The following is a 286591-nucleotide window of genomic DNA, read 5'->3' on the forward strand; positions in this document are numbered from 1 at the left end:
AGTTAGTGAGTTAGTTCTCTTTGAGTCAGAAAGTATACCACAGTAAGCATATGGAAATGATAAATTTTGAAAAAGTGAAAAAAAAAATAAAGAAAAGTTAGGCCTTTCAATAGCAATTACCGTACATATATGAACCAAAAGCCACGTACAAGTATGAGGATGCAAACCAACACATAGACCCCTCAGGGTAAATTATTTTAAGATAAGCCCTGTAGTCCCCCACCTGATATGCATAAAAGCGTTTAGAAAAGCTCTTTCCTTCAATATGTGATGTGGCCAAACAATTTTCACGGTGCATTAAGATAAACAGTAAAAGAATATCCACAATAAATTCGGCAACCGAGAGGTGCGGCAACATATAGATAATTGCGGTAGTATTTATGCCGAAACATCAAAATAAATAGCCCCGCCGTTCGAGCCTTTTAATCAGATTCAGATCAGATTAACCAATCAAAGCAACGGAAAGGGGGTCACGTCACCTTCCCACCAGGCCATGCCATGTAAACAAAGCAGCATGGTCGGCTGTAATGAAGAGTCTGAGGAGGGAGACGCGAAATCTTCGCCAAATTCTCATCTTTCGTGTTGCATGCACATAGAAGAAGGTAGCTAATTAAGAGACTCTAGATACCATCACACGTGTTCGCTGGGAAAATTTTAGAGTCGCAGCGAAACAATGGCGGAAATTTGGCAGCAGAGAAGCCGCTGCTGTTCAGTGGATCCGTACAGTACGGATTTAGATAAAGGATTCGACGATTGGGAAGCCAAACCACGATGTCACTTTTCTTGCTACAGAAAGCTAACTAACAAGAAGGGGCTATCTCAGGCGGCAAAGAAGTATGAGAAAGCTGAGAAACAAGGCAGTCCTGCTGAAGAAGGTATGTCAACATATTGTAATTTGTTTTTAAATCAGCCCTGATCGTGTGATGTTTACATTGTACGTGGCTGATGTTACATAACAATATGTGACTGATAAAAGTGATATGAAAGAAAGAAAAAAAAAAGACAATGATAAAAAAGTTTATTAGTGTTATTATTATTTTATTTGTAAATACTTAGAGGTTTTAAGATATGAAACAACTCATTCTCTGTTGAATAAGACCCCATTTCCAGAGATTAGATATATCTACTTTAGGGGTTCACGCTAAACAGCTGTCAGTGGGGCGGACACGAAAGTTAAATACCCCCTTACAGCTTGTAGTAGGCGGGACGGACATTTAAGCCGGATTATCTGACAGTAATCTAGTGAGACTCCCTGCGGGGACAGATCAATCTAAAAGCTCTGGGAATACAGCCTAAGCTAGCTGTATGTTCTTGCCATGATTAACATCTCATTATTAGTTCATCCATATTAGCATTGCATTTACACAAAATAATGTAAGGCTTCACACAACAAGATATACAAACATATGTTATGGTGGGATTTTATGAGACAGAGGCTTAAGTATCATGGTAGAATCTTTTATGTTATTTGTGGAGTGTTCCTCCCCCCCAGTTACATTGTTGCACATGTGCAACCATTAGTGAATATAAATATGTATAGGCTAAGCCCAACTTCAATGAGAATGTATTTTAGGGAATATTTACTGTATCTTGTGAGCCAGAAAAAGTAGGATAGCTTTTCACAGAACAAGCTGCAATGTGATTAATTTAATTAGGACTGTTAGGAATAATCCTTGTAACTTTCCCTTATGAATAAAATCAGTAAAGGTATACATAAATAGTATCAATAAAGAAATACGTTGACAAACAGTATCAATTAAGGAATAATTATAATGAGTAGGGTGACTGGTAGATGTAGTTCAGTTTAAAGAGAAGAGTCACTTTTATTCAAGGCATCTGATATTAATCTGGGCAGCAGAATGCTAGTGGGCTCCCTATTAATTATTAGATCTTTAAACTTGATTTATTGTACCACCAGCGTTAGCGCTGGCGGTACACATGGTTTCGGTCTCGTCCGGATCGTTCCGCCGGCTCCGCCGGCTCCGCCGGACGGCTACCGTTACCGCTTCTCCTCCTAGACGGTAAGGCCCCCCATACCCATCTCATGGATTTAGGTCACCTATAATCTCAACTCGTTCCACGTAAAATTTGGGCTTTGTCGGTATTGGGGTCTGGGTGTGGCACTCATTGCAATGCACCCTTGTCCAAAAATGGCAAAATTAAATGCTAATTATCTACCCTACGGAAGGAGTTACGGGAAAAATTTCTACAGACGGCTTTCCAAAAGTCATATGTGTAGATTTCAAATATACCCTCAGATTTGACCTTTGACCTTTACTTCAAGGTCAAATGGGCCAAAATTTTCAAAAAAATGAAATTTTTTACGAAAAAAAAATTTTTTGCCCTGTTATTCAGACACCACACAGACTTAAGCAATAATATTATTGGAAAGTGTTACCCTTCAGGTCATCTTTCATCTCCGTGAATTTGGGGTCAATCGGTGCATTTTCACAGGAGTAGCGGCCATAAGATACCGAAACTGAAAACTGTCTCTAATTCGGGAACCGTTAATGCTAGAGACCCATTCTTTTTTGCATTTTGTAGAGCATGTAAAGCCCAACACTGGAGGTGGTCTCGGTTTTTTTGTATTCCATACGGTTTTCGAGTTACGCTGTATCAAAAAGTATATATTGGTGGTGAAAGGAAAATGTACGGAAGCCCACTGGTGCCATATGTAGAAAAAAAAATTATCTCGAAATTTCGAGATACTATTTTGAAATTTGAACAAAAAAATTTACCACCAGCGTTAGCGCTGGCGGTACACATGGTTTCGGTCCCGTCCGGTCCGTTCCGCCGGCTCCGCCGCCATGTTACCGTTACCGCTTCTCCTCCTAGACGGTAAGGGCCCCCGTACCCATCTCATGGATTTAGGTCACCTATAATCTCAACTCGTTCCACGTAAAATTTGGGCTTTGTCGGTATTGGGGTCTGGGTGTGGCACTCATTGCAATGCACCCTTGTCTAAAAATGGCAAAATTAAATGCTAATTATCTACCCTACAGAAGGAGTTACGGGAAAAATTTCTATAGACGGCTTTCCAAAAGTCATATGTGTAGATTTCAAATATACCCTCGGATTTGACCTTTGACCTTTACTTCAAGGTCAAATGGGTCAAAATTTTCAAAAAAATGAAATTTTTTATGAAAAAAAAATTTTTTGCCCTGTTATTCAGACGCCACACAGACTTAACCAATAATATTATTGGAAAGTGTTACCCTTCAGGTCATCTTTCATCTCCGTGAATTTGGGGTCAATCGGTGCATTTTCACAGGAGTAGCGGCCATAAGATACCGAAACTGAAAACTGTCTCTAATTCGGGAACCGTTAATGCTAGAGACCCATTCTTTTTCATTCATTTTGTAGAGCATGTAAAGCCCAACACTGGAGGTGGTCTCGGTTTTTTTGTATTCCATACGGTTTTCGAGTTACGCTGTATCAGAAAGTACATATTGGTGGTGAAAGGAAAATGTACGGAAGCCGACTGGTGCCATATGTAGAAAAAAAAATTATCTCGAAATTTCGAGATACTATTTTGAAATTTGAACAAAAAAAATTTTTATCTCGAAATTTCGAGATAGCATTTTGAAATTTGAACAAAAAAAAAATTATCTCGAAATTTCGAGATAGCATTTTGATATTTGAGCAAAAAAATTTATCTCGAAATTTCGAGATAGTATTTTGAAATTTGAACAAAAAAAATGCTATCTCGAAATTTCGAGATAATTTTTTTTTTCAACATATGGCACCAGTCGGCTTCCGTAAAAATGTGCAGTACGGTAATGGATAATAAATTTTGAACTCCGGAAAAATAAAACATAATGCTTGGCAAAGCAGACAACTTGTGGTCAAAAATGACATTATTTTATCAAATTTAAACTTCTGCAACTTCAGAGAACCTCCCATTTCAAGAACTTTGACCAAAATGACCTTTTCTTTATTTTAATTAATTTTTTCTGTAGGAAATTTATGGCACATTATGGTAACTCCAAAATTATAACATTTAGTCCCTTATATCTCCAAAACTGGCAGAGATAGGTCCATAGTTACTATTGAAGTTGAATAGGAAGTCATATACTGGCAATCTTACTGTGACCTTGACATTGACCTTTGACCTACTTTTCACCATGAACTGAACTTTGCAAATTTTGCTTCCCTTTTATCTCCAAAACTGGCAGAGATAGGTCCATAGTTACTATTGAAGTTGAATAGGAAGTCATATACTGGCAATCTTACTGTGACCTTGAAATTGACCTTTGACCTACTTATCACCATGAACTGAACTTTGCAAATTTTGCTTCCCTTTTATCTCCAAAACTGGCAGAGATAGGTCCATAGTTACTATTGAACTTGAATAGGAAGTCATATACTGGCAATTTTACTGTGACCTTGAAATTGACCTTTGACCTACTTTTCACCTTGAACTGAACTTTGCAAAATTTGCTTCCCTTTTATCTCCAAAACTGGCAGAGATAGGTCCATAGTTACTATTGAAGTTGAATAGGAAGTCATATACTGGCAATCTTACTGTGACCTTGAAATTGACCTTTGACCTACTTTTCACCATGAACTGAACTTTGCAAATTTTGCTTCCCTTTTATCTCCAAAACTGGCAGAGATAGGTCCATAGTTACTATTGAAGTTGGATAGGAAGTCATATACTGGCAATTTACTGTGACCTTGAAATTGACCTTTGACCTACCTTACAATGAACTTAACTTTGATTGCACCATTTTTAGTTATATATATTTTTTGCATATTTTGAAAATTCTTGTTGATTGCATTTTTACAGCTTGTCAAGCACAAGACTGGTGGCTGCACCCCTTATTTTGTGTATGTGGGGGTCTATACGAATGCGCTTGCTCCAGCTGGTGGTACAATATTCGGAGGCGGTATCGCCTCTCTGATCCTCTAGTTTGTCTTAGTTGCAACAAATATTAAACAGTGGGTCTCATTTGCCTATAGTTTGTTACAGCTTAGTTCCTCATAAAAGGAACATGTTGAGCCACTAATACATTGAATCCTATACCTACCCTATGCCCTTTGAATCATGAGGATATATGTAATTATAGTTGTTAATATCACTTGGTGTCAATCATGTGATAAACTCACATGCGACTGTCTTATCTTATTTCATTATTATTTATTTATTTTATAGTTAAATCATAGTGATTGTATATACAATTGCACTTGCAACAATCAAGGATTTGCGGTCTGCTCTGTATTTGCTAAATCATTTGTGTATCCAGGTATCCAGATGTTTTTATTTGAAATATGTATTCTATGTTGTCTTTTTATTTATACAGGGCAACTGTTTTTATAACTGAATTTTGAGCACATTACTATTTTTACATATCTTTGTTACACCCACTTGGATATTTATCCAATGTTAAAGTTGTTTCTGTAGTAGTCAGTATCTGCACATTATAATGCACTAATATATATGGTATGAAAAGTAAAATGTTATTTTGCTTCTTTTACAGAACCATCAACCAGTTGTACTCTTCCCAAAATACAAGGTCCATCTCCCAAGAAATTGAGATCAGTCTCAGGGTTTGGTATATCAAAGTCACCAGTGCTGCCAGCTATCTGCATTATTTGTAAAAAAAAAAAAAGTTGTGGTCACTTAGTCTAATTTTTGCAAGTGTTTTGATATTTAATGGGGAGACACTCATTTTGATGTAATTTTCACATTCATAATATTTTTTTTATTGTTTTGTATGCCCTTAATTTGTTTGAGATTGAGCTATTTAATTCCTGCCAGAAGTGTTTTTCGATTTTTATGTTCAATATTTCTAAAAGGTTTTCTATTTGATATAATTTCTTTGGTGGGTTGTTATCTTCGGATAGATTCTGTCCATGTGTTTCCCTTTGTATCTTGCTCAAGACTGTGCACCTGATTTACAGTTCTATTATGTACTAGTACTAGTTGTTCCAGTCTAAGACTAATCTTTAGACAGGTTTAGTTATAGTTGAAATAATAGGGTAACTGCCAAGCTTAGCTCTAAAAATGGTATTGCTAGCCTGCTTTCTTAGACCTAAAATCCATTTGCAAAACTTTAAGTGTACCTGTTCGAATGGCATTTTATTAATCTTTTTCAGATATGCACAAGAAATGTAGAAACTTATAATTTCACAGTTGAAATAATTAAGTTGGAAAAATATATTATATATATCATAAAAGCCTTGTTAAATGTGAGCTGTTATTTCTTTTAATATGCTGTTATTACTAGACAATGCTGCAATTAATTGCAACAATTAAACTTCTTTAAAAATTGTACCTCTGCAATTTAAAGATAAACTTGAACATAAAAAACTCAATTATTCTACCTAGTGAAGCACTTATATATTTTTGAAATAATTTTTTGAGCACTTGCCAGCTTCATAAACAGACAGTCCGCATGATACCTAGTTTGTAACTCTACACATATATTTATACTATTTATCAGTGTAAAATATTGAGTCAAATAATTTTAAGTGATTATATGCGCTTTAACACACCTGAGAATTTAAAATGCATTCAATGTAACATTACTGAACATACATGCAAGTGATTATATGATCACTATATTGGGTAATAGTGTGACCTGTGTGCGATTGTAGAAGTGGTACAGTGCACAGTCTACGGGCTATACTACATACCTTTTTGCCGTGAATTCACGTCATCATTTAGCCAATTATATAAATACACCTAAAATACATGTATTTTCCAACTATTTAAATCTTTCTCTCGATATTGACATCGATTTTAAAAACCTAGGACGTATTTTTTTTATTGAAACAACGCATGGGAATCATCTATTAAATGTGCAAGCTTCGCATGGAAATTCATTGTTTACATCGATCAGATGTAGGTCAAGTGATCACGTGACCCCTTTCCATTGCTTTGATTGGTTTAAAGGGTAGAACGGCAGCACTTGGAACTACTCGGATGTCTCCGCACTCGACAGTCGAGGATTGCCGATTGGAACGGCAGGGCTATTCATTTTGATGTTTTGGCATAAATACTATCGCAATTATCTATATGTTGGCGCATCCTACGGTTGCCGAATTTATTGTGGATATTTTTTAACTGTTTATCTTCATGGCACCGTGAAAATTGTCTGGCCACTGGAGCTTTTCACACAATGAAACGATAGACCAGTGTAGGTAAGGGACTACTGGGCAACACCACCATACATGCACTGTAAATGGGTTTTGAAGCCAGTTAATTCAAGCAGAACATGACCATAGGCATGTGACCCAGCCCAAACAGTGGAAAATAAACTGTGAAATGTATTCCACTTAGATTCCTGAATTAAATAAACATCAAGTGCACGCAGAGAGCTCAGTTGTCCAATTCAATTCTGTTGTTTATTTTTCTTTTGTTGTGAACACAACACTGAGAAAAATAGCAATAACTTCAACAAAATATTAACATGAGTTTGTACAATAACAACTAGAGGATCAGAGAGGCGATACCGCCTCCGAATATTGTACCACCAGCTGGAGCAAGTGCATTCGTATAGACCCCCACATACACAAAAGAAGGGACACAGCCACCAGTCTTATGCTTGACAAGCTGTAAAAATGCAATCAACAAGAATTTTCAAAATATGCAAAAAAATAAATATAACTTAAAATGGTACAATCAAAGTTAAGTTCATCGTAAGGTAGGTCAAAGGTCAATTTCAAGGTCACAGTAAATTGCCAGTATATGACTTCATATTCAACTTTAATGGTAACTATGGACCTATCTCTGCCAGGTTTGGAGTTAAAAGAGAAAGAAATTTGCAAAGTTCAGTTCATAGTGAAAAGTAGGTCAAAGGTCAATTTCAAGGTCACATTTAGATTACCAGTATATGACTTTCCATGCAAGTTCAATAGAAACTATGGACCTATCTCTGCCAGTTTTGGAGATAAAAGTTAACCAAAATTTGCAAAATTCAATTCATGATAAAAAGTAGGTCAAAGGTCAATTTCAAGGTCACACTTAGATTGCCAGTATATGACTTTCCATGCAAGTTCAATAGAAACTATGGACCTATCTCTGACTTCCTATTCAAGTTCAATAGTAACTATGGACCTATCTCTGCCAGTTTTGTAGATAAAAGGGAAAAAAAATATGCAAAGTTCAGTTCATGGTGAAAAGTAGGTCAAAGGTCAATTTCAAGGTCACATTTAGATTGCCAGTATATGACTTCCTATTCAACTTCAATAGTAACTATGGACCTATCTCTGCCAGTTTTGGAGATATAAGGGACTATATGTTTTAATTTTGGAGTTACCATAATGTGCCATAAATTTCCTACAGAAAAAATTAATTAAAATAAAGAAAAGGTCATTTTGGTCAAAATTCTTGAAATAAGAGGTGCTCTGAAGTTCCAGATGTTCAAATTGGATGAAATAATGTCATTTTTGACCACAAGTTGTCTGCTTTGCCAAGCCTTATGTTTTATTTTTCCGGAGTTCAAAATTTATTATCCATTACCGTACTCCACATTTTGCTTTCACCACCAATATGTGCCAGTATATGACTTCCTATTCAAGTCCAATAAAAACTATGGACCTATCTCTGCCAGTTTTGGAGATAAAAGGGAAGCAAAATTTGCAAAGTTCAGTTCATGGTGAAAAGTAGGTCAAAGGTCAATTTCAAGGTTGAATTTAGATTGCCAGTATATGACTTCCTATTCAACTTCAATAGTAACTATGGACCTATCTCTGCCAGGTTTGGAGTTAAAAGAGAAAGAAATTAGCAGAGTTCAGTTCATGGTGAAAAGTAGGTCAAAGGTCAATTTCAAGGTCACATTTAGATTGCCAGTAAATGACTTCCTATTCAACTTCAATAGTAACTATGGACCTATCTCTGCCAGTTTTGAAGATAAAAGGGAAGCAAAATTTGCAAAGTTCAGTTCATGGTGAAAAGTAGGTCAAAGGTCAATTTCAAGGTCGAATTTAGATTGCTAGTATATGACTTCCTATTCAACTTCAATAGTAACTATGGACCTATCTCTGCCAGGTTTGGAGTTAAAAGAGAAAGAAATTAGCAGAGTTCAGTTCATGGTGAAAAGTAGGTCAAAGGTCAATTTCAAGGTCACATTTAGATTGCCAGTATATGACTTCCTATTCAACTTCAATAGTAACTATGGACCTATCTCTGCCAGTTTTGAAGATAAAAGGGAAGCAAAATTTGCAAAGTTCAGTTCATGGTGAAAAGTAGGTCAAAGGTCAATTTCAAGGTCACATTTAGATTGCCAGTATATGACTTCCTATTCAACTTCAATAGTAACTATGGACCTATCTCTGCCAGTTTTGGAGATATAAGGGACTAAATGTTATAATTTTGGAGTTACCTTAATGTGCCATAAATTTCCTACAGAAAAAATTAATTAAAATAAAGAAAAGGTCATTTTGGTCGAAATTCTTGAAATGGGAGGTGCTCTGAAGTTCCAGAAGTTCAAATTTGATGAAATAATGTCATTTTTGACCACAAGTTGTCTGCTTTGCCAAGCCTTATGTTTTATTTTTCCAGAGTTCAAAATTTATTATCCATTACCGTACTGCACATTTTGCTTTCACCACCAATATGTACTTTTTGACACAGCGTAGCTCGAAAACCGTATGGAATACAAAAAAACGGAGACCACCTCCAGTGTTGGGCTTTACATGCTCTACAAAATGCAAAAAAGAATGGGTCTCTAGCATTAACGGTCCCCGAATTAGAGACAGTTTTCAGTTTCGGTATCTTATGGCCGCTACTCCCGTTAAAATGCACCGATTGACCCCAAATTCACGGAGATGAAAGATGACCTGAAGGGTATCATTTTCCAATAATATTATTGGTTAAGTCTGTGTGGTGTCTGAATAACAGCGCAAATAATTTTTTTTTCGTAAAAAAATTCATTTTTTTGAAAAATTTGGCCTGTTTGACCTTGAAATAAAGGTCAAAGGTCAAATCCAAGGGCATATTTGAAATCTACACATATGACTTTTGGAAAGCCGTCTGTAGAAATTTTTCCCATAATTCCTTCCGTAGGGTAGATAATTAGCATTTAATTTTGCCATTTTTGGACAAGGGTGCATTGCAATGAATGCCACACCTAGACCCCAATACCGACAAAGCCCAAATTTTACGTGGAACGAGTTGAGATTATAGGTGACCTAAATCCAAGAGATGGGTATGGGGGCCCTTACCGTCTAGGAGGAGAAGCGGTAACGGTAACATGGCGGCGGAGCCGGCGGAGCCGGCGGAGCCGGCGGAGCCGCAGGAGCCGGCGGAACGGACCGGACGGGACTAAAACCATGTGTACCGCCAGCGCTAACGCTGGTGGTACAATAATAATGACAAAATGAGAATATTCAAAATAATGATAATAATTTGTATGCCCCCCCCCACTCAAAAATCGATGAGGGGTCAATTAACTGAAGCCTCCATGCATGGTCTTGTTATAAATAAAAATTCCCCATTAAGATAAGCACATATCCCAGCAAGCACTTGTGGTCATACCTTATCAGTAGCCCTATCTTATACCTGAGAGTACACTTTCCCTGCTTGCTATATCAGGTCAGTAGATTTGTATGTGTCAAGTAAGCAATGAGATGCTATTTATATCTTCTGCTGCATGGGCCAATTTAGAAAGGATTTGGTGGTGGCAATAATGCAGCTATCAGTGTGTGTGTGTGTGTGTGTGTGTGTGTGTGTGTGTTGGGAGAGAGAGGGTTTGGAAGAACCCTCCACAACGAAGCTTTTAACAAGTTTTGTGAAGGAGTAGGACTCCGACCTTGCCTTATGTAATACTGTTGATCACAAGATCTCAGCTTTATGTCAACAAAGCTATATGCTATTTTTAAAAACATTCCAAGGGCAAATTCAGTTTCTTTATTGATTGACATTAGTGTATTTATTCATTGATAATTTTTAAAGGGGGGAGGTAAAACCACTCTGACTGAGCTCTCAGTCAAATACATCCAAAACATTCCCATTCAAGAAAATCTAATTCCTTCTAAAGTAATGAAATCCTTAACTGGATCAAGAATTAATGTCAAATAGTCCAGAATACATAAGAGATTAAACAACAATGGCAGTAGGATTTTTATAAAATTAAATGAATAGACATTAAACCCTCCTTATAAAAAATCCTGCATTTGACTCTGCAAGTCACAAGATTGTGCAATTAATAATGGAGTGCTATTTATAACTCTCACTCTGGGAAACCCCCTTCTAAAATATAAATGACACAATATGAGTAATAAATATTATCTGCATAATATCATGAAATGGAGCAATACTCACTCAAATCAATTCCACTGTATATCACTCTGTGGCAACATTTTTTTATCATATTATACTATATAAAATTGTTGCTTTAGTAAAATTTTCAAAGGAAATACATTGAAAATATGCAACAAATATGCATATGATTAATATTTCAAATTGAGGACAGTGAGGGTGAAAAACATCATCTTTTTTATTCTTCTTCGAAAAATGTTATCATATATTACACTTCTCACCTCCAAATTCTTGTTTCCTTACTTTCCGCAAACGGCAAAAGTTACAACTTACTGTCCCCAACCCTTTATTACAATTTCTCTGTACTCATTCAAAAAACCAATGCAAAAATTTTACATCAATAAAAAAACGCATCGCACTGAGAAATGCATGATGCAAGAAAAAAAACCCGATCCACCCCCTACGACGCCAATAACGTTGCTCACAATATACAGTTACCATACAGCGGCATTGTTAACGTGAACCGCGATGCCGCAGCACGCGTGCCTGGACGCCGCGCAGTAAACGATCACGTTCCGTGTCAAACAGCTGTTTAAGGGTGACCTAGTTTTGCCAACTTTAGCGGTGCGCGCATGGGCACGTTGATGTTACGCCACCGGTCACGAACCCCCACGAATTCTCCTCAACAGCTGTTTTGTTCAGTAATTCTTGACATGTACGAAAATTCTTTGACCTGTATTTAATAGCCAATATTTCCGTGGCAGAGGGAATTTTTTGATGACGCGAAAATAAACCGTTGGGGAAAATCCCAATTTGCGTTTTTTGACGTTTAATCTAGAGCTCAAATCTTACACTGTTACATAGAATAGTAATACGATCAATTTGATAATTTTTTTTCTGTATTTTCTCTCCCTACAAAAACTTACCCTGTCCTCAACGGTACGTCGATCACTTGTGACACTGTCCTTTTCTTGTTTGTTTCTGAGGACAAAGTTATCGAAGGAGTCGGGTCGCTTTTTAAGTTCAAGTCCGCCATCTTTGAGTAATCCGTGTCCATGTCTTGCAATCTGGCAGATTTTCGACTCTCTAACAGCCGAACCTCTTCCAGCGGTCTCATGAGCTCCGGAACACTGTCCTGGTCTTCCCCGGCGTCCGGTATAATGATCACAATGTCCTCGGGTTTGTTGTGTTTTATCACCACCCCTGACAGTTCCCGGCCATGATGGGTGAGGAAAACTTTCTGGCCCCGCTTTAGTTTGGCGTCCGTGATACTCTGAAAACCCGGACCAATGATATCAGTGTCAAGGATCTCTTTTGTGTGACCATCGTCGAAGTTGACGGTGTAAAAAGTCCGACCGTTCGGTGTCGGATTTGACCCCTCCAGAACGCCCGAGTAATACCGTCCATCTTGCCACTGAGCAGCCACTCTCGTGCCTACAATAGAACGCTTCGCTAGGCGTCTTGTCCCAAACATCGTCTCTCGAAACTCCCTCAACCGTTCCCCAAGGTATCGTTCCACTTTTCTAAGGTTTTTGGGGTAAGCAATACCAGGAGATTTATTAGATTTTTTGCCTTAAAGTTGATGTCGCAGTTTCACCGGTTGCTTACATCAGCGGTTTGTTTTGGTCTAGATGGGAGGCGTGGAAATACCGGCAAACTTGGTGTACCACGTGACATTGTTTTGGTCCGCTGATTGGTTCATTGCAATAGTTTCTACCTTATGATTGGTTTAAAGTTCTAAAACTGTCAATCAATCAAAAGTGACAACCAGCTGATTGTTAAGATTTTTTTCAATACAACTTTTATTTCACTGATTTAGTACTTAGATATGAGATCAATACAGATATTCACTACCATTTTATCGTACAGACAACATATATTCTTCTCATTTTGTGTCCTTGAGCGTCAATTTTGTTTCGATCTGCCAGGTTTTTTACCGCAACAAGCTCCGCCCTACATTCTGTTTATATAGATTCTATGAAGTCAAATTTTACCCTCTGCAAAACATCTACCTAGTATTTCAGTAATGCCACAAAGATCACAAATATACTTTTTAAGCTGTGGATTAAGCCGGAAACCACTGATTAATGCCTTTAATACATACTTACACATTTGTGACACTTTGAATACGTTTTACTAAATTGGGGCAATTTTCCAAAAGGGGAGGGAGGATGTTGGAACAGCGGCAACAAACGCGGTGCTCAGGTCACAGGTTGTTCATAACACATCCCGAAGATCCCACTAAAAATGTCAGCCCCCTTGTAACAGCACAGATGCCACCGTGGACATCTTGGAGTAGTTCGCTCATTCTTTTTGTGACTTTGGCATCGGCGTTAGGGCACCCAGAGCAGTTTGAAGGTATATGCGGCGCGTTTATTTGCTCACCTGAAACTTATATAGTATTCGAATATACAGTTTGCTAAGCCTAATCGTTTGTTCAAGTTATCTGAATGAAATAGACATATTGTACGTGTATCTTTGTAAATAACATGTGAATGCTGTATGTGTTCAGACCCATATATATTTGGTGCTTGAAACTCCAAAATTGTGCTATTTATTTGCATACATGTACCGGTATATCTGCATGGCTTTCTTATTATTCTACTTGGCCACCCCCCCCCCCCCCCCCCCCGGCCCCCTCCTCCCCAAAAATAAATGAATAATAATAGCAACAACAACAACAATAATAATAATAACGGTTAAAAATAAAACAAGTATAGCAAAGGGAACATGGGCAACTTGATTAGAACTTGGAAAAATGTTAATAATTAATTTTAAATTAATAATAAATATTACGTACTGTTGTACATCAGATGTACAAGTACACCTGTAGCGATTTGGGGTGAGTGCAGAAAAATCACCAGCCAGACCAGGAATCGAACCCGGGACCTCTCGCTAACAGGGCGAGTGCTCTTACCTACTGAGCTATCCGACCGGTTCTACCTGCGTCTGGCACTACACACCAAACCATGCACATACACATTATCTTTGTAACAAGGTTTCCCATCGGTGAAATAGATTTTTCTAGATCACTTGTGACATTAGCGATATTGAAATTACAAATCATGTCTAAGATTAATTATATATACATCATTTCTGAGATTAAGTACGACATTTTTTTTTAACCAGCAATGATATCCTAACTTTTGGTCAACTCGCATCAATGAATCAGCAGTTCTGTAGCCAGGTCGATTGGTGGTATTCGAAAGAACCCATTTTTTTGCCAGAAAAAGGTCTCCTTTGGGCAAAATTATATCTAGGTACATGAAGGTTTCATGGTAAAAGGTCCATTTTTTTTCAGATAAAGAACCACCCATTTGAAATCAGCCATAAATGATAACAATTTTAAGAAAAGCGCTTATAGATGACAGGCCTTTCAAAATCATGTCTAATAGCTTAAATGATTTTTTGGTCCCTTTAGAAATGATTTACTTTCAGTTTTATTATACCTGATATGTTTTACTTGTAATTGCGTTACAGATTATTTACTATGTCGTCACTGTGGCCATGAGGTTGCCAAGGCGTCACATTTGTTACACGTACCTAGTCCACTGGCCCTGAGACAGAGAAACGACACAATACTGGGCGTGAAGGAAGTCCTCATACAGCTCTTTCAAAATCCACAAGGTAAATATATCCAAGTGTACTTGAAAGGGATGTGATGATGTACATGCATAACAAGAATTCCCTGCGAATATTATAATCATTAATGTAATATATGATATCATAAACAGTATTGCAGGAAAAGAAGGCTACCACATGCAGTTGTATAAATTGTGTATATTTAGTGGGAATGCAGGTTGTAATGAACTGTGTTAAGTCTGCAAAGTTATACATATGAAAAATGAAATAAGAGTCATAAACATACATATATAACTCATTTAAAGCATATGCTATTGTACTAGCGTTATCAACTGAACTGTTTTTATTATATATTATTATTATTATTTATTATTATTATTATTATTATTAATTTCAGGAAGTCAGTTTGAAATAATTGCAGCTCAAAAGGCAGATGTTTATAAGTTAAATAAGGTAATGTGATTTGAAAATATTCAGTCTGTGCTATGCAGTTGGTAAATTTTGTGAAATAAGAGCATCTGTAGTGTAGCCTGCTTTGAATTTCTGACTTTCACTGTCACTTCAATTATATTTACAAAAAAAAAAAAAAAATAGAAGAAAATGATCATGTTGAAAAGTTTGATTAGCTATAGAATTTAAATAAGATTTGAAAGTTTATTGTTGTTGTTTTTTTTTTTTTCTTGCAATACCATGAGAAATAAACTGATACTTTACCAGCCAATATTTCACTTGCTTGCTGTCCATGTACAGAAACATTGGCTGGGGAAGTGTCAGCTCATTTCTCAAGCTGTCTACCAAAAAAATAAATAAATAAATAAACAAATAGAAAAATGATCCATCTTTCATTTGGATTCTAGACACCATATTATGCATATTTTTGTTTACCTATTTTTAGACTTTTTTCCTTTAATTGATTCCAGGCATTTATTGAACATTCCTGGTTCCCTGGGCTGACCTGGAGGGTCAGTGTCTGTCCTCGCTGTGGTCATCATTTAGGATGGTAAGGGGAACACACACCATATGTAAATATAACACACATTTGCACACACATAGTGTCTGTACTATAGCTATGGAGAGCACATTTTATTCTCTGCTATGTTTATGCTTAAAAGTATGTACCCATTGATGGGCAGCTGAGTAAAAAGACAAGATTACCAATTTTAACAGCTTCCTCCAGTCTTTATTTCTGTGCTATAATAACTACTACACACTCAGATATTTTATTGTTTTCTATAGTTGATTTAATTGAGCAAAAGTTGCCATACATTTATGTGATATATTTTAGGTTCTTTGAGCCCCATACCCATGATTTACCAGAGACCTACCCTGAAGCCATCAAAGACGGGTTTGTTGGTCTCATTCTGGAGAATTTACTGCATCAGGACTGTAAGTGTGCAAGCACAAGCAGAACATAATTAGTTACTTTGCATCCTTTAACACCACTGCCATTTCTCCCCAGCATTGTTAAGCACTACTTCACTGTGGTAACCTTACTCCACTTCAGTATAGATTCACCCTAGAAAATTCAACATATTAAATATAATAACTTATTATTAAATTTAAAAACTTTGTGTAATAACCAATTTTTTAAAATCAAAATTACACCTTAATTTCTGGGACCCAGAAGTGCAAAATTTCTTGAATCTGTAAGTGAAAACATAGAGGGAGTAATGGCCCAGCAGGATTCAGTAACAGCGCAGTGAGTAATAAAGTGGAGACAAGTTATAAGAGGAGATGCCATATAATTATTAAAATATAACCATACTTTTCACAAAACACAGATATACATAGCAGCCTCAAGTATGGCAGATTTAACATCATCTCTACTAAGGTCCTTTTCACATCAAATATGCTGATGCACTTTCTGCAATTGACAGCAAAGCAGCTAGCCTGCATGGCGATACAATGAAAATGAAAAAGAGTCACCAAAACGGATTACCCTTAGTATTATATATTACTCTAATTGTACGAAGAGGCCATATATATTGCTTAAGTATACTGCCTGATGTGAAAAGCCTAAGAGTTACATCTAGCACAATTTCTTTAATGCAATGGTACCATTTAATACATTTTCTCCTCAGCATATAAACTGCACTTGCCTAATACACACTTATTAGTTGTTGTGTAGTTACTGGTTAAAATGACATATTTAGGCAGTGTAGGAGTTCCGATAATCTAGCTAAATTGAAATTGAAAAATAATTTATACTTTTTTTCTTTTCAGTTGCTGATTCACTTCTTATAACTCCGAAGTCTTATCTTAGCTGACATCAGCTCATACAGTGACAAACTGAGATATGTGCAGATTGTGCTCTTCCTTTCTCACCTAACACAATTTAATTTTATATCCAGATATAAAATTTTGTTGTTTACCATTGCTACATTAAAAAATGAAAGTCATTGTTGCATGATTGCAGATGAAGGTGTAAAATGACTACATCCAATATAACATGTCTTGAGTAGTGGCATTACGTCAGGAGTCATTTTAACTGAAAGTTAATTTAATTAATGTTAGAATACCTTCATGTAACATTGCAGCACTTGCTCATTTTCAAGATTATATCTTAAAAAGTTTACAGAAATGCATGAAAAGAAGATTAAGTGATTTTTTCTTGTGATAGTGCATTTATTTTATGTAATAAAACCTTCAGAATTCTACAGTAATTGTCTTAGTATTTATGAGAGTGTCTTAATCTTGGAATTGCATGTACAGCCTTTTGCAACTTTCTTTTTTTTTTCTAATTCTTAAAGAATAAATACATACAGTTAGATATACAGATGTACAATAAATGAAAATTAATCAAACCATAAGTAATGAAAGAAAGGAGAAAAGTCTTACTTTGCATAAACATTTTGAAGGTAATGGGATGGGCCCATTATTAGAAGTAGTGTGACAGTGTAATAAGCTAGGACCCTAGAAAGTTAATAAATTTTAATTTAATTTTAATTTAATTGATTAAAAAAAAAAAACGGAAAAGATCTGAAAACGAGTTTGGATCTTGCACGAATGAATGAGCTAGCGGATGAAAATAAAGACGCGTGAACAAAATCCGTGACAAAATTCTCCAGCGTTATAATTCGTGATACATCAAGAGAACCTTTACGACATACTTTATAAAGGGTATCGGTTTTTGGCAAATATTGATTAGTCCCCCAGTGACACCATAATATTATTTGTTCAGCAAAATGCCAAAATTTGTAGAATATATGAATAAAGCCTGGTATTGTTTAATGCCATGTAACAGAAGTTTTTTCTAGTAAACTAAAATACTTTTTCTTTCTATTTCATGAATATTTTCTTTAACAATTTTAAAGTATTTTAAGGAACCAAGCGCAATTTGTAACTCGTCGAAACCCAGGTAAATGCTGATTTCACCTAGTCAAATGACATAAAAAGTAATAGTGAAAGCAAAAACAGATTGAGAAAGACATCTCAAGGACCAAATGAATTCCACTGGACCGACAGTGCCTTACGAACAGTCAAACAATCGTTATATTCACTACACAAACCTTTGTTATGGAAGAACTTTCTGATCCGTCCAAAAACATGGCTCGCACAGTCAACGTTGTGTCTTCTCGACGGCTAATACAGATAGCTGGTCGTCTTATTCTGGAGTTCGGAGTTAAATTCTGGAAGGGTTGTTGTACCTGCGCCCTTGGGCTGATGCTCCTGTACTGGATGTATGGGAGCCTGGTTGCCTTGCTGCTGTTGTTTTTCGCAATCATTGGTAGGTACCTGTAGTTGCGGTCTTTGCATTGTTTTATTAAGCGGATGTGTTAATTTCTTTCTTTTCTTTTTTTTTTTTTTTAGATTTTTTTATTCACTTTATTTATTATTTTTTTTTGGGGGGGGGGTCACTAGAATATCTCTGTATGAGAGCATCCATTTGTTGTAAAGATATATTCAATATTTATAGTCAGACATGATTTTTGTCATTTAAAAGTGGATTTTTTTTTTTTTTTTTTTTTTTTTTTTGCCCCAGCATCTCCCAGATGCACACTGGGGTCATAATTACTTAGCACATAATTCATCATTAAGGCCGCAAAGCCATTGCTTGCAAACCTGGGCTCCATAACTCGAAAGCATCGCCAATTGCGAATAACAATATCACCTTTTATTTCAAGGTTATTGCATGGGGCGAGTAAATCCAGAGTTACGGAAAATAGACGCTTGAGCTCGGTTGCAATTTTGTGATGCTTTTGAGTTACGGAGTTCAGGTCTGTATACAGTATTGCTGTTGTCTTCAGGATATAAAATTAATGTACTACACCCTACTGCAGTATCCAGCTAAAATGCATTGGAAACAATCACAAATGTTATCCACATTGCAGGTGTACTGTACAACCTTCAGGACAAGTTACTCTACTATCCCGAGGAGCCGGCACACTCCAGGATCTATGTAAAACTTCCTCAGGGCCTCAGTTACGAGAACATCTTCACACACACCTCTGACGGGGTACAGATCAACATGGTTCTTATAAAACAGCCACAGGGAAGGTTTGGAATGGCACCTACCATGGTTTTCTTTCATGGGAATGCTGGAAATATTGGGCATAGGTAAAGCAGTGTTGTGGTTACTTCTGGTATGATTTATACCCCATTCACACTACAGTTGCAAAAATGCGCATTTCTATAATCCGAATTTTTCGTGAGGAATTCGATCGGTATTGCGTTCACACACGCTAAGCGAAACCGAATTACACGTTGAAAATTTCAGGTTTAACTTCCTGTTTTGAACACTCACGCATGCGCCGCACAGGAAATCTTAAAATACCAACAAAAATTTGTGACGACAAATGCAACTCTAAAGACATTCCAGCATTCTTGAGAAGTATAAGATGGCAAAATAAGTTTGTTTCCTCATGTTGTAGTGAGTGGTGGCCTCCAAATACGTTTGGTGCAATCGCTTAAGTAATAAACAAGCGTTCATAGATACCCGCACTTATCTGCACACATGCGCAGTTAGATCTGTACAGGTGTCGATTCCGGTAAGTTATCCGGATCGCGCTTAGAAATCCACCTCGCTTGCAGGATTTTGAAAATGCGCATTACAAAAATCCTCTTGCGTTCACACTACTGCATTTATTCGAATTGTGACCTAATTCGCAATTTATCCGGATAACTGAGCGTAGTGTGAACGGGGTATTAGCTTTAAATGCTTTTAATGAATTACATGAAACATGACATCAATTATCAGCATGGAGAATAAATCTGATCAGAATGTTACTAGCAATATGGAATACTATACTTCACAGAAATACAAAAAGGATCCTGGTATACATATGATTTTTCCTGTTGTCTGGATCAAATATTTTCTTTTGATCCAGAAAAAAAAGAAAAAAGTTTTTCTTCCTATTGTTCATCTGATTTTTTTTTAAATGATCAATTTCCACTGCAGATTCATAAAAAAGGTGACATCAGGGGTTTCAGACAAACCAACCTTTTTGCCAAGAAAAGGTCAGATCTGGGTAAAAATTGATCTAGGTACATGGATGTTTCATGGAAAAGGGTCCCCCTTTTTCAGAAAAAGCCCCCCCCCCCCTTTTTTTTTTTTAAATCACTGACTTCAGGCCTGTGTCCGTAACTTATGTCTTCCCTCTTTCAGAATGATGAATGCTCACTGTTTGTACCTCTACTCTGGCTTCAATATTCTGTTGGTGGAATACAGAGGCTATGGTAAAAGTCAAGGAAGCCCATCAGAGGAAGGTAAGCTCTCTCCAGGGTCATAAGACCTAGGGCCAAAACTTTTCCAAGCAAACCATCTAGACGTCATTTGTACATCCACCAGCTTCACCAAACAGCCTATATTTTCAAAGACCGCTGGATGGCTTTTGAATTTTTTTGAAAAATGTTGGCCTGGACTCCCTGAAACTTTGTAGGAAATTACAGGTGGTCATTTTGGATGGCCTGTACCCGCAATCTTGGGAAAAGTCCTGCCTAGGACCAGTTTCATTCAAAAAGGATAGAGTGCTAGTAATGAATGAATTAATAAATGAATGGATCAGTGGATGGACAGATTGGTAGATGGGTAGTTGCGTAATGGACTGATCAATGGTTTATAGTTACACTAAAAATAATGATCAAATAATAATAACCAAATAAAAATAATAAATAAATAAATCGATAGATAAATATGAAAAAGATTATGAAGAAATGAGTCTAAATGTGCAACATCAATTTTCTTTACAGGTCTGTACCTGGATGCCCTAGCAGCAATGAAATATATTTTTCAAAGAGAAGACATTGACCACTCTAAAATAGTTGTGTTTGGGAGGTCTCTGGGAGGGGCGGTAGCTATATATGTATCTACCCATCCACACTATAGCAGGAAGATCTTTGCCGTGATTTTAGAGAATACATTTACCTCCTTGCCGCAGGTGGCTAAGGCAATATTTCACTTAGGTTTTCTACAAAGATTACCAAACTGGAGTTTTAAAAACCAGGTGAGAAAACATATGCGTGATTTGTTTTGATTTTTGTGTATTTATTGACTAGGTATTTATTTATTTATTATTATTGTAATTTTTATGTACAGACACAGATGTGTCTGTACATATTGCCATCACCTGCGTCTGTCGGCGCCGTCGTCGCTGTCGCCAGCGCCGTGCACTTTCCTTGTAAACACGATAAGTGGAAGGCAGTTTTACTTTTTGGCTTTATATTTACAGAGCTGATGAATATTCATAAAACGCAGGTCAAGTTCGAAAATCAGCATGATCGGGCCATTATTGTTGAAGTTATGCTGTTTTTTCACTTTTCAGCATAAATGCAACACTGTAAACACATTTCAAGGAAAACCGATAGGCCTGTTGTCATGAAACTCACAGGAGTAATCAATCCTAGTAAAATGCAGGTCAAGTTCGAAAATCGGCATGATCGGGCCACTATTTTAGTAGTTATGCTGTTTTTTCATTTTTCTGCATATATGCAACACTGTAAACACAATATAAGAAAAACAGATTGGCCAATTGTCATTAAACTCACAGGAGTGGTCAATCTTACTAAAACGCAGGTTGAGTTCCAAAATCAGCATAATCGGGCCATTATTTTAGAAGTTATACTGTTTTTTCACATTTCCTCAGATTCAATTCTTAGGCATGTTAACAGTCTTATTGTTTTACTAATAAGATACATAAAAGTGTTTGTTTGACATTTCCTGCATCTTTACAACATTGTAAGTTGATTATGTAAAAATGATGGTAAACTTGTTATCGTGTATTGTGTAATAAAGTGTCAAAAATGGAAATAAACTCATATCATTGCAGTTTGTCAGATTCAATCATTCACTATGTTCAGAATCTCGGATTGGAGGAAATTGGACATTTAACACTATTCTATTGATATTTTTCCCATCTCATCAATTTTCTTAGTTGATCATATCAAAATTGCAGTAAACTGTTAATTTTGTTTTATGTTAAAAAAGTGTTAAAAATGGAAATAAACCCATGTCAGAACAGTGCTGTCTTGTTTCACATTTCCTCAGATTCAATTCTTAGGCATGTTAACAGTCTCATTATTTAACTAATAAGACATGTAAAAGTGTTTGGTTGACATTTCCTGCATCTTTACAACATTATTAGTTGATTATGTAAAAATGATGGTAAACTTGTTATCGTGTATTGTGTAATAAAGTGTCAAAAATGGAAATAAACTCATATCATTGCAGTTTGTCAGATTCAATCATTCACTATGTTCAGAATCTCAGAATGGAGAAAATTGGACATTTAACACTGTTGTATTGATATTTTTCCCATCTCATCAATTTTCTTAGTTGATCGTATAAAAATGGCAGTAACCTGTAAATTTTGTTTTATGTTAAAAAAATTGTTAAAAATGAAAAAAAAAACAAAAAAAAAACATTTCAGAACAGTGCTGTCTTTGTTTACATTTTGGCATTTTCAAGTTGTGACTTTGAAGTTCCATGGGCCTGAAGACCTTTGCTAGTCACATTTTCTGAATATCCATGATACTAATATTTTATTATTAAAATTGATGGTCATTATGCTGTTAAACATTATGTAATATTCCATCAAAATTAAAAAAAAAAAACTATTCTGGGCACTGCTCCCATGATGACCATTTAAGAAAAAACCATGTCACTTACTGTTCTCAAACAGTACAGTAAATAAGTACAGATGTGTCTGTACATATTGCCATCACCTGCGTCTGTCGTCGCCGTCACTGGCGCTGGCGCCGTGCACTTTCATTGTAAACACGATAAGTGGAAGGCAGTTTTACTTTTTTGCTGTATATTTACAGAGCTGATGAATATTCATAAAATGCAGGTCAAGTTCGAAAATCAGCATGATCGGGCCATTATTGTAGAAGTTACGCTGTTTTTTCACTTTTCAGCATATATGCAACACTGTAAACACATTTCAAGGAAAACCGATTGGCCTTTTGTCATGAAACTCAAAGGAGTAATCGATCTTACTATAACACAGGTCAAGTTCGAAAATCCGCATGATGGGGCCACTATTTTAGTAGTTATGCTGTTTTTTACACTTTTCAGCATATATGCAACACTGTAAACACAATATAAGAAAAACAGATAGGCCAATTGTCATTAAACTCACAGGAGTGGTCATTCCTGCTAAAACGCAGGTTGAGTTCAAAAATCAGCATAATCGGGCCATTATTTTAAAGAAATGCCGTTTTTTCACATTTCCTCAGATTAAATTCTTAGGCATGTTAACAGTTTCAATTTTTAATTAATATGATACGTAAAAGTGTTTATTTGGCATTCCCTGCATCTTTACAACATCATTACTTGATTATGTAAAAATGATGGTAAACTTGTTATGGTGTATTGTGTAATAAAGTGTCAAAAATGGAAATAAACTCATATCATTGCAGTTTGTCAGATTCAATCATTCACTATGTTCAGAATCTCAGAATGGAAGAAATTGGACATTTAACACTGCTCTATTAATATTTTTCCCCTCTCATCAATTTTCTTAGTTGATCATATAAAAACGGTAGTAAACTGTTAATTTTGTTTTTATGTTAGAAATTGATAAAACTGGAAAAAAAAAAAACATTTCAGAACATTGCTGTCTTGTTTACATTTTGGCATTTTCAAGTTGTGACTTTGAAGTTCCATGGGCCTGAAGACCTTTGCTAGTCACATTTTCTGAATATCCATAATACTAATATTTTATTATTAAAATTGATGGTCATTATGCTGTTAAACATTATGTAATATTGCATCAAAATTAAAAAAAAAAAAAAAACTATTTTGGGCACTGCTCCCATGATGACCATTTAAGAAAACCCATGTCAGTTACTGTTCTCAAACTTACAGGAAAGAAACATGGGACTAAAATTCAGCTTCAGTAGGCAATGCAGTCTGTTTGGTACGGTAAAGTGCCATGAATTTCGAACAGCTCTTGAATTTCGAACGATCTTAAAATCGGCCGTCTGGAGTTTTTTCTGGACCATGAATTTCGGCCAGTAAGCAATTTTGCGCGATCTTCATTTCGTGAATTTCGTACACCTTAAAATCGGCCACCGGGCTATTCTCGCGCTTATAAAGTTCTAACAGTCGGCAATGTTGCCCTAGCGTACCTTTACCTGAGTACTACGTGTGCGGCCCAAGGTGCAAGATAACGATCAGTACAGTTAGTTTAGGACGCTAAACAACCTTGTCATATCCATTCATTCAGATAACAGGAGAATCTATTAAGAGTTGTACTGTCGGGCTGTTGTTTCTTTACCGCAGTATTCGGTGTGAGATAGCGATCGGTAGTTTTGCTGAGGCGCACAATAGCATTGTTAACAGTAGAGACTTCAGTAACAGAACAAAAGAGCAATATTAAGAGCTGCAATAAAGATTACCATTATTGCTTTCTTGTCTCGCTCAGATCGTTCACGATCTCCCGCTGACGATCTTCCGCTAATGAAGTCCCTTGAAATGTACAAATGAAATGAAAAATATTTTTAAAAATTATAAATTCCAATGGGGAGGGATGGAGGGTTAAAAACAATCGAGAACGATCTCCGGCTGACGATCTGCCGCAAACGAAAGCCACTGAACGAGTATGAGCTTTCTCGTTTCACTCGGATTGCGACGCTGACGATACGAAAATTGCGTTCTCGTCTTGCCCTTTGGCTTACGAAGTCTCTTTAACAAATATGAAAATTGCCTCCTGGTCTCTCTCGGATTGCGAACGATCTCTCGCTGAAAATTTGAAATTTTCCTTTTTGTCAATCAGCTGTGTCAGTTGCCGTGCGTATGAAGGTCGGGAAGGTGTCCCCTTTCACAAATTGGCCTGTAGTTTGCTTATAGTGTTTTGTACCGCATGAAGGTCACTCTTGTCACTGCTGCTTACGGCGTGGAATGTGTATCTTAAAGTTCATAGAAACATTTTATTGTGTTTTGTAAGCTTTAGGAACTAGTTTCGTCGTGACTGAATATCAGCGCACACTACAAAGTAGTACCATTCATCTGTGACGCATCATAAAAGCTAGGTACGTCAAATTACTCTAAGAAAATTTCTTACAACGTCCACGGCTGTCCCGACAAGCCAAGACGTCATTAAAAAAAAAATCGCAATCCGTCTAGCCGTCTTTGAAAATATAGGCCGTCCGGTGATGTCAGCGGCCGTCCAAATGACGGCTGGACGGTTCGCTGGGAATAGCCTTGCTCATAAGGGTATATTTATTTATTTAACTAGGGGCTTACTGACTTCACCCAGCTTACATGCGGGTGCATGCCTCCCAAAATTATATTAAAGGATAAAATTGTAATATATCTAAGTTTAATTGTTTGTAAATTTTGTAAAAATTGCCCATGCCACCCCGTTAGTTTGGAGGGTTAAGCTGGATCAAGTCCGTGTCAAAATTCTTTGAAACTTTGCAGGAAAAATCACTCTTCCTTTGTTTCTCTGGCTCCTTGTTTAGCCCGATGATCAGATTTATCTAGTGCCCCCAGGTCTGCTGGAGCAGCTTTTTGAAATAACACACAAGTAGATTTTTATCTGAGATAAATATCGCGTTCGATACACTCAAGACAAAAGCTACCTGTGAGCTGAAGGGCACTTTACCCTCTAATTAAGAGGTAAAGCAAGTTCCAGCTAGATGGACGACTAAGATCGGACTTCAGATGGTAACTAGTATTGTTTACCTCAGTTCTGTGAAAGCAAACGAGAAGGGTGTCAGAACAATGGTGCATATATAAATTATACAGAGAATTTGTACATTCAGGTGACATTAACTTATAATCGAAGGGGATTTTCGATAATATTCCTTGAAAAGTACACTAGATTAATAGAGAATAATATCATGGTTGGCCAAAAAATTATATACGCACAGTGTATCCGTGCGTATGCCTGGTTACGCCCCTGTCGCAAACCAGCAAACCATATCCTGCTGACTACATGAAAATTGCCATCTAGCATGGACAAAAAGTCCAAGCTTCTATGCTTGCTCGGATCGCTGACGATCTCTTGCTGACGAGTATAGTAACGAAGTCCCTTGAACTAGTGTGGAAATTGGCTTATTGTCGCGCTCAGATCGCTCACTATCTCCCATTGACGATCTTCCAGTCCCTTGAACGAATATAAAAACTGCCTTTTCGGTTTACTCTAGATTACCTCGCGTTTGTTTGAAGATGGTTTCAATGACAAAACGTACACGCGTTTCAAATGCGTACATTGACGCAACTATGCGCCAGGAAATTAGTTGCTGCTGCTGGTTAAGATTGGGTTGCCTGAGCTAAAAAAAAAAAAAAAAACGGCCCTGCACCCCCCCTCCCCAAACCTAGTATATTTGATCGCAGACAACAATCAGCGGTCATCTTGGTCGCAGCGCACGACGGAGAGAGACCGTAATACACAGTTCGGCTGCCGTGGCGAAGGCTACCTGTGCGCAGCACATACCGATCTGCGGTCGTAGTGGCCTTCCCGCACGGAGGAGAGACCGTAGTGCCGAGGCCGGCTTCTGCAGGGAAGGCTACGTATGCGTCGGAGAAACCGACCCGCGAACGGCGAGATGAGGACGCATTCGCGCGTAAAGCTCCGCCCGACTTTAACGGTAAAGGCAACGAACCTGGTCGCGGAAGACACTTATCGCAGATGAAGGCTACCTGCACGTGCGCCATAGACACTGATCGGCTGTCGTCTCAGTTTCAGTGCACGGAAAGGAGCAACGGTAACACTAAGCTTCCATAGTAAAGGTTATCTGGCCGTGGCAGACGCTAATCGTCGGCCGTCTCTCCCTCCGTCCACTCCCGTTCTGAGCGCCAGGATCGTTTTTGAAAAACGACACTAGTTTCTGGCTACCAGAATCGCTTTTGAAAAACGACACTACTGATAACAATGCTGTTTTGCGGCCCTAGACAACAGTACCACTCTATCTATGGGCCATACACAGTGATCGGGTGAAAGTACGTGTATACCTTTGGTCGCAATTACCGACACTCACACAATCATACATTATGGTAACTCTAAATAGATCGTCGGGAGAAGGCCTAGCGACGAACAGACAACTTCCGGTCAAAATTGACAGAATTCCATGAAATTCGAACTTTTGGAAGTTCTGAGCACCTCCATTTCATGAATTTCGGCCAGAACGATCTTTTCCCAAATTTAATTATTTTCTACTGTTCGAAATTCATGGCACATTACCGTAATTCTTACTGCCAGTTAAACACTTTCACATATTGGCATTTTCAAGGTGTGACTTTGAAGTTCCATGGGCTTGTTTATTATTGCATCAAAATTGGCAAAATTACCTCTTTCGCATCCTTTTTTCTGTTATTTTGTCTGTACATTTGACAGCTTTGCTGCCTTGTTTTTTTTTTTTGGGGGGGGGGGGGGGTGTGTGAAGAGATGTGTTTCCAACAGTTTACACCATATTGTTATATTAGTTATCTCTATTCTAGGTGCATAACATTGAAAGGAATGTTTGTCTGATTGTTCAGGTTACATATTAGAATAAGAAATCATGTTATTATCATAACTGACCTTGAAGACCTTGATTCAATGATTTCAGTATCCATCTGTGATCCGTATCAGACAACTGCAGCTTCCTACTCTGTTCTTGTCAGGACAGAGCGATAATCTCGTCCCGCCTGCCATGATGAACGAGTTATACGATGTAAGTATTAATCGATCTGTGTGATGATAAACAGTTTGATGACCAACTTTTGGATCATTACTGTAAATAGGTAATAATATAAATAATATATAATTATTAAATTTGTGCATGTACATATAATTCATATGGATGGATGTTTCAGAAATCTGGCAGTATACTAAAAAGACTGGTGAAGTTTCAAGGAGCCTCCCATAACGAAACATGGCAGAGCAACGGGTACTATGATGCTATAAATAACTTTATGATGGAGGTTAGTCAATTTGTGTAAACTTAAAGCCTCATTTTGAACTCAAGTGGATCTGTCAGACAATTTGTATTCTTAAAGATTGGGCAGATCATTGGACAAACTTACATCTCAGAATATTTCAAAGCCTTTCTTTGAAAAATCAATGAGTGAATTGAAAAAATCTTGGAAAGCTCTATGCCTCTTACTAAGGAAATCTTATGCATGGTCTTTTTTCCTTATTATTCAAATTTCCTTTTTTTTTGACAAAATGATTAATATTTCCTTATTTAGTTAGAGTCATGTTGCAGTGGTTGCACACAGTTAAAATTTCATTGAATCTTTTAATTTTTCAAAGTTAAAAACACAAAACATAATGCTGCTCCCTCAAGTATGTAGATCTGTGTAATAATGATAAGTTTTTAGTTTATAAGGGTTCAACTGATTGAAATTTGGCCTTTTTTTCTTTCAAGGTATACAAATCTAAGGTTGTGAGATCGTCTGCAGACACAAGGTTAGAACTAGGTGACGGTCAAGGTGATCATGTGGAAGGGGAGGTCAAGGTCATCTAACAGCTGACAACTTTCTTTTGAAATATCAGGCGGCCTTTGGGCTTTAAGATATCTTAATCATAAAGACATAAAGGAAGCTTTGTTGTATAGAAGTATAGTAAGAGTTGTGATTGGTTTAATTTATGAAAGTAAACCATGTCAGCTTTGAAACAAGTGAACAGCACAAGAACTGAAATTTAATAAAAGTCTGAAATTAAAAGTGAAGCATGGACACTCACCTGAAATTAAAGATGAAGCATGGACACTCACAAAGTATTTTTTTGAATCAATAGTAATCGGTAAGAAAATTCAGATCAATAACAAATTTTAAAAAGGAAAATGCAGTAGGTTTTAATTGCAAATTTTGTGCAGGAAATTGCTGCCTTTGTCTTTATGATGATGCAGTGTCAGCAATCTTGCTGCCTTTGATTCAATCGACTTAGTAACATTTCATTTATATATTATATCAACCAAATAATATGGGATCTTATGGCGTCAATGCGCAGTGTATGGGGCTGCAACTGTTGAACTCCATGGTAGAAATCTGTGATTATAATCTAAATAGGCCCCGATCACCTAAAAATACGGTTAAAATTTCCTTGGTACGGCACCCCACCCCCGTTGGCAGCCTACAGCTCTTTAAGGGATACATGCGATCTTAGCTGGGCAAATTAGCTTTGGGACGGATGCAGCCTCTTCCTTGAGATAATTATATATTTGTACACAGTTTAAAATTAATGCTAAAATGTACGTCCAGTAATAAGAAATAAAGTGTTATTAAGAAAAAAGTAATAAACATTGAGAAATGTATGTATCGCATATTTATTGGTATTGATTCTTAATATTTTACCAGATTAAAAAAAAAATACGAGATTATTTTCGATTAAGTATCAATAAAGAGCATTAATTTACAATGGATACATTGGATAAAGAATAATACTGCAAATTCAAATTGTCAGTCCGAAAAGTCTTCAAAGGGCAGGTCGTCGAGGACAATATGTGCCTTTGCCGAAGAGTTGTAATTAATGATAAACGGCTGGTAGTTAATGACTTCAATGGGTTATAAATTTCGTAAATACCCTGTAAAAATGTACACATCTTTTCCGAAGATAACCGCCCCTGACCTTAAATGTACGTATATGTGCTTGGTTGTGCATGTTAGAAATATTCCTTGACAACAAACTAGGCCGGATCGAACTCGGGGTTATCAAATGTAAATAATATCTCGTCATGAGACCAGTCGTTATATAAAACCCACATGTAGGTGAGTGTGAGCGTCTGAACCAAAATACTTGACACTGCCAGGGGTTTAAAGCACCTATACAGGGCGTCCATCATGGTGAGAGCGTGGTATCTGGAAGGTGATGACGGCGGCATCAAAGCTGTGTCGCAGGAGAATGGCCGGGTGAAGTTGCTTGACGTGGATGAACTGACAGAGAAGACTGGGTTGTTATTCTGGACGGCAAGTAGATATAACAGATTATTTTCTTCGTACTGCTGTCGAACTAGACGTGAAGTACGTTTTACGTTCTAGTTAGTCAACGTTTTCCCTCGTCCTGCTCTGACTCTTTTCCAGATGCTCTCTTATCCTATATACGCTTCCCTTCCTTCCTCCCTCCCCCTCTCTCTCTCTCTCTCTCTCTCTCTCTCTCTCTCTCTCTCTCTCTCACACACACACACACACACATGCACCAACATGTGCGCACACGCGCACACACAACCAAGGCTGAGGCGGGGCAATGGGGGTATGTTTGCATGTTTGTAGGCCCGCCTCCAGACATTTTTGCTTGAATCTACGGCCACGCACACGAGCGTACGCTCTCTCTCTCCCTCTCTCTCTCTCTCTCTCATCAAGCGACTTTCCTGTATAAAACACAACTTATAAATTTTTCCAGATAAATTTGGACAACATAGAAAATATAAAAGAGAACCAGACGCTGAAGAAGATAAAGCAAGAACGGGGCTACACGTGGGAAGACGACATTGAGATCTCGAAGGGAACTCTTCCAGACTTCGGAGAAAAGGTGAGAGATGAAACACTGGGCTTTGAACTTGGATTGAAGTGGAGGCGACGTTGAAATAAAAAAGCTAATCTAATGTAAAAGGGATTCGAGGGTGCGTTCCCCGTGCGTCTCCAGCCCAACTACACGACTTTTTCCCCATAACCATTGAGGATATCTTTGGAAACCACCACTAAACCCAAATCACTAACCTTTTTACTACAATAATTTATTCTTCAAGCAATTAAAACCAGATTTAGAATCACAAACTGGTCTTGAAAAATTTGTGTCTGTTAAGTAATCAAATAAAAAAATATTTTCTAATAATTTGCTTTTTGTAGACGAAGGCTTTTGCCACGGAGCACATGCACCCGGATGAGGAAGTTCGTTTGGTATTGGACGGCACTGGGTTCTTTGACGTCCGCGATCGTGAAGACCGCTGGATACGTCTGCAGTTTCAAAAAGGAGACATGATAGCGCTCCCTCCCGGCATGTACCACAGGTTTAACCTCGGTTCAGACGAGGTAGGTTTACATCGTGTGCATGTTGCGTGTGTGTGTGTGTGTGTGTGTGTGTGTGAGAGAGAGAGAGAGAGAGAGAGAGAGAGAGAGAGAGAGCTTGTGTGTGTGTGTACGTGCGTGAGTTTGTACATGGGTGCGTGAGGGTGTTCGCCAGCTTACAGGTACAGTCATTTTAAACGTGTGAGTGTGTGCGACAATATATCTAACTTTTTGCGACCCCAGCACATTAACATCATTTAATTAAGAAGCACATGTAATCTAGAAAGGTTATCACGAGATATGAGAGTCAAATAAAATCTTTTGCTGATAATTTTGAGACCTAGTTCGTAAAATAGGTCGATTTGAAAGTAGAGATAACCTGTGCAAACAGATTTTACTTAGACTTGTAGCTAAGGTATCAATAGAAGCATTTTAAATTTCGTTTAAGTGATTGTACCGCTTCTCTTAAGAGAAATATCAAGACAACTATGTGAACAAATTTACTGCAAAATTCAACTGAGTAAGAACACTGCGCACTGATGGACGACTCATCTACAAGGTCTTATAATTAAAAAAAAAGTAAATTGTGCAGACCCTAATTAGCGAAAGATGTTTTTGTCCGCAATGTTACTCTCAATGGATTGTTCCAGCTAGTTGCCCTCCTAGTTGTATATTTGTAACCAGTTATCTAACAACTTATCATGGTTATGTTTCAGGGTTACCTTAAGCTCCATCGTATTTACTCCACCGTGCCGCAGTGGACTGCACACAACCGTATAGCAGACGACTAACTTGCAAGACAAGCCCACACCGAAAAACGTTGCCAAGAGGCTGGTCCTGCACAGCGCTGGTCTTGCAGGCGCGGTACATTTTTATGTAAATCATTGGCCTAACTTTTTGAATAATTTTGGTATTTGTGGTTGATTGTTTGGTTTTCTAAGCCTCTTAGCAATAATTTTGATAGAGTAAACGATGTCGGTCTGATATTTTATTTATTTATTTATTTATTTATTTATTTATTTATTTATTTATTTAGCATTGTCATGAATAATATAGATGTAAACTTTAAGAATTTACGAAATCCGCAATAATTTAAAGACAATTTCAGTTTTATACATGAATTTCCAAATGTTGTCATTTTCCGGTATAAGCAGCTCTTAGAGAAAAATAAAGACCTTATGCATAGTATGTAAAAGTTATCTTTGAAAATTACATCTTGCATAAACATATTTTATTATTTTACGTAATCCATACCGATTTTCACACCACTACTGTACACTTTCTTCAAAGAAAACAATGCCAGCTGGGATACAAAATAACCGCTCTTTACATGTCACATCGTAGTCGTCTTTAAAAGACATCCGTTATAGGAGAACACATAAGTTTACGTACATTATTTTTTATAATCATTATCTATTTGTGAATAATACGATTTAAGTGGGCACATCGCTCCGTTAATGCAGTATTCCAAGAAGAAACCTTGCTTTTCTTGCACGGCAACGGTTTTGAAACCTGTGAAGCAACAGGTTTACAGTAAATTTTAACCGGTTGTGTCTATGCTTGAACTTTTATATATGTGTGTGTGTGTGTGTGTGTGTGTGTGTGTGTGTGTGTGTCTGTGTGTGTGTGTGTGTGTTAATAGATTAGAATTTATAATGTCACCAAACAGGTGCTTGTCTTGCCAACTTTTTAGGCCCAGCGGTTCATCCCAGACAAAAAACCGCTCACCCTCTTACACACACACACACTTGTGCGCGCGGACGCACACACCCGTGCGCACACACGCCCGCGCACTCACACACACACGCACACACACACACACACACACGCACAATTTATTACAGAATTTATCTATCCGCTGCAAAAGAATCGTTCGCTTATATTCACATTAATTCCATGAAGTAGCAGTTGATATATCAGTTCACAATTTATGTGGCAGCATGAACTGGGGGGGGGGGGGGGGGGAACGAGATCGTTGCTGATATTAACCGACATTTCAAATAGTTCTCTAACTAGCTTCCTAGCAAATTGTAACATCAATATCAGAATGAATAATGCACGGAGACGAAATGAGCCTCAGGGTTTACAAACTGTTGCTGGTAGTTGTGTTTAAGGACGCTTCTTCCAGAACAAAACAAGAAGTTTATATAAATGTATTTTATTATAATATCTTTCTTGTTTTGAATTATAATTTTCGCACAAGTTCTCAATTATCGTTTATTCAACCGGTTGAAGTGAGCACAATCATTCTGTTAATGCAGTATTCCAAGGTTGAGTCTTGCTATCTTGCACGGTGACGACTTGTTTCAAACCTGGAGCGAAACAGATTTACATTGAATTTGAAAGGGTCAAATATGCAGTGATCGCTCTCGCTCTCTCTCTCTCTCTCTTGCTTTTCCCTCTCTCTCTCTCTCTCTCTCTCTCTCTCTCTCTCTCTCTCTCTCTGTAAGATTTGGTAACTTGCCCAAAAATATAAATTTGAACTAAATTTTGTTGTTATTCATACTTTTAAATGGGCTAATTCTAAAGTGTTTATAAATTGAATAATACGATGATGGAGCGAAAGGTCTTCGTCTTACCTGGAATCCTTTAAGCCCTTCTATAGTTAAGTGCCTGTAAAACAAATGAAATTCAGTCAAGCAAAAAGAGTTGAATAAAAAAAAACAGTCAAGAAAATACGTTAATTTTATTAAAAATAAGAAAATCACCTCAACATTCAGATCTATGCTGCCATAGGCGAAGTGAAACTTTTAGTTATATTGTTTTAGAAAGAAAGAAAGAAAAAACCTTAATTCTATCCAACGCATTAAACCTAGCTAACTATTTCGATGTATACTGTCAAAGGCGTAGTAAAACTTTGGATAATATTAGTCTACAAAGAGAAAGAAAGAAAGAATAGATTACCCTAGTCAATTTGTCACTGGCTACGCAGTCACACCCACTGCAGGTACAGGAGACGCCGGAGCAGGTATTACCGCAGCATGTACAGGTAGCGGCCAGGGAGGACACGGCATCAGCAAGGCCAGCATTTGTCTCTGAAATTACATGATGGAATTTATTGATACCTGTTAATCTCTCTCTCTCTCTCTCTCTCTCTCTCTCTCTCTCCAACACAGAAACACACGCACATACACGTAGTTACACGCAAACATACACAAACGCTCGTACACACCTTATAAAGCTACCCGAAGAATAAACCATAAATTCTTTTTCTGGGTAACTCGAAAGCATTGCGTATTGCAAATAGCGATATCACATAGAGGCTACAGTGTATTATATGGGACGAGAATGGTCGAGTTATGGAATCGAGACGCTTGCGCTCGGTCGCAATGCGCGATGCTTTCGAGTTACGGGGCCCTGATCTACCTTTAAAAGTCTTTTCAAATTTGAATTTCACGTTCTCTAATTATTCAGTTTCAACGTCATCATTTTAGTCGGTACTCTTTGTATGTATATGTGAAAAAAAGGTTATCAAATCTAGCGCAAAACAAAACAAAAATAACATTAAACAATAGAAAAGCTTTCAGGGGGCGCGCAATCCCCTCGGAAAAAGGCAGATCACTCCTCATTATTAACTTATAACTGGAAAACTGCCAACTTTCCTAAGTTATCGTACCTGACATTTCCCGAAAGTTTTAGCACAATTTAAAATTCGACCACAACTTTCTGATATGGCCTTTTAATTAACAAGCAACAAAGGCAAAAATATATCCGCCATGACAGAGGTACTGAAAAACAAAATAGAATAAAATAGGAGAAAAAAAAATAAATAAAGGTAAATTACCTTGAACAACTACTGCAGCCAGCACCAAAACAACGAGCAGAGCGCAAGTCTTCATTTTTTAGTTCGATTCGCGTTGAACAATATCAAAAGATACCAGTATTCAGATTTCAGAGCGTTCTGATCACCTCCCCAAATTAGGCTGATATTTATACTATTTTTCCCGACCAAATTTAAATACATTTCAAATAATGAAGACAAATGACCATTGTCGTGAGCGTCCAAAATTCGTACCAGGGTTATTATTTTACACCCTTTTACTAAATCGCCTTAAACACGCTATTTCGACTGTCCAGATGTATTTCCGCGTTATCAGCTGGACATTTCCTGACAGAAAGTACTGTATTTATTGGCCTTTACGCGTCACAGATACGGTTCGTGGATTTAATCAGCGCCATTTTACTAAGCACCATATTTGGAATGTACAACTTACACCTTGAAATCATCTTTCATAAACCATTTCTTTCTTCGTTGTTAACTGCCCATTTGTTATCTGTAGCGCAAACTTCGAAAGCATAATTAATATGCTTAACGGGTGATTGGTGCATAAAGTGCGTACGCGTAGACACACACGCGAACTTTCCTGCACGCACTTATTTAAGCTTGTCACTACATCACGACAATATAGCGCGTACTTTAAACATAAGGGTTATCTTTGCCTTCAATCCTTATTGGTACGCTTAAATGGCAGCAAGTAAAAAAACTTGCCTTTTTTGTTGTATGGGTATTTTGTAATTAAGATGATGCCATTATAATGTTATCTCAGTGTAATATTTGGTGTAAAATTTCTGGTTTGTCAAATTAAGTACAATAGTACACACCATATCACTTCCATTCTGAAATAATTACATTGGCTGCCTGTGAAGCAGAGGATTGATTTTAAAGTACTTTGTATTATTTTTAAGGCGATCCATTCACAAGGACCATTATATTTATCTGATCTTATCTGTTTTAACTTACCACGGCGGTCCACACGTTTTAATACTGAGAATGATTTTATTTTAGAACATTCTGTTTTAGAGAAGGGGTGCCTCAAAAGTTATGGAGATCGTGCTTTTATAATCTACGCCCCAAAAGTGTGGAATGGTCTACCAAATTTTATTAGAAAAACAGAAGACTTTGACAATTTTAAATCTCTTTTAAAGACCCACATTTTTAATTCTGTCTATATCTCTTAGTTTTTTTTAAATATATATATATATATATATATATATATATATATATGTATTTTAATAATATTGATTTTTAGTAGTGTAAATTTTAAATGGTTTCCAATGAGAGTTTATGATTAAAATATTGTACTCATTTTAATGATTTTAGTATATTAGCCATTATTGTAAGGCGCCTTGAGATAAATGTAAGGCGCCATATAAGAATCTTATTATTATTATTATTATTATTATTATTATTATAATTGTGTCAATATAATAAAATTCTTGCCAAATCGGATTGATATATTCTGAATAAGGTAAACAAATAACCATTGGAAACTTTGCCAGAAATATGTGTATTATTATTTCGTATTTGTCGTGCTTTAAACATCTGGGTCCCTGAAATAGAAAATGCGAAAAAAAGAATACAGTCGTTTATTTGGTTCAGTCCAATTGAAAAAAAAAGTACTCTGAAAGACAAAGGAAATATTACAAGTAACTATGGTGCTTGGAACTCCACAAGGCAATGGATGTCAAGTGGTGCAAGAAAACTGTCGTCTGTGGATTATAATTTTTTAGTCATAATCCCGTTAACCAATCAAGGTCTCTTGGATACCACGTTAACTTTGGTGTCTCAATCCGCGTAATTGATAACTGTCCAAAACGGAAAAAACCACAAGAATTGTCAACAACGTTAACAATTATGATAAAGAAAAGAGAACGCGGTTAATGATTTTCTTTCTCCGAACTGGCCGTTCTAGCGTATCGCGCTTCCACGAAGTGGCCACTTAATCGCTGATTAACAGATACCCAAAGAAACAAATTGCATTCCACTGAGTGCAGATTTAATCAGGACATTTTGTCCACTTGTTGACCATATCTCTTTTTAATTGGAACAATGTCATGAAATCCGACCTGGGTTGAGCAGGGCTGTTTTCACAGGTGTCTGCTTCAAGGCGAGGTTATCTCATCATACACAACTGAGCTGTCTTAACGTAGGTCTGCTATCATTGAGTGTTTTTCTGTATACTTCATTTGAACAATACTTACGACACCACATCTACCATATAAAAACTAGACCCAATGATATCGTGACCGATTGGTTAAAGGTATTAAAGCATGCACCCACTGGCTAACTTGTCCAGTTTTTATGCCCTCCCTGCATGACCAGCACAAACTAATATTAATGAACGTCCACACGAAAGATTGGTCCAAAATGATAGTAAAAATCTTTAAAATGAAAAATGTTAGGCGTTGGTCTTCTACAGTTTTAAGGATTATTACTATTTATTATTTCAGTTACATATACTGGAACTAATACATGTATATCGTGTTGGCGGACAATAAAATAGAATTTTGGACGATTCGTCTTCTGAATATATAGCATCTATCTTAATTCCCAAGGTCATTTTTCAGGGGCGTAACCAGACCTTATTAAATTGTAGCACAGATTTTCACAATTCCCAGGTACAGTCGAATGTAGACTTAAGCAACAGATGGAGGGTATAATAATAATAATAATAATAATAATAATAATAATAATATTTATTTATAGTCTAAAATCCAACATGTGTTCAGTAGACTTTACAAAAATTATAAAATTCAAATTAAAAGAAAAATATTGCTAATGGTTATAAGATGAAAGGATATATAAAATGGATAAAAAAAGGGGGAAATTTAAAACTATGACTAAGAACAGTTTTTCTTAAGAAGTGTTTTTTCAAGAATTTAAAGATAATATTGTTTAAAAAGGTGGGTTTTTAGTTCCTTTTTAAAATGTCCAAGGTCCACAATTTGTCTAAAGATTTATCATTAAATTATATGTGCCAAATATCATAGCTTAGTTTTCACAAGTAATAAAATCATCACTGAAAGTTAATAATATCCCCGCGATTTTTAAATTTAAAAATAATTCTGTACTGCCAATAACTAGTTTTCAAGTCAATTTTATTTATTTATTTTTTTTTTGGGGGGGGGGGGATTCATTAGCGGGATTTAGCAAAAGAAAGCGGCCTCGATTGGCCAGTAACCTGCGTTGTTTCTCTGCGTGGTTCGGATGATGTTGTTAATGTTTGTGGTAAAAGGGGAAGGGGAAGACTTAACGGAATGGATGCCAGCACGGGAAGTGATCCGAAGTTAATTTGACAGTTCCGAGAAGTGAATAGCAACCATCAAAAAGGTTAAATACTGAAGCCCTATTTGACTGACGTTGTGAAAGCCTGGTACTTGTATGATTAGAAGCAGATGAGATGGGTGGGGCAGATTAATTTTATTTTTTCCTTTTCCTTCTGTTTTGTAAAAGCACTTTTTGCAAAGACCTTATGTCCATAAAAGGACACAGGTATGACTAAATTCATAAATCATTGCAAAGAAAATTAATAATATAAACGAAAATAAATACAATGGACGCAGTGAAATCGTTAACATATAGATTTTATCTTTTTATTCTTGTATTTTTTGTTTTGCTTTTTAAAATGAAGTAATCTTTTCCGATTAAGATCGGACGTTTAAGCACTACCAGCAATAGCAAAATGAATGCCAGCACGAAGGTTGAACTGAAGTCAACACGTTCGTTCTGACAAATAATTAGTATTCCTGAAACTATCATTTTAAGCCTAACTCAACTACGACGGCAGAGCGCTGACCCAGGATCTGATCTGATCCTTGCAGCAGTGTGTAATAAATTTATTGACGTACACTGTAATAAACTGATTGCTTATTGAAGCAATCAACTAATTCATTACTGACGCAATAACCTCGTTGGTTCCTGAGGTAATAAATCTGTTAATTACTGACGTAATAAACTGATTCCTTCCGGACGTAACAAACTCATTGCTTACTGGCGCAATGAACTCGATGCTTATTGATGCAATAAACTAAAACCACACTTAAGGTATTAACTCATTGCTTACGAACGCAATGAACTAATTTATACGGATATAATAACTAGTTGTTAACTGATGTTCTAAACAATAGTATTACTCATTAAGGATATTAAACAACTCAAATTAATGCATACTGGCGTATTATGTTCGCTCAGTGATTTATTCGTTCCTTCCTCAATATGTTATTGAAAAACTCGACACTTGCAAAATATAATGTTATCAAATCTAGTTATTTTTATCAAATATAACTTTCTCACTTCTACAAAATTGCACTGCCCGGTATTGCATTATAGTCAAGAGCTGTTGCCCTTTACCCCTTCAAAGTCGGGCTTTGACATTTTAGTCAACATCAGATCCATACATCACTGTTTATGGCCTTTAAATGATATGTTATTGATATATTATATACTGACATTATTAAACAATACATTATTGATATATTATATATAGCATTTTGATATAATTAAGTGATATATTATTGATATATTACATATGATATATTGATAAATTAATCATTTGTTTCAGCCTTTTCATTTGTTGATTTTTTGTGAAAGTGGGCCAAAATTCGTTCCCTTAGTGGTCACAAGCTCGGTGCAACAGGTGCTGAAGCAGTACGCTTTCTTTGCTGACCTTGTTATCAGGGTCACTATAACTTAATCAAATTTGTGAACAATTAAAATGAAGCAATATCCTATCCTTTCTGAATCAGATCTCATCTGCCATGAGTATCAAAATGTGTTTGCTCTCTGGAATCATGTCTTGTTCCCCTGCTTGTACTTCTGTCTCCCAAAGCCAATCAGTATAGCAATGCCTGCCACAACTGCAGAGAAAACCCCAGCACCTGTCAAAAAAGTGTCTACCTGAAAAATAAAATAAATCAGTGAAAAAAGAAAAAAAAAAAACAATTAAACAAATGGGTTTATAAATTGGAAAAAGTGATGTTATACATGAATAAAAGAATTTAAGATATAAATGAGTTACTATTTTATAAAAAATAAAACGAATGTACTACTACTACTGGCAAAATATTTTTCCCAACAAATATATTTATTGTGTTAGATGTGACAGTGATCACATGACCACATCTTTGCTGCATTGGGCCATATTCAGAAGTCGATCTGTGAACTAACAGATCCCCAGAATTAATATGTCCAACCCACTTCTAAACTTGTTGCATATTCCCCTTATAGAAACTGAATAGATTCCCTGCTGGGGTATAATAATAATAAGGACGCCATAATAAAAAGTTATAAAAGGGGAACAAAGAAATAATTAACAGTCTGGAGCTGAAAGGAGTTTAGTTAAAGAAAAGTAAACAAAAGAAAAAAATTAAAGAACATACCTGTTCACTCCACTCCACTCCATATCTACACCAAGCTGCAAAATGTTCACAATTTTTCCAGAGGACATTGTAGCCGATCTCTCCCAGCTTTGACAGAGCCCTCTCCACAATCTCCTCACACCGTGAAGGTCTGAAACAAGAGTTTTTAGGTGTGAGATGAATTTGTTCCATGTTACCTGCCCCCTGTAATACTTTAATGTTATATATCTCAAATATTTTAGTTAGCCCTGAGGAAAGAATGAATTATTTTTTTACTAAAATGGATTTTGACTTATGAACAATAGTTAATTAAGCTATCAGGACTGAAAAGAAAAACATTAATTTCATGGAACCTATCATATTGCCATTTAAAGTAACCAGTGGTCATCTAACATGTCTGTATTAACATGGATGTGTTAATTCTGTATCTAAACACCATTTACTTTTTTAAACATCAATCAACTAATTGCACATTTTGGTAAAAAAAAAGAATGAAAAACTGCAAAAGAAAAATATTTTATCAACATATAATTACATCTACTAGTATTCTATCTACCTACCATACTTGATATTGGTGTTGGTGTTAATTACAAACATTTACCTGTGTTTGCGGTCTTTTCCATTGTTTTTGAATGCCTTACTCTCTCCTGCCACATCCCAGAAGAGAGAAACTCGAACAAAAGCCTTCTTTAATTGTACACCACAGGGGCTGCAGAACTTCCCTGGATCCCCTTTGCCATCTTTAATTCCATCATTTTCTCCAGTAAGGTGAACCACTTGCTCATCACCTGAATGTAAATATTAATTCTATCATTTAAGTTAATTTAAAATCTTTACTTTAAACCGTTCTATTTTGTGGTGTTGTAAATCTTTCCTTCTGACTCTTACTAGTACGTGGTGTGTGAACTCCTGCAGTTGTCTTAGTACATTTACTGTGGACGTTTTGTTTTCAGTTCATTTAAAACGTTTATTTTAGCTTCAGTCTACATGTAGCCTACAATCTTTGCACCTTAGCGTTAAATGACTTTCTACTACTATCGCTACAAGAAATCTGGTGACATTTTACTAGGAGTGCAACCCCAACTCACCTATATAAACGGCCCAGTGGGAGTACATCGGCCTGTGAAACTCTATCATGTCTCCCGGCTCAAGGGAATCTAACACTGTCTGGTTATGGCGTCGCACAACTGCCATATTTCACCTGTCCTCGGTAACTGTAGCAACAGCTTCTGATCCAAAATTTTCTATCGATCAGCTTACAGGCTGCGGAGAACGGTCTTGCTTACTTCCCGTTACTAAAGATGTCCTTCAATTCAGGAAGTTATATACCCCTTAATAACAATGTCATGAAAGCAGCGGGAAATACCACAGCTGCTGGAAAAACCATAATTTCATAAGTAGTTCGAGTGCCTGACTTCAACGTTGGTCAGCCATCTTGTGAATTTCCCTGCACTATTTTTAGCTCTGACGTCATCGGTAACGTTTGCCTATAAATTCCAAACCAGGTCAAAGCTCTAAGTGGCGGACTTAGAAGGACCCTCCTGACCCCCTTTAAATCCGCCACTGCCCTCGACACCCTTCTAAATCCTGACCCCCCCCCCCTCTCGGTTTCTGAAAAAAATCACGCTAATATCCCCCTCATGAAATTAGCATTAAACTAGCACCGTTCGCCCTCTTAAATACCAAAAAGGCCTTTTGGGGCCCCGAACCCCACGCCAACGGTTGGCTTTGCATTTAAGGCCTGTCACCTGACCACCCCCCTTTCAAATAATCCTGGATCCGCCCTACCATCTACCAGGGCGACAGATTTATTTTCCACAGATATTCATATACATATTTCTAGATATATAGACAGTAGGGCCTAATTGCAAATGGTCTGATGGCCAAACGTAAGAGGTTCGTTTTGAACAGCCAAAAATGTCCACAATAATAACTGCGGCCCTGGTTATCCTTGATCTGTTTTGGAATCTAGCGATTTTTTTCATAAAATTTATTTCCGAATATTTTTTCGACAAGAACCATATATAAACAAAATTGTAATTGTATTTTGTATAATTAAATTGATTTGATACGTAAAATGCATAATACGCCTTATTGTAAGTGAATGAAAATAATCAAAGCAATTGAAAAATTAGACAAATAGAATAAACGATAAAAAATTAAAGACAAATTTTTCATTTTTCCATTTAACAAAATAAACAACTGCTTAATAAATACTGATTTGCAGCAGGTAAAATACAAAAACAAAGACAAGACAATAAATATTGCATTCTTATTCACTCAGTTTTGTAGAGTCTAAAATATAAAATGCAGAAGTGAATAATTATAACAATAATAATAATAATGCAATTAATAATAATAATAATAATAATAATAATGCATTAAACAATTAATATAAATAGAACACATCCAAAATGTGATATTGCATCAATGGCTGGTAATATCATGCACATTTCCTGGAAATTCATAATTTTTTTTCTTTATCACCAAGTTATACCATGTCTGAGGACGATATAAAGAATTACGATCCTTGACTCAGTTCCCCTCCCCATATTTTGTTACAGTTAAGTGAAACTTAAACTGTATTTATATTCCCAACAACAGTGCCTTTTTATTTTCATTGAAAGGGTTATCAAGCTAGATATCCGGTATTTGAGTGCCCTAATTACACCACAGAGTTGTCAATATAAGTATAATTTTTGAAAAATCAAACTACTGAAATGTCTCTCACTTTCCTCAAATTACACTACCAGTTTCTCTAGGCGTATGTTTTCGATTTTTTCTTTCGTCCCATAACGGCAAAGAACACAGCAATCTCAACGCCAGTGATGGACACAAATGCCCCAAGAATATACCAAAGCCATTTAGCCTGAAAATATAAAAGTAAAAAATAAAGAAAGTTTAAACACATTTTATATCTTATTCAGTGTTGTAAATATGTCTTTTATTCTTTGAAGTATGGCCGGTCCAGCACAATGACGTGATTGTAAGCTAGATGGAATGGTGTTTTGCAAGTTGCCATAATTTTCTGAATGAATGAATATAAGGGATGTTAGGTTAGATAAAGGATGGATCAATAGTTATGTAGATGGATACGTAGATGGGTCGAGCGACAGATAAATGTAGTGGAGATAAGGTGTCCAAAAACATCAAAACCGTAACTACCAGACAGACACATGTATACACAGATAGGGCGCCTCATACAGAGTTATATATATATATATATATATATATATATATATATATATATATATATATATATATATATGAAAAAAAAAAGCATTGACAATTAATATTATTTAAACAAAGCTATATCAAAATACCTGTGCACACGATGATTCTCCATTTCTACACCAGGTGGTGAAATGTTCACAGTAAGCCCATAACACACTGTGCTTTTTTCCCTCCCAGCTTTGATCTGGCTCTCTTTACTATATTTCATCAGGTGGCAGAGGACTGAAACGTGATAATTTGGATGTGAGATAAATTTGTTCTAGCTCATCCAATATTTTAAATATTTTAAAACTCTGATTAGTCAAATTTACGTTTTTATTATAGAAAATAAATTAATAAATAGGTATGTGAATAGAAAACTACTTCTATTATATCATTATGATGATACTTTTAACAACTATCACAATTGCACTGGATTCTGTGTGATGTCATACGATAAAAAATTATATATCTGCGCTTCTTGTGCATGCTATTGTTTCGGAATGTCTCAATGTCGCCTACTACATCCCAGAAAAGAGAGCTTCTAACCTTGTATTTCTTTGAGTTTTCACTCTGGAAATGGGTGCGTAGCTCACTTCCATCTCTAATCCATCATTATCTCCCGTACGGTGGACAACCGCCTCATTGCCTGAATGATATTGAAATTATTTTGGTTAAAAATATTCCTTCAAAGCACTTCCGTGTTATTGTCCTGTATTCAGTCCCATCTGGCGTCATTACTACTACATGTGGTATACTACTACATAGATGTCAATAGCAATTGGCATTAAAAGAAACGGAATATGTACAGTGTACATAAAGTATCTTCTTATAACACAACTCTTATGACGATCCAAATGAAATGAAATAGAAACATCAATCAATACTAATAATAACAAAAGAAAATTGTAATTCTAGCTACATATTAATTGTCAAGTATGTATAAATATACTTCAAAACAGATTAAACAAATCATTAAGGTATTTGTTTTCAAACCTTTACGTCTTTGTCTCGTCACATTATCAGATGTGTTAAAGATAATGTCATATATATAACAAGCGAGTCTACTTTTGTATTTTGATCTGTTTGAGTCCCTGATGAGGCCTCCGGACCAAAACGCCTGAAGGGTTTTGTATTAATTAACATGGAGATAACAGATTAACTTTGCTCATTTTCTTTATATATATATATATATAAACATATATATAAACCCCATGTTAATTACACCCTGGCTTGGCCCAGTCTTTATGGCTTCTTTGCATTTTGAACAGCATAAAGGGCAAGGTAATTGACCAAGTATATTGGCCAAGCTGCCAGTTTGTTTGTATGGCATATGCAGCGGATGTCTTAGATCAAGGCACATAATGTGATACTTACAGGTGTGGCAAATGAGATATAGTTGTATTTCATTACCTTTGATTTGTAAAATTCATCTGAGGATAATACTTTAAAATATATTGATCGTTTAAAGAAAGGGCGTGTAGACTGATTTATTAACGTTTACTAAAGAAATATTAAATTAAAGGTGGGCTCCATTTATTAGTGTGTTATTTTATTTTTTTTAGTTTTTATATAGATTGTAGGAAAAATTCTGCCCTTTAATATTTTGTTGACCTTTTGGGAAAATATTTGCATTTTCTTAAGGGTGTAAATATACGCAAGAATGATATATTCAAAAATAAGTCATTGGCTACTGTCGGGTACATTTTCACATTGTCAGCCTCTTTGCACATTTTTATCTATATCATGCAAACATACAGTATAAACGGTGCTGCATACACTGTAGCAAGGTATAATGATATGACAAGTATTTACGATAACGTTCAAGGACAGTATTTTGCTACTAACATTGAAATCGGCGGGCAAACTGGTTCAACATCGTTCCCTCTGGTGCTTGAATAATCATACATAAAATCAATTCCTAAAAAGATACGTTATGGTTTTGGTTATATTATCCATTTTTGTAAAGCGCCTTGAGGTAGTATGTAAGGCGCCATATAAGAAGCTTATTATTATTATTATTATTATTATTATTATTATTATTAACTTGACATAAGTATATTCGGTTAGACAGGCTAACATTCGTGACTGACACTTTCCAGAATGAATATATCATATAAATACTCTCAAATATTCTTCAATATAAATAACAGGCACCGCTCTGAAATCTTAGCTATGTGTAATATTGCAATTGTCATTTAATCTACATACTAACACACCTATAAACATGTCACCAGCGTACATTAACACCTATAGTTAATTCCACTTTTTACCTTTTTTTTCAAATTTATTTATTAATTGTTTATTTTGCAAGTTGTTACATAAACTAAGCTTCATTTAGTTATAACTATACTTATTTTCCTTTTTCTTCCTTTTGTTTGCTTTAATATAAAGACATGTGTCGCAGGCCAGATCCCAATCTAGTCCAGTTAAACAACTAATAATGCACTGAATGATATGAAAGCCATTGATTTCTGTTGGAACTCCTTACTTATAAGGGAATTCCCCAAGTACGTGTATTTGGAGGTATTTAAATCCCTTTTCTCTAGCAGTAGGGACCTACATGTATGTGTAAACACTTTCGTAGCGTGCAGAGCAGACCGCGCGGCGACACAAGGCGTTCCTGGACTATTGGTCTTGGTTCATCTGGTAAATTGACAACCATCAGGTACGAACTCATCTTATATCTACGGCTACTGAGCTGGGAGATTTATGGAACAAATGACTGTCGTTTATTGCATGCTTAAGTAGTTCAAAAAGATCGCATGATATCTCAGTAAAATTATGATCCAATCCTCAGCTAGTGTTAGGCCCTACATCTCAGACACGAATCGCGTTAGCTATTATTCTGTCGCTTAAGAGCATACAGTGCTGTTGCTACACCCACATTTCCTTCATAGCATAAATGAAGTTATGGTTGTCTTTGTTCACAGACGTTCGGATCTTGACCTTCGAACACCGATTTCCCGCCATTTTCAAGCGATTTCTGCAACGGGGAATCCCCGTCGTCATTTTTTTCCATTGTACATGTACGCAAGTCAAGTTAGTCACAGGTGCGCCACTTGACTTGGCCCCTATCTCTTGCACTGGTAGGTCGACAGTTCAACGCTTGTCATACGCCACAAAAAGCTGCCTTACTTATTGTAAAACATGTACACGATATGCCTTGGGTCTGTTACATGGGTTGGCATATAACTTCACGTTTTTATTGTTTCTACTGTATGCCATGTGCCTAATGCCCGACATTCTTCTCACTATCTGTTTCTGTTTCTTTTTTCCATGTATCTTAAAGTATATCTAAGGTTGGCCCTAAGCTACCATATTTAAGTATTTCAGTTTGTGTTTTATAATTATCATATATGATAGATATATCTATCATTTGAATCATGCAATACTCCCCAAACTCATGCGCCTGCATGTCTTTACCATACTGCACTATTATCCTACAATCCTGTAACCACTGCTAAGAAAACATCACAGGGTCATATGCAGACATGTGCACAGAGTCAGCAAGAGAAACAATTTTAGCCATCAAGTGAAAAGATCAATCCATGTGTAGTAGGGGAGAGCGGGGTTGGTTGGAACAGTTTTCACCTTTTTTGCGATATCTCAGCAGTCAAAGCTTTGGGGACAAAAATAAAAAATCTGATAGGGGAAAATTATATGCCGCACTCATCTATGAAATAAAACATCAAGTAGGTCTTTTTATTTTAGAGTAATAAATGCTCTAAGTTGCCTCCTAAAACGTTCCATCTCACCCCACCCGCGGGGTAAGTTGGAACAGGCAGTGGGGTGAGTTGGAACAAGAGGGCGAGTTGGAACGCTTGCATATAAATTCAAAGTATAATTCATTTTAAGAGTAGGTTTATCTATATTAATTTCCCAACAAGTGCGTGTTACTTTGTATTCGTATCTCCATAGTTTGTAAGCATTTTTTACGTTTACAATTCGCTTTCAAATAGTCTTTTCGATGTATAAACCATATCCAGGTACACGTCATTTCATAATGATAACAAAAGTGGTGTAGTTTAAGAGAAAAGAAATTGAACTCACATAACTCAACCTATCAACAACAGTATGTTAGACCTACAAATGAAAACTGTATCTCTTTCAACTCAACAACTCAGAATCAAAATCGCAGTCTGACATACTCAGTATGTACACTTGGTCAACTTTAGTACAGTCTTCATGTGACCACTTTAGACAAACAATGCATTTAACCCATTTCTCTTTTGGTCGGCTGTTAATGAACGGCTCCCCACAAACCAGAGATGGCCACTCTTCTTCTGACTCAGAATCGTTGGTCATCTTTAATTTCCTTTTTCTTGATTTTCTCTATCGACTAGAAATCTTTAACTGTTTTTTATTTTTGTTGCGCTTGTCCTTTTTAATTTTGTTGGGCTTGGCCTTTTCTTTTTCGAGCAGCTCATTTTCAGGTGTGTCAGTTAGTACTGCACTGCATCGTTTTCTTCTTTTAACATTTGGACTGCGACGGTGAGCCTTTGGAACCGGTCTAATTATTGCTGGACTTGAGCTGTTTTGGGCTTTTCTTAAGTGCGCTTTAGACCCCATTTCCAGAGATTAGATCGATCTACTTTAGATCGACCTAACTCCCTGGGGGTTCACGCTAAATAGCTGTCAGCCGAGCGGACACCAAAGTTAATTACCCCCTTACAGCTTGTAGTAGGCGGGACGGACATTTAAGCCGGATTATCTGACAGTAATCTAGTGACAGTAATCTAGATCGATCTAAAAGCCTTAGTGTGCTGTAGCACCTCTTCCGGTGAGGGCAACTGAGATTTCAACTGAATCTATGCCTAAGTTACGAGGTGAATGTTTGTCTTTTCTGGCGGATTTTGTGCCCTCGTTCACTAAACATTAACAGCAACCCCCAACCCATTACACAAAGCATCTAAAACAATATCGGCAGAATTGGTGTTGTATAGTTTATCCATAACATAGGCTCTCAGCTAGAATATTTTCATTTTGCCGCGAAAAGCAGAGTAATAATCGACATTTCCTTCCACATATAAAAGCAATTTATCGCAAAAAGCAACAGTGGGCATGCAGACAATTTTCGACCAAACAGCTAGCAACTGCATTTAACAAGCAGTGACCATCCCCCCTTGTATCTTCTACACGCATGTACATTCCGGCATCTTGGAGATGTTCTATCAGCTAGATTTCGTCTCCAGTTGGAGTTGTACTGGGTTACTACGTTACTACTCTCTTCAAAGTTGAAATTAAAACATTTGGAGAGGTTTAAAAAATGAAAAACACCGTGCGGGGTGGGTTAGAACACCCCTGACAGTGTTCCAACTGGCCCCATGTCAAATGTTCCGACCAGCCCCCATGACGTCATGGCCTACTTATGACACTGTATTTCTTTAACACGTGGGAAGTGATTAAAAAAAACAACAGCTTTTTGAACATCAAGGTGGTCCTAAACGCTTTGCACAATTTCAGTGATATAATCCTTATACTTTAGTTTACAGCACGATGAATGTCAAAAATATGAAAACTTACTTCGAGTAGCGAAAATAAGTTTTTTTCGCATAAAACTTTTAATGCATTTTCGAAACTTCCACAAGTTTACCAGATGAATGACCATGCCACGTGACATTTTTATGCTGAAGGAGCACATGATCGGTCTTGTGATTTAAGAAATAAAGCCAATGTTCCAACTTACCCGCGTTCCAACCCACCCCGCTCTCCCCTACTTACTACTGTCTGTTGTATCTGTGAGAATGAACTTTCCTGTCTACTCCCTGCTCAACAACTTAACGAAGCCCATAGACGCTATACAAGGTAGCGTTAAGTCTTTATTGCTACAAATATACTGATATAACTAGGAATAAGGAATCAACTCTGTATCTTTCCTTAGCAAAAGTACATAAGGTCTGGATGGAAAATACACTTAGAAAAGAGAAAGCTATTTCATTTTTTGCGAATGTAAACAAAAACGTCAAGGTCAAATTAGCCTTATCACTCGTGTACCATGAAAATCTGACTTCACTAAATAGTGACTCCCCAGTCAGATGTTCATCATGAAAATCTGACTCTCCAGCCAAAAATATCTAAGGTTGGCCATAAGCTACCATATTTAAGTATTTCAGTTTGTGTTTTATAATTATCATATATGATAGATACATGTATATCTATCATTTGAATCATGCAATACTGTCTAAACTCATGCGCCTGCATATCTATACCATACTGCACTATTATCCTACATGTACAATCCTGTAACTACTGCTAAGAAAACATCACAGGGTCGTATAGGACCAACCACACTCAGGTCCACACACCAACCCTAGGGGAGCGCGTGCCGCCATTTACTATTCAATCATGGCAAGTCAAGTGTTATTTCTCGGCTTTAAACACCAGGAAAGCTCCAGGCTCTGACGGTATAACATCACGACTTTTAAAGGAATGCGCAGCCCAGCTTTCAGATGTGTTCGCGGAAATATTCAACTGGTCAATTGAAATGTGCAGAGTGCCTGAAATATGGAAGACAGCAACCATCATACCTGTGCCAAAAAGTAAAACTGTAGAGAATTTAAATGATCTCCGTCCTGTTGCTTTGTTACCGGTGCCTATGAAGATATTCGAAAAACTTGTTTTGTCTTTTATTAAAACTTTAGTGCCAAATAGCTTTGATCCACTCCAATTTGCCTACCGCAGTAATAGAAGTGTAGACGATGCTCTTTCTATGTGTTTACACAAAGTTCTCGAACATCTCGATTGTAAAAATGCCTATGTTAGAATTTTATTTGTTGACTATAGCTCAGCATTTAATACTATTGTACCAAGCAAATTGTATTTTAAACTTTTGGATGATCTTAATTTTCCACCAGCACTCTGCGATTGGATTTTAGATTTTCTTTTGAACAGAAAACAGTCAGTAAAAGTCGGTTTTAACTTCTCGGACACTGTAGTTTTAAACACTGGCACACCCCAGGGCTGCGTCTTATCACCTTGTTTATATACGTTATTCACCCACGACTGTGTGGCGAGGGAGGAAAATACATTTTTAATGAAGTTTGCCGATGACACAACTTTAGTCGGCTTGATACACCATAATGATGAGATGTCATACAGGCAGTCGGTTACAAGTTTAGTAAATTGGTGCACAGACAATGACTTGATATTAAATGTGGGCAAAACAAAAGAAATGATCATAGACTTCAGAAGAAATCAGATAAGTAAAAATCCCTTGGAAGTTAACGGTAAAGCAGTCGAACAGGTTTCTAATTATAAATTACTAGGGGTTCAGCTGAATAATAGGTTAACCTGGGGCGATAACATCACGAAGCTATTGAAAAAGGCACGTCAACGAATGTATTTCTTAAGGAAATTGAAAGCTTTTACCAGAAATGTGTTTATTTTAACGAACTTTTACAGGTGTGTTTTAGAGAGTATTTTAACTTATTCAGTAACTGTTTGGTATGGACGTGCAACTGTGGAGGAGAGGAACAAGTTGGAAAAGATCGTCGAAACTGCAGGGATTGTAATTGGAACAGATCTAACTCCCGTCCATACTATATATCTAGACAGGACTAAAAAGAAAACATTATCAATAATGACAGACAGTTCCCATCCAGCCCATACCCTTTTTAAATTTTTACCTAGCAATTCGAGACTCTTAGCTTTTAAGGGTAGTAAGCGATTTTTAAATAGCTTTTATCCTTCGGCAGTAACTATTTTTAACTCTAACATGTAATTTTAATTTTCATTTTTTTATATTTCAATGGCGCTACTACAGGGCAAAAGATTCCCGATTTTATACATTTGTATTTTATTGGCTTAATAAATTATTATTATTATTATTATTATTATTATACAGACATGTGCGCAGAGTCAGCAAGAGAAACAATTTTAACCATCAAGTGAAAAAATCAATCCATGTGTAGTACTTACTACTGTCTGTTGTCTCTGTTAGATGAACCTTCCTGTCTACTCCCTGATCAACAACTTAACGAAGCCCATAGACGCTATACAAAGTAGCGTTAAGTCCTCATTGCTACAAATATATGATGTAACTAGGAATAATGAATCAACTCTGTATCTTTCCTTAGCAAAAGTACATAAGGTCTGGATGGAAAATACACTTAGAAAAGAGAAAATTGTTCCATTTTTTTCGTATGTAAACATAACGTCAAGGTCAAATTACCCTTATCACTCGTGTACCATGAGAATCTGACTCCCCTAAAAGGTGACTTCCCAGTCAGATGTTTATCTTGAAGATCTCACTCTCCAGCCAAATAATTGACTCCCCCCTGAAATGTTTCCGGCACAAACGGACCCTTTCCAGCCGTAAACAAGCAGAAATGAAAAATTCAGGTTCTAAACTACAGTAACGGGCGTTGCAGCCAAAACGGAGATTTTTACCTTTGGCTAAGGGAATTCCCCATAAGGGAAATCTTTTTAAATCTATTTAAATCACCTATCTTACCCTCGGCTGTAGCAGTATATATGTAATCACGTTTGTAGGGTGCAGACCGCGGAGACACAGGTAAATACCATTTTATCGCTGGTAGATTTTAAATGAGTGACAGTTTTTGAGAAGTCTGAAAGTTAAGTTATATTATCCTGTCCTTAATGAAATGGATATTTAGATTACGGAGAGCGATGTTTACCTTCACAGTAGGTGACAATGAGCTTCAATATGAAAAAAACAAGGTATGATGTTGAATACCTGCGTTATGCAAAAATATGTTTAAGTTACTTTTTATAAAGCGTTCCAGGACTATTGGCCTTGCTTTTTAAAGTCATCATATCGTAAAAAGGCACCTTTCGGGTACGAGCTCTACTTGAATTGCCGCTATCTACGGCTACTGAGCTGGGAGATCTATTGAACAAATACCTGTCGTGTACTTAGGTAGTTCAAAAAGATCGCATGGTATCTCAGTAAAATTATGAATAACCAATCATCAGCCATTGTTGCATCTCAGACATGAATGGTCTTAGCTAAAAATTCTGTCACTTCACAGTATATTTAAACGGTATTTATAACATGTATATACATTGTATAACTATTGAATAATTTACAGATATTTGTAATCAAGATTTAATACCAACCTTACCGTGTCCCAGACGCTGCCTTAACATGGACCTAATCGTGCCCTTGATGGCTGCCCTGTAAATGGCCCAATTCTTCAAGGCAGGTGACAATATGGCCACACGGCAGATATACCACGCTAAATTCTTCGTCCATACAGATCTTACAGGTGCCCTCTTCTTTCATTATTTAGTTTTCCTCAAGCAATGGCTTGTTCTCTGAAATACAATACAGTAAAAATTACTTCAAAACAGTGGTGATTATGTCATAAAGTTAATGCACATAAGGGAAAGGACAAATAAACACGTTTGCGTCTACAACATAAATCACTCTTCTATTAGAATGAATACTCAGTGTCTATGGATTCGCTTCCGCAATTGCTAAGCGAGGCTTCTCATTGTAAACATCACAAATGGTATATACCTGAGAAAGTCATTTACAGGGCAGCCAATAACCAATCCTCATCTAGTGTTACACGTACATCCTAGATTTGAATCGTCTTAGCTATTATTCTGTCGCTTAACAGCATAGTCCTGTTGCTACCCCCGAATTTCCTTCATAACAAAATGAAGTTATGGTTATTGTGCAGAAGGGGGCGTCTCGATAGTCCGAAGGTTCATTGGTCCGAAGGTTCATTGGTCCGAAAAGTGGTAACATTTTCATCGATTTTTTAATCAAGGGTTCATTGGTCCGAACGTTCCATAGTGAATATTCGGACCAATGAACCTTCGGACTATTGAACCTTCGGACTATTGCTACGGCCCCGTGCAGAAAAAGGCGGTTTCCCGCCATTTCTGCAATCTAGGTCGATATTACTTCGTCACGTGACTTCAATGAAAAGGGGGAGTTCCTTTCCCCCGCTCATCTGTTTCGCCAAAGGTAAGTTTTCACAGACCGAGGAGAGCTTGATGTGCCCTCACATGTTGAGTGGTTTAAAATGATCATTATGAAACAAATGAAGGCATGTTATTTAATACTTGGTTAAAACTTCTGCTATTGGAAAGAAGCCTGTACGCTAAGTAGGTCAAAATGATCGCATTGTATCTCAGTAAAATTATCAATAAACAATCCTCATCTAGTGTTACATCTCAGATTTGAATTGTCTTAGCTATTATTCTGTCGCTTAACAGCATAGTCCTGTTGCTACCCCCGCATTTCCTTCATAACAAAATGAAGTTATGGTTATTGTTCAGAAAAAGGCGGTTTCCCGCCATTTCTGCAATCTAGGTCGATATTACTTCGTCACGTGACTTACATACAAAGGGAGAATTCCTTTCCCCCGCTCATCTTTTACCGTTTTGCCAAAGGTAAGTTTTCACAGACCGAGGTGAGCTTGATGTGGCCTGATGAATGGTTTAAAATGATCATTATGAAACAAATGAAGACATGTTGTTTAATACTAGGTTAATGCCTCTGCTATTGGAAAGTGGATTACAGTAGTATAGTAAGAACCCATGTCCAATGGCAAATTGCGGCCATCTTGGATTTTCTCCAAATACCCAAGGTAACAAAATCCAAGATGGCCGCAATTTGCCATTGGACATGGGTTCTTACTACTCTCAGGTAGATATAGTGTCCATTGTCAAAATAAAGGGATAATAACTCTTCGTTTTGGACAAAAAATGAATTTTCCTGGAGTAAACAACAATTTTTCCATACTTACCAATGGTTAATGAAGCCATTTTTACATTGAAAGTTAGTCCCTGGTTTGTTTCTTTGAAGTTTTTTTTTTTTGTTACAATCTCTTCAGAGATTATAACAGAGTATAGCCATCAATGGAGGTCACATGGTCTAAAGACAAGCTCAGAAATCAGAATAATAGTTATAACTGCCGTTTTTGTGGTAAAACAGAATATATCATATTTCTATGAGTTGTTCACAATGTTTTTATAGTGAAATATAGATCTCATACGAAGAGTTATTATCCCAGAGTTTATTTTACGGTGTTTTCCTCTCCCTTATTACTCATTTAATACAAATATGTCAGGTAACAAGCATGTTTTAGAAGGGTTTTTATTTAAATCCAAGATGGCCGCCACTTACCATTACAATACATGAATTTCAGTTACCACCAGGGATATTTATTGTACCTTATCAAAGGCAGTTCCATTCTGAGTGTTTTCCACATCTTTATTATTCATATAACATATATATGGTGTGTAGCAATTATGTATGGTTGGGCACTTAGTTAAAATCCAAGATGGCCTCCATTAGTCAAAGAAATACATACATGTAGACGGTAGGTTTCAATTACATGTTCTCCCAAGGAGATACAGAAATAAAAATATGTTTATTTTCATAGTGTCAATACTCTCATGATATATATGAAGTGGGTTACAAGTGGGTATGTTAGAGCATTTTGAGAAAATTCAAAATTGCCTCCATTTGCCACAAGATTACTAGTACATGGGGTTTCAATTACTGCCTGGGTCATATGGTGTTCATAATCAAAATATTTCAGTGTTTTCCTCAAAATTATCACCAGTATTATTTAAATCTATTTGGTTACAAGCGTGAATCTTTCGGTATTTTGAAAAAATCCAAGATGGCTGACATTTGCTATATCAACACCCATTCATACATGGGTTTCTATTACCCATGCTCATTCTCAACATTCTGAGAGGCCAGCAAATGAAAAAAATCATTACTCATGGGAGCAGTATACGGATCTCAAGGACGCGGTAGACCTTAAACGCGATTCACCGACGAGCTGACGGACCTCTGCAGGTCCATGGTCCAAGCAGACAGAATGGCACAGACCCGTGACCAGTGGAGAGCTTTTGTGAGGGGGCCACGGCGGGTCAGCACCGACCAAACCGTTCTTGATGACTGATGATGATTCTCATCATAAAGATTCATTTGAAGAAAACATAGAAGTCGAAAACGATGTAAAAGATATAGTCGCAAATTCTGCTTTTTTTCTAGGGACAAAAACAGATAAATCTGGCTTTATAAAAACTTTATCATTGAAAAATTTTAATTCATGTCTTGCAAGTAGGGGGATTAAGTAACGTTGGTTTAGCCATTTTTGGTAACAAAAGTTTTAAAAATTACAACCTTTTTCGATAATATCCCCATGGTATTAATATTTACAAAAAATAGACTGTGCCAAAGTAGTATTAGATGTTCTGTACAAAAGACACGTTTATTTTACTGACACATTTTTTCATAATGCCTGGTAACGAAGGTATTGCAAATTACTTTCTACGAAAATGCAGTTTTGCCGTGTTTCTTTTAAAACATTTGACTGCGTCCTGTCACCATGCTCTCTTGCTTATAATGGATGGAACTAAAATGAGGATTTTATTTATGTCTAAAATTTTATTAAAAAATTAACAAGTTTTACTTGAACAAAAAATACTTCTGCACGCTTAGTTTTTAATTTAAAAAAGGAATAAATTTATCTTTATATTGAGAATGTGTCCAGTCAACAGGCAATGATGGGCTGTGATGTGGGTCCCAGATAGATTTGTCCATGAGCTCCTGGTGTGGGCCCCATGTGAGCAAGCCTAAAATAAGGCTCCCATTTAGGACCCGTATTGCCCAACTGGGCTAATGCAGGCTTTTATGCTGATTAAAGGTCCCAAAATGGGTAAATCTACATGTAGTATGACCATTAAGTCCAATTTATTCCAAATAGGCTCAAATATGTATTCTCAACAAGAGACACCAGGGGTCGCAACGTATACACGGTGCAGCAACCCATAAAATAGGCCAGGCCATGTGAGGCCCAGTAGGGACCCAAATAAGACCAAGAAGGATAACCTGTGCCCAGGCCCCCGTTTCACAAAGAATCTTAAATCCGTAGTCGACTAGCTCGAGCTGGGTGGCCTAGCTAGGTCTACTTAGCTGAAGTCGACTAGGAGTGTTTCACAAAAAATCTAACGTCTTAGCTTGGCGTGCTTACCGTAGTCGACGCGCAAGAGAAACTCTTCAAGAAAAGGAGGTGTAAAATTGCAAAAGTTTCACAAGACATGACGTTTCATGGCCTCTTTCGGCCGAGAACGATCGTTTATCAACAATAAAAGTCAGCCAAAACACAAACAAAGTTTGTTTTTGAACTTTATTGATTAGTTTAGGCCACACTTTTTTATTTTTATGGATGACATCCTCTGGGTACCCCAAAATCGGTGCGAGAGGGCGAAAAAAAAAAAAAAAAACGGTCCAAAAAAAAAATACTGCTTAAGTAAAGGAATGCTGTCAGTACACAGCTGGAAACACAAATTTTACCACAGAAACACGTATCAAACTAACAATATGTCTTTATCCATGCTCTCAAAATATTAAAGCATTGTGAATACTTCGTAGAAATGTAAAAAAAAGTCATGAATAGATATACTTTTTATTACAAAATTTATTAAGGTTATTTCATGCATTTTGTTGGTATAGCAATCAATAAAACAAATATCAAACAAACAGTGTGTCTTTATTCGTATTCTCAGAATATTGAAGCATTTTGAACACTTCAAAGAAATGTTTAAAAAAATGATGCAAAGATATGCTTAATACTACCAAATCTATTAAAGGTCATTTCGGACGATGCTATTTTGTCTACTTCGACTCACACGGCCAAACCTTCAGCCCACCAAATACCTCGACGCCCTTGTCTACCCTTTTTTCGCTACAGAAAACCTGGTAGCCTATGTGCTGCTTTGTACAGAATGTCACTGAAAATTTTCGGGCGATAATCGCTGGCGGCCGCCAGCCTTTCGCACAATTGTAAAAAGGTGATATCTCCATGCCCAATATCAATGGCATACCAATCCAAAACGACGGCACCCGTTCTCTTTATGATTTTAATTGTAATTTGAAAGTTATCCTAGAGATGAATTTGACGGCAAAGCGGCCACATTTCCACGTGGCGATAATACGCATGCGCAGAAAGCTCATTTCCTGGCAAATTCAATAACGATGTTTGCGCCAACCGACTTCGTTGGGGGCTTGGGGGGGGGGGATTTTTTTTTTTTTTTCGGAGAACGGGCGAAAATCGGTGCGCGCGCAGGATGTCATCCATAAAATTAAAAAAGTGTGGCCTTAACTTCAATACAACTTCAAAGTAACAGTTAAACATTAGCTTGTCGTGGGACACTACTGAGGGACGTCTAGCGGTCAAAAACATAAACAAACACACGATCGGCTGGGTAAAGTGGAATTTTATTTTTTGTTTTAATATTCCATAAATGTCAGTGCTATTCAAGGATATTATAACACAATATCTTGAAGGAGGTATGTTCTTTCCAAATTTTTGTTGTTTATGCTCTCATTTACCGAGTTTTAGTTGAGCTTGCCGACTTATGTCTCCTCCCGAGGAGGCTTGACATCGTCGACTTACAGCTAAGAAAAAAACGACGTAAGCGACCTTTTAGATTCTTTGTGAAACGGGACTTAGTGATGTAACGACTTAATTACGTTGGTAACCAAGCCCTAAGTCAGGGAAACCGACTTAAGTTTTTTTGTGAAACAGGGGCCAGATCTGCTCAATATAACCCCAACGGTTACTGGGCCCTAGATGTGTGTACCGCCAAAGAAACATATGGGGTCAATAATAATAAAGTAAAATTCGGTTTGTTTCTTTTTCAAGATCTTTTAATACAAATATATTTCACAGATACAATTAAAATTGTATCTGTGAAATATATTTGGTAGATAGCAAGTGTGTATCATTGTATATTTCGAGAAAAAATTAAATAGCTGTCACTTGCTATAGGAATACTTATTCACGGGTTTCTATTTCTACCAAAGAAACTAAGGTTCATTATAAAATAAAAATTACATTTAATTTTTTTCAGTGTTTGTCAAATCCTCATAACTTTTATCATATATTTTTAGTGGGTATCCTTGTGCATTTTGAAAAAAACCCAAAATGGCCGCCAATTCACATAGGAATACTAGTTCTCGGTTTTCAAATACTTTTAGAAAATTATATAGTTCATTATAACGTTTAAATTAAATTCAGTTTGTTTCTCAGTCTTTTTCACAGTGTTATTAAACCTATGATACATATTTTGTTAATAACAACTATGCATCCTTTGATATTTGAGAGAAATGCAAAATGGGTCTCATTTCCCAGAGAAATACTAACACAAGGGATTCAGTTACTGCCAGAGAGACGTATTGGGTCCATTCTCAAATGAAGGTACCGTAACTTAAGTTTGTTTTCCAGTGCTTACTTATCCTTATTTCTTCTGTGTGCATATCTGCTGGATATCGATGTTCATTTTAACAAATTCCAAGATGGCTGTTATTAACCTTAGGAATAGTAGTACATTGTGTTTCAGTTGTTGCTAGGGAGATATGAGGTCAATATCAAATTAGTTTTGTTTGTCAGTGTTTTCTCGCATCCTTTATATCCCTTTGACAACGTCCGTTGTATTCTCTTGGGTGCTAGGTGACTGCCAATTATATCGGGAAAACTAGTATATCCTCATTTCCTAAAACACTTGGCGGCCATCTTTTTTTTTTCTCAAAATTATCAAAGATAAACACTTTTAACATACCAGATATTTATCATAGCATCATAAGGGAGATAAAAGTATGATAAATACTGAGAAACAGACTAAAGTTTATTACATACAATAATGAAATCTTTGTCTCGCTGGCAGTAATTGAAACCCATGAACTAGTATTTTTAAGGAAATGGTGGCCATCTTGGATTTCCTTGCAATACCCAAGGTAACATGTTCCCCACCGGATAAATATCATGCGGGTATTAGGGATGTTATAAAAACTGAGAAACGAACTAACTTTTACTTAATTTTGGAATGGCTTTTGTATTACCCTGCAGATGTTGAAACCTATATGCAGTATTCGTATAGCAAATAGGGGCCATTTTAAGATTTATTCAAGGAAAACTAGTTACTTTCCGCACAATAATTGACATTTTATATGGGTAACAAGGGTGTGAAAAATACTCAGAATCAAAATACTAGTATATTTGTTATTGGACAATAAATTCCTGGAATGTAATCGTATGGTAAACGGCGGCCATGTTGGATTTTTTCAAAAATAATCCAAGAATACGTACTAGATACCAACTAGTTATATATATTTTAGGTCTAATAACAATGTGGAGAGCAATGTAGATCAAACTTTTTTTTTATGAACACTTTTCCCCCAAGAATATACTAATGTAGCTGAAATGGGTAAAAATATTTGGAATGCACTCGGAATTTTTAAAATGCTCTTAGAATATCCAGGAACGCACAAAGAATTATCTTTCCGACGGCATTCTTGCTCATTCCGCCTCTAGTGTGACGGGGGTATTAGGTCATCATCTCGTAAATAGCCACCAATCAGGTACGAGCTCTACTTCAACTGACGCCATCTACCGCTGCTGAGCAGGGAGATCTATAGAAAGAATACCTATTGTACGTGTATTGCATACTTAAGTAGTTCAGAAAGATCACATGGTATCTAAGTAAAATTATGAATAACCAATCCGCATCTAGTATTGCATCTCAAACTCGAATCGTCTATGCTATTACTCTGTCGTTTAACACCATAGTTCTGCTGTTACCCCCGCATTTCTTTCATAACTAAATGGAGTAGGTTATGGCGGGAAAGCAAAAGGGGAATCCCCTTGACATGCCTTCGTTTCCAACAGGTGGCAATGAAACAATGCTTCCTTGAGGGCGATATGCCGAATATAATCATATACATTTACCTACCATTTATCAGGGTCACAGATTGATTTCCCACAAAATATTCACAGTCCGTTCCCCAATATTTTGTACAGGTGACATTTGTCCCATATACTAGTCCCAATACCCCGACTAACTCTAATCTATACTAATCACACGGGTCTCTAGAACTACGATATCTGTAACAGCTTACCCTAACCTGTACTAATCATATGGGGCCCTGGACTTTTATGTCTAGGAATACCATAAATGACGTGCAATAACTCCCATTCAGGAAAGACCCAGACTTACAAGTAGTTTGTATCCAATATGACAAATACTAAAAACATGTACATGTACGCCTGTCAAGGTAGTTATACATGCGTAACCTGACTTGGTCCCTATCTCCAGCAGCGGTAGGTCGACAGTTGTAGAGCCGCATTTTGCAACCGAACGCATTTTGCAACCGGTTGCAAAATGCGGTCAGTTGCAAAATGCGGCTCTACTTAGTAGGACCGCATTTTGCAACTGGCCGCATTTTGCAACTGCAACGCATTTAGCAACCAAAGAAAATCGTGAAAACGCATTTTGCAACTGCAACGCATTTTGCAACCAGGATTTTTTTCTAAGTGTCTGAAACAGTTTGAAGTACGAAACAGGTAGAATTGCAGTGGGGACGGGGTGCCTCGGCTAGGTACACTGATATTGGTCAAGATGCCCTTGGGGTGGACAATTTTATACATGGGGACGGTTGAATCAAATTTGGCAGCATGATTTCTGCTGTCTACCCTTGGACCATTAAAGTATGGAAGGTAAGGCTATGGGAATTGAAAAATCTGGCTTTGTATAGGGGTATGGATAGATGGGGGTCCTTCTGGTTTTTTGTTACATTTGGTGTGGCCGCCCCTGGGGGTGGTTGATTATCTTTTTACAGTAACTTCTGCTATCTACCCCTGGACCATTAGAGTTTGGAACATGAAACCTTGTGAACTTATTAACCTATCATTAACCACGTGCGTGTGCACTTCGGAATGTTTTTGTAACTTGGGGTGTGGTTGTCCCTGGGAGTGGTTGATTCTACTTTTTTGCATTGTTTTCTACTATCTAGCCTTAGAGTAAGTAACATGAAACGTTGGGTATCGATAAACCATTCACATTTTATGAATGTGCATGGGTCTTTGAGGAATGTAGAGAACAGCAGCAGCGCACATAGCACTGACTGATTAAACTGACTTACAGTCGTAGGCATGAATATAGGTCAAGGAATCCAATTAAAAACTAATTCAAGGCCTTACACACTCAGGAATCCTAGCGTTCAACTAGCCGTTGTGTCTTAAAATAAAATAAACATGTTAATAAATAAAAAATAGTAATTAGCATGTGTGTAGAGATACAGAGGCTATGCACAATGATTCCTGAAAGTATGAAGTCTTGCACGGGTTTTTAATTAACTTGACCTACATTCAAGCATACTGCTAAAGGTCTGTTATTAAGTGCTGTTTGTTGCTTTCTCTGCATCCCCCTTCCTTCTTAACTCGAAGACTGCTTTCAGATTCACACATCCTACTAGCTGCGTCGGTCCAACTCTACAGGGGTTCTCACTTAAGAACAATCAGTGAAATCAGCTTAATTGTCTGACATGCCACCGATCACCCCATCACCTCCGGGACAGTCACACCCTAAGTCACACTAAAATTCCCCTGCGCCCATGCACCGAAAACTCATGTGCCTAACTCGAATTCTCTAGAAGGAGATGAAAGAAATTACGGTGAAAATATTACAGTCAACCATCCTCAGGGACGGTAACTCCCCAAGTCACCAAAAAATTCCGTTTTGTCCAAGCACATCTCTAACGATCTCAACGACCCCTAGGGACAATCAGTGCCTAGGGACAATCAGTGACCACGCCCCTTCCTTACAATAGTGTATTAATCCCCAACGTTTTTATTTCCTAATTCTAAAGATATAAGGGTACATAACAGAAAACAAAATGTAAAATATTACAATCAACCACCCTTAGGGACGGCCACACCCCCAATTTACAAATAAATAATAAGTGCCCATGTACATGCCTAACAATATCTTTATTATTCCACGACGTTTCGACTTCAAAACTCTAATGGTTTAGAAAATAGCAATGAGAAATATAGATTATATATTTTCCCCGCCCCAGAGGCAACCTGACCAGTTTCAGCGTACCCAGCCAAAACAAACCCGTCCCCACTGCAATTCTACCTGTTTCGTACTTCAAACTGTTTCAGACACTTAGAAAAAAATCCTGGTTGCAAAATGCGTTGCAGTTGCAAAATGCGTTTTCACGATTTTCTTTGGTTGCAAAATGCGTTGCAGTTGCAAAATGCGGCCAGTTGCAAAATGCGGTCCTACTAAGTAGAGCCGCATTTTGCAACTGACCGCATTTTGCAACCGGTTGCAAAATGCGTTCGGTTGCAAAATGCGGCTCTACACAGTTCAACACCAGCCATATGACAGAAATAGGTAAACCAAAAAGGCTGCATAGTATCTCAGTAGAGTAACGATTAATCTAGCCACAGCTTGTTTTACATTTCTGCTTTGCATCTAGCCTTACATCTTTTAAGTTTTGATTCTGTTGTTGCACAGCATAGTGTACTCACCTTGTTCAGTAAATGGTGGATAAAATGGCAGTTACCCGCCGTTTCTGTAACGGGGAATCCCCTATCGACAATTCTATTTTCCAATAGGCGCGAGTGTAACAATAAACCCTAGAGGGCGTTATACCGAATACAACCATTTTCATTTACCTACCCTTACCATGGTCACATATTTATTTCCAACTGCGTATTCAGTAATGATTCTTTGTCTTATTATTTATGTTCTTTTCTGTAATTACAAAATCCTTCGATAATTTTTGCCAGACCAATAGATCAATATCATATTCACGCCTCCAACTTAAATGGGTTTTTATTTTTATGTAAGAGGAATGCACATTCGTCACTAGCGGCGTACATGTATGTTGGCTAGACTCCGTTGCAGTTATTAAGATGGGTAGTCCATGCACTGCTGAAGATCACTGAAGAAAAATGTTTGATTTGAGCTAAGTCTTTTCAATGTCATGAATTATTTGATTAGATATGTTAAGGTGCATATACAAAAAATATCCTTTTTGTTATGATTGAAGGAGTTTTCGTTGGCTATGCTATGAATATAGGCAGAATTTCAACTTGTAATTCCCCGTAGCGTTGATCGATATCTCCACACCTAGCTTCTCCGCAATTGGCACGCGCTGCCCCCTTTAAAAAATGCGAATTTGAATTTTTTTCAAAATTGCACTGAGCTTGTGACAAACAAATGAGCAGCTGTGGCTTATGTCCCTCTCCTAGGTGACTTTAAACGGGGAATCCCCTGACCCCACCCCCTGCCTATCCTTTGTTGTTTCGCCACAAGTCAATTTTCCCAACTGAGACTGCATCATTTAGATTTTTTTCAAACTTTTTGAAGGTGGACTTAGTAATATGCCCTGTATGTTAGCTTGACCGTCATATGTGTTTTTGTACACCAATCAAATAGCCTCTGTGCGATTAACTTTTCTTTTAAATATAACGAAAGGTTGCGGCATGTTGTGGAGAAAACAGAGATATTCATATACAGAGATATACACAGTTATATTCACCTAAACATAAAATATTCTGATACCGATGCTGGTAGCTGCAATGTGTCTGTACCGGGGTATGCTATGGAAGGTTCCAAAGACGTCCAACATATGCTAACGTGCTATTTTAACTGAGAACGCAATGAAAACACGCCGTCTTACCTGTCAACTGTACTAGTATTTCTTCGAGCTATAAATGGTAATCGAAATCCACTTAAATAAAGGATCAATTATTACTAAAACCACAGAACGCAAGACTAAAATCTTTTGGCGAAAAATCATTCCAGTACGCAGCACCACATGAGTGGAATAAATTACCTCTAGACTTGAGAAGCATTAGCTCAGTGAAGGATTTTAAAAAAGCTTTAAAAACATACCTTTTTCACAAATTTTATTAAAGAACATTTTATAACTTGGAAATATTAACTGGACATCATTATCTTAACTCAGACTATTAAGTCATAATTTTATTAATTCAATTCATCTTACTGTGTTTTGAGTTTTTAGTTTGTAAAGTCTACAGAACATATTTTATGGATTTTAGACTTTAAATAAATATATTATTATTATTATTATTATAAATACTGACACGTAAATTGATGGGTCTACCCAAATTTATGTACAGGTTTATTGTCTAACAATATTCCGTTGTTTAGGTTTGGTCCACTGCCAAGGTCTCATACAACGTAGTTATGTTTGACATGTGGTTTCAATACATTATTCAAAGAGTCTCCTCGTGCATTTGACTTTCCTTTTAAAGATTTTTTTGACGAAAGAGAGTGGCGTGTGCCCTCACATGATGAATGATTTAAAATGATCATTATGAAACAAATGAAAGCATGTTGTTGAATACCTGCGTTATGCTTAAAAACGTCTAAGTTTTTAAAAATAGTATCTAAGCCGATAGCGTTTGTAGTCCAAGGGTGTTAGGTCATCATCTCGTTAATAGACACTCTTCAGGTACGATCACTTCTTGTATTGCCGTTATCTACGTCTGCTGGGCTGGGAGCTCTATGAACAAATACCTGCCGTGTACTAACTTAGTTCAAAAAGATCTCATGGTATCTCAGTAAAATTATGAATAACTAATCCTCAGCTAGTGTTACATCTCAGACACGAATGGTCTAAGCTAATTATCTGTCGCGTAAGAGCATAGTTCTGTTGCCCCCGCATTTCCTTCATAACAAAATGAAGTTATTCATGGGTGTTGTTTAAACAAAATGAAATACGTTATGGCGGGAAAGCAAATTGGGAATCCCCCTCGACATGCCTTCGTTTTGTAGTGGCTGGCCGGGGTTGGCCCGAGCTCTGTAGCTCAATTGGGAGGGAAGTCGCACGGTTTGCGAGAGTCCGGGTCAGAATCCCAGTCGGGCCTGGTGTTTTCTACCCCCAAATCGCTACAGTTTCCAATAGTTGCTAATGTAACAATATATCCTAGAGGCGATATGCCGAATTATAATCATAGACATTTACCTACCATTTATCAGGGTCACAAATTGATTTCCCACTTGATATTCACAGTCCGCTCCCCATTACTTTGTACAGGTGACATTTGTCCCATATGCTAGTGCCAACTCTAAACTCTACTTATCATATGGGACCCCATGAACTACCATTCCTGTCACACTAGCTTACCCTAACCTGTACTAACCATATGGGACCCTGGACTTTTATTCACAAGACTACCATAAAAGACATGCAATAACTCACATTCAGGAAAAACCTAAAGTAGTTTGTATCCAATACGAAGAATACTAATACCTGTACGCAACACGGCAGGCACACGTGCGCCACTTAACTTTGCCTCTATCTCTTGCACCTTTAGGTCGACAGCCCCAATACCTGTCATATGACATAAATAGGTATTTGAAAAAGGCTGCTTAGTATCTCAGTAGAATAACGATCAACCAAGCCTCAGCTTGTTTTACATTTTTGTCTTGCATCTAGCCTTACATCTTAGTTTTATTTCTGTTGTTGCACAGCATAGTGTACTCACCTTGTTCAGTAAATGGTGGATAAAATGGCAGTTACCCGCCGTTTCTGTAACGGGGAATCCCCTATCGACAATCCTAGTTTCCAATTGGCGCGAATGTAACAACAAACCCTAGAGGGCGTTATACTGAATACTACCATTTTCATTTACCTACCCTTTACCAGGGTCACATATTTATTTTCCAACTACATATTCAGTAATAATTATTTGTCTTACCTGTCTTATATTTAAGCACTTTCTGTAATTACAAAACCCTTACATAATTTTTGCTAGACCAATAGATTAATATTATTTTCATGCCTCCAACTTAAATGGGTTTTTATATAAGAGGCATGCGCATTCGTCACGAGCGGCGTATGTTGGCTAGACTCCGTTGCAGTTAGTGAGATGGGTAGTTCATGCACTGCGGAACAGCAATGAAGAAAATTTTTGAGTTTATCCTTTTCAGTATCATAATAAATTTGATTAGATATGTTAATGTACATGAATAATACTAATGTTTCCTTTAAGTCATGAGTGAATGATTTCTCGTTGGCTGTGCTATGAAATATTGGCGGAATTTCAACTTGTAATTCCCCGTAGCGTTGCACGATATCTCAACACCTAGCTTCTCCGCAATTGGCACGCGCTGCCCCCTTTCAAAAATGCGAATTTGAATTTTTTTTAAATTGCACTGAGCACGTGACAAACAAATGAGCAGCTGTGACCCATGTCACTCTTCTAACCTAGGTGGCTTTAAAAGGGGAATCCCCTCACTCCCACCCCCTGCCTATCCTTTGTTGTTTCGCCACAAGTCGATTTTCCAGACTGAGACAGCATCATTTAATAATTTTTTTCAAACTTGTTGAAGGTGGACTTTGTAATATATGTAAATGTGGTTTTAGTACACCAAACAATTAAAGAGGCTCTTTTGACTTTCCTTTTAATTATAACGACAGCTTGTTGCCATGTAGTCGAGAAAATAGAGATAGGCCTATGCATAATATACACAATTATATTCACCTTAACCTAAACTATTCTGATGCTGATGTTGATAGATGTGTCTGTATTCTATGGACGTCCAACATATACTATCGTGCTATTTTAATTGAGAACATACTGAAAATAAACTGTCTTACCTGTTTACTGCACTAGTATTTCGGTCAAAGTAGCTGTAAATAGTCACTGAAATCCACTTTAACTTGTGGTAAATTAACGTGTCTACCAAAATTTAGCTATAGTTTTATTGTCTAACAATATTCCGTTGTTGAGATTCGGTCCACTGCCAAGGTCACTTACAATGTAAATATGATTGACATGTGGTAACAATACATTATTCAAAGAGCCTCTCCGTGTATTACACGCTCCTTATAAGAAAGGCATATTTCCACCGTTGTGATACAACCGGGTAAACAGATATAGATGCACTTTAAAAGGACCAAAATCAACAATCAACGCTGACTTTGATTTTCTAAGTAGTTATAACCATAACGATGAAAATCCCCTTAATACAGGTCCAAATAAAAAAACCTTTTAATTACGTCACTAGGGGTACAGTGTAACTGATATCGGACACTTGTGTAGCCAGTTTAAGTCATTAGTCTTTCCCTGTCTGAGTGTGAAATAAATTACTGTCAACAAAATATTTGTTGCCATCCGACGAGCTACCGTCTGTGTACATGTATACTTCAAATGATCTTACTAGCAATGTGCTAAACTGCCTCAGTGTTTGTTTTGCCTCATTACCTATGTCACGTGGTTCTACAGCTTCATAAAGGTACACTTTCGTTAACTAAGCCTATCAAGGTCGCATTATTACATTATGCTGATTCACCCCCTCTCTTTTGCTAATTTCCTTATCCATTTCATTTTCCAACAGCTTTGACGTTATTGTTGGGCGGAACGAAATCTGCTTTTTCCATGCTAAAATTAGTAATATTTTACGATTTCTGCGCATGTCTGAACCCCCCCCCCCCCCCATGCCAGTGTACTCACCGTGCTGTGAGTAGAGACTTGGCGTGTAGATCATTCCTAGCAAACTGCCCCGTTGTACACCCAAACCAAATATAGAGGTGCTCTATACATGTCGAAGTGTCAAAAAAATAAAATTGTATGAATTCAAAGTTGTATTCAAATGCGGAAGTGTAAAAAAAAAATAATATTGAATGAATTCAAAGTTGTATAGACCTATTCAAAATTTTAAAACACATATGTGTATAGAACAAAAATCCACGACTGGATCAATATGTCCAGTATAAAAATAGTGATGATTAGCCTAGTACTGTAGATTGATGCCGAGTGTTAATGCCGAGTGTATACATGTGTCAAAATGACTGTCCTACATATTTGACACCCCCCCCTCCCATTGGGCATTTTCACTCCCCGATCACTCTTAGTTTTTACACAGTCCTTTGATACATGAATTTAGTCTTACGTTTGTCCCTGCTCATGCACAACACCATTGTCAATGTCAAGCTCTATCAATATGCAATATAATTTGGAGAGAATGTGGTATAAGTGATGATTAATTTTAACTTACCTTAAAAATATGTAATAACCAAACGGTTTATTTTTTTCAAAATACTGCTTGTCTAATTCCACAATATAGTGATAGATGGACAAAACCTAGACATATTTGTGAACTTTCTGTCACTTAAAGAGTTCCTGTTGTTATTCAGGTTGTCCCTTATTCGCCTTGTTCTTGTTTGCATTTCTAAAAATATGCTTTATATTTTAAAAAAAGAATATTGACTGTATCCATCAACATTTGGATTTGTAGCCTTTCCATTGCCTAATTCCAATACGATACCATTACCATAATCATCAATAAATGATATATAATACGACATATACACTATAATATGACTAATTGTATAATTATTATATCTTTTTTTTTGTAACATTATCGTGAGAAATCTATTATGCTTATTTTCACATAACTTAATAATTTAGTTAATTAAATGATAAAGACAAAAAAGGGAAAACGCACATCTCACTACATTAGGACATCCAAAAATATTGCTCTTTGGGCGACCTTATTGGATGTGGTACATTGTAGCCATTCATGTTGAAGTATCTTTATGAAGCATTATGTAGAAACATACTAGCACTGCTACATGTAGCACAAATATGTGTGTAAAATTTGTATCAAAAATTTTTGATGCTTTTCAGCGTGCCAACTTTGTCATCTTAAAGAACACGGCGTGCTAATTGGTTTTTATGGGAATAAAGCCAACATGTCACAAAACCTCACTATAGCTGCCTATCATGGAATCACAGCAATGATACACGAGGAAAACGGTCTAAATACGTTTGTACAATGGCGTACACACATCGATGTGGATCCACGAGAGCTAGCAAGTGCCGGGTTTTGTAATACAGGCCAACGCCACCTGCTTCAGTGCCCATTTGGTGGTTGCACCATGCGGGTTGAAGATTTTGCAGTTGGTGAGCATTGTTTATAATATAAACCCATTGTATCAATTTTGTTTTTCATTCAAATCATTACATGTCAAAAAGTTCAATGATGGAAATGAAAAATCCCTTTCGCTGTTACACTTGCAGTACACCCTAGTCTGCTAAAACATGTTAATTTCTCATCCATGCAGGCACTACTTATTTTATTGCTGTTTATCTACACATCATTTAGATTATATAAGCAAATATGACCTCCTGAAATCATCCATTCTTTTTCTGAAAAACACATTTTTAGAAGTATACGTCAGTTTGCCACATGTGCAACTCTTTGGATTAAAAGGTCAGAAGAACCTTTGAATTAAAACGTGGATGTGGTCCAATTCCATGTCAAAAATAATATTGATAATGGTAATACACATGTATCTATTTGATATAAATAATTTTGTATAATTTTACTGTCTGAAATCTAGCGACTATTCTAGGTTTCAGACGCCCATTCGAGTGGCATGCGCAACAGAACCCTTCCTGCCCATTTGTGAGAGACAAAAATAATCACAACATTCCAATTAATATCGAAGATAAGCGTGGGTGTGCTGTGATCAGACCAGGTATATATATATATATATATATATATATATATATATATATGAGACGTTGTTTTAAATTTTGAGTATTATATATCAATCCGAAGAACTAAGCTTTGCAGTTATAATCGAAATATGATGATCTGTGCAACGTGCAATTTTGTCATTTAGATGCTTTGTTTGCTGGTCCAGCCTATCCACAGTTCACTGATATCTGTAATCGGCGGGCAACTTTTGGGACATGGCCGCTCTTTCTGCCTGAATTACCTGACAAGTTACAGGCGGCTGGCTTCTTTTATACAGGTGAGATACCAGTTACAGAAACTGCTATTTCAGATTTAAGAAAAATTAGTATACTGAAATGTATCTATTATGTATGCTGTTGCAACTGTTACTGAAAAATGCCCGATTTTGTTGTATTATATCAAACTATTTTTCGTAAGTCTATCAGACAATAATGCCAACTCATGTTTTGTTTAAATTGCTGCAGCGTTAACTTCACTAAAATACTAAATTACGTTTTTAAAAGCTGATTTATATGAATCTTATTACCACTATTTGTCGTTACTCAGGTTTTTGTGACTACGTCACATGTTTTTATTGCGGTGGACAACTTCGTAATTGGGAGGACGAAGGTGGTTCTCTGACAAATGTAGCATGGTTAGAACATGCGCGGTGGGTGCCGAGATGTCCGTTTTTGATAGCTGAAAAGGGACAGCAGTTTATTGATATGGTACAGAGCATATATCCCCCTAAGATGTGAGCGAAAGTGCACCCCCTCCCTCTTTTTGTCGACGGCGACAGCGAACTTCCGGCAGGGGTTCTCTCACCGGCCTTCGTCTCAGCGGTGTACCCGGCAGCCCACGGCGACAGCGATTTTCCAGCAGGGGTTTTACTCACCAGCCTTCGTCTCAGCAGTGTACCCGGCAGCCAACGGCGACAGCGATTTTCCGGCAGGGGTTCTTTCACCAGCCCTCGTCTCAGCGGTGTACCCGGCAGCCCACGGCGACAGCGATCTCCCGGCAGGGGTTTTCTCACCGGCCTTCGTCTCAGCGGTGTACCTTGCTACCTTCGGCGACAGCTAGCTGTCCCACCAGCAGCAGTTTTTCAATTCGTATTGTTTTATTCTAATCGAATTTTGTATTTTTTCATTGTATTGAATTTATTTTTTATTTTATATTGTTCTTGTCTTCGATTTTTTTCTTGTCTTCGATCCGCCCACAACATTAGATTTGTCAAATAATGGTTATGGTTAAATCATTCAATGAATATCTAACTTTTTATCATTTTACTGACAGCACGCACGTGTGTGCTCAGTTTATTCACTACATTTACTGTGGACGTTATGTTTTAAGTTCATAAACGTTTATTTTAGCTTCAGTCTACATGAACGCCTACAATTTTTGCATAGTAGCGTTAAATGACTTTCGACATCGCAACAAGAAGCCTGGTGAGTCGGTGACATTGATAAGGTGTTTACCCCCCCCCCCCCTCCCACACACACACACACACACACTCACCTATATAAATGGCCCAGTGAGATTACATCGGCCTGTGAAACTCCATCATGTCTCCGGCTCAAGTGAAGTTAATACTGTCTGGTTATGGCGTCGTACATCTGCTATATTTTACCTATCCTCGGTAATTGCAGTGAGTAGCTTCTGATCAAAAACTTTCTGTAGATAAGCTAGAGGCTACGGAGAACGGTCTCGCCTACTTCCTGTTACTAACGACGTATTTTGCTTTGGGAAGTTATATGCTCTTTGACATCATTATCATGAAAGCAGTGGAAAATCCCACAGCTGCTGGAAAAAACACAATTTGATAAGCAGTTTCACCGTAGGTCAGCCATCTTGGAATTTCCCTGGACTATTTTTAGCTCTGACGTCATCGGTAATGTTTGTTAATTATTTGACTGGATCAAAGTTTTCCTTTGAATTCTTGAGCTACTATTCATTACTATTATCCAATTCACTTTTTGCGAGGAACTTATTATGATTATCATAATATCGGTATGCTAAATAAACGATTCATGAAATGTTGGTTTCCAAGTTAAAACATATTTCAAAAAGAAAGGAAACGCCAGAAAATTTCGCTTTTCTATTTCACCGACTTATTATTAATCCTATAGACTGTGCATTGTGCTGTTTCCTTCAATATTCCTTTAAAGGGGGAGACATAACGGAATAGATGCCAGCACGAAAAGTTACGCGAAGTTAATTTGACAGTTCCGATAAGTGAATAGCAACCTTCATTAGCGTTTTATATAGGGCCTACTAAAGCCCAGTCTAACCAACGTTGGGAATGCCTGACACTGGTTGACGTATGTATGCTTAGTCCCAGATGAGCTGGGAAAGGCAGAATAATTTCATTTTTTTTTCTTTTTGTTTAAACACTTTATGCAAAGACCTCAATATACAGTATGTCCAGTAGCCATACTCGGACTTTACAATATATACTTGCTATAACTGCATCATCTGACCTAACAATATATTGTGTTATTATAATATTAAGCATATAAATTATAATCACTTCTTAAAAAAAGTTTTTTTACTAGTATAGATAGCGTGGCTGCATAAAAAACACAGGTATGTCGATGACTAAATTCATAAATAACTACAAAGAAAATGAGTAACATAGACGAAAATTAATAACATGAGTAGGCTACACTGAAATCGTAAACATACAGATGAAACTTTTATTATTTTTCATGTATCTTATTTTTTGTTTTTAAATGAATGAAGTAATCTTTACCGATTAAGGTCGGACGTTTAAGCCATATCAGCTACAACAAAATGAATGCTTGCACGAAAATTGCACTGAAGTCAACATGTCCGTTCTTATCAATTATTATTATTATTATTATGATTATTATTATTATGCCTGTCATTTTCTTCACAGACCTAGGATCTGATCAGATATAATTAACAAAAGAACTGGTGTAATAAACTAGTAGCTTACTGACGTAATTGACTCATTACTTACTGACGTAACGAACCATGTATTCACTGACGTAATGAAACAAATTAATTCCTCACTGTTAAAAGCCTATCTAAACAAGCAATGCATATTTTACGAATATAAAACACTTCTTTTAAGAAAAAGCACCGAACTGTGGAGTGTAGGTCCTATGGACTATTGAACTGTACATCGTCCACTATTTCCTGATGTACGTCTGCACATTTCTATCCGCAGGAACAGATTTCGTTAGCTGTTATCAATATTGTTTTTATACTAACAATAGTACTTGCAGTATAGTATATCACAGTTTAGATAGTATATCACAATTTAGATAGCATTATGTAATGCGTTCTCTTCCTAAGAGTTAAATCAGGCCCGTAGCCAGGGGGGGGGGGGGGGTTCGGGGGGTTCGAAAGAACCGCCCCTTTTGCTGGGAAAAGGTCCACTCTGGGTAAAATTTAACCTAGGTACATAACGATTTTATGGAAAAAAGGTCCACTTTTTCAGAAAAAGAACCCCCCTTTTGAAATTGCTGGCTACGGGCCTGTAAATATATATATACAAACAATTTTGTGATCGCTGCTGATATTACACAATTTATTCACTTTATTCTTCTGTCATTATATACGGGCAAACAACTTAAATTAACGCATATTGACGTATAATGCTGGTTCATTGATCTGTTCGTTATTTCTTGAATATGTTATTTAAAAACTCAACGCTTGCAGAAATAATGATATCAAGTCCGAGTATTTTTACCAAAAATAACTTTCTTACTGCCACAAAATCGCACTGCCCGGTATTGCATTATAGTCAAAAGCAGTTGCCCTTTCACCCCCTTCAATGTTGGGCTTGACAACATTTTAGTCAACATCAGACCCATACATCAGTGTTTACGACCTTTAACCCTCAATCACCTTTCAGGGGCCTCGCAGGCCCGGACCCATGTATCTTTTGCTCTCTCTTCGTTCGCATGAGGTTTTGAGCCTGTTCCTTTCATGTAATCCTCAAGCAACTTATACCCCATCAATGGATAAACAATTAGTTTTGAAATAATTTACAACATATGTAGAAATTAACTTTTCCAAAAGTTAGTCCCATTTCCTGGAAACCGGGCCTCTGAGGCCCGGTCCCTTGATAATTTTACTTCCACATGGGATAAATAAGTCTATGTTACCTCAAATAGCTTTACTATAAAATGTTTTACACAAGCAATATCATGTGTGCTATGACTATCAGTATGGTCAATGAAATCTGCCTGTGAAAGATTCAAGACCTGGAGAAATTATTATTTATGAGTAATCGGTCACCTTGGTCACCTGATATGCAGATATCAGTTTAAATCTATCATTATTACATACCTGATAGACTGCGCTACCTTTGCGAAACTTTCCATTTTGAGGAAAAAAAAAACACTTTTCTGCATTTTCCATACACAGTGTATACTCATGCACCCAGGTGGAGGTAAAGGGAGCAAGGGACTGGTGTAACATGAAAATCTGACTCCCCCAGTCAGATTTTCATAATGAAAATCTGACTCCTCATGAAAATTTGACTCCCCCACCACAAATGTTCATAAATCTTATTTTATTTGAGTATATGACTGTGATATTGTAGTATGTAAAATGGAGGATACTTTGGCACTTTTTTTAAGTTTGCAGGTGAATTTTTTCATGAAAAAAATATGAAAATTTAAAATGTGCACTTAACCGCCCATTGTCTCCCCTTTGAAAAAGCTATTTATTTGATATTGGATGATCATTTCTACATCTTTCCTTTAAATTTACTTTATGAAGATTATATTGGAAATATTTGAAAGTTTGATGGTAAACTATTGGGTGAAAAAACTAAAAACAAACATGAAAAATGGAAAATTAAAAATGTGCATTTTATCACCCAATAACTCCCCTATGAAAAAGCTATTTATTTGATATTTGATGATCATTCTGACATCTTTTCTATTAGGATACTTTATGAAAAATATATTGGAAATATTTAAAAGTTTGATGATAAAATAGTGAGTGAAAGAATGAAAAATAAATCATGAAAATCTTCATTTTTATACCCATGAGATTTGGATTCCCATAAAGAAAAGGACCTATTTTATATTCAGTCACCATACCATTGTTTTCTACATAGTTTGCACAGAGATGTACATTTTGTTATTATTTGAAAGTTTGGTGGTGAAAACTTTGGTGAATATTTTTAAAACAAGTATTCATCTTAATACCTGTAGGTTTTGCACTTCCATGTCAAAATGCTACATTTTTAACTCAAGAAATTGGCCCCATCGCCTTTTTACTGAATTCTTCTTATATAGCATACCCAGTATTTTACCATTCAATCTTTCAAATATTTCCAATATATTCTTCATTAAGTATCCTTAAAGAAAAGATGTCAGAATGATCATCAAATATCAAATAGATAGCCTTTTCATAGGGGAGTCATTGGGTGTTAGAATACAAATCTTTAATTTTTCTTATTTTTCATGTGTTTTTTTTATTATTTTTTTCACCCAATTTTTTAACCATCAAACTTTCAAGTACTTTCAATATATTCCTCATAAAGTATCCTCAAAGAAAAGATGTCAGAATGATCATCAAATATCAAATAAATAGCTTTTTCATAGGGGGGTCATTGGGTGTTCTAATATAAATCTTTAATTTTTCTTATTTTTTAATGTGTTATTATTTTTTTTTCACCCAATTTTTTAACCATTTAACTTTCAAGTACTTTCAATATATTCCTCATAAAGTATCCTCAAAGAAAAGATGTTGAAATGGTCATCAAATGTCAAATAAATAGCTTTTTATAGGGGAGTCCTTGGGTGGTAAAATACAAATCTTTAATTTTTTTTTTTATTTTTTCATGAAAATTTTCACCTGCAAACTAACAAAAAGTGCCAATGTGTCCTCCATTATGCATACTACAAGATCATAGTCATTTACTCAAATTAAATTAGATTTTTGAATGTTTTTTGATGGGAGTCAGATTTTCATGGTACACCGGGCCTCTGAGGCCCGGTTTCAGGGTTTACGTAGGGTTCCATTTCCTTGTGGATGAGGGTTAAATGATATATTATTGATATTTTTATAAATATGCTATTTGATATGTTAATGATACTGTTATGTTTTTATCAGTTTAAATTTAAAGTGTGCTCTAAATGTGCGTCTCATTGTCACCTTTGCTTAAAGCAATAATAACTCTTCCTTTGAGATTCAAAATTCCGCAAGAAATACATTCTAAACAACACACGGAAATCTATTATACTGCATTTCACCACTAAAACGGCTGTTATTGTGGTAAAACTAAAAACTGTGCTTGTTAATAGGGCTTTCGGTGCCTTTCTTCCCGGTCGTCAGGGCATTCGTTGCCAAGGATTTTGGCGTATCACGCGGATTCTCGTCACCACAGTCCCTAAAAACCAGTCAAATACGTGAACAGTATATCTGAAGCAATGTCCTATCTTTTCTAAAACACAGGACTACCCAACTACCAGACTCGGCACCGAATGATCCCGAATTCACCGGTAGATCGGAACACACTACCCGTTTTCAAGGTGTGTGTCAGTACGCATTTCACAGTATCATACCCGGTACACATTTTGAGATGAGATAGAGTACTTTCCAACCCCGCTGAGAATCATCACTTTCACATCGCGTACTAGGCGCGACTGATACTCCGAAGCGCGTACCGAGACACCTTGAAAACAGGTACATGTAGTGTGGTCCGACTTACCGGTGAATTCATTATCGTTCGGTGGCGAGTAGTTGGGTAGGCCTGAAACAGATGTCATCTGCCACAAGTATCAAAATATATTTGCTGTCTGGTATCATGTCTTGTTCTCCTTCTTGTTTTTATGTTTATCATATATGTGCCCTGCTGCACCAACGGCCACTGCAACGCCAGTACAAACAGCAGCCGCTAGCCAAAAATAATCTGCCTGAAAAATAAGATAAATCAATAAAACAAAATAATTGATTAAACAAGTGAATGGATTAAATGAAAAGAATTAAGATGTTGAACATTTACACACTGTTCTAGATGTGACAGAAAAAATAAAGATAATAACTCATAAGCTGATCATAAAATGAAGCTCATTAAAAAAAAAAGGAAAGAAAAACAGAAAAAATGTTAAACATACCTGTTCACTGAACTCCACTCCATATCTACACCAGGATACAAAATGTTCACAGTTTTTCAAGAGGACATTGTAGCCGATTTTTCCCACCTGTGACCAAGCCCTCTCCACGATCTCATCACACCGAAAAGGTCTGAAACACGAGAATTCGGGTATGATATGATTGTCCTCGTTATCTACTCACTTTAAAACTTTAATATTATATATCTGAAACATTTTAGTTAGCATTGAAGAAAGAATGAAATATTTTTTTTCTTAAAAAAGTACTGTGGCTTATGAACAGTAAGCAATTGACTGAAAAGAAAAACAATAACCCCGTGAATAATCCTATTATTATATCACCATTTTATATAACCAGTAGTCAGCTAGTGTATTGGCATGGGTGTGTTTATGGTACTGTTATAGTGAAGAATAACTACGACGATCTGGAGCTTTCGAGCGTTTATTCACCGACTCCCTCTTCATACAATTTCACAAATATTTATACTTAATTTCTCCGTACTGATGATGCACTGACTTGTTTTCTTTCCATTGTTTTTGCGTGATTACAAGGAATTTTCCATTCTCATGTTGTAAACCACCAATCAACATTTCCTTATTAGGTAATATCTAAGAGACTTGTTTTCAATTAAAGATATCTAAAATATTATTTGAATTACTCATGCTTAGACCTTATCCAAAACTCAGTCATCATGTGATAAACAGTTGATCAAAATTAAGATATGATATGAAATTAACCAATCACATAAACTGTTACTGATTTGACCTTTTCCATCTTTTTCTGATACTAAAAGCCTGTTCTACACTTGTTGAATATTGATGAAACTTAACTTACACTCAATAACACCCTATCCTTTTACTCTTTTAATTCCGTTATAATTGTTATCTGTAATTAGTGGAAATGTAAGTCATTCGCTTTACAACATACACCCCTTCTTCAAAATCCTCGAATTCTAAAACTCTACAACACTACTATCTTACCACCAACTCTGCAAAATAATAATATTTAATCAACATAATAACATCTACTAGTATTTTATCAACCATAACTGGTATTGGTGTTATGCTAATTATAAACATTTACCTGAGTTTGTGGTCTTTGTCATTGTTTTTTAACGCCTTACTCTCCCCCGCCACATCCCAGAAGGGAGAGACTTTCACAAAAGCCTTCGTTGATTGTACACCACTGGGGCTGCAGCACTTCCCTGGATCCCCAGAAATGTGGATTACGCGCTCATCACCTGAATGTAAATGTAAATTTTGTCATTAATTTAATTTAAAACCTCTACTTCAAACCGCTCTTTTTTGTTGTGTTGTTAAAGATCTAAATCAATCTTTTTACTGACAGTAGGCCTACGTGTGTGTGCTCAGTTGATTCACTTCATTTACTGTGGACGTTATGTTTTAAGTTCATAAACGTTTATTCTAGCTTAAGTCTACATGTACGCCTACAATATTTGCACATTAAATTAGCGTTAAATGACTTTCGAGTATCGCAACAAGAAATCTGGTGACTTTTATAAGGTATAAACCCCCCTCTCCACTCACCTATATATACAGCCCAGTGGAAGTACCCCGGCCTGCAATACTTTACCCTGTCTCCCGGCTTAAGGGAAGCTAACACTGTCTGGTTATGGCGTCGCACAACTTCCATATTTCACCTGTCCTCCGTAATTGTAGCAACAGCTTCTGATCCAAATTTTTTTGTCGATCAGCTAGAGGCTACGGAGAACGGTCTCGCTTACTCCCCGTTACTAACGATGTCCTTGGATTCGGGAAATTATATATAGGCCTATACCCTATAGGCCTATGAGGTTGCAGACGACTGCAACGTGATCATTTGCATGTGACGCATTTGCTTCAAATCCTCTAATCTCTGATAAGCCACAAGGACGGTCTAATAAAAGCAAATGAATAAACAGACATGTGACATGTGAATAGAAAGTAGGTATATAGCAGGGGCATATTATTATTATTATTTATTGCGGTTCAAGTACATTTTTTACAAAGACTATGACCTAACAGTATATATAATATAATCATATAACTAAAATTACAATAGTAAATTACAATATTGTTTATACAATAACTGTGATTAGATTTTACAATTGCAGTATGCGCTCGTTACTTTGGTTGACTAGGTGGTGGTTGGTTGAGAATATTTTTTCTTTCCTTATTACACATTGTGATATAGTGGGCCACATTCTTTATAACATGTAAATCGTTTGACTGCATTATGCATTTGAACTGACCCTCTGGGGTTTGTGTAGGATCTGGTTTTAGGATCTCCCTGTGTTTGGTGAGTAAGGGGCATTTTAAAAGAAAGTGTATTTCGTTTTCCACTTCATCTGAGCATAACTTGCAGATCCTTTCTTCAGGGGGTATTGATTTTGGTTTTCGGTATCTGCCTCTTTGGATTTCTAAGTCATGTGCCCCTGTTCTAAATTTTGCCAAATTTTGCATTTCATGTTTTGGTATAGGTGCTGTTGTGTACGCTTCCCTTTCATAATTTGTTTTAAATAATCGATATGTACGTAGCATGCTGTTTTCTCGCTCTATTTCTTTGAGAAGCAAAAGGGTATAATGACTTTCCAGTGCTTTTTTTAGGGGGGTATTAGTCTGTGTTTTCATTAGATTTTGAGTAATATATTTGATTTCGCTTGACCAATTTTTTACCTGTGTATCATGTTTTGTTTCATATTCATACATTGTTTTTGCCAAGCGCTGCTTTGGCATTTCAGAAAATCTTTGCCAGTAGGATGTAGCATGACCCATTATGTCATGTGTAATTGGGAATCTACCTAGTTCTGCTTTAGCTGCTATATTACTGGCATTGCGCCTCACACCTAAAATGTATTTGCAATAGTTATTTTGTACTACTTCGAATGGCAAAGTATTCATGTATTTAAGAGATTTTATGCTTTTAGATGCGATTGATGGTCCCCAGATTTCGCATCCGTACATCAGTATGGGTTTTATAAGGATATCGAAGAGTTTTAAATATGTCTGGGTCATATTGTGGGTGGTGGACTGTAAAGCCTGCTTAACTGCAAAAACCGCCTTCATGGCTTTACCTTTCAGATCATCAAGTGCGCTTTTGAATGATCCATTCGATTTGAATTTTATCCCTAAATAATTATATTCATGTGTTATTTCTATTGTTTGATGGTCTATTGTGAAATTCATGTTTGGTTTTTTGCCTGACTTACTAAATATCATTACTTTCGTTTTGTTGATATTGACTGTGAGCTTCCATTTTTTGCAGTAGTCCCCCAGATTGTCAAGACTTTTTTGTAGGCCCTTTGCAGATTTAGATAGAATAACGAGGTCATCAGCATATAAAAGGTGACTGATTGTAGTGTTGGCATTAACTTTTACGGGATCACATGTGCTATTGAATATATTTTTCATATCATCTATGTAAATATTAAAAAGCATTGGACTCAAGCTGTCACCTTGCCTTATTCCTATATCTGTCTTAAAGTAGTTAGTGCGTCTTTGGCCAATTTTGATACACAGCTCTGTAATTTGATACATGTGTTTTATTGTTCTATAAAAGTTTCCTCCTATTTTTTGTTTTAATACTTTGAGGAATAGACCTTCAATCCACACGCTATCAAAAGCTTTTTTAAGATCTATAAAACATGCGTATAACTTATTATTCTTATTGATAAATTGGTTGATAAGGCTGTTTAGAATGAACATATTGTCTGAGGTTCTATATGTAGGGCGGAACCCTGCTTGTTCTTCAGAAAGAGATTCACATTCTTCGATGTAGGAGAGAAGCCTGGTATTTAGAATTGAAGTGAAAAGTTTTCCTAAACAGCTGCTTATACAAATTCCTCGGTAGTTTTGTGGGTTCGAGGGATCTCCAGACTTCAGCAGTGGCTTTATCATACCTTTATTCCAAAGAGAGGGGAATTTACCACTACCTAGGATTAGATTGAATAGTTTAGCCAGTGATTTAGCTATGAATGCGGCAGACGTTTTTAGCATTTCATTAGAGATTGTATCTTCTCCGCATGATTTTCTGATTTTCAGAGCTCTGATAGCTGATTTAATTTCCTTGATGGTTATGGGGTAGTCCAACTTTTTGAATTGTTCATGGTCTAAGTGTTTTTCTAGGTTGGCTAGACTTCCGTGTAAGTTCTGATCATTTTGAGAGTTCTGACTCTCACCTAATTTTTTAAAGTAGTTGTACCAAGTATTGGACTCAATGTATTCCTATGAGTCACTTTTCATTTGCCCCTTCAGTTGCCCTATGATTTCCCAAAATTCTTTAGGGTTTTTATTTTCCATGTGTAATAGGTTGTTCAAAATATTGTTTTTCATTTGCTTCTTTTTATATTTTACTAGTTTTTTGTATTCTTTTGTTGCTCGATGATAACTAGTTTTCAGTGCCATATTAAATGGGTCTCTTCTCAGCTTTTTTCCTAGTCCTATACTTTCTTTTCTTAGTATGTTACAGTCCTGGTCGAACCACGGTTGTTTCATTTTGTGTTTGGATTTTTTGTTAACATGTGAACGCCTTCTTTTGAGTGCCCGGTTTGCTGCTGATTCCATTATGTTTGTGAACTCATTCACTGCATCATTTACTCCTGATTCGTTATTAGCAAAGGAGGTGCATTCGTAATCTATAATTTTTTGTATTATTCCTGCACTTATGAAAACCTTTTCAAAGGCTACTTTGGAGTCTTTATCCCATATAAATTTGCTTTTAATATTTGTAGTTTCATGTTGTTGTGTTTTTTTACCTTGTGTTGTTTTCATTTCAAGAATGCATTCCAGTAAACAATGGTCTGAGATATAGTCAATGGGGTTTACACAGAAATTTTTGATTGATTTGAATAGGTCTGAACCAACCTATTATTCACCTATATTTAAAGGGGAGGTCCTGTTTTCTGGCAGGCACCAGGTGCGAAGCCGACCCTTGCACCCATGGTGTGGGGTTCGGTGTTTTGGAGGGCAAACGGTGCCATTTGGTGCAGTTTAGAAGTATGATCCAGCCCTTCAAACTACTAATATCGAGAGGGGAATTACTGCATGCGTCAAGGTATCAGAATCTCCTCCGAGCACAGCCGAGAATTAATTACAGCTTTGTATAAGTAACTGGCTCGCGCTGCCAGTAATTACGCCACGGGATATTCAGGGCACAGACCGTGATCATAAGATACCGCGAATAGAAAATAGATTTTTAGAAAATAGACATTGCATGTGAACGAAGCCTTAAACTCCTCCAGGTCCCCCGGCTCTTTGGAGACCAACGCGTCCTTGTTGTGAAGACCCACATTTAGCCTAATAATTATAGCTCTCCTTTGTAATTTTTAATTGGTCAGCTGGGAACTAAAGAGAACAGTCTATTTTACTTGCGACTGTAGCCGTCTCATTTCACTTTCACTTTGGCAATTTATATACCCGTGTAGTTAATATCACGAAAAAAAGGGAATCCCCACAGCTGCCATGAAAAACACAAATAAAAGAATCGGCCTGTTTCTGTTCCAGCCTTCATCACTGAGCTGAGTTAACGTTGACATTTGGGTCCAAACAAACCAAACAAACTCGGCCTAACAACTTTGGCAAACAAGTTTATTTTTTGAAGAGAGCACGATCGATCACAACGTTTGTCAAAAAGTATCGAGTGGCTATAAAACGACACTAAATTCAAAGTCAGTAACTTTAACAGCTTGAACTATATTGACATTTTCATAAAATAATGTTTTTTAAGAATGCTAAAAATTAATGACACATTTTATGACCTTCCTGGAACACCGAAAAACTTGAAATCTAAACTATGAATATTACATGCCGGCCTATGTGACTTATAGCAGGTACCGGGGTCTGATAGTTTTGACACCTGCCAATGTGTTTTTGATTTGATGATAATATCAAAACTGTCCACACTTGAAAATTTCAGTGTTGACTTATGATTAATGCATCAAAACTCTTTGAAATTTTTCAATCCAAAAGCTTGTGAACCAGTGAAGTTACTGAACTTTGTAAAAAGTTGATTTTGAATTCTAACACCCTGGAATATTTCTACATCTATATTCATCTAAAAGGCGAAACAATCCCCTGTGCCCCCTATTTAGGGCAAAACTGTACAACAGAAAAAAAAGCGTTGTTTTGTCTCATTTTTCTTGAAATTTATCATTCTGCAAATAAATCAAAAATATAAATAAGACGAAACATCAGTAATAAAGTAAGTTCCTTTATCCAATAAAATTTTAAGCAGGATCACAACAGCCTTAAACTTAAAGATATATATATGCAGCAGGTACATGTCGTATCATTATTTGCCTAGCGGATCATACCCCCTCCACACACACACTTTTCCAGTACATTTCTATCAGCAGGAATAACTTTCGTTTGCTGTAATTTAGATTGATTCCGTAATGTAGTGTACTTGCAGCATCGCGTATCTGTCTTCAGCTTTATGTAACATTATGTATTGCCCCTTCTTCCTCAGGGATAAATATATCCACAAACAATATCTGCTGATATTATACGACAGTTAATCCACTTTATTCTTGTATCATTATATACACGTAAACAACTTAAAATAACGCATATTGACGTATGGTGTTGACTCAGTAATTTATTCGATCTTTCTTAAATATGTAATCTAAGAACTTGACACTTGCAGAAAATTATATCAAATTCAAGTATTTTTTTTTTATAAAAAATGTCTTTCTTACCTCTACTACAAAGGTGCTGAATTGCATTATAGTCAAGAGTAGTTCCGCTTCAAAGTCGAGCTTTGACAACATTTCACAGTCAACATCAGTTCCATACATCAGTGTTTATGACCATAAAATGATGTCACTGATATGTTATATATGGCATTTTGATATTATTAAGTGATATATTTTTGATGCATTATACACGATATATTAATCTATTAATGATATATTATTTCAGCCTTTTCTTTTACAACAAATTTGTGAAAGTAGGCAAAAAATTGTTCCCCTTGTGGTCACAAGTTCGGTGCAACAAGGACAATATGCTTCCTTAGCTGACCCTGTCATCAGAGTCATTAAATACCAGTTAAATTCGTGAACAGTTTAACTAAAACAACAACAGTGGTGCATTTAGAGGAGGGGTCAGGGGGCTCTGACCCCCCCCCCCCCCACTATAGTTTATATATATATATATATTTCCCTCTTGATAATAGAAGTTTGACCAGCTGAATTATAGTTCTAAGCCGAACCAAAGGGCACAGTTTACCCTCCCAGACACCAACAATTTTTCGTGGCTCTTGAACAGGCTCCGAACCCCCATGCCAAGGGGGTGATGGTTGGCTTTGCGTCCGAGGCCTGTCCTTCCGGACCCCCTGATGGATCCGCCCCTGAATATACTATCCTTTTAGTTTTTACCTTTTGTTCAAGGCTCAATCTATTCACGCTCTAAGAGCAGTTGCCCTTTCACTCCCTTCAGTCAATAACAGATCCATACATCAGTGTTTATGACCTTTAAATGATAAGTTTTTGATATATAATATATGGCATTTCGATATATATATATATATATATATATATATATATATATATATATATATATATATATATATATATATATATATATATATATATTATCAAGTTATATATTTTTGTTATGTTATATACGATATATTCATATGCCAATGATTCAGTTTTTTTTTTACAAAAATTTGTGAAAGTAGGCAAAAAAAAAAAAAAAAAAAAAAAATTGTTCCCCTAGTGAGCTGACCTTGTCATCAGACTCATTAAATACTGGTGTTATAATGAAGAATAACGACGACGATATGGAGCTTTCAAACATTTATTCATGCACTCTCTTTTCATACAATTTTACAAGCACTCATACTTGAATCACATCCAAAACTCAGTTCTCATGTGATAAACAGTTGATCGAAATTAAAAATCTATCATGAAATTAACCAATCACAAAAATTGATACTGACTTTGAACATTTCCATCTGTTTCTGAGACAAAGAACATGTTCTACTCTTGTTGACCCTTTATGGCACTTAACTTACACTCAATGCCACTCTAACTTTCCATCTATTAGTAAATAACAAAATGTGTAAATTACCAAAACTAATCATGTTATCTCGACGCCGTAAGAGATACCTTACATACAATCTATGCCTCATGCATTAATGCTCAATGTATTTACACATATGACAATGTGTATTTTTAATTATAGTAAGATCAGAATAAAGTCCAATCCTTGTTATTTTAAGAATCGAACGTACGTAAATTTCAAAAAGCTTAAATGACAATGTTACAGTTCTGTCATCAATGTAAATGTGATGCAAAAGTTCGTCAGATTCTGCAAAATCCGATGAAATAAAAAATAATGATGATATACATATTAACTTAATCGTTTAAGTTGAAAAAAATAAATAAAAAGTAAGTAAAATAAAACACGCCAATATTTTTGACAAGTCAAGTACGTGAACAGTTTTACTGAAGAAATATCATTGGCGGATTTAGAGGGGGATTTAGAGGTCAGTTTCTGCAAAATATATCACACCAATATTCCCCTCTTGATATTAGAAGTTTGACCAGCTGAATTATAGTTGCAAGCCGAACCAAAATACACCGTTTACCCTCCAGGACACCAACAAATTTTGAGGCCCTTGAGCAGGCCCCGAACCCCAAGCCAAGGGGGAGATGGTTGGCTTCGCAACCGAGGCCTGTCGTTCCAGACCCCTCCTTCAAATAATCTTGGATCCGCCCCTGAATATTCTGCCTTTCTAAATTTGATCTCATCTGTCACATGTATCAAATTATTTTTGCTCTCTAGAATTATGTCTTCTTTCTCTGCTTGTTCCTCTATCACTTATCAATGACCGGATACCATACCAGAGACACTTTCAATTGCATTGGAAGCAACAGTACTTAACAAATTCAAAATACCTCCTGCCTGAAAATTAACATAAATTATGAAAAAAAAGAATGACTGATTATAAAGGAATGGAAAGGTGCACGGATGGAAGAAAAGACAAAAAGAATGAAAAACAGAAGCAAAGGCATGAGAATAGTAATTAAAGCACGCCTGGTTTACCAGAAGACTGGTGTAATAGTAGGTTTGTTAAAGGGATAATAAATCTTCGTATGAGATCTATATTTCAAAAAAAAAAAAAAAAAAAAAAAAACATTGTGAACAACTCATAGAAATATAATATAGCCTGTTTTACCACAAAAACGTCAGTTCTACCTATTATTTTGATATCTGAGCTTGTCTTCAGACCACGTGACCTGTATTGATGGCTATACTCTGTTTAAACTTTTTACAAAAAAACCAGGGACTTACTTAAAATGTAAAAATTCATTAACCATTGGTAAGTATGGGAAAATTGTTTACTGGAGGAAAATTTATTTTTTGGCCAAAACGAAGAGTTATTATCCCTTTAAGGATAAAAAATCAGTAGAGACACGCTCTATCGATGCATAAATTTGCATAAATTATGCAAATTAGTGACCAAAATATACAATATGTCATATTTCATGTATAAATTACCAAACCTGACTAAATTATGAACAAGGAACCCATTTTTCATATTAAAGGATTTGCGTCATACCGTCAAAATGGCCTCAACGGAACATATTCTTCAGAAAACATGCCCAACTAACGATATCTTTATCCAAATACACAAATTAAAAGCTCATTTTGTAAATTTTTGGCTTTAAAAAACGTCCTATTTGCTCGGCCTGGGAGTTATTGAGCTACGTGGTCACGTGGTCCGATGACGACAACCGTGCCACCGGAGAACAGAGCGTGCTTAGCTGTCAAACTGAGCTGCATTGTCTACCTGTAAGATGACTTCTCTGGCTTCTGATAAAAAGTTTATACTCATGCAAATCTCTTACCCGAGGGGTCTAAATCCTCGTGAAGCTGTGTAAAACCATTTCCCGTCTAGTAAATTCTTTAACAAGCATTTAATTATGGTTATCCCAAGTTGTATAAAACACTGCATTTGAATGAGTTAAGGGTACTGTTGATTATTGCATATGAGGTCCATGTTATTTGTGAAATTCAATCAATTTTATTAAACCGCTGACACTCCGTCTTGCATACTTTTATTAAACTGAGGTAAACAATGCCCTTTACCTTTACAAGTCCTATCTTAATCATCCATCTAACTGGAACTTCCTTTACCTCTTAATTAGAGGGTTAAATGGCATTCAATTCCTCATGTAGCGAGTTTCGAACACACTCTCACTGGCAATATTTACATGTACCTCAGGTAAAAATCTACCTGTGCGTTAGTTTCAAAGAGCAGCTCCCGCAGACTTGGGGGTACTAGATAAAATCTGAACACCAGGTTTATCGAGGAGCTAGAGAAACAAAGGAAGAATTTTTCCTGCACAGCTTCATAGGAATTTTAACATGTTGTTGATCCAGCTTAGACCTCCAAACTAACAGGGTGACATGAGCAATTTTCACAAACAATTAATAAGACTATATTTCAGTTAGCCTCCTTCTAAATAAATATACCGTTCTGGGTAAATTAGAATATTTATTAAATCGCGAGAATATATTTGACTTTAATGATGATTTTATTATTAATGGAAATTAAGCTACTATATGAGGTACATTTGCTGTGATTACGCTGTCCTTCATGTTTTGCGTTAGTCTACAATTTGCTGTACGTGCTTGTAATTTTTTTAATCGGTGCGTACAACTTTTGCAGGTCTGGTTACGCCCCTGTTATGTGATGAAAGTATAAATTTGGCATTTAGTTCCTTAGCTTATTTAAATAAAATTGCAGTGTAAAAATTTCAACAAGATGTTGGCGCAATAGCCCTTTACTCTTTGTTGACATTTCCCCCTGTCAAAGTTGGTCTATTTGTCTAAAATTATCTTTCAATCTTTACTCTTTCAAGACCAGTATAAAGTTATCTGACATATTTTTGTGAAAACTTAATCACAAGCCAAGGGTCGACCTCCAGTTCATTCCGTACTCAATTTTAGCCAAACAAATTTTCTCTTGAGTAGATCTTTATAGCACGGTTTTATAATACAATTTTTCGAAGAGGGGATTTAAATCAAAATATTAAACATTGTAGCCTCATACTTAAAAGAATTGGGTATCTCCCGCTTTTCATAACATACTAATTTATATACAATGAACTAAGTTATCAGTAGTGCTCTTTTTTTACACCCAACATTCTTTTTAAAAAATCCGTTTGTGGCTTTCTTATATCCCTTACCAGGTTAAATCTCCATGCATAATTTAAAATATACTAACGTACGTAAAACTGCACATTTAGTAAACACATTAAATTTATGATTTTTTTCCATGCTACCCGTAGCAAACAATGCTCTATTACCTTGATCTGCTACATGTTTTCGGGTTTGACAAAGCTTACAAATCTGCAAAAAGTTTTGCATACAGACGCAGAACTTGCGTTTCAAGTTATAAAATGATAAACCTTTTAAATTATTTAATAATTCAGAAGAAATAACCTTCAGAAACAAATCCTCAAAACATAAACGTATAAGGATTACGAACCATTTTATTACAGCAGTTCCCATTTTTTCTTTAATATAACGCTTTTTTTCCTGTTTTTCCTCAACACGTTTTCTTCCAAGGAAGTAATGCCTGGGCATGCTTCAAGATACCCTGAGAGCAATTTCTTTTATTAATGTTCGCGATCGTGTTTGATCTTAATTGTTTAAATATTGATATTTAACGTCATTTACAAATACCAATAGAATATCCCCATGAAATAAATGAGATATATTGAAAAATACCAAGACGAGTTTGATACCTGTTATTACCTGGCTTGGGAAGTGCAGCGGTGCATAATTAACAGGTTTTATTGTTAACGAGCTCTTGGTCAACTACAGTGCATTTAAAATGCATCAACAATTAGTAAGCTTGCCAACTGATGACAGGTAATCTGAAAGACTATCTGCTTTTGATATGATCTAAACAACCTGAGGTGACCATGATCTCATCGCATCGCAACTATTGTCACCGAAGTAACTAAGTCACGGAAGACCGTCACAGACAAAGAAAAGATTGTGAACGAGTGCTGCGATTTTGGTGAATCCCACGGCAACACACTGAGGCATAACGAAAATTGCTCACCTCCGTTCAACACAACTTTCCTAAACTTCTCTGTCTGCATGCACTTGCAGCTCAGTTGAGTCTTATAAATATATGTAGACCTTTATCCTCATTGTCGTCACAGTACCCAGATCTGTTGCTTCCTTTATGCATATTGAGGTGAGGTTTACTAAAACGCTTTTTGTCTACTAATGGATTGTTTTTATAATTTTTAAATGACGGGGATCGATTAAAACATAACTGTAGTGTAAAGATTAAGTGCTGGATCTTCAGAATTCGAGAAATGGATTTTTATATGACTATTTTCCTTTAAGGAAGCAACTGGCGGCCATTTTGTGCCTCAAATCGAAGATGGCCGCCATCCGCCATTTTGAAAGTGGACATAATTTTGTCAGAGAAGAATTTCATCAGCTGTGTTAAGTTATAAGAATGATGTGATTTTTTCTTCAGTCAACAGCTAATATTGAGGTAGGTTTTACCTCCAATATTTCGATGTCTATCAGGACATCTTCTTCAGGGAATGAGGCTATCCAGGTGAATAGCCTCTACTCAGAAGGTGTACTTGCCCACCCCCCGCCCATTGTCTTAGGAAAGGGAGGTAGAGGTCAGGGAGGATTGCAGGATGGCACCATCATTTCTGTCGAAAATCAGCATGATCGGGCCATTATTGTAGAAGTTATGCTGTTTTTTTCACTTTTCAGCATATATGCAACACTGTAAACATATTTCAAGGGAAACCGTTAAGCCTGTTGTCATAAAACTCACAGGAGTAATCAGTCTTACTAAAACGCATGTCAAGTTCGAAAATCGGCATGATCAAGGAGTTGTAACAGAAGGAGATTACACGCAAGCCTCTCTATTGTCCGATGTCTGTTACGGTGGGCGGAGCTAGCTACGGGGGGCCTCCTGTCTCAAGGTTTCGTCTGCGTCGCTCTCCTCGGCTTGGAGATAAATTTCATTTGCGTTATTTCGCGTTAGAATTCGAGATCAGTAGTGTCAAAGCGCCGCTGTATGCTGACAATTTTTTTCACGGGTAATTATTTGGACGATGTGCTGGAAGGGAACGATATCATAGAAAGCGATTATAAGGTGGTGACTGAGGATGGTCGCCATGAGCTTTTTTGAGTTGGTGATAGATGGCTTTTTTATGGCACAACCCGGTGAAAAATCACCAAGGAGAAGTCAAAAGAAAACGTCCCAACTGTGGTTTGTGAAAACGACATTCAAGTGAACGTCTGTCCTCACTGCCAAAGGACATAATATTAATACATTAACGTTTGGACCCTCCTGCCCTTGGGTCCCATAAACATATACATTGTGACAGTGCCTACGCTTTGTGCCTGGTTTTTAATTTCTTAAAGTATTTTTTCTCTCACTCGGTATAATTTTAATATTATAATGCATTTAATTAAATTTTTAATCCAAGGTTGAGGCAATGCCACGACATGTCAGTATACTGAATAGTCGTTATAAATTTCTTTATCTTGGAAATTTCCCTTTTTTTCAGGATTATTTGAGACGTACTAACACTGTTCATATTTGTCGGTAAAGAAGTGCACAGTGCTTAACATTAAGAATAATTTTTATTCATTCATAAATATATTTATGTATATAATATATCAGAAATTTTAGTATTCACTAAGCTCTTTAAAGTGAAACAAATAAAGATGAGAATATTGAATTTCAAACTATTATTTACTATATTAACTTAAATTATCTTTTAAGTCAACTCTATACTCAAGCATCAAGAAAGTAGCATATGTGAGTAAAACCATTTTATTATATCAATAGAAGAACAAAAACAAAAATTTTACACATAAGCAGTAATTAATGAAGTCATAAGAATGATTAAGTTGCTACAGTTTTCCAGTTTTATGCAGTCTATGGTGGCATTTTTTTCAACCGTGCAAATAGAAATAATTATATTCTTTTTTATCGGACTTGCTGATACCAGTCTGTGCTGAATACTATTCCACTTACATGCCAGCAAGGTCTGAGAATCTAATAGGCCGAATGAAAAAAATCCTAGAAGATAAAGTGGCTAATTCTTACAAATAGGATCAAAAACATGGGATTTTCAAAAGGTTATTATAGATCATGACAACTCTTAGTAAGAACATTTATAAAATGTTACAGCTGAAAAAATTAACTGGTCCAGTAAGTGACTGCTTTTAAAGAAATTTCACTGAAACAGAAATTTCACTGGCAATCAGGTAGACTGTTATACCATGGCACTCAACAATTTATATATAGGTTTTGAATTTTTTTCCACGTGACAGTAACATAAAATTTATGTCCACTTTTGCAATGTATAGAGTCAGTTAGGTGACTGAAAATATTTTAAAATGTCATGAAGGAGCACTATTAATTTAATGCAATCTCTGTTGGCCAGTCTTATCCAGTTTCTTCTCCAAAAAGGACAACTCAAGTGAGAATTTCTTCAGGGCCTTTTCTTCTGCCTTGATAATGCCATGCCACTCAGAAAAGAGAGAAACCTGTAGGTTAGAAAAAAAAAAAAAAAAAACATAATAATAGCATTATGAACTACTAGTATCCATGTAGACATTATGGAATTACGCAGTGAAGTTAAATGTCATGAAGTTGTCTTGTTATGACTTGACTGAAATAATGTTCACCACATAAATGAACAATTTACAACTAAATTTATATAGAACATCAAGATTCATGATCACAAGCTAATAACCCCAAGAAATTGAAAGAAATTGTACTTATTACAAGAAATTATTTAAATCCACCCTGGTTCCTACTCTTCTGACAGGACAAAAAGGGGATTTCAGAGAGGCTGGTTGCTAAAAGGAAAATGCCCAAGGTTGTTGTATTTTGAAAAAAATTTAAAAAGGGTACTGTTGTTAGTGAATGTTTAATGCATCGTAGGCATTATGACAAAAGTAACTTACCCCAGACAGACTGACCTCCTTTTTTCATTGACATATTTTAATTTTTTCCAGCCTGACCATAATTCATATATTCAATGCAGCCTTCTCCCATATCTATAATAGAAAAAAAAACTTGAGTAGTGTTAAGATATGCATGTCAAATTCATTATCAATTTTGAGAGAATTTCTGTTTCAACACTGCAAGATAAAATATTTAATTTCAAGTAATGAATAAACCTTAATAGAGTTCTATTCTTTTGTAACCACCAAAGCAAAGCTTCTTTCTTAAAATGAACTGAAACATCCAAGCTTGCCACCTAACATGCCAAAGAAGTGAAGTATAATTAAAGTAGAGAAGCAAGTACCCCTTAATTATAGAGGTGTCTCACGCTCGGCTGTCACCTTGATTGGATAGTAAACGATTGTCGTAAAATCGCTAAATGATATTAAAATCGGGTACATAAACTTAAAAACCACCTAGGACAACCTAAGACTGCCACATTAATCCAATACAATGCAAAAATAAACTATAACTAGTGGTTAAAGCCTTCAAAACGAATGTCGTAAAGTCCCCATATACCTCCATAGAGACAATAAAATAGAATGAGCTTCTGAAACAAAACTCAGCCAACTTTAACATAATAATCGAAATAAAATACTGCCGGGCATCGGAGCGGCCTAAAACTTGGCATGCTTACCGCAAATACTGCAGGCTACATCATCCCGTCGCTCGTTTGTAAATTCCGTGCATGGCATACGCACAATCAAACCGTATATCCAAATTGCACCTCTGATGTTTGAATTGGTCCTATATGGGGACTTTACGACATTCGTTTTGAAGGCTTTAACCACTTGTTATAGTTTATTTTTGCATTGTATTGGATTAATGTGGCAGTCTTAGGTTGTCCTAGGTGGTTTTTAAGTTTATGTACCCGATTTTAATATCATTTAGCGATTTTACGACAATCGTTTACTATCCAATCAAGGTGACAGCCGAGCGTGAGGTGTCTTACACAATAAGGTGTGTCTTACACACCTTGACTCAAAGAGAGATGTGTAGTGAGATAACAGGTAAAGTAATTGGTGGAGCCTAGGTGAACTTAAAACCTTAAGACTTTAAATTAAGAAGCACCAGGATTCATGTGTGTTCTTCTTTCAAAGGTTTAATATGAATTAAAACATATATATGTAAAAAGAAGACTTAATAAGTTAAAAATAACTATACCAAAGACACTGTGAAGTCAAACTTCCTGTTAGACCGCCATGATGGAAAATGCTGGGTGGAGGCAAAACTTTTCCAGTCAAAATAACTGAGCACCTTACTTTAACAACAAAGTTACCACTCCAAAGCCACCCACCATGGTGAGAAGAAAAATGATGACCAACTGTCATGATAAGTCTTTTTAGTTTTAAACACGAAAAAGGTAAAGGCAAAAATGGTACATTTACCCATAACACTAAAGTAAAAATTTGGTATTCTGAACAAATCAGGTTATTTTTTTCAAGAAATATTGGAGCAGTACCCATGCAATATATACCAAGCCACGACCAAGATGTTCAAGAATCTAAACACACCAAAATCTCTTATAATCACGCATTTGAAAAGTACAAAAAACGTTTAGGCTTTTGGCCGTAACAAGCGTAACACTTTTTGATCTGGCCTCATGAAAATTGTCCCTTGTCGTATTCAAGCTAGACCACATATAGAATTGAAAAAAACAACAATACTGCTCAAGAAAGTGTATTGCACACATAACAATTAAGTAAATTTTATGACTGTCATGTGACACAAGTATAAAAATGTAGGAGGAAAATGTCTTTTGGAGTTTTTTTTTTTCGAAACATCAACAAGACGGCGGCTTAAGCATCTGCTTGTTATTTGGCTACTGAAAGTGCACCTAAGTTTTATTCTTTGCTATGTCCAAAAATTACTTAACAATTGCAACTGTATAAAGACCAAATTTTCTTCATCTGATAATATATTTATAAGCACTTGTTATGAGTGGGAATATATTTTTCGTGCAATATTTATTCTCCACACACCACCTCGCGAAATCAACGTTTAGCTGGACACAGTGAGACCCTACGGCATAAAAGTTGCAATTTATCTTCATATTTCGTGTAGTTATGCATTTAAAAGCACTTACCTGTTTTTTGAAAAACCTTATCCAACGTTATATCCTCTGCACTCTGTTATTCTCTCATTTTAAGAAACTTTTCACTGCGATTCTGTTTGTGTCCTCTCCAAACGACAGACGAAGGCACCCATCTGACAAACGAGATTTAAACGAGAGTAACAGAAAGCGTAACAGAGATAGGCACCCATTGTTCTCTGGGTTCTATTCATTCCGACCAATGAGAGACCGTAATACGGGCTCCGCCCCCACGCGTGTAATCTCCTTCTGTTATAACTCCTTGCTAAAACGCAGGTTGAGTGCGAAAATCAGCATAATCAGGCCAATTAGTTTAGAAGTTATGCTGTTTTTTCACATTTCCTCAGATTCAATTCTTAGGCATGTTAACAGTCTCATTATTTAATTAATAAGATACGTAAAAGTGTTTGTTTGACATTTCCTGCATCTTTACAACATTGTTAATTGATTTTGTAAAAATGATGGTAAATTTGTTATCGTGTATTGTGTAATAAAGTTTCAAAAATGGAAATAAACTCATATCATTGCAGTTTGTCAGATTAATTCATTCACTATGTTCAGAATCTCAGAATGGAAGAAATTGCACATTTAACACTGTTCTATTGATATTTTTCCCATCTCATCAATTTTCTTAGTTGATCATGTAAAAACGGCAGTAAACTGTTTATTTTGTTTTATGTTAAAAAATTGTTAAAAATGGGAAAAAAACATTTCAGCACAGTGCTGTCTTGTTTACATTTTGGCATTTTCAAGTTGTGACTTTGAAGTTCTATGGGCCTGAAGACCTTTGCTAGTCACATTTTCTGAATATCCATGATACTAATATTTTATTATCAAAATTGTTGGTCATTATGCTATTAAACGTTATGTTATATTGCATCAAAATTTAAAGAAACCCCTATTTTGGGCACTGCTCCCATGATGACCATTTAAGGAACACCATGTCACTTACTGTTCTCAAACTTACAGGAAAGAAACATATGGGACTAAAATACAGCTTCAGTAGGCAATGCAGTCTGTTTGGTAAATTTTTCTGGCAGATAAACAGTTTTTTTTTTGTGAAAATTTAATTTTTCACATATTGGCATTTTCAAGGTGTGACTTAGAACCTCCACGGGCTTGAAGACCCATGCTAGTCACATTTTCTGAAATCCATGATCTGTATATTTTATTATTAAAAATTGACGGTCATGATGCTGTTAACCATTATGTAATATTGCATTGAAATAGAAGAAAACACAATTTTGGGTGCTGCTGCCATGGTGACCATTATGGGAAAACCATGCTACTTATGATTGTCAAACTTTCCAAAACAAAACACGGGACTAAAATGCAGCCTGAGTTGGAAAAGCAGTCTAATTGGCTTCTTTTTCTGGAAGTTATACATTTTAGTGAATATTCATTTTTATCGTCTTGGCATATTCATTGTAGGACTCAGAGCTCCCATGGACATGAAGCCGAATGGTAATCAAATTTTCTACATGTCCATGCTATTTACAGTCAATAATCAGAAATTGGTGATAATCATTCAGTAATTTATTATGAAGTGTAACATCAAAATTGACAATTTTTTTGCACTGCTACTACAAACATTATGAAAAGAAAACTGTGTTACTTATTATTATTTTTAACTTGCAAGTATGATTTTTAGGATTGGCATGCAGTTCAAATTAGAAAGCCAGCTCAATTGGGTTATCACTTATTATTGAATTTATGCAATTTGGTGTGGAATTTTCATTTTTCTCATTCTGGCATTTTCTAAGTGTGAACTTGAACCCCAATGGACCTGAAGCCTTATGCTTGTTACACATTTTACTTACATTGGTATTACCTGTTGAGCATAAATAAAATTTGATGTTGAAATTGCAGTTAAGCATAATGTATTTTGTGCATTGCTTTTTTCTGATTTTTGTCTGTACATTTGACAGCTTCGCTGCCTTGTTTTTTTTTTTTTTTTTTTTTTTTTTTTTGTTGTTGTTGTTGTTTAACCAATACAGCTTTGGTCAACATAAGGGACCCCAGTGCAGCTTAAGAAGGGACCTGCTTCTTGATTGATTATTAGTTTCTGCTAACACACAAAGGTAGTTTTTATTAAATGCAATTTATTACAGTGTCACGAGAGAAGAAAAACAACCCTTTGGGCTTATCAGAGAAACGTTGAGTATAGTTTATTGGCTTTATCCTAGACGGATAAGATATACTTGGGACAATGAAGTTAATTATGGTTAAGCAGGGCTTGGAGCATGGTTAATCTCCTCTTCACGCAAGTCTTAGAGACCATTCTCAGAGACTATCGTACTAACTTTTGATCGAACTATCCCATTTCTTTCCTGCCCATAATAAAGTTAAATTTCTCATGGGGTGAGAAGATGTTAAGGTCGGCTAAAAAGAAGTGTGGTGAGAAGGGTTGCCTTATCGGTATCTCATTTTAGAGAGTGGGGACTAATTTGAGTTTCTTTAGCTGAGCTCTACGGGATTTATTAGGCGTCAGGACAGACTGACTTCTTTTAATTTATACCACAGGACCTCAGTTACTACTTTTAATTGCCTCCACTCAAGTTCTCAGATATCGCGAGAGAGACACAGACCCGTATAGGTAGGAGAAAGTTATCTCTTCCCAGACTTCAACATTTCCTCTCAGATGGACTATAACTTAATGCCACACATTTTATTTTCTTGTAATTGGTAACATTCTCCACTTGTTACCACCGGTATATATCGAGTTCTTTAGTACGATAAGATTGTTACGAATTGACGTAAATAATGTTTATGTGGTCCTAAGCAGGCTTATCATAGGACCGCACACGTTGTTTTATTGTTACTTCTGTGGAAGTGAAATTTCAGCTTGAAGATTGAAGCTGCACAACTTTAAAAATGTTTCCAAAGCACTTATAAATAAAAAAAAGATCATTCTTTACAATTATTTAGACTGTGACCTATTTTCAACTCTACCGTCAACACCTTTTCATAACTAGTGGTGGAAAAGAAAACACTGTTGTCAGATTAAGTATATATTTGACAAACACTTCAAAATGATTTTTAAAGTAAGTCAATTAAGTTTTTTTATGATCCCTTGAAATGAATTTTTACGATGGGGAATTTAATGTTCCGTTCATTTCATACTTTTCATGTTTGATCTGTTAGATTAGGCATGTTCATTTATTTTGACATTGATTTCACAGCTGATTTTAAAATCAAATCTCGCTAAGTTTGAAAGTACAAGCAATCAATTTTATCCTTTGTGAAATTAAAAAAAAAAACTGCATTAAAATTTACTGTGAATATTTGGCGTTATTTCACCCTGTTAAATATAATGTGTACTACATATGTCAGTACACTTTAAAACTCTTGCAAGCGTCTCGGGGGTGATGCAGTTCTTGATGCATATAAAACAGGAAAAATGTTCACACGTTAATATTTAAACGTCTCAGACATACAAACACCCGGTCGATTTTCGTTTTACCGATTGAACTATATATAAGCATTTGTCGATCTCTTTCAAGAATAGTACGATTTGCTTTATTCTTCATTGCAGAATCAATCAAAATCAATGTTCTCTAAATTGATGGCTGAGTTATGGGTTATATTCATGTTGTGTGTGTCTCTTAACCTCAACTTTTTCAGACTACAAGCTATCCGTCCTCTTTGCAGTATTTCATAATTCTGTCTCAGCATCCGTTTGAAGAAACAAGGGTTTGTCAACCTTCGGATGCAATCTTTTTAACGACCTTGGACGCATTTTGTTCTTTTTGAAGTATCAACGGCCCATGGATATTTTGAAAATATATCAAATACTGTGAAAAGGGAATCCATCTTTATGTTGTATCTTGGTATACATCTGACCACATTCCGCATTCCGCCAGTCTTTTGGTAAACCAGGCGTGCCTCTATCACTACTCATGAGACAGACAGACAGACAGACAAACAAACAGACTCAGCCAACGCAGATAGCAAAAAGAAATGATAATAAGAACACCACACTGAAAAGTTATAAAAGACGGACAAAGAAATGATAAAAAGTCAGAAGCTGAATGAAGTTATTTAGAAACAAAAACAAAAGGAAAATAAAGAATTAAAAGAACGTACCTGATCACGACCTTCTACTCCATATCTACACCAGAATACAAAATGTTTACAATTTTTCGATTTGACATTGTACTCGGTCTTTCCTATTTTCGACTTAGCCCTCTCCACGATCTCATCTCTCGGGAAAGTTCTGAAACACGAGAAATTGTGTGTGCTATGAATGTTCCACATTATCTGCTCACTATAAATTTGTAACATTTATGTAACTTAAACATTACAGTATTGAGAAAAGAATGAAATAAGTAATTCTGAAAAAGTGTAACTCAACAACGATAGGTAATTGACCTATCGATCTTGCCTGAAAAAAAAACAACTTAAAACTGTATTATAATATATCTCAAACAGTTTACTATCGAAGGAAAAATTAAAAAAATCTTTAAAAGTGTATAATGGCCAATAAACACTCATTAATTGACCTGTCAATATTGACTGAAGAAAAAAACATGAACTCCAAGAATAATCCTATAGTATCATGATTTTATATTTAGTCATCTAACATGTCTGTATTGACATGGATGCGCTAACGGTACTATCTTACAAACATTAACTTTTTTCAACAACTTACTGACTGCACGCCTTGACAAAAAGAAAAAAGAAACCACACAAAATATTAATATATTTCAACACAATAACATCTTATTATTGGCATTGGTGAAAAGCTAATTACAAACATTTACCTGCATTGGTGGTCTATTTCGTTGTTTTTGATCGCCTTACAATTCCCCGCCACATCCCAGAAGTTGGCCTCTTCAACAGAACCTATGTTCATAAACACACCACAGGGGTTGCAGCATGAATTTACACTCATACAACAGGAGTAACTGCACTTCTTCTTTGAGCCCCCTCCGTCTAAAGTAAGGTGGACCACCTCTTCATTACCTGAATGTAAATATCAATCCTACCGTGTAATTTGATTCAAACTAGATCCGCTCTGTTTCGTGGAGTTATAAACTATTCTTTCTGAATTTTACTGACAGCATGTAGCTGTACGTGTGTGTGCTAAATTGTTTCACTATATTTACTGCAAACGTCATGTTTTAGTTCATAAACATTATTTCTAGTTTAAGTCTACATGAAGGCCTGCAATCTGTACATTAAGGTTAAATGACTTTCAGGTATCGTAACAAAAATCTTACGACATTTATAAAGGATTAAAACCATCCATTCACCTATAAAAACGGCCCAGTGCGAGTACAAACCTCTTCTAAACTCTATCAAGTCCCCCGGCTCAAGGGAATCTAACACTCTCTTGTTATGGCCTCGCCAACTTACCATATTTCACTTAGCACAGGTCTCAAACTACTGCGCATGCGCGAAAAGTACGCTGTTTTAAATAAACAAATGGTGAAATTGACAAAGCCTGCCGGTGTTTACCATCTGGTTGATTTGATTTAATTTGATTTCTGGTGTTGTTTTGAGAAATCATATTAGAAATATTTTGTTGATTGTATGTTTAAAAAAGCAAATCCATCGGACTTTGCTGATTAACATTCATTTTGCCGTCATTGTAAGGGGGATTCCCTTCGCATTTATAGTGTTATATGTGGCCCCAAAGGGATTTTCCACCCCTCCCCCACTCATTATTAATAAAATTCTTCATCGGGAGGAATAAAAATTATCTTGCAAAATACATTGAAAATCGTAGGAAGGTTAACTGCAGACAATGCTGCGAGGACATTCTTAACAGGTGGCGAACTTGGCCAATAGAACATTTTTAACTTCGTTTTACGATTTTGGAGTGCCTGTTCTAATTATTGAAAGCGAGGCAATGGAACCAAACAATACGATACAATCTGTAATCTCGTAAAAATTGCTATTTTTAAATAAAGGTCATAGCATGGAGTACATCGAAATGCAACTTGTTTATTATCAGGGGCGGATCCAGAGATATTTCTGACAGTCTTCCACATTATCTTTGTTGATTCATCTTCCATTTTTTGACCGTCTTTCGACAGAAAAAATTAGGTACTCATCAATGTAAACTTACAAATTTGACCGTCTTCCGGAAGACCCAGAAGACCGCCTCAATCCGCCCCTGTATTATTATGATCTTTAATAATAATTAATATAAAACAAACGATATAAAGTTTTTTAACGGTAGCCCATTTATTAACTTAATTGATTAGTGGAGATTAAAAACACAAAAGTTGGCTGGTTTCATATCGAGGCACCCCGTTTCGTTCGTGGCTATTTCACCTGTCCTCGGTAATTGTAGCAACAGCTTCTGATCCAAAATGCTATAACGATCAGCTAGGAGCTACAGAGAACGGCCTCCCTTACTCCAGGGTTAATAGCGATGTCTTTTGACTTGGGAAGTTATATATCACGCTTTCCTGGCTTTAAATAACGTATGTCAGTTATCTGATACAGCACTAATTTAAGCTCTGACTTTATCGGTAATGTTTGTCCGCTATTTGAAAGGAACAAAGTTTTCCTTTGAATGCCTTTGAATTCTTGAGCTACTAATCATTACTATTATTTATTTCACTTTTTTTTGCGAGGAACTTATTATAATTATCATCATATCTGTATTTTATATAATTGATTCATGAAATGTTGGTCTCCAAATTATAACATATTTCAAAAAGAAAGTAAACGCCAGAAAATTTCGCTTTTATGTTGCACAGACTTGATCCAATAGGTGTACATTGTGCTGTTTCCTTCGATATTCCTTTACAGGGAAGACATTTCAGAATGGACGCCAGCACGAATAGTGATCCGAAGTTAATTTGACAGTTCCGAGAAGCTAATAGCAACCGTCAAATCCTTATGTGCTGAAGCCCATGCAGTATAATCAACGTTGTGAATGCCTGGCACTGGTTGACGTATGCATGTTTAGTAGCAGATGAGATGGGAGGGTCAAATTAATTTCATTTTTTTTCTTTTTTTTTTCTTTTTGTATAAACAATTTTTGCAAAGACCTTAATATATGTCCAGTAACCATATACTCTGACTTTACAATATATACTTGCTTTAACTGCAAAATCCGATTCAACAATATATAGTGTAATTATAAAATTAAGCATACAATCACTTTTCTGAAAATGATTTTTTTATTAGTATAGATAGCGTGGCTGCATAAAGAACATAGGTAGGCCTATGACTAAATTCATAAATGACTACAAAGAAAATGAGTAATATAGACGAAAATTAATAAAATGAGTAGGCTACACTGAAATTGTAAACATACAGATGAAACTTTTTTCGTTTTTAAATGAAGTAATTTTTTCCGATTAGGGTTGGACGTTTAAGCCATATCAGGTACAACAAAATGAATGATAGAACGAGAGATGCACTGACGTCAACATGCCCGTTCTTATCATCAATTATTATTATGCCTCTCACTATCATTATTGTATATATAATTAAAATACAAGGGCAGCACCGACCCAGAATCTGATTAGATATAATAATAAAAAAAAAACTCACTGACGCCATCAACTAATTGAATACTGGTGTAATAAACTAGAAGCTTACTGAGGTAATTGACTCATTGCTTACTGACGTAACGAACTACATGTATTTATTCACTGACGTAATGAAACAAATTAATTCCTTACTGTTTAAAGCCTATCTAAACAAGCAATGCCTATTTTACGAATGTAAAACACATTTTTAAGTAAAGGCATCGACCCATGAAGTGTGGGTCCTATGGTCTATTGAACTCGACATCATCCACTATTTCATGTTACGTCTGACCATATCTATCCGCAGGAACGAATTTCGTTCGCAGTTATTCATATTGTTTTCATAATGTGCTTGTACGGTATATTTGTATTCAATTAACATGGCATTATGTAATGCATTCTCTTCCTAAGGGTTCAATATTTTTACAAACAATTTCGTGATCGCTGCTGATCGATATTAACAATTAATTTATTCTTATATATACGGGTAAACAACTTTGACGTATAATGCTTGTTTATTGATCTGTTCGTTATTTCTCGAATATGTTAATGAAGAACTCAACACTTGCACAAAATAATGATATCAAGTCCAAGTATTTTTTATCAAAAATAACTTTGTTACTACTACAAAAATGCACTGCCTGGTATTGCATTACAGTCAAGAGCAGTTGCCCTTTTCCACCTTTAAAGATGGGCTTTGGCAACATTTCACAGTCAACATCAGATCCATACATCACTGTTTATGACCTTTAAATGATATGTTATTGATAAATTATATATGATATATCGATATTTTTAAATTATATATATATATATATATTAATGATACATTACTGCAGCCTTTTCTTTCCTACATATTTGTGAGATTGGGCAAAACATTTGGTCCCCACGTGGTCACAAGCTCGGTTCAACAGGGGCTTAAGCAATATGCTTTCTTTGCTGACCTGATCATCATGTCACTAAAAACCAGTCAAATACGTGAACAGTGTAATTGAGGCAATATCCTATCTTTTCTGAATCAGATCTCATCTGTCATGAGTATCAATGTGTTTGCTCTCTGGAATCATGTCTTGTTCTCCTTCTTGTTTTTATGTTTGTGATACACGTATCCTGCACCAGCGACCGCTGCAACGCCAGTCAAACAAGCAGCTGTCCCTAGCCAAAAATTATTTGCCTGAAAATAAAATAAATCAATTAAACAAAATAATTGACTAAACAAATGAATGGATTAAATGAAAATAATTAAGATGTTACACATGAAATGAAAAAAAAAAATTAAAAATGTAGTTTTTTTATCAAACAAATAAATGATCTGTTTGAATATTTTTCCAGTCAAAATTTTTTAACAAACTTCACAATTGCAATTAAACTTAATGTAACATTTACAAACTGCTCTAGATGTGACAGCAAAAATGTTCATTGCATTAGATGTGACAGTGAGATATCTTTATTTTGTTAGATGCGACTGTGATCACATCATTAGTTATGACAGCAAAATTGAATGATGTACTGCATGCCAGAACTCTCTGACTCACCAGGATGCAAAATGTTCGCAATTTTTCCAGAGGACATTGTATCCATAATCTCCCAGCTTTGACAGAGCCCTCTCCACGATCTCATCACATCTCGCAGGTCTGAAACAACAAAATTTGGGTGTGAGATGAATTTGTTCCACATTATCTGCACGCTTTAATATGGTAAAATTACATTTCAAACATTTTAATTAGCATTGAGGAAAAATTTCTTTTTTCCCAAAAAAGTATTATGACTTATGAACAGTAAATAATTGAGCTGTCTTGAAAGAAAAGAAATACATGAATAATTCTATTATATCACCTTTTTATATTTACCAGTGGTCGTCTAACATGTCCGTATTGGCATGGATGTGTTAATTGCAGTAGGGGCCTATCTTAACACCATTTACTTTTTTAAATATAAGTTTTCTAGTTGCACACCCTCACAAAACAAAAAATAAATAAATGAATACTTTATCAACATAATATCTATTAGTATTCTACCTACCACAAACATTTACCTGTGTTTGCGGTCTTTTCCGTTGTTTTTAAATGCCTTACTCTCCCCCGCCACATCCCAGAAGGGAGAGAGTTGAACAAAAGCTTTCTTTAATTGTACACCACAGGGGCTGCAGAACTTCCCTGGATCCCCTTTGCCATCTTTTATTCCGTCATTTTCTCCAGTAAGGTGGATTACTTCCTCATCACCTGAATGTAAATATCAATTCTGTCATTAATTTAATTAATCTAAAATCTCTTTTTTGTTGTGTTGTAAAAGATCTAAAAAACCAATCTTTTTACTGACAGCACGTACGTGTGTGTGCTCAGTTTATTCACTACATTTACTGTGGACGTTATGTTTTAAGTTCATAAACGTTTATTTTAACTTCAGTCTACTTGTACGCCTACAATTTTTGCATAGTAGCGTTAAATGACTTTCGACATCGCAACAAGAAGCCTGGTGACATTGATAAGGTGTTTACCCCCCCCCCCCCCCCACAAACACACACACACACACACACTCACCTATATAAATGGCCCAGTGAGATTACATCGGCCTGTGAAACTCTATCATGTCTCCGGCTCAAGTGAAGTTAATACTGTCTGGTTATGGCGTCGTACATCTGCTATATTTTACCTATCCTCGGTAATTGCAGTGAGTAGCTTCTGATCAAAAACTTTCTGTAGATAAGCTAGAGGCTACGGAGAACGGTCTCGCCTACTTCCTGTTACTAACGACGTATTTTGCTTTGGGAAGTTATATGGTCTTTGACATCATTATCATGAAAGCAGTGGAAAATCCCACAGCTGCTGGAAAAAACACAATTTGATAAGCAGTTTCACCGTAGGTCAGCCATCTTGGAATTTCCCTGGACTATTTTTAGCTCTGACGTCATCGGTAATGTTTGTTAATTATTTGACTGGATCAAAGTTTTCCTTTGAATTCTTGAGCTACTATTCATTACTATTATCCAATTCACTTTTTGCGAGGAACTTATTATGACTATCATAATATCTGTATTCTAAATAAACGATTCATGAAATGTTGGTCTCCAAGTTAAAACATATTTCAAAAAGAAAGGAAACGCCAGAAAATTTCGCTTTTCTATTTCACCGACTTATTATTAATCCTATAGACTGTGCATTGTGCTGTTTCCTTCAATATTCCTTTAAAGGGGGAGACATAACGGAATAGATGCCAGCACGAAAAGTTACGCGAAGTTAATTTGACAGTTCCGATAAGTGAATAGCAACCTTCATTAGCGTTTTATATAGGGCCTACTAAAGCCCAGTCTAACCAACGTTGGGAATGCCTGACACTGGTTGACGTATGTATGCTTAGTCCCAGATGAGCTGGGAAAGGCAGAATAATTTCATTTTTTTTCTTTTTGTTTAAACACTTTATGCAAAGACCTCAATATACAGTATGTCCAGTAGCCATACTCGGACTTTACAATATATACTTGCTATAACTGCATCATCTGACCTAACAATATATTGTGTTATTATTGTAACTGACAAGTAGCTATTTTTAGTAGTGTCTTGACCTTAATTGTAGTATCGGTGTTGATAGTATTTAGTTTTTGCGGGCACGTGTTTGTTAGACAAGTCAGATTCTCGCAACGAGTTTCAGGTTGATTCAGATGAAAGTTGTTACCAGTTGTTTCCAGTTGAAAGTTGATGAAAGTTGATGTAAGTTGACATAAGTTGATGTTAGACAATAAACAGTACCATTTGTTACCAGTTGATGTTATATATCGTTGACAATTGAATAAAATTGGACTGACACCCGCAACAGTGAAACTCGTGAGATCTAAAGGTCAAAGGTCAAAGATCAAAATGGACGTGCAACAAAAAATGGAAGACATAGAAACGGCCAGCTTATTTAGCAGTTTGAGCACGAGCTCAACTGAAGCTCGCTTGAAAGCGAAGGCAAAACGGATGGCCATTGAGGCAGAATTGGCATCTTTTGAAGTGAAGAAACATTTGGACGAACAGGAATTGAAATTGAAACAACAAAGGGAGAAACTCAAGTTGGACACTGAAAGAGCAAAATTGTTAGCAGAGGCAACTGCGTATGCTGAAGCTGAGATGGAGACCAGTGCCCCAATTTCATCTACGAAACTGGACATTCAGGTAAATTCCACCAACTTGACTCAAAACCAGAGTAGTCATGATGTGATTCATCATTTAGTGAACTCTATACAAATTCCTAAAGTTGAAATAGACAAATTTGACGGAGATCCTCTTCAGTATTGGAATTTTATCAAAACTTTTGAAAATAGTGTGGAGAAAGAAACTGTGGACAGCGGCGCAAGATTAATTCGTTTGCTTCATTATACCAGTGGAAAAGCTCATGGTGTAATTCAGTGCTGTGCTGTAATGAACCCTGAAGATGGATATAAAAAGGCAAAAGCATTGCTTAAGGAAAGATTTGGTTCAGCCTACACTATTACAGAGACATGGGTTAAGAAAATCACGACAGGCCCAGCCATAAAGGCAAATGATGTTACAAAATTGAGGGATTATGCCGACGAGTTAAGAACATGTGCTGAAACGCTTGAAGCAATGGGAAATTCCTCAGAGTTGAGCACACAAAGCTCACTGGTCAAAATCATTGAACGTCTCCCTGGTTATTTGCAGCACAAATGGAAACAAGAAGTACGTAAGATAAGAAAGGAAGAAAGGTGCCCAGATATTAAAGATGTCACTGCATTTGTTGTTGAAAATGCAGAAATAGCAAATGATCCAGTGTATGGTGGCCTAGCACATGTGAAAAGGAGTGACAGTCGCAGTGATTCACAGAGGCGACCCAACAACCGATGGAGTTACAGTATTACAGCTACCAGTTCACAGCCTAAGGGTGACACCAGTTCACAGCCTTATGGTGACACAAGAAAATCTATTCAGTCACCATGCATTAAGTGTGGCAGCAGTCATTCATTATTTGGGTGTACAGAATTCAAAGCCATGAAATTGCCTGAGAGACTCAAATTTGCCAATGACAACAAACTGTGTTACAATTGTTTAAAGCCAGGACATTTCTCAGAGATGTGTAGATTACAACGTACGTGCTCAGTGCAAGGGTGCAATCAAAAACACACTAAATTCTTGCACCAGGTGAAGCCAACTGTTACAAGGGAACCAGTTCATGAAGATTTATCTCACATTCACACAGGGCTAAACACTTCTCTCAGTGCTGTAAATGAAGTTTCGTATGGAGCTCATGGGACCAGAAAGGAAAGTGGTATGCGAATTGCCTTGCCAATAGTACCAGTGAAAGTGAAAGTTCCAGATAAATCACAGTTTGTGCACACCTATGCGTTGCTAGACTCAGGATCCACCAGTACATTTTGCTCAGAAGAGTTGATGCAGTCTATTGGTGCACAGGGTGAAAATACAGTGTTAAAGCTTACGACCTTAGAAAAGGAACAAAGTGTCTCAGAGACTGTAGTGATCAGTTTACAGATTTCTGATTTAGAAGACAAAAATGTGATTGATTTGCCAGTTGTGTATACAAGACCATCATTACCTGTAAACATGGAAAACATGGGTCGTGCAGAGGACATCAGAAAGTGGAGTCACTTACAAGATGTGAATTTTCCTGAAATAGATCACATGAATGCCAAGGTGAGCATAATAATTGGACAAGACAATCCAGAGGTGCTTATGCCTATTGATGTGAAGAGAGGTCAAAGTCCAAATGAGCCATATGCGACAAAAACTGTGTTGGGCTGGACATTAAATGGACCGCTTGGTGGCAAGCGTAGACATGTTGCCACGGCAACATTTATTCAGGCAGATCGTGAGCTGAATGAGCAATTGGAACAGTTTTGGAAAATAGAAGGCCATGGAACATTGATATCTGATAAAAAGGGTTTATCAGTTGAAGACAAGCGGGTCCTCGCTTTATGGGAAGATAAGATTCAACATGACGAGCATTACAGTTTACCGATACCATTTAAAGACAGGCAGCCTCATTTTCCGCCAAACAAGCAGATGGCAGAGCAACGCCTAGACAGCTTAAAGCGAAAATTGTCACATGATCCTAACTTACATCAAGCGTACACAGAATTCATGGAGGACTTAATTGACAAAGGTTATGCAGAACAAGTCAGCCCTGATGAAGTTGACAAAGAAGACGGCAGTGTATGGTACCTACCCCACCATAATGTTGTGAACCTCAAAAAACCAGACAAAGTAAGGGTAGTATTTGACTGTAAAGCTAGCCAACAGGGTGTCTCATTGAATAGTCAAGTTTTACAGGGGCCAGACATTGTGAATTCTTTATTAGGTGTATTGTTACGCTTTAGACAGCACCCTATAGCCATCATGTCTGACATAGAAGCCATGTATCATCAAGTGAAGGTACCAGAAGTGCAGAGAGATTCTCTTCGTTTTTTATGGTGGCCTAAAGGGGATCTGGAAGGAGAACAGAAAGTTTATCGAATGACAGTACATTTGTTCGGTGGCAAATGGAGTCCCAGTTGCTGTAATTTTGCATTGCAACGCACAGCAGAAGACAACAAAGGTCATTACGACACAGAAGTAGTCAATACTGTTTTACAGAATTTCTATGTAGATGACTGTTTAAAGTCAGTAATGAGTGAAACAGAGGCAATCACCATGGTCAGTCAATTACAGAGTCTGCTGCAAACGGGAGGTTTCCACCTGACAAAGTGGATTAGCAACAGCAGAGAAGTGTTATCCAAGATACCAGACATAGACAAAGCCAAGCCTATTAAGAATCTTGATTTGAATTTACAGGCCTTGCCAACAGAACGTGCTCTTGGTGTTTGCTGGGACATTGAAGTGGACAGCTTCACATATAAAATGGATCTTGAGAAGAAACCATTGACCAAGAGAGGCCTTTTAAGTGTCATCAGTTCTATTTATGACCCCCTGGGCTTTATTTCTCCCTTCACTATCAGAGCGAAGAAGATGTTACAAGATTTAACACGTGATAAGATAGGTTGGGATGAAGCTGTGCCTTATAAAACCCAGGTAGAGTGGTCAGGTTGGAAGAACAGCTTGCCCAAGATGAAAGAAATGAAAGTACCAAGATGTGTACAGCCAGTACAGCCTGAGAATATTGCCAGCATTCAGTTACACCATTTTTCTGATGCGTCTACCATGGCATATGGTGTTGTAAGTTACCTCCGTGTACAAGACATCTCAGGTCAGATACATACTTCATTGTTGATGTCAAAGGCTCGGTTGGCACCGATCAAGCAGCTTACGATTCCGCGCCTCGAGCTTACAGCAGCTACTATGGCAGTCAGATTAGATTACATGATACGACAGGAACTCACTTTTCCTGTGGACAGTTCAATATTTTGGACAGACAGCACGTGTACTTTGAGTTACATTCGAAGTGAAGATAAGCGATTTCAAACATACGTTGAAAACAGAGTCTCTGTCATCAGAGAAGGTTCAATTCCGTCACAGTGGCACTACATCGATTCAAAGAGGAATCCAGCTGACGATTGCACAAGGGGACTCGCTGCCCATGAAATGGTTAACAGTATCAGATGGATTGAAGGACCAGAATTTCTTAAGCAGAGTGAGTGCCACTGGCCAGAAACTCCAGATGTTAAGGGAGTGTCAGATGAAGATAAAGAGTTAAAGAGACCAAAGACATGACTAGCACAAAGAAGTGAGTCAGTACAGGAATCAGTGATAGATAAGATTCTAAAACGCCGATCTTCGTGGAAAAAGCTGAAGAAAGATGTTGCTGTGATACTACGCTTCAATCAGTGGTTAATCGCAAGACATAGAAGAGAAAAGGTGAATGTACCCACAGGTCCACTTTCAGTGGAAGAAACAGAAAAGGCAGAGTTAGAAATCTTGAAGTATATCCAAGGGCAACACTTTGGGAAAGAGCTCTCAGAAATTAATCGAGCTGCAAACAGTCAGAGTGGTGTTAAACGTGCAAGTAAGTTGTTTAAGCTTGCACCAGTGATGCATTCTTCAGGTGTGTTAGTAGTTGGTGGTAGATTGAACAATTCAGCTATTTCAGAAGGGATAAAAATCCAGTGATTTTACCACAGCACCATGTTGTAGATTTGATTATTGACGAGCAACACAAAGCCTTAGGACATAGTGGACGGGAATATGTGCTTTCTGAATTGAGACAGAAGTATTGGATTATAGGAGCGAGGAAATCCATTCGCAGAGTGATCAGCAAGTGTGTCAAATGTAAGCGAAACAATGCGTTACCATGTCAGCAAAGAATGGCTGATTTGCCAACAGTTAGAGTTACACCCAATGAACCATGTTTTACTTATGTGGGTGTGGACTATTTTGGTCCATTTTTGATTAAACGTGGAAGGTCAGAGGTTAAGAGGTATGGGTGTTTATTTTCATGTTTAGCATCAAGAGCAGTGCATATTGAAATAGCGCAATCACTAGATACTTCATCATTTATTAATGCCCTGCAGCGTTTCATCAGTAGACGTGGAAAACCCAAGAAAATATTTTCAGACAATGGAACTAACTTTGTTGGTGCAGAGCGTGAATTGAAGGCAGCTGTCACAGAATGGAATCAGAGTAAGATACATGAATATTTACACCAGAACCACATAGATTGGCATTTTAACCCACCTAGTGCTTCACATATGGGTGGTGTATGGGAAAGATCCATCAGAACTGTTAGAAAGGTATTAAGAGGTGTTGTGACAGAACAGGTTTTAGATGATGAGAATCTTGTCACTTTAATGTGTATTGTGGAAGCAATTGTGAATGGGCGTCCGTTGACACCGGTGTCCAGTGATCCCAATGATTTGGAAGCGTTGACCCCAAACCACTTGTTATTGTTACGCTCTGGGTCTGTGCTCCCACCAGGTGATTTTGACAAGACAGACACATATAGCAAACGCAGATGGAGGCAGGTTCAGTATTTGGCAAACATTTTCTGGTGCAGGTGGATAAAAGAATACTTACCTACCTTGCAAAGTCGTCAAAAGTGGTTGGAGCCAAAGCGAAATTTGAATATTGGTGATATTGTGTTAGTGATTGATGAAGATGTTCCTAGAAATGTGTGGCCAATTGCTAGAGTGATAAATACTTACCCAGGAAAGGATGGACTTGTTCGCACAGTTCAAATTAAGACTAGGAATTCTATATTGATGCGACCAATACATAAACTGTGCTTGTTAGAGGAAGCGCAATAAATGAACAATCATTATAGTGTAAAACTGTAATTTTAAGGGGAATCCCCGTCAAGGAGCCATCAGTTGACTTGAGTGAACTTTTTATGTTTAGACTGGTGCATTGTATAAACACTGGACTGGATTAATTTCAGTGTTATGGACTGTTAAATGTATAGAATCTTTAAAATTAAGACTGTTTTTCACATTTTGTTTAAAAGGAAAGGGTTTGTTTTCATGTGAATGGCAGGTTGACATGTGTGAGAGAGATAGATATGCTTACAATGTTGTGTTATGTTATGTTCAGAAATTGCTCATAAACTTTGATGCATAATGCTTATATACATATGGTAATGGTTATTGAGTTTTAAAGTTGTTTAATAGAGAAGGTAAAGTTAAGTTCACAAAATTGTTTTGATATATGTATGAATGTTGTATGGTAATGGATGTTAAGTTTTGGATTTGTGTTAGAGTTGATATTTAATTATAGTTTAAGTAAATTGTGGGATTCACAATTTAAGGGAGCCATGTAACTGACAAGTAGCTATTTTTAGTAGTGTCTTGACCTTAATTGTAGTATCGGTGTTGATAGTATTTAGTTTTTGCGGGCACGTGTTTGTTAGACAAGTCAGATTCTCGCAACGAGTTTCAGGTTGATTCAGATGAAAGTTGTTACCAGTTGTTTCCAGTTGAAAGTTGATGAAAGTTGATGTAAGTTGACATAAGTTGATGTTAGACAATAAACAGTACCATTTGTTACCAGTTGATGTTATATATCGTTGACAATTGAATAAAATTGGACTGACACCCGCAACAATTATAATATTAAGCATATAAATTATAATCACTTCTTAAAATAAGTTTTTTTTTACTAGTATAGATAGCGTGGCTGCATAAAAAACACAGGTATGTCGATGACTAAATTCATAAATAACTACAAAGAAAATGAGTAACATAGACGAAAATTAATAACATGAGTAGGCTACACTGAAATCGTAAACATACAGATGAAACTTTTATTATTTTTCATGTATCTTATTTTTTGTTTTTAAATGAATGAAGTAATCTTTACCGATTAAGGTCGGACGTTTAAGCCATATCAGCTACAACAAAATGAATGCTTGCACGAAAATTGCACTGAAGTCAACATGTCCGTTCTTATCAATTATTATTATTACTATTATTATTATTATTATTATTATTATTATTATGCCTGTCATTTTCTGCACCGTTCCAGGATCTGATCAGATATAATCAACAAAAGAACTGGTGTAATAAACTAGTAGTTTACTGACGTAATTGACTCATTGCTTACTGACGTAACGAACTATTTATTCACTGACGTAATGAAACAAATTAATTCCTCACTGTTAAAAGCCTATCTAAAAACAAGCATTGCATATTTTACGAATATAAAACACTTTTTAAGTAAAAGCATCGAACTGTGGAGTGTAGGTCCTATGGACTATTGAACTGTACATCGTCCACTATCTCATGATGTACGTCTGCACATTTCTATCCGCAGGAACAGATTTCGTTCGCTGTTATCAATATTGTTTTTATACTAACAATAGTACTTGCAGTATAGTATATCACAGTTTAGATAGTATATCACAATTTAGATAACATTATGTAATGCGTTCTCTTCCTAAGAGTTAAATCAGGCCCGTAGCCGGGGGGGGGGGGGGGGGGGGGGTTCGGGGGGTTCGGGGGGTTCGAAAGAACCGCCCCTTTTGCTGGGAAAAGGTCCACTCTGGGTAAAATTTAACCTAGGTACATAACGATTTTATGGATAAAAGGTCCACTTTTTCAGAAAAAGAACCCCCCTTTTGAAATTGCTGGCTACGGGCCTGTAAATATATATATACAAACAATTTTGTGATCGCTGCTGATATTACACAATTTATTCACTTTATTCTTCTGTCATTATATACGGGCAAACAACTTAAATTAACGCATATTGACGTATAATGCTGGTTCATTGATTTGTTCGTTATTTCTTGAATATGTTATTTAAAAACTCAACGCTTGCAGAAATAATGATATCAAGTCCGAGTATTTTTACCAAAAATAACTTTCTTACTGCCACAAAATCGCACTGCCCGGTATTGCATTATAGTCAAAAGCAGTTGCCCTTTCACCCCCTTCAATGTTGGGCTTGACAACATTTTAGTCAACATCAGATCCATACATCAGTGTTTACGACCTTTAAATGATATATTATTGATATTTTATATAAATATGCTATTTGATATGTTAATGATACTGTTATGTTTTTATCAGTTTAAATTTAAAGTGTACACTAAATGTGCGTCTCATTGTCACCTTTGCTTAGAGCAATAATAACTCTTCTTTGAGATTCAAAATTCCGCAAGAAATACATTCTAAACAACACACGGAAATATATTATACTGCATTTCACCACTAAAACAGCTGTTATTGTGGTAAAACTAAAAACTGTGCTTGTCAATAGGGCTTTCGGTGCCTTTCTTCCCGGTCGTCAGGGCATTCGTTGCCAAGGATTTTGGCGCATCACGCGGATTCTCGCGTGCATTCGAGACCAAAATAACATGTGGTGTGATAAGATATATAGCACAATCCTCAGACGTAAGTTGCGAGTTTTTGTACAGTGTGTCGGATAACGAATAGCTCAGAACTGCACACGTTGTAGATATAATTGCATTCTGAGCAATAAGACGATTATATCGTATGAATCTTATTTTATTGTAATAAAGTGTTGTTGTTGTCTGCTTTTCCCGCGGTTTTAAGTAGGTCATCAGAAAACCCCGCTCGATATGCTATGTCAGAGAGAGCTCCGTCAGTTAGCAAAAAACCAAGCGTTTAGGAAAAAAACCCCTGGACTAACTTTGAATGCAGGAATGGGGTCGTTGACCATTGGTAAGTACGGGAAAATTGCCGTTTACGCCAGGAAAATCCAATTTTTGGCCAAAACGAAGAGTCATTATGACTTTTACAGAGCTTTTCGCACTGGAATGACCAGAGCAACGTGCCCCTCTTGTCAGCTTTAATTATATAACGAACGCCTTTTGGTCAAGGGAGCTCCGAGGGCCTTTTGCACTGGACTGCCCTAAGCGGGAGCCCTTTCTAATTAAGGAGAGCCTTTTCCAGGATCCCTAGATTTTTTTTTTTTTAGCTCCTCCGGCCCGTGCCGCTGGAGCACTATAAAAGGGTTGTAGTTCGTAGCAAAAGAACATTGCATTAGAGATTAGGAATGGCATTAGAGATTAGAGATTGCATTAGAGATTGGATTAGATTAGATTGGAGTACAGAGCGTAGCACAGAACAGAGTAGAGATTAGTGATTTGAACACATGTAGAGACGGTCAAGATAACCGAAAGTTGTGACTTTTGAACTTAATTTAGTTGAATAAACTTCATCGTTTTATTTTCAACTGGTGGCAGCGTTTATTTTGAATTTCACCAATCGCGCTCTGAAGAGCAAGTAAGAACGTGACAACACATTACTGCAGCCTTTTCTTTGCTACATATTTGTGAGACTGGGTAAAAAAAATTGGTCCCCTAGTGGTCACAAGCTCGGTTCAACAGGGGCTTCAGCAATATTCTTTCTTAGCAGATCTGGTCACCACAGTCCCTAAAAACCAGTCAAATACGTGAACAGTATATCTGTAGCAATGTCCTATCTTTTCTGAAACACAGGCCTACCCAACTACCAGACTCGGCACCGAATGATCCCGAATTCACCGGTAGATCGGACCACACTACCCGTTTTCAAGTTGTGTGTCAGTACGCAGTTCACAGTATCATACCCGGTACACATTTTGAGATGAGATGCAGTACTTTCCAACCCCGCTGAGAATCATCACTTTCACACCGCGTACTAGGCGCGACTGATACTCCGAAGCGCGTACCGAGACACCTTGAAAACAGGTAGTGTGGTCCGACTTACCGGTGAATTCATTATCGTTCGGTGGCGAGTTTAGTAGTTGGGTAGGCCTGAAACAGATGTCATCTGCCACAAATATCAAAATATCTTTGCTGTCTGGTATCATGTCTTGTTCTCCTTCTTGTTTTTATGTTTGTCATATACAGGGTTACCACTTAATATGGAATATTATTTTTTGGCGAGTAAATTTTCTACAAAATATTTAATTTCTCTCTAACTACTTTAAATCCAAAGCTGAGGTGTCATTCCATGTGTAGCCAGGTGTGTTACCTAATTACCACACAACTCTCGAAACAATTGATGCATGCAGTTGCATGTTCTGTGGTCAGAAATGTGAGGGGTGTCTCTTTTCGGCAATTTCTGCCCTTGTATAAAAACGCATGGGTTTGGTTAATCTTTGGAGTGTGTTTAGAGAAGCAACAAAGGGATCTCTCTGAAACTTGACAGGTACCTTAGTGAAAATATGGTTCGACAGCTAAGCAACGCAGCTTACTAAGGGATTCTTGCTCTCAGAGAAAATGGTCAGAAACGGACAGCCATTGCCAGGTAATTCAACATTTATCAGGAACCGTTTGTGAAGTCCTCCAAAGAAATGCTGCAACAGGGGCACCTACTCAAATACCTCGACCAGGGTGTCCGCGTATCACACCAAGAAGACAGGATCGCCTTCTCCTTAGAGGACGCCGTGCTGGTCGTACAAAGACAACCAGTGTCCTCAGAAAAGAGAGGCAGAATGTCATTCAAACTCCCGTTTCAAGGTCCCACGTGAACAAGATATTTCTGCAAGCCGGTTATTTTGCACGAAGGCCAGTAGGGAAACTACTGTTAACAGCAGGTCATATACAGCGACGTCTGCAATGGGCTGGGGACCACGTGCGTTCGCAGCCAAAACACTGGAATCACGTCGTTTTCAGTGATGAGGCCAGAAATGGATTTTTTAGGGTTGATCGTCGAATCCGTGTCCACCGACGTGTACGAGGGGCATAAAACAATGACTGTGTACTGCCTAGGGTGCAAGCAGGGACGGTAACGTCTCTGTTCGGGAGCATTTCATGTCGGTGCCCAGAACCAGTTGGTTTTTCTAGGAGGCAACCTCATTCAGGATTCCTACAGAGACATTCTACAGCAAATAATGCTTCGATTGGTAAGAGTCATCTTCAGGAACAACTTTGTGTACCAAGACGACTGCGCAACCCCACATCGAGGCCGCAGAATCACTGTTTTTCTTCAAAACCAATGGGTTCAGCAACTGCCCTGGCCTGCAAACTCTCCAGATATGAACCCAATTGAAAAGCTGTGGGCGGAAGTAACTCACAGAATTAATAGCTATGGTCCTCGGCCGGTAAATAGTGATCAACTGCGATAGGCAAATATCACTGCGTGGAATGATATCCCCACCCAAACTCTAAAAAACGTGTCACAGGGTATGCCATGTAGGATGAGGGCGCTGCAAGCGGCTGCTGGAGGTCATACCCGCAATTACTGACTTTTCATGATTTACTGTAGTGAGTTCTTTGACTGTGTAACATATCACTGTCCGGAGGCTATCATTTTCTTTAATATCTTATCTTAAAGTCTATACTGACATCAAACTGTTGAAATAGTTTTCTGGGGGTGCTCCTTTCTTTTGAATGGCATCTTATGTCAGATTTGATATTATTGACCAAAATATCTCACAACAGAAGACTGGATGTTATTATCACTCAGTGACATACTTTTTTAATGACTCAAGCCAAAAAAAATTTAATCAGCACTCAAAAATAACAATGATAAAAAATATTCCATATTAAGTAGCAACCCTGTATGTGCCCTGCTGCACCAACGGCCACTGCAACGCCAGTACAAACAGCAGCCGCTAGCCAAAAATAATCTGCCTGAAAAATAAAATAAATCAATAAAACAAAATAATTGATTAAACAAGTGAATGGATTAAATGAAAAGAATTAAGATGTTTAACATTTACACACTGTTCTAGATGTGACAGCAAAAATAAAGATAATAACTCATAAGCTGATCATGAAATGAAGCTCAATAAAAAAAAGAAAGAAAGAAAAACAGAAAAAATGTTAAACATACCTGTTCACTCAACTCCACTCCATATCTACACCAGGATACAAAATGTTCACAGTTTTTCAAGAGGACATTGTAGCCGATTTTTCCCACCTGTGACCAAGCCCTCTCCACGATCTCATCACACCGAAAAGGTCTGAAACACGAGAATTCGGGTATGATATGATTGTCCTCGTTATCTACTCACATTAAATCTTTAATATTATATATCTGAAACATTTTAGTTAGCATTGAAGAAAGAATGAAATATTTCTTTTCTTAAAAAAGTATTGTGGCTTATGAACAGTAAGCAATTGACTGAAAAGAAAAACAATAACCCCGTGAATAATCCTATTATTATATCACCATTTTATATAACCAGTAGTCAGCTAGTGTATTGGCATGGGTGTGTTTATGGTACTGTTATAGTGAAGAATAACTACGACGATCTGGAGCTTTCGAGCGTTTATTCACCGACTCCCTCTTCATACAATTTCACAAATATTTATACTTAATTTCTCCGTACTGATGATGCACTGACTTGTTTTCTTTCCATTGTTTTTGCGTGATTACAAGAAATTTTCCATTCTCGTGTTGTAAACCACCAATCAACATTTCCTTATTAGGTAATATCTAAGAGACTTGTTTTCAATTAAAGATATCTAAAATATTATTTGAATTACTCATGCTTAGACCTTATCCAAAACTCAGTCATCATGTGATAAACAGTTGATCAAAATTAAGATATGATATGAAATTAACCAATCACATAAACTGTTACTGATTTGACCTTTTCCATCTTTTTCTGATACTAAAAACCTGTTCTACACTTGTTGAATATTGATGAAACTTAACTTACACTCAATAACTCCCTATCCTTTTACTCTTTTAATTCCGTTATAATTGTTATCTGTAATTAGTGGAAATGTAGGTCATTCGCTTTACAACATACACCCCTTCTTCACATTTGCTTCAAATCCTCTAATCTCTGATAAGTCACAAGGGCGGTTTAATAAAAGCAAATAAATAAACAGACATGTGAAAAGTGAATAGAAAGTAGGTCTATAGCAGGGGCATATTATTCACCTATATTTAAAGGGGAGGTCCTGTTTTCTTTTTTAGCTTGGCAGGCACCAGGTGCGAAGCCGACCCTTGCACCCATGGTGTTGGGTTCGGTGTTTTGGAGGGCAAACGGTGCCATTTGGTGCAGTTTAGAACTATGATCCAGCCCTTCAAACTACTAATATCGAGAGGGGAATATTGGGCTAATTTTTTTCCAGAAACCGAGGGGGGAGGGGGGGGGGGGGTCAGGACCAACCTGACACCCACCCTAAATCCGCCACTGTATTATGTCGTTACGGTTTTTTTTAGTGATAATGTCCCAGAAAAGGTATACATTAAATATTGGCTTAACTTTGAAGTAAATACCAACTGGAAATTTAAACAATTGGAACACATATAGTTAGCGCTGTAAAATAATACAACCCAAATAAAATGAAACAGAAATATCAACGGGTGTTCATGATAACAAAAGGCAACAGTACTTTAAGCTAAAAATAATGACCGACTTAACTCCCCGAATATTGGCCACATTTTCATTTGTTTAATTTGCAAGTCTTTATTGGTAGATTTTTATTCGTTTACATTTTCACTACATTTTAATAAATTTCCCGCTGTCAGTATTGGTCGTCTATTTCAATAGACCTACTTGGCGGCGATATACAGTAAACGACATACACAGGGTTCAGAATGAAGGCACCTAAATACAATGTATGCGCGCACCTGGGTGCTTGAATGCGTGTGTGCTTGCGGGTCCCGTACTTAAACCATAATTAACTGTTGAATCATACTTGAAAATTTCCTAGTTCAGCAACAGTTTCTCTTATTAATGAAAACAAGAGATCTGGTGACATTTTATTAGGTGTTAAAAACCCCACATACTTTCCTATATTTATGGGATTAATGCTTCCTCCTAAACTCCTCCAGGTCCCCCGGCTCTTTGGAGACCAACAAGTCCTTGTTGTGAGGACCCACATTTAGCCTAATAATTATAGCTCTCCTTTGTAATTTTTAATTGGTCAGCTGGGAACTAAAGAGAACAGTCTATTTTACTTGCGACTGTAGCCGTCTCATCACTTTCACTTTGGCAATTTATATACCCGTCTAGTTAATATCACGAAAAAAAAGGGAATCCCCACAGCTGCCATGAAAAACACAAATAAAAGAATCGGCCGCTTTCTGTTCCAGCCTTCATCACTGAGCTGAGTTGACATTTGGGTCCAATAAATGCACCCGGCCTAACAACTTTTTTTTTAAACAACGTTTATTCAAAAGAATGAAGTGGAGGCAAGGCGCTGGAAGCATTATATGCTCTCCACAAAATTAAATTAAATAAGTAAATAAATAAAACAAATGGATAGGTATATACATATATACAACAGAGTAAATGTAAAACTTCATATATATCAGGAGCACAAGTTAAGTACAGAAAGAAAGAAGAGGAAAAGAGATAGTACCTATTAAGTGATAACAAAGTTTACGAGAAGAAAATTTGCAACAGTGTCGAAGATAATTTCATTTTGGGTGGGTGATAAGGATTTATGACCGTAGAGAAATAACGACAGCTTTTCTTTTTGTGTTTTGAAAGAGGTCTTGCTTGCATGTAGAGTTTCATTTATTTTTTGGTAAAGGGGAGGGTATGGGCGGCGGTTTATACAAAAATGCAAAACACGATTAGTCGTCATCGTTATCAGATCAGAAGGCAAAATACGACTAGTAGTCGTCAAAACGCAACTAGTCATCAAAACGCAACTAGTCATCATCAAAACGCAACTTGTCATCATCAAAACGCAACTAGTCATCATCAAAACGCAACTTGTCATCAAAACGCGATTTGACGCCAGATGGCGCCCATTGTACGAAAATCTAGGCCAAGTCACATGATCCACAGTGATCAAAATGGCGGACGTTATTGAAGCAGCATTATAATTCCTCGCTCGAACTCGAGAATTATCTCGAGTTCGAGATATTATTATATATATAATATCATTATTAGATTGTACGCGTAGAGATAATTCTCGAAATAATAAATAATTAAATAATTTATTAAATAATTTGGACATGTTATAAATTAAAAAAAAAAAACAAAAACACACACTTGTGAAGCACTGCTTTATTGTTGTACTCATTTCACAAGTTCCAGATATTATTATATATATAATATCATTATTAGATTGTACGCGTAGAGATAATTCTCGAGTTCGAGCGAGGAATATGATAATGCTGCTTCAATAACGTCCGCCATTTTGATCACTGTGGATCATGTGACTTGGCCTAGATTTTCGTACAATGGGCGCCATCTGGCGTCAAATCGCGTTTTGATGACAAGTTGCGTTTTGATGATGACTAGTTGCGTTTTGATGATGACTAGTTGCGTTTTGATGACTAGTTGCGTTTTGACGACTACTAGTCGTATTTTGCCTTCTGATCTGATAACGACGACGACAAATCGTGTTTTCATTTCGACTGATCTGATAACGATGACGACTAATCGTGTTTTGCATTTTTGTATAAACCGCCGCCCATAGGAGGGTACTTTGAATTGAGTAAAGGGCATCTGAAGAAAAAGTGAAGAGGGGTTTCAAGGGCACCACAGGTGCAGTGTGGTGTATCAATAGTAGTCCAGTTATGCCTAAACAATTCTGCTCTAAATAAACACCCGACCCTCGCTCTGTTAAGAATTTTTTCATGATTTCTGTTCAAGTTTAGTGTTGTTGTTGAAAGCGACCCAGCAGTGAGATGTTTTTTTATCGAGTTCTTGAAAGATGAGATTGAAGGTAAAGATTTAGTGGAGGAGGAGAGTTGATCCCATGAAGACATCAGAAAATAGTTAACTGAGGTACGGGGGTATTTAGGAGGAAGTTTAAAGTCTCTTTTGTTATTTTCTCGGGTTATGATTGGAAAAGGGTTTCTGAATGGGCGGAATATATCAGAAACATAGGAGGGGACCAAATTCGCCATGACTGAAAACATAATTTTTTGAGCATGCATTTTTCTTCTATCAAATAGAGAAATCCAATTTAGTTGTTCAAATATTTTGGAGGTACAAGAGCTAGGTAAGGCTCCCAGTACTATTTTGCCGGCTTGGTATTGAAGAGACGATAGTTTCGATAATTTCTTCTGGAGTGAGTTATGATAGAAGATGTCACAGTAATCAAATTGTGATTGGATAAAGGCATTATATATAACATTTAAATGTTTGGACCTAACTTTGCAGTATAGAGGTTTTAGTGCATTTACGGCCCGTTGAACCTTTTCGCAAACATGATCAGTATGATCATTAAAATTTAGTTTTGAATCAAGTACTAGTCCCAGGTGTTTGTGGCTCTTTGTCCTAGGTATCATGGTATTGTTTATATACAATTCAGGGTATGTACTATTATCATTTTCTTTGCCGAATATAATTTCGCGGCACTTTGCCGGTTTAAAATTGAGTTTCCATTTATTGGACCAATTTTCAATGGTACGTAGGTCACCTTGTAATATAGCATGTGAATCAACATCTCCCCGACGCGAGGGCATAAAGAGGGAAGTATCATCCGTATAGATGAAACAATCAGTAGAGAGTCCGTCAGGGAGGTCATTTACATATATGAGAAAAAGTAACGGGCCAAGTATGCTACCTTGGGGTACACTTGTATTTATGTAACCTCCCTTAGATAAATTAGACGATTTCCCACCAACACGTACTTTAACTCTTCTATTAGTCAAGTACGATGACAATAGTGCATGAAGTTTGCCGGTTAGACCGTAAGACTTGGGTTTAAGGAGAAGGAGTGAATGGGGAACTCTGTCGAATGCAGCCTCTATATCGAGAAAGACTCCTCTGGTGTCATAACCATTAATAGAATTACTCGTAATTAAATTATGAATCGCCAAGAGCTGGTGCTCTGTGCTATGACCCTTCAAAAAGCCGGATTGTTTAGGGTATAGGAGTTTGTTGTTCAGAATAAAGTTAATCACTCTATTATATATTATTCGCTCTAAAATCTTAGATATAATACTAAGTAAAGAAATTGGTCTATAGTTTAAAATAGATTTTTTATCATCTTTTTTAAAGATTGGGCAAATTTCGGCAATTTTCCAGATGTTGGGGAAGGTATTAGACTTTATATACTTATTCGTTTCACTTAATCGCATATAAATCATTTATTGTCTAATAACTCGCAACGAAAACACCAACCACCGTTTCCAATACAAATCATTTATTTCGTTAACCCTTGCTATGAGCTGTTGTTTGCTTGGCTGCGTTACAGAATGCGTACACACCACGCACTGACTGTCATTCACAAACTCTCCGACTATAACCATTTACAAACTTCTCTTATTTCCTCTACTTCTGCTATTTTCTTTTCAACCACCTTTTATATATTTCAATAAATTCTTTCGTTCCATATTTGAACTATTTCATTTTTATAGATATATTACCGAATGTGTAAATGCCCAGAATTTACTGTACCTCAGAAACCATTATTTTCTAATGTCTTATCCCAACTACTATCTCTTCTTTGTTACCAATTTTGTACATTTTACACTGATCTATGTTTTCTTCATTAATCATAATTATTTCTAAGCACATACCCTTTAATACTCCAATTAACTTATTACAACTGTTCCATTTTGTGCCTTCTCTGATGTATTACTTTATTGACCAAACTTCTATATCATTTAAAATATTCTTTGTTTTATATTTGCGATTTACTTGGACCTGACGCAGCAAGCTGAAAACAGCCTCGAATGAAATCTGCTCATCTCACATTTCCTTTTATACTATTGTGCAATGCACAATCTGCGCATGTCAAACTCCGCGCCCTATGAACTCATTTCCTCACCTGAATTGCTTCTCTAACACATTTTGCGTTGACTCGTTAAACGACAATAAATTCATGTATAATTGCGTTGAACAGAATATTTAGGGGCTTCACCACGGAGTTTTTGGTAAGTTTTATCATCTTGACGGTAATCAGGTCAGGGCCGTTAGCTTTAGATGGGTCTAAATCATCAATTGTCGATTTAATTTCACTAATAGTGGATTGTATCTGAGATAGGGAAGCATCAGTTCTTACAGGAAAGCGAATTTCGCCAACATTTGCTACAGAGTCCGAGTGGTACATTGATGAGAAATAGGACAAAAATTCATCAGCCTTTTCTTGATCAGTAGAAGCGACAGATCCATTTCTCGGGTTATTGAGAATAGGAATAGAAGACGATCGCTGTTTCCCAAAAATATTTTTCATTACGGTCCAATATGATTTACACTAAGATCTAATATACCAAAGATTCGACACTCGGCAATTCTTCAAAGGGTAATCCGATTAACTGTGGAAAGACGTTCGTACGGCGGAAGTAGTCAGTCGCGTTGTGTTCGTGCGGAGGTCGAGCTCTGTTGCATGTGGACGATTTCAAGGTAGGTAAAATACCGCTTTTAGTCTTGTAGTTTCTCTGAAAATGTATGTGCAGAAGGGAAAACTAACAAGGTTCACTTGTGTGTAAAATTTGCAATATTTTGGAGCAGATGTCATCGTGAAAAATTGCCTTCAATCCGTTGTTGCATTCTAATTAGCAATATGGCGACGAACAAGCGAGTCTGAATGCCTTGTTACCTAAGGTCTAACACGGGTAATTTGATTTTTTATACGTTGAATTTTATATTATTGATGACTGAATAACACGTTGGTTTTATTGGTTGATAATTTAATTTTAAACAGATTCGTTTTCTATGAAAATTTAAACAATAATTCGGGCAATAAAGCAAGATGGCGGTGCAGATCATAATCGCCGGGGTTCAAATGCAAAGCCGAACACGAAAGTGGATCTGTACAATGCGTTGATAGTCTTACTATGTCCATCTAAACAAGTAGTGGACGGCCCTAGGGATAAACTTAGTTAAGATTTAGCTTGTTTTCTTAGAAATATTTATCGGTAAAGATGACGATAAAACAAGATGGCGGGGACTATCGTTATCGAAGGGCTTAAAATGCAAGGCCAAACACGAAAGTGGATCTGTACAATGCGTTGACAGTTAAACTGTGTCCATCTAAACAAGTAGTGGACGGCCCTAGGGATAAACTTAGTTAAGATTTAGCTTGTTTTCTTAGAAATATTTATCGGTAAAGATGACGATAAAACAAGATGGCGGGGACTATCGTTATCGAAGGGCTTAAAATGCAAGGCCAAACACGAAATTGGACCTGTACTTTGCGTTGACAGTTAAACTGTGTCCATCTAAACAAGTAGTGGAAGGCCTTAGGGATAAACTTAGATAAAATTAACGTAGTTTCTTAGAAATATTCATTGGTAAAGATGACAATAAAACAAGATGGCGGCGACTATCGTTATCAATGAGCAACAAACGATGGTATTTTTATCCGTGATTTATACCTAAGTAAAACAATGCGGTAAAATGTGTCTCACATCCTTATAATTATTATTTTTGTTTTGTTTTCAGATGCCATTAAATGGGTAAAGGCTCACAGGAGAAAAAATAAATAGAAAAATCTGGCAGCAAAAATCGGTAAGCTTTCTGGTCTATAACTAGAACTTAAGTTTATGGAGTTGAAAGTAAAATGTTTTATATACATGGGCACTATTATTCTGTCCCCGGCAACATTATTTCCAGTATAGAATACAAAGGCTACATGTAGGTGCTCTCACCACAGTGGACTTGCACAAATGACAAATAATAAGAGACTAGCACATGTCAACCTTTTTAACAGTAAAATATTATTTTATTTTCTCAGATTATTGTAATAATACAAGTGTTGCAGATGATTTAGTTGCACCACTGTCAAGTTTGCTAAGTGATTGTAAACAATCAGAAAGACACACTGATGTATTAAATAAGCAAAATGGTAAGCTGCCCGAAATTAAATATTTAATTTTTGCTCGATAGTTTTACAAGTGCACAAAGAGCTAGGTCAGTGTTGTCCGCACAGTGGACTTTAACATAACATGAGCAATTAACACGTCAGCATCTTTTTAACTGTGTGATAATATTTTTTCAGATATATGTTGCAATGGAAGTGATTCTGATGACGACGTACCTCTGTCAAGTTAACTCGGTGCTACTCAAGAACCTGACAGGCACATTGATATTTCAGCAAATGGACCACCTTGAAACTAGCCATATGTTGTTCTTCATGAAAAAACAAATATATCACTATAAATAGTCTCCCTTCTGTAAACTCTGAAGTTTAGTGTACTGTCAAGTCTAGGTTGGAATTGGTCAGTAGTGCTCTTAGCAATAGATAAATATTATCATCAAGTGCATAATTTTTATTGAATGAGATATTAATGTTGAAACAAGTCAAAATAGGGGGAAAAATGTTATAATTCTTTGTCATGTGAAACTAGTAGGCCTACTCCTAAATAAATCCTACCTATCTGTTGTGATTGTGTCACAGTCAGTGGTATCTAAAGGTGTTAACATTTTTATTTGCATTTCAATTTCTGTGCCTTATTAAATCTATAATAAAATGCTTATGAACAGAATATGACTTGTATTAAATTACTTTAACAGCCAGAAATGAATGATCAGTTTTAAATGCCGAATCTGATGAAATATTGATAATTTTTAGCAATCATCTTTTATTTAGTCATTTTTTAGTGAGATGGCAAACAAAATTGTTACACATATTATTCTTCCAATACATTCTGTGGAAGATGTTCAAAAGACTGATGTTTCAAAACTGATTTTGCAGAGTTAAAAAATATGTGCATGATTTTGAAGTCGCAAGGAAACTATATTGCATGTGTTCTTTATAAATATGAAAAAACGAGTTTACTTTTATTTGATTGTCAGTATAAAGATATGTCTTACCTTTCACTATTATTATGAAGTAGGTACCCAAATAAGTGTTTGTGAAAGTGAAATTAAAAACTGCTTTTTCTTAATGGATTTTTTCAGTCCTTTTTGTTTCACTGATTTGCTACGAGTATTCTGGTAAATTTCAATTAATTATGCTCTAAAAGAATGACCGCTGATAGTGACAAAGTTTTACAAACATGCATAATAGATCAAGTTTCTGTTTTGGTGTAGCTTCACCATTCAGTTTCTCCCAGTAGGTTAGCATGGCCTTATTGTCCAAAACAGCATCGAATATCACTATCAGTTACGTTGATGATCTCGTCACGTTTCCGGCTATATCTCCACGTTCAGTCAATTTCTATAAAATGGCAGCTGTTGTTACAGGTAGTGCGCTATTGGGTATTGCCTCTTCTGAATATAAAGTATTGAGACAACTACGAAATGTAAACAAACTGTACATCTTTAGCACTTTTTAATAAAAAAACTCCACGTGTGCCAGTGCTAATCCAATATGGCGGATCTACTTGACGACGATGTGGCGTCCTCGAGAATGCACGAGAAATCACGTTATTCGCTAAACACGGGTTAGGTACAATGGGGATTAAAATTAAGCCCGGCAATCAAAACTACTTAAGGGGAACAATAGAGCAATGTTTACCCGTACGAACGTCTGGTCAAAAGGAAAATGCCGCTGTCCAATCTTTCCGTTTATTAGATCTTAGTTTACAGTACTATCATCACCTTTATTGTCGAGGCTCTCTATTTTAGAATTAAGGAATGATTCTTTTGTTATAATTATTAATTCTTTAACTTTTATCGCCTGATTTTTGTAATTATTTTCATTCCTTTCTGAAGGTTTAATCCTCATTTTTTTATATAGTTTCTTTTTCTTATTTAACTCATGCTTGATTTGGTCATTAAACCATGGCTTGTCATTTGACCTGATCAGCCTCCTTTTATGGGGTATATGGCGTTTGTAAAAAGAGAGTAAAGAATCAGTAAAAGCTTCAGTTTTTACGTTCATATCATAATTATTTTTTAAAAATAAAGTTTCCCAGTCATATTCGCTTATGTCTTTGTCTAAAGCCACCAAATTAGCCTGATCGTACTTCCATATTGTTCTACATGTATATACAGGATCGTGTTTGGGTTGAGTAATACAAAGTTCAGTAACGAGGGTACTATGATCCGTTTGGCCAATGGGCGGGTCAACGAAGGCACTGTTAATTAAGTCGGGTCTGTTTGTCAGAGTCAAATCGATACAAGAAGCGGATTTTCCTTGTATCCTGGTAGGCTCGTGGATCAGTTGATCGAAGCCTTTTTCTAGAAACAAACTGCTCAAAAGCTTACCCGTGAGGTCTTCCTTACCTTTTCTGAACCAACTAAGAGAGTGAGCATTAAAGTCTCCATTAATAAAAATACCGTTTGAATTTAGTTGACATGCTTTTTCGAGACTCATTTTACATAAGTTCACAAACTTGTCTCTTTCGGTTGATGTTTGACTAGGCGACCTATAGAAGATGCCATATAAAAACCGCTTAAACTGTAACTGAAATTCAATCCAAATGCAGTTGAGATCGTCACTCTTTAACTCAGGACATTCTAACAACTTTGGCAAACAAGTTTATTTTTTTGAAGAGAGCACGATCGATCAGAACGTTTGTCAAAAAGTATCGAGTGGCTATAAAACGACACTAAATTCAAAGTCAGTAACTTTAACAGCTAGGACGATATTGACATTTTGATAAAATAATGTTTTTTTAAGAATGATAAAAATTTATGACACATTTTATGACCTTCCTGGAACACCGAAAAAATTAAAATTTTAACTCTGAATATTACATGCCGGCCTATGTGACTTATAGCAGGTACCGGGGTCTGATAGTTTTGACACCTGCCAATGTGTTTTTGATTTGATGATAATATCAAAACTGTCCACACTTGAAAATTTCAGTGTTGACTTATGATTAATGCATCAAAACTCTTTGAAATTTTTCAATCCAAAAGCTTGTGAACCAGTGAAGTTACTGAACTTTGTAAAAAGTTGATTTTGAATTCTAACACCCTGGAATATTTCTACATCTATATTCATCTAAAAGGCGAAACAATCCCCTGTGCCCCCTATTTAGGGCAACAGAAAATAAGCGTTGTTTTGTATCATTTTTCTTGAAATTTATCATTCTGCAAATAAACCAAAGATATAAATAAGACGAAACATCAGTAATAAAGTAAGTTACTTTATCCAATAAGATGTTAAGCAGGATCACAACAGCCTTAAACTTAAGAAATATATATATATATATATATATATATATATATATATATATATATACAGCAGGTGCATGTCGTATCTTTATTTGCCTAGCGAATACTCCCTCCACACGCACTTTTCCAGTACATTTCCACCAGCAGGAATAACTTTCGTTTGCTGTTATTTCGATTGATTCCGTAATGTAGTGTACTTGCGGCATCGCGTATCTGTCTTCAGCTTTATGTAACATTATGTATTGCCCCTTCTTCCTCAGGGATAAATATATCCACAAACAATATCTGCTGATATTATACGACAGTTAATCCACTTTATTCTTGTATCATTATATACACGTAAACAACTTAAAATAACGCATATTGACGTATGGTGTTGACTCAGTAATTTATTCGATCTTTCTTAAATATGTAATCTAAGAACTTGACACTTGCAGAAAATTATATCAAATTCAAGTATTTTTTTTTATAAAAAATGTCTTTCTTACCTCTACTACAAAGGTGCTGAATTGCATTATAGTCAAGAGTAGTTCCCCTTCAAAGTCGAGCTTTGACAACATTTCACAGTCAACATCAGTTCCATACATCAGTGTTTATGACCATAAAATGATGTCACTGATATGTTATATATGGCATTTTGATATTATTAAGTGATATATTTTTGATGCATTATATACGATATATTAATCTATTAATGATATATTATTTCAGCCTTTTCTTTTACAACAAATTTGTGAAAGTAGGCAAAAAAATGTTCCCCTAGTGGTCACAAGTTCGGTACAACAAGGACTTTCTTAGCTGACCTTGTCATCAGAGTCATTAAATACCAGTTAAATTCGTGAACAGTTTAACTTAAGCAACATCAGTGGTGCATTTAGAGGAAGGGGTCAGGGGCTCTCACCCCCCCTTCAGTTTCTGAAAAATATATCACACCAATATTCCCCTCTTGAAATTAGAATTTTGACCAGCCGGATAAAAGTTCTAAGCCGAACTAAAGGGCGCCGTTTATCCTCCGAAACACCAACAATTTTTCGGGGCCCTTGAGCAGGCCCCGAACCCCACGCCAAAGGGGTGATGGTTGGCTTCGCGTCCAAGGCCTGTTGTTCCGGAACCCCTTTAGATTACCCTGGATCCGCCCCTGAATATGCTATTCTTTCTAAATTTGATCTCATCTGTCACAAGTATCAACATATCTTTGCTCTCTACAGGGCCGTAGCCTCCGGGGGGGCAGGGGGGGCAGCTGCCCCCCCTGGGATTTGAGGCGCAAATATGGCAAAATGGCAAAATGAACCCACAATTTTTGACTTCTGATTGAGCAATAAATAACAGTTAAAATGCACCAGAATGCAGTATTATACATACAGTTTTTTAAAAATTTTCCACACCCACCCCACCCCCTCGGGGGCTTTGCCCCCTCGTGTCCGCTTACTGCCCCCCCTGGCATTTTGCTCAGGCTACGGCCCTGCTCTAGAATCTTATCTTGTTTCCCTGCTTGTTCCTCTATCACTAAATCATAACCATAAAGCCGATTGCTGAAGCAGCAGCATTGATCCTTGAACAAAAAATATATTAATACATTGACTGAAAAATAGAATTAATCAATGACACAAAATAAAAAAGAGCTGACAATAAATAAAGGAATGGAAAGGTGCACGGATGGAAGAAAAGACAAAAAAGACAAAAAAAAAAAAAAAAGACAAAAAAAGAAAGAAAGAAAAAAAAAACAAGCAAAGCTTGAGAGTAGCTCCGGCTCCGATGTGAAACACTTTATTCACAGAAATTTTTATGTGGACGATGGATTGAAGTCGACTGCTACTGCATCAGATGCCATAGAACTTCTGCGACGATCCAGACAGCTCTGCGAGAAGCGAGGAATTCGTCTTCACAAGGTCATATCGAACTCTAATGCAGTCATCCAATCAGTTCCACTTGGTGATCGAGCCCACGACTGTGATGTCATTGACATGAATGCAGACAAGTACTTACCTGAGAGAGCCCTTGGTGTTTAATGGTGTGTAGAAGTTGACCAGCTTCAGTTCCGAATACTACTCAAGGATAGGCCATTAACTCGACGTGGTGTATTGTCTACGATCAGCTCGATCTTTGACCCACTTGGATTTGTTGCTCCAGTTGTCATGGTCGGCAAGCGCATTCTACAGGAACTGTGTGCTGAGAATTTAGACTGGGACGACCCCATACCCGACAACCTTCGATCACGGTGGGAGCAATGGAGGCTTGGTTTTCGCTCATTGGAATCTATCAGTTTGAAACGCTGTTACAAGCCGCCTGAATTTGGTTCAGTGTCGATTGCTGAAATGCACCATTTCTGTGATGCCAGCGCAGGAGGCTACGGAGAGTGTTCGTATGTACGGCTCGTGAACGAAAGAGGACAAATACACTGTTTACTCATGGGTAAAAGCAGGGTAGCACCGCTTAAGGCCGTTTCCATTCCGAGACTCTTACCTCTGACAACCTAAATGACCCATGTTCCCTTGAGCCATTAACCCCCAACCACTTGTTAACCACCAAAACAAATGTTATTCTCCCGCCTCCTGGTGAATTCCAGAAAGCAGACATGTATTGTAGAAAACACTGGAGAAGGGTTCAGTATTTATGCAATCAGTTTTAGTTTAGATGGCGCAAAGAATATTTGCAAACCTTACAAGTGAGACAAAAATGGTTAAGGCCTAGACGCAATTTCTGTGTTGGAGATATTGTTTTGATTAAAGATGAGAATTTACCAAGAAATCTTTGGTCATTAGCAAGAGTTGAAAATGTTTATCCCAGTGATGATGAGCATGTCAGAAAAGTCAAAGTAGCAATGAGTACTCATGCATTAGATTCTGCTGGTCGAAGGTTAGATCCAATTGTGTTTTTAGACAGACCAATTCAGAAGTTGGTACTTTTAGTTCCAAGCACTGATAATAATTAATGATTTATTGCAGGGTTTAATCCCCGTCAAAGAGCCAATTGTTAACCTAAATGCATACGTTGCAAATTAAAAAAAACATTTTGCTGGATTAATAAATTAGAGTTTGATGGTATAGTAGTAAGGAATTCAGTTGTTACAAAGCATCATCATCATTTTATATGGATGTCATGCATGAACAAATTTAAATTGTAATTGCTATGTCTTAAGGACACACTGTACATACTTAATTGGTTATCTATATTTGATGTTTGTTTTTTGTTAAAGCATGTATCTATATTCATATCATCATTAGAACTTTTCAGATAATAGAACAGTTAACAGTTGTGGCGTCTTCTTTAGAAGATAAGGTAATGTTGGAGCACACAGTTAAAGGGTAAATGTTTGCTTAAATAATGTAGAAGTTGTAAAGCATTATTAATGTTTATTTCTATGGTATCCTAACGGTCAAAGGTCATTAAATGTTATTGTATATCAATGATATCATATGGTATATGATTATTAATTATATTTACGGTTTTTCATACTTTATAAACAGTTTATTAATTATATTTACGGTTTATTATAATTTATATACGGTTACAAATACGGTTAAGGGTAAAGATATCTCTGGTATATAAAATCATTAGTGATTTAGTAAATGGATTCCATGGTGTAAGGTTATTAGTGCTTGTCAATTCAATTTGATTTAAAACGCCACTAATATAATGTATGTTTAAGTAATATTAATGTAAAAAAATAGTTATTTTTTGGGGAGCCATGTAACTGCAACACGTGGAGCAGTGATTAGTGCGAGTAGTCAGTGAGATGTGTTCGTGTCACGTGACACTCGGGTATATAGTTGAGATCCCGCCCTTACATTTTCAGTTTCAGCAACACGGGTCTCCGGGATCATATAGTTTTATGTTTTCATTAGTTTTCATCAGTTTTCATCAGTTTATTCAGCGAAATACAATCTATTCAAACCAAGAACGCTTTTTGAGTTTTTAACGGTACGGTCACGGCAACACTCCAAGTTAAAACATATTTCAAAAAGAAAGGAAACGCCAGAAAATTTCGCTTTTCTATTTCACCGACTTGGTCCTACAGGGTGTACATTGAGCTGTTTCCTTCAATATTCCTTTATAGGGAAGACATTTCAGAATAGACGCCAGCACGAAAAGTGATCCGAAGTTAATTTGACAGTTCCGAGAAGTGAATAGCAACCGTCAAAAGAGTTATATACTGAAGCCAGGCTAATCAACGTTGTGAAAGCCTGACACGAAGTTGACGTATGTATGCTTAGTCCCAGATGAGCTGGGAAAGGCAAAATAATTTCATTTTTTTCTTTTTGTATTAACGCTTTTTGCAAATACCTCAATATGTCCAGTAACCATATACTCTGACTTCACAATATATACTTGCTTTGACTGCATAATTTGACCTAACAATAGGGCCTATATTGTGTTATTATAATATTAAGCATACAATCACTATTTTGAAAATGAGTTTTTTATCAGAACAGATAGCATGGCTGCATAAAAGAACATAGGTAGGCCTCTGTCTAAAATTATAAATAACTACAAAGAAAATGAGTAATATAGACGAAAATTAATAACATGAGTAGACTACACTGAAATCGTAAACATACAGATGAAACTTTTTTTTTATTTTTGATGTTTTTTTTTTTCGGTTTTATATAAAGTATTTTTTTTTTCCGATTGAGGTCGGACGTTTAAGCCATATATGCTACAACAAAATGAATGGTAACACTGAAGTCAACATGTCTGTTCTTATCAACATTTATTATTATGCCTCTCACTATCATTTTTTAGATATAATTAAAATACAAGGGCAGAACCGACCCAGGATTTTATCAGATATAATCAACAAAAAACCCCACTGACGCCATCAACTAATTGATTATACTGGTGTAATAAACCAGTAGTTTACTGACGTAATGTGTTGGCTCTCTGGAATCATGACTTGTTCTCCTTCTTGTTTTTATGTTTGTGATACACGTATCCTGCACCAGCGACCGCTGCAGCGCCAGTCAAACAAGCAGCTGCCCCTAGCCAAAAATTATCCGCCTGAAAAATCAAATGAATCAATTAAACAAAATAATTGATTAAACAAATGAATGGATTAAATGAAAATAATTAAGATGTTACACATGAAATGAAAAAAAAATAAATAAATAATGTAGTTTTTTATCAAACAAATAAATGATCTGTTTGAATATTTTTCCAGTCAAAAATTTAAAACAAACTTCACAATTACAATTAAACTTAATGTAACATTTACAAACTGCTCTAGATGTGACAGCAAAAATGTTCATTGCATTAGATGATATGTGACAGTGAGATATCTTTATTTTTTTAGATGCGACTGTGATCACATCATTAGTTATGACAGCAGAATTGAATGATGTACTGCATGCCAGAACTCTCTGACTCTCTGAGTGCACATAAAGAACAGAAAACAAAAGCTGACAATAGATGAACGGAGAGGTATATATATATATATATACCTGTTCACTCCATTCTACACCATATCTACACCAGGATGCAAAATGTTCGCAATTTTTCCAGAGGACATTGTATCCATAATCTCCCAGCTTTGACAGAGCCCTCTCCACGATCTCATCACATCTCGCAGGTCTGAAACAAGAGAATTTGGGTGTGAGATGAATTATCTGCTCACTTTAATATGGTCATAATTACATCTCAAACATTTTAGTTAGCATTGAGGAAAACATTATTTTTTCCCAAAAAAGTATTATGACTTATGAACAGTAAATAATTGAGCTGTCTTGAAAGAAAAGAAAAACATGAATAGTTCTATTATATCACCTTTTTATATTTACCAGTGGTCATCTAACATGTCTGTATTGGCATGGATGTGTTAATGCATTGCAGTAGGGGCCTATCTTAACACCATTTACTTTTTTAAACATCAGTTTTCTAGTTGCACATCTTCACAAATTAAACAAAAAATGAATGAATAAATGAATAAATATTTTATCAACATAATAATATCTACTAGTATTCTATCTACCACAAACATTTACCTGTGTTTGCGGTCTTTTCCATTGTTTTTGAATGCCTTACTCTCCCCCGCCACATCCCAGAAGGGAGAGATTAGAACAAAAGCCTTCTTTAATTGTACACCACAGGGGCTGCAGAACTTCCCTGGGTCACCTTTGCCATCTTTAATTCCATCATTTTCTCCAGTAATGTGAACCACTTGCTCATCACCTGAATGTAAATAGTAAAATTTTCTATCATTTAAGTTAATTTAAAATCTTTACTTTAAACCGTTCTATTTTGTGGTGTTGTAAATCTTTCCTTCTGACTCTTACGTGGTGTGTGAACTCCTGCAGTTGATTCACTACATTTACTGTGGACGTTATGTTTCAGTTCATTTAAAACGTTTATTTTAGCTTCAGTCAGAGTCTACATGTAGGCCTACAATATTTGCACATTGCGTTAAATGACTTTTTAGTTAATGGCAACAAAATCTGGTGTCATTTTATCAGGAGTACAACCCCCAACTCACCTATATAAACAGCCCAGTGAGAGTACATCGGCCTGTGAAACTCTATCATGTCTCCCGGCTCAAGGGAATCTAACACTGTCTGGTTATGGCGTCGCACAACTGCCATATTTCAACTATCCTAGGTAATTGTAGCAACAGCTTCTGATCCAAAATTTTCTATCAGTCAGCTAGAGGCTACGGAGAACGGTCTCGCGTACTCCTCGTTACTAACGATGTACTACGATTCGGAAAGATATATATACCCTTTGATATCAATATCATGAAAGCAGCGGGAAATCTCACAGCTGCTGGAAGAACCATAATTTGATAAGCAGTTCGAGTACCCGACTTCAACACTCGTAATTGTCTCGTTGTTACCTTGGATATTTAACGACTGGTCAGGGGCCGGTTTCACAAAGCAGTAGTTAGTTAGCGATTGGTAGTTAGCCTCTCGCTAGTTATAGTGCCGTTTCACGAAGCAGTCGCTAGTTCTCTCGCTCGTTATTGTCTCGTTGTTGCCTTGGATATTTAACGACTGGTCAGACCAGTCGCTAACTCTAGAGTTTCATCGTACGCATGCGTAATGAGTGAAATAAAAAGGTTGCTTAGTTACCGTTGTCTGTCGTCTTTGTATCCAATATGGCGGCTACCTTTCTTGCTATCCGTACCGCCAGACGGCAACGTAGACTACGACGTTTTCATGAAAGGCAGAATCTATTAGAATATACACACGATGATGCAATTTACGAGAGTTTGTGCCTAGCTGTGACAAAAAGAGCGGCAAAAAGGTGGTGCAGATTCTTTACGACGACCTCAAAGCAGACGTTCTTATGCATTTCCAGCCACCAAAAATTGGAGAGTTAGTGCTTTCGTGACACTTTTACGCAAGAATTCCACTTCCGGCAGACGGTTTCGAGATTACGGTGAGTAACGAGAGAACTAACGCCCGAACTTTACGACTGAACTTAGCGATAAGTTAACTACTGCTTCGTGAAACACTCCTCGAAAATCGCTAAGTTTGCTCGTTAGCGAGGTAGTTTAGTAGTGAGTGGGTAGTTAATTGTTCTAACTAACTACTGCTTCGTGAAACCGGCCCCAAATTTTTTGTCGATCAGCTTAGAGGTTACGGAGAACGGTCTCACTTTCTTCCCGTTACTAACGATGTCCTTCAATTCAGGAAGTTATATACCCCTTGATAACAATATTCATGAAAGCAGCGGGAAATCTCACAGCTGCTGGGTAAACCCTAATTTGATAGGTAGCCTAGTTCGCGTTCACTACAACGTAGGTCAGCCATCTTGGAATTTCCCGGACTATTATAAGCTCTGACGTCATCGGTAATTTTTGCCTGTAATTCGAAACCAGATCATAGGCATACTTTGAATTATAAAGCTATTGTTCATTACTTTTATTCAGTGACTTATTTTGCGCCGACTTATTAGAATTGATTTGACATAGTAAATGAAAAAAAATCGAAAACGGGGAACGAAAAGAATAAATGATAAACGTTTTAAACCCCAATATAGAGGTGCATTTCATATGCTGAAGTGTCAAAAATGAATGTTCCCCAGAAAAAAAATCGCAGAATGTTTCATCTTACCCAAGCAGTTGGTGCAATAGAGAGACTAAATTAAACTTGAGGGGAGACTTGGAATATGGAACGCCATTCACGCAAAAAATGCAGACGTCAATTCAACAATCTATCGGCACTATTTATCAGTCAAAACCTACTTTAACTCTCTAAACTTAATTCTACTAAATTAGTTTTGGCCATTTTAATCATTCGTCAAAATCTAACAATCAATAAACGATTTAAAAGTCAGTTACCGCAACTCAACAATCAGTTACCGCAACTCAACAATCAGTTACAGCAACCCAACAATCAGTTACTGCAAACGGTCATTCGCGGACTTAACACCAGATGGCGCGCGCGCACCGTCAGCGATATGAAACGTCCTTGACCTTTTCCATGTTTTCAATTCCGCATAGCACGAACAATACGTGGTGCCTCGATTTGAAACCATACAGCTTTTGTGTTTTTAATCTCCAAATATTTAAAAAAATCAATAAAGCTAATAAATAGGCCATCGACAAGAACCTATTATATCGTATCTTTTATATTGGTTATTATTACATATAACAATAATAAACGAGTCGCCTTTTGATGTACGCTTGGCTATAACCTCTATTAAAAAATATCCATTTTTATGAGATTCGTATTGTTTGGTTCCATTGCCTCGCTTTCAAAAATTAGAACAGGCGCTCCAAAATAATAAGACGAAGTTGAAATTTTTATATTGGCCGAGTTCGTCCCCGACTAGAATAAGGTTACATGCCTATACGTCCCCGCACCGATACTCCCCTGCATCGATACTCCCCCGCACCGATACTCCCCCGCTTCTTTACATCCCCGCACCGATACTTCCCCCCACTGATACTCCCGCGTACCAATACTGCGCAAAAACACTACTCCCCCAAAGCAAAGATTCCCTTGGCTTTGTAAACACAATTCGTGATTCAAAACCCTTATTATAATGCTTTTTTTTTCAAGATGCACCACCCTCTTGGGACCCAAAATTGACACATTTTATTCGAAATATATTGGGGAAAATAAAGAACGTTAGACGAAGTCGATTTCAGACTTTGTGTGCAGCTTGACAGTACGTAGGCCTACAGCTCTGCCTTGTGATTTTGAGAAATGTTTTTGCAAAATTAATATTGTTCTCCTACTGTAGTTACCGTATATATATTATACGCCCTTTTATTTATTTACTTAAGGCAAAGTTAGTTTTAATCTAAGATAACGCAGCTATGTCTTTTCTTCAGGCAACGATGATTTTGTAAAATAATTAAGTAATAAAAAAGCAGTGCTAAAGCGCTTCGTTTTCTGTCTTCTTCCTCCAACCCTTCTTTTCTGCTCTTTAAGCTTCTTTCCCTTGTCTTTTGGGGGCATATTAGAATCTGAATTGAGCAAAATTCAAAATTTTTGAAAATTGTTGGACAACGAAATTAAAGAGACACGAGCATGCGTCGTGAGCGCACCTTTCATTCTCGCAGTCCCGCCTTGTTTTCGACTTACTTTGTCATAGATGTGAGGGCGTGCGCCGTACTCAACACGCAAAGGGCACTTTCTCTTTCATTGCTTGCGACGTGCATCTTGGACCACATAAGTCTCACTTGCAAACTCCTTGCGAAGGGAGCAAGTTACGCTTGCGGCCTCGCTGTTCGAAGATTATTTGTAGAATCTATTGGAAATGTTCAGTATCCTCCGTACGTGCTTACATACGTGCGAACTCGAAATTTCGCATAAAAGCCTTGCGTGGCACATGAGATTCTCCGCAAAATTTGGACTCAAACGGGTCGAAAGAGCCCGTGCGGCCGGTTGTGACCGAGACTAATGTGTTGTCGCCCAAGATTTTTGCGGCTTCTTTTGTACAATACCCTTATTTTCATATTGTATGTCGTGTAAATTTAATCTAGACGTTTTTGGTTACTTAATGAATGAATTGCATGGATGATGGATCAATATATAGAGAGATGGATGGATGGAGAGACCGGTAGATAAAGAGAAAATCAGGTTGCCTAAAGCATCAAAATCTAAAACTGCTGGGCAGACAGAGATATAGGACACGGGGTACAGATTTGGTTTCAAATCTTTTCGGCTTGCAGGTTATACTTTTTTATACTCCGATTAACCCTAACCTCTACTTTTCATATGGGAGACTAACCCTAGCACACGAACGATACGTGGTGCCTCGATATGAAACCAGACAACTTTTGGGTTTTTAATCTCCAAAAACTAAAAAAAAAACAATTAAGCTAATTAATAGGCCAACGCTAAGAACGTATTATATTGTTTGTTTTATATTAATTATTATTAAAGATCATAATAATAAACAAGTCGCATTTCGATGTACTCCATGCTATGATCTTTATTTAAAAATAGCAATTTTTACGAGATTACAAATTGTATCGTATTGTTTGGGCCCATTGTCTCGCTTCCAATAATTAGAACAGGCGCTCCAAAATCGTAAGACGAAGTTAAAACTTTTACATTGACCGAGTTCGCCCCCTGTTTAGAATATGCTCGCAGCATTATCTGCAGTTAACCTTTTTACGATTTTCAGTGTATTTTGCAATATAATTTTCAATCTGCCCGATGAAAAATTTTATTAATCAAGAGTGGGGGAGGGGTGGAAAATCCCCTTGGGACCACATATAACACTATAAATGAGAAGGGAATTCCCCTTACAATGAAGACAAAATAAATGTTAATCTAAGGAAAGTCCGATGGATTTGCTTTTTAATAAATACAATCAACAGAATATTTCTAATATAACCTCTCAAAACAACACCAGAAAGCAAATTAAATCAAATCAACCAGACGGTAAACACCGGAAGGCTTTGTCAATTTCACCATTTGTTTATTTCAAACAGAGTACTTTTCGCGCATGCGCAGTAGTTTGAATCCTGTGCTCCCTAACCTTTACCATGCCTTTACTTACATGTATGATATGTTACACCGTCACACAAGCCTGTGTGTTTTCTGACAGATGCCCGTGTCTGGCAGTTTTGACACCTGACAATGTGTTTTTATTTAATGATAATATTAAAACTGTTTCACTATAACCCTTCAGATCTTCAGGGCTGACCTATGACAATGTGTGAAAAATCTTTGCAAAATTGTATACGTAATTCAGTAGCTTGTGAACCGTTGAAGTTATTGAACTTTGAAATTGATATCCATTTTTTTAGCCACCCGATAGAAATCCTTTTGGTCAATAGCGTAGGGCATAAACCGATATTTAAATAGGCAATATTTATATTAATATAAATATTCCCATTGCCCCATTTCCTAATAAAGTACGACTGTAAGAAGACATTATATTGTTGTTTGACAAGTTGTGAAGTGTCTTTGAAATTTTAAATGAATAGAAATGCATTCAGTGCCTTATACATTTAACGACATCTAAATATATATTGATATCGGTATCGCAGTAAGCCTGGCAAAGTTTTATTAGTATAATGAAAGTTGATTTTTAATGCTAAGAGCTTGGAAGATCCCCCTATCCATAGTCATCTAAGAGACGAAAGAATGCCTTGTGTTCCATTTTCTAGAAGCACATTTATCAATGCAAAATTGTAAAACGGAAAACAAGTGCCGATTTGTGAGGTGGCCATTTTTCTGGTAGAAAATACTATAGTAGATGGGTGAGTTTGTGTGTGTGTGTGTGTGGGTCTTCCCCCATGATACCTCGATTTCGTCGGCGATTCAGAATATATGATCATAATTTATAAAACAACATAAATTGCACATTTAAGCTGTCTGGAAAGTGCTGCCCTTGGCGTCATATGAGTCACCTTGGATACTAAGGCCGACATGTACAACAGACTGCACACAGTTCGTTTTCTTAAAATCTGAAAATCTCGAAACTCGAAAAAAATCTTAAAAAACGATTTTTTTCTTGAGTATTGATGGGAAATAATTAATGAGTTTTGGCTTATTCGAATAATTGCAGGAGTCAAACAAGTTTTACAGGCTCAAGGTGTTAAAGTAAGTCAAGTGCTGTAAGATCATAACACACTACTCGGTGGAGTAAGCAGCAAATGTCTTTATTTATCATAAGAACGTTAAGCTATTCAGTAGTGCGAGATTCAACACGTGATGGTAACCGGCAAGATTTCAGTACCCTTCTTAGTTCTCTACGATATTTGGGCGCGCTGATGCAGTAGAGCCAAAAATTCACAGCGTGGTTGGCGTAAAACAAGAAAATGGCAATTGTGAAAACCCACTGATGAACACGACCGTACTTCCACAAATCTAGCACCCTCGTTTGTAAAAGATTATATGGCGTAACGAGGGCAACGTAGGAAAAAGTCACCACGAGTAACATTCTTTGCACTTGTTTTTGGCTTTTTTTCCGGACTTCATATTGGCTTGTATTGGCGTTTTGGGGGATGCCAGTTTCTGAGATACCCGTGTCATCATGGTCGGTGGAGCTGCTCGTGCCTGTCATTGTGTCCTGGGTTACGCTCACGTGATTGATTCTCAGCGCAGTAGACGACGCGTGCGCATGGCGTTTGGTAGCCTTTCTGGTCTCGTAAATTATCGCGATATTTATAACTGGTAGTGAGATCAGGGGTATGATCCAGTACAAAGTAGCCCCAAGCCAGGAATGGATGTTTGCAAAGTATGCAACGTCCTTTCCCATCCTCTGCGCAGCGCGAGAATCATAATGTAAGAAATTCCAGCAAATATGTCTTTCGCATCCGGGCATTTCTTCAAAAGCCAAACCAGTCAGAATTATAGGAGAGTTAATGATAATTACGGCCAGAGCCACCGAGCACAGGACAATGCGCGTGTTTCGCACCGTACACAAAGACTGTGCTTTGAAGGGGAATTTAATCTTCACATACCGCTCCGCGCTCATAATTGTCAAGAACAGCCCGCTCATTTCCGGAGTACAATACAGAATAAACATGGTCAATTTGCATGTGGCTGCTCCATGGGATATTACATTAATTCCAATATCGTGCTCAAAAAGGAACATGTATCCATCCAGCAGCACTAGAGTGTCAGTGACGGCCACGGCGGTCATGTACAAACACGTTGTGTTGCGCCGCAGAGACTTGCGGTGGAAGACGGCTACGGATAACATGTTACACACGATTCCAATGCTGTATACCATGACCCTGATAACCGCCCGGAAATGTATGAAGTCCTCGCTTGAGTCATCGAGGTACTGAGGAGAACTGCAGTTGGGAGCTGAATCATTGCCATTGTTTGTCATATTCTGACTTTGAAGTGTTTTGTCGAGGACTTGATTCAACCGCGTGGCTCCGGAAATGTTGACAGCGTGGCCGCCATTTGTAGCAGATCTTTTTGTCTTTTCAAACAAGGGTATTATTCCCAGTCGAGTTTGTTCCGCGTGACGCACAATTAAGGGTTTAAAACTGAGAACTGCTTTTGCACCAGTTGTCTCAACGCAATCCCCTACTTGTTGGAAGATAAAAATGCACACCAATGCGCATGCCCGACTTAGTCCAAGTCTGGTCATTGTTGTGATGCAGACATTAATTAGTAGCGACCTTGCATAATTGGATGGAAATGCAGATTTTACAACTCTCGATTTACAGCTTGACGTTTGTAAACCTGTGGAAAGAATAATAAAAATACATTGAACTACGAGTATTGTGTAAGTATGAACTGCAAAAAGTTGGTGTGTATGCATGTGTGTACACTGTATGCATATTTTCGTGATTGGCGTGGATGCTTGAGCGATATCAGGATATCATTCGAAACTGTAAGTAAACTGCTCGGGGTTGCAGATGACTTGCAGCTACTTCATTAATATACATTCACATATATGCACAAGACAACATGAATTGACATTTTAAAATATTTTTAAGAAGAGTCCAGTCTGAAACTTATACAAAATATTACCCAAAAACCCGCAATTATTCTACTTTATTTAAACTTTTTGATTTTCGTTAAGATGCTGTTCTTTAATAATGGCCAACTCAACCATGTAAGAATGGGCTACTTTTTCTTTTTGACTTTGCGCTTTCGGGTTTTTTTCGATTTCTGATAAGACGTTCGATAATAAATTACTCGACCCAGTTCGGCAATAAACTTACTTTAACCTACATAGAGTTAATGCAGATAAGGCAGTAAATCTGTGTTCATTTTCCCTAATAGTTTCCCTGACAGTGGTCCGTATCCATCTCACATGGGACGGTTCCTGTGGCTCTATCACTTTTCAAACCCACTCTCCACTGACCCCACTATACGACTATACCCTACCTTTGGTTCCTGAGTTCGGTATTGCCAGCTCGATCTTGATTTCTTATGTGACCCACATCAGCAATAGTCCATAAAGTGTACCCGTGTAAATAGGAAGGGTATTGTGGACAAGCTAGCTTTATAATGCCATATGTCACTCAGGGTAGCTATACCCACTTCTAGTAAACTCTGGCAATAAAAAAAACTCCCCACCTGTTCTTACAAGCAGCTTTTTCACGTTTTCGTGGTCACGGAAAGGCCTGTCTCACAAATAGGGGGGTATCCTACAGAAAACCACCTTTTAACCCTGGTTTGACCATCATAAACATGCGTTAGTGTTGAATCACCATGCAGTAGCGAAAGTTACTGTAGACGTTTAGCGACTGCTTAGCTGTGAGATGAAACAGGACGCACAGCGTCACGTCTTCTTTAGAGCTTCATATTTGCTTAGTGATATATGTATGTAAGTGATAACGGCCTGATGAAGTCTCTTAATATTACGTGGTAGAGGAGAGAAGTGGAGGACGCGGGGACGACCGATGAATGTACGGCAGCAAACGCTGAAGTATGTATCATGCTGTGTAAATACGATACTTTCATAGTATCCGCTGTACTTGTACGTTGCTGAGATATATATGAAAAACTTCGATCGCTTTATCTCCCCACTTTCTCCTTGTCGCTGCCCGTCTGTTCACTGTGTGAGTGTGTGTGTGTGAAGAGAGAGAGAGAGAGAGAGAGAGAGAGAGAGAGACAGAGAGAGAGAGAGAGAGAGAACAAATATACTCACCTCTTTTGGATTTCTGTTAAAAAAGTCCGAATTGACATCGAAATCACACAATCTGCATGTATAGCATGAAAAGCATTTAAGATGTCAACCTACGCACAAGGATGTTGAAACCAGCCGAGTCATTTAAAGATCATTTTAACGTTATTTTTGCTTCGACGTCAGATTTTCCTGTTTTGTTTTTTCTTTTCCTTTTATTCAAGCCAGCACCACAACGATTTAATAATGCGCCCCCACAAAACCACATATGACGTTAACACCGATAATCGTACTGAGAGCTGAAAGCTTGCAATGAAAACTAAATTATTTTATAAAAAATAGGCAATATGCTTTGCATAAACCTTAAAGTTTAAATATTTATCGCTTGATGTTGTCTGAAAATATTGTGTTGTGAGTGAATAATATTCAGAATATTTTATGGACATAATAATAAATATATAAATAACGTACTGTATGAATTACTGCAATAATAATAATAATAATAATAATAATAATAATAATAATAATAATAAGTCTCCGATAATATTTGAATACAGCGTAAGTATTATATTTTGTAACGGAAAAAATGATAAATACCCTGAAACTTAACTAGGTCAGCCAATGATTTTATTTTTTCACTTCTCTTCAAATGTGCCAGAGACTAAACCTTACACGGAAACAAAAAGTGTGCTATTTATAATAATTAGGTCAGAATACTTTCAAATGAGTTACTTGATGTTTCTTGTGAATAAACACCACAGAACCCTACAGATCACTAGTATCCCATCCTCGTTTTATGGAAATGGTAATAATATGTAAATAATAATATTAAACCTAATATCCATTAAAAGTTAAAGCTGTCTCTACATAAAACAATGTATATAAACACAATTACCAATAAACAGTATGTGAAATATATATATATAGGCATATATATATATATATATATATATATATATATATATATATATATATATAGAGAGAGAGAGAGAGAGAGAGAGAGAGAGAGAGAGAGATCACCTTAATAGACTAGGACATAATGCGGTAGAGGTGATACTTTACGGTCTGTGGGACAGGTTGAAGTTTCTGAGACTTGGCTGCGCTCGTTGAGACATCCAGAAATCCTGTACTGTTTTAATTGCAAACCAAAGTGTTCAACATATAACACTTACACGTACCCAACAATTTATCCATTTGAAGCTCGCTCGATTGAAGGCCTATTTGTCCGACTGCCTCAATACTACTCACGATAAGCGAATTAATGAATGTTAAACCTTAAGTATCACAATACAACATTTACAGCAGGCCCAGTGCGCGTCACTCAAAAGTATATCTATCTTCCATACGCTGTAAAAAAATCTAGTTTATACTCTCTTACTACTAGGCCAGTTGCAATCAGTGCACAACTATTAAGTATGTCACTAGGCCAGTTGCAATCAGTGCACAACTATTAAGTATGTCACCATGTCTGCTATTGTACATAGATATCGCGCCACATTGCTGATTTAAAAGATGACTTTGAAGTCTCCTTGAACACTGAAAACCCAGGTGTATATGTCACCAGAGACATTATATCTATAAGGCGACTGCCACCAAGAGAAATATAGCTGGAGAGAAGAGAGGTAAGCCTTAGTACTAATTTGTTGTTATATAATAATGGGAATATAATTTGCCTGTTAGCGAACTGTGTCCCTGTAGGGTGGTAAAACATAACAAAACACAATAAGCATAAAACTGTTTGTTCTCGAGTTCGAGTTGTGGCACTTGCTCGTCACGTACATGTACCTACCCTGTGGTGCTTCGGTTACAACCGTATTTTAGATTTTATATCCCATTTCAAATTTCAGTTTATTCCATTATTCACTTTACATATGAAAGACGTGTTTAATTACATATTTATTCATATAGTGTTATTTTCACTCCGTCTTTCTATTTTCAGTTTATTTTTAATCATTTACTTTGTGTTTTCATTCCTACTGCACTCATTTCCATCTTGGCGATAAAAAACTATTGTCACGTACACCCAATAGAGAGGCTTACGGTGTCCTCCTCAAGTAATGAAGACTTTTCATAACTTTTCTTTATTAAGCACCAAAGTGCATACCTTATACTACGTGTATCTAAATATAGCTAGATGATATGTATTTACCTCCAAACCAACTCTTTGTCTTTTATTTCTCTTCTTTAAGGTAATGGTCCTAGAAACCATGTCTTTGTCCAAAATCCTAACGGAAGATTACCTAACGTGCAGCATATGCCTTGAAAGGTTCAAAGACACCAAGGTCCTCGGCTGTACACATACGTTTTGCCAGCACTGCCTCCAAGACCGTTTAGACAGAAATTTCTGAGGTCAGCCTGGCTTCCTTTGTCCTCTCTGTAGACGTCAGTGTGACCTCCCTAGGGGCGGTGTAAATTGTTTGCAAACAAATCAACTTCTGGTCAGCATATTACACACACTTGGACAAATAGATCAAGCTAAAGCTGCCAAGAAATGCGAGGTATGTTTCCTGAAAAACACCCACAATTCGCACCCTGAGCTTCAGAGATAACTTGACACTAACCTCTTCACTATAGCCTATCTTCATCGTGTCAAGTTACCTCTGACCACATTCGATTGCCTCCGCCGCCCGCCAATCAAATTTAAAGCCCGCACTCAATGACTCATTGAACGATCTAGCCAATGAACGCGAACGAGTCAAAGCGCGCTTTGTTCAAATCCGGACCAATCAAAGATAAGCCTGAATATCAGGGACTTGCCGTAACCTGTGGGCAGCACGCAAAATACATCATCCCTCAGTAGATAATTATGCAGGGCATCAAACTGCTCTGGTTTCAATTCCGATATACTCCATGCTTTCTTTGTGTACGGTTATGCACTCGGAACTACTCGGATGTCTCCGCACTCGACAATGACTATGTTGTTAGTATGGAGCTTGCGGAATCAGCCGAGGATTGCCGATTGACGGTCAACCAATCAGCGTTTTCACCAAACTTTGGTGAAAAATTTTGAAACATGGATTCGATTGGCTTATATAAACTAGGTCAAACTATTTTCGTCAGAGGTAACTTGACACGATGAAGATAGGCTATAGTGAAGAGGTTAGTGTCAAGTTATCTCTGAAGCTCAGGGTGACAATTCGCCGACGGCAACGAAACGCTGTTTGGACTGCGAGGAAAGTATGTGTGGAGATTGTTCTTCGGAACATGTGCTTCATAAGTTAAATCGTGACCACAAACTGTTTCCTGTCGACCAGTTTGACAGCGACGAATACGTGACAGAGCTGCGTGCCCGACAAAACATCCTTTGTGACCACAACAACAAGGACCCCGTAGAAATCTTCTGTCCAAGGAGTAAAAAGTTCATATGTGTCGGTTGTATGGTTTTAGACCACAAGGATCATGATTGCCTAAGAATCAATATTGCTGCCGACAAACGCAAGGAAAAACTAAAACTCCACGTGAAACCCATCGAGAAGAAAAGTATACTCTGCGATCAGTTTAAAACCGCTGCTGAAGACAAGAAAGCTTCAGTAGAAAAGGGAAGAAAGAAGGCAAAGAATCAAGTTAACAAGCAGTTACAGCTAGTTATGAAGATGGTCCGTCAACGTGCTGATGATCTTCTGGAAGAAAAAGATGCCAAGTCGAACGCCATACTGGAAGTTTTAGATGGTTTAATTGCAACTGCTACCGCCACCCAAAACCAACTGGACGACGTTGTAGACCTCGCGAGAAAGCTCATAAACCACGGGAACGATACGGACCACGTGAGAATATTCTACAGTGAGTCGCCACATGCAGTAGCGGTCAACAGCCAGAGTCACTATGTAGTGGTCGGTGACCGTAGTCTGGCTGTGCACCACAAGGAGGGCGAGGTCCTGCAGACGACACCAGACCCAGCAGGGGGTAAATATTGTAAAAACGTCCACTGTAACGCGAATGATGACATCATCGTCACAGATCCAGGAAATGATAACATCCGTGTATACGATCCGACTCTCCAGCTTAAATACAGACATGGTACCAAGGGTGATGGGGACGGACAGGTGAGCCTTCCAGGCGGCACGTGCTGCTTGGATAATGGAGACATAATTATTACGGAATTCGGCGACCAACGTCTGCACCTGATGTCACCGGATGGAAAATTCAAGAAGTTTCTTGCAAACAAAAAAATTAGACTATTCAAGCCAGAAGATGTTGTAGTTAATTGTCTCGGACAACTGATAGTTGGGGAACAGACAGGCAAGATTAAAGTCTTCCAATTATGATAAATTATACCAAAGTTATCAATTGACTACGGACATATTACGTTTGTTAGTTTGTTTAAAAAAATGCATATACAATAACTCAGCAGAACCCTTGAAGTTCTCATCTCTCTTGAATCATGAATGTTTACTTTCAATTAAGATTCCTCGCCACATTGGTTGTTTATAAAAAGGAGAATTCTTAGCTGTGACTAAACAGTTACATCGCAGAATTTAAGTATATATTGTTATACTGCAAACATTTACTGTACATAGCGCCATTATAATGGGAAATCCTGGTTTAAAAAATGATACTGTTCTATCACAGAATAGGAAATTACTGTGTGTATTTTCCTGGTTATACTGGAAAACCTTAACTGAAAAGAAAAATACGCACATAAAACCAATTACAAAGAAGATAACCAGTCATAAGATTCCCTAAAACATGTTATGCGTTTTAACTTATTAGTGGTAAGCAGTCGATTCAATTGAGCGAATTTCAATAGCTAAACAACACTGAACAATCTTAATAAAGGAAGTGAGTAATAGTACCCTTCGAAGTCACGCTAATTCACATCATCGGCAAAAGAAGAGTGTGGACCATATTGTAGTAGTGCCCATACAGGTTGGTGGAAGGGAATCTTGTAAACCACCACGCGCAGTTCTCAGAATACGCGACGTTGTCCAGGTATGACAGGAATGGTAGTCCTGGGAATGGAAGTCCGGGGTCCCATACGATTAGTGCAGTTGGTGTTAGTCAGATTATTGAGGTTAGTATATGGGACGAATGTCACCTGTACAAAGTAATGGGAAGCGGACTACAGTTCCTGTCGGTGTAACGTGACAGAGAGTCCCCCATAACAGGGAGTCCGCTTCCCATTCATTTGTACAGGTAAGCTTCGCCCTAGATTTTGACCCACTTAGGTCAGACTAACCCTAACCATTATAACTATATGGAGGGCGGACTTTCTGTTACACAGACCCTCAGTTTTGTTACACGGCCGTTCCCGAGTAGTCTCCCAGTGTAAGCAGGTACTTCACAGTCCCATCGCTGATTTTGAAGAGGGAAAATTTGGAGTAGGCGTCGACTCCTTTGCCGTCTCAAGATCTACTCTCGGAGTGTAGTCTTGTTGTGCGGGCAGACATTAGATGTAAAAGTTGCCTATAAAAATGAAAAAATAAATATAAAATACAGTACATAACTGATTTGCTGCATTTACTTGTGGTGACATGTACTAAGGAAAGTGTTAAGATAAGAGTGGGTCGGGATTGGGATTTGCCATTTCGTGTTCCTTACAATATCGTATTATACTATACCAGACCATATACCATGAAAATACTGCGCGCCATCTGTCGTCCTAAATATGTATTATCCCTTACCAAGCCAGTGCTCTCCACTGGAGTCCCCGAACCCTTCCTGTATGCCTGCCGGTCACAGTAGATACCAACGGCATCATCTTGAAAGGAACACCGGTGCAGAACAGAAAAAACAAGCGCCTTTAAATAATTTTACTGGTTAAGCCTATCTATGTTGCTATCTTAGAAAGGCTTTTTTGAGAGAGAGAGAGAGAGAGAGAGAGAGAGAGAGAGAGAGTTTCTACATCAATGTTAATTCCTGGTAAAAATAAAGAAATAAAGGTATCAATATCATTACGTCGAAATGATGATGCACGATTTTAGGACATATAGCTACTACATGTAAAGAGAAAATAGGCTGAATAGGGAATTTAAAAACTGTACGTTTTCAATCACAGTGCCCCAAAACGTGGCGTCTATTTGGGCGGGTGCGATTGTGGTAGATGCGACACAATTGTGACAATGCCAAAAAGAATATGTGATAAGAAACATCGACCGTGTAATAGAGACCGCCCTCAATTGGATTCGTACTGGCTTGGGTTGGGGTGACGTAGGTGGGTCAAAATCTAGCGGCTTACGTATAGAAAGCAATCGGAACCGGTTCCTGTATTATAGGGGATATCTCTATAGATGGAATTAACTTTAAGACCGAAATCTTTATTGACCATGATTAATCAGAGTGTAGACCTCTTCAATGAATAATTCACTTGCTATAAAAAATTTGAGAAATAATCCGCGTTGCTTGCTCATTGCACCCGCCCGCTTCAATGGAGTATATATATATATATATATATATATATATATATATATATATATATATATATATATATATATATATATGGCTGTACAGCCTAGCTGTTTATACATCAAAGCGGAGTGTTGCAATCAAGGTTTATTCAACTGAAGTTCAGGCCTACAGGCCAATATCATATATCACAATAACCATAATGAGCTGGCAAAATTATATTACAAACACTAACAAATTCACTTATCTGAAAAAAAAAAACATCTCTTAGTTAGTTAGAAAGCTATACGTAGTCCGCCGCTTTTTAAATAATATCAACACACACACACACACACACACACACACACACACACGTCATGACAGAGCAGTCACTATAGTTACATTGTGGAAATCTCAGGATTTATATACGGTGCCCACCTCAACTCTTTTTTATAAACTACACGACATTAAAATAACCAAGCAATCAAGGGGCAAGTAAAATAAATCTTTTACCTAGATTTTGGTAAACTTTTTCTTAGCCATTTTTCTGAAATTCTACACCAGTGGCAGTGTACTAGTCTATGTACATTTTTAAGCATGAATATATGTACGCACTTCAGCTACTTTCCCTAAGCCAGCTTTCATTAAGTCTGCCCTGAACGCAGCTCGCAATTCTTTGCGACCGCTTGCCCTTGAACTCGCTCTTAAGGAAAAACAAACTGACCTAGTCTACCAGACATAAATCAACGCGGCCCCCTGGGCCCCGCGCTGCATCAAATCTGTTTCATAATTATCCAATACTGATTGGCTTAACGGCTAATTTGCCTATTTGACTCCAATAACGCCGATCCGTAATGGATATGCTTCGGCAATTAATGAATGGCAAAAGAACCCATCGGCTTTTGCTCGAAAAAATAACTCCTAAAAATAGGTTACGTACGCGGTGCATGTTGGGTAAGGTATAGCAATAAACGGAGCCAACGCCTTGGTAGTTAGTTTTGCCGGCACTGGCTAGTAGAAAAGGATGGCTCGCCGTTGTTTGCTAGGATGTTTGGCAATTTTGCTTTACTGTGGAATTGCTATGTGTCTGCCTCCTATTCAGCAATTGCGCACGTGAGTATAAGATCTATTCTTTGTTGATAAGACAGTTACTGTGTGAGGAAAAAAGTTATTTTTAGCTGATTTTTATTTTTGGTGAATATACGTACTGGCAGATCTATTACTTCGCTTGCAGAGAGGGTGGCAGCATGAAAACAATTTGCCAACCTTTGCTAAGCATATTTATGAAATAGTTGACGATTGAGGATAATTTTAATACAGATATAATATTTAGGTCGCAGGAATGGCAAAATCACTTGGTTTTGTCTCGTTTTGATTGTTAAACTCTTTTGATATTTTTTTAATTCGGGGGGGGGGGGGGGGGGGGGTGAAGGGCAAGGAGGGGGAGAAGAAGACCTCATAAGGTAAGGGAGGGGTACGTGGTAATGGTTATGATACCGCCCGACCGCCATTGTCAATAATACATGTAAACCGCTACATTGGAACCATGCACTATCGAGCTGACATATAACCAAGATCGACTGCTGCAAGGGTACAGCTACATGCAGTACATGCCCAAGTGAAATATTCCTCATAGGTGTGTTGTGCTGCGTATGACAGAAGTCCCGGCCACTTTCACGACTATGCTTGGTTGATTTTAGTGGCAGGTTTTACTGTGCGAAGCACCGTATGTTAGCGCCCCCCCCCCCCCCCCCCCCCTTACAGACCACACAAACAAGATACAGTCTCTTAAGAACCGTGTTGTAGTAGAGGTTCACCTGCATCCTCTCGGATCTCTCGGTAAAAAAACTGTTTAAATGCGGTCTTCATTCGAACACTTGCTTGTCGCTCTCAGTCAAAAACGTTTTCTACCTGCAATATACCCTAAGGTCGCATTCAGAACAACTTTATCCGCAGACTAACAGCTCCGCGGATCAAATATTGTTGACCCACTTGAACGCTTGCCGCATAATCCCCTAACAGACACTGAATAGATTCCCCGCGGGGATTACTCGGCAAGCCTTCAAGTGGGTTGATCACCTTTGATCCGTGGAGCTGCTAGTCTGTGAATGCAGCTTAAATTTATGCCTCTCTCTCTCTCTCTGCTAGGATTATACAAATTATCTTCCTAAATTTAACGTCTTACACAGGAGCGTTTTTATTGTCATTAGGTGACAGTGCGACCTCCATATATCCTTTGCGGCTTGGCAGGCTCCAGCGGGCTGTCACTTTGAGTTACTGCACGTACCGCTATCAGAACCACCGGTTGATTTTTCATAAGATATTGACAGAAATGTCGGATGTGTCTCTGGCTTCTTCATGACGATTATTTTTTTCATGCTGTGTCCAAGGGGAATTTTTTCATAGAATATGTCACCACTCAGTTGGCTTCTTGTATTGAGCGAATTGTAAAATAGGTCAATGTTTTTTCTCTTTTGTAAGAACTCATCTTGCCCATTTTCCCACTGAGTCCAACGAGTATATTTGTATGGAATATGCCATCGCTCAGTTGGCTTCTTGTAAAAGGTTCATTCTTAAACTGGTCAAAATGGTCAATCATCTTTTTTAAACTCGTCCAGCCCATCTTCCAAGCATTCTGCCCTACTGTCGTTCAGTCAAGCAATGCATATTTCCATTTTTACTGCATGAATGGTAAAGACATAATATACATTAACTTTTTTTAGATTGCCATCTTATCAAAATTAAATCAGCATGAGAATGCACTTAACTGGGTACGAAATACATTTTAGGTCAGTACAACGTAGGATTTGAAGTATGGTGACTGAGTTAGGCGATGACTTGGGTCGGCAGGTGGCATAAGCTATTATGTACATGTACCGTGATAGAGGGTGATCATGATTTACTGCGATTCATCCCCTCCCCCTCCCCCGAAAAAAAAGCATTGAGTTATAGTCTTAATCACTATAATATTAATGTGTTTTCCAGATTTCCCCTTCTTGTGCTCAATTTTAAATGGGCAATTTTGAAAAGATTAATGCGGAACACGCTCGCTGTCCCATTACCACAGTTATTCAGCTACAGTCAGTGAGAGAGAGAGAGAGAGTGTGTTGTATGTGTACCGTTATGATGAGCATCATGCACATTGTATCGACAACTCGGCCAGCAGAAGTGAAATATCATCTAATTATCTAACGCTGCTCAATGTTGTGCTTTTGGCATTTCTGGCAATTATCTTCACATCGTTTAATTTATTTTATCTTTTTTTATTTGTTTCCTTTTTTGCCATTGTTCGCAAAAGTATCACATAAACCTATCATTTAGCTATTATGCTCGTGGACAGAATGTTACAACCTTTAAATGACTCGATAATATGATAACCATACCTCTCAAAAGACTAAGAGAGTGATTTACAAATGGGCAGAATTCAGGAAAAGGTAACATGCAAAAAAGCCTGTGCTATCAAAAGGCTCCAAGAGAATTATTTTTTAAATATTAAAAGTCTATAATTACCGTCTATATCATTTACAACCTCTGGAGTTTTTTCCCCGATGACTAACACTTTCATACTTTCATACCCGGGGCATGGTTCTATCTTTAGGTCTAAGTACGCTGTTTACGTTTTATCATCACCATCAAAATTAAGGTGTCTGTTTTTTTTAATATGGGGTCAATTACATGACTTAGTTCTAAAAAATGCTGTCTCATGGCACTTCCAAATTGTTCTCTGAAAATATAAAATTTAACGGGTTTTATTTTTTCCTCTTTTTTTTCTTTGCTTCGTTTTTTTTTTTTTTTTTTTTTTTTTTTGCATCCAACCATATGACAATCCACAGTAATGTTTACGGAATTTCTTCCTATATTTTTGCATTTCTTTATTTTAATACATTTTTGTGACAGAAAAAAAAATAACGTCGATTATTAAATGCAAGGCCATGTTTATTTTTTTCAGGAAGGTTCCGCGACAAACCATTAATGTCAACATCAGTCTTTGGGAGCACTACGAAGACGTCCTGAAGGAAATTGACGAACAGGAAAACGGACCTCTCCGGAAATTACTGAAGGAAGTCGTGGATAAGAACCCTGGCATCGCTCCCGCCGGAAGTCTATTCCAGCGACTGCACATACCCGAGAAGCTACCAGGAGGCAAAACCGGGTTCGAGTCCGATTTTGATTTTCTGGACCCCTCTGTGAAAGCTCTTGAGGCCCCCCATTCTGCAGTCAGATTGGTGAAGGTTCCCGGTTCCGACGTGTACGTCCATTTGTATGTGAACAACCAAAGGGTAACCCCCTTGCACAGACGTCTTAGCATGGCTCGCTTCTACGACCCCCAGCGGTCTGGCGTCTCAGTGGACATTAAATACTGGGCGGCGCCTAATAATACAAAAGGCACGTGTCTTAATAATACCGTCACCATCCTGCTGCACGGGTTCGACCCCAAAACCAACAGGACACGTCCACCGATTCTGACCGCCCGGATGTACAAGGGGTATCAAAGTTTCAGCACCCCTCCGTACAAATCCTGTTTCGTTGATGAGGGCGGAGACAAGAAATGCTGCGACGGAAACGTCCCGGACTCCGAGGAAGGGTTCGCCAATGATTACAACCCAGGCTGGGTGGACACGAACGCCGTGGATGCCATTGGAGGGGCAATAGGGAAGTTCATCACGATGCGCCCAGACGCCGAGGTCGTCATGGACGTCGTCCTCGTGTACCGCACCTCGTGGCCCACGTGGTTCCGGCAGTGGGAGGAGCCGAACTGGCCCAGGATGTGGCCTCAAGGGGAGACTGTCGCTCTGCTGAAGAGCACCGGTGCTGAAGTGACCCGGAAGTCAAACGATGACGACAGATCGAGCCAGGAGACCTGGCGCCTCGTTTTCGTCCAGGCTGAGAACATTTTGATCAACACGTGGAACAAGGAACAACGCACGTTGATGATGTTCCTGAAGGCGTTGAGGCGCAAGTACTTCCAGCACGTCGAAGACGCCATTACGGGGTTTCATCTCAAGTTGCTCTCCTTCTGGGTCGTGGAGGAACTGGGGACAGATTGGAGGCTCGCGGACATGAACGCTGCTGTGTCAGAGGCACTGGCCAGCATTCAAGATGTCTGCAAGAATCGATTCCTGCCCAATTACTTCGTCCCGCAAGTCAATGAGCTGGATGGCGCATCTCCCGAGGGATTAGACGAAGTCTCTGACATCATAGACGATATTCTTAAAGATCCCGATACATACTTCATAGAAAATCTATTCCGTAATGTTAGCGAAGCTGAGCACTCATCAGGGTTCAAGTACACTATGTTTTATGAGTCTAGCCATGCAAGCGGTGCTACATCAATTTATCACATATCTCTTTTACCTGTGCTGGGGTATTTATCTGTCTCTATCTCGTGTTTTGTTAAACGCGTCTGGGTTTAATATTAGCTACCAGTAAGAGCCAACGCTGAGACGCGGATTAGAGAAATGCGATGCATCAGCAATTGAGTGCAGACGATACAACTCTTTTACAACTCTGCTAGTTGTATCTCAGTTAATTTTTTCTGCATTTTTTGGTTGAAATTATAAGAAAGTACATCAGCTTTTGACGTTTTTTTTTTCTTTTTTTTTTGCCCACATTTTCTCTTCTTTCAATGTTTGCGCACTGTGACATTTGCTGGAAGCGTAATGAAAAACAAGGGTTCACTTTCCTGTAACCTTTGCAAAATAAGCTTAGCTAAAGACATTATTTTTAACCTCGAGGAACCTTTCTATCATCTTTAAAGCGTTGGGGTGGAACTTTGTTTTTTTACTACTACCGGTATATTTACCAATAGATTTTTTTTCTTTCGTTTAACATCAAGGTGAACAAATAATGAACTGCACCTGCCTAAGAGCAGCTACTAATATAATTACTTAATGCTTTGCTGAGCGACTTTGGGCCCATTCAGAACAGAGAACTGATAGATCCGAGGATCAAATATGGCGACCCACTGAAAAGACACTGAATAGATACCCCGCGAGGATTACGCAACAAGCATTTAAGTGGGTCGGCCATATTTGATCCACGGATCTGTTCGTCCGCTTTTCCGAATGCACTCTATTACCTGTTATTTTCGTGCTCAGTCAAAACTCTACGTGTATTTCTAAAAAAAAAAACTTAAGACTTTCTTCAACATAGTAGGCCTGTATAGAGATACATATACGTAGTGTGTATTTTTATAAATTTTATGATTCATGAATATGACTATATACCACAGTCCAGAGACGGTTGGATCTTCTAGGACAGGAACTGTTGATTTTAGACCAACTACATTTGACTTTGAATATTTATTTACTGCTGTGAAACACCAACTGGGCGCCTTTGTGCCAGGCGCATTTTTAGACTAGGAAGCACTGAAAACATCCGTGTTTTTAGGCTATTTGTTGAGGTTCCGTTTGCCAAAATATGTTTGCATTGTATCAATTTTGTAGTGCCAATTTTTAAGCATTGTGGGTTAGCTGTTTAGTACCCGGATGATCTCATATGACGCCAATATGACGTATTTTAATTCTGATTGGCCGATTACAATTATTCTACTAATAAACAGACCTACATGTATGACTTAAACTTGGCTCCCGTTATTTCTATTCTTGCTATTGTTTCATGTACTTATGATGAGCATAACAATTTCTATAAAAAGTAGATTAAATTTTTAAAAAATATTAGCCATGAAAGGTGAAAAATTGTAAATGTGATGCATATTGTGCAATGCATTTGTGAGAAAAATGACGCATCATTGTGACGTAACAGAACTCGAAGGCATCCGTCACCTCGTATGACGTAATCTTACGTTAGCTACCTGTAACGTCAAAACTAACAAAAAAGCAATCATGGCAACGTAAATACACAAGGCCAGCATACGTTGCCGCATCATAAAAAGAACGGTGAGTAAGAGTCATTTTGAGTCTTTTAACAATGATTTTATTGTCATAAACTGCTAACTCAAATGCTGAATTTTCATGTAATTTAGATTGTGTCAAAGCTGTGTCAAAATTCTGGATAGGCGGTTTCAATGCAGGAATATATACAGTAGCTTGACTACTGTTTGGTGAAAACAAGCATTCTAATCGAATAAAAACATCTACTTTGGCTGTGCCAAAATTATCGCTTATGATAGAAACTGACTCGATAAAAAAGTCATCATTGATTGATGTAGGCAACAAATTTATAAGGTTATTGCCTTGAATACGTTCAGATAAAAACACGCCTTTCAAATAGCGGTCGAATATTACGACGCCGTATACTGGGACAAACTCGAAAAAAAAGTTCTTTGATTGAAGAGAAGCAATTTGAAAACTGAAGTAGGAATGTAGGATGCGCCACGCAGTATGTTGATTGATGAAGCAACCAGTTAATTGCCTCGTGCACATGCTAGTAGAATATCTACGTACAGTTATAGGCCGATATCGATCAGAACAAATGGGAATCATTCGCGGTAGCCAGCCTAAAACGAGGCAGAAATGATCCGTGAGATGCATTATGTTAGTTTTTATTGGTACTCTGTACACCACTCGCTAAAAGACAATTGCCTATTTCTGACCTTTCTGTCCTCAAATTTCCGAGAAATCTCGGCTGATTTTACCGTAAGTCATCATCAGCCGTCATCTCAGCAAATAATATGCGTTCAGCCTGCCTAACATAGGCCTACTAGTACACCCGATACACGATCGAAAGACAGTACATGCATGTACCGGTACTTTTCTGAATGAACATGATCACGTGGCTGTGCCAAAATTATCGCTCATGATAGAAACTGACTCGATTAAAAAGTCAGTTTAGACTGAGTTTAGACATAGACTCAGTTTAGTATTAGATCATTTAATTGTAAACTTTATCTTTAGAGTAACCTTAGCCATTCATTCCTTTGTTGTTACATGTACTACATGTATACTGAGATGTTTACTACAGCTAGCTTATCATTCATTCAACAAATGAAAAAAAAAAATTTTTTTTCATTAATTTAAAAAATGATACGATCGATGGTTTCCTGCAGGATGGCTTACTGTAAACAAGTTGTTTCATTTTCATTCCCATACCATTTCACCATTCTTTGTCTCTTTAAAAAGGCAGGTTCCACATATGATGAGCGATTTCCTACGGTTATTCACAACGGACTGTTGCATGGGCTCCTCGAAAGACCTCACTGTTAGTTCCAACGTCTTCCGGCAGGTGGCAGGGCTGCGGGACCAGCTACACATCATGCGGTACCTCTTGATATGCAGCATCATAGCAACGGTCCTCTTTCTCATCATCGCTGCTCTTCTCGCGCGCAGACGCTCGCCCGTGCTGCAGCCCCCGAGGCCAGGTTGTCATGACAACCACCGTGCTAAAGGGACGGGGAAGACGTTTGAGGGAGAGAAGGGCCGCGGTCAAATTCACTGGGACGGCGGCGAGAGTCAAGCGTCTCTGATCATCCCTGTACCCGGCAAGCCGTGCGTGGAGTGGGACGGTGGAGCCAGCCAGACCGCTCTCTACGCGCAACAAAGTATCCGGGACTTTAAACTCTCTAAGTGGAAAAAACCTTGTACAAGAAATCTGGTAGGAACTTTTTGTTTTAGTTATATGTTGATTTTCTTTTCGTTCTGTTTGTCATTCGTTTTTTCTTTTTCTTTTTTTATTTTTCACTCTTTTATTATATATTTTTACATTTACTTTTTTACGCCTTTTAATTGACTGGTCTTAGACTTTGAGTTTACTGGTAATAAGTTGTATAATTTCTCATCTAAAGAAAACAAAGAAGTTAAAGAAGACATAATTGTGTTAGACCAAGAAGTGCATGGTTTACAGTGATGATTGCCAAAAGTGCGTATTTTAAATACTTAAAATACTTTCTTTTTAGATTCCGCGGCTAAGGGAGGAAATTAAGACGTTGTGGACATCACCGGGCGCCAAAGCTGGTTTGAACTCTCTAAGATTTACCCCACCAGTCACATACCAGGACTAGCTAGGCACAGCATTAAGACATATAGCCATGCCTCAGTAATTGAGAGACGTAACTCATCCATCTTAAGTCCCCCTCGTCAACCGATTAAAACATTCCTAAATGATTAGGCCTGTTTCAAAATTTCCGATATTATCAAGAGACGTAAATTCTGTAGGCCTAATTTGTGTTCGTCGAAAAAAAGGTTAAGAACAATCCCATTTTAACACACTATCATGGTACTCATTTCTTTTATTTTTCATTTGTTATCCACTCAGATGCTCACATTATCTCTATAATCCTTTTTTAGGAATATATACAAGTCTATAAACTGCTGCAATATTCAATTTACATGTAAAAGAAATAAATTACACTATACACCTTATTTGGTATGTTTGTTCACCGTCTCATTTTCCTGAGTTGTCATACTTATGTGCAATCTGCGGACACTCCCTCAGTTTACGCTCTTCCTCTCCCAAAACAAAACACAATCCATGAATGCGACAGGTGAGCAAAGACTGTCAAACATCTGATTAGTTCCAAAAACTACTCTTGACTATTGCGTTTATAATTATTGTTATTTTACCGAAAATTTTATAAATAAATGAATATTTCTAAGTAAATATTCCAGGTTTTATAAATTGATTAATTAATATTATTTTCAACTGTATCAGTTTTGCAAATTACAATAAAACACTTAAAACATCATCCTGAGGAACCACACCGGAAGTAGTCTTTGAAAAAGAGGCGGGAGTAAATATCCAGTGTCAGTGGTTGTCTATACATGTACAAGTAGTATACTGTATATCCTTTTCACAGCAAGTTATCTATCTGATTTGAAAACGGAGATTTAAGAAACATGATGTTTGGTAAGTGAATGGCTTTAGCTGGGATTATGTAATGTTGCGAACCGAACGAACTTGGATTACTTATCGAACGTAATTGCTAACCAGTGAAGTGAACCCGAGTGGCTAAAGTCACTTATTCTTGTGATAACTACAGTCTAACTAGCAGTGATACACATAAAGGCGGCTGTCACGCCCTGATCAGGGGCGTAGACCGCTTACCTTATATTCCACTTATAGGAATCCTGGTACGTCCTCACAACCGCTCCATGATCAATATCCACTATGGCACTATTGCTGAATGTCAGCTATAGTGGTATAATTAAGTAGGTATGGTATTGGTCAAGGAATGCTCGCAGATTGTGGATTTGACGCCCAAGGTGTGTTCTGTCCGGTGTCTCGTAGTCGAGAGCTAGTCAATTCATATCACGCGCTTCTTCAGCGTGTGTCGACACCTGGATGGCGCTTCTTCAAGACAGCCCACAACCGTAACATACTGGTTCACAATCACAACATTCCCCCCCATTTTATAATATTTTTTTTTAAAAAAGGGACCATCCCAAATTTGTCTATTTTCTAAAAAGGGAATACATACGTTTAAAAATTGAAGGACCAGCCTTGAAATGCTTGAACTTATAAAAATTTTAATTTAAAAGATTGTTATAAAAATTAAGATTCCCCAAATTCCTTTTAAAACAATATCCCCGAATTCCTTTTAAAAACAATAGGACCAGCCAATTATATGTTTAAACAAATGGGACCAGCCCATTAATTTAAATGTTATAGTCTTTGGGGATATTTAATAAAATGGTCTCTGGTTTAACTCTGTATGTTTTTGGAGAGAGTCAATTTAAAATTTAACTACAATCTCCAAGCAGAGTATCAACCAGATTTCGGATCATCACCTTTGGCTGAATAAATGAAAATAGATGGCATTTTTTATTTATTCACCAGAGTTAACTTGCATTTCTTACCAATTCTCAGTCAAGGGAACCTCTCCATGGGCATACTGGACTAGATCCCCTGTATCAGGACTTATACCTAATTCATCCAATTCGGAGAATACCCAGATTTTGATTTATGCAAAGGAAAAGTGCAATTGTGCAATAAACATATAAATAAAATATATATATTACATATACACAAATATATACATATATACATACATACATATATACATTTTTTATGCAGGTATTCATCCAAATTGTAAATGAAACTGAGCAAAATTTGGAAAATGCTAACTTATTTTGGTGATTCTCCCTCTGAGGCATTGAACTGTTAGAACTACCAGAATTCAGATGTTAGCAATCTTTTCTGATTGTAAGTCTACTCTCCCCAAACAGGTAGCATTTAGATTGGTGAGTAAACCTCACTATGTTCAGTAGTTCTTGAGGGTTGATACTGTACCAATTGCAGGTATGGCCAACTCTGATGGTTCAGCCAAAACCTTTTCAATATGACAATTGCACCCTCACAGTCCAAGTCTCAGATAAAAAGTTACTTCCCGGTCAAATGATATGTATACAGAGGTTGAGAGATTTTATAATGAGATGAGGGATTTCCTCCCCAAAAACATATATATTTTTTTTAATAGAAAGTTATTTTGCTGCTTTTAAATTTTAAATGATTTGTTTACTGATAAACTTCAGTTTTAATTTCAAACTGTTTTTAAGTCTACATTTCTTAAATATTTTGATGTGCAATATATTTTTAATATGCACAAACACACAAATATAAATATAAATTTACAAATAAGGACTTACACATTTACTGCAAAACTTAAACCTTTATACTGTACCGGAAGAAATAAACTTTATAAATAAATATTTATTCTATTTTGTGTATCTCTCTAAAACCTCCTTCAGATCAGTGACATGATAAGTGAAATAAGACTTTCCTTTGACCAGAATATCATCTAGATATATGCAAATTCTGTCTTCCATATGGAACCCCTCTGTAACAGACTTACAAATCCAGAGATAGCAGGGTATTAGTGAGCCCTTAACCCCTTTTCTAGTCCTTATTTTGCCACAAAAGCAGTTATTAACTGGTTTCCTATTGACATCTTCTGTCTAAAAACAGAATTGCCGTCAATTTTAGAAACTCAAGTTTTCCTGCTAATGTATTTAGGCAATCTTCCATAAGGGGAAGAGGAAATGTCATTCACCATCACATAATTAGGTAGTACACGATGATAATAACACCACCACGCACTACTGTCACATTTTCTGATCAAAAATAAAGCCGAATCCCAATCAGATGTTGACTTTTACTGCACCAACCTTTGAGCCCTTGCACTATTTTGTTGTTGTTATTATTTTTATTTAAATTATTGTGTGAATAAAATGGGCTACTTTTCAATTATTTTTTAAATTATTGTCTAATAAAATAGGCTGGTATGTGACACGAGTTGTTTTAATTGTGTCACTAAATATATATATAAAAAGTTTTGAGTTTTCAACATCCAATTGAGCCAACTTTATTTGAATCATATTGACCATTGGGAATGGGAATGAATCGGGTAATTTGGTATACACAATCCATGGGACAGACTCCCAAATACATGAGACTTATACCCATATTTTTGGCGTGTAACCTTCACAATCGGGTAATATTAGCATCGTCAATTCCCCTGAGATAGAGTACATGTATACACACTAACACATACCCCAACAGGAACAACTGGTTATGCTAGTTGGTATAAATCGGGTTGGATCAGAATAATTGAATCAGAGTCAGTCGCATTGATCAGATGCGAGAGAAGTCTCATCAAATATCTGAATCCTATCACATGGTTGTCACTGTTTGGGAATGGCCTGGCCAAATATGTGGGAAAGACAGTAGGATCTCTTTAGGTTATGTCACTGGTACATTTACCTTAATCTACTAACTGTTCTCCACTTAAGGTCTAGATGAGATGGTACATCAGGAAATTTAGCCCATATTTTAGGAGTAATGCTGCTATGCTTACATATACCCCTTAGGCCAAATAATTCCTTCCAAAGAGCACACATCTTTTGTAATGGCCAGTCTAAAATTTACAGAAACAGAACCTCTGAGACAGATCTCAAATAATTTTAAACTGAATTCTACCCCTTTAGGTTATACAATACTATGACCAAAAATTATTTATTTCCAAACTGGAAGTACTGTACATATGTGCATTTTTCTTATTTATTTTGGAGACAATTAACATGCCAGCTGGTGAAACTACAAAGCCAATGGTTTTTATTACAAAAACTACATTTGACATTTACATTATTTTGGGAAAAGTTTTATCAAATATCACCTTTAAACCAAACTGAAACCTAAATTACCCATATAAATTATTACCCTTTCTCAAAAATTGTCAAATGTAAAAATAGATGAAAACAACACACTTGTGGCCAACCAGCTGTAGTGTGGTTAATTGTTTAGAACTCCATTTATTATATTGATTCTATTATACTGATATGATTATAGAAAGAATGAATTCATTTGCCCCTTGCTAGTCTATGGTCAAGTTAAAGTAACCAAAGCAAAGCAGAACAATGCCTGACAAATCACAGGCTAACTAAGAGCCTCCTTACTTGAAAAAACTAAGAGATACTAAACAGGAAATTACAAATACAGAGTTAGAGGACAAAGAAAAAGATACAGACCAAATACAAATTATGAAAGATTTTGGTCTAATAACAGCAGGAAAAGGAAAGGAAAAGAAAGAAAAGAAAAAGAAAAGAAAAGGTGAAATTCAGAAAGGATGATGATAAGGAGAAGAATATTAATGATAATGACATGATTTTTTAACATGGCATGGAAAATAGATAAAGGTATGATTAACGAGATTCTGTTCAGGTTCTGCTCTGAGAGATGACTGCTCTTGTCTACGGTCTTTGTTCAGTGATGTTAACTCTCCCTTTTTATAAACTCACAGCACCTACAGCCAAGCCTAGACACACTCAGCCACTGCTACACAAGAGGATAGGTTGTCCCCATTTCCTCCCTCCACCAAATTCAAATGGACAAGCTGTATTATATTATTATTTCTCCCTTCCTTCTCTGACCAGCAGAGTTGTTAGAGAGATTTTAATTTTTAAGCTTTTGCCCACAAGAACCAGCAGAGTTCGGAACATTTGATAGGACAGCCCCCAACGAAGCATCCGATAGCTGATATAACCAGTAAGGAACCCTCCGTTGGACCACCATGAGACTAGCTTCATATGCCCAGCACCGGACCGAGGAACATCTGTGATTAAAAGATCATTGTTAACCATCATTACTTCCCAAAGACAATGCAAATTGGTTTTTATCTTACTGACCAACTACTATGAACAGGGTTTACAAGGATGCAGTTGCTTACCCTGGCCCCAGTCAGTTTAATTATTCCCAACGTTGCCTCTAGGACTTGTTGGAAAAACTGACATTGTTCATAGCATCCTCTATTGATGTAAAGTGAGACAAACGCGCATATTTTCCCATCTCCCGATCCAAACACCCCCAAAAGAATTTTGTAATACATTCCTTTAAGGTGAATGATTCAGGTAGATCTAGGAACACGTCTGTGGCCAGAAAGAAAACCTACATGTAGCATGTCCACTCATTTAAAGATTAGTTTAGGGATTTTTACTGCTTGATAGAACTTTGTATGTGAAATTTCTGGGAGATTTCCCCTTTGAAACAGTGTTAAGCTCACTGATCAAGGCAGTAAAAAGAATTGGAGCACAGTGATTTGGTGTATAAGTTAATGATGTTACATCTTGAGCTCCAATGTATATACTGGTAATCTTTGCACTAATTTTTCCATCCACCCATTTACCTCCCTGTAGCTTTGGAACACTCATCTAAAGTCTTCTCAGTCCTCCTCATTTTTAAAGGATTTTTAAGAAGATCTAAAGAACTTCCCCTTTTTTTATATATATATACATGGGGATGTGTAACCTCGGCTTGGAGAAAGGTGGAGGTTTTTCACTGACTTTGGAAAGCCCTGTATATTTTGAGAACTTTCTTCATCCTTAGGCAAATAAGATGGTTTAATTTTTATTGCCCTTTCTGACTCAATAACGTTTAAGAGTAGGAAAAGTGGATGAGAATTCTCAACAGGATTTTCTTCAGTCAGAGCTGCTGTACCCAATGGTTTTGAGAATCCACTAATAGTTGGATGGGGGACACTGGGCACATCACCTGGAGCAGGTTTATTCCCCCACCAGGTTCAGCACCCTGTGTATTAAATTGGTTTGGGTTTAAAGATTTTTAGAAATTTGTCCAAATATTGGGGGCTACCAGGCACCAGAATAAGCATGTTGGGATTAGTGCCTGATGTTTGAAAGGGATGGGTTGTAAAGTGGGGGTAAATTTTGGGTTGGATTTCTCAAGTTTGGTAGCAAATCATCAAGATCAGGGTTGGGAAACTGTCACCAAAAACCTGCTTGAACTAAGGGATTTGTTGATGTTAAATATCCTAAAGGGTAAATAAATGCAGGATATGAATTTTAAAAGAAGGTAACAGCTGATGTTTTTTCCCTTCCCAAAATGTTCACTATTCCAATAACATTGGGCTGGGGGAAAGTGCAGAAATTAATTGGCAAAGACTACAGTATGTAATTTCATCCATATCTTTCTCAAACTCCTGAATGTCCAGTAATGATATGCTGTTTTTAAATATATATTTTTGATTGAGTATTACACTTGTATTTGGGTGGCTTACTTTAAACTTTTACTTAAACTTTACACTAGAATTTTAATTTTGTTTTATAAACAAAAAAAATTTATAACTTTGTTATTTTGAGTTGTTCACTATACTTTAATAATTGTTAAATTTCAGCTGTTTGTTCATTACTTATAACATCAGAGAATGAGAAATCAACAGATGTGGGGGATTGCATTAGCTCTTTGTGGACAGGTTTAGGCATCATAAATGGATGAGGTTGGGGAGAAATTATGTGTTTTGGGTTTTGCCCCTTTAAAATATTAATAGTTAAAAAAAAAATAAAAATAGGGCAACATTTTAGATTTAGTTTTGACCAAAATATTTGTGCTCATCCAAGAAGATACCTTATTATTACTCCTGAAATCTAAAAGAGCTTCTGCATGTTTTTGACCTATACCAGGCACTCTAATTAGCTCATCATAGGTAGGTAAGATCTACCTTAGATCCCATTGACATTGTTATAACTTGACAAGTCAAAGGTCACACTAACCCAGCATATTTCTGTAAAAGAGGCACTTCCTGTCCCCAATTAGTGTGCGAGTTAATCAGAAGACCTGTCTTCTTGTGATCCGGAACTTTCAGATTCACTGAGAAGGTCAGGGGGAAAGTCAAAAATAGGGCTGAGGGGTATTTTGTAAAAGACAATGGAATGGGCAATGTGAATATATACTGCTGTCTGTTCTTGGGCTAAATGTAGCCGGAAATACAATAAATGAAGTCAAAGGTTCACTTTTGACCTTAAAACTAGGTAAAAATTGAAAATAAATGTAAACCCAAAAATACCTTCCCTCAAAAATTTATTCAAATTTCCCCGAAAAACTTCACCCTAAACAAAGAAATAAGAAACTTTACCCTGAATAAATCTCCAAATATGGTAAATTCTAAGATAAATTTTATAAAAATAAACCCTTACCTTTAAAAAACAGATGCTAGCAGTATATATTAGGGGATCACTACCAATTAGTCTGGGGGGCCTCATGTTATCCCCAAGAATAAGTGAGATTACTTTATAATCAAATTTAGATGAAAGAATTTCCTTTTAATCTTTAAATTTAGTAACCAAAATCATTACTTTCATATACCACCAAATGGACGTACAAGGGTATATTGGACAATAAAAAGTATTGCCACCCCTGCACACGGATCGTGGAGTTAAATAAACTTTCACTCCCCCCACCCATCCAAATTTGGAGGCAGACAAAGGAATTTAAAAATTTCTTACACCAAAAATTGATCAAAGAACAGGAAACAGGCTCGGTTTTCCTTGTCGCCAAATGAAGTGAACCCGAGTGGCTAAAGTCACTTATTCTTGTGATAACTACAGTCTAACTAGCAGTGATACACATAAAGGCGGCTGTCACGCCCTGATCAGGGGCGTAGACCGCTTACCTTATATTCCACTTATAGGAATCCTGGTACGTCCTCACAACCGCTCCATGATCAATATCCACTATGGCACTATTGCTGAATGTCAGCTATAGTGGTATAATTAAGTAGGTATGGTATTGGTCAAGGAATGCTCGCAGATTGTGGATTTGACGCCCAAGGTGTGTTCTGTCCGGTGTCTCGTAGTCGAGAGCTAGTCAATTCATATCACGCGCTTCTTCAGCGTGTGTCGACACCTGGATGGCGCTTCTTCAAGACAGCCCACAACCGTAACATACTGGTTCACAATCACAACACCAGGTCCAGGCTGACGATTTATTCTGTTATTCCACTTGTATATTCTAAATATATGTCCCATTTTGAACAAGTCGTATGATATCCCTTTCTTAGTCTCTAGAAATATCCTTTCATTGTAATTCCCCGTGTGGGCACATGCTTGTACATTTATGTTTGTTCCAGGAATTATATTAATGATAATAAATGGTGGAGGACAGCGGTGTAGTTGATACATAAATCAAACATATTCATGTTTCACATGTGGGTTATGTCTGTGTGTGTGTGCATGCTTGAGTGCTTGCGTGTGTGTGTGTGTGTGTGTGTGTGTGTGTGTGTGTGTGTGTGTGATGATACTGCAAAAGCGCCCAAAAATCTCACTTTTTATCGTCTTGTTTTGCGCTTTGCCAATTAAAATTTTCTGGCCTGCCCATACTTACTACTGGTAGTAATTATTATAATGATAATTTATTTCTCAGAATAACTTATTGATAAGAACTAATAAAACTAAGTTGATTGATATTTCCCTTTCACCAGACACGTTAGAAATGCTGCAGGATCTGGAGACAAAGTCAAAGAAAGAATGCAGCTTGAAGGAGGAGGAGAAAAAACAAGATGATGAACTGAAGCAGCTGAAGATGAAAGTGACCAGGTTGCAGCAAAAGAAGAAGTGGTTGCAGCAACAACTCAGTATAGAGGTGTTTATACTTTAGTCCTCTAGCTGTTTTAATCTGAAAATGATAAGGGTACATGTATTAGCATTCGGGTGTATAATAGTGAAAAATAAGGTGAATACATGAAATGAAAAAGGCATGGTAACACAGTATTACACTGTCATCTGACAACTTAGTAAATTACTCCATATATATATATATATATATATATATATATATATATATATATATATATATACATTTTAGTCTCCTCTACAACAAGTAGACATAAACAACATTGACAGTCTGGACAGAGAGGAGAAGTCAGAGCTACTGGATGCTGCTTATGCTGCTCAACAGAAAAAGTTGGAAGAGATGGTCGTACTCCACAGGCTAACAGGCATGACAGTTATAAATAACCCAACTTAATCTAAATATTATAATTTATTTGTTAAATTTATTTAGAGAGAACCAGTTTTACCATTCTTGGCTCTTCGGTGACCCATAATGTACCAGACATTGCTTCTTGGACATGAGAGATCATGAGGACTCTTTCATTCATTCATTCATTTATTCTTTGTGTGTTTGCTCTCTCTCTCTTTTCTTTCCTTCTTTCTTTCTTTCTTTCTTTCTTTCTTTCTTTCTTTCTTTCTTTCTTTCTTTCATTCTTTCTTTCTTTCTTTCTTTCAATGATTCACCAGGCAATTAACTAGTGTTTCTTTTATTCACAATTTCAGGTATTTCTATCGACCATATCAAACCAGAGGCGATACGTATCTGCTGGGATACCTCATATGGAGGGGAATTCTTCGAGGCTTTCTATGCCGAGGTGACCCGCTCCAGAGACAAGCTGACGGTCCAGCACCACTCCTTGCCATACTTTCTTCCCATCAACTCTCTGATCACCAGACACCTGAATACAGATATCACTGTGTTTGCAGAGATGGTGTCCAGGTATCTGAATGTGTTTGTGGAGAAGAGACAGGAAGCTGTCAATGCTGAGGTGAGAATGGAAAGTGTTGAGGGGTTTTTCCTAGTACAAATACTGTGGTTGAGTAAATGTTATAGTTTTTTTTTCTTCAATTACATGGCTTTTTTAAAATCTATTGAAGTCACAAATCCTTTGATAAAGCTGGAAGTTCTAGGTAAAAGAGAAAAAAATTCAACTGACTGTTATTGGCTCTTCACTAATGTTTTGCTCACTCTTGTTTGAGAACTTTTACAACTTTTTGAACAACAGTCAAATTAACATAACTTTTTAACTTAAAATGTACCCATACTGAAGGCACACATGCATGCACGCACACCCACACACCTGCACTCGACCAAAAAAGTTTGCAAGCATCATTATAATTTTGAATAATTATGAAAAGACCATAATAGCTAAAGTAAATATTTTAACCAAATATTGACAGATAATGCACCCACCATTCTTTACTTCTTTATGTACACAGACAATTTCCATAACCAGTATATAGTTTTTAACTTTTTGGTCGAGTGTATATACTAAACGTATTCGGTGATGACTAAGCTGCTAAATGCTCACTCGACAATTCCAGAAGGAGTTTGGGCTGTACATGTCCAAGCCTATCGCTGCCAGCCCGTCCTGTGACGTGATCGAGTTCAGCCTGAAGCCCACCATGGTCCCAGGAAAACTCCACACGCAGCTGTTCTATAGCGATCTTCTCCAGCCTCTGCCCACTGAAGTAGAGGTGGAGTGGAGAGGTGGGGCACTAGTGCATTAATCAATTAATTAATTAACTAGTTATTTACATACTTAACTTATTAATAAATTATTTGTGATTATCTATCTTTATAGTTAGTCATCAATATGTTAACAAATATACTTAGTAATTCTTTGGTGAGGAGAGTTGGGATTCTAATTAATTGATTAATAAATTTATTGATCAATTAGATAATTTTTGTGTTTTTCTATGTTCGTAGTTAGTCATCAATTTGTTCATATATGTTCATTTTCAGGGGTCTACTCCCTAGCTTTAGAGAACAGTATTGATTGTCAAGACATCTTCCTCTGTTTTCAGGTGAAGAAGGTGTGCTATCCAGAGAAGATATCTTCAGAGTCAAACAAATATTTCTGTCAAAGTCATTATGCAGTGCTTTGGAAGAGTTGGTCACTAAAGTTTGATGGAGGAAAAAAAATGAAACTTTAAAGAGCTCATGTGCTGGTCACAGGAGCTTTTCAAACAGTTATTGGAAGGTGACCTTCATTGGGAGATCAAAGCAATAATGGGAAAACATGATTGTGACCTTCACTTAATAAAAAAAGAGTTCCTTTGTTACCTGTTTGTATTTTCACAAGCAGAGACCCCACAATAAAGAAAGTGACTGTTGTTATTGATTGCTTACTTTTGCTATTTAACAGTGGAAGAAATAATTGCACTGCATTGTGAGCTTTTCAGCTAAAATGTTAGAAAGATATGTCACTGGGAAAAGCAATAATGCTTTGTACAGGGTGTAATTTTTTGATTAAAAGAAAAAAATAACAACCATTGCTGCCTCACTTCCTCCTGATTTTTTTAGATGGTTCAATACACGTTTGATATAATTGTTTAGGAATTGAAAACGGGAACAAAAAAAGTGAAAAACAGTATACATCTGGTGTTGTTTCTAAAAGTTTTTGTTTTTGGATATTTGGAGACAAGGTTGGAAGAATTAAAGGAGAAGCAAGAAAAAAATACAATTCTGGTTTCATGGCATTTACATGTAGCTGAAAAAAAAAATATATATATATATATATATACATATTGAACAAGTTTTATTGAACATTTATTATACTCAGTACGTGAAGATGATAATTAATTTGAAAAACAAAGCAAATAAAAAGTTGGTGCAAAAACACAGCACTCACGGTTGAACATTTTCCATCGGGTTGCATCATATCAAGAACGAATAAACTCTTGATATAATAAATAAACAAAAATTTTCTAATTGTTAAAAATGTCAAAAAGCTAAAAATGATATTGGATTAGCTCCTCTTGGATATCAAAATATCAAAGTTGAAGGTCGTGACCTGCAGGTGCGTGCGCACACGGTCGTTACAAACAAAATGGCGGATGAATCAAACAGGTGAGCATCGAGCATTAGAGTTTTTCAATGGTTTTAGAGTTGATAAAAGCCCAATTTTACGCTAAAACGTAAAATGCAAAACATGATAATTATACGTATACTCAGGTGTTAACGAAATTTCATTAGATAGGAAATGCAGCAACTTAAAACACTTATTTTAGACTTACGTTCCTTTTCCAAGTGAAAGGAACGACTTTATCGGAACTTGTCATATTGAAGTGAAAAGAAGTATATTTTCATTGCACTGCATTACTATTTTAGTAGCTGTTCATTAGTCAGTAGGAATGGAATTTTTATAATTAATATTAGAATGATAAAAAGGGCCTAGGTATCTGTAGCTTGCAGCCTTCTGTCTGGACTTGAAGTTGAATGTGTTATGGTGTTCACTCTTGTATTGATTCTCATTTCTATTGATCCGAAAAGGGCAACAAAGGATACACGGAGAATTGTTTAATATATCACCTGGTTTTGGTTAATAGTAAAGGTAACGCCGGGTCACGTTAAGGGCCACGAAAAATGTATGTAAATGACATGTTTTAGTCTTTTTTTGAAGAAGCTTTAAACAAACACTGCTCACCCAGCCGATTTTTAGGGTTAGAATAATAAAATAATTTGCACTGCTTTTTTTAAATTAATGAGATAAAAATGAAAATATAGATGAACATGACATTAAATTCTAAATGTAATAAGTTATTTGATTTTTTTCCCCATTATTTTGACACTGCACAATTATGAATTGTCAAATGATTCAAGCTATATAAAGGAGGCAAGATTTTCCTATGAAAAGGACATATCTAGTGATTTTTTTTTTTTTTGATTAAAGTTAATTTCTTTCTTACTAAAAACCTGTGATCCCCCATTCTTTATTATCCCAATGTAGTTCTGTACATAAGAATCTGGGAAAATTAAAAAAAAGTCTTTTACCCATGCATAGTCCCGCATTTTTCAAAGTGCCATCCCTCCCAATATTGACTTCTAGGCCGCATGCTATTTAGAACTGTGTCAAGAAGGTTGACATGTGGCAAGGTTCCTCAGGAAGTGATAAATCAGATTATTTTTGGATGACATAAATTTTAGACATACATCTTTTAGAAAATGATGGAAATTTTTAATTGTCCTCAGGTATGTTCAACAAGGGTTTATGTTAGTACTAGACACATGCTTAAAAATCTTGCCCTTTGTCACTTTAATTTATCTTTAATCAGTCATGATTTTTAAATAGAATTTTTCAAACATTTATGTATTGTATTTCCCAGGATGCCAGACCAGTGCAGGACCCCTGAAGGACTCGGCAGTGGTGTGCCTGCTGTCAAACTGAACTCCAGTCTTCCTTCTCACAGGGTCAGATCCCCACTGGACTCTCCCTTCAGCAGGAGCTTCATGTCTCCCTCAGTAAGTATACTGTTCACTACTGGACTCCCCCTTCAGCAGGAGCTTCATGTCTCCCTCAGTAAGTATACTGTTCACTACTGGACTCCCCCTTCAGCAGGAGCTTCATGTCTCCCTCAGTAAGTATACTGTTCACTACTGGATTCTCCCTTCAGCAGGAGCTTCATGTCTCCCTCAGTAAGTATACTGTTCACTACTGGATTCTCCCTTCAGCAGGAGCTTCATGTCTCCCTCAGTAAGTATACTGTTCACTACTGGATTCTCCCTTCAGCAGGAGCTTCATGTCTCCCTCGGTAAGTATTACTGTTCACCTTGGAAAGAAAGAGAGATGAAAAAAAATTGAGATTCAGAGTGATGAGAACACTGGGAAAAACAGTACTTGGTACAGCATCACATCTGAGAGCCTAGTTGCTGCCCCCCCCCCCCCCAATTACATGTGTAAATAAATGAATAAGTAAATTAATTAATTAATTAAAAGAAAAGAAAAGAAAGTAAATGAACAGTAGATAAAATGCAGTAATAAATTTAAAATATTTTAAAAGAAAAAATAATGATAATAACGATAGATTTATATTAGTCATAGTGAAATGAAATCACACAGTAAATGGCTGCTAATTGACAATAATCAGATCATCATAAGCTGCCTTGGCAGTTATTACAATGTGCCTTTATTTATGTTGCTTCAGTCTCCATGGCAACTGGTAAACACAGTTGATTGCTTCGTTTGTAGCTTTGTAACTGGTGCGGTATGACATGTTTCAAAGTGGTTTTAAGATTTATATGTTGCGTGTTGGTTGGGTATCTGATATTGGTGTCTTCTACTTTCTCACCTCCCCCATCTCTCTCTCTCTCTCTCTCTCGTACACACACACATATATATATATATGCATACTAGTATGCAAGTTCAACCACATACAGTAATACATCTACATACCTTTTCATATCCTCTGAAGTTCATTACTTTAGGTCTTCTCTTACCTTAAAACACAGTGCTATTTGAGACAGGCAAGAGTTGCCATTCACATACCCATCATGGTTATGATTTTGGCATTATCCAAAATCAATTTCACGAAGAACAAAAGGGATCACAAAGTAAGACTGTATTAAGATTTTCCACTTGCTTGACATCCCTCATTGATTTTCTTCAACATAAAAAGAATCTGTCTGAAAGTGAACAAATAAAATCTTTTCCAGTTCATTTTGCACTGCATAGGGACTGATGGAGGTTGTTATAATGCAACCCAGCTAAAATCAATGGCAAATAAAAGATACTTCCTGAGTGAGAGCAAATATGATCTTTCTCATTCATTTTCTATGGTCGTAGAGCACTGAATGTGGTGTATTATAACGTGTCTACCTGGCAACTAATCAATCCCAGAGGTGATTTATCGTGTAATGTGGCATAAACTCATATTCTGACCAATGAAATATGCATGAGAGCAGCAACTTTACTGAGCTTTAACTGGCTTCTGCACTGTATGTGTCTGGGCTGGGTTCGCAGAATAAGCTGCTTGAGTTGGTGATAAAGGAGAGAGATATTATATACAGATTGTTGGACATATTTTAGTCTTAGTAAAATATAATGCATCTGAAGATCAAGATTGTGTCAATAACCGATGGGACAGGTTTTAAAGACCACTATTGTGGTGAAGTTTTAGAACAGACATATTAGATATATGAAAGCATGCATCTTGGAGTGGATTTTACTGAACTAGACATAAAAAGCTAATAGACTGAGGAACAAGACTGCAAGATAATATACTTCTTAGAAAGCCTTTACTGAATTGCTTGCAAAATGTTCATTTACTAGTATGGAAATATTGCTTTTAAAACTGATTTGAAGTAGTTTTGAAAATGGGCATCAATACATCAAAGGGAAAGGGAAAAATTCAGGTATTACACTACACATCAAAAGTTACAAACTGTTGTTATTTCTGATGAGAAATAACAACATTATTGCAGAAATTTTTAGTTTATGTTTGGATTTTTATAGCCATTGAGCTAATTATAATCATTATGCTAAGTAATAATCATGAAATCAGATTAGTTTAAAAGTATTTGAATTTCTTTGACACACATTTCATGTTGCCAAGTTGTGAGATTTCCAAGGTACTATAACTAATTAGTATAATTTTCCACCAGGAACCTTAAATGAATATCTGCAGTTTGAACAAGTGTCTTTAGGTCCGAAATTACGGAACCCAATGTCTTCTGATAGAATGCAATATTATTATTATTATTATTATTATTATTATTATTATTATTAATTTGCGCAAATCTCTTCAGGGCCGTAAATTCTGGAACCCAGCATCTTCTGGTCCCTTGCAGAATGTGAAGAACACCCTGGGGACATTTGGTACCCCCTCCTACCCCTCCCCCCTGGACAGGATCAGGACAGGTGAGGGCGGTTAATGGATTTTTTTTATTCAATTAAAAAAAATATATATATATATATATATATATATATATATATGATATGTATTATAATCAGATGTTAAATTCAATATGAAAAATGATATTGTCAAATATCTGGGTTGCTTTAGTCAGGTGAAGATTTAGAATTGAATCAATGATGAATTTGAAAAAGAAAAGAAAAGAAAGACAAATAGAGAGAATCAAGAATTATTTACCTAGCCAAATAATAATGTTGTACAGCATTTTGCTACAAATAACTTTCTGTCCCTGTCAAATTAATTGTTGTATCATTTGTATAGACAAAATGAACAAAATAATATTTGGTATGGAAAATAATTACATGTTATCTCGTAGGGAAAAGAGAGCGTGCAGCACAGTTAGGTTTGGACAGCAATGATGAAGAGCCGTCGTTTGAAGGGAACCAGTCGTTCCCTAAACCTCTCAAGTCCCAGTACAAGGTTGACAAGACTCCTGAGGTCAAGTGTGCTCTGGATGGGTTCAAAGGTAACTGGAATGTTCAGACCACGTGAATTAAAGGGATAATAACTCTTCATTTTGGCCAAAAAATAAATTTTCCTGGAGTAAACAACAATTTTCCCATACTTACCAATGGTTAATGAATCCATTTTTACATTCAAAGTTATAGTCCCTGATTTTTTTTCTAAAAAGTTTGTTTTTTGTTATAATCTCTTAAGAGATTATAATAGAGTATAGCCATCAATGGAGGTCACATGGTCCAATGACAAGCTCAGATATCAGAATAATAGCCCTAACCCCGTTTTTTATGGTAAAACAGAATATATTATATTTTTATGAGTTGTTCACAATGTTTTTATTGTGAAATATAGATCTCATATGAAGAGTTATTATCCCTCTAATAAAGTTTAACATGTATTCCCTGTTGGTTTATACTGATTTCATTTCATCTTAAAAGTCATAAGACTGTGGCCATATAAATTTATTGATTTTGATCTCCTCTACCAGAGAAAGATTTCATTATTCTTTTCATTACCTTAGGGTTTATCATTTTGTTTTCATTGATTTATTTGCTGATATGCTTGTTGCCAGACCATCATTTTCTCTTTTTGCTCAAATTTATTTATTTATTTATTTATTTATTTATTTATTTATTTATTTATTTATTTGTGTTCCTGATATTGGTTAATGGATACACTTGTTATCAGTAAGGTATTATTTCCATCTGAACAGTTTTTACGATTAATTAACCAAAACATATTTTGGTGATTTCTTTCAGGTGATGGCCTCCATGAGTTCAGTTTCTCCCCAGGGTTATCCAAGGGGACATTCTCTCCCGTCCCTATCCCAGGGCCAGACCCCCGGGCTAGTATGTCCCTGGGGACCAGCTGGTCCTTCTATAACTACGTGGGAGGAGGGGAGGTCGGGATGACCTTTCCCACATCAGTCAGGAACCCCAACAAGGCCATTGTGACTATCAAGGCTCGAAGCACAGAGGTTTGTGTCTTGATGAATGTTATAGAAATTGTTATTGGATTGGAAAGAATGGGACAAAAAAGAAGACAAGTCAGATTTATTACTTTGTTACAAACTGAATTTTAGTCTCTTTCCCTCTTTTATTCCGTTCCTAACACAGGTTATAATATGCAAGTGTTTGCTTCAGTCTGACATTGTGCTAATCAGACTTGAACATTCCAGTGAATTTTGCTATTTAAAAAAAATTATTTAATAATTTTTTTCGTGTTCTTATGCTTTAGATTCTCATGGCCAATGAAATGGCCTGTGAACTGTTCGCCTACAATGAAGATGAACTGATAGGTGCACGTCTCACTGACCTAGTGCGACTGAAGAAGAAGGAACAGGAAGCACTGATGGAGACGGAACTAGAGGATGATGGGAAGGTTGTGTCTGTGGCGGGGAAAGTGGTAAGTATCGAATTAAGTTGACTGTTGCTAAGTGACATTTTCATCATTGGGTGAGATTACTGCAGTCTTGGCTTACAGAAATCAGAAGTATTTTGTCGAGATTAGGGTTAAGGAAACTGCCTGTTACAGAGGGAGAACTGCAGTTATTTGTTATTATCATTATTGGCATTATTATATTTATCATTATTATTATCATTATTGTTATTTTTATTATCATTATAGCTATTATTATTATTATTATTATCACCAGTCAGGCTATATTATTTCCAGTTTGATGCAGTAGACTCCAGTGGGGTGGTAGTACCAGTATCACTATGGTTGAAGAAGCTGCCTGTCACGGAGGGAGAACTACGCTGTATAGCAGTAATGGAGCCAGTTGAGAGGACCACAGCTTCTGTGACCTTTGACAGCACTGTGAGTTGGATTCCAGTCTTCACATGAGCTTAAATATCAATTTATTTTTTGTATTTATACTGAAAAACCTGAATATTTGGGTGCTGTTTTTATCTCCCATGTACAACTGTGTGACTTTAGCACTTGCATTTTTCCAAATTTTTTATGAAAATCCAAAATGAAAATAAAACTAAAACAACTACATATATGCAGGACTGAAAATTTAGTGACATTCTTGTTTTTCATTAGTATGATGTCAAAACTTCAAACCAATTGTGTGAAACCAGTGGCTTAATATGTACAGTAATAGACATTGTTATCTTTCTGTTTCTAGGGCACCGTTCTCCTCTGTGACCAGCAGATGGCGTCACTGCATGGCTACAACTCACCAAATGACCTGATAGGGACAAAACTGACCAGTTATATCCCAGCGGTCAGACTGCCCTCCTCTGGCTCAGCGCTGACCAAGGTCAGTAAGGAAACACAGAAATGTGTGTTTTAGTAATTTTTTTTCTGAAACATTAAAGTGAGAAACAACTACTGAAATAGTCCATTTGGATTCAAAATTTTGGTGAAGTCCTTGTTTTTCACAAGTATTAAATTTTTTGGGGGGTGATCAGAATCACCATCTTTGGAACTTTTTTTGTTTTGTTTTGTTTTGAAACAGCAGTGTTTCAGTCTTACCAAGTTAGTGAGAAGGGCCCACAGGTTAAGCATCACTTGACAACCTTCTCATGTTCAGCTTGAAGACGCTTTTGTGATAAAAGCAGAAAGTATCTTTTTCACAAAATTGTGTTCAAAAAGTGAGTGAGTCTCATCACCAAAAGTCTTTCTAAATTCAATTTCCGAATAATCACGATAAAGATATCAGTGATGTAATGCAGTTATAGCTTGTTACTTTGAGAAATAACACGCTGTTGTCCCCTCATGATAATCTGAAGGTTAACCATTTCCTCTGTGCCCATGTAGTCAAATTCTTCCAGATTAAACCTGAAATCTATTTGGGTGTTGTAATTTTAGTCTCCCTGGACTCCCTAAATAGATCTGCCTTCCTTTGTTACTTGCATTTTCCAGATTTTATTTAAAAAAAAACAACAAAATCCAGTTTCATGTCTGTATATCAACATGGTGTATATCCAATTTGAACAGGAAATAAAGAAACAGAGAGCAACTGGAAGAACAAAAGATGGCGCCACATTCCCTCTCAGTATTGCTATCAGGAAGATGGATCCTGCCAAAGAGACGGACAGACTACCACCTCAGCCTCCTGACTTAAACAGCATACCGAGAAACAGCACTGGGGGTGAGACATTGAAACTTTCTTTTCTTCTAAATATTAATAGGCAAATATGCCCTTTTAGTTGATTTTAGCATGATGCACTACCATAATTTTCTTAGCATACCAAGAACCAGCTCTGGGGATGAGACATAGGAACTTTCCTGTTGTCTTCTAAATATTAATAGACAAATATGTCCCTCTAGCTGATTTTAGCATGATACTCTTACCACTATAATTTTCTTAGCATGAAAGGAGATATTTTAGTGATCTATTTCTTGCATGTTTTATTTCTTTAGAATATATGTATGTCATGGCATTTTATGTTCTAAGGTACACTAAAGGGTTAATATTTACTTTTTAACATTTATTTATCCTTGTTTTACATTGGCCCGTATGTCACCTGTCCTTCATTCTCAGTTGTGGCAAAATCTTTGCATGTGTTTGTTTTCCTTCCCTCTCCATCCTCCAGTTCACAGTATTTGATCTCTTTGTGGCATGTTTATGCCGTTTTCTAATACCTTTTTAGTTTACATCCAGCGGGGGGAAAAAAAGAATCTGAGATCAGACGTGTAACACCCCATTCTCATAGATTAGATCGACCTACATTGGATCGACCTAACTCCCTGGGGGTTCACGCTAAATAGCTGTCAGCCGGGCGGACACGAAAGTTAATTACCCCTTAAAGCTTGTAGTAGGCGGGGACGGACACTTAAGGGGGATTATCTGACAGTAATCTAGTGAGACTCCCCGCGGTGATAGATCGATCTAAAAGTTGTGAGAACAGAGCCTTAGTCACTTAATAACTATGATAGTATCACTAATCTACTGCTGAAATCAGAGAAGTATCGTAGAATGTCAAGTCTGATTTTTAAATTTAGCAGTAGGTTGGAGAAAATGTCATAGTAATTCAAAGATAAAAACATCAACTCTTTAACAGTGTCTAAATTTGAAACAAGAGGCAAACTGTTTTATCGGGGAGAGGAAGGAGAAAAAACCTTGTAAAATGGACCACTTCTTTGTTTACAGCCTGATGTCCCTCTTTGCATGCCTTCCCCTTTATTTTTTTATTTTCATTTTCTTCCCTGTGAAGATTCTAGTAACATATCTATGGTGGTGGGAGGGAGAACACCTGATGTCGATGTGTCACTAGAGCCCTCTGGTGGCTGTATTAATGACGCCTTTGAGAGTAGTTTCACTCAGGACCAATCAGGTTTGTGAGGCACTGCTTGAGAAGATTTATCAATAGGTTTAATACATGTGGATGAAATTGTGATGATGGGTTTTGATACTTGTCCGTTTTATGTATCATTTTGTGCTAGTTATATGAAACTAATGCCTTAAAGTAATGGTTTTTATGTGATATGTAAATGTTTTTTGTTTTATGATCAATGTCAACATCAGAGTGCTCTGTAAAACAGCATAAATTTCCGAATCGGTTAATGAATAAATGGAATGCAGGTAGATGAATAGACTATATAGATATATACCCTGTCTCTAGCTTCCTGCTTTTTGCTGATTGTCAGGGGTTGACTGAATAACAAAGTAGTGAATGCCTTTGTTTTTATAGATGTTTTTAATGAGTATCTGTTCTCTCTCTCTCTCTCTCTAGTTACTCTTTAACTGAGGGTCCTTGTAACAGAGAGTCCATCCTCCATCAGAAAAATCCTCACATAAGTGGGTCATAATCTAGAGCAAGGCTTACCTGTACAAATGAATGGGAAGCGGACTCTCTATCGTGGGGGACTCTCTGTCGCATCACATGTACTCTCTCTTTCTCTCTCTATATATATCTCTTAAGCATTATTCTACTAGAGGCATTATTATTATTATTATTATTATTATTATTATTATTATTATTGGGTAGCATCAAACCAGTCCATCAGCAGTCCCATCCAAGGTGACGTGTACACAGGAACAGTGTGGGTGTTTGCTAACATCAGCGGTATGGTCACCTTCCTACCTGACGGTACCATTCACACCTGTAACCACTACTTTGCTCTCATGTTGTTTGGGTATACACAGCAGGAGCTGGTGGACAAGGTGAGGAGATTGGGATTGTTAAGATAGATAGCCTCTCTCCCCCCCCCCCCCCCCCCCCCCAGCTTCACATAAACACATTTCAAAAGAAACCTGTAGTGTTATGGAACTTAAGCTAATGCCTCTTTTCACCCTTTAAAGCTAAGATTTACCAGTTTCCTTTATTTACGATATAGTAAGTAGTTCCTGTATTATGATATTTTAAAAGTTCATCATATGAAGCTAGAATTGCGTTGAAATTAATATGCATGTATTAATAAATATGATCCATGAATACCTAAATATGATAAAAAGTCAATTTAACGATGTCCACAGTGGCAAAGGTTTTAATAATTTATTACTGAGATTTGGTTTATTTTCAGGATATCACTTTATTTATTTATTTATTTATTTATTTATTTATTTATATTTTCAGGATATCACATATTTAATCCCAGATTTCTATGATGACGTGGACATGGTAGACACTGACTCAATGCCACTCCCTCCAATAGATGACGAGGATGAACCCACATCAGATAGTGCCAGGAGTAAAGGTTCAGGTCTGTAAAAGTTTAGGGTTATCACTACATCAGATAGCACCAGGAGTAAAGGTTCAGGTGTGTAAAAGTTTAGGATTATCACTACATCAGATAGCACCAGGAGTAAAGGTTCAGGTCTGTAAAAGTTTAGGGTTATCACTGCATCAGACAGCGCCAGGAGTAAAGGCTCTGGTCTGTGAAAATTTAGGGTTATCATTCGCACATTGCATTTTCCAAAGTTAATATTTGCAACATTTTTTGTTTTCAAATGTCTGACTTGGTTCATATTTCATATTTCTAAAATTCGTTTTATGCTGTGGCAATTCCTACCAAGTTTTGTAGTCCAAAAATAAATATTTTCAGGCATAGGATGTGACTTACTTTAGATATCACATCTTAAAGATTCTTCCCCTTAATATACATGAAGAATTATATAATCTGACACAAAACCAACTGTCTGAAAAAAATTTTTTTTTTCGTGTTTTTCTTTAAATTAGCAGTTGACATAAAACATTTTATGGAAATGTACTTAATCACTTTTGCTTGAATTTTACAGACAAAATGAGTACTGTTAGGTATTTCATAGTGCTAACAGTTTAATGCCAGTGCCTCTGGCTAGGTTGTCTCGAAAACAAAAGGTAATAAAAATAGCACATCCTCAGGGGCTAGGCAGGATGAAGTCAGCAGACTCCATATTTTTTTCATTATGCCATCTATCTTTCAGAATCTCAAGACAAGCCCCATTCCAGGGGTTCCTCAGGCCAGCATCCTCCAGCAGCCAGTGGTACAACATCAGGGTTCAGTGAGGGAGAGGATATCCAACAGAGGTGGGGACTGCTTGTTTGGTTTTGTTTTATTTATTAAATTTGCACATTAGATTTTCTGGTTATTTGGATTACCAACGAGATCTTTATGACTTTAAAGTTAATTGTGTTTCACATTAAAGGCGATGAGTTGTTGTAAGCATATTCTTACTGTTGTGTTTGAAATTGTACTTTCAACAAGGTACAAGATTGAGCAAAATTTATGAATTTGGTTGTATTGAAAACTTTTAAAAACTGACATTTTGCTATCAGGCCGGACACGGCTGCTCTGCTGTCAGAGGCCAATCAGGTGGTGCAGGATGCCTTGAACGGGTCACCAGGACAACTGCCCAGTCCCTCTCCACTGACCATAGATCTGGACTGTTCCCATGGCAACAGTAGCTTGGCGTCTGCCTCCTCACGGTCCAGTTGTAGTACCATGCCGACTCCTCCCACTGTCCGACCTGGAGGTCTCCAGGGACACCATGGCATTGCACAGGAAACCCCGCTGCCAAGCTTACAGGAAAAAGAAGAAGGGGTTGCTGGTTTAAAAACAGGAAGGTCGCTTTCAGAGCAAGATGAGAGCAATTCAAAGTCAGATGACAGTGCCAAAACTGACGACCTTCTAAATGCTTCGTCTCAGTGTTTAGACTCTTCAAATATAACAACACCAGGGTCTAGAAACACTTATAACTTTTTAAATGAAAGCAGCTTGAACACAGACAATTCTTCGTGTCGGGTTGGTCTTGATGACTCTGTCACGTCTCTAGGTACCACAGCAAGTGAGTGGGAATTTCAAAGGGGCGATGATCGTCCTGAAAGCAGCGCATCCATGACAGCTAAAAAGAATGCTCTTAACAGTTCATTAACATCACATGTAAAGTCAGAAAACAGTCCTGTAGAGGGCACTGATGGACGGATAGAACTAAGCCCTCTCCCGGGGTATAAAAGCCCAGATTATGATATTCCATTGTCGCCAGTGAGTAGTTCAGTAAAATATACAGGAGCTAATACAAACAGTTCTAACACAATAGAGAACATGAGTCCCAGAGATTCATCCTCTGCTTTGGGTAAAGACGCACAGACACCTGTAGAAAATGATTTTAAGGAGAGACTTCAATCAGAAGACTTACCAGAAAAGTTTACCTCCACTCCAGCAAGGTCGTCCTCAAGGTCATCGTCACGCGGAGCAAGGCGGCAGCTGTCTTCGTCGTCGCATTTTCTGATTCCTGAGGGAAGTTATTGTGGTCATGGGAGGCATAAAGATGGTTCTTTCTTAGGTAAGACAATAACATTTCGTTAATTTGGTGAATTAGGTTTCTGTTGTTTGTTTGACTCTTCAAAGACTCATTCTGTCCAAATTTATTGTATAACCCAATCCTCCATTCCAGGCGTTGTGTTCCAAATCCGTCAAATTGAGCTGGACAGCGGTCACTCCCTGTACTGCATGTGGGTGTCCAGGGACCCCGAGGAGCAGGGGGAGGGGACGCGGTCCTTTGCCAACCTCACCCTGGCGTCCAGTCTGAACAGCACCCTGGGGGCGTCCATCATAAGTCTGGGAGAGGTGAGAGAACAGGGTTAATACTCACATTTGGTGATTGTGTTTGGCAGGATATTGTAGTGTAGCAGTAATTGTATTGTAGTAGTAGAAGTGGAAGAAGTAGTAGTAACTTAAGGAAAGGTCAGAAGTGGACTAACTTAGAACTGATTTGCCTGAAGATTTTAAGGGGTGATCCATTAAATTAATTAATACATTATCAAGCTTTCTTGGCGGAGGACTGTCTGAAGTTCTGAATCCTTCCTAATTTAATAATAAGTTATAAATCCCCAGGTCCTGGCAGAGAAGGCCAAGATCAACTCCAGCAATGAGCAGGGAGACAGCCGTCCAGTGAGTCGACAGAAACCCGCTGATGAAGAGGAGGAGGAGGATCCAGCGTGCCGCGGGAAGTATTCTGAGAACTACCAGACCACCATGTCCATAGGGAAGGGAGCCTTTGGGTTTGTGAAGCTGGCCAAGAGGAGGGCTGACGGGCAGGAAGTGAGTGCTCTCTACTGTCACATGACACTGATTCAATAAGTGTTTTATAAGAAACATTGTGTTGATTTTTTATTTGCTGTCTCCAGGTTATGGTCAAGTTCAAGCATAACACTTCTGAGCATGTCGTCTTACAACAAACACAGTACTGTGATAATGTATCAATTCAACATGTTTTTATTTGCTTTTTCTCAAGGTTGTGGTGAAGTTTGTGCGTAAGGCCAAAGTGTTAAAAGACTGCTGGGTTAACCACGCTGACCTGGGCAGAATACCTCTGGAGATTGACCTCCTGGCAAAGCTTGACCACCCCAATATTGTTATGGTGAGCAGGAAGACTTATTAATAATAATAATAATAATAGTAATAATAATGAAATTAAGTTAATATATTATTGACCTTAACAGCATTGCCATGGTGAGAAGGAAAGCAGTTGAATATTGAAATTGATTAGTTGATTAATTAGTAAATAGATTATTGATAATGAAAGCATAAAATTAAATAAATTCATCAATGAATATACTATTAAAAATGCAAATAGATTAATTAGCATATGAATAAATGAGAAAGAATTAAGTGAAAAACAATATTTTATAACAACAGTAATTTATAAAATTGGTACAGTAGTTTTATTTTAAATAATAGATTTGGAAGTTCTGCAGTTAACTTGTGGTGCTCAAATGTGTTAAAGTACTGGTCATTTCTGTAGACAAAACAAAGATGTTGTAATAAAATTAGCAAATAATTTTCTTAAAAAATTCATTTAAAAAATAAAATACAAAGTGGTAAACTTTTGTGTGTTTTTATTCATATTTCCAGATGCTGGAAGCGTACGAGAATGAGATGTTCTTCCAGGTGGTCATGGAGAAACACGGCAGCGGAATGGACATGTTTGAATTCATCGACAGAAATCCCAACATGGACGAGAAACTGGCCAGCTACATGTTCAGGCAGGTTAGTTAAGCAACAAAGAATGGTTTCCTGGGTAAAAAAGTAAATCATGTCCAAAAAGCATATTTTCATACCCTGTAAATCATAACAATTTACTTGCAAAGCTATTTAATTATTTTGCCATCATAGCACAAGAGACAACAATAAGCCTATGTCACCATTATCCTTGATGCTCTTGTTTTCACAATTAGCTCTAATGTTGTATGAGTTATAAGTAATAATATATTTTGTTCAAATTAAATGGTTAATCATTGGTGCCGGTGTCCTCAAATATATTTCTTTCACTATCAGAATAAAAAAATAGAGGACATAATGAATTAAAAGTTTCTAATGAGGTGCAAGGTAATATTAATTGTAATGGTCAACAATGATAATTACAATTATTTTAATAATATATATTTTTAAATATTACTAGCTTGTTTCTGCAGTGGAATACATCCACAGCCAAAACATCCTTCACCGCGACATCAAGGACGAGAACATCATCATTAATGAGAGTTTTGACATCAAGCTGATCGACTTTGGCTCGGCAGCGTATATGAGGCCTGGGAAAGTGTTCAATACATTCTGTGGGACCATAGAATACTGCAGTCCTGAGGTGCTGCTAGGAAACCCGTGAGTGATTGATATGTTGTATGTGTTAAAATAATAATAAAAATAATAATAGCAAGTGATTGACATATTGTAGTTGTTAGAATAATAAAGTAATAATAATAATAAGTAGTTGATATCTTGTAGTTGTTAGAATAATTATAATGATCATGATTATATCCACATTGGTGATGATGATTGCAGTAATATTTTTATTATTATTGAATGGATTCAGTTATTACTTTACTTTTCTACCCATTGGAATTGGCACAGCCTATATCATATGGACCTAGAATATCTTTCAATACTTTGCGTGGATGTAAAATGTATCTTGTATATTATGTACTCTATTTGTTAAAGGATAGATAAAGCACATTTGAATGATGTGTATTATTTCAGTTATACAGGGCCAGAGTTAGAGGTCTGGTCTATGGGGGTCACCCTGTACACCCTGATATTTTATATAGGAATATGATGTGTATTATTTCAGTTATACAGGACCAGAGTTAGAGGTCTGGTCTATGGGGGTCACCCTGTATACGCTGATATTTGGGGAGAATCCATTCTACGATGTTGATGAGACAATACAGTGCATGCTGAAACCACCTTTTGTGGTGACCAGACGTAAGTGAATGAAAATTCCTGTGAAACCATCGACACAATGGCCCCATTCAGAATAGGGGACTAACTAGTCCAAGGGTCAAATATGGCCGACCTACTTGAATACTTCCCCACGGGATATCTATTCAGTGTCTATTAGCAGAATAGACAGCAAGCTTTGTAGTGGGTCGCCATATTTGACCCTCGGACTAGTTAGTCCCCTATTCTGAATGGGGCCATTGATTGTTTTTCAAACACTTTTAACACTTCAACATTGTAAGGTTATTATTATTTTTTTTTAATTCAGTTTACCGCTGCTTTGAAGTTCTGAAATCCTCGACCATTAAAAATATCTGTGTTTGAACTTCCTTTTATTTTTTTTCCCCAGCCCTGCTTCAGTTGATCCGCTGGATATTACACCCCAATCCTAAACTGCGTGCCAGTGTACGTGACATGAAGTTACACCCCTGGGTCATACAGCCAGTCAACATCTCCAGTTATGACTTCAGAGAGGTGCTACCCAACTTTGGTGAGTACAGATATCCCCTCCTCTCAGAAAAAAATACAAAAAATAAAAAAGATCAATAATTATTGCAAACTATAATTTTGATTATTGTTATTGTCAGGTATTACAAATTCAGAAATGTCTTAAAACCATTATTAATTAATTTATTTATTTATTTATTGTTTATTCTTAAATTCCTGATCAGTGCCAAAAAACCACCGTAAAGAAATTTTATGTTTTAAAAAGTTTTCTGCTCTTTCTTCATTCATATATTCATTATTTTATTTGTTTATCATTTATTTATTTCTTGCAGAATTCCATGGCAATGTTGCCTCAGACAATCGTCCAGACACAATTGACGAGTCTCCGAGAGATGAAAACTCAGAACGGGACTCTGAAACAGAAGAGCTAGAGTCAGAACTCAAGAGGTGCTTAGACATGCAGGATGAGCAGGGGATAATGGAGGACTACGACCAGATGGACTGGAAGTACAAATCTTGCTAGCCGTCTGCTGGTTGTACATTTTAATTTCTGAAATCGGAATGATATTTTTGGGGGCCTCAGACACCCCTGACCTAACCCACAGAGCATTAATTTTGCCCTTCTGGGATAGAAATGGCAAAATCCTGTCTGCAGCCTGTCTATTAATTTCTGAACTAAGAACAGTATTTATTTGAGCCATCTCCCTGTGGCACTACCAATAACATTGTCCTTCTAGGAATGGACCAGGACGAGATTGGAATAGGACAAAAGGTGTGAAGAATTCCTGATAATGATGCTAGATTATTTGACATGATATTGAACACTTTTTAAAAACTTATTATAATAATGTGTGTCTGTATTGTACAGCACCTTTCTGTCTCATAAGACAATGGTATGAAGTGATAACAGCATGGTCTTTACTGTGTGAGAAGATCATAGAACTCAGTCGGGTAACTACAATATATAATCCAGACGGTTTGATTATACCTTTACTGATGTCATATTATCAGGCTTAATACTCAGAACTAAACTTTTCTGAGAATTTTACTAAGAAATGGGACTATTCATTTATACTTGATATATATAATGAGAATTATTTATGATAATGACAAATACAGGCATGTACAATGAGGGGGATAGGATGGGGTGGAGAGGATTGCGTATGAGGGTGGGGGTGGGGGGGTTCTCCCAGTCCATGAAAAGTTTATTTTTTATTTACTTCATGTGTACTGTAGGTGGGTATCATAGAGAGCACCAATGACCTTCCTTCTATTTTAGAACCCCCCCTTCCCCCTCCCCCCCCCCAGCATGTTTCTCTGTCTATTACCTTTAAATGAATGTAAATGTTATTATTTAAGAGCAGGCTGGCTGTACCAAAGAATTTAACTATGGCAGATGCTTGAATGATTTGTATCTAAACTTGAGAGACTACAATATTACTCACAAATACTATTTATTCTTTTATTGTATTTTTGCAAGATTTGTACTTAGGTTTGTTGCCAAAAGATACTTTCTGGTGTATACTTATTAAGAACTTGAAATTCATGAACAGCGGAATAAAACTTTGAGATGATGTGGTAAACTGATATTTTGTTTCAGTTGATGGTGAATTGATCACATATAATCAGAAACTTCTGCCCAGACAGACACAATGAACAGCGGATGTTACTTAAAACCATTTTTTCACCCTGGGGTTTTCAAGTTAAAAAAAAGAATATATATAATACCGAAATATTAAATTTTTCTAGATACTGTAAGTGTAACTGGATTGCAGTGTTGTGACTCACAGTTGCAATACAAGAATCTCGCGATATCCAAAGGTCTAGAGAATTTAAGTATGAAAATGGATTTGGTTGTTGGTTAACCTCCGCATAAGTGGAGGTTTTATTTTATTGTATTTTCCAAAAAATGTTACAGTGTGATGGCGAGTGCTGGAAATGGAAGATTAAAGGTTGGTTAATTGCGGAAAAATACTGTTTACCCCAGGATAAATCGTTAAATATTAATTTTGGCATGAAAATTCTCTTTTGTGTCCTTTTAAACTAAAAGACAACTCATTACCTTTCTGCAAAAACAGATCTTTAAAATATTCACAATCCAATTCAGGAAATGACGTAACCGCAGAGGTCGCATTGTCCAATGGCATGGCTTCTTTTTCGTAATGGGAGGTTAGAGAGGACCAAAATAAACATCAGAGGTGGAATTTGGATATACGGTTTGATTGTGCGTAATGCGTATGCCATGCACGGAATTTACAAACGAGCGACGGGATGATGTAGCCTGCAGTATTTGCGGTAAGCGTGCCAAGTTTTAGGCCGCTCCGATGCCCGGCAGTATTTTATTTCGATTATTATGTTTAAGTTGGTGGCTTCTTGTTTCACAAGCTTACTCTATTTTATTGTCTCTATGGAGGTATATGGGGACTTTACGACATTCGGTTTGAAGGCTTTAACCACTTGTTATAGTTTATTTTTGCATTGTATTGGATTAATGTGGTAGTCCAAGGTTGTTCTAGGTGGTTTTCAAGTTTATGCACCCGGTTTTAATATCATTTAGCGATTTTACGACAATCGTTTACTATCCAATCAAGGTAACAGCCGAGCGTGCATGCATCCATACTTTAAAACTATGGGTAGCAGTACCCAGTGGGAGTGGTTTGGGGACTGCGAGTGCGTTACCCGAGGAAACATTTATTAGCAGTTATCTACGCTTTTTAACTTCCACTACCCGATATTTTAAAGCACTAATAGTGAATATAAATCGCTTGCCTGCAAAGATTCTGTGAACAATTCCTCTTTTTCTTCACGCCCATGCTCACGTTTTAGTCAGACATGCTGTCTGCATTGTTTACATCTCGTATCTGAGTCGAGAAGCCGCGTTATTTCAAACTGTGTCAAGATGGCTGACACCCGGGGTTTGAGGACGGTGAATATGATTCTTTTTTGCGATATTGATTAAGGCCATTTATATGCCATTTTATGTTTTAAACATAGCCATAGTTCTCAGATAAGTTCAAAAAGAAGTAATCCATGCACTAAGAAAGCGTTTCAAATCCTATTTTTGTCCCTTTAAGCTGTAGGGGAGACCGGGGCTACTGTAGTTGGACCCCGGGGTAATTTCCCAGATAGCAAAACGACGTTGGGCCGACGTCGGGCCAGCGACGGTGCCGGCGTCGGGCCGACGTCCGTGCTCATCGGCCATCTGTTGGCCCGACGTCGGCCCAACGTCGTTTTGCCGACCAGCTGACGTTGGCCCGATGGTGGGCCGACGTTGGCCCGATGGTGGGTAATGGTTGGCCCGATGGTGGCCCAGCATCAGGGTTATGACGTTGGTACGATGTTGGCCCAATGTAATTATGCCATCCAGCTTATTGGCCCTACGTAGGCCCAAAATTACCTTTTTTTTGTTCCAAAGTAAGTGATAAATTGACTTAACGAAATTATAAGCAAAAACAACAACACTTTGTCTGTCTCCAACACAAATATATTCTTTATTATATCATAGTGGTGATTTCATGGCCAAATTTTATTGCTGAAAATTCCTACTTTAGATAGTCTGAAAATTATATTAACTGAATTTTTAATTAGTTACATAAAAGTTATTTATGAATGAACCTTATATTAACCCTATACATTAAGTTCTACAGGATGTTTTCAGTTTTAAAAGGCCTTAATCACTTTATTTATGGCTTCATTTTTTAGTTAAAGTTAAAATCTGTTCAATTATGTTAAAATTATATATGTGTGTGTGTGTGTGTGTGTGTGTGTGTGTGTGTGTAACCAAATCAACAGTAAATACAGTGTCAATACATTTAATAAAAAAGAAACTTGTCTTTTTGTACAAAACAATGTAAGTTTAAAATAACAACACTGCAAAAGGGCAAATATTCAGACACTAAACAGGGGCAAATGTCACTTATATACATTTTTTTTTACAAAACAAAGCTGCTCATCGAATCTGAACTAACACAAAAATACCAAAATTGTAATTAATTCTGCATGTACAATGGGTTCGAGGAGGAAAAATATTTTTGCACACTTTAACCTAAATAATATTATACATTGTCATTTTTAAACTTATTCAAACATATCATTAATAATCATAATCACAAATCACTGTAGTTCTATAATGAATAAATCTTGAATAATGAATGAAAAAAAACTTTGTTTTTTAGATGATGGAGAGTTATAATAAAATTATAAATAACCATGCAGTAACTGTTTCAATGTATTCAACTTGCATGCTGGCTACATACATATAAACTCTGAAAAAGAATTATGTATACCCTAGCATAAATATAGATGTACAATAAAAAGAGAATTACATGTGCACAAAGACAAACCCCAGTATATTGTTGATGCTTTTGAATTAAATTACATCACAATTCAAATCACTCAATGAATTGAACCAGTTTGCAACGCTTGTGCTTTTTTCATATTCATAACACTAAGAAATGATACATCCGGCTCCTTGACAAGCTAATAATAATTAAAGGAATTAACAATGGAACAAGTAACTCTACTAAGTTAACAACAGTTTATTCAAATGTCAAGTCAAAACACAACATCCCTTCCTTTCTTGGAGAGAAACGGTCCTTTCAAATATATGCTTATTGACATTTCACTCTTTAAATTGTCTTTTCAAACATTTGCAGAATAACATATGACCTCCAACTATAATTCTTTTAACCACACTGAAAATTCTCAAATCTAATCAACTCATATCAAACCCCATGTCCTTTCACTACTTCCACATGGTCTCTTCCTTTACCTGCCTATATGTCACATTCAAATGTTCCCTTCACTTTTAAAGATTTCTCAGACGTGTATGAATAATACTGTTTGTTTTGTGGTCCTCCACAAGAGCCTGAGCCACATTTATTTTTCTTATTTTCATTTTTATTATAATAATAATAATAATAATAATTATTATTATTATTATTATTTTTTTTTTTTTTTTTTGATTTCAGCATTCCCCATGTATTTTCATCAATGATATTAAAATATGCACCTGAATCTGGTAATACACTGAGATCAACGCCGCCTATCTCTATTTCCACCATATTTGGCATGTCTGTGTATATTGCATTGGTTCCCACACCAAATGTATATGCACCCCTGGATTATCATGTTCATAACAGTCATTTACATGAACAATAGTTTCAGTTTTGCAGACTTTTGCACAGTGATCCAACGTTCCATGTTTTCTCAGTCGGGGGGTTTCTACTTCGTTTTTCATGTCTGAACTCGTGGTGTTTAGACTGAGTTGGTTTGTTAAATGACTTCGGTTTCACCATACTCACAGTTTCTGGTGTTCCACTTTCATTTAAAGCGTTATTCATGTTTCTCACCTGTGTAACAGTGTTTGAGAGAGTCCTGAAAATATCTTGTACAGTACACCTGTCCCTGCTGAATGTTTATGTATAGTAGCTATTTGTTGAATTTATAGATATTATTTCTAACAATGAAAACTGCCGAGATTAAGAGGGGTCAAACAGTATGTCAGCTGCCTGTGAACCAATGCATTTGAAGTACTGCTCTTTAACTCTTAGGGTGCTTTCCCAGAGATTTAGATCGATCTAAAGGTTAAGATTTAGATCGACCTAACTCCCTGGGGGTTCACGCTAAATTGCAGTTAGCCGAGCGGGCACCATAGTTAATTACCCCCTTACAGCTTTTAGTAGGCGGGACAGACGCTTAAGCCGGCCAAGCTGACAGTAATCTAGTGAGACTCCCCACAGGGATAGATCGATCTAAAAATCTATGGAAATGGGGTGTTATTTGTTACTACTTCATGCAGTTCGCTTTTTTGAAAAAGCCGGTGGCCTTTTGTAGTTCTACCCAAGAAGTTGGAAAGTCCAACTTCTTGTTCTACCGTTCGCTGAGGGTGGAGTCTTCAACCGTAAAACCACGTGACCTATGACGCGGATGCCGGTATTTCGTTGCGTGTCACATGATTTCGTGATTTTTTTCCAATCCGGAGAAGTCTGTTCCAATTGATGATTGTGGAATGTGATTGTGTTAGAACACTATTGAAACCCCGTCTGCCAAACTGTCCAAGACGTGGTCCTAGTGCAGTGTGGATAAGAGAGCATTCTCAACGAATTAAGCCAGGCTCTACAAAGCCGGTGACCTAAAAATGGCGGACGTACATGAAAGAAAAACCGCCTAATCTTTTAATAGGCTCTCCGCCTCCCCACACGTCGTCCTTGCGGGGTACAGTAATTAAATCGCGTCTCCGTTCGCCATGCGGAAGCTACCTGAGAAATATTAAGTGCGCATGCTCATCAGTTAAACTCGTGGTGAAGAAAGCATGGCGGCTGAAGGCGATCGAAGGAAAAAAGCTCTTCTGTTCTATTATCTTTGAAAACAGAGACGAAAAAGGAATAATTTGGCCCGTAGAGCAGCAATGAATCGACTATCTACGGAGATAATATCACCAGAGATATTCACGGAAATAATAATGTTCGGAGCCGAAATTTAATTACTGTACCCCGCAGGGACGACGTGTGGGGAGGCGTGTGAGAGGCGGAGAGACTATTAAAAGATTAGGCGGTTTTTCTTTCATGTACGTCCGCCATTTTTAGGTCACCGGCTTTGTAAAGCCTGGCTTAATTCGTTGAGAATGCGCTCTTAGTCACCTAACTTAGGCTACTTGTACATAAATATTTTTTTCGAATCTGCTAGTGTTACTGGCCTTAAATTGAAGGTCTAGGTTTAAGGTTTAAAACCGTCTCAAAGTCACGTTTTCTTTTTCTGCATATAGTGTTAAGCTACACACCTTTTACAATTTGAATCCCCTAAAATTTTTTTTACCTCTCAAACGAAAATATCTGATGTCATTTCCGTCTTAAGTGAACGCAAAGACACGATTAAACGTAACGGGAGACAACTAAAATTTTTTTTTTTTTTTTTTTTTTTTTTTTTAAGAATAAAACATAAAATCCAACAGCAGTGGCGGGTCGAAGAATATTTCATGAATATTAAAGATACATTTTTCAAGGAAAATCGGATTTGAACATGGATACTGCACGCTGCAATGTTCTCCATTATCCTTCTTATTATCATTATTTTTTCTCTCTGTTCAGTTTCATTTTACTTTGTTCCTTTTTTGTTTTATTTAATTTTATTCTACTTCATTGTTTCTTTTTTCCCCCTTTTTTAGATTGCTGAAAAATCTCTGATGGTATACTTGTAAGGGAAGTTGATTACGAAACAAGACAATATGAAATAAAGTTTTTTTTCATATAAATTGAACAGAACTACTGGAATTGTTCTGACCTAGGATCCGCGAAACTTTGCGTCTCCCTGTCGTAGACTTCTACTACGTTTGCGGTATTCCGAAAGTTTTTATGTACAGACACAGATGTGTCTGTACATATAGCCGTCATCTGCGTCTGTCGTCGCCGTCGCCGTCGTCGCCGTCGTCGTTGCCGTCGTCGCCGTGCACTTTTACCGATAACACGATAAGTGGAAAACCGTTTTTTCTTTTTGTTTGAAACTTACAGAACTGATGAATATTCATAATACGCAGGTCGAGTTCGAAAATCAGCATGATCGGGTCACTTATATGGAATTTATGCTGTTTTTTCACTTTTTTCAGCATAAATGCAGCACCGATAACATGATAAGTGGAAAACCATTTTACCTTTTGGCTTGAAACTTACAGAACTGATGAATATACATAATACGGAGGTCAAGTTCGAAAATCAGCGTGATTGGGTCATTTTTAGTGAATTTAGGCTATTTTTTTCTCTTTTTTCAGCATATGTGCAGCACCGATAACACGATAAGTGGAAAACCATTTTACCTTTTGGCTTGAAACTTACAGAACTGATAAATATTCATAATACGCAGGTCAAGTTCGAAAATCAGCACGATCGGGTCACTTGTAGGGAATTTATGCTGTTTTTTCACTTTTTTCAATATATATGCAACACTGATAACACAATATAAGAAAAACAGATTGGCCAATTGTCATTATACTCACAGGAGGGGCCAATCTTACTAAAACGCAGGTTGAGTTTGAAAATCAGCATAATCAGTCCATTATTTTAGAAGTTATGCTGTTTTTTCACATTTCCTCACATTCAATTCTTAGGCATGTTAACAGTCTCATTATTGAACTAATAAGATACGTAAAAGTGTTTGTTTGACATTTCCTGCATCTTTACAACATTGTTAGTTGATTTTTTAAAAATGATGGTAAAATTGTTATCATGTGTGTAATAAAGTGTCAAAAATGGAAATAAACTCATATCATTGCAGTTTGTCAGATGCATTCATCCACTATGTTCAGAATCTCAGAATGGAGGAAGTTGGGCATTTAAAACTGTTCTATTGATACTTTTCCCATCTCATCAATTTTCTTCATTGGTCATATAAAAATGGCAGTAAAATGTTTATTTTGTTTTATGTTAAAAAAGTGTTAAAAATGGAAATAAACCCATTTCAGAACAGTGCTGTCTTGTTTACATTTTGGCATTTTCAATATGTGACTTTGAAGTTCCATGGGCCTGAAGACTTTTGCTTGTCACATTTTCTGAATAACCATGATACTAATATTTTATAATTAAAAATTGATGGTCATTATGCTGTAAAACATTATGTAATATTGCATCAAAATTTGAAGAAACCCCTATTTTGGGCACTGCTCCCATGATGACCATTTAAGGAAAATCATGTCACTTACTGTTCTCAAACTTACAGGAAAGAAACATGGGACTAAAATACAGCTTCAGTAGGCAATGCAGTCTGTTTGGTAAATTTTTCTGGCAATTAAACAGTTTTTTGTGAAAATTTAATTTTTCACATATTGGCATTTCCAAGGTGTGACTTAGAACCTCCACGGGCTTGAAGACCCATGCTAGTCACATTTTGTGAAAATCCATGACACTTATATTTTATTATTAAAAATCGATGGTCATTATGCTGTTAAGCATTATGTAATGTTGCATCAAAATAGAAGAAAACACAATTTTTGGTGCTGCTGCCTTGATGACCATTATGGGAACACCGTGTTACTTATGACTGTCAAACTTTCAAAAAAGAAACACAGGACTAAAATGCAGCCTGAGTTAGAAAAGCAGTCTAATTGGCTTCTTTTTCTGGAAGTTATACATTTTAGTGTAATATTCATTATCTTTTTGGCATATTCATTGTGGGACTCGGAGCTCCCATGGACATGAAGCCAAATGGTAATCATATTTTCTACATGTCCATCCTATTTATAGTCAATAAACAAAAATTGGTGATAATTATTCTCTAATTTATTATGTAATGTTACATCAAAATTGACAATCTTTTTGCACTGCTACTGCAAACATTATGAAAAGAAAACTGTGCCACTTATTATAATTTTAAACTTACAAGTACGATTTTTAGGATTGGCCTTCAGCTCATGAGAAAACCAGCTCTATTGGATTATCATGTTTATTGTATTTATGCATTTTTTGTGAAATTTTCATTTTCTCATTCTGGCACTTTCTAAGTATAAACTTGAACTCTGATGGGCCTGGAGCCTTATGCTTTTACTTTCGTCTGTGTTACCTGTTGTGCATAAGTTGATGTTGACTGTGCAGTTAAACATAATGTATTATTGCATCAGGATTGGTAGTCTACTATTTTGGGCATTATGGTTTTGTGCTTTTCTTAAGGTGTGACTTATGGGCCTGAAGACCTTTGAGTGGGTCAGTCTGTAAATTACCCTTGGGTATCACTAGATTAATTTCAGAGTTATAAAGTCATTTGCTTTAATAGGCCATTAAATGAGATTACGTAAAGCACACTTGTTGATATTTCCCTGTAAACTCCCAAAGGTACAGCTCTCTGCTAGATTAATAATAAGGAAGCAGTGATAATTATGCAGGTAAATTTTGTTTAATATTGCAAATAAGTTTTAAATATATATATATCAAACTGGAAGATTAAAAGTTTGAATAGCATCTTCATTGGAATTATATTTACCTCAAGCTTTGCCAAGGAGGTTATATTTTCACCCCTGTTTGTCTGTCATCCACATAACACAAAAAAGTTATGGACCGATTTTGCAGAAATTTTCAGGAACTGTCGGAAGTGGGCCAAAGAGGACAATGATTAATTTTTTGTGGTGGTCCGGATCAATAATCAATCAATTATCAATAATAATCAACAATTGCTGCCTTGGCAGAGGTCTGCACTCTCAAAGTGCTTTTCTAGTTTTGTTGTTTTCCTTTATAATTTTTTCTCAAACACTTGCATTTGTGACTTTTAACTCTCATCTGCCTGGGGCTCTGCACATTTTCTGTATTTCTACATAAGCAGTTGTATTGTTTTTTGTCTTTAAACATTATGTAATATTATTTTATGCACTGTCATCATTTTTCAAATATTGAGACTTTCATAATGTGAATTTGAACTCTCATGGTCCTGAAACTGTAATCTTATTGAAGGGGTGGATTGAGACCATCTTCTGGGTCTTCCGGAAGACAGTCAGGTTATTAAGTTTATATTGACTGGTATCTATTTTTTTCTGTTGGAAGACCATCAAAATGGAGGATGGATCAACATAGATACTTTGTAATACTGTCAGAAAATATCTCTGGGTCTGCTCCTGTTCTTGACCATGTTACCTGTTGTGCAAGATTAAAATTCAGTGTTGACTGACAGTGCTACTATAAGCATTATTTATTATTGCATCAAAATTGACAAAATGACCTTTTTTGCATCTTTATTTTCTGTTTTTTGTCTGTACATTTGACAGCTTTGCTGCCTTGTTTGGTCTTTGGATCCTTTTCAACTGTACGTTCGAAAAGTGGCGAATATACAATATGTTTAAAAATAAGAGTGTTTCTATATTCCGTAGGCTCTGTCGTTTGAATACGGTGTTGAGCAGCACGGGCTCCTACCACTTTCTTAAAAACTGAAGTCCAGCGGAATTTCTGTTTCGAAAAATCAGGCCCCAGAGTTCTATAATATATGCCCACACTGAACTTAATGTCAGTGCAGAAAATATATGAATCCTAAACTTTTAAACAGAAGAATACTGAAGTCAAGCATCAAAGGGAGCTTGTGATATTCTCAACTTATTGCATACATTTGAGAAATAATTTTGAACGCGATCAAAATTAAAATCGAGCAAAGGATGTTTACATGGCCATAAACGTCACCACGGCAGACTTTCTTTGCCAGAAGCATTTTTTTTTAAACAACACTAGATTCTGAGTGTCAGAATCGTGCTTTGAAAAACGATAGTTGAAACTAAATACTAGACACTAACTTCAGCCTAATAAAACGGTAGAGGGCTGCAGCGACAAGGTATCGATCCTTCAGAAAGCCGCGCCTAAGGCGTACGATTGTTGCTTCACTGAGTCTGAAAGGGCGCCGTGCGCTCGCTTTTCAGCCGATCAACCTGTGTGTCCTAATGTGACCTGAAGGCACCGGCAGATAATATAAACATACAGGGACTTACCGTTTACGATGTGAATAATCGCACGGAACATCGTATGCCATTTCACAGTACGGCGCCAGTGGCAAAGGTAATGTAGGCTTGAATTGCACAGTGCTGTTTCTATACCTGTAATATTTTTTTAATCTGAATTTAAAAAAATAATGGAATTGTGTATTGTACTGCACGTTGCACGTCATCTTTTGAATGATGACCGTTATTCTAATATAATATTTTGATAGGATAATGGAAATAAGAAGACAAGGTAATAAGTTACCGAGTCGAAAAAAAAAAACCCATAGAAAATGGGTCAAGGTATTAGAAAATTGATCAATAGCCGCCATATGCATTTTAGGTAAATATTTAATGCCCCGATGCATTTTAGAATAGCGGGGTCTTCATTTTAAATAATATATACTACTTGTCGATGTGTACGATAAAGCTAAGGGCAGTCTTTAAGTCGGAAATCTTAAAATCACGCTCAGGGGCCCGTCCCCTACTTGGGGACAACAAGGACAGCATGAGTACGCCACTGCTGTAGCGACTTGGTTTCGAGGTAAGCATTGTTTGAGCGTCACCTACATCACAAGGCCCGTAGCCAGAGGGGTCGCGGAGGATTGTCGGAGGTTCGAAAGACCCCCCCCCCCCTTTTCTTGTCAGGAAAAGGTCCATTCTGGGTAAAATTTGATCTAGGTGTACAAAGGTATCATTGTAAAAGGTCCACTTTTCTAAAAAAAAATAATAATAATAACACTCCTTTTGAAATTGGTGGGTACGAGCCAGAATTTACGGTTTATTCCTTAAGTTCTTAGTTAAAAAGAGGTCTTCCTCCCAGTCAAGCCATGCTTTTAGTTGATATCGGACCGAAGCCACCCATGGCTTTACCTGTAGACATTTGCCACGAAATAGATTTAGCCGAAATTGGTCAAAAACTAAGACCTAAAATGTTAGTCTAGTTATCAATTAATGGTAGTCTTCTTGTACATAGTATAGCACCTGTTTTGTAGTACACAAAGACACGATGGATGTTTCATACCAATTTTCTCTTTCTTAAGTGGAAAAGATCTACATTGAATTCATATCGTACGAAAGTGAACCAACATGTACCTTGGATTTCTTTTGCAAAATCTGGCATTAGGTTTTGGGGTTTTAGTTGTTGCCAGGGCTAGTGTAAGGAGTTCGTTGCAATGCATGCATAATTATATATTTTCCCTCCTTTTTGCGGCCTTCTCATTTCGGATGATACATGTAGAGGGTTGTGCACGTGTGTGTGTGTGCGTGTGTGTGTATGTGTGTGTGTGTGTGGAGGGGGGTACTTCTTCAACTTGTTTGATAAGGCCCGCTTCACACCCAGCCGGGCAGTTTCTGTACAATGGTCTGGCTATTCTGAAATAGATCCCCCGGGCTAGAGAAGATAAGATAAGTGAACAGGACCTCAGGATCAAGGGCCTACACCCATTCACCTTTGTATTCACAGGGTCTGTTCGAAAGTAGTGGAGGATGACTATCAATTATCTCGTAGCTGGCTTTGCTACATAAATAAATCTTCACTTTCGAGGCATAGAATGTCCGTTAGCCTCCACTGTAGCAAAAATATCTATGACGATCATGATTACAAACATTTCAGCATGTTGTTTTTTAAATCGAGATACAGTACACCCTAGCTAAAACCGTTGAAAATAAATAACGACATAGATTAGTGGCCCTGGCTACCTTCGTATGTTATCATTCCCTTAAAGCGGTTCATTCCGCACATTGCTCATAACATCTGTAGTGGAATCTATGGCGAATTTTAATACTTATTTCATTTGCAATTACATGCACCCGCCTCCCATCCCCCCTTCCACTGCTCCCCTAAATTAACTTCGCAGTGAAATATGAATATGTATATATGTTTAATGTAAACCACTTAAACATTAAAATATTAAACATTTAACCACGTAAAATATATAGACCACTAAGCGCAACGAGTAATCACAATGCACGATTCAATACAGCGACGATAATTATTTTCACGGTCATATTTATTGATCAAATAAACGCTCTTTTTAAAATACCCGCTCTTTTACGTGTTCCCCAACTTTTTTTTGAGTAGTATAAATTGTATGAAGTGAGAATAATTCAGATGCCACTATCTTGGACTGATGGGTGATGTATTTCTTAACTATTATACTGTCTTAAATATATATTCATTAACTTTGAATACTTTTTACTATTAAAATATTTAGAAAATACTAAAAAATGAGATGTAGAGAATATTAATTCACAGCAAAATGAAGTGATAGCATCGGGGGCAATTACGGGGGAAGGGGGGCATTATCCTTTACATGATAAATATGTAGATTTAATATGTATGTTGGTGTGGATAGATTGTTATTATATATGATAATTTGCGATTTGCTGGGCTGCAGTACTTGAGAATGGTAATTAACATGGCTAGAGGAAGTTTTAAAAGGAAACAGTTTAGTACGTTGACATCTGAGGGAGAGGAGTGTAGAGAAACTGTATTACTGGGTGAGTTAAAATAATGCCACGTGCAGTAGCCGTTTTGAGTCCGTCCAAATTCTGCATGCGTAGCAATACATTTTGTTACCCATTGTGTCCACAGAGTCGCCTCAGGTTATCAAGGTTGTCTTGCCAAAGGGTATGCAGTGCGCGTTAGATGTCTGTACAACTGCAGGATTAACAAACATATACCATGACATTTCAATACCCACTACCAGTGCCGCAGTTATTAATGTGGACATATTTGCTGAGGCAATCACAGTGCAGAGATTAGCCATCTATTTAACCAGAGACATATCTGTGAATATCTGTGAAAAATCAATCTGTGGCCCTGGTAGAGGGTAACATTTCAGCACTTTGCCCTTGATCACGAGGACACATGAATATCCTTTCTAAATTAGGTGGGGGGGGGGGGGGGGGGGGCACGATTTCCTTGAATAAGATTTGAATTTTTGTTCCGTTTGGAGTGAAATATTAATCCACCGTGTTCAAACGTTAGAAGCTTTGAAGTCAAAAGCGAGTCTATAAAAATGTTTTTAAAAATTTGCCAGTGGTCTTGGATACGCTTTATGATGAGGAGAAGGCGTTGGAATTTTCAGGAAAATGTTTTTCTCGTTGCTATATGAAGATCTTACGCATGTTGCGTGCCTTAAAGAAAATTACACTTCAAGAACAACACCCTTCAAAACTTATCCAAATTGTCAAAGTTTTCAAAAGTAAAAAAAAAAAAAAGATTTGTGCATAAGTAACAAAACAAAAACAGTAGGTATATTTGACATTATGAAACATTCAAGCAAAATCAACCTTATTTGATGGGTGGACTATTTCAACCTGTTTTTGAATTTCATGCTTTTGTTTTAATTTTGAGATTTCTGGTCTCTGCGACTTTACAGTATTGGGTAAAACTCAAGTCTCAGGCCTTCCCAACTACCAGACGCGCACCTTGAAAACGGGTATTGTGGTCCGATCTTCTGGTGAATTCAGGATCATTCGGTGCCGAGTCTGGTAGTTGGGTAGGCCTGAGTCTCAAGTTGTGATAGTTTTTAGAAAAAAAGTAATTTTGAGAGCGGTTGGTGAGGGAGGAAAGACACCAAAATGTATCTCTGGACAAAAAGATAAAAAGTTATCATGATAAAGAGGCTCAATTAAGTTTTACAAACACCTGCTCCCGAGTTCTGTTGTAAAGCTGGACGTTCGGTGATTTTAGAGGGTGTGTGGGGAGGGGGGGGGGGCGAGGAAGGGGTCAGCGGCAGGTTTCACACTAAAATTTTTAAATATATTAAAATACTAAGGGACCGTTCACAATGGATTTGGTACACCTAGCTGATGCGCACTAACCCCACCACTAACACGCCCCCTCTTGTTTCAAACTCTAAAACGACCAGGAAGAGGCATGTTAGTCAACTGATTGCATTCAGCGAGGGGTCACGTGGAGTGAGTGCGCATGACGCGGTCGACAAAATGCATTGCAAACGGTCCCTGACATATTTTGAACGTGCCGGACGAAACCTTTTCATCAGCAGTAGAGCATAACGATCTATATATAACGTTGTCTATATAAAGTTGTCTATATTATCCTATAGCGCTAGTGGTGAAGCAGGTCTACATAACACACACACAGATCTAGGGAACAACATACCAGTATATTTCATTTAATATTGTTTATGAATTATTGCTGTCGTTACTAGGGTTTACTTCAATGCACTTGGAAGTTTGATGATTTATAGATTTGTGTAGCTGATATTGCAGTAAGTATATATATACGTATGCATATATATATAAATGTGTATAATACTATATATCCTGTGTGTGTACGCAGTGTGTGTGTGTGTGTGTGTGTGTGTGTGTGTGCATGCGCGCGTGTGTGTGTGCATTTGTACATGTATTATTATTATTTATCTCTATACATTTTCACCAGCACAGTCTGCATGGTGTAAAATATGAGTACAGAACAGGGCGTGACGCTCACCGGGCGAACAGCTGTCTAGAGCTCTGCCAAATACCACATTTCCGATGCGTAATAGAAACATCTACCGGTGTGACGAGACTGAGGACCCATGTAACAGAGAGCCCACCCTCCATTTAATTATTTAGGTTAAGGTTAGACATAAGTGAATAAAAACGTAGGGCGAGGCTTACCTATGAAAATTAATGAGAACTGGACTCGTTATCATGGAGGACTGTCACGTCACTCCATCACAACACATTGAATCTGCCATTTTAGAGGATCCGTAGTAATAAAACACGTCGTCACTGATCAAGTACCTTATATATGTTTGCCTAGCTGTTGGCCTAGCTGTCAGCGACCACAGAATTAGAAAATGTAAATAACAAATTATTTCCCAATTCTGTGGTCCCTGACATACTGATGTTTCAGGAATGGTAATTGTAATTCAATACACCGGTGAAGTCCTATGTTCAGGCCCGTAGCCAGCAAATTCAAAAGGGGGGTTCTTTTTCTGAAAAAGTGGACCTTTTACAACGAAACTTATGTGTACCTAGATAAAATTTTACCCAAAATGGACCTTTTCCTGACAAAAGGTGTGGTTCTTTCGAACCCTCCGAACCCCCCTGGCTACGGACCTGTATGTCACTAGTACAGGTAAGCATAAGACGGCGGTGTGTGGGGACAGTGCTATCTGCACAAAGTAAAGGTGTCATCACACTGTCTCCGACATGTATAAGTGCATGTATTGCTTGATTCGTTTTCACACAGGATAACCCTGCTCATGTATGTTAATGTGAACATTACTCATTTCAGGTGACGTTGGGTTGAGACAGGGTTGAAGAATTTACGAGGCCGCCAAAGGAAGTAAAGGTTGGCGAGATTTACAAGCATAACTTGTCTGTAACTTCTCCAAGATCGACGCTCTCACACAGAAGTGGGCGGAGACCTTCGACAACAGTTCATCACCAAACCCAGTCTGTTATACGGCAAACATATACGTTGCACCACGGAGGGGAAAAAGAAAATGCGTTACCAAACTCTCAGAGTTTACGCAATAGTGACAACTGGGCTACTTCTGTGCTTTGTGGGATTTTACCTCGGTGTCGATGTTTGCAGTATCCGCAAAGATTATTCAAAACCATCGATTGACAATGAAGAACCGAAATCAGATAATAATTCGAAATTAAAAAATGGACCTGATCCCGCCGACGTTAAAGGGGCGGATCCCGCCGAGCTCTTCTCATCGGCAAACTTCGGCGCTCTCAGCGGGAAGAGGTTTGAGGCTATTAAGGTTCGTGCGTATAAACCCGACGACGGCGCGCGCGATAACAACAAGTGCAGCCCGTTCCACACGTCACCAACGGAGAAGAAATGCGACAAGTGGGTCGTCATTACAACCATATTTAAACCGTCCAAACTAGCCTTCCAGTTGTCTAAGAAAAAGGATTGGTGTGTCGTCGTGGTAGCAGACAAGAAAGGCTTCCCCACGTACGATGTCCCTAATGTCAAATATCTGACGGTTCAAGAACAAGAGCAATGCGAATTCAACATTTGCAAGCTGCTCCCCTGGAACCATTTCGGGCGAAAGAATATCGGGTTTCTATACGCAATGAAACACGGCGCACAACTTATCTATGACACTGATGATGACAACGAGTTAAAGGAAAGCCTCTTTATTCCGGATCCTGCTAAGATTGAAGTTAAAAACGTGAAAGTTCAGTCTAAAACTTTGTGGAACCCCTATCCCTTCTTCAGCCAATATAAAGACTCCTGGCCTAGAGGATTTCCCTTGGAGAAGATTAAAGACAACGCCACCAAAACGCAATCAGTAACTGACCAGCTGCCCAACACAAATATCGGAATTATCCAATCGCTGGCCGATCACGAACCCGACGTAGATGCCCTCTATCGGCTAACCCAGCCACTGCCCTTTGGTTTCCGACAGGGAAATGAATACTACGCCGTCCCTTATGGTATTATGGTGCCATACAACGCCCAGGCTACCCTACACACCTATGATACATTCTTCGCTATGTATTTGCCCATTACAGTGACGGGGAGAGTAACAGATATTTGGCGCGCATATTTCACCGTCAGACTATTATGGGATATCAAACGTAGCCTTGTTTTCGCTTCGCCATGGGTGACGCAGATACGGAACGCACACAACTGGTTGGCTGATTTTTACGCGGAATGGGATTTGTATTTTAAATCGACTCAGTTAGCGGAGTTCTTACAAAGCTGGAAACCCTCACGTGGTGGAAACATTGCGCACGAAACGAAGGAGTTGTATGTCGCGCTGTATGAAACGACTTTTATTGAGTCGTTGGACGTTCGAATTATTGACGCTTGGCTCAAAGATCTGGAGTGCATGGGGTATAAGTTTCCTAAGGTATCATAACAATGGTGATGCTCTTAAAAATTTTGTATTATTAATTTAATTTATAGGCAAATCAAGCATAAAACAATGACACACACATACATTACGTAGTGTCTCCTTTTTCATTTCCTGCATCCAAAAATGGAGTAGTAGGCTAATTAAAAGGCCTACGTGCACGAGCACACATCTCATCTCATCCTTAACAAATTTCCCGATCTTGAGGGGTCACCGATTTGGTGACATGGATAGATATGTAAAATGTATGTTTTAAGAGGACAAAACCTGCAAAGTGCACCACCCCCTTTGCGACTTCCTTTCCAAATTGTCGCGCGCACGGCACAATCTTCACCATTTCAAATGTTGACTGTAATTATGAGTTATGCCTTAGGCTTTCAGACATGTAGGCCTACAGGTATATAAACCAAGCGCACTCTATTCTCATACAGCGATATTACTTTAGGGCCAATATGAATTAGGCCTAACCTGCACAACAACTTGCCTTAACTATAAAGTGCTCTTCAGTTTATTTTGCCTTTTGAATGTGGAATGCGATGATGAGATTTATTCACTGTAGATGAAATCCAGAATGTGATTTACTGTTACTCACTGTAAATATTATTCAGAATGTGATTTCAGCTTTGTTAATTTTTTTAAGTGTGTTGCAATTTCATGAGGTTCGGTGCATTTCAGCTTTTTTTTTCTTTGAAATTGAAGGCTAAATGCTTTAACGAACAGTTTGTCTATAAGTGAAATATAGTTAAGTCTTATGTTGTCTCCCATTAATTCTTTTCTTGTTCTGAAGATATGTTTTGATATTTAAACGTGTTTGAACGTCTTTATTCAGTAACATAAAAAATCGAAATAAAACGGAATTTGGTTTGTTTTGATACTTAATGCTGAATGTCCATTGTCGTCTTCATTTTCTGTTTTCTTTAGAAATACAACAGGCGGCAACGGCCGGTCCTACCCTCAGTTACTCTGAAGTCAAGTGTGTCGGGAAATGCAGGGGCGGATCCAGGATAATTTGAAGGTTTTTTTTTTTTTTAAGGAATGACAGGCTTCGGATACGAAGCCGACCCTCGGCCCCCTTAGCGTGGGGTTTGGGGCCCACCCAAGGGCCCGAAAAATATTTAGTGTTTTGGAGTTAAAACGGTGCCATTTGGTACGGTTTAGAACTATGATTTAGCTAGTTAACATTGTAATTTCAAGAGAGAGAATATTAGTATGATTATATTTTTCAGAAAACGAAGAGCGGGTAGAAGGGCCCAGGATACCCCCCCCCCCCAAAAAAAAATACCTCGAAAAAGAAGCCAACCCTCGCCCCCTTGGCATGGGGTTCGCGGTGCCAGCTCAAGGGCCCCGAATTTTTTGGTGTTTTTGAAGAGAAAACGGTACCATTTGGTACTGTTTAAAACTTACTATGATTCAGCTAGTCAAAATTCTAATTTCAACAGAGGAATATTAGTGTGAATTTTTTCAGAGATTGAATTATGTGGAGGGGGCAAAGGCGTTTTGAGAGAATTGTAGCTGATTTGTCGAAAGCGAGACGGCGTATGCAAATTACAGGAACACATGGAAATGGCCTTTTTTATTTTCTTGCAAGACTTTAAAGACATTTACTTATTTATTAAATTCTTTAAAAGTTATTAATATAAAACATACCATAAAGAAAGGGTAATTCATTTGGCCATAAAGTTACCTTTAATTGATATTAAGTGGAAATCGTACTCTTAAACATGCAATGTGACCTAGTTCTTCAACGAAGCGTTTAGAATCTGTACTATTTAGCTTGTTAATTAACCTGCTCTGCTTTGTGAAGGGCCAGATATTGGCAAGTAAATCTTTTCCTGACGTCTAAAAAGTTATCTCCAGGTACTGTCACACATAGCGCATATAGCACTAATGCATGAAAAAATGCCAATACGCAGATAACTTCGCATACGTCTCGAATATGCAGGCAAACGTTGTTGTGAGTTTGCTTACCAGGAGCGAGATAAAATATTTTAAGCATGCGCAGAAACGATTTCATTCGCTGCGTGTTATTCTGTTAAACTGATGGCATTCAGCGAGAGTCCCTGAGCAACTGGATCGATCTACGTGGACCGATAGTTTCATTGAGAATGAGGCCTTAGTTGCTGCTACATGTACCAGCATGACATCTTTTTTAAGAGTTCATCTCGCCCTCTGGCAGTGGAAAACTATCAATAACGTTTTTAATCGTTATCTCTCATACTGGTATCCAAAGTCAAGATACACTCCAGTGGAAAAAGGTGGAAAATGAACGTTCAGGCAGCGACAGCCGAGGCGGTGTCTGGAGACAGATATCACAACCTGTTTGATACGGAATTATTTCTGAAGAATTTCCATATTGAGGAGCGTCCGACAGCGAGGTTTGTGAGGAATACCCTTGCTAACGTCCTGAGATCTGGTAATAGTATGTTTCATCTATGTAATATCAAAGAATGATCTTGCTACCCTTACCAAAGAACAGTTTACAGCAAATTTGCTGGAAATTTTCTGCAAACCAAACAGTTTCCCAGAAGCTGTTTGCTGGTTGTTGCAAGAAAAATTGTTGCTGCAAAATTGCAATGGCACATTTGGTAGAAATCCTCATATACTTTCAAATTAAAAACAGTACCTTATTTACATGGAATATCCATTTTGTCAGATTTGCGGCAACAGAGTGCTAGAAGTCTAAAATTTTGCAAAAATTGATGTCAATTTGACTGATCCTATTGGCTGGCCAACTCACCATATTGATATAGGAAAAAATTCCAGTCTAAATGTTCGAATCATAGCATATTGGCAAGGTATATGTATATGACCAAAAAGTAATTACTTTGAAGCATTTTTAAATTTATAACAATCCCAATTTTTTTACAATAGCAAAAATGGAATAGCATTCTCATTTCTAATCGCATTTTAGGCCAGACCTTATAGACTATGTAGAGTACAGTAATGCCTGTACCGGTAGGCATACATATATTTGTCTCGCTGCACACAGAAGTCGGCAGAGAGCTTCGCCAAAAGTTCATCATCAAACTCAGTCCGTTACACGTCGAACATATACGTTGCACCACGGTGGGGGAAAAGAAATTGCGTTACCAAACTCTCATACTGGTAGTTTACGCAATTGTCAAAACTGGCTACTTCTGTGCTTTATGGGATTTTACTTCGGCGTTGACTTTTAAGGTATCGTTAAGCATAATTCATAGCCATCGATCGACAATGATCAACCGAAATCAGTTGAGATTACGAAATTCGAAAATGGAGTTGGTCGCGCAGACGTGAAAAGGGGCGGATCCTGCCGAACTCTTCTCTTTGGCAAACTTCGGCGCTGTCAGCGGAATCAGTTTTGAATTTTTGTTCCGTTTGGAGTGAAATATTAATCCACCACACACAAACATTAGACGCTTTGAAGTCTAAAGCGAATATTTAAAAGTTTTTTTTTTAAATTTGCCAACGGTCTTGGATATGGCGTGTGTGAAGATATATGTATGTTGCGTGCCTTAAAGATAGTGACACTTCAAACACCAGACGCTTCAAAAGTTATCCAAATTATGAAAGTTTACAAAAGTAAATAAGGTTTGTGCATAAGTAACAAAACAGTTAACAGTAGGTGTATTTGACATTTATATTCAAGCAAAGTCAACCAAATGCTATGGATGGACTATTTTTGAATTTCGAGTTTTTTTTTAATTTGTAAATTTTTAGATTTCTGGTCTCTGCGACTCTACAGTATTGATTGAAACTCAAGTTGTGGTCGTTCCTAGAAAGAAAGTAAATTGACTCAAGTTGCGATCAAATCTAGCAAAAAAAAAAGGTAAATTGGAGAGTGTTCGGGAAGGGAGGAAAGGTACCAAATTGTATCACTGGACAGAAGGAAAAAGAAGATAAGATGGTGTTGTTTCCTTAAGACAGTACGAATGAATGATCGATGGCTTTTAAAATGAGAAATATCAATATTATCAATTTAAATTCAGTAAAATAGCTAATGTCACTTTAGCATTTTCAATTATTACACTACTACAAATCGCTTGAAATACTCCGCCGTTGAGGAAACTTTGCACTCTACGTTTTATCCCATAATCCGATTCAATGCAGTATTTTTTTCTGAAACAGATCCATTTTTGGAGGTAATTATAAAACGAATATTTAGCTTTTTTTCAAGATGCAGTTCTTGTTGCATTTTTTGCAGGATGCGTCTTTTGACAACGAACCCAAACTTTATGTTGTGTCAGTCGGCCTTGTTTCGTCTTCTAATTAAGGACAACAATGGTAATCTGTCTTATTATCAGTCCATGCAGACCTTGCATTACAGTAGTTTGAAAAATGAAGGTTATTCCTAATTATATGTTTTGTTTTGTTTTCTGAAGAGGTTCTTAATTGGGTGACCGGGTTAGTACCGATGAACAAATATATATAAAAGAATCAGGATATATCGAAGGACGCCCAAACAACGCTCATCGGTCTAGCAGGAGGAAGAAAGGTCGTAGAGTGTGTACCCATGCCCGCGACTCAATTAAAATAAAATAAAATTTCCCACGGTCTGCACAAGTGGAGGCAGGCAGGTCACTGAGTGGACGCACAAGTCGCTTATCGGACGCACAGGTCGCTCGCAGTTTTACAGGTCAAGATTAGGCCGTTCATAGGACGCACAGGGACCCAGGCACCTTCACACTAAAACCCCCTTTACACTGGACAGCATCCTGTCTGCGTCCTTTGACCATGAAACTGGCATAACGCTGGTCGTAAAAAAGAGACACAAGAATCGCTTTGGTTGCAGAATGAACGTTCAATGATCGGCCAATATTGTCGGCACGTAAATTATTATCTCCCCCCCCCCCCCCCCCCCTCAATCAGGGCCGTATTATGGGACGCAAAAAGGACGCCGTCCAGTGTAAAGGGGGCTTAATACACGATTTAATTACTTTGGCGACAGTTGAGCGTCCTTACCGAATTTTTGATCTCAGAAGGGACGCAGTAAGGACGCCGTCCAGTTTAAAGGGGCCTTAATCGTTATCTCTACCCTTAAAGTCAATAGTCCCTGATATCAGAACAGACAATCTAAGAAATATGTGCTTGTGTGACTACTTTCAATAGATTTTACATTACCTTTCTTTTACACTCCATTTAATTTTATGTATTTCATTTGAGTCAATCTCCTTTTATATTACTTATTTTATTCGTAAATTTAAAATTTATTCATCTTTTAAAAGTAGTTATATAAATCAATCAATCAACGTATTAATTTATTGACGGATTATTAATTAATTAATTAGTACAAAAAAAAAAAAACCTGAAATTCGGGTGTTACTGAAAACCCACCTTTGTATAATAAACATATAAATACCTCTGTAATTTCCTTTCACCGACGTGACTTCTATAACTCGATCAGGGTGCCATGTCTGCATTGTGTTAGAAGCAGTATACAACAAGTAATACGACCGTCATTTGTACACGAAACAGTTGTAAAACATATGTTTTAGTCTCCCCGCATGCCTTTTTTCTGTTGCATTCTTCTGCACAACATGCAGTTATTTAACTGAGACTATTTTGCTTCATTTGCATGAAAAACAGAGATTTAGAAGCATGGGTTCATCGAATTAATGGACTTCAAAAACCCTTAATCCCCTTCAAGCTTCTATATCCAAGTTGCGCAAACTAGTGAATGTTTTCTGCATCTGATGTACGGAGTTGAAAAAGGAGAGGGACTTGGGTTTAATTCAAGGTGATTAATTCGGTGTACCTATCTTCTACACCAACTCTTAAAATTCATATTATGTGAGATTATTAGTCTCAGTTTAGTAATTGTGTAGTGCAGAAAGCAACACTCAAATTTTTGGGTCACTTGTTTGCCATACGCCTACATGTATCACCGCTAAGAGATACATGTAATATTAATAAAACAATCTGATAATGTATATATTTATCCATATATTCGTCAGGGAGAATAGGCGGAGCTAGACTGTTGGATTTAGGGAGTGGTCCAACCATTAAGCACCATGTCATACTTTCCAAGTATTTTAACGAGCTAGCGTTCAGTGACTTCACAGAGAAGAACAGAGAGGCACTGAGGAAATGGAGAGATGGTGAGGCAGGGGCGTTTGACTGGGATTCAACCTTCAGATGTGTAGCCGATTTAGAAGGAGAAGAGTGAGTGTTTAACTTTTTTAACTTCTCTCCGAGATTGAAGGCCAAATTCATTAAAAAAAAATCTTCTCCTAGAGATTCGTTGCTCGAAACGTCCATACACTTTGACGTATTATACCATTTTTAATTGAATGATTTAGCTAGTTCTAAATGGCATATCTTTGGGACATTTATAAACCTTTAAATTTGTTAAAACAGTTCAATGACGAAAGATTTTACTTTAAGTGAAATTGTAATAAAAAACTTGCTTACCGTGATGAAACAGGTTTGTTCATCATACCTCCTGTTGATACGACAAATTTGTTTTTGTTCACGTACTATAAGAATGAAATACATCTATGAAAGGTAAGGGAAAAGGTTAAGTAGGCCTGTAATTTTCCAATCTTTTTTTTTTTTTTTGTGCCTGGCAAGTTGAAAAGATAAGAAATACATGATATCATAAATCACGTGGGTATATTTATTATTCAAATTACTGATATGATTGTTGTTACTTTAGGGAAAATTGGATTGCTCTGAAAGAAAGTTTCCGCAACAAAATGAGCACTATATACCCGTGTGACGTCAGAAACCCAAATCCACTGTACCCAGTATTGAGCAAACCTTTCGATTGCGTCACCAGTATTTTTTGTCTCGAGGCTGCGTGCTCAGATGACATTACATTTGATCACGTCATCAGAAATGTGATGTCACTGCTCAAAGATGGTGGCCATCTCATCATTGTGAATAGTCTGCGGCAGAGCGCCTATATTGTGGGAGATGTTCATTTTTCTGCGCGGAGTTTGGAGAAGGAAGAGTACATCCGGTTTCTGAAATCTGCTGGGTTAGATGAGATATCGTGGTATGAAGGGGAAGAGTCGACGGGCGGCCATCTTGCCAACTCAAGTGGAGTCTATATGATCGTTGCCAAGAAAAAAGCTGTCTAATCCTCCAATTTTTGAAGCCTGCTTAAAGGTCCCTCAGCTTAAAGAGAATATTTTATAAATGACTGAAACCCACGAAGATATGAACTAATAATGACAGTTTGAAATTTCAACTAACAAAATGCAGATGGATTAGAGTCAATGCCATTCAATATGTTTCATATCATCTTGGAAGAATAAATGAAAATGAATTACAGAAATGTAAAAAAGAATATTAATTTCACTTGGCTTTGTGTGAGAATGACAGAGAAACAGCAGACTGTATAAGTATACTGACCTATATCTCTGATAATACACACGCAAACACAAACGCGCGCACACAAAAACACATGCACACACAGAGAATGTCACACCTAGCGCTAATGCATGAAAATATTGCCAATGCGTAGATGTTTAACGTCGCATACGTCTCGAATATGCAGCCAAACGTTGTTGTGAGTTTGCTTACTAGGAGCGAGATTAAATGTTTTGAGCATGCGCAGAAACGATTTCATACACTGCGTGTTTTAAAATCTGTTAAACTGAATGCATTCAGCAAAAGTAACATGGAGGTGGGATTGGTCTACGTAGACCAATGTATAGTTTCAATGAGCATAAGACCTTAGTTTCTGGAATATATACCCGCATGAAACCTTTTTGGAAGAGTTCATCTCGCCCTCTGGTAGTGAAAAACTATTAATAATCGGTATCTCTCATACTGGTATTCCAAGTCAAGGTATATTCCAGTGGAAAAAGGTAGAAAAATGAACGTTCAGACAGCGACAGCCGAGGCGGTGTCTGGAGACAGATATCACGACCTGTTTGATACAGAATTATATCTGAAGAATTTCTATGTTGAGGAGTGTCCACTATCGACGTTTGTGCGGAATACTCTTGCTAACGTCCTGAAATCTGGTAATATTATATTTCATCTATGCAATATCAAGAATGATCTGGCTACCCTTAGCAAAATGAAAATTTTGCAGCAAATCTACTGTAAATTCGCTGCAAACTAAACAGTATGCAAAGCTAAAATGTTTGCAGGTTTTTGCAAGGGAATATTATTGTCAAAGTTTTGCTGCAAATGTGCAAGAGCATCTAAATCGGTACCCCATCTGCATGGTGAATTCCTCTGGCATTCACCATGCAGATGGGGTACTCCAGCAGCTTGCAAGAAGTCTCTAATTTTGTTAAGTTTAGCTGTCATATCATTAGCTATCTTACAGGTATAATGTTGCGGCGAATTAAAATGATAATAAACGCAAGCAGATATAAAGAAATGGGCAAAAATTGAAGTGAAGTGAACTTGTGTAGTCGAACACTGATAATTTACCTCAGGCCCGTAGCAAGGGGGGTTCGGGGGGGGGGGGGGAGGGTTTGAAAGAACCACCCTTTTTGTCAGGAAAAGGTCCATTTTTGGTAAAATCTGAATTAGGTACACATAAGTTTCATTGTAAAAGGGTCACTTTTCAGAAATACGTACATAAAAGAGACAGACACTTAGGCATAGGCCTATACCTACATATAGGGTTAGAAAGCCTTCTAGCAATCCTAGAAAAAAAAACTGCCGACTGCGACTAGAAATTATTCAAATTCACGCTAAATATCAGAAGTAAAAAGAAATATTTGGAAATCTCAGCAGCGCCTACACTTCTTCAGCGCGTTGTTTCACTCTTTAAAGCGGGATATTAAAACAAATTGAAAAAATGCCACTATCCAATATTTACCGTTACCGAAATTGGTGTCTAGTCTAGTTCATTTTCGATGCACACTGAGACTTTTAGTCAATAGTCCCAGTATCAGAAGAGACAATCTGAAGAATACACGTTTGCTTGTAGGACTACTTTTAAAAGCTTTTTAGTTACTTTTCTTTTACAGTCTCTGTAATTTCTATTTAATTCCATCTCATTTTATGTAATTTACTTAATTCGTCTTTTTGTAATTTTATTCTATATATGTAAATCGATCAGCGTGTTATGCCTGCACTATGTAAGAAACAGGATAACAGGATTCGACAAGTAATACGTCCATCATTTGTGCACGAAACAGTTGTAATAAATACCGGCATACACCAATATGTTTTAGTCTCCCCGCATGCCTTTTCCGTTGTATTCTTCTGCCTTTTTTTCTGTTGCATAGTGTGCAGTTTTGTAACTGAGACTATTTTGCATCATTTCACGAAAAAGAGAGAGTTATAAGCATGGCTTCATCGAATTAATGGACTTCAAAAACCCTTAATCCCCTTCAAGCTTCTATATCCAAGTTGCACAAACTGGTGAACGTTGTCTGCAGCTGATGTACGGAGTTGAAATAGGAGAGGGACTTGGGTTTAATTCAAGGTGATTAATTCGGTGTATATATCTTCTAAACCAAGCCTTAAAATTCATATTATGTGAGATAGTCTCAGTTTAGTAATTGTGTAGTGCAGAAATCAACACTCAAATTTTGGGTCACTTGTTTGCCATACTCCAACCACAGCTAAGAGATAATACTCACAAAACAATCTGATAATGTATCTATTTATTCATATATTCGCCAGGGAGAATAAACGGGACAAGGCTACTGGATTTAGGCAGTGGTCCAACTATCACGCACCATGTCATACTTTCCAAGTATTTTAACGAGCTAGCGTTCAGTGACCTCACAGAGAAGAACAGAGAGGCACTGAGGAAATGGAGAGATGGCGAGGCAGGGGCGTTTGACTGGGATTCAACCTTCAAATGTGTGGCCGCTTTAGAAGGAGAAGAGTGAGTGTTTAACTTTTGCTATATAAATATCCTTTCCGGGACTGATGACCCAAACTCATTAAAAAATCTGCTCCTAGTGATTCGTTGCTCGAAATCTTCACACACTTTGTTGTTTTATACCTTTTTTAGTTAAATGATTTTAGCTAGGTCTTAAAGGCAGACAATTAGAAGAAGGAATCGATGTCAGGTACTTTAATTTGAGGGAATTTATTATGTCTAAGGTCTGGATTGAGAAAGATAAAGGGAATTTTAAAACAAAAAGTAGGCTATAATTTTGAGACATTTACAAACCTTGTTAAAACAGTATTTCGGAAACCAGTTTTTACTTTAACAGTGGAGACAAAAAATTCGCTTTCCATTATAAAACAGGTTGGTACATCATGCCTCTTGCTGACAAGACATATTCAGTGGCAGCTTTTTGCTCACATAGAACTACGATACCATTGAAATGCATGTATGGAATGTCAAGAAAAAGTTAAGTAGGTTTATAGTTTTCTAATAAGGAAAAAAGACATTATTTTACATCACGTGGGTTTATTTATGATGCAAATTACTGATATGATTATTGTTACTTTAGGGAAAATTGGATGGCTCTGAAGGAAAGTTTCCGCAACAAAATGAGCACCATATACCCGTGTGACCTCAGAAACCCAAATCCACTTCACCCGGTGTTGAGCAAACCTTTCGATTGCGTCACCAGTACGTTCTGTCTCGAGGCTGCGTGCTCGGATGACGTCACATTTGATCGCGTCATCAGAAATGTGACGTCACTGCTCAAAGATGGTGGCCATCTCATCATTGTGAACAGTCTGCGGCAGAGCGCCTATATTGTGGGAGATGTTCATTTTTCTTCACGGAGTTTGGAGAAGGAAGAGTACATCCGGTCTCTGAAATCTGCTGGGTTAGATGAGATATCGTGGTATGAAGGGGAAGAGTCGGCGGGCGGCCATCTTTCCAATTCAAGTGGAGTCTATGTGATCGTTGCCAAAAAAAAAAAAAAAAAAACCGTCTAATCCTCCAATTTTTGAAGCCTGCTTAAAGGTCCCTTCAGCTTAAAGAGAAAACTTTATAAATGATTGAAACCCACGAAGAAATATTATGAACTATTTATGACAGTTTGAAATTTCAACTAACAAAATGCAGATGGATTAGAGTCAGTATGTTTCAATATGTTTCATATCATTTTGGAAGAATAAACTCTATCCAAAATAAATGAGTTTGGGTGGCAATATTATACTTCAATACTTCAATGGGGGGGGGGGGGGGGGGGGGGGTAGTGGGGCAGCTTTTTAGGAATGACATACCTCGAATACGAAGCCAACCCTCGCCGCTCTTGGCATGGGGTTCGCGGTGCCAACTCGAGGGCCTCGAATTTTTGGGTGTTTTTGGAGAGAAAACAGTGCCATTTGGTACGGTTTAGAACTTACTATGATTCAGCCAGTCAAAATTTTTCAACAGGGGGATATTAGTGTGAATTTTTTTCAGAGATTGAATTATGTGGAGGGGGTAAAGGCGTTTTGAGAGAATTGTAGCTGATTTGTCAAAAGCGAGACAGCGTATGCAAATGAAAGGTACACGTGGAAATGTGCTTTTTTATTTTCTTGCAAGACATTTACTTATTTATTAATTTCTTCAAAGTTTATTAATATAAAACATGCCATAAAGAAAGGGTAATTCGTTTTGCTATAAAGTTACCTTAAATTGATATTAAGTGGAAATTATACTCTTAAACATGTCATGTGACCTAGTTCAACGAAGCGTTTGAAATTTGAACTATTTAGCTTATTAATTAACCTGCTCTGCTTTGTGAAGGGCCAGATATTGGCGGATAAATCTCTTTCCGACATCACAGAAGTACCTCAAGGTACTGACGCACCTAATGCACGAGAAAAATTGCTCATGCGCAAGGGGTTCGAATAGACATGCAAAATTTGTTCGCTCACCAACAGCGAGATAAAATGTTTTGAGCATATGCAGAAACAAATTCATACGCTGCGTGTTATTCTGTTAAACTGATTGCATTCAGCGAGAGTCCCCGAGGAGTTGGATCGATCTACGTAGACCGATAGTTTCAAAGAGAATGAGGCCTTAGTTGCTGGTACATGTACCCGCATGATACCTTTTTTAAGAGTAGGGCCTACATCTCGCCCTCTGGCAGAGGAAAACTATTAATAATTATCTCTCATACTGGTAATCCAAGTCAAGGTACACTCCAGTGGAAAAAGGTAGAAAAATGAACGTTCAGGCAGCAACAGCCGAGGCGGTGTCTGGAGACAGATATCACGACCTGTTTGATACGGAATTATATCTGAAGAATTTCTATGTTGAGGAGCGTCCGACAGCGACATTTGCGCGGAATACTCTTGCTCACGTCCTGAGATCTGGTAATATTATATTCCATCTATGTAATATCAAAGAATGATCTGGCTACACTAAGGAAAATGAAAAGTTTGCAGCAAATCTACTGTAAATTTGCTGCAAACTAAACAGTATGCAAAGCAAAAATTGTTTGCAGGTTGTTGTTTAAGTTTTGCTGCAAATGTGCAAGAGCATCTTAATCAGTACCCCATTCACCAAGCAGATAGGGTACTCCAGCAGCTTGCAAGAAGTCTCTAATTTTGCTAAGCTTATATAGCTGTCATATCATTAGCTATCTTACAGGTATAAATTTGCGGCGAATCAAAATGATAATAAAAGCAAGCAGATATAAAGAAATGGGCAAAAATTGAAGTGAAGTGAACTTGTGTAGTCGAATACTGATAATTTTCCTCAGGCCCGTAGCCAGGGGAGGGGGGAGGGGGGTTCGAAAGAACCACCCTTTTTGTCAGGAAAAGGTCCATTTTGGGAAAAATTTGATCTAGGTACACAAAAATTTCATTGTACCAGGGTCACTTTTTCAGAAAAAGAACCCCCCTTTTGAACGGGCCTGTATCTTCTTAGGGCTCCAGTACTTGACGAATTTCGCACAGAAATACGTACATAAAAGAGACAGACACTTAGGCATAGGCCTATACCTACATATAGGGTTAGAAAGCCTTCTAGCAATCCTAGAAAAAAAACTGCCGACTGCGACTAGAAATTATTCAAATTCACGCTAAATATCATAAGTAAAAAGAAATATCTGGAAATCTCAGCAGTGCCTACACTTCTTCAACGCGTTGTTTCACTCTTTATAGCGGGATATAAAAACAAATTGAAAAAATGCCACTATCCAATATTTACCGTTACCAAAATTGCTGTCTAGTCTAGTTCATTTTCGATGCACACTGAGACTTTAAGTGAATAGTCCCAGTATCAGAACAGACAATCTGAAGAATACACATGTATATTGTGGGACTACTTTTAAAAGCTTTTTAGTTACTTTTCTTTTACAGTCTCTGTAATTTCTATTTAATTCCATCTCATTTTATCTAATTTACTCAATTCATCTTTTTGTAATTTTATTAATATTACAGAGGTGTTTAAATAAATAAATAAATAAATAAATAATTCATCCTGAGTACCAGCGAGTTCAGAGATTACCGGAAACCCACCATTTTTATAATAAGCATATATATATATCTGTAAATCGATCAGTGTGTTATGCCTGCACTATGTAAGTAACAGGTAAACAGGAGTCGACAGGTAATATACCATCATTTGTGCACGAAACAGTTGTGAAAAATACCGGCATACACCAATATGTTTTAGTCTCCCCGCATGCCTTTTTTCTGTTGCACAGTGTGCAGTTATGTCACTGAGAATATTTTGCATCATTTCACGAAAAAAGAGAGATTTAGAAGCATGGAATCATCAAATTAATGGTCTTTACAAACCATTAATCCCCTTCCAGCTTCTATATCCAAGTTGCACAAACTGGTGAGCGTTGTCTGCAGCTGATGTACGGAGTTGAAATAGGAGAGGGGCTTGGGTTTAATTCAAGGTGATTGATTCGGTGTACCTATCTAATACAACTCTTAAAATTCATATTATGTGAGATAGTCTCAGTTTAGTAATTGTGTAGTGCAGAAATCAACACTCAAATTTTGGGTCACTTGTTTGCCATACTCCAATCACAGCTAAGAGATAATACTCACAAAACAATCTGATAATGTATCTATTTATTCATATATTCGTCAGGGAGAATAGGCGGAGATAGACTGTTGGATTTAGGCAGTGGTCCAACTATTGCGCACCATGTCATACTTTCCAAGTATTTTAACGAGCTAGCGTTCAGTGACCTCACAGAGAAGAACAGTGAGGCACTGAGGAAATGGAGAGATGGCGTGGCAGGGGCGTTTGACTGGGATTCAACCTTCAAATGTGTGGCCGCTTTAGAAGGAGAAGAGTGAGTGTTTAACTTTTGCTCTATAAATATACTTTCCGGGACTGATGACACAAATTCATTTAAAAAATCTGCTCTTAATGATTCGTTGCTCGAAATTTTCACACACTTTGGTGTCTTATACTATTTCTAGTTGAATGATTTTAGCTAGTTCTTAAAGGCAGACAATTAGAAGAAGGAATCGATCTCTTGTACTTTAATTTGAGGGAATTTATTATGTCTAAGGTCTGGATTGAGAAAAATAAAGGGAAATTTAAAACAAAAAGTATAACTTTGAGACATTTACAAACCTTTAAGTTTGTTAAAACAGTATTTCGGAAACCAGTTTTTACTTTAACAGTGGAGACAAAAAATTCGCTTTCCATTATAAAACAGGTTGGTACATCATGCCTCTTGCTGACAAAACATATTCAGTCGCAGTTTTTTGTTCACAAAGATCTACGATACCATTGAATTACATGTATGGAATGTCAAGAAAAAGTTAAGTAGGTCTATAGTTTTCTAATAAGGAAAAAAGACATTATTTTACATCACGTGGGTTTATTTATGATGCAAATTACTGATATGATTGTTGTTACTTTAGGGAAAATTGGATGGCTCTGAAGGAAAGTTTCCGCAACAAAATGAGCACCATATACCCGTGTGACGTCAGAAACCCCAACCCACTGCACCCAGTATTGAGCAAACCTTTCGATTGCGTCACCAGTATTTTTTGTCTCGAGGCTGCGTGCTCAGATGACGTCACATTTGATCGCGTCATCAGAAATGTGATGTCACTGCTCAAAGATGGTGGCCATCTCATCATTGTGAATAGTCTGCGGCAGAGCGCCTATATTGTGGGAGATGTTCATTTTTCTGCGCGGAGTTTGGAGAAGGAAGAGTACATCCGGTCTCTGAAATTTGCTGGGTTAGATGAGATATCGTGGTATGAAGGGGAAGAGACGACGGGCGGCCATCTTACCAATTCAAGTGGAGTCTATATGATCGTTGCCAAGAAAAAAGCTATCTAATCCTGCCATAAAGTGCCTTCAACTTAAAGAGAAAACTTTATAAATGATTGAAACCCACGAAGATATATTATGAACTATTAATGACAGTTTGAAATTTCAGCTAACAAAATGCAGATGGATTAGAGTCAGTGCCATTCAATATGTTTCATATCATTTTGGAAGAATAAATGAAAATGAATTACAGAAATGTAAAAAAGAATATTATTTCGCTTGGTTTTGTGTGAAAAGTACAGAGGAGCAGCAGACTATATAAGTATACTGACCCATTTCTCTGATAATACACACAGCCTCAAACCAATTACACACATAAAAGCACACACAAGCACACACAAGCACATGCACACACAGAGAATAAAGCAGAAAGTTTTGGCGTTAAATCGTTAAAAGTCCCATCCTTTATATCGCCCCTTGCTCGGTGATATCCACCTACTCTATCCAAAATGAAGGTTGAAACTGTGGCATATATCCGTTTTGTGTACATTACAAATATTGCAATGCCATCCCATATATATATGTATATAGTATCGTGCATATCAGCCCCCCCCCCCCCAAAAAAAAAAAAAAAAATCGTAGTAATAAAAAATCGGGTTGCGGTCAACAATATGATGAACACTCGTATTTCTTGACCAAGCACACTGTATGCAAGGTTTGATTTTATATTCACAGATCTATAAGAAGTTAGCAACTAGAGTCGTGGATTTCCAAAGAGCTTTGTTCCCACTGCCTAAGTTCTTAAGACCTAATATAATTAAGTCATAAGGTGCCTCATCTCGCCACCACATGTACTATTTATATCCAGCTCTTCCTTACATGTATTAGTGAAATATTACCTTGAGATATTATCTAGTCCCACGAGACAAGTGTCACAAGAGGCGCGCGACATCTTAGGTGGCGTGGGGCATGCTATGGGGCGTCACCGCGTCCCTTACAACACCATGGTATTTCATAGTGCTGCTGTCCATATTGTTGTTTAACCTTAGGCACTTTTAATATCTTTGTTGAGTATCTCTCTCTCTCTCCTTTTCTCTGTCTCTCTCTCTCTCTCTCTCAGAATATTTTTCTCCTGTTGTTGTCTTTGCACCGACACCATATCTAAAAAAATATTTTTAAAATGAATAAAACATAAATAAAACACAAAGACATGTTATTGCGTGATCGAACTTGAAGCTTTGAAGGGAGAAACACACTTTATCTATCTTCATTAACACCGTTAGCGGTCTACCCTTCAAGTCAAATCACTGCTTTTCCCCGCTTCACACACACTTCATCGGCCAATGGAGTTATGTCAACAAAAACATAGAACACGTCGATATTGTCGATTTAACCGCGGGCACAGTCAGTAAGCAAACACGAGAGAGGGTTAATCCGAGACCCTATTATTGCGTCCTTAGCAACCAGGTTTGGTGTTTAACTATTGACCCGTGTAAGAAGAGACCAAAACGAGGCCACGTAGTAATTGAAGGGGAATTGAACTTCATTTAATCGATATGAATGGCCCTTAGGTATAGACTGGATTGGTTTGGTGTGTGTAATTATTACATGTTAGCATGATCTAATCAAGGAAGGAAACAGACATTAGGAGAAACCGAGGTGAACTGGCTTTCTAACCCGATCACGTCTTTCTAGAAAATCTCCCTGTAAGTTAACATTCGGATTAAGTTATATTTAGTGCACTTAACTGTAAGTAGACCTTGATAATGTTGGTGTCTATGTAGTATTTTAAGTGACTGTGTCGTTAAAGGAGTTACTTAAACAGTTCGTGTGACAGGTTGCGGTGTGTGTCCACAGCTTGACCAGTGACTAATCAATGTTCTAAAGAGCTAATTAATGTATTTTAACAACGGGTAAGTTTGTCCGGGAACTATTTCCCAGGCTACATGGATATTATTATAATAATGTTCCCACTGATCATATAGTACTCTCCATATGTTTGTAAATGGGCTGCTTTGTATTTACATTTTCAGAGCCAAGAGCGTGACACAAGGAATTAAAACATTGCTGCAGCTATCGACCCACTAGCAACTGAATACAACTAGTGACGGGTCTTAGTCCCGTTAGGCCACTCAAACAGTGTCAGATAGATCAAAGCAGTGTTTGTGTCACGTTTTCCCTCGGCTAGGGGTTGAATGCCCGATCTTCAACCCAGTTAACACCGAGTCGTGGACAGCCAGCGACTTCGTTCACTCACAAAATTTGTCTGTTGACAGTTAAGGGGACCACAGCGGACAGCGGCCTTGGTAACCTCTTAAGCAGGCTTGACACGTACAGGTCTGGGGAGATCTTATTTCACCATATCTCTAGGAAGTGTATCATTTTACCAGGTTACTTGGGGATTTTTTAAGGGAGACCCAAAACTGCCCCTGTTATTGGAAAGGATCCCTTTAGCATCCAGACACCAGGATATCATATAGATCTGATTCCACATCATGGCGAACTACCTGGGCCCCGAAAGTCCCAGGCCCTTTGCCGTGATATCGGAGACGTACCGGAACCGGCTGAAGATTCCTCAATACAGAGAGGATGAGCAGCACAGCTTCGGGGAGACGTGGGAAGAAAACATGTTCCAGCTGATACATAAACATTTGGAGCTGGGGACTGCTGATAGGTAAGACACGCACGAGTGCACGTGCACGCGATGCACATGCATATTATAGGTGTGGTAGCTGGAAAGTGTGTTTGTGTGCGTGCGTGTGGGGTGCGTGCGTGTTTGTGTGCGTACTTGTGTGTGTAAGTGTGTACGTCAGTGTGTGTGTGTGTGTGTGTGTGTGTGTGTAACCCCCCCTGTGTTTTTCAAACAAGTCAGTCACATATATAAGGGGGGGGGGGCTAAGAGACTGCTTCCACTTTTTAAATCCAAAACGTTTACATAATTTAAAATATTTTAAATATAAATCGTGTCAAGCTAATGTTTTCCTTTGTCGTAACCACCCCGCCCCCACACACACACACGCACACACATACACCTAAAATCTGCTTCCTACGCACCTATGTGTTCTTGCTTATAGGTAGGCCTACGTGTAGGCCTACGTATGTTGTTCCACGACAGTAGCTATACTGTACGTTGAGGCAAACGAGACGGAATCTAGAATATTTCTAGTTAACTGCAACCGCGAACTATCAAACTTAACAGTCTTGCTTTATTTTCAAGACAGTTTAATTAGGCCTACAGTGAAATTATTCCTGGTAAAGCCCGTGTTAGTAATAGGCCTACTGGAAAATATGTACCAAACTCCGTCATTTATATGATTCATTATTTGTCATAAAGCAATTCGTTATTTATAAGTTATGCAGGTAATATCTTCTATCCGCAAGGCCCGTATTATTTGCTTTTCGTTTTTTAACAATTTTCCGCTTTAAAACCCTCTTGTTATATTTTCAGGTTTTGCTACATTGGCGAGGACAAAGGATCTTTGGTGGAGAAAATCGAACACAAATTCTGCCTCCTAGAGCCAACTTGCAGCGTAATACCGGGCTGTAACGCGCACGTCGAAACCATTTGCAAAACCAAGCGGGTCTCCATCCCTATTGCCGGAGTTGGCGCGGAAGAATATTTCGAAAAAATGGCACGTGACGCACCCTACAAAGGTCCTTCTTTTGATCGCGTTTTATTGATGGACTGTATCCAATACTTCGAGAATCCTAGGGAATTTTACGGAAATGTAATGAGGACAGTTTCTGATTTCGGGAAAATTTTGGTCATCCATCGACCCGGATCTATGAATTCTCTGCCGTACCCGCGCGACGCTCTAATCCGTGTTCAAGAAAAGGACCACCCGTACATGCAAATTATTCGGGATCTTCAAAACCACAACTTCGACGTCCAGTGGGAAATAGAAACCCTACCCATCATCATGCCAAAGGTAAAGTGGTTGGCTATGATACGGGACCGTTACCCTAGTCAACTCGAGGCCATCAGTAATTTCGAAGTTTCAGCCGGCATGAGAGAATTGTGCGAAGGATCCCTGAAATACGAGGGAGAAATGATCGAATTCATTGACAGACTTCTGTTCATCACCGCCAGTAGGAATCTTAGCCAGTCCGGCATGCCCATAGTCAAGAGATGGGGTAATGTGGGTAAACCTCAGCCCACCCCCACTGGGCAGGCGCTGAACTTACGGCTGGAAGTGACACCGGATATCGCCCGATATGTGCAGAAGAAAGATTGGAAACCGAAAGACGAAAAGCGTTATCCATATTCTGGGAACTGAAAGAGATTAAAGACAATACTTATGTGTTAAGATGTTAAGTAACGCAAAATTTGGTGGTTTTGAATTCAATTATTTTTTAAACCATGTATAAATTGTAAAACAGGTCCGTTTGGTTCATTGAAGAAGACGTCAACGAGTTCTACTTATAGGACCTATCATTTTAGGGGAACAAAAATATTTGCTCATAAATTCATGTTTTCAAAAATTATCACCAGACACCCTTTAGAATTATAACGATGTATTTCATCGTGTATTGTAGTGCAATGATGTCTGCACGAAACGATAAAAACATCGATGAAAGTATAAATGATTAATTGCCTATCAAGTGACACTTGCATGTAATGCGCCCCTTTATTGATTAACTTCATTAATCAACACAGACACAGTGATCGGGTAAGAACGTGTTACCAGGGTCGACTTTGTATCAAAGCGAATATCGAACGAAATGTTACACTTTGGGATTCATACAGCACATAAAACGTTGCTTTATTACCACACATCATATTCAAACTCTGATAAATGTATACTGTACAATAAGTCATAGACATTCGCAGTTTGCATGTATGTTTTTGCTGATACTGCTTATTTATACGAAGACTGTGTGATTTACTTATGTAGACCCTTTCACTGATAGAGTTGCACTCTCACCCAGAAGCGGGATAACTTGAGATTTCTATACGAAATGGCGAAACTGGAGTACACATGTTAATCTTCGGATTTTTTTTCAGACGCCTTTGCCTCTATTAAATCAACTTTAGAATTAATTTTACTATCGGCGAATTTGCGTTTATCAGAGAAGTAGTCCTGGATATCTAATACGAGCTGCCTTTAAAATGCCCTTCAGTGACGTCACGTGCAAAAGGTCTAATTACAATTAATCCAGTGCGCTTATCTAGTCAGATTTATCATGTATTCCTAAACTATATTTCTAGTGGTCTTAAGCCTTAGTATTGTAACCACCCCAAAAGAGGTGAATGATTTTATTTCGTTTTTTAAGACAGGTGGAAAGAATATAATTGGATCACGTTTACCTGCATATACGCCCTAGAAAATATGTTGCATTAGCATTACTGGTGATTTATCTATGTACGGCTACCATTCCGACAATCAGGTGATTCATGGTAGATTAATTTATCACTGATGTCTTAATGATGAAAGGACATAAAAAGTGCAATTGCTAAAGAAAATGATTACCAAAAAAAAAAAAAAAAAAAAAAAAAAAAAAAAAAAAAACTTATTTTGGATTAATTGTTTAAAATTATGCACTATGCAGGAAAAATGGTGACGATCTCATTTTATCAATGAATTTATAAGGGCTCGGCTAATTAGTGCGACTCTGAGCTTCAAGAACGATTTGCAGTCTCTTATGATCTCTTGAAAGATAATTGTTATGGTATTTTTTGTTTTGAATTTGGAGCTGCTTTTTGAATTTGGAGCTGCTAGTATAAATGAAAGAATATTTTTCTTGGTGATTGAATTTGCTCAGTTTTGTATGCTAATGCGCAATCGCTTGCTTGAAGTATCGAATAAAGTGCAATCTTTCACTTCACAAAATTGTTAAGTGTTTTTTCCTCTAGTATAGGGCCTACAGTACGTGTATGTAGGCCCTATAGGACAAGGGGTAATCATATACAAAACTTATTTTTCCTAATTTAGGCCTACATCTTATTCGCTTAAAAGTAATTAAAAATAATGTGGTTAATGTTGAGCACCGGCGTCGCCTGCTGTGCTTGCTACTACAGAATGGTAACTGTAGCCCTGGCCTATTGGTGCAATGACATAGGCCTACATGCAGGTCTCTAGCAGACATAGATTGAGTATGGGAAGGCCGATCGACGTAATCGCGTACGCGTTGTCTGCCGTTAAAGCAACGACAGAAATGTCGGTTCACTATACAGAAATACTCGACACATATTAGGCCGTGTCGCTTTTGTCGTTTGTTTTCACAATAAATGCCTCTATTCCAAATAACCCGTAGGACAAAAGTTAACACAGCGGTTGTGATAGTTGGGTCACCCTGCCAGGTGACACTCTCGGATTGCGTTCCTCCCACAATGCACCGCTCAGGATGTGGCGTCATGTTGCTAAGGCGTTATTGAGTCGCATTAAAGGTATTGTAAACACTCGCGGACAGCCAGTGTTAACTCATTGTTCGGCGTCTTGGCCACAGTAACAGTATCCCGTCCAGAGATTTACGAGAGGAGTCCGTCTGTTGACGAAGCTTTCTCGTAAGATCGGCGACAATGGCGCAGCATTATTATGAGAGATTGTAAGTATCAGAATAATTACCTGTATGTTTCTATTTATCAACTCGTTTACCTGTCCCATCGAATATATTAGGTGTCCGCCTCGAATGTACGCCTTTCAGGTCATAACGTTCAAAGTGACTTTTTCTGAGTATTGGAATTACCAACCAGACCACGAACTTTCTATGTTAAATCACGGCTATTCAATGAAAATTTATATCCACTCTCAGTGTTAAATAAGAATAATTGGGATTAAAAATCATAGTATCAGTATGTTTTCAGCCGTGGTATATATATATATATATATATATATATATATATATATATATATATATATATATATATATATATATATATATATATATATATATATAGGCCTATATGATGTCTTATATCTATTGAATTAAGATTATTGGTGTGCAGCTTTGAGTATCAAAATATTAATAATAATGACAAATAAGAATGAAAAACATAAGCAAAAAAACTAAATCAGGTCCAGGCCAATAGTCAGTCTCGAATGCCTCTGAAATTCTTAGGAATTGCGATGAATATTTTAAAACACTGAAATAATTCCATTGGGCTTATTAATTTATTCAGACCTATATTTATTTATTTATTTATTTATTTATTTATTTCATTTCATTTCATTTCATTTCATTTTCAGGAGCCACCGCACGCTCAAGCCAAAATACTACACCCCGACAAACAACTACCTGTCAGGCGATGGGAAGAGTGAGGTATACATGGGCGCCGCCTGGTACGTGCCCTCAGAACGCGCCTTCGAGAGCTACCACAAACACGGCCACCTCCCACCGCAAAGACGTGTAGACGCCAAGGAATACGACAATGAAGATGATTGGAGGAAATTCCAGTATCTGCGGGATAGACCCCCAGGTATGGGCTTTCATTAAGTTGCTGTTGAAATGATAAAATCGTACATATGGAAAGTTTAAAAAAATTGAATACGAAATAATGTAAATTTTTTTATTTTTTTCCCTCAGCATATAACAGACACAGAGTGATGAAGATGACCAACACGCCAGAGCTCAGTCTCCATGGTTACTGCACAAACCCATTTAACCTTCATCGTACAGGTGTGCGTGCAAGAACGCTCTATGATCCCAAACCCGACGGTGTTAGCAATCCAATATGGCGCGGTCCACATGGTTACTATGGTTACTACCACGAGAGATTGGATGCTAGGGACACTGGTGGCTTCCGAGTCACGAGACAAATGTATAACGACGAGGATTGGTTAAAATGGGAGCAGCTCCGCACTGTTGATGATCCCAGTAATCTGCTGGGTGTTAGACCCCAGCATGCCCTGCCGCCACTGAATGTATAAAATGTTGGGACGTGTAATATGAACTCATAGGATGGTGCAGGCGCATTGATCATATTTAATGTCTCTTCCATTTTATTGAATGCGTTAAGGGTTGGGAACCGGTACTTGTGCCAATTAGAGATTTAATGTTTCAGAAAAAAAGTTGAGCTATTGGTATAATCTGCATAATGAAGTACTGTACAGTGTACATGTAAATGTACGTCTCTCAAGCCCTGTGAGTTTTTGAAACTGACAAAACAGAATTTGAAAATGAAAACGAAACATTAAAACACTGGTTTTCCTGACATGGTTGGGGACTTACTACTGTTGGTAGAAAGGCTACGGACTCACATTGCAATTGGCGACTGTTTGGTATGTGTACACTAATGGTCCATTCTCTGAGGTCAAGAGATCTGTACATATGTACGATATTTTATTTCTTTACAGAAAAGCGACAAAAAAAAATAACAGTGTTGAAATGTATTTTTATTGGTTGTCATTAACTTTTTAGTTGCTGCTCTTGGTGCCTTTAAGCGACGCTATTCAGACATGTTTTAGAGGCAAAGTAAAATTTGCTCAATTAAAGAAATGTATTTTTTGTGTGCTTTCTCATTTACTTTGGTATAAATTTTTCGATTAACAAACGTATGTAAGTGAATAAATATTTTGTTTATAAAAGCATGTATACAATTTTTTGTTACTGCAATGCATGTAATCCATGTATTTGAATAATTTTGGTAGAAAACCCTCTAATATAGCAATGCTTGCATGATCAACGAAACGTGAATGTGTAAATTAACTGTAAGAATCTGGCTATAAACGACATGTGAGCGTACATTGTACGTGTACATGTGCGTAGGCGTAGACAAATGATTGAAGGGAAGGTGTTGAAGGCCTACATACAAGCAGGTTATTGCTTATATGACTACCGCTGACGATGACTGAGGGAAAAGTAAAAGACATCTGACGGATTGGGACAAAGGGAAAGGTTTAACAATTACTTTTTTAATCTCTGAGAGAGGCAGAAGGGATGGGGATGTAACCCTGCGACCTACGACCCTGCCGTGGTAATCTTAAATCATGTATCAAAGACGATGAGATTTTCCCTTGCAAAGCTCGCGATAAACGATTGAGATAAGACGCACGTGCGACACTCTCACGATTGCTTAACACTTTAAGTTACACACAGGCACACATACACAGTAACCCGAAGGACCCAGGGGTGGATATATATATCTTATTTAGAGACACCAAGATGCTGCTGGTTTTATTGTTTTGTGTGCTAAATTGTCTTAATCTGGCGGTCAGAGGTAAGTGGCTGTCTAGACTCGCGTGTACTTGCGCGTGACGGCTGGTGAAGGGTACGCACTGTATGTTCCTGTTCAGCCACTCACAGCCAGTCCAACTTAGCTCATGTATAATTGAAAACAACCGTGGACTGTATCCTACGACTGAGAGATATGGCCAAGTTAAGGACAATAGTTTTCTGGACAAAAAAAGTTGAAATATGGATATTTGGAATGTTAAAGATATAAGGATATTGATAATTTTTTTTCTATTCTGCTGTGACAGTTTGTAAGAAATTGCCATTAGACGATTTGTGAGGCAAGAGGAACAATCACGTGATTAGTTCGCACTGAATCGATACAGTCGTGTGGCCTGGATAAAAAATCTGACCAGAATGTCAAGCGAAATATACATCAACATTTCAGTTACAATTAAAATTCTGTACAGCAAATCTGAAAATTGAGAACGCCCCCTCTTACCCTACAGGAAGCGCTCGTTAAATAATGCATTTTCTATTGTCAGTCTTTTGGCAATCAGCTCCTCTTCTTTCCTCTTCGCTCCTCGTGAAGTATGAGGAGAGGCACAGAACGTTCCACCTTGACTAATTCCTGACACTTCCTGCGCTGCCCCCCCCCTCCTCCGGCTAGACCACCTCATCTCACCCCACTTTCCTTACGAGTCTGTCTCCAAGTTTCACTGAGCCTTCCTCTCTTTCTGTTGCCCTATGGTTCCCGAGTTATGGAAGTTGGTTTCCAGACCCCAATCCCATGCCTGGGAAAGTTTTTTGTTATTTTAAGAATCTATATGGGCATACGTGTATGATTTTTAAAACATGAATACAAGGAATTTCTCATTTTGAGTGAAGTTTATCCAGTGGCATGCCATGAAATGCATTGTATCAGTCATGAATCGCCGGTTTTTTCTTCCATGTCCAGCTATTACGATAGTAAAGTCAATTAGAACAAAATCTAGCATGCTTCATGCCATCCCCCTTTTGATATTACTGACGGTTAAGAATGAATAATTATTAGGTTGCGTTTTTCAACATTAAATAGCGAGAAACATTAAAATATTAAGATTATTTTAAATATTCAAGGATTTTAATCAATCACGTATGTATTTTTTCTACAGGCCAGTCGGATCTTGCCTCCAATGTGAACGCTTTAAAGGAGTATTTGGGGCACTCATCTTCACAGGGATGTTATCAGGCCTCAAACAGAAACGCTAATTTTAAGTTATTCTCAAGGTGAGTATTGGTATACTTAGTTATGTAATGCTGTTCATCACGTTTTACAGACGATGTTATCTTATCCCTGTGTAGAGCAACCAATAAGCGGCGTTTTCGTATAAAATTAATTAAATAAGAAAGAAAGAAATTACTTTTCTATCTTTTAGTGTTTGTAGGCAAATATTCTCGACTAATAGGGAGAAAAAATTGTCTCCATAAATTAAAGTTATTAGGATTTCTGCCTGGGTTTGTGATATATATATATATATATATATATATATATATATATATATATATATATATATATATATATATATATATATATTTACAATTAAAATTCTGTACAGCATATATATATATATATATATTTTTTTTTTGTTACAGAAATAACAATATGGGAAACTGCGTCACTGTTTACGCAAACAGCCTGAAGACAGCCAATTTTGACTCATCCAAGGCAACGTACTTGTTCTCCCATGGCTGGCAAGGTTCAGGTACCGACTCCTACGTGGCGCCTCTGGTACAGGCATTGCTGCGTAAGGTATGTTCCGTCGTTGACCTTTCATGTTTCCAGTTTATAATTGAATATTATTCTTCTTCTTCTATCTCCTATTACGCCGTTGGAGTCTAGGGCGTCAACAAAGGTCCTCCACTCCTCTCTGTCTCTCGCTAGATGTTGAATTGTCCCCCAACTTTCGCCTGAGGAAAGACCCAAATTCCACCACTAAAGTAGCCATGTACTAGTCAACAGAGGGGCATAGAAAAAGAGGCATACCCAAGACCACATGGAGGAGGACTGTTGAATTGAATATTAAATACGAAATAATACAAGAAGGGAAGACAGAGTTTCAGATCCTCTTCGGAACCGGCAGTTATAAAGATCATCTGGTTTTTAATCGATACTTGGTCAATAGAAGGCGATTGCAATTGGAATAGAATATATCTCATTAACACGATTGAAATTATTCCAAACTTGGCCTTATATTAGTTTACTGTATAATATAAAAAACAGACGCCTAACTTTGTTTTGGTTTATAATAATAAGGAGGACGCCAACGTTATCGTTATTGACTGGAACAAAGGCTCCAGGAACCCTAACTTGCTGACAGCTTCCAAGACTGCCACATCTGTAGGGGTCGACGTTGCCGCGCTCGTGGGTACCATGACAACGCTTGGCCTAAGTCCTAATAGAGTTAATCTGATTGGTCATTCACTTGGCGGAAAAGTTGTTAAGGTCGCCGGAAATGCCCTTGCTTCAGCCGGGAAGAGAGTCGCCAGCGTTGTTGGTATGAATATTGGTTTCGCATTTCAGAGTAGCTACTTTAACTAAACCAACATTCTGATATCGACTTCGAATGCTAGTTTTGTGTTGATTTGGAATGTGCAATTATTTATCTTGAAATCTCTAATTTCAATTTAAATGTTCTACCTATTAACTAAAACTGAGTTTCCTCTAATAGCTTTGGATCCCGTCGCTGGGAGATACTCGGGTTCCGCCGACTTGGTCCAGGTGGTACACACGAGTCCAATCGCAGCTTTCTCAACAGGTACATCTGCGTGCTCTAAAGCTGCGTTTAGACGAGACAATTGCATCTTTCTTTATCTATAATGTTTTCACTTATTAGTGAATGTTTGCTTGTTCAACACTGAAACGTCTCAAATGTCGATTTCCCAGCTGATCTTCAAGCAAGGTCTTAGAACCAGTAATTATAACCGTATCATTATATGTCCTTTAGTGTTTATATTTATTTATTTATTACATTGGCAGGGGACATTGATTTCTTTGTCAACGGAGGCGCCTTCAGTAGAGACCTGATGGAGTCTCACATGGTCGCCATACACATGTACACGGAATCTGTGAACGAAAGTTGTCCATTCTCCGCTTGTGCTAAAACTAAGTGAGTGTCGTTCATATTCAGTAGAGTTTTTATTTGGGTAACTGGGTGTTTTTCTGTAAAATAGGCCTAAATATGTAAATGACATCAGAATAAAATCCAAGATTTTATAAACTATCAAGTGATCAATATTAAATTTGAACCATTTTAAATTCATAATTGGAAACGATATGAACACACCCCATTTTTTATAATGGCCTGATGCTTATAATTATTTTTTGAAAGACCATGATGGGGTTTTAGGGCTCCTTACTTTCTTTTAACATTTACTACTAAATGAATATATTAACGCAAGGAGAATTCTTCCTCTGTTTCAGCCCAACCTCGTGCAACAGTATGGGCTATGGGGTTCGCAGCAGTGGTCCCAAGGGAAAACTTTATATCACGGTCAAGGACGCCACTGCGTTCTGCTAGCACGGACGCTGAAAACTTCTGTTTTCGACTAAGTGTAATTATAATTATGATTCCATTTATATTAGACTACCTAAATTAAGGTAAATAAAAGCGACCGCCAGACTACTTGGTAGTTCCTTTCATAGGGTCTGACGTGAAGGAAACAAAATTTAAACCATGTTATAATAGTTCAAAATGGGGTGTTCATAATGAATTATGGGTCTCGTAATATCGACTTGTTAAGAAGCTAAATTAATCACCAATTAACGACTGGGTCAGTATACATGTAACTGGGTCAAGGCCACATCAACATACATGTAGTTGAAGTCGGGATGAGGGTTGTTGACACGGGTCGATCCTTATCGGGGGCCCATAAGTCCACAGGCACAGCTATATTTCTTTTCAACAACGGAAATATTGTTCTTAACAAAATGGAAGGCAATACCTCATTACCCTAGGCCGACAAACTTTGGTTAAAATTCCCCAAATGTAGCATATTTTTCCCTAAGTTCCCTTGCTTCCTTTGAGGGGGGAACAATTTCATTATACCCGCCAAACAAATATATCTGGAAGGATGGCTCTCTAAGGAGTGGGTCATGGACGACTACACCTGTGCCAGTCCCACATGGCATACTGCAAAGATCGTGACATTTATTTGGTATAAAGCCGGATCAGTTTTGCAATCGGCGGTCAGTATACCCTGGGACGTTATACAATGCTGCACCTTACCCTGTCTGCGCTTTGTCTCTTCTTCCTGTGCGCCTACGGTAAGTAATTTAGAATTCTTCAGTGCAGTTTTGTGAAAACTTGTGAAGATTATATGACAATTTTATTCCACACAAATGAAGAGTAAGGAATCTGCAATCAGAAATGAGAAATCGAAAAGAAAAGAAGCCCTAAGGCATTAAAATTTTGGTCTTAATATCAGCCTTGTTTGTTTGCATTTTGATCGTCATAAAAAAATCCTTCGACCTGAAAATAGACGAAAATCTTTACTTTATTATCTGTTTTATTTTCTGTCTGCCTGTAGATCTCTTTGTCTGACTGTGTGTCTGTCTGTCTGTCTGTGTGTCTGTCTGTCTGTCTCTTTGGCTGTAGATTTGTCTGTCTCTCTTTTTTTCCTCCGTATGTCTAGTACTCTCTTCCCCCAGAGCAGAGTGACCTGGCAGTCACCCTGTGCTTTCTTTTCGTTAGGGCCTGTCGTATAATTTCATTCGCACTGAAATGGACAAAAATCTTTACTTTATTACCTGTCTGTCCGTCTTTTTGTCTCACGGGCTGTAGGTCCGTCTGTCTGTCTGTTTGTCCGTCCGCCTGCCTGTCTCTTTGGCTGTATTTCTATTTCTGATCGTTTATCTGCCTGTCTGTCTGTCTCTTTGGCTTTAGATCTGTCTGTCTGTGTGTCTGTTTAGTATACTGTCACGATTGGTTACTTTTTTGCCTCCAGGTCAGAGTGACCTGACGGTCCAGATAGGAGAGGGGGCCTCCCAGGACTGTCCCCGTGCCGCGTGGACCACCGCCACATTCAAAATTTTCACCAGGTGAGGAAAAAGCCTTGAAAGAAAACTTGTTAGATTGTATTGCCTTGACCCCTGAATTTTTAAGAGGTAGCACGATTTTTTTTTTATGTACCAAAAGTTGCGGTTAAATTTGCAGTTCTAAATTCCCTGGGAAAGAAACTCTTCACAAAGAGAAAAAAGTCACTTTGCAATAACTGCATATATAGAATGTAGTCAGTTTCAGTTTTGAATATAAAGTAGTAGGTATGAAAATCCCTAGTAGGGCCAAAGACATACTTCAGCAAATACCTTTACGTATGAACTCTTGTTAACTACGCAATTGTTGGATTAGATATTGTCTTTATAATGCTTTATTCAAAATATCGTGTATAACTGTGACCAACCGTGTCCAACAAATGAATCCATGACACAGAATGCATTAAGCGCCCTCAATGAGGTAAAGGAGCCAAGTTTAAATTCATTACGGTTTAACCCATTCAACATTTACAATACAGCTGCAAATATGAAATATGTCGTTCCATATATATTCAAACCAAAATAGATAAACATTTATCAAAGAGACAGTGCCCCCGGTAATCTAAACTGCAGTTTTTATTTCATTAATCAGGACCAACACGAGAGGATCGTGCATAACTCGTAAATCTAGGTCACTCCAGTCTGCCAAGTTTGATGGTTCCAAGAAGACGTATTTTTTCGCCCACGGTTGGCTGCAATCTGGTACCGATGACTTCAATGGACCGCTGGTGCAGGCCTTGCTGCGGAAGGTGAGCTGGGAATATTTCAATGACTGTAAAAATTTTCCTGGTTATACTTCGTTGTAGATTCTATGGATAGAGAATAAATAAAAACGATAAGAAAGAAAGAAAGAAAGAAAGAATGGAATGAATAAAGGACAAAAAAAGAGAAATAGAAAAAAGGCCAGAAAAGGGAAAGATTGGAAGACAAAGATAGAGTGGATAAAAAAAGGCTAGAAATGGTAGAATGGTAGAAAAAGTAAATAGTGAATAAAAATATATAGACTTAACATGTTTTACCTAACATTTAAAGGCATGGATTTCCACCGCTCTTCAGAAGGCCTTCGCCACATTCAACAGTGTTTTCAACTAACTTTATAAAAGAAACAAAGATAACGACTTTCGCCTATTTTTTCCTCTACACACATATAAACCGTACCATTAACTTTCTTCTCATTATTACTTACAGGAGGACGCCAATGTTATCGTCGTCGACTGGAGCAGCGCATCCCAGAACATTAATCTGTTGTATTCCTCGACGTCTGCCCATTTCGTTGGCGGCGAGGTGGCGGGAGTGATTAAATCCATGAACGGCCTCGGTCTGAGTCCAAAGAACACGAATCTGATTGGCTTCTCTTTGGGGGCCAAGATCATGCAGGTGGCCGGTAACGCCCTCGCCGGTGACGGCAAGAAAGTCGCTAATTTCGTAGGTAAGATTTTAACAGATAATTATAAGTTTTGGAGCAAAGGAAGATACTGAGTACACTGCATTTCTGATGCAAAGAATTTCCTAATCCTCACGAGGATCTCGGGTGTTTTTCATTGCCATATTACATACATGTGTAGCGCTACAATGATACGATATATCTATAATTTAAAACCTTTTATTCAAAGAAATTTTGTTTAATTTTCATCTTTAAGATTTAATTACTTTTATATTGGTTTTCAATGTATCTATGTAGTTTTGGTTTACATGTGTATATACATATGTTAACTGCCCTGAGACGCATGTGTAGCGCGTTTTTAAAAAATAAATAATAATAATAATAATTATTATTATTTTTACTAATATTATGATTATTATTATTGTACCGATATGACTTCAAATATGTTTCCAGCCCTGGATCCAGTAGCAGCGTCCTACAAAGGGGCCGCAGACCTGGTACAGGTGGTCCACACTAGCGCCATCTCCCACCTGTCCTCAGGTAAGACAACGCTCACCTGTCCTCAGGTAAGATAACGCTCACCTGTCTTCAGGTAAGACAATGCCCACCTGTCCTCAGGTAAGACAACCAACTTGAAGTCAATTTTGCCACAAAAGCCGATCCAATGCCACCACATAGTTTCAAAGACTTCGTAACTTAGAGAAATATTCAAGAACATCGTTTCATATAACCCGAAATTGATATTTGATATTTACGGCCAGTTAAATATAGTGCTGACCGTTTGATTTTTAGAAAGAGTGAATTTAGCTGTCCAACATGCACAATAGATTTTTTCCCTTAAAAAATAACATATTCCCGCGATTTCTCGAAAATGTGCTTGAGTCACTCGTGTTGAACAAGATGGTCATTTTTATCGTTGCAGGCGACATAGATATCTTTGTCAACAAGGGATTCGTCAGTGTCAATCCAGTCAGATCCCACAACGTGGCCATAGATATCTATACCAAGTCGATAGAGGGCGGCTGTGGGTTCTTTGCATGCGCTGAAAATGAGTGAGTCCTTAGCGTCTAATACTTATACGTTATCTTAAAACGAAGAAATATCCTAAAACGCAGTCAGGTACTAATTACAGCTGTAAAGATGGTTTAAGCTACGCTTTGCTTTAAAACTATCAAAAAATCTTCAAAGTCGTTATAAGAAATCTTCAATTATAACTATTTTGTTAATTTACGGCATTTTGAACTGTCAAAAAAAAAAAAAAAAAAATGAGCAACTCAAATGGGCAACGTTTTGTAACAACTAGTAGTTTCAATTTCAATGGCCACAAATTTTTAGGTCGAACGAATTTTAATTATTGTACACATTGAAATCTTGCTGATGACATATTTTTTAATATTCACGTTATTAAAAAATCTTTAATAGTAATAACGGTTCGCTTCAGTTCCAAGTCCTGCAATCGTCTTGGCTACGGCGTCAGTTCTACAGGTGCGAAGGGCAAGCTGTACATGACAGTGACGAGCGCAGAGAAGTTTTGCTGAGCTGCGACATAAAAGATTATCTTGATTAAAATACCCGATGTAGCAGCCTTGGGATAAAAAGAATTTTGTTCATTTTAAGGAAAAAGACCGAAAACCACCGTATAGGCATTGCACTGTGCAAAAGCGTTACGGGTATACAGCAACTATAAACGCAGCACAGCGTCTAAATTTATTTTTTGCGATCCTTGCAATAAGACAGAAATTGCTGTTTAATTTATGACTTTTTCGTGAATAAAATAAATGAACGTTAGTGATGCATGACTTCGGTTGTTGCTATACTCAGTATGTTGAATATTGTTGTTTGTGGAACATCGCTTTTTCTAAGTGGGTTCGGCCATATTTACTTGGCGGATCACCTTTTCTAAATGCTATCTAAGACCATCATGCCTTCATGGCATTTCAGATTCTGGCACTTTTATTCAAAGGGTTTTATTATTTCGTTATGATTGAAATGGGGCCATTCGCAGGATAAATAGGCATGGAGATGCGACTTTGGGAAATGTTCAGACGCGTGCAGAAAATATTAACAAGGCAGCAAAGCTGTCAAATGTACAGACAAAAAACAGGAAATAACTATGCACAAAATAGGCTACTGTCAATTCTGATGCAAAAGTACATTCCTTAAAATGTGTTTACAGTGTTGCATATATGCTGAAAAGTGAAAAAACAGCATAACTTCTACAATAATGGCCCGATCATGCTGATTTTCGAACTTGACCTGCGTTTTATGAATATACATCAGCTCTGTAAATATTAAGCCAAAAAGTAAAACTGCCCTCCACAAATCGTGTTTACAATGAAAGTGCACGGCGCCGGCAACAGCGACAGTGATGGCGACGACAGACACAGGTGATGGCAATATGTACAGACACATCTGTACATATTTACTGTACTGTTTGAGAACAGTAAGTGACATGGTTTCTCTTAAATGATCATCATGGGAGCAGTGCCCAAAATAGGTTTTTTTCAAATTTTGATGCAATAATACATAATGTTTAACAGCATAATGACCATCAATTTTTAATAATTAAATATTAGTATCATGGATATTCAGAAAATGTGACTAGCAAAGGTCTTCAGGCCCATGGAACTTCAAAGTTACAACTTGAAAATGCCAAAATGTAAACAAGACAGCACTGTTCTGAAATGTTTTTTTTTTTTTTTTTCATTTTTAACAATTTTTTTAAACATAAAACAAAATTAACAGGTTACTGCCATTTTTCTACGATCAACTGAGAAAATTGATGAGATGGGAAAAATATCAATAGAATAGTGTTTAATGTCCAATTTCCTCCATTCTAAGATTCTGAACATAGTGAATGATTGAATCTGACAAACTGCAATGATATGAGTTTATTTCCATTTTTGAAACTTTATTACACAATACACGATAACAAGTTTACCATCATTTTAACATATTCAACTAACAATGTTGTAAAGATGCAGGAAATGTCAAACAAACACTTTTACATGTCTTATTAGTTAAATAATGAGACTGTTAACATGCCTAAGAATTGAATCTGAGGAAATGTGAAACAAGACAGCTCTGTTCTGACATGGGTTTATTTCCATTTTTAACACTTTTTTTAACATAAAACAAAATTAACAGTTTACTGCAATTTTATATGATCAACTAAGAAAATTGATGAGATGGGAAAAATATCAATAGAATAGTGTTTAATGTCCAATTTCCTCCATTCTGAGATTCTGAACATAGTGAATGATTGAATCTGACAAACTGCAATGATATGAGTTTATTTCCATTTTTGACACTTTATTACACAATACACGCTAACAAGTTTACCATCATTTTTACATTATCAACTAACAATATTGTAAAGATGCAGGAAATGTCAAACAAACACTTTTACGTATCTTATTAGTTCAGTAATGAGACTGTTAACATTGCCTAAGAGTTGAATCTGAGGCAATGTGAAAAAACAGCTTAACTTCTAAAATAATGCCCCGATTATGCTGATTTTCGAACTCAACCTGCGTTTTAGTAAGATTGACCACTCCTGTGAGTTTAATGACAATTGGCCCATCTGTTTTTCTTATATTGTGTTTATGGTGTTGCATATATGCTGAAAAATGAAAAAACAGCATAACTACTAAAATAGTGGCCCGATCATGCCGATTTTCGAACTTGAACTGCATTTTAGTAAGATTGATTATTCCTGTGAGTTTCATGACAACAGGCCTAACGGTTTGCCTTAAAATGTGTTTACAGGGTTGCATATATGCTGAAAAGTGAAAAAACAGCATAACTTATACAATAATGGCCCGATGATGCTGATTTTCTAACTTGACCTGCGTTTTATGAATATTCATCAGCTCTGTAAATATAAAGCCAAAAAGTAAAACTTCCCTCCACTTATCGTGTTTACAAGGAAAGTGCACGGCGCCGGCGACGGCGACGGCGACCACAGACGCAGGTGATGGCAATATGTACAGACACATCTGTGTCTGTACATAAAAAATATCAGATTTACTTTACAATAAAGGAAGCATCAAACAATTTTAACGTGTTATCAAATACATTTATTAGAACAAGATTAACATTGATAACCATGCATAATCACATTTCAATCAGTTAAAAACACAATTCATCCCCTTGATTGCCATGCTTTTAATTGTTGACATTACGAGGCCGTATTGGCGATTTTGAAAGTTTACCGGTAATATCATACACGAGCTGGAGTGGAGAGGTACAACACCGTCTGAACCAAACCTGTTTATAGACTGCAGGAAAACATCGCCATAAGAGCATTTTCTATCTAGAACATATTTACCAGCAGAACACATTGGGAAAGTTACGTAGTACACGAATATAAAACTGCACTTGATCTACTTGAGGTAACACGTAAACTAGGGGAGCACACAGCTGATGAGTTAAGTGTACAAACGGTCTACTTTCTGAAAATAGTTTTAAAACAGCTTTAGTTAAAAGGTGTTGTATACACCCCCACTCGAAGTATTATTTGGGGCAAGCCTTTTGAATAAAAAAAAAATCTGAAAAAGCAACTTTAATTATTATACATCTGTGGTCCCCAGAAAACTAAAAATACTTCAGTCCACCAAAAACAGAAAAGATCTCAAGCCTGTGAGTGGTATTTCATCAAATGCCCTCAGCAAATTATTACAGAGTTATTGGGTCTTAATTCATTCTTGAATATACATATTTAAACAGCACCTTTGTTCTGATTAGTTCTCTCCACATTTACAAAACTCACTTCAAAGTAGATTTATAAAGTTGATTTTGATTATGTATTCTGTGTCCAGTGTTGAAAAATCTCACAAACCTTGCTGAAGCCACATAGCAGAATATTAACTAAAAACCCTGACCTTCTAAACTGCTGGGCTCATCTCACATCCCTTGGCATTAAAAAAAAAAAAGATTTAAGGACCCAAGTTTAAATCTACATCCAGTTAATCTGTGCTAGAAGTTTTCTTATCATCTCCCATTTTTCATCCATGACCAAATTTTCCACACCAAATAAACTGATGCTAAGGAACAGTATATGATTTCCCTTTGTACTCGTCTTTGATCGCTGTTTTCCAATTGCATAATTCTCCGAGTTAGCTTTGTCACATGGCGCCGTAAGACTATTCTTTCATCTTCTTCTTCAAGCTCCACTAAAGAATCGTTAATACCTCCTGGAGAGTATGGAGGTACTTGAAGAGCGCTGAAGAAAAAAACAGGACAAATATTGAATAAAAGATTGAAAAATGTCCTATTGTCTAAATTAAAATGGCAATTTAGATGTAAGGTTACCCGAGATGCATAAAACATTCATTAATCATAAAAGAAACATTAAAGAAAAAGTAAAATACAACAATAATTTTAACAATCAGTGAATAAAGCTATAGAAAGAACACAAAATCTTGATTTCTAAATTTCAAATAATAATTATAATACTACAACTAAGAGTGCATTCCCAGAGATTTAGATCGATCCAGAGATTTAGATCTGGATCGACCTAACTCCCTGGGGGTTCATGCTAAATTGCAGTCAGCCTAGCGCGCACAACAGTTAATTACCACCTTACAGCTTTTAGTAGGCGGGACAGATGCTTAAGCCGGCTAAGCTGACAGTAATCTAGTGAGACTCCCCACAGGGATAGATCGATCTAAAATCTGTGGGAATGGGGTCTAATACTAATAATAACAAAAACTAAAGAAATAAAGGTAAATAATTAAGTAACAACATTCCATTTGAACACATTTAATTTTTTATCAAATCAAATAAGAGAACACATACAATAATAATAAAAAAAACTAATAAACATCATAAAACACATAATGCCCACTTACTCCAATGTATGCTGTCCCTGAGCTGACATATCCAACATCAAGGTTGTATTATGTGACCTTGACCCATGATCTCCAGTCCCGCCCTCCTCCCTCTCTTCCTCCTCCTCCTCCTCAATGATGGGGAACCCGCTTTCCTCCACGGTCAGGACGCGAGGGGGCGTGGTCAGTCCCACGTAATGTGAGGTCTGGTCAGTTTGGGTCAGCACGTCCAGGTCCAGGGGGCGTGGCTCCTGTTTCATACCTATGTGTTGGTTGTGTCCTGTTTGTACAGGAGAAAAATGTCAAATAATAAAAGAATGAATAAATAACAATTCAAGTATGAAAGGATGTCTATCTGTTCACAGGGGTGGATCCAGAGAAATTTTCTGATAGTCTTCCAAATTATCTTTGTTTATCCATCCTTCAGTTTTGACTGTCTTCAGAAAAAAAAAGCATTATTCCTATCAATGTTAACTATAGTTCTATTCTATGCTGTGCAGTTAAAGCACCACAAATTGACAAGTGCTACACAGAGATGTAATTTTTGCGATCATAAAAGTATGTATCTGAAAGTTTAATAATTTTGGCACATTGAAAAGATCCAGTAACTACCTTAACCTGCAAACACCTGAATTTTACCTGCAATGACAATTCTGTCTGGTACTTTCATTGCGTGCCTGACATCTCTGTGGGGGTCCTCGTTGTTCTCTTGGTAAGTAGGGTATCCAGACTGAGGCTGCGGGTGCATCTGGATTCTGTCAGGAACCTGTAGGGAATGTTTGTGTGAAAGTAAGTGGTGGAGAGAGAGAGAGAGAGAGAGAGAGAGAGAGAGAGAGAGAGAGAGAGAGAGAGAGAGAGGCTGAATTCCCAGAGCTTTTAGATCGACCTATCCCCGCGGGGAGTCTCACTAGATTACTGTCAGATAATCCGGCTTAAATGTCCGTCCCGCCTACTACAAGCTGTAAGGGGTAATTAACTTTCGTGTCCGCCCGGCTGACGGCTATTTAGCATGAACCCCCAGGGAATTAGGTCGATCTAAAGTAGATCGATCTAATCTCTGGAAATGGGGTCAGAGAGAGAGAGAGAGAGAGAGAGATAGAGAGAGATAGATACTATCATGAAAATTTTTTAAGTTTCACTAATATTTGCCAAGATATTAAAAATTTAAACCAGGAATATCTAGTTGACAGCATGCCTTTATTCTAAATTACATGCAGTTTTAGCCTAAAATTAGGGTTATCATCATAACACTTCAACTGGAAGATTCCTTTTGATACACAACTAAGATAGGTGAATCCTAAAAGGCCCATGGTTTTACCCAAATTGATTTTAAATTACTTGTGACACAGAAGTTCAGCGACAAAGTTGATATTTGTAAGGGTTTACCTGCATCTTGTTGCTAATCTCTGCTGTGAACTGAGGGTCGTATGACAAAGGTGCCTCATCCTCATACTCCGAGGGCATGTGATACTGTGTGCTGGCTGTGGACATGGTCACCGGGTTCACTCTGCTGAAAATACAGTCTATGTGTAGAATAAAACATGTTTAAAATAAGTTATAAGCAGCCTTTTAATGATAGATTCATAATGAAAGATCGCCCAAACTGACTTGAGATTCTTTGTGACATGAAAGGCTGGGTCTATACATGTGTCAGTGCTCTGAATTCACTCTGTTGAAGTAGATATGTGTAACCAACGTCATCACTCATGAAACTAATGTTTCGTGTACAATGTACTACAATACAATTACAGCAGGTATATATAAGCTAGGGACACTGCAATATTGTCCACTTCTTACTCAGCTGATTCTGCATGTGTGTGTATTTCAAAACCAATACAGGCTCATACGTGCTTGTGCGATGACTACGCAACCTGATGAGTCAGTGTCACTTATAGTTATGTCTGCTGTTGACTGCATTGGTAGTCAATAGTTGATATGGTTGACTTCAATCGTTATATTGACTATACTGGCAGTGATAATGGGACAAATAGAATCAGCGTCTTTCACAGTTAAGATGGCTCGTAAGAACGATGCACCGGTACATCTGCCTTTAAACTGCTTTTCAGAAAACACCGTATATGAAAGCTGCTTCACTTGATGCACGTACGAACTACTGAAAGAAACTTTAGTTGTTGTCATTTGCCGTGGACTCGCTCAATGACACAAACTGACACCGACTTCAAGTTCAAGTCTCAACGCCAAGGGTCAACGCAACTTCAAGCACGTATTTCAAGACCGACTTAAACCACCAAGTTCCTTGGAGTATGCGGCAGCATTGCTGCTTAAATACCCATTACCTTGTATAGATGTAGTTTCTAAGTGATCTTTACTTCATAAATAATGCTGCATTTTAGGGAATTTTTGAGATAATTATTCTTCCTGAAGTGAATCTTCCTGTGCACATGAAATGGTGACGTCACAAGTTTGTGAGTACACACGCGGAAGCGGGAATTGTGAGTTGTTCGACAGTAGCTTGCCTTATTTTTTGTTTCTGTAGGGAGCTTTTCAAAATTCAGATAACTACCTAGATTAGCTTTTGAAAATTGCATTTGACCTGAAACAATACAAATAGCAATAGCGAGAGATATTGCCTGCAGATGATGTAATTAGCTTGATAAATTACACGTACCCCAGGCCCAGCACCGACCAAGTGAGTCACACATTCGTTTATTTATTGTTTTACATATGTTTATTTACCTAGAGACCTGTGCATCCATTTCCCATTGGGAAGTGGCATGGCTGCCTTGAAACCATCGACTGACCATTATTCCCTGTTGAAATATGCCAGGTGAGTGATAGTCTGATACACCCCCCCCCCCCCCCCCCCCCCAATGTGCCGATAGACTTTAATAGTTTGACACATTCATGGAAAAAAATACTTGCAGTTCCTCTGGCATTTCATGACCTGTTAAACGGACACTTTCCCCATGTCTTATTGACAAAATGGCTTAGTATTGGTTACAGTGTTTCCCCTGGCTTTCAAGCTCTGCGAGGTGGTAGGCAGTCCGCGATCCCAACAATACTAGGGGGGTCCGGGGGCATGCTCCCCCGGAAAATTTTTTAAATCGAGGTGCAATTTGGTGCATTTTAGGGTATTTAGAACTGATTTTTTTTACATTTTATGTGGCACCGAATTGTCTTGTTTTAGATGTTTTGAGGAGTAAATTCAGTAATGACATAACAAAGGTTTGGACAAAATTTATTTTCCATCTGTGCATTCACTCAGTTTAGTCCTTTTCAGTTTATAGAACATACTCTTTCAAAAAAAAAAGTTAATACTTTCAAAAAAAAAAAAAAAGTTAACTACTTTAATACTTACAAGAAACGAGAAAAAGGGCTTACTACATTGAATTATTTTTAAATTGACCAAAAAGTTGATAAAATATGTTGTTTTTACCGTTTTCACATTCTTGTGAAAGTAACTGGTCAATTGACTTTGCGTGTGGGAGCGCTTCATCTTAATATAAAACTGCCGCAAAAGTTCTCTCTCTTGTCGTTCAGCGCAAAGCGACTCACGCTACTAGTTATACGTAGTTTGAGATGTAATTTATAATCAACAACTTCAAACACCGTTAAATGAATGCTTCGGAATTAAAGAGATGAAAATCACACTTATCATCAATTTTAGTTCTTCGTTTATTCATTTATATGGTTCTATTCAGTCATGGAAATCCATATTCAATGCATAGGTTTCCACGCGAAATACTGACGTGACCCAGTTTTACAACGCTACTGCTTTCACAAAACTCACCCGTAAATCAATAGAAAATCTTCTCCAAGTTTATAAAATCAACGAAGTCCACTTTATTTGCTCCTTTTTTATCAGTGAATATTCGTAAACTATAAAAACAAACAACAGGCGGTCTGAATTTCGGAACATGAAGTGATAGAGAAAGTGTATTCTTGACACGTGATTAAATGGTGTCAAGAACAGTTGCCTCGTTTCGCTCTGTTTCTTATACTTCAAATAAGGCACAGAACTGCGAAAACGAGGCTCTCACAGGGAGATAGTAACTGCTGGTTATTTTTAGGCATACGCGCATGCGTCTTTCCGTTACTACTAAATCAAGTGCTCAGAAGCATGGGATTACGTATGTAAACAGAAAATGCCATATTTGCTTAGAAATAAATATAATTTTCAGTTAGCATGAGTGAAAATATACTTTGTTGTTCCATTTAGTCCAGCGAGGCGGTGCTTTTGACAAATTTCAGCGAGGCGCTTGCAAATATCATCGAGGCGGGCGCCTCGCTCATTTAAGTGCAGGGGAAACACTGGGTTAAATACTAGCTGTATCTATAATTAACCATTGAAATTGAGACACAGTTTCACAAATAAAATATTGCTTATTCTGTAAATATTACATATGTTCTTATTAAAATAGACTCAGAGCATAAAGCAGCATATCTGTGAATAGGGATGAGTTAACCTGAAGCATGCCTTAGGTTTTGAGGTGGTTGTGTGCAAGACACATTCATATTTCTCTGTATTCTTGTTTTTCTTCCTATAGATATGTCAATACTGCTGCTGATAATGGGACAAAACCAGTATACTCAAGACAGAATGAGACTATGGAGTGGAAAGTGTGTACTCTTAGTGGCAAAATAAATTACTCACTTACAAATAGTTTTCCATGTCTACTAATAAAAACACCAGATTAACTTGTATACTGGAGCAAAGAGTAATATATAGCCAAGAGCATTGGTATATAGTGTAACAGTTTTGCTTGTGATAATTAATTTGCTAATTTGCTTACTGAAAACAACCACATTTTGCATATGCAGTACATGTACCTGTATGTGTTTTGGTGTCTCTGTGAAAGTCAAATTTACTAGTTTCCTGTGTTTTTTTTTCAAGTAGATATTTTCTTTTGGTATTTGTATCATTATTCTTTCATTTCTTTTTTATTTTGCTTCAGTTGCAGATGGCATCCAGTTGTCACTACAGCTTTTTACTGTAAGCCAGTTTTTGTTTTTTAGCATATTATTTACATTATTGTCTATTTATTTTTATTTAATAAAAAAGGGAAGTTTGAGATAAAAAGGATGAGTGTAATTTAAAATATTTACTCAATAATATAGAAGATATCTTAAAGTTTTATATAAAAAAATAAGAAGAGCACTTGTCAAAGAGGTTTAGAAAAAGACTAGACTAAATACATGTATATAGGAACAGCCATAGCATGAGTTTCAGAGTTTTACAACTTTCCAAGAACATTTAATAGTTGATGAACAGTGATATAAATTTCCAGGAAACTGAAACTCTAGATGATATTTGAATGTGTCTTGTAAGACCATGTTCTTGTTTGTTTGTTTTCAAATTGTTTTTGATCCAAGACATTGTAATCTTTGCAGTATTATGAAGCAACAGACGAAAACCCACTGACCCTGAACTTGACAGAGAGTCAACAGTTTGTGATATCATATGGAAACAAGATTATGGTAAGTTAGTTTGCAGTTAATTGACAAGTATATTGTCTTTTAACTTATTTAAATATTATAAGATGTTTGAATAAAGGAAATAATGCACAGTATCTCTGTACTTTCACCCCTTTCTCTTCATAGTTCACAATAAAAAATAATGAAAAGCAAAACAAATTTCTCATGCAGAGAAAAAGGACATCAGAAGTATTTTCCCACTCATGCATTTACCATTCTCCCCGCCACCTTACTAAATACTTAGATCTGTCTTTTTCTACAAATTTTCTCTCAGTCTCTTTCTCTCCCATTGTCCACCCCTCTCTCTCTCTCTCTTGCGCGCGTGCGCGCACACACACACACACACACACACACACACCTCCCTCTATCTCCTTCCTTCCCTCCCCTTCTCTCTCTCTCTCTTGCACGTGCGTGCACACACACACACGCACACACACACACACACCTCCCTCTATCTCCTTCTTTCCCTCCCCTTCTCTCTCTCTCTCTCTCTCTCTCTCTCTCTCATTTAATTCACTTGGTACCAGTGCAGTTTCAAACCCCCCATATATTTCAGGAGAGCCACTACCTGGTTGGCAGTCACACCTGGCTGAGGGGAGTGTGTAAGGGGGACAGTATGATGATCCTGTGTAAAATACAGGTAATTTACATTTATCAGATTGCAACTTTATCAGGTGTTCAACTTAATCTATGTATTTAATTGAAAGAGAAAGTAATTTGTAGTTTTCTCAGTCATATTTATTTCTTTGGTTCATACCTATGTTTTTTAATGTCCAATTTTAAGTGGGTAGGAACGAGGTGCAATTTTGGCAGTAATAATAATATTAATAATAATTTTGTTGAGAAAAAATCAAGCACTGACTAACCCCCAATCTTTATATTTTTAATATGCACAAATATAAAATGTCTAATGCTTAAATTCCTATTGAATTTTAATACTTACAGAATGAGAGTCGCAAGTTCCGGCTGAAGTTTTCCAGCACAGAGCTGTGCAGTGGCACCCAGCAGTGTGCAAGCTGTACAGCAATACTAAGGAAGTATTTCCCACTGAAGGCTGAGGGGGATCTTGAAGCAGTGATGGCATTTGAGGTTTGTCACTTCGAGCAGCCTTGAGTACTAGAAAGCGCTAGATATTACGAGCCTCCAGTTCTTCACTTTGCAGAAACCAAGAAAGCTGCTGTCTGCTTGTGTGTCAACGTATCTTCTGTCTCTACTGCAACTTGAAGCACTGTAGGTTGTTGTCAGATTGGAAGAAATTACTGACAACTGTATAGATTGCACATGGCTTACCCACTGACATATGGTTACCTGATTAGGTTAGGGCCTATACCAGCTTAGTGTTTGTACTTTCAATTTCCCATAATGCAGTGGTCTTTGTAAGTCAGCGTGCCCCATGCAAGTTGTCGTAGAACAATCATGATGTATTGGTGAGAATTTTCCTCCTTTTAGATGGGTCTTCACTTATATTTTTATTTAAAATTTGATATTTTTAAAAAGACTTGACAGTTGCTGGGATATGCGTGAAATTTGAAGGTGCATTTCATCAATATTTTTCTAAGGAGGGGGAGGTTTGTCAGTGTCCCCCTCTCTCGGCATTTTTTGGCCCGATTCCCTCTTTGTGGGAACCCAAAAAGCTGCTACATGTACTAGTACAGAGAACATGGTAGTACATTCTTGTTAGACTGTACTTATGCATGTTTGATATCACAAGGTGTCACACTCTAGGTAAAAAAACTGTGAAGTCAAAAGGTTTTATACTATTATTTCCCTTCGTTTCAGGAATGTATAGCAAAAGAAGACATGGATGAGGCCAGGAGTCTGGTGGGGGAGGTGTCAGTGGCTGACATGGCTAAGGTAACTGTCTATTATAAACTACATATATATATATATATATATATATATATATATATATATATATATATATATATATATATATATAGCTGCAATAACCTCCAGCAGCCCCCCCCCCCCCGCCCCTGTACAGATCCACTGAGTGGATGGAATGTTTGAAAACTGTTGTCTCTGTTGCAGTATTGCCCCCTGAACTTCATATCACATGAACTTGATAAGATTGAATCATTTTTTGCATTGTGATGGTAATACAAAACCATTTTGAAATACAAAATGTTAAAAATATGAGTATAAAATAAATGTAAAATATTAATGAAAGGAATGTAATTGTTACTGATACAGCAATTCTTACTGCAGTATGCTGATATTAAAGTAAAGGTTGTGCTATCATGCTAAACATATTATTATTTTTATTATACCTTCAAAGATAACAAATAATTTATTATAATGATAATATTCATTTTCCTTATGCCAGGCTCTCAGTGGAGAAATGTTTGCCAGCCTTCCTCTCTCCTATCACCATAGCAACATGCCTCAAGAGGAGCTGTCCACCATACTCCGCCTATGCCTGTCTGACAGTAGCTTCCCTGCATTTGTGGGAGAAGTTGAAGCAGAGCTCAAGAATATTGTGCAAAACAACAAACATTCATAAAAATGTATCTTCAGGAGTTTGTGCAGTCGTTTTCTTTTTCTTTCTTTCTTTCTTTCTTTCTTTTTTTTTTTTGGCTCCATGTTGACCACGTGACTATTGAGTAATTTTTGTTGTTTTAACAAAATTGTGAAGCAAAAGGACACTGGTTAGAAGAAACAAAGCAGACTTATCAAAAATGAATAAAAAAGTGAATAAATAAATAAAAAATAATAATAACATCTGTTACTAAAACTACCTGTAATAAAACGAAAATGTTTACATCATTTTGTGTTCTTTTTTTCCCCTCAAAAGTCTACCCTTTGCAGATTTCTTTTAAAACAATGTACACTTGAAATCAGCATTTTTGTAATAATAGGTTGTTTTACACCTCTAACTGAATTACAGTATGCTATTTTCCCTAACTTGTCATACTGGCACCTTTTGTATACTTCTTACAGAGGCGGATTTGGGGGGGGGGGGGAGTTCAAGGGGGTCCTGACGCCCCTTCGACTTTAAAAAAATCACACCAATGGCCTCCTCTTAAAATTAGAATTTTGACTTGTTCAATCATATAGTTGTAACCCATGCCAAATGGCACCGTTCGCCTTCTAAAACGCCAAACCCTACGCCAAGGGGGCGGGAGAGGATTGGCCTCGCACCCGCAGACACCCCTTCCAATAATCCTGAGTGGATGAGAACACAGCTGTTCACACCTTGGCGGTTTCGGATTTGAGTAGTCTATATGCTCTTTCAATTTTGACTTTGAAGTTGCTCCGGGTACTGTATGAACATATGAACAGTCTTGAGGCGCAGGGACCCAAAATAGGAAGGGGGTGCATAAAAAGAAAAATACTCAGTATAACATACGTCTGGTAAAAGCAATAGAGGCGACGCGACTTTTATAAAAAGTAAAACCTTTTTTTCTGATAATCCCACCGAGAAAATAGCACATTATTGATGAAATTGCAATATGACAGGCAATAATTCCTCCGAGAAGATGTCATTTTTTTCTGCTGAACTTGGTTAATTAGCAAGTGGTATGACGTGGTGTTATACCTGAAGCTATACTGAATCAATTCAAGTTCGATCGGAACGTTCCTAGTTAGTTGACTTCATATGTTTTTATTTTCATTTTATTTTGCACTGAGATAATTAACGTTTGGTTTCACCTTTGACGTTATAGAGCACGATGACAGGGACAGCTGTTCACACTTAGGCGATTTTAGATTTGGGTAGTACGTCTTTGCTCTTTAAGGCTCTATTCCCATAGATTTTAGATCGATCTATCCCCGCGGGGAGTCTCACTAGATTACTTTCAGATAATTCGACTTAAATGTCCGTCCCGCCTACTACAAGCTGTAAGGGGGTAATTAACTTTCGTGTCCGCCCGGCTGACAGCTATTTAGCGTGAACCCCCAGGGAGTTATGTCGATCTAAAGTAGGTCGATCTAATCTATGGAAATGGGGTGTAAGTGTTGACTGTCGAGTTGCCCTGAGACCCCCTTCGATTTCTGAAAAAGTCACACCGATGGTCCCCTGCAGGTATATGTCAAAATACTAGCTAGTATTATTAGATTAAAAATATTTAAAAATAGATAATTAAGAGAAGCTGTATAAATACTTTTGGTCCTTTTTTTTTAGATAAATTCAACCGAATTATGTTGGTACATATGAGAGTATACGGCATACAAGATTTGTGCTACTATGGTGCAACGTATAAATGGTACATGTAGATGTTTTTAAAATTGCTTTCGTTTTCACTTTCACTTATCAATTTTCTTGAAACTACTACAATAATAATAATACCGGTATAATGCATGCATTTTTGACAAGTCATATAAAGTGGCCCATTGACAGGCCCGATATCAGTCTCGATCCTTTCATTCATCTAACAAAACGTCTATATGCACAAAGGTGAGTGCCTGTTTCTTATATTTTTTCACATTAAATCAATTATTTTGTTACATCCTTAAGTTTGTACGTACGTGGCGGTAAAGACAGTGTTATAAAACTGAGGGTTTTTGGGAAAGATGGACAGATAATATGACACGGTTTAACTAATTTAGGTAAGGAACTTTAATCCCAACGACAAATTGCCGCTAATTTCGCTTTCTTCCGTTGTTATTTTCATCACAAAAGAGTCGGGAGTTTTGTTGATCTGCGGAAACCACGCCTCCGGGAATTCCTGCCTCGTTTTGACATCGTTGAAAATTAGGTCAAACCCGCCATCTTTAGGGAATCCCTCTGCGTGGCAAATGTGAAATTTATGTAAAACGACACAAAATGTCCAGATATCTTTCAGATCAGACGGGCGGAGGATGAGGCGTTTGCGTCAAGGTAAATGACTTAGTAATAGGGTATTTAGTTACATATATGCACTTATAAGTAGTGACAAACAGTGGGGAGATGTTACGGAAATTTTGAGGTTCTCCAGCGGTACGTCAGTGTCGTCACTGTCACTCAACTACTCAAGCGCAGGTACTTGAAAAAAAGAAAGATAGCTTACAAATAGTATGTTGTGCAGGTTTAAGGCATAAAATGCTGGAAACAGTACTTGTCTACGTGTCCAGGAATGACCTGCAACTGCATGATTGAGACTACGGTAGGGGATCGATGTTGGGTGAGACCCCCTCCCCCCCCCCCCCAAAAAAAAAAAAATAATAATAATAATAATATTAAATAAATAAATAAAAAAATTTTAAAAAAATGAAATAAATAAATGAATGATTTAATTAATACATATATTAATTGATTATAATAGGCAATAAATAAATAAATATTGGAAAATGAATAAATAAGAATAAAAGAAAATAATTGTCTATTTTTTTCTCCTCTCATATTGCAGAAACTGGACATTAAGTGGACAACACTGGGCACAGAGACTGATTTATCTGACCCCTCCCCCTGTCTGCCCCACCCCTGAGCTGAAATGAAGGTTGAGGTGGTGAGAACCCCCAGGAAATGGAGCTGTCTCGTCATCAATGTCCACATCAACATGTTCCTGTATGCTACTTGCTGGGCCATACAGACTAATACACTACCGGTGAGACTGGGTTTTTCGTTATTTTTGATTTTTGATTTTGATTATATACTAGTACATGTACCAGGTCTGTAGCCAGCAATTTCTAAAGGGCATTCTTTTTCTGAAAAATTGGACCTTATACTATAAAACCTACATGTACCTACTATATAGTAGATAAAGTTTTACCCAGAGGGGGCCTTTTCAGAGCCAAAAGGGGGGTTCTTTTGACCCCCATGAACCCCCCTGGCTACAAGCCTGTGTACAGTGTACATATTTGCATGACTGTACTGGTAGACATTTAAATTTAGAAACATTGAACTCTGTTTTGAACCTAACAGTTATTTCAGTGCATCTTGGCAATACAGTTTCACACACTGCTAGTGAGACTTGATTGTCATAGCTAGTATTTATTTTAACTTTAGTACATTAGTATTTCTGTTGTAATAGGTTTTGAAATTCAGAAATTTCATTCTGTTTTGAACCTCGTTATTTCAGTGTATCTCTGTAAAAGTGAAAACAATCAAATACATCATCACCAATGAGTTTTGATTGTCATTATAATCTGTTTCGATTCTGTATGTACATATATATATATATGTGACAGTCACTATGTAGTTTGAAATTCAGAAAAATTTAAATCTATTTTGGCCCTCCTTATTCCAGTATCTCAGCAAGAACCTAGGGGCCGACCCCCTCATATTTGGCTACCTCCAGAGCACCTGTGGGGTAGCCCAGTTGTTTGGTGGAATTCTATTCGGTAGATTTGGCGATGTGTTTGGGAGTAGAGTAGCCTTGACATTGGCCTTTCTGGCAGCAGCCATGTATTACTTCATGCTTGGAGCTGCGTACTCACTGCCGATGTTGTTCGCCTCCAGTTTGCCGAGTCTTCTAATGCATTGTATGACAGGTGAGTGGATATTAAAGGAAAGAGATAAATACCTTTTTTGCCAAAAATATTAAAAGAACAAATAATAATAGTAATAAAATTAAAAATAAATAAATAAATAAATAAATAGACATTTTCTGTCAGGGTTCTGATATTGTATCAATTTTGAAAGGAAAAATCTTTTTTCAGGGAAATGAAATGTTGTTGTGATGTACAAGATGTATTATCGATTAAAATCATCAAAAATAAGCTAGCTTAATTAAGATCATTATCATTGATATTTTTAAAACAAAGATGTCAAGCTTCCAAGACACCTTTACTTAATATTATAATAATCATTGATTTGCTTATAAGAATTACATGAATGAAAGTTTTCATGATTATGCCTGATTTCAGGATTTTAAGTCTTCATTTTGATCTATTTTTCATATGGTCTTAATGCAATGAGAAATGACAAGCTACCCTTTCAGGATTTTCAGTTTTTTACAGCTTTCGCACATGGATTTACTAGATAATTCTAATGTTTTATTTTATAGGTGGTCAGATGGTGATAACAGACCTCACAGACAGTGAGCAGAGAGCCGACGCCCTGGGAAAACTGTGGCTGTCGTACGGAATGGGCTCCGTTATCGGGCCGTTCATTGGTGGTTTTGTAAACAAGCACTACAGGTAAAGGACATGTGGATGTTCCTTTGATATAATTCTTTTGAGTGAGAGATTATATTTAAGATAGAAGAAATAAAAGTTGCAGTGTATTAAGATAATGTGAAATAGCAATATATTGATAATGCACAAGAATGTCGAAATTGACTGAATATTTTCTGTGAATTGCTTTTTTCAGAAGTATAATCAATTACTTTTCAATAACTTATTTTAGTTGAAACTAATATTTTTTTTAAATGCTTAATTACACATTACATCGTGTACAGAGCCAAGGTCAGGTGACCTTAACTGTAAACTTCCTCCATTTTTTAATTATTCGGTTTCATACACAGCATAAAATGTGTCCTTGACACAAACAGTTCATTAATAACCAACAAGATGCAAATCAAAAAAATCATTAAGCTAGGGAAGGTGCAGTATACTATGGGGAAACCAGAACACAAAATACAGATTATTTTTGCACCAGGACAATTCAAAATAATTGGAAAATGTCACTGTTTTTTTTTTTTTAATCAGTGAACAAACAGCTGCGTTTGTGGCGTGTGCAGGGTCAATGTTAAGTGTGGTCCTGGTGTGGTGTTTTGTTCCCCACAACACCAAAAAACTGGCACCAACTGCAGCTGATGAACTGGATGATGTGGAGCCAAGTGATCAAGACAAAGAGGCCGTAAAAGGTATGTGCATCAACATGGGTTTTCCCGGAGAGCTAGTCATCATTTGGATGGCGATTAGCCTCAAAAGACAGCCTATATTTCAAGAGATGGCTGGATGGCTTACAAAGTTTTTGGGTTGGTTGGGCTTGTTTGGACTGGACTCCCCGTAAATTGATGACCAAATTACAGATTCACATTATGGACTCCCTCTACCCCAAACCTGGTTCTTTTCTGTGTAAATTAAAACTATAGGGTTCTCTCTCTCTCTCTGTGTGTGTGTGTGTGTGTGTGTGTGTGTGTGTGTGTGTGTGGATATATATATATATATATATATATATATATATATTAGGTAGCCTGCTTTTAGATTTGTTGCTACCACTCAATAGGAATGTTCTAATTTTAAAACTTAATGACTTTAAAAAACAGTATTTGTAAAATTCACAATTTTTCCCATTGAAACGTTCAAGTCATTCATTACCATTGTCAATGGTCAGTGAAATTAGGAATATATCACATAGATATACACTGTGCCAGTATTTATAAACAGGCATAGGAATGCACCAATCATAGATTTTATGATTCTTTTTAATATTTCAGAACCTCCTGAGAACAAAGGCAGCAGTGTTTGTGATATAAAAAAGCTTTTCCGCTTATTAACCATTCCTGATGTGGGGTTCTTTCTTGCAGTAAAAGCTTTATCAGGTTTGTATGTAACCTCTGTGAAATTTGTTACTTTGAGGTGCATGGGCAAAACTTTTAGCAGTTTCTGTTTATAGCACTTTGTCCTTCTGTTATGTATGGTAAAATATTAAAAACATAAAAGGTGTGAGACACTGAAATAGCAGAATTTAATGCACCACTTCTTTTTGATTGCTTATCAGGTATACCACATTTAAATCTGTTCTGAGAATTACAATCTATAATCTGTTTTTGAGAACAACTTTGGATAGGATTTACCTTAATTGGTGGTAAAACAATAACTATTGAAATATTCAGAAAAACTGACATTTTTGCTACTCAGTAAACAAAGCAGGGATGATATATTTTGACTATTGGTAGATCTCTGACAAACCAAACCGTTAATGTGTACACTTAACACTTTCTTTTCTATGTTTTCTCAGGAATGCCGTATGCTGTATTCCAGTCCATGTTCCCAGTGGTGGCAATGACAGTGTTTAATTTACCTGCAGATAAAAATGGATATATTTTATCTTATCAGGCAGTTTTAACGATGGTAATCATTTTGTGTAGCTACTTGTATACCTGAAGGATATATTTATAAAGTAAAAGGAAAACCTAGATAATGAACACAACTACGTCTCTGTAAAGTTAACAGTATATGACAGTATGGCCCTGCCTCCACATGCGCCGTCGCTGCAGGGGCCTAGCAGTTAAACCTCAGAGCCAAGATCTAATCCTTTTAATAGCGTGTGTTGAGGTGGGGGACCATCAGGAATCGGCACCATCTCTTTTGAAGTGTGGTTGACCATATTTAGTTGGTGTATCAGTTATTACTCGGATCATCTATTCTGAACGGGTCCTATGCCTGACATATTTTTGGCCCTGATTTAGACTGGCTGTAGATGTTTTCACCTCCTTGGGGAGGAATTCAACCTGCCATGTGAGATTTTCCATTGACTCTTGAGATTTTTCATTGACTCTCGTCTAATGATGATAAAATGTTTAACTTGTCTAAACAAGATGACTTCAATGAGTCAGTCATGTGACTAAGCCGCTTTGAGGAAGAGTCAAAAAGCCATGCCTCATAGGTAGATAAAGTGAATGCAGTCTCTTTAGAAATCTTTCTTGTATACGTTTTATTAATGTAGGTACTATAATTTTTAACACAGATTTTGCACTTGATAATAAAATATACAGTATGTAAAATATATGATTCGAAGGTTTAACACCAAATATTCTGTAATTTTTTTTTTTTTTTATTATTCCAGCTCTCTCAAGGGTTTGGGGTTGGGTTTCTGACATCAAGATTCAGTGACGGTGCCCTTCTCAAGTTCTGCTTTGTGATATTTACCTTGTCATATTTATTGATGGTGAGGACATTTTACAGGTTTCACTGCATATTTAAACTGCCAGTTCTATTGGTCATGACTTACAAAACTTTCAAGGACCAGTTGATCATTTTGCTCTGTCAGTAAGATGTGTGAAAAGTTTTCTGGTCTGGTAGATTTTTTTTCATACATGTAACTGTTGAATGTCCGGTTGTTTTGAATAGAATAATCCACATTCTCCATAGAATTATTCCAGAAAAGAAAAACATCATAGTATTATGATTATGATTAATTTATCATATATTACTTATTTATCGCTTATTTATTTGTAGAACAATGCTGTTAGATGTCTATGTCCATTATTGTACCTTATTTGTGAAATTGTAAATCAATCAAGAATTCTGACAGGCTCTGACTGATTGAACAGAATAATTCACAACCCTCTTACAATAATTTCAGAAAAAAAGAGCATCATAGTATGATAATCATTGAAAGATTAATTGATGATAAATCATCCTTAAACTTGCAGGCTCTGGTTAAGGACGTGATCCTAGTGTGCATTGTGAGTACTCCACTGACCATAGGTGTGGCAGTTCTCGTGGTGACCACTACCAGTGAGATGACCAAAGTGATACCAGAAGCAGATACAGGTATTATAATAACATCTGTAACATAACGTTGTTTGCCTGACAATGCAGTTAGTGGTCTGTGTCCATGATTAAATTTATCATTATTATCCTAAAGTTAACAGGGAAATGATCAAAGTGATACCAGAAGCAGACACAGGTAATAACATCTGTAATGAAATGTTATTTATTTAAGGATGCAGTTAGTCGTGTATGTCCATGCTTGAAGGTGCATATCAATAACTTTTTTCAGTGCAACATATTGATAGCCATGTGCCTTAATATCTATAAACTTACTGGGGTAATTTATAGCAGTTAAATACAGGCCAAGTTTGAACATCAGGTTTATTGGACCATTTTTTCCTTGCAGGCTCCATTCTTGGTCTCTCAATGGCTGTGGATTCTCTAGGTGGTATCATCTCCCCAACACTGGGAGGGTTCTTACTGAAGACCGTGGGGTTCTATGCCTTTGGATACCAAGGCTGCATCTGTAGCCTCTTGGTTGCCATTGCACTCTTTTGGAAGCTGAAGGATTAAGGCATATGTCATATATCTACCTGTCTGTCTGTCTGTCTGTCTGACTAGTATTTGTCATTTTAAAGTTACATTTGAATGTCTGTGGAGCGTGAGTTCCCAGTTACACATATAAACCACTTCTGTTAGTTTCTTATATGATTAAAATTAAGTTGACATGCCAAGGGATAAACCAAATTAATCACTGGATCAGCCATAAGAGAGTTTTAAACTGCCCATTCAAATTTTTGTTGTAAATTTGACCTACTTATCTGCCCCATTGGTATACAGCACAGAATGCAAGCAGAAAAATCAGTTCAAATTTTATTTTTGGGTTTTGGGTTTTGGGCTCATATTAAAATATGAAACAATGTCTTATGGTATTTCTGGAAGTTATACTATTTGAAACTATATAGTGGCATTTGTTTGGCTTTTGTGGCAGAAATGACTTCAAATGGTACTTTTAAGTATGTATGTGGTGTGTGGTAGGATAGATACTAGATAGATAGATAGATAGATAGATAGATGGATATATACATTGAGAGAGATATGATTATACACATAACACCATACAATATTGATTAGCTAGTTAACTAGAGCGATCAACCCTAATTTTGAAGAAATCACATTTTTTTTTTTTTTTTTTTTTTGCACAAGTTTTTTAATGTAAAAAATATGGATAGGGTCCTAGTAAATTTAATATAGTATTTGACCCTAGCATAAACCTTTTTTGTGCTCTGAAATTGCTCATATTGTGCATTTAACATGCTCCTGCCCCTTTTAGAAAAGTAATTAAAAGCTGCTGTGCTATACCTGCTAAATCATTTGTTCAAAAAAAAAAAAAAAGATAAAAAATACGTCTACCTGTTCTATTTACAGATAGTAACTGCTCTTTTATTTACCAGTTAATATATTAATTTTGTCTAGCCTAACATATATTATATATTGCATTTATAATTTATTTTAAAAATTGGTTGAAGCAGCTTTTATATAATTATTTAATTTGTTGGTCTTCAATGCAGTCATTGCAGCTCATAATATCAAAAAAATAGTAGCTTAAAGGTGCTAGTATTGTTTGCTTTGGTGCTTATACATGTACATAAACCTTTATCATGCTCAGAAGTACATCTAGGCTTTTGGCTCACTAAAATACACAAGACGTATTTTCCAGCCACTCATTGGCCTCGTTTAGAATAGGGGACTAACTAGTCCAATGGTCAAATATGGCCGACCTACTTGAATACTTCCCCACTGGATGTCTATTCAGTGTCTATAAGCAGAATAGACAGCAAGCTTTGTAGTGGGTCACCATATTTGACCCTTGGACTAGTTAGTCCCCTATTCTGAATGGGGCCATACTGTAAGAATCTCTTAGTTCCTACAGCTGTGTGTATCACTTCACTGTGTTTAAAACTCAAGAATACTCTTTAAGTGTAACTTTTCAGTCCAAAGATTTATATTGGGTTAAGCCGTGTGAACATCAACGTATATTCTTTGTATTATCACTGCCCTTGAAATTGTGAAAATGAAGAGGAAGATAAAAGGGTGTATAAACATTTTACCTCATACATACCGGTGCTTATAGCTTTTACATGTACAGCTTTTACATTATGGTTTCCTAAAAGGGAAAACAGGGAAAACTGAACAAATATGACTGTACATAAACAGGAAGTTTGTCAATTAGCCCTTGGACAATAGGGACGTCTGAAAAATATGGCTGTTACAGTATATATGTTTGTTATTTATAAGTTTCATTTAATCTCTGTAGCTAGTGAAAATTAGGGGACACAAAAACAAATCTTGTTAAAAGTTTTCATGTTTTTAGTTTTTGATATGTTTATTGTTTTGTCAACTACTGTATAAGTAATGTCTGTCTCAGAAAGTTTTGTCTGCTCAAAGCAAAAGTATGTAACCACCACGTGGCCTAAAGCTTTATGCACTTAAATCTCTGTCCTCTCTGCCACGTGGCATAGTCACGTGCTAGTCACGTGCTAGTCAAGTGACTCGAACTACAATATTAAGTGGGTGCCGGTTTCCCAAACGACTCTTAGTCGAAAGTTACTCTTAGTTTTAAGAAATGCATTGTTAATTTGAAACCAAGATACGTACAGGTCAGTCGCAATGTAATCCAGGAGTTAAGACAGTTATTCAAATATTCATATTTGCAATGATCGTTCATAAGAACTCGTACGTGTATTTGTACACCCGCGTGAGGTGAAGGGTCAATAATAATATTTTATTACGTTATTGAATTCCATTATCTCTTTATTAACGATAAATGCTCCTAGTTATGGAGATTTTGTAATACTACTCCTACTTGCAGCTGTTAACTAACCTGACATTAAAAACCTACCAAAATTATTGTATTGCAGATTGTTTTTATTTATAATGTATTAGTTGTTCATTGACTGAGATCTTCGTTTGTTTGATCTCTCTCTCTCTCTCTCTCTCTCTCTCTCTCTCTCACGAGAAGAGGCTTTTGTCACATGAGATATAAGCCCACACTTTCGATGTCGGAAATCGTGAAACACGAGTGTTTCTTTAAAAAAAAATGCCTGATGTTCGCTAACCAATTGCATCCTAAAAAGGGTCTGATGAAAGGAATGCAACTCGGTCAGAAGGATGTGAGAGTGCAATTGCTCACTTTATCTCCACTATCACAATACTCCGTGCTTTGGTAGACGTTCATCTCAATCACAATGTTTTTGTGACGAAGCCATTACTATGACTTTCGCCAAGGACGTAATGTTTTTACCTTTGTTGGGTTACTTGTTTACAGTCTAACTCACAAAATAATAGGCAGATTTCGATATCATTTTCAGGATAGGTCGGAAACGGGCTAAGAATGGAACATTTTTATGGTTGTCCATTAGTTAATTAATTCATTATTGTAATAATTATTATTACTATTTTTTATTATGTTTAGTTCTGTGAGTGATTATTTTTGTAACTATGAAAATCAAACAAACTGACATTTATTGAAGAAGAGATATTTATTGAACATTCGACAAATAGGATATAGTAAAGGCAGCTTTTTTCTTTTAATTTCATATAAAAATTAATAAATGTGATCTTATGATTATACCAAAAAGGCAATGGTTATCTTGAAGATTGGTTACACACAGTATATACACATAATCTTTCTTACTTGTCCAAATTTCGTATATGACACAAGTGTATAAATAACTAGAAAAGGCTAAAGAACTTTACTGCCTGTTCTTCTCTTTCCATCATCGAGATGAATGAGACAAAATACGTGTACTTCATTAAGGAATAGTGCCCCACTGCAAAGACTATGCTTTCCGATCTTCACGTAATGTATGACATTTATTTAATTAAATATCATTATTTTATTAATCATCATGGGGACAGGGTAGAAAATGGAAGCTCCTTATGAAATACACCAAAGAAGAGGGACACAAACCGTGACGGGTATTATTCCATGAACATATTTCCAGCGCAAGTCACGAATCGATTTGTATATTCATACCGGATATTTATAACGTATGCATGTCTTTTTTCTCAAAATCAAATTATTAATCCATCTTGTCTTCCGAAAGACAGTGGCATCCATTTAATGTCCACATGCATACATATATTTATATCAGGCTTCCCGCGCCGAGTTTCAGAAAAAGCTAAAACCTGTACCGAAACGGGTAGAGGCACGTTGATAATTAAGGCGTTTCCAGTAACCTCTGGAACACAGGGTGTACCACTAATGAACCAGGCTAGATACATGTGGTACCCTGAGGTTCAGAGATTGCTGGTGACTTTAGAGACATGATGGCAAAAGAGAGAGAGAGAGAGAGAGAGAGAAGGGTTCCACCAATCGTTGACTGAAACTCGGGGTACTATCTAGTCTGGTTCGGTCATTGGGCCAGACTCTTTCTGAATCATTAATTTGAGCTTATGGTGCCGGATCCGAAGAGCAGAGGGCAGCTCCAATCAAAATACAACACGTTTCACGTGTTTTTACCTCCTGTCTCAATATTATGTTATTGGTCTCAATGTTATTTGGCATACGGCGCTAAATGCGTCCAATATTGAACACCATATCATGTCGGGTCAGAAGAGACGCCATTATGGTGATCTTCAGGCCATCACCTAAATAATGTTGTTCGCAGGCACTCGGGTCCAATCATGGTGAGACATTGTTATTCTAGCCTAGAATCTAACATATGATGGATCCGAGTTCTAGCTATTGAAAAGGTACAACCTGTCATGGCGTCTTATGTCATGTGACATGGCAGACGCAGGGTTCACGTCTGTCACCTTTGCTGTCATAAAAAAGAGTGTACGTTGGACTCTTTTGATGCTAGAAGGCAGTCATCCTAGACGCAGGTGCCAGGTTCGGTACATTTGCTGTTTTAAAAAGTGTAACCGTCTAACACCTCTAATGTCAGGAGACACGGGAAACACATTTTTGTCTGATCAATTTTCCTGCTGTGTCAAGAGATATCGCAGCGTCCCCAACCGGCGTTTTGTATGTAGTCCATATGCTACAAACCCAGAATCTTTCAGGATCTTTCATCATTAAGCTCTTCATTACGCTGATCATACCATGTCATATCATGTGATATCGCCGACATTTAAGAACACGACATAAACATTAAACGCGTTCCATCTTTGTGTGATAGCGGTTCTTTATTTCCTCTTTTACCCAGAGTTAGCCCTGCACCCTAAAGTTGTAGGTGTCAGAGCATGGAAATGTAACTGGAATAGGAAAAAATGAGATAGACGAATTAAATATCAGGTAAAGCGTGCGGGTTTAGACATGGAGCTTTCTGCATGTATGTCTCATTCGCATTTAAATAAATAAATAAATAAATAAATAAATAAACAGACCAGATTTTTTCACTCCATCTTCCTTTTAGGTAGGACTACATGTACATCTGTGCAACAATTTAAAAAAAATTCAGCTTTATGAAGGAAGCACCTTCAGCAAATGTCTACATATTTATTTATTTATCAAGTTATTATTAATCATAAATTAATGAAAAAGATATATAATAATAATAATAATAATAATAATAATAATAATAATAATAATAATGTTATAAATGTTACCATCTAAAATATTCCAATATATATATATTTCATAGTGCTTCTATAAGTTCTGATATTTTAATAACAATCATTATTATTCATATAATAATAATTATTATTCTTTTTTTTCACACCTCGCTCACCTTGTCTGGTCTGTTAATGGTTACGTCACATGAAGTGGGACTGTTTCAGGCAGCCGCTCATTTTTGTTTCGCTGTAAGTAAAAGAAAAAATTCCGTAGATAGAAAAAACGTATTTTATCGCTGTCGTCAGAAAAATGTTCAATTTTTTTTTTTTGCACTGCAAGACGTAATGTGATAAATATTGCATGTTTTAATCTGACCAGCAAGTATTTTGTTACAAACGGCTGTCGTCAAGAAAATGTATGAATAAATAAAACAAAAATGTAAATAGTGAATAACAGGAGCTAATAAAACAAAAGGATAAAAGTTGTGAAGAAATATAAATGCATTATTTACAAAATCAATCAAATAACAATCCAATCAAATATTAATTCAAATTGATAAATAAGTCAAATAGATGAGTCCTCATAACTATGATCAAGTACATTTTAAAATTGAATGAAAAAGTGACCGAGTGGCCAAGAAGGGGAATCGTTCAAATGTCCTCTGTTTAGTATCATTTTGCTTGGACAAAGACATTCACAATACAACAAAAGCGCGACGAGACGCATCTCGGTATACAAGTCAATAGCACGTGTTGTGGAGCTAATCTGACTTCTGTATTAAGACTACCGGCTGTGTTTGGAGATCAGCAAACGCCACACCGGAGACCTGTTCCCCAAACAATTTCAACAAGCGGTTATAACTATCGATCCGTCATTCAAACACAGAGAGCTTAAAACGTCGATATGAAGTGCTGTCTCTTTCTCTGCTACGCTTCATAAAACAGAAGCTGATTATTCAGGATATTGCAAATACTGATATAAAGAGCAATCCCTTTTGTTTGCTTGGAACTATTATGTTTGCTACTGTACGCAGATTACAAGTTAGGATATTGAATGCGTCGACATTAAGGGTTGCCTTTTCTCTGTTAAAACCACGTAAAATAGCAAATGACAGCTGAGGATGTTAGACTTGTTGACAGAAATCGCGTGCATGCCTCTTAACGTGCAAGCCATGCACCGCGATAGGGAGCACGTGCTATCTTATCTTTCTTAAGTTCAACTCGTGTGATACTTAAACTTGGTTATACTCAACCGTCTTCCTCAATTTCTTTGCAGATTCATTACTCACTGTAGTTACTTTTTATGTAGCGACGTACAGATGTCATATTGCAACATCTTATTTAGCTTTCATCATGAAGATAGTAAACTATCCGCCTTCTTTTGCTTTGCCTTTTTTATTCGCATGGAGAAAGACCACTATAAAGCAGACTGTATTGAATATATCGTTTTTCATTGTCATATTCAATTTCTGCGTGGAGGCTGAACGTTGGGATGATAAAGCGTTCATCAGAAAAAAAAATCACTTTCAGTAATAGGTGTTTTGTCAATAGTCATGATATACGCATGTCATGACACATATAGCATCATGGATCCATTAAAAAATTTTTGAATTAAAAAGGCCCCTAAAATGTGAAGATTAAAAGGACGGAATGATGTTCCTACTGTTATAAAACAAAATATGCACAGGTGATAATGTTTTATGATAATAAAACTTTGTAAAATGAATAATTATTTTTCTTTTTATTTTTTGTCGCTATATATTTATCGAAACTCGCGCAAGGGTTACACTGAGTATTCAGATATGAAAATGTCAAAACTGAATTAGTCCTGAAACTGCTTGGAATAAACAGCCTTGTATTTTACCATGGAGTCTATACCTCCGCTAAATGTGTTCTGGCCTGACGCTACGGTGGTACTGTACCCCGTATTTCTGTATTTCAATCAGAAGCGTGTATATATATACTATAATACATTAACAGGTTTCATAAATCGCACTGGCATCGAAGTAAAATATTCATAACCATTACAAAAGCAATGGCTGTATAAAGGCTATGCATTGGAATACATGTACAGTATCACAAAACTGTGAAGATGCACCATCGCACTAATAGGTATTGGTTCAGCCAGCCTAATAATGGAATAGATGCGGGTGTCCATTATTGATATTCTCCATACCGCCTTTACTGCTTTCTACAATAAAATGCAGATGAATTAGGATAATTGATATAAATTTTGTCGCCAAACGGACAGGGAGCATGCAATCACTAATGGGTTTGGGTAGCATCTGTGACCGACCTCAGTATTGATTCTGGTCATTATTTGGATGTAAGGCCCCATTCAGAATAGGGGAACAACAAGTCCGAGAGTCAAATATGGCCGACCCACTTGAATACTTCCCCTCGGGATATCTATTCAAAGTCTATTAGCGGATTAGACGGCAAGCTTGGTAGTGGGTCGCCATATTTGACCCTCGGACTAGTTAGTCCCCTATTCTGAATGGAGCCTAAAATAGCACTTGAATTCTTCACTATGCTGACATATGCTGGTGAAACCCACGTTATATTGTAGAATTGCCCCTGAAAGCTTTCTGTTGTTAAATATGAACAGCATAACATCATTTTATTCTTTGTCATATATGATCATATGTAACTATTGTAAGTTCAGAATATACACTGTATCAGTGTGGCATTTTAATTTTAAAAAAGCGCCATGAAACGAAGATGACAATAACAATATAATAAACCTGCAGCAATGTTGACATAATTGTAGAAAACTGTAACGTATTCAACAATATTTTCGGACAATTGTGCATATGCCGAACGATATTATGCGCAACAATAAGGTGATACAATAAATGCGAGGCGGTGCAATACAACTTCAGTGCACTTTAACATATTGTTTGACAGTATATGATACAACGTAACCAACTGAGCTGCGTTACAAGCATATATCTTGGAAATCCGCACAACAATGTATCAAACTTTTTTAAACAGTAAACCTATGATATTCAGACCATAAGTCGAGCGAAGCATTTTGGGTAACAATAGTCAATGCAAATGCAATGCAAAAATTTTAAATGAACTGCAATAGTATATACAATAGTTTGATACAATACTTAATGCAATGCAAAAAATTATTATGAACTACAATAGTATATACAATAGTTGATACAATAACTGCAATATATGAGACGTTCCTATGGCGTCATATTTTAATTATCACAAAATCTAAAGCAATACTTGTAACTGCAAAGTGACTGCTACGTGACAGCAAGCAACTGGGTCACGATACTTTCAAACCATAGTATTTACTTGTACTAATAATATACACTGCAATGTTTTTTAAAAATGTATAGAGCAAAAGAAAATATAAGTAAAATTAATAAAAAAGATAGGCCCTACATGTTAATAAATAAATAAATAAATAAATAAATAAATAAATAAATAAAATTAATAAATAAAATGACAATGAAAAAAATAAATGACGCATTTATTCGCTCATTTCTTTAGTGAGCATTGCTAAAGATACAATGGTGACAGTACAATAAATTTTCCAGATAAGCACAAACACTGTGAGCATAGAAATACACAGATAAAACAAAATACAGCAACGTGGCGTCACTGGCAGACATCCGGGTCCCGTTCCACACAGATTTAGTCACATGTTAGGGCGTATTCCCATAGATTTTAGATCGATCTATCCCCGTGGGGAATCTCACTAGATCACTGTCAGATAATCCGGCTTAAATGTCCGTCCCGCCTACTACAAGCTGTAAGGGGGTAATTAGCTTTCGTGCCCGCTCGGCTGACAGCTATTTATCGTGAACCCCTAGGGAGTTAGGTCGATCTAGTTTGGATCGATCTAATCTCTGGGAATGGGGTCTAAGTCTTAACTTATGGACCGAAAAAGTCAGCTAAGTTTGTCGACAGATAAATCGGAAGTAGTACTGTATTTGTACTTTTACATTAAGTGACTTTTTTATCTTTGAATTAGACAAAAAATTTTTTTGATTAGGAGGGATTTGTACAGTGGCAGTAGTCTTACAGTTTCTTGCACTATTCACTTTCCAAACTACTTACGGAAGAGTTGGACAAGGCTAACGTTTTTTAGGATTCTAGTTGTTTTATTTCAGCCATCATACTACTACAGCTTTATCCTGTCAAAAGAAAGTACAATAACAATACAAACAATGCTTAAAACTGAAACCACAATTTGACTTTTGTTCTGCTGTGAAACGGAACTCAGAATTTACCATATTTTTCTTCCTGGGATTCAATCTACTTACCGACATGTAAACCTTGGTAAGAGATAAAAGATATGAGAGTAGGTGAATAGATGAAAAAAATAAATAAAATAAATTAATAAACAATCAACAAGTGAATAAATATAATAATCTAAAAATAAGATAAGAAAATCAACAACAATAAAGATCATTTTAACCAGATAACTTAAAATAAAAAATAACAGTAAATAAAATAAAATCAAGATAAAAAACACACCATAAAGTATACCCTCCATCGTAAGTAAGAGTGTGCCAGTAGGCAACCAAGTGTGCAGTTGGAACCACAACAGTATTGAAAACAACAAAGTTTAGAGGGACGATGGTCGCATTTGGTCATCTCGTCATAGGTAACAGTAATGGAATATTATAAAATAATAATATACCAGCTTAATTAGCCTTACTCAGTACCTACATGTATAAAGTCTATCTACTTTATTAGATTCTCTTAAGTAACCTCCAACTTTCTGACATTCATGGTGTCGCCAAGAAGACGGTGAGATTAGAAAGATGCAGGAAAGCATTACTGACACAAATCTAATACTATCACACCATAGTAAATCACCCTGCGCGTCACAGCGTCGAAATATCTGTTTTTCCTTGGGTTGTTTATGTCTCCCTATCATCTTCTCCTATGTTAGTGTATACTGAGTTTATCAGAATCTTAAGATACCGGAACCTATCTTTTACTGTATCTCCATATGGTCAATCTATGTCTCCCTAAATCACCATGAAACCCATGGTTATGTACAGAACTCCCGGTATTTGGTCACATAGTGCACTCTAATATCGGGGGGTGGGGGTGGGGGTGGGGGTGGGGCTCTGAAAAGTACACAAAATTAGAGTATAAGCGATACAATAGGCCTAATTCCCATACAGTAATTTTGTAACATGCTTCGAGCGGACCCTGTGGCACGTACATGTACAGTAGGGAAAGATGCATCGAAACATAACACAAGTAACAAAGTTACCCCTGGACCCTTGGCTCACAAGAGCTAGAGGCAGCGACAAATGATGTTATTGATCCCGTAATTGCCTTGATCTGTCTGCAGGCAAATATTTGCTGCGGGCCTGGGTTCCAGTGCGAGATCAACACGCTATACCAATGGTGAGCAAAAGTCGAGGACGAGCTGCGAGAAATGTTTAAAATGGATTATAGTAATGAAAAAAAAAATTTCAATAGAAATTTGGTTCTCTTATCTTGAACATTTTAAAGCGGCATTTTTGCTATTCAATATTACTGCCGATCAACTTTGGTGTAATCCTTTCCACTTTTCATGTTCACTTCTCATTTTTTAAAATTTATACCTAAACTTCCTTGCTTTTTATATTTGTTTGCCTGAATGGTATATAGCTTTTGAAATCGTAAATCGATCCAACTCCTTGGAGACTCTTGCTGACTGCAATCAGACTAATAAGTTAACGAACTGGCGTTGAATACAATACAGAAAAACTGGTGATTATACGAGTACGTTGGAAACAAGAGGAGGCGTGTTTAGTCTTGATTGCATTCAGCGAGAGTCCCTTCGGAGTTGGATCGATCTACCTAGAACAGTAGCTTCATTGGGAATGGTCCCTTAGTAACATATAACCAGTATAGAAACCGATGTACTGTACGCAAGGAGGCTGTGGGACAGTCATGCGTTTATCATCTTATCTATGCCCGTCAAGATATATCAAAGATCAATCCAGAAATCAAGTAATTCAACAAAGGAAACAAACTGATACAACGTCATTAAAGCTTATGATCCAAAACGTTTCGTAAAAAAATCTTTTAATATTGCCATATATGCCATATTTCACGGCGGAAGAAGCCTCGGTTTAGAAATACCGGTTTAAGCGTGCTTTAAATATTAGAATCGGTAGGAAGACTGATCGGCTGCCTTGTAGTCAATATCCTTATTTAATAAACGAGCAATATGAAACACGCTTTTAACATCGTGCTGTTGATAATTATATACATGTATATATCCAGATACAATTCTAAGAGTCTGACTATGCTTTGCAAAAAAATCCTTAAATAATTGCCTTAGTTTACCACAAAACCCATGTGTCTCATCATTCTCTATCAATACTTCGAATCACACAGATATATTTTAATCACGACTTGATATAAATCACATTTACGTCCGTCTTATCGCGGTTTAAGTCGCATTCTTTATAATTAAACCACAGCACAATACTATGAATCTTGTCAGCGCTTCCCTGCAATGTGAGCAGCTTCCGAGTTAACCAGGTTAGGACAGATAATCGATATTGTTTTGAGGAGGATCTGATTCTCTGTATCGTTGTTTAAGAACAGCTTTCGCTATGTATACAGTATATATCCAGTATGGCAGTGGCAGTTCTAGATTTTTCTCGTTCCCTTTCGAAATATTAAAAAAATTGACACAAAAAAGTCTGGAAATAATGTAATTCTTTATTTTTTTTATCCATGTTCGAATACTAACGACATTTAGAAATTTGTATTTTTTTGTAAGTGCAATATCTTACTTGTTTTTCATTTTAAGCAAACACTCAAGTGATACAGATTACATTTTAAATGGTATGAGGTATTCCCGCTTTATAAACGCACCAGAACTATTTTCCCAGCCGAATAGGTTACAATGTATGTATTTGCCTTTCTTGGTTTGGTACCAGTCTAACTCACAAAATTACGGAATGATTTTGATAAAATTTTCAGAGCAGGTCAGACGTGGACTTCTTCAGAATCGACCAGATTTTGGCACCGATCCGCCGATTAATTCATTCATTAATGAGAACGGAGTTGTCTTGGCGCAGGTCGGCGTGCTCTGAGTTCTTGTCTAAATGTTAATGGATTTTGCCGTTGTTGCAGTGGGCCCTTGGCCCCATCGATTGGATCTTTTCCCTAGAAATGTTGTGTGTGTGTGTGTGTGTGTGTGTGTGTGTGTGTATGCTCGCGCGTGTCTGTGTTTATGTCTGTGCGTGCACGTGAATGCGAGCTTGCGTATTTTGAAATGGAGACCGTAATCGGGGTATTTCTGCAAAATCTGGTTTCTGTATCTTACCAATACTCATCGCAAGAAGCTAGCTTGACGTCCCCTTCCCCCTGTCTTAACCTACGTCTGACTAGAGTGAAGACGAAGCCTGGTATTTGATTAAGGAAAAACAGTTTTGTTCTGTGAATTGTACACGTATGTAATGGCTGAGTACCTAAAGCAGATATTGTGTTTTCAACATGTTCTTGTCACAAAGGTGGTTTATGGTAACGAAGAAAAGATGTGATTGTGTGTGTGTGTGTATGTGTGTATGTGTGTGTGTTTAATGCAATGCGTGTAACTCAAGGGACGCCCTCCTAACATCAAACCGTCGCTTAGTGACTGAACAGTCTGAGAAGCGCAACCTGGCGGCTCCTTAATTCCCAGCCGAGACTTAAAAAATCTTAACACCAACATGTCTGACAGAACCACAACCAATGTCTGAGAACCGTTGCCAACGGCCGATTCTCCAGAGCCGACAATCTGTAGTTTCAGTCTTGCCTTCATATAAGGTCATTTCATCCCTACGGGATAGTTTTCCAGAGCTCTGCCTACTGTTTGCTTTAAGTTCAAACTCCGCTGAATAATAGAATCGGTGGAAGTTATTTCCCAGGAGTGAAAACGAAGCCAAAAAGAGGTTTCCAATGATTTTGATTTTTTTTGTGCTTCAATAACCTCTGCAGAGTTTAGTTCATTTTTTACTCACGCGTTCTGCGTAAACACTATATCTATATACATTAAAGGGATAATAACTCTTCTTATGAGATCTATATTTCACAATAAAAACATTGTGAATAACTCATAGAAATATAATATATTCCATTTTACCACAAAAACGGCAGTTATAGCTATTATTCTGTTATCTGAGCTTGTCTTTAGACCACGTGACCTCCATTGATGGATATACTCTGTTAAAATCTCTTAAGAGATTTTAACAAAAAAACAAACTTTTTAGTAAAAAAACCAGGGACTATCTTTGAATGTAAAAATGGATTCATTTACCATTGGTAAGTATGAGAAAATTGTTGTTAACTCCAGGAAAATTAATTTTTTGGCCGAAACGAAGAGTTATTATCACTTTAACTTTTTTGTCCTTCAACCTTTCTCTAGTTTGCTAAAATTCCAAAGTTTCTCTGTGGTTATTCTTCTGGTAGAATATGAGGTAGAGTGTAAATAAATGTTCTATGAACAAGGTTTATTTTGAATCAATCTACGTGTACAGTACATCAGGTTAACTTGTGATATATGCTTTGCTGCAAGAGTAGGTTTACGACGAAATGCCATAACAGTTCCATAAAAACAACCTTAAAGTTCACCACACTCTCAAGGAATATGATAACATTATATGAAAAAATCAATACTGAGTTGCAGCGTACTCAACATTGAAGTTAACACTTAATCAAAAACATAAATCTTGTCAATTAACTCGATGAAAAAAATATACAAAAACCCATTTCCTTGGTAAAAGGTTTGTTCGTCAATTCAGAAAAAAATGCATTCTATTTTTCTAAAGCTTTCGCAGCCTTCAAGCATCGGTAAGATTAAACATGGCGACAAAACACCCATCTGCAACTTCCAGAAAGTAGAGAGTACGTAAGAACCTCAATGCTCGTCGCATCCAGGCAAGACATAACAAATCCATTTGTCGATCGCGGGGCTTCCGATAGTAAATACAGCGCTAATTTGGTATCCGCCCGCTGTGCAAATGTTGTAAACCCTGAAGATGGATAATTAACTGCATCTTACGCATTTTACTTCGATAATGATTCAAATGAACCACAAGACTGTGTCACTAATATATTAGGCCTTGGTCAGACGTTACTATTTGTCTTTTCATATTTTATTCTATTTCATTATTATTTTTTTTTTGACAATCAATGGCGTTTTTTTCTAATCTGATCTCTTGCCATTGCTAAATTCTTTTTTTTTTTTTTTTTTTTTTTTTTTGTATGTAAAATTTCCAAGTTTCAAAAACCAATGGATTTACACATTATGACATAAACACTTGAGTTCATACTGTAAAACCCGGAGATGCACAGGGACTCAGCATTAGGTATTCAATATATCATGGAAATATATGACATTCATAATATTATCTACCCGCAGTCCTGAGAACACAATACTCGAACAATTATAATGTGATTTTCACTCATGTGCTGTTACCAAGGCAACGCGATGTCAGTGAATTAAGGAGGTGATATTGTGGCAAACAGCGCGTCTTAATGTTGACATTAAGCGAGTATTCTACACTGGCAGGGACTTGCCAGCCAGATATAATATATAAGAGCAGATATTGAAATGTCTCAGATATGTTTCAATCTGAAAAGAGGTCAATTTACTTCTTATGTGGGATGTTTGTTTTTGTTTTTGTTTTTTTAAATATTTTGTATTTAAAAAATAAAACAACAAACTTTCCGTCTGAATGATATTAGCTGAATATCCAAAAAAGACTTAATCTTCAAATTCATATTCAGCGTCTTATCACATTAGTCCATATATAGACACCATCTATCCTAGGACTAAAACGTTCTCATTGAACCTCCAGATATTGAACGGCATTTACTTCAAGCTAACCAGGGCCTTTATCGTTTGCAAACCTCGCTCTCTTGGGAACCCCATGAATATAACCGTGCCTCATCTTTAATAGGTTGCTTGGTCCTGGGAGAGGCAATACAATCCATTAGCAAATAACCATTACCGATAACAAACGTCATGATTCTGGCATCGGGCCGTCAACGGGGCATAACGCACGGGCTCAAACCATTTGACACGTGCGATATTATTGGAGTGCGCGTCGTTGTATGATGCTTAATATCGGGAGAGATCAATGATCAATATGACTGCACTATTTGCTGAACGGCTTTGTAACGCATGTTTTGTGTCAGTTAGAGATGTACAGTGAGTGCTCCGACCTCGTTGATTCCAAAGGAATGGCCTCGACCGTTTTAGAAGACAATGCAGAATTACTGCATTTGAAAAAAGCATGACTGACGAGAAAAGTAGAAAGCATTTAATAACCATGCAATTAGTTGAAACTTTATACTTTGAATAGCTTATTTGATTTAGTTTTCGGTAGAAAAAGATCGAGATGTTATCAATTTCCGTCAACAGTTTTTTCTCGAGTTGGCAAAGAAAGAAAAGTTTGCAATTTTTATAATTATTCATCATATATCTCATTAGTCCAGCTTTCTCTAGTTTCCACAATATTTCGGCCGCTTGCTATTGTGTATTTGCTTAGAAACTGACGCGCGAATCTTTATCGCAGGTGGACTAATTTCGCGACATAGGCTTAATAACTACGCAAGCTGACATACCATACTTCTGTAGCAGATACAGGCGTTATCAGCTATATGTATGGCACTCTTAATAACGCAAAACGATTTATCTATTTGCACAGTTTTTCTGCATAGTCGACAATGTGTATATGGGTAGGCTGATTACTTTTGTAATACAGTGTGATCATACGGCCTAACTGCTATAATTGCCAATTTCCTCAAACACCAGCTTATATTACATGCTGAATAAATGGCCTAGATGCCTTATAAGTTACGCAGCTGGCAACATGCTTATCTAAATAAGTCACGACGACTCCTTGATACATGTATAAAGCTGAGGTTTATCTTTTCGCGTTGAAATATTTATGCGCAAGCCGTTCGGTTTTATCTGAATTGTGAGTGACGATATTGATTATAAAACACGATCGCATATATCAGATTAAGCAGATGCTATATTATTCTAAACACATTGCTATGGGTGCAACCAGCTTACGATTAGAATAATAAAATTTCCAGTGCAACTGGAGGGGTTGGGGGGGTGGGGGGAGCCCCCCTCTCCATTGTTGCACCCCATCCATTCACAATGTAAACTAGAAAAGCATCCCGAGAGCTCAGACCTCCGCCAAGGCAGCGATTTTTTTATTATTATTGACTATTGATTGATTATTGATTGATTATATCCGCATCACCACCAAAAACTAATCATCTCTTCCTTTGCCCATTTCTGACAGTTCCGGAAAATTTCATCAAAATCGGTCTATAACTTTATGAGTTATGTTGATGACAAACAAACAAACAAACAAACAAACAGACAAACAGGGGTGAAAACATAACCTCCTTGGCGGAGGTAATTAAATAGGCAAAATTTAGGCCTAAGTGGGCGGTAGTATCAAAGCCTATCTCCTGACCTCTAATGGGACCTGCAGTGTATTTTGAAGGTACTGTGCGGGTAATTCTATCATCTCGTGAAAATATTAATTAATTAATTAATTAATTATGTCAAAAAGCAAGGAAGGAAACGGATATTAAAATAGGCAGACGTATAGAATGAAATGCGTAGATATGGCTTCGCCAAATTTTAATAAGAGAAAAAGGGAAGTGCGTTTTCCACTCGCAATATTCTCGTATTTTCACTAAAACGTAGACCATGAGCAAAGCTATCAGAGACAAACCACTTTTCACGTTCTATTACATTAAATGCGCAGGTATGGTTTTGTATATTGAGTATGAACATTTCCAATTTATGAACATTTCTAATCTAAAGAAAGATATAATAATAATAATAATAAACAATATTGATGCATAATAACATCCCATCTACCGCAAATTCATTTCGCAGAAGACAAGACGCAGTTACTATCGTACTCATCTCAGTAATTCACCCAGCACAAGTCATTGTGTCATTAAATACATATTCCTATCTGCAAGAATCCATTATCAGTGCATACTGTCACTAAAGGATCGAAATCCGAGGCTTTAACTACGACATGCATTAAGTTAACTGCACCGAGATCCTTCGTGATTGATACATGCAGTTGTTCCTAAGTGCTTTTATGGAAGACTTTTTTTCATATAGACGAACTGAACGTGACTGCACCCCGCGAAGATACTTGCATTTTGATGTGGAAATAACGGAGGCAGAAGGCAAGAAGGAGAGGTTCTAGATGACAGTCCGTTGGTTGTGGTGGTGGTGGTGGGGGGGGGGGGGGGGGGGGTTAAACGTAGCCTCTGCTTAACCTCTACCAGGGTCACAGATTGATTTTTCACTAAATATTCACAGAATATGTGTCTGACTAAATATGGTCCTCTAACTGTGTGACTTGTGGAAAAATGTGCCTATAATATCTGCCACCCTGGTAGAGGGTATAGTCTCTGCTTTCGTTTTGTTTGCAAGCGATCGACCTGTTTGCTACCCAAGTAGCCATCCTCCCTGTTCTACACTGCTTGATCCACCAGTAGTTAATACGCAAATACAACTAATCAAACATGTGCGTTCAACCACCTTCATCTCTACAAACGCAAGTGCACTGCAATGATGCGGGTTTCATATTCAGAGCGAAATATCAAATATATATGGAATATACGATACGTACGCTACTCTACTGCCAGCCGCATTAACGTGACCTATAAAGCGCTAACTACATTCGAGGTGAAAATTATCACAGAATAAAGCGAAAGGTGTATTATGGAAGTAATGACATATTACGGTTACATGTACATGTACTGATAATTGGACTTTTAAATCAAAGACACCCACCCTAATACTACATAATACGAGGCTAAAATGTCTATAGGAATGTACAATGTTCTTGTAATATTTCTTACAGACGTACATGCGTAGCACCATCACAGATCCCAAAAGATTATATGAGATACCAGAAAAACACGAGCGACACACTACATACATATTATACTATTACGAATTACGCGAATATGTATACTACTGTTTACCACTATTGTACACTACTAGCTTATGAAATCATACATGTATGTGCTAATAGATTTACTTTATATCCATTTTCGGATATTCTATGCCCAAAAGCTCACCTACGTTGATGTAAATGATCACCCCAATCACGGCGAGGAGAAGTAACAATCCCACCGTAATGAACACAATGTTTAGAATTTTTTTCAATAGCAAATACTCATCAGTGCCTGGGTTGAGAATGTTGCGATCCAGTCCTCCTTTGCCTTCCAGTCTGTTATCCTCTAAACGTTTGTAAATTCTTTGCAGAGTGGAGTTCTGTTTTCGGTGGGATTTTAAAGCAACGCTGTCTTTGGAATCCTCTCTTTTATCGTCTAAATTATCCATCGAGACGCTGGTGGCGTCCATGTCACTTCTAGGGTCCGATTTTGGATTTGAGGCCAGCGCCATCTCGGGAGAAATTGTGGAATTATTATTATTATTACTGTTATTATCATTAGGCTGTAACGTAGACGCTCCTTGTCCCTGCTGTTTTAATAACAATTCCTCGATACTCTCGTCATTGCGACCCGCCTCATTGATATTCACAATCTCGTCGTGCTGTGCTGATTGAGTACCTCCGCTGGCGGGGAAATCCTCGCGGGCCAATCGATCGCGTTCGTCTGCTCCGCCAGCTTCCACTGCAGAAACCGATTTGTTGTGCCTCCGGCTTAGTGGGGTGGCAGCTCGGAAGTAATGCTCAAACGAGAAAAGCTCAAAATCACTCGAGTCGTACTCATCTCCTGTAAGTTCAGGGGCACTCTTTCGGTCTATTTGACGCATGCGCGTATCCGGAAACTTCCCGTCGTTTCTGTCATCGTCACGATTGTTGCCCGCAGCCTGCCTGTTTGCGCAGCCGATGTCCTCACTAAAGGCGCGCGTATATTTAGATTTGCGTTGACCGCTTTCTGGAGGATAAAACGCGTCGCTAACTTCACTATCGTTTGGATCAGGGACATATTGCGCAACTATATTATGATCCCTTTTTTGAGATTCTCTGCGTTTTTGCGGAGATGAAGCCCTGTCGGACTGTTTAACATTATTCGCATCTTGTCCATTTTTTAAACCGTTCTGATCACTTTCGCTGTCTTTGGTTGCACGTGTACCTTTCTGACTGGCACGAGAAGCGGATCGCCTCCTTGCTAAATCTGACGAGGGCGACTGCAGCAACGGCGGGGGCTCGGATGCCGGGCGAACAACTTTACTCGAAATATCCTGATTTGGGTTAACGCCCGTCTTCTCGTTTTTAGTGATCCCGTTGGTTGCAGGCCCCCCCTTCGTCACTTCTTTCGGAGGCACGGTAATGAAGCGGTTTTGGTAATATATGACAGACCTGGCTGGCGGACCCGGTTTGTGAGGGGCACTTTCGGGTCTTTTCTCAGGCTTCTGCTGATCACGCATCTTTTCAGTGCTGGACCACGTGTTCCGGCGCACATCTCTTTCCTCTGGGACTAGTAGACTGTTACCGGTCTCATCGTCATTTTCACTTACAGAACCGACCCGGCCCTGCGCAGACGCTGCTCTGGACTTAGGCCTGTTGAGTGAGTGCTTTCCGTAAAGGGAAGAACTCTGCGGACAATCTGAGTATTCCTCCACTTCTTTATCGAGGTCGTGACTTGCGTCAAGATGGTGAGCTTCTTTTCTACTATAACCATGCGTGCTTGAGTCGTACGAACTGGGCCGAATATCCTTTCTGTGATCTTTCTTAGTTTTCTGAGTAGGAGAGCTACTATAGAAAGTTGCGTCTGATTGTACGACCCTGTGTTTAGATTTTGGCGACTGTCGAGACGGCCGACTCTTTGGCCTATCAAAGGAACCGCTCTGGTCCTCTGACGTACTGCTTGAATATTTTCTTTGCCTTGCCGCGAGTGACAGTCTGTAGTCTCGCGGTCTCGCTTCCTCGCGCGTCACAGAGTGACCAAGGGCCTTTTGCTGACGTTGCTCGTCCGATGCGCTGCTGGATGAACGGTGCTCTGTCTCGGAGGAGTTATTCCCTGGGCTGTAAGAAGCACTGGCTGAACTTTCAATGGGACCCGGTGTCTTGTTGTGTCTTGACGGGGAAGGCGTCGTTAAATAGCTGTCTACGTCACCGTCCACCCCAGCTGGAGAGTCAAGGTATGGAGACCGTTCTGACTGTGACCTTGAAGATGACCTCGATGGAGGTCGGGGTGACTTGGATCTTGACCTAGATAAAAGTGTAGGTGAATTTGAACTTTTTGTAGATGGCGGCTGCGGCGATCTAGACCTTGACGATGGTCGAGGTGACCTTGACCTACTACGCGCACTAGGCGATCGGAGAAAATCCTTCTTTTCTACTGATCCCTTTGACTCTGCTGTGTGTTCTTCAAGGGCTTTGCCACGCTGTTTAGGTGGGCTTCGTTTTATCTGATCCGGACTGTTTTGGTTGGCGCCATGCTTTTCATGGTTTCCGCTCTTTGTCAGTTGCTCTTCCTGGCGCTTAATATTTTCCCTTTCTTTTTGTTCTCTTCGATGGGAATGATTATGTTCCGATTTGGTGGCTTTATCCTGTGTATAAGCATCTAATTCATCACCGCTGGCGTTAGTTTTGTGGTTAACTTTCAGTCCATGAGGATTTTTCAGTGACTCAGTTTCAACACTGTAAGCGGGGCCTCCGTGTTTCTGACCCGCGGGAAAAGAATGCGCGTGACTGTGTGAGGTTAAATTACTGGATAGCTCGTTAATCGCCTGTGCTATTTCCAGTGGGCTTGGAGCACGTAGGTACGACTCCTGCCTTTCATCAAGACCGGAGCCACTCGGCCCCTCTTGGTTAACGGGTGAAACTGCAGAGTTTCTTCCGCTTCTGGGACCGTTTGGGGTTTTCCCGTGAGACTGGCCAGATCTACGGGGTTTCCCAGAGCTGTGGTGCCTAGATCTACTGGGGTAGGGCGAGCGCACGCGCGGGTGCCTGGTTACCGGTGGTGGGTGGTCTGGAACAGATAACAAATCATTATCTACGTTCACATCTTCACTGCCCACGCTGGAAGCGCGTTTATGGCGACCAGGCGACCAGGCGCCAGGCGTCTCGGTACAGGCGACATCTTCCTGGATGCGAGGAAGTGGTGATCGTCTGCTGGGGGCAGAGCCACGTGATGATTGCCGCCTTTGAGAACCACGTGGTGACTTGCTAACAGGTAAAGCAGTAGCTTTTGCACTGACAGAGTTGGTAGGTTCCTGGGGTTTGTTTAATCCCTGTGATTTACCAGCTCCCTGTGATTTTTTTGTTGCCTGTGGGCTGCTACTAGTAGATACTTCTGGTTTACTACCGGTACCCTGTGAATTGCTACCTCCCTTTGGTTTAACGGGCCTCCTAGGGATAGAGAAACCGTTGGCGTCAGGTTTTGCCGGTTCAGCATCCGCCGCACCGTGGCGGCCAAAACTGAGAATATCCTTACTAAACTTTGGAACATCTGGCAAGGCGTTGGATAAAAACTTGGCGAACGACTCGCTAGGGGCCGCCATATCGTTCAGATCGATCTCGTTTCGTTCTCCCGGGGTTTTACTTATCCTTGTCCTGTTGCGCTCCAATACCTTCCAAAACACATTTACGAATTGTAATTGCTTTAATGCACGTTAAATAGGAGCCGGTTTGTTATTAAAGCCTGTTGAACAGAGCACATTTCCATTTCATTATGTCTTCCGATGCGTTTCTTTGAGAATCATTTTTAAGAATCTGAACTCATGAATGCTCCACTTGTCCTTTGTTCTCAGATTTTAGAATCTTAATTTAAGATGTATAAATTGCTGTGTGTATTAACTTCATATTCCAACTAATCTTCTTTTCTTTACGATCTTGGTGTCAATCACGTTAACTTCAACCGGTAAAATTTTTGTTTAGAAAGACGAATCTATAATAGTCGTTCTTCACTGTATCCCGTTTGTCATACTTTTTTTTCTCTTTTGAATAAGCCCCTCTTTAAGTCAGATACACTTCATCCGGTAATTTTTTATATAGATTGACGGAACTATGATATTAGTTCACAACATATATGTTTTTTGTGTCCCTATTGAACAGGTCCACAATAAATTTAGATTTCGTTATCAGTCGTAAGCCTCTTATATTGAATTGTACACCGAAGCAAATTTGGTTTTCATACAGTGAAGTTATTTCCCGTGTTGTTGCCAGCTGATGACTGGAAGTTCTTCAAAGAATTATTGTGGCAAAACATCAAACAACAGTTCTCTATATTGTTTGAATAGTTTACAGTTATCAGTTAATAAATCGGATAGTATGCGGTATAGTTTTTAGACGTTAACTCTTCATATTATCCATTGACATCAACTGTCCTTGTTGTCCTCTTTTTTACAAAGACATATTTTGCATATGTCGCGAAATCACCCCTCCAGCTTGGAATTTCCTTTGCTCCATTGATGTAATATGGTATTATCCACTATTCTGCAAGGAAATAATCCACACGTGGCTAAAATGTCTTGTTTTAGGCCAAATATCAGCCATGTATTTTCCAGTTGTAAACATGCTCTTGAGATAGGAATTTGGAGTAGATTTTTCTGGGAAAACCGCATGTTGTATTGAAGATGTTTATCTTCAGCTAAGGTGACCTTTGTCTATAGCCCACCGGCGACCAAAGCACCCCGTTAAGTTCCTAATCAAATTTTATCATTAAGCACCAGGTACGCCAGAGGCTTTTGACATAATTTGGTACAGGTACAGTCCAAGTGGTTCAAATGGTGAATGGCTTTCTTCAGAATTAATGAGCTCCGATCTCTTATCAATACCCTCAGATTTGACACTTAATCAGAATTATCAGACATGACCTCACAATGATGTTAAAAACATATCTGTTAAACTGCTGTGTAGGTTCACAGTCTTTAAGCTTGAACAACATAGATGAGAGCGCCCCGACTACCGTGGGTGGTGGGTGTCAAAGTTACGTAACCACTTACAGCGCAGCCAAAGTATCGACTGTCCATAACAATTTGGATGTTAAACGTGTTTTAACCGCTCCCATCAGTTAAACTCTCACGCTCTCGGCTGCCCAGCAATCGGATACAAACATGGTTTTCAAATTGTGAATTGTCTTAAATCCAAGATCCCATGGTGCTAAACGATTTTAAATTGCACTGTCTTAAAAAAAAAAACGAGGAAACCCGTTCGGATCGTGTTTCCAATTTGCCCTATCTCTTGCCGCATTCAGTCAGCCGCCTACACTAAATCACGACTTGTTAAGACCATCACCAAGTGAAAACAAGGAATCGGAATTGGACTGGGGCCCAAACTGGCTTCTCGCTTGCTCTGGAAGTTGTTATTTCGATTAAAGGATTTGGCCCATTTTTGCCAATGTTGACTCACTTTGTTTATCTGCTATAGGAAGCATTGGGGCGTTAAGGGTACATGGAGGAAATGATAAGAGCAAACAACACCCATCTTTTAATAGATTGGCCCAGAGGCATTGATCAAAGAACAGAGAATAACGATCCCAGGCTCGTCTTGACATGAAGCAGCATATACGTGCCGTACCAATCTAGGGATTGAAAAGATTGCCGTTGTATTTCTGTGTACTTGGAATCGAATGTCCCGTGTCGCAGTTTCTTTCGCCCGTTTCAAACCTGCCTTTAATTGTATAAATACTGATCATGCTGACAGGTTGCTTCTTTTAATAAAAGTACATATAAAAATTAGTAGACAATTAAGTAAGAGATCTTAAAAATAATAAAAATATATAAAAATACAAATAATAAACAAATGAAATAATTAAAATAATAATAAAATTTAATTAGAATAAAAAATCCTTAAAAATAAAGACTTAAAAAAAAACAAGACTTAAAAAATAAAATACAGAACAAATGCAAAGTTAAAAGCATTAATTTAGATTTAAAAGTTGTTTACTAAAAGTAAAAAGAAAAAATGTCCTAATGTAACGTTCTGTAAAATGTAAAATGGTCAGTCATACATTTTTTTGAAAGATAAGTTCTCTTGGTAACTGATTCCATTCGTACCGGACAGCGTATTCAAGAGATTTTCCCCAAATGTTTTAAACTTTGCACATTGATGTTTTAATAATAACTAGCCCTTGGATCTTAACGTGCGATTTGGTGAGCAATGAGGTACAAGTTTACAAAGATAATATGGTGCAAGTCCATGAACAGCAACATGAGCATATATGAAAAGTTTGAATAAAAGCCCTGCATGCATGTGCACATAGCCAGTGAAGTTCTTTTAAAATCAGTGTTATGTGAGTTTGAGTAAGAAGACGAGCTGAGATCTTTTGGATGTGTTGGAGTTCCTTTGCCATTATTTGATGTTTTATTGCTTCAATGTCTGGCGTCAGTCAAAATAAAGAACACGATAAGAAACGAGTCTGATCGTAGGCTAATGATTGCAGCATCCCATTGGGTTGATATGTTAGGAAAAACAATGAACCGATTGTCTAGCAGTCTGTTATTGACAACCCGAACACCACTCATATCAGCCAATAATGCCAGTTTTGTCGTAGTTAAGGAATCTGCGGTATGGTGTCTTATAACACAGTTTTCATCTGTTTGTGGCATGATTTACAAGTAGCATTGCGCATTTCTCAAAAAAAAAAAAAAAAAAAAAAAATAGACAAAATGTTAATTCTGTCTGTGCTGACACATACGATTTTCTCTCTCAAATATGTTCATTCATAAACTCAGAGTAAAAGGTGTAATTTTTTTTTTTTGAAATCCAAAATATTCAATCTTGTTACTTCCCTAAGAACAAACTACCCAAGAAGTGGTGTAAGTGGTGCTCTTAGTGATAACCCCCAACCACCATTATTACCAAGTTTTACAACAAATTAGTCATTCTGAAAAATGTAACTTGTTGTGACTGATTCATTATACTAAATAGCACTAGGATTTTTCTCTTAGTATTCGGTGTTCTATGCATCTGTAATGAATCATGGTTTTTCGTATGTCTCTAACGTCTCGAACGTGGATCAATAGCGCCTTGCAGTAATGAGAAATTATTACTATCTCTAGGTTAAAGATACACCGTGTGCAACTCTAAGAAACCTTGAACTGTAATACACAAACAAACAAACAAACAAACAAACAAGCAAACACATAAACAAAAGAACAAACAAACAAGACCTAGGCCCACAGCGTGCCACAAAACGTAGAACACGGAGAACCATAATTAAACGACGCTTTGGAGATATTTTTTGCATGGGTAAATTAATATAAAACGCCATTTCACTTGCTAAACGGACCTTCCAGACTTGGAAGGCAAATGGGGCACATTGCATGTACTTGTATGTATCTCAGTGAAACCGTATAATTATAATTTTGGTTCAGAAATATAGCGGTTCTACTGACGTGAGATGAGGTGATATGAGACACTTAGATTAACACAGACAGCAAACGATTTACCATGACTAACGTATGTAATATAATACATTATTGAGCACTAAAATGTGTACAAATGACATTTTACACGCTTTCTACACCATTAGGTTGTTTTACATATATGTTTATACAAAATACATAGTCAACTAAATTAGGCATGAGGACTAAGAAATTACAGAAGGAAAAATGACTATTGTTAGTGATGGGTATTTCTTGAAATTAAAAATTTAGTTTTCTGTTTTAGGCCAGATCTTAATCTAGAAATCAAAGTTATGCTGTAATTATGATAGTTGTGACGGCAAAGTATGTCTGATCAATATTCTGATTTATATAGTATATTGAAGTCACGATCTTTGAAAACGTTTCTTTTTCGCCAAAAAGGCAAATTTTTTACATGTAATCCCGCCGAATGTAAATGTTTAGAAGAGAATATCTAAGAAAATGTTGAGAAAAAATTTATATTTTCACTCATATTTTCCCAGGGCTTATTGGGTATTTCTTTGGGTTCAGTTCTCAAACATCAAACACTATTGGCTTACGCTGAGAGGCATGGATTCAGCTGTGCAAACTTGATCAATAGGAATTACATTACCACCAACAGCTACGCTGTTTGCAGAGACTATTGTAATCTTAGAACGCATATGGGACCCGATATATTGCAAGGCCAGCGATCGTGGTGAGGTGTCAAGCTTCCTAGGCCGACAGCTAGCTTGGCGCAACGCGTCTCAGAACACGTGGCACGCGTGGCACATGTAGGAGACATAGGCGCGCGTTTGGGTTTGGCGTAACATTTGGCAAATGCGTTTGTTGAGACATCGCTCACAATGAAACCCGCATTGTTCCTGACACATTACTTCCTGATATTACTAGGCCAGTAGCCAGCTATCTCAATTAAATGGGATTTTTTTATTTTTGAAAATTTGGAATTCTGTCCTAAAGTTTATCAATGCTGATTGTTAATTCAGGTCCATTTTGTTGTATGAAGTTCATATTTCCGAAGGTAACCCCATACTGCATGTGGAGCATACGGGAAGCGCTTAGGCAATGTGAAGAAATTCTGTGTATATTGAGTGGTTGAGAAGCTGTTTAAATTATATAGATACACGCGCACTGGTGACATTAAACACATTTTGCACACAACTGAAAAGAAAATAACGTCAAAGAGGGATAATAGACTTCCTGTTTACAAACATTTTAACAATTTATGGAGAAGATTTTCGTATAAACGGAAAAGACACGCAGATCCGTGCGGAATCTCTCTCTCTCTCTCTCTCTCTCTCTCTCTCTCTCTCTCTGCAATGTTTTCGCTTTCCGTAGATCTTATCAATTGTCTCTGCTTTTTGTTTCTAAAAATAAGTGAATAAAATAAAAAAAAAAAAACAAATTCAATATAATGAATGAATAGAAAACGTATACACAGATAAATAAAAATAAATAAAGATATTAAATAAATAAATAAATAAATAAATAAATAAGTAACACAAACACAAACACAAACACACTAACTAGATCATCAGCAGGGCTCCTATCAGTATATCTCAGAGGCAATTAGGGGTCTTCTACACAATTACACTGGGGGCGGATGTCATGCAAAGATGGTGCACACGTGGATTGTCAGACAAGCAAGCACGGCACTCAGATACAGATAGATAGATAGATAGATAACAGAAAATTTTATTCTCATAACCATTACATCATGTGTAGAGAAATGCTACAAAATTATAATTATAATAATAATAATAATAAAGTAATTAAAGGTTCAGATGCTGGTCGAAGAGTCTATTCTTACTAATATTGCATTTATAAATTTTCCTAGATTTAAGAGCGGAATTTTATTTTTCAGATGTGAACAGTTGTTTATATTGAGTAACATCCGGGTCCCGGTAAAAATGTCTTTCTAGAAATTTGTATCAGTGTGTCAGCAGACAAAATATTGGGTGGTAAATGCCAGTTAATTTTTCAATAGCTGTTGACAAATGAAACTCTACTGGCCATCTTCCAAACTATTCTCGTTACAAAAATGACGACATCTGTGTTTTCTGGGTGTAAACACGCACGACAGTCAGAAAAGGGCACTTCACAATAAAGATAAGTCTTTTGTTCTCGAAATTGGCCGTGACATACGTCAGAAATCAAGCTCGTGTAGATTACATGTTTTCTGCTGCTGCATGGTGTATCTAGAGCAAAATTAATCCTCTTCAAGGCGGATAACAGCAATTACATTCGCCGTGTTTGTCGCTGGTATGAGGAATCTTATTAGCAATGGATTATTTGTAGGTCGTCTTGTCAAGGAATAGTTTATTTCTTGGAATGAGCTTTTCATTATAGGAATATTTTCTTTCTTCTTTGTCACAGATGTTTATGTTTTACTTGCAGTGTAAAAAGCCAACGTAGCATCGAGCTTGAAGATAAAGATTAAAAAAAAATTGACCTAGCTTGGGCAAAATTTGAATTACCCCAAGATATAACCAAATTTTCTAAGGTCAGTACCACATTGGCTATTTTGCTTCCAGTAAACAAAAAGAAATAAAAAATCAATGTCACTCGGTTGATTTCAAATAAACTGGTTGTGTTTTTTTCTATGTGTGTTTGGTGAGATTTAGATTATGTAACATGCACATCTTCGGGCAAATAATCATTTTCAGGTTTCTTCTTTGTGTAATGTTTTCCACACTCTGTTCTTATGACGGCGTAAAACTGTAAAGAGTAAAAAAGCTGTTAATACGCTAAGTCCCTAAAAGAAAACAGATCCTTCTTTCGCTGGATTGTTTAATACAATTCCAATGTTAATTGTAAATCACGTTTGTTGTATCTCCAAAGACACCGCACGTTACTTTAAAAAAGCCATCAAAACCCAGGGGAGGGAAAACAACACTATGGTGGAAGCCGGTTTGGTGGATTTTAGATCACGATATCGCGTTTCCAGTGGTACTTGAGTACTTTGTTGTTTCGTTCTTCAGGGTTTTCTTCTCGGAAACAACCCCTTGGAAACCAAAGTGGAAGACGATCGTGTTTCCAGAGACAGGCGACACGCAACCAAGATCCTTAAAAGCATTGTTAGAATAGCAAATACATTTTGTATACCTATGGTAAAAAAAGAAACCAACTTTAAATCACGCCGTGTCAATCAAAAACGCGTTTTTCTCTAAATTATACTCGTTCTTCGACTCATTGACACTCTATGTCGTCGCCGCAAAACGCCCAAAACACAAATAACTCATATCCACATGTTCGAATATATCACAGAAATGGTATAATTTTGAAAGCGACCTGTTCGTCGAAAGGGGAGCAGGTGGCTGATCGTGGCTTTTGGATTGGAAATTATGCCTAGATAGTTAAACATACTTCTGAATAATGTAATCCTAAAATTACAGAACACTTTAAGTACTAAAACATACTTCTGAATGATGTAATCCTAAAACAACAGATCATTAAGAATTGTTGTTGAAATATCGAAGTTGAAAATGTTACATTTTTTTCATTAGAAGACAGGTTTTGTATATTTCACACGTACATGTACACGTATTATAGGCCCCATTCAGAATAGGGGACTAACTAGGCCAACGTCCAAATATGGCCGACCCACTTGAAAACTCTCCAACGGGATATCTGTTCAGTGTTTAATAGCGGACTGGATGGCAAGCTTTGTAGTGGGTCTCCATATTTGACCCTCGGGCTAGTAAGTCCCCTATTCTGAATGGGGCCATAGTGTCATACTTCACTTTGTTTACCTTTATCATCTTCCTCTATGCGTATCTATTTTCTTTCAAGCGTATATCGTGTTGTTCTGGACATGACACCATTAAACATATCGTATTACTTTATAGAAAGAATATCACACATTTTCCTGGAAACGTCAACAAATTTATCTTCATTACCACCGTATACCATACACAAACCGTTCACAGATTATTTTCCTAAAATCCGCGTTAAATACCGGTTAATACCAGTTATGATGTCTCCAGCGTTTGAGCCAGTTTCGTATATATACAGACTTTACATCTAATATGGTCGGGTTTACAGTGTGTATAATGAGCTATGCAGTGCTTTACAAATTTATTAATCTGTGGCAGAATGGCGCGAAAAAGACAGGCACTGCCAGACAGATAATTGCGCCAAACGAAACGGTCCGCACAGTTTTATAGAGTAATGCCCAGACTGATTTACCTACACAGAGGCCACACCCAATGTATCGAAATCTTACCACAAGGGTACAGGACCCACTGTCTTTCGGGATATGCTGTTGCAACTAAACAAAATCCACTCAGTCCGTTCAGAATGAGGGGTAAATTGCCACCAAAACGCATTTTTCAAGGCCCTTAGCGAACACCAAACTGGATTGAGCAGGTTAGAATACCAGATAACCTCCGAGGAACTCACTGTAAACAGCAAAACATCGTCGTGTGTTTCTCTAATGAAATGGGGACCTTGTCTGTATCTGGGTTGAACATTGAAATCTCGTGGCTTTCTTTATTGAGGTCAGATTTCACCTGTACCACTCAACAGTCAAAACAGAGTTTACAAACATCCAGAAGAGGCCAACGACGAAGCGTGTGCCGCGTCTAAAGTGACTAAGGTCATTAACAGCGTCAGTATTTGGAGTGGATACCACATTGGTGCCAAAACACCAATGGAAGTCATCGACGAAAACCTGAACCAGATCAAATAAAGGAATAATATAAATAATCTGGGAACCACTTGGCTATCAATTGATAGGGGGCAACTTAGGAACAATTTTAGGTTGCACGGTGAGATTACAGAGCACTTTTAATAGCAGATTACTTAAAGAACCAAGAGAATGAGCAGCTACCTTGGTCATCAAAACCGCCATATTTGGACCACATAGGCAATATGTGGGTAG

At 37.3% G+C, this 286591-nt stretch overlaps 24 protein-coding genes, 7 long non-coding RNA genes and 1 pseudogene across 49 annotated transcripts; 22 read left to right on the forward strand and 10 right to left on the reverse strand.

Moving 5' to 3' along the window:
• The first annotated feature begins 217 nt into the window (after nt 1-217).
• Nucleotides 218-6330, forward strand: LOC147759153 (uncharacterized). The gene is made up of 2 exons (XM_086998443.1): nt 218-875; nt 5481-6330. The coding sequence occupies exons 1-2, from the start codon at nt 674-676 to the stop codon at nt 5630-5632; spliced, it is 354 nt and encodes a 117-aa protein (XP_086854569.1). The 5' UTR covers nt 218-673; the 3' UTR covers nt 5633-6330.
• A 5769-nt stretch (nt 6331-12099) lies between these two features.
• Nucleotides 12100-12750, reverse strand: LOC147759154 (zinc finger protein 395-like). Its single transcript, XM_086998445.1, has one exon. It carries the CDS (start codon nt 12678-12680, stop codon nt 12129-12131), a length of 552 nt encoding a protein of 183 aa, XP_086854571.1. The 5' UTR covers nt 12681-12750; the 3' UTR covers nt 12100-12128.
• A 621-nt stretch (nt 12751-13371) lies between these two features.
• LOC147759155 (uncharacterized) lies at nt 13372-17171 on the forward strand. The gene is made up of 6 exons (XM_086998442.1): nt 13372-13564; nt 14687-14833; nt 15186-15241; nt 15709-15788; nt 16074-16174; nt 17012-17171. The coding sequence occupies exons 1-6, from the start codon at nt 13378-13380 to the stop codon at nt 17053-17055; spliced, it is 615 nt and encodes a 204-aa protein (XP_086854568.1). The 5' UTR covers nt 13372-13377; the 3' UTR covers nt 17056-17171.
• A 927-nt stretch (nt 17172-18098) lies between these two features.
• On the forward strand, nt 18099-29470 carry LOC106178378 (protein ABHD13-like). The gene is made up of 7 exons (XM_086998492.1): nt 18099-18515; nt 19120-19345; nt 20394-20494; nt 20978-21231; nt 27782-27886; nt 28029-28136; nt 28583-29470. Exons 1-7 carry the CDS (start codon nt 18305-18307, stop codon nt 28679-28681), a joined length of 1104 nt encoding a protein of 367 aa, XP_086854618.1. The 5' UTR covers nt 18099-18304; the 3' UTR covers nt 28682-29470.
• A 240-nt stretch (nt 29471-29710) lies between these two features.
• Nucleotides 29711-32160, forward strand: LOC106178379 (acireductone dioxygenase-like). Its single transcript, XM_013561530.2, has 4 exons — nt 29711-30122; nt 30556-30684; nt 31002-31184; nt 31877-32160. The coding sequence occupies exons 1-4, from the start codon at nt 29997-29999 to the stop codon at nt 31949-31951; spliced, it is 513 nt and encodes a 170-aa protein (XP_013416984.2). The 5' UTR covers nt 29711-29996; the 3' UTR covers nt 31952-32160.
• A 1142-nt stretch (nt 32161-33302) lies between these two features.
• LOC106178381 (uncharacterized) lies at nt 33303-35113 on the reverse strand. The gene is made up of 4 exons (XR_001239950.2): nt 34945-35113; nt 34065-34195; nt 33740-33773; nt 33303-33472 (listed from the first exon to the last, which is right to left on the reverse strand). It is a non-coding gene; the product is annotated as an uncharacterized LOC106178381 (long non-coding RNA).
• A 3395-nt stretch (nt 35114-38508) lies between these two features.
• LOC106178374 (phospholipase A and acyltransferase 3) lies at nt 38509-41789 on the reverse strand. Its single transcript, XM_013561524.2, has 4 exons — nt 41387-41789; nt 40900-41086; nt 40320-40449; nt 38509-39837 (listed from the first exon to the last, which is right to left on the reverse strand). The coding sequence occupies exons 1-4, from the start codon at nt 41490-41492 to the stop codon at nt 39730-39732; spliced, it is 531 nt and encodes a 176-aa protein (XP_013416978.2). The 5' UTR covers nt 41493-41789; the 3' UTR covers nt 38509-39729.
• A 119-nt stretch (nt 41790-41908) lies between these two features.
• Nucleotides 41909-67079, reverse strand: LOC106178382 (uncharacterized). 3 transcript variants are annotated; one of them, XR_015331616.1, is made up of 5 exons: nt 66931-67079; nt 52593-52790; nt 44061-44160; nt 43622-43754; nt 41909-43167 (listed from the first exon to the last, which is right to left on the reverse strand). It is a non-coding gene; the product is annotated as an uncharacterized LOC106178382 (long non-coding RNA). The 3 variants fall into 3 exon arrangements; XR_015331615.1 differs by lacking the exon at nt 66931-67079 and adding an exon at nt 62825-62879; XR_015331617.1 differs by lacking the exon at nt 66931-67079 and adding an exon at nt 52996-53315.
• A 2888-nt stretch (nt 67080-69967) lies between these two features.
• LOC112042134 (uncharacterized) lies at nt 69968-70969 on the forward strand. The gene is made up of 2 exons (XR_015331646.1): nt 69968-70095; nt 70365-70969. It is a non-coding gene; the product is annotated as an uncharacterized LOC112042134 (long non-coding RNA).
• A 5602-nt stretch (nt 70970-76571) lies between these two features.
• On the reverse strand, nt 76572-78113 carry LOC147759156 (uncharacterized). The gene is made up of 3 exons (XR_015331583.1): nt 77979-78113; nt 76898-77027; nt 76572-76696 (listed from the first exon to the last, which is right to left on the reverse strand). It is a non-coding gene; the product is annotated as an uncharacterized LOC147759156 (long non-coding RNA).
• A 12595-nt stretch (nt 78114-90708) lies between these two features.
• LOC147759157 (uncharacterized) lies at nt 90709-91964 on the reverse strand. The gene is made up of 2 exons (XR_015331666.1): nt 91874-91964; nt 90709-91450 (listed from the first exon to the last, which is right to left on the reverse strand). It is a non-coding gene; the product is annotated as an uncharacterized LOC147759157 (long non-coding RNA).
• Nucleotides 91965-101151: 9187 nt separating this feature from the next.
• On the reverse strand, nt 101152-104374 carry LOC147759158 (uncharacterized). Its single transcript, XR_015331580.1, has 4 exons — nt 104039-104374; nt 103534-103720; nt 103034-103132; nt 101152-102672 (listed from the first exon to the last, which is right to left on the reverse strand). It is a non-coding gene; the product is annotated as an uncharacterized LOC147759158 (long non-coding RNA).
• Nucleotides 104375-105026: 652 nt separating this feature from the next.
• LOC147759159 (uncharacterized) lies at nt 105027-111420 on the forward strand (annotated as a pseudogene).
• Nucleotides 111421-122949: 11529 nt separating this feature from the next.
• Nucleotides 122950-125184, forward strand: LOC147759160 (uncharacterized). The gene is made up of 2 exons (XR_015331660.1): nt 122950-124207; nt 124698-125184. It is a non-coding gene; the product is annotated as an uncharacterized LOC147759160 (long non-coding RNA).
• Nucleotides 125185-132459: 7275 nt separating this feature from the next.
• On the reverse strand, nt 132460-135487 carry LOC106157916 (phospholipase A and acyltransferase 3-like). The gene is made up of 4 exons (XM_086998522.1): nt 134232-135487; nt 133744-133930; nt 133204-133333; nt 132460-132763 (listed from the first exon to the last, which is right to left on the reverse strand). Exons 1-4 carry the CDS (start codon nt 134335-134337, stop codon nt 132653-132655), a joined length of 534 nt encoding a protein of 177 aa, XP_086854648.1. The 5' UTR covers nt 134338-135487; the 3' UTR covers nt 132460-132652.
• Nucleotides 135488-139807: 4320 nt separating this feature from the next.
• LOC147759161 (growth hormone secretagogue receptor type 1-like) lies at nt 139808-143135 on the reverse strand. Of its 2 annotated transcripts, none has more exons than XM_086998695.1 (2): nt 142781-143135; nt 139808-141363 (listed from the first exon to the last, which is right to left on the reverse strand). In XM_086998695.1, exon 2 carries the CDS (start codon nt 141266-141268, stop codon nt 139847-139849), a length of 1422 nt encoding a protein of 473 aa, XP_086854821.1. In that variant the 5' UTR covers nt 141269-141363; nt 142781-143135; the 3' UTR covers nt 139808-139846. The 2 variants fall into 2 exon arrangements, with proteins under 2 accessions (XP_086854821.1, XP_086854822.1); XM_086998696.1 differs by lacking the exon at nt 142781-143135 and adding an exon at nt 142207-142702.
• Nucleotides 143136-145895: 2760 nt separating this feature from the next.
• LOC147759162 (uncharacterized) lies at nt 145896-147047 on the forward strand. The gene has a single exon (XM_086998605.1). It carries the CDS (start codon nt 145936-145938, stop codon nt 147019-147021), a length of 1086 nt encoding a protein of 361 aa, XP_086854731.1. The 5' UTR covers nt 145896-145935; the 3' UTR covers nt 147022-147047.
• A 565-nt stretch (nt 147048-147612) lies between these two features.
• On the forward strand, nt 147613-155659 carry LOC106165743 (uncharacterized). 2 transcript variants are annotated; one of them, XM_086998604.1, is made up of 2 exons: nt 147613-147767; nt 153027-155659. In XM_086998604.1, the coding sequence occupies exons 1-2, from the start codon at nt 147688-147690 to the stop codon at nt 154489-154491; spliced, it is 1545 nt and encodes a 514-aa protein (XP_086854730.1). In that variant the 5' UTR covers nt 147613-147687; the 3' UTR covers nt 154492-155659. The 2 variants fall into 2 exon arrangements, with proteins under 2 accessions (XP_086854730.1, XP_013399525.2); XM_013544071.2 differs by lacking the exon at nt 147613-147767 and adding an exon at nt 150024-150190.
• Nucleotides 155660-155863: 204 nt separating this feature from the next.
• LOC147759163 (uncharacterized) lies at nt 155864-158397 on the forward strand. Of its 2 annotated transcripts, none has more exons than XM_086998625.1 (3): nt 155864-155976; nt 157163-157630; nt 157932-158397. In XM_086998625.1, exons 2-3 carry the CDS (start codon nt 157172-157174, stop codon nt 158034-158036), a joined length of 564 nt encoding a protein of 187 aa, XP_086854751.1. In that variant the 5' UTR covers nt 155864-155976; nt 157163-157171; the 3' UTR covers nt 158037-158397. The 2 variants fall into 2 exon arrangements, with proteins under 2 accessions (XP_086854751.1, XP_086854750.1); XM_086998624.1 differs by having other exon boundaries at nt 155870-155976; nt 157159-157630.
• Nucleotides 158398-166750: 8353 nt separating this feature from the next.
• LOC147759164 (centromere protein O-like) lies at nt 166751-169365 on the forward strand. The gene is made up of 5 exons (XM_086998563.1): nt 166751-166900; nt 167123-167255; nt 167593-167858; nt 168415-168580; nt 168898-169365. The coding sequence occupies exons 1-5, from the start codon at nt 166751-166753 to the stop codon at nt 168999-169001; spliced, it is 819 nt and encodes a 272-aa protein (XP_086854689.1). The 3' UTR covers nt 169002-169365.
• Nucleotides 169366-169892: 527 nt separating this feature from the next.
• Nucleotides 169893-186927, forward strand: LOC106165745 (PAS domain-containing serine/threonine-protein kinase-like). 5 transcript variants are annotated; one of them, XM_086998474.1, is made up of 23 exons: nt 169893-169942; nt 171199-171334; nt 173618-173729; nt 174101-174250; nt 175002-175219; nt 175480-175647; nt 175918-176061; nt 176375-176509; nt 177190-177343; nt 178410-178529; nt 179184-179359; nt 179772-179898; nt 180602-180704; nt 180954-181960; nt 182072-182244; nt 182512-182718; nt 182912-183037; nt 183532-183666; nt 184079-184278; nt 184654-184675; nt 184767-184878; nt 185243-185383; nt 185673-186927. In XM_086998474.1, exons 1-23 carry the CDS (start codon nt 169923-169925, stop codon nt 185861-185863), a joined length of 4077 nt encoding a protein of 1358 aa, XP_086854600.1. In that variant the 5' UTR covers nt 169893-169922; the 3' UTR covers nt 185864-186927. The 5 variants fall into 5 exon arrangements, with proteins under 5 accessions (XP_086854600.1, XP_086854599.1, XP_086854601.1 ...); XM_086998473.1 differs by lacking the exon at nt 184654-184675 and having other exon boundaries at nt 184745-184878; XM_086998475.1 differs by lacking the exons at nt 178410-178529; nt 184654-184675 and having other exon boundaries at nt 184745-184878.
• A 9736-nt stretch (nt 186928-196663) lies between these two features.
• On the forward strand, nt 196664-204878 carry LOC106157908 (uncharacterized). 5 transcript variants are annotated; one of them, XM_086998480.1, is made up of 3 exons: nt 196664-196856; nt 202032-203610; nt 204535-204636. In XM_086998480.1, exons 2-3 carry the CDS (start codon nt 202243-202245, stop codon nt 204619-204621), a joined length of 1455 nt encoding a protein of 484 aa, XP_086854606.1. In that variant the 5' UTR covers nt 196664-196856; nt 202032-202242; the 3' UTR covers nt 204622-204636. The 5 variants fall into 5 exon arrangements, with proteins under 5 accessions (XP_086854606.1, XP_086854607.1, XP_086854605.1 ...); XM_086998481.1 differs by lacking the exon at nt 196664-196856 and adding an exon at nt 197163-197321; XM_086998479.1 differs by lacking the exon at nt 196664-196856 and adding an exon at nt 199181-199279.
• A 23-nt stretch (nt 204879-204901) lies between these two features.
• On the forward strand, nt 204902-210743 carry LOC106162346 (indolethylamine N-methyltransferase-like). Its single transcript, XM_086998484.1, has 3 exons — nt 204902-206026; nt 209547-209754; nt 210248-210743. The coding sequence occupies exons 1-3, from the start codon at nt 205876-205878 to the stop codon at nt 210672-210674; spliced, it is 786 nt and encodes a 261-aa protein (XP_086854610.1). The 5' UTR covers nt 204902-205875; the 3' UTR covers nt 210675-210743.
• A 671-nt stretch (nt 210744-211414) lies between these two features.
• Nucleotides 211415-214410, forward strand: LOC147759165 (indolethylamine N-methyltransferase-like). The gene is made up of 3 exons (XM_086998564.1): nt 211415-211565; nt 213190-213397; nt 213975-214410. The coding sequence occupies exons 1-3, from the start codon at nt 211415-211417 to the stop codon at nt 214408-214410; spliced, it is 795 nt and encodes a 264-aa protein (XP_086854690.1).
• A 1220-nt stretch (nt 214411-215630) lies between these two features.
• LOC147759166 (indolethylamine N-methyltransferase-like) lies at nt 215631-218731 on the forward strand. The gene is made up of 3 exons (XM_086998565.1): nt 215631-215781; nt 217517-217724; nt 218305-218731. Exons 1-3 carry the CDS (start codon nt 215631-215633, stop codon nt 218729-218731), a joined length of 786 nt encoding a protein of 261 aa, XP_086854691.1.
• A 1443-nt stretch (nt 218732-220174) lies between these two features.
• On the forward strand, nt 220175-224485 carry LOC106162348 (uncharacterized). Of its 2 annotated transcripts, XM_086998635.1 has the most exons (4): nt 220178-220368; nt 220696-220993; nt 221143-221336; nt 222111-224485. In XM_086998635.1, exons 3-4 carry the CDS (start codon nt 221158-221160, stop codon nt 222937-222939), a joined length of 1008 nt encoding a protein of 335 aa, XP_086854761.1. In that variant the 5' UTR covers nt 220178-220368; nt 220696-220993; nt 221143-221157; the 3' UTR covers nt 222940-224485. The 2 variants fall into 2 exon arrangements, with proteins under 2 accessions (XP_013395072.1, XP_086854761.1); XM_013539618.3 differs by having other exon boundaries at nt 220175-220321; nt 220696-221336.
• Nucleotides 224486-225019: 534 nt separating this feature from the next.
• LOC106162347 (uncharacterized) lies at nt 225020-227192 on the forward strand. The gene is made up of 3 exons (XM_013539617.2): nt 225020-225208; nt 225850-226079; nt 226187-227192. Exons 1-3 carry the CDS (start codon nt 225183-225185, stop codon nt 226528-226530), a joined length of 600 nt encoding a protein of 199 aa, XP_013395071.2. The 5' UTR covers nt 225020-225182; the 3' UTR covers nt 226531-227192.
• A 553-nt stretch (nt 227193-227745) lies between these two features.
• On the forward strand, nt 227746-231438 carry LOC106162349 (phospholipase A1 member A-like). Its single transcript, XM_013539620.2, has 7 exons — nt 227746-227819; nt 228928-229042; nt 229409-229565; nt 230070-230310; nt 230485-230571; nt 230793-230922; nt 231237-231438. Exons 1-7 carry the CDS (start codon nt 227765-227767, stop codon nt 231331-231333), a joined length of 882 nt encoding a protein of 293 aa, XP_013395074.2. The 5' UTR covers nt 227746-227764; the 3' UTR covers nt 231334-231438.
• A 489-nt stretch (nt 231439-231927) lies between these two features.
• On the forward strand, nt 231928-235882 carry LOC147759167 (pancreatic triacylglycerol lipase-like). Its single transcript, XM_086998623.1, has 7 exons — nt 231928-232079; nt 232760-232853; nt 233440-233596; nt 234036-234276; nt 234685-234771; nt 235154-235283; nt 235673-235882. The coding sequence occupies exons 1-7, from the start codon at nt 232028-232030 to the stop codon at nt 235767-235769; spliced, it is 858 nt and encodes a 285-aa protein (XP_086854749.1). The 5' UTR covers nt 231928-232027; the 3' UTR covers nt 235770-235882.
• Nucleotides 235883-238287: 2405 nt separating this feature from the next.
• On the reverse strand, nt 238288-242496 carry LOC106162352 (mitochondrial fission factor). Of its 3 annotated transcripts, none has more exons than XM_013539624.3 (5): nt 242360-242496; nt 241449-241569; nt 240702-240828; nt 240084-240342; nt 238288-239455 (listed from the first exon to the last, which is right to left on the reverse strand). In XM_013539624.3, exons 2-5 carry the CDS (start codon nt 241551-241553, stop codon nt 239224-239226), a joined length of 723 nt encoding a protein of 240 aa, XP_013395078.2. In that variant the 5' UTR covers nt 241554-241569; nt 242360-242496; the 3' UTR covers nt 238288-239223. The 3 variants fall into 3 exon arrangements, with proteins under 3 accessions (XP_013395078.2, XP_013395077.2, XP_086854727.1); XM_013539623.2 differs by having other exon boundaries at nt 241449-241572; XM_086998601.1 differs by lacking the exon at nt 242360-242496 and adding an exon at nt 241860-242027 and having other exon boundaries at nt 241449-241572.
• On the forward strand, nt 242380-248264 carry LOC106162353 (meiotic recombination protein REC114). Of its 3 annotated transcripts, none has more exons than XM_013539625.2 (8): nt 242380-242515; nt 242764-242850; nt 244571-244643; nt 245415-245501; nt 246055-246138; nt 246444-246587; nt 247278-247352; nt 247825-248264. In XM_013539625.2, the coding sequence occupies exons 2-8, from the start codon at nt 242798-242800 to the stop codon at nt 247999-248001; spliced, it is 693 nt and encodes a 230-aa protein (XP_013395079.2). In that variant the 5' UTR covers nt 242380-242515; nt 242764-242797; the 3' UTR covers nt 248002-248264. The 3 variants fall into 3 exon arrangements, with proteins under 3 accessions (XP_013395079.2, XP_086854729.1, XP_013395080.2); XM_086998603.1 differs by lacking the exon at nt 244571-244643 and adding an exon at nt 244979-245016 and having other exon boundaries at nt 242478-242515; XM_013539626.2 differs by lacking the exon at nt 242764-242850 and having other exon boundaries at nt 242499-242712.
• Nucleotides 248265-250130: 1866 nt separating this feature from the next.
• Nucleotides 250131-258713, forward strand: LOC106158125 (solute carrier family 22 member 18). The gene is made up of 10 exons (XM_086998631.1): nt 250131-250317; nt 250826-251023; nt 251666-251909; nt 252425-252557; nt 253068-253225; nt 253802-253906; nt 254326-254438; nt 255154-255255; nt 255743-255863; nt 256210-258713. The coding sequence occupies exons 2-10, from the start codon at nt 250910-250912 to the stop codon at nt 256374-256376; spliced, it is 1257 nt and encodes a 418-aa protein (XP_086854757.1). The 5' UTR covers nt 250131-250317; nt 250826-250909; the 3' UTR covers nt 256377-258713.
• The last annotated feature ends 27878 nt before the right edge of the window (nt 258714-286591 follow it).

This window comes from Lingula anatina, unplaced genomic scaffold (genome assembly GCF_051362555.1).
Source record: "Lingula anatina isolate TDL-2025a unplaced genomic scaffold, LinAna3.0 unanchor82, whole genome shotgun sequence".
NCBI lineage: Eukaryota > Metazoa > Brachiopoda > Lingulata > Lingulida > Lingulidae > Lingula > Lingula anatina.

Bases quoted from the DNA above. Each gene is read 5' to 3' on its own strand.
- LOC147759153 (XM_086998443.1), top strand. From the start codon at position 674: ATGGCGGAAATTTGGCAGCAGAGAAGCCGCTGCTGTTCAGTGGATCCG. The intron at 876-5,480 runs GTATGTCAACAT...CTTCTTTTACAG, and splicing joins AGGCAGTCCTGCTGAAGAAG to AACCATCAACCAGTTGTACT.
- LOC147759154 (XM_086998445.1), bottom strand. From the start codon at position 12,680: ATGTTTGGGACAAGACGCCTAGCGAAGCGTTCTATTGTAGGCACGAGA.
- LOC147759155 (XM_086998442.1), top strand. From the start codon at position 13,378: ATGTTGGAACAGCGGCAACAAACGCGGTGCTCAGGTCACAGGTTGTTC. The intron at 14,834-15,185 runs GTAAATATATCC...TATTAATTTCAG, and splicing joins GCTCTTTCAAAATCCACAAG to GAAGTCAGTTTGAAATAATT. The intron at 15,789-16,073 runs GTAAGGGGAACA...GATATATTTTAG, and splicing joins TGTGGTCATCATTTAGGATG to GTTCTTTGAGCCCCATACCC.
- LOC106178378 (XM_086998492.1), top strand. From the start codon at position 18,305: ATGGAAGAACTTTCTGATCCGTCCAAAAACATGGCTCGCACAGTCAAC. The intron at 19,346-20,393 runs GTAAAGCAGTGT...TCCCTCTTTCAG, and splicing joins GCTGGAAATATTGGGCATAG to AATGATGAATGCTCACTGTT. The intron at 27,887-28,028 runs GTAAGTATTAAT...TGGATGTTTCAG, and splicing joins TGATGAACGAGTTATACGAT to AAATCTGGCAGTATACTAAA.
- LOC106178379 (XM_013561530.2), top strand. From the start codon at position 29,997: ATGGTGAGAGCGTGGTATCTGGAAGGTGATGACGGCGGCATCAAAGCT. The intron at 30,123-30,555 runs GCAAGTAGATAT...AAATTTTTCCAG, and splicing joins CTGGGTTGTTATTCTGGACG to ATAAATTTGGACAACATAGA. The intron at 31,185-31,876 runs GTAGGTTTACAT...GTTATGTTTCAG, and splicing joins TTAACCTCGGTTCAGACGAG to GGTTACCTTAAGCTCCATCG.
- LOC106178374 (XM_013561524.2), bottom strand. From the start codon at position 41,492: ATGGCAGTTGTGCGACGCCATAACCAGACAGTGTTAGATTCCCTTGAG. The intron at 40,450-40,899 runs GTAAATGTTTGT...CTCTTGTTTCAG, and splicing joins GGAAAAGACCGCAAACACAG to ACCTTCACGGTGTGAGGAGA. The intron at 39,838-40,319 runs GTATGTTCTTTA...TTTATTTTTCAG, and splicing joins GAGTGGAGTGGAGTGAACAG to GTAGACACTTTTTTGACAGG.
- LOC106157916 (XM_086998522.1), bottom strand. From the start codon at position 134,337: ATGGCAGTTGTGCGACGCCATAACCAGACAGTGTTAGATTCCCTTGAG. The intron at 133,334-133,743 runs GTAAATGTTTGT...CTCTTGTTTCAG, and splicing joins GGAAAAGACCGCAAACACAG to ACCTGCGAGATGTGATGAGA. The intron at 132,764-133,203 runs GTATATATATAT...TTGATTTTTCAG, and splicing joins GTGTAGAATGGAGTGAACAG to GCGGATAATTTTTGGCTAGG.
- LOC147759161 (XM_086998695.1), bottom strand. From the start codon at position 141,268: ATGACCAGACTTGGACTAAGTCGGGCATGCGCATTGGTGTGCATTTTT.
- LOC147759162 (XM_086998605.1), top strand. From the start codon at position 145,936: ATGTGTGGAGATTGTTCTTCGGAACATGTGCTTCATAAGTTAAATCGT.
- LOC106165743 (XM_013544071.2), top strand. From the start codon at position 150,102: ATGGCTCGCCGTTGTTTGCTAGGATGTTTGGCAATTTTGCTTTACTGT. The intron at 150,191-153,026 runs GTGAGTATAAGA...TATTTTTTTCAG, and splicing joins CCTATTCAGCAATTGCGCAC to GAAGGTTCCGCGACAAACCA.
- LOC147759163 (XM_086998625.1), top strand. From the start codon at position 157,172: ATGATGAGCGATTTCCTACGGTTATTCACAACGGACTGTTGCATGGGC. The intron at 157,631-157,931 runs GTAGGAACTTTT...CTTTCTTTTTAG, and splicing joins AACCTTGTACAAGAAATCTG to ATTCCGCGGCTAAGGGAGGA.
- LOC147759164 (XM_086998563.1), top strand. From the start codon at position 166,751: ATGCTGCAGGATCTGGAGACAAAGTCAAAGAAAGAATGCAGCTTGAAG. The intron at 166,901-167,122 runs GTGTTTATACTT...TATACATTTTAG, and splicing joins AGCAACAACTCAGTATAGAG to TCTCCTCTACAACAAGTAGA. The intron at 167,859-168,414 runs GTGAGAATGGAA...CGACAATTCCAG, and splicing joins AGGAAGCTGTCAATGCTGAG to AAGGAGTTTGGGCTGTACAT.
- LOC106165745 (XM_086998474.1), top strand. From the start codon at position 169,923: ATGGCGGATGAATCAAACAG. The intron at 182,719-182,911 runs GTGAGTGCTCTC...CTTTTTCTCAAG, and splicing joins GGAGGGCTGACGGGCAGGAA to GTTGTGGTGAAGTTTGTGCG. The intron at 184,676-184,766 runs GTCTGGTCTATG...CCAGAGTTAGAG, and splicing joins ATACAGGGCCAGAGTTAGAG to GTCTGGTCTATGGGGGTCAC.
- LOC106157908 (XM_086998480.1), top strand. From the start codon at position 202,243: ATGCGTTACCAAACTCTCAGAGTTTACGCAATAGTGACAACTGGGCTA. The intron at 203,611-204,534 runs GTATCATAACAA...TGTTTTCTTTAG, and splicing joins TGGGGTATAAGTTTCCTAAG to AAATACAACAGGCGGCAACG.
- LOC106162346 (XM_086998484.1), top strand. From the start codon at position 205,876: ATGAACGTTCAGGCAGCGACAGCCGAGGCGGTGTCTGGAGACAGATAT. The intron at 206,027-209,546 runs GTAATAGTATGT...TATATTCGTCAG, and splicing joins TGCTAACGTCCTGAGATCTG to GGAGAATAGGCGGAGCTAGA. The intron at 209,755-210,247 runs GTGAGTGTTTAA...TTGTTACTTTAG, and splicing joins GCCGATTTAGAAGGAGAAGA to GGAAAATTGGATTGCTCTGA.
- LOC147759165 (XM_086998564.1), top strand. From the start codon at position 211,415: ATGAACGTTCAGACAGCGACAGCCGAGGCGGTGTCTGGAGACAGATAT. The intron at 211,566-213,189 runs GTAATATTATAT...TATATTCGCCAG, and splicing joins TGCTAACGTCCTGAAATCTG to GGAGAATAAACGGGACAAGG. The intron at 213,398-213,974 runs GTGAGTGTTTAA...TTGTTACTTTAG, and splicing joins GCCGCTTTAGAAGGAGAAGA to GGAAAATTGGATGGCTCTGA.
- LOC147759166 (XM_086998565.1), top strand. From the start codon at position 215,631: ATGAACGTTCAGGCAGCAACAGCCGAGGCGGTGTCTGGAGACAGATAT. The intron at 215,782-217,516 runs GTAATATTATAT...TATATTCGTCAG, and splicing joins TGCTCACGTCCTGAGATCTG to GGAGAATAGGCGGAGATAGA. The intron at 217,725-218,304 runs GTGAGTGTTTAA...TTGTTACTTTAG, and splicing joins GCCGCTTTAGAAGGAGAAGA to GGAAAATTGGATGGCTCTGA.
- LOC106162348 (XM_013539618.3), top strand. From the start codon at position 221,158: ATGGCGAACTACCTGGGCCCCGAAAGTCCCAGGCCCTTTGCCGTGATA. The intron at 221,337-222,110 runs GTAAGACACGCA...TTATATTTTCAG, and splicing joins GAGCTGGGGACTGCTGATAG to GTTTTGCTACATTGGCGAGG.
- LOC106162347 (XM_013539617.2), top strand. From the start codon at position 225,183: ATGGCGCAGCATTATTATGAGAGATT. The intron at 225,209-225,849 runs GTAAGTATCAGA...TTTCATTTTCAG, and splicing joins CAGCATTATTATGAGAGATT to GAGCCACCGCACGCTCAAGC. The intron at 226,080-226,186 runs GTATGGGCTTTC...TTTTTCCCTCAG, and splicing joins TCTGCGGGATAGACCCCCAG to CATATAACAGACACAGAGTG.
- LOC106162349 (XM_013539620.2), top strand. From the start codon at position 227,765: ATGCTGCTGGTTTTATTGTTTTGTGTGCTAAATTGTCTTAATCTGGCG. The intron at 229,566-230,069 runs GTATGTTCCGTC...TATAATAATAAG, and splicing joins TACAGGCATTGCTGCGTAAG to GAGGACGCCAACGTTATCGT. The intron at 230,311-230,484 runs GTATGAATATTG...TTCCTCTAATAG, and splicing joins GAGAGTCGCCAGCGTTGTTG to CTTTGGATCCCGTCGCTGGG.
- LOC147759167 (XM_086998623.1), top strand. From the start codon at position 232,028: ATGCTGCACCTTACCCTGTCTGCGCTTTGTCTCTTCTTCCTGTGCGCC. The intron at 233,597-234,035 runs GTGAGCTGGGAA...TATTACTTACAG, and splicing joins TGCAGGCCTTGCTGCGGAAG to GAGGACGCCAATGTTATCGT. The intron at 235,284-235,672 runs GTGAGTCCTTAG...GGTTCGCTTCAG, and splicing joins TTTGCATGCGCTGAAAATGA to TTCCAAGTCCTGCAATCGTC.
- LOC106162352 (XM_013539624.3), bottom strand. From the start codon at position 241,553: ATGTCCACAGCCAGCACACAGTATCACATGCCCTCGGAGTATGAGGAT. The intron at 240,829-241,448 runs GTAAACCCTTAC...CATTCCCTACAG, and splicing joins AGATTAGCAACAAGATGCAG to GTTCCTGACAGAATCCAGAT. The intron at 239,456-240,083 runs GTAAGTGGGCAT...TTTTTTCTTCAG, and splicing joins CAGGGACAGCATACATTGGA to CGCTCTTCAAGTACCTCCAT.
- LOC106162353 (XM_013539625.2), top strand. From the start codon at position 242,798: ATGGCTGCCTTGAAACCATCGACTGACCATTATTCCCTGTTGAAATAT. The intron at 242,851-244,570 runs GTGAGTGATAGT...TTCTTCCTATAG, and splicing joins TCCCTGTTGAAATATGCCAG to ATATGTCAATACTGCTGCTG. The intron at 245,502-246,054 runs GTAAGTTAGTTT...CATATATTTCAG, and splicing joins CATATGGAAACAAGATTATG to GAGAGCCACTACCTGGTTGG.
- LOC106158125 (XM_086998631.1), top strand. From the start codon at position 250,910: ATGAAGGTTGAGGTGGTGAGAACCCCCAGGAAATGGAGCTGTCTCGTC. The intron at 255,256-255,742 runs GTGAGGACATTT...TTAAACTTGCAG, and splicing joins CCTTGTCATATTTATTGATG to GCTCTGGTTAAGGACGTGAT. The intron at 255,864-256,209 runs GTATTATAATAA...TTTTCCTTGCAG, and splicing joins GATACCAGAAGCAGATACAG to GCTCCATTCTTGGTCTCTCA.